The 224,252-nt window shown below is 40.2% G+C and overlaps 3 protein-coding genes across 12 annotated transcripts; 2 read left to right on the top strand and 1 right to left on the bottom strand.

Annotated features, from left to right (window-relative positions):
* The first annotated feature begins 18,411 nt into the window (after positions 1–18,411).
* LOC131187968 (protein AHNAK2-like) lies at positions 18,412–80,814 on the top strand. 2 transcript variants are annotated; one of them, XM_058162837.1, is made up of 8 exons: positions 18,412–18,767; positions 58,382–58,449; positions 59,800–59,895; positions 62,463–62,525; positions 64,612–64,753; positions 65,495–65,676; positions 67,974–72,726; positions 75,436–80,814. In XM_058162837.1, the coding sequence occupies exons 4-8, from the start codon at positions 62,511–62,513 to the stop codon at positions 79,059–79,061; spliced, it is 8,718 nt and encodes a 2,905-aa protein (XP_058018820.1). In that variant the 5' UTR covers positions 18,412–18,767; positions 58,382–58,449; positions 59,800–59,895; positions 62,463–62,510; the 3' UTR covers positions 79,062–80,814. The 2 variants fall into 2 exon arrangements, with proteins under 2 accessions (XP_058018820.1, XP_058018821.1); XM_058162838.1 differs by lacking the exon at positions 18,412–18,767 and adding an exon at positions 37,374–37,430.
* On the top strand, positions 74,127–75,425 carry LOC131187970 (protein AHNAK2-like). The gene is made up of 2 exons (XM_058162839.1): positions 74,127–74,143; positions 74,365–75,425. The coding sequence occupies exons 1-2, from the start codon at positions 74,138–74,140 to the stop codon at positions 74,719–74,721; spliced, it is 363 nt and encodes a 120-aa protein (XP_058018822.1). The 5' UTR covers positions 74,127–74,137; the 3' UTR covers positions 74,722–75,425.
* An 18,697-nt stretch (positions 80,815–99,511) lies between the features above and the next one.
* CEP170B (centrosomal protein 170B) lies at positions 99,512–184,146 on the bottom strand. 9 transcript variants are annotated; one of them, XM_058162843.1, is made up of 20 exons: positions 183,850–184,144; positions 177,717–177,853; positions 172,980–173,069; positions 165,532–165,612; positions 155,762–155,818; positions 153,307–153,445; positions 127,794–127,910; positions 124,489–124,965; positions 122,535–123,301; positions 120,329–120,514; positions 119,803–119,935; positions 116,645–118,414; positions 111,736–111,982; positions 109,306–109,465; positions 107,904–107,942; positions 106,134–106,277; positions 105,863–105,951; positions 105,068–105,161; positions 104,555–104,606; positions 99,512–100,625 (listed from the first exon to the last, which is right to left on the bottom strand). In XM_058162843.1, the coding sequence occupies exons 2-20, from the start codon at positions 177,834–177,836 to the stop codon at positions 100,390–100,392; spliced, it is 4,998 nt and encodes a 1,665-aa protein (XP_058018826.1). In that variant the 5' UTR covers positions 177,837–177,853; positions 183,850–184,144; the 3' UTR covers positions 99,512–100,389. The 9 variants fall into 9 exon arrangements, with proteins under 9 accessions (XP_058018826.1, XP_058018828.1, XP_058018823.1 ...); XM_058162845.1 differs by having other exon boundaries at positions 111,736–111,877; positions 183,839–184,144; XM_058162840.1 differs by having other exon boundaries at positions 183,839–184,144.
* Positions 184,147–224,252: the final 40,106 nt, after the last annotated feature.

The following is a 224,252-nucleotide window of genomic DNA, read 5'->3' on the forward strand; positions in this document are numbered from 1 at the left end:
TCACTATTTCTGGACAAGGATGGACAGATCCCTTAATACGTAAATTGCAGAATGCTTGTTGGATATTTTCATTTCTTCCATTTGACGTTAAAATTCATTCCATGTTGTGAAGACCATGTGATATTCCGTGACCATGTGATTTTTTTCTGTCATAACTATGAATCAAAATATTATTAATAAAAGAATTGGGAATTTTCTGTAATTCATTTTAGAGAAACAAATTTCAAGGAATGAAGGCAAAATGACATTTGCCCATTTGTGTTAGTATGAATACACATTGCTGATTGGGGGGGGGGATATGATGAGTTTTCTCAGAGCTGTCCCTCAATTCATAATGATGGTGCCACTCTTTAGAATTAGTTCCCAACACTAATCCTGATAGAGAGCTGCTAGTAGAGAGCATCATGTTAACTTTCTAAAAAAGAAAAAAGAAAATGGAAATATTCACCAAATACTTGTAGAGTAAAATAAGGGTTAACAGAGAGCCAATTTGGTGCAGTGGTTAAGGCACCCAGCTAAAAACTGGGAGACCGTGAGTTTGAGTCCCACCTTAGACAAAGCCAGCTGAATTATTGGGCCCGACTCTCTTTCTCTCTTCTCTTTCAGTCCTGGGAAGAAGGCAATGGCAAACCACTTCTGAAATCTTTCCAAGAAAACTGCAGGGACTTGTCTATGAAGTCACTAGGAGTTAAGACTTCCTTGAAGAAGGAAAAAAAGGGGGGAGGGAGGTGCCAAGTATTCTGCTGGAAGTAAATCCAGCAGAAGTAAATTCCTATCCATGACAGAGTAAATTCTAGCCAGAAGGAAATCCAGTCATTGTTTATCCTTCAGCCCTCTTTCCTCTCCACCCCCATAATAGGAATAAACAAGGGTTTTACTTATTTCCTAAAATATGCAAGGTGGTACAAAGATAAAAGCCCAATTAGAGCAGCATTTGACATTCTATACAAGCTTCTTTTACAGTGCTTTCAGGACTAGCTTTGGGACCTCATGTCATTTGTTGATTGACTGCTTTAAAACATTTACGGTATATAGCTTCTGATTGGCGGCTCCCAATCAGTCATAAGGCTTCCTTTATCATTCCAAAAAGTACTGAGAAAGAATCTTCTAGTCCAGTGTTTCTCAACTTTCAACACTTTAAGATATATGTATATCTATCACCACAAAATATACAACTTACAACTCAACCTAGACATCAAATTAATACAACACAACCCAATCAACAAACAACTACTAATCAACTAATCAGAGATGCAATGGAGAGAGGACAAAAAATAAATAATGCAATATTATTTGGACTTGAAAACACAAATGAACCAGATATCAATAAGATTCACAACATCATTGGAAATTATAATTCATCAACCATCTCCCCAAATGAAATAATTGCTGTCTCCAGAGATGGACCAGAATATAAAAACAGCGATGGGACAACAGCACCAAGATTTTGTAGAGTTATATGCACTAATGAGGACAGCAAACGCAAATTCATAAATACTATAAACTCAATTGCTAAATCCAACCCTACCTACAGTAAACTTAGATCACGTCCTGACCTATCCTTTCTACAAAGGATACGCTCTCATGAACTTCGCACAGAACTTAAAAGAAGACAAGACAATGGTGAATCCAACCTATACATCGACTACCATGCTGATTGCATAAAAAATAAAACCTGCAATCAAAAAATCACCTCCAAACCCCCCATCACCCATAACAATCAACCAGCCATCCCAGTATTCAACCAAGTACCCATCCCCCTACCTCCCATTCAACCAACCATCTTACCAACTATCCAACCAACAGCCATCCAACCAACAATCCAACCAGCCATCCAACCAACCATCCAACCAACCATCCAAACAGCCATCCAAGCAGCCATCCAAGCAGCCATCCAAACAGCCATCCAACCAGCCATCCAAACAGCCACCCAACAATCCACCCAACCAGCCATCCAAACAACCATCCATCCAAACACCCAAACTACCATCCAACCATCTATACAACCATCTATTGTCCACAACCCCCAACCTACTAACACCCAAACTAGGTATGCACGCCTTACCTCTTCAACACCAATCATATCAGATCTCAAATGCAAATTGATAAATGCAAGAAGCATAGTCAACAAATTACCTGAATTTATCCTCTTATTAAACAGTGGCACATTTGATATCATTTTGTTTGTGAAACATGGCTGAATTCATCCTTCCTGACTCCATTATCTCAAACAAAGAATATCAAGTCTATCGATCAGATCGGAAAACCAAGAGGTGGTGGAGTGGCTATCTTTTACAAAAAGACACTGAATCTAAAAAATATCCAAGTAGCACATAAACTCTCTCTTCCTGAAACTATAGTATGCGACCTATCCCTTGACACTACTCTTCGATTCTTACTATGCTACAGAGCCCCCGACTATGACATTACCCACGCAAATATGCTAACCTCAATGCTAACATGGACTACCTCTTGCCCATACCCTCTTATCTTCCTTGGTGACTTAAATCTACCTCTCATTAACTGGACAACCAATGAATGTTCAACTGACCCAATCCATACTACACTATACAACGCTGTTACAAACCTAGGTCTTGAACAACTTGTAACTAACAATACAAGACTCAACAACTGCCTTGACCTCATCTTCTGCAACAATCCAAACTCAATTTACGGAATACAAATTAAAGAACCTTTTTCAAACAGTGACCACTGCATGATTGATTTTCGTCTCAATATACGTCCATACTTGAGCTTCCGGGTGGCGCCACCCTCCTCGTTGGGTGCTAATTTATGGCACTCCGTATTGAATATGGTAGAAGCCGGATTTAACAACTGATCCCGGCTTCATTTCTCTCTCTGGTTGAAAGAGAGAGACAGAGCAAGGGGGAGGATTTGGGTAGATTCTCCTAGGGGCTTTGTTTTTGTAATACAAAGCCCTGAACGGTCGAATCCCCTTATTTACCCCTCCCCCACCTCCAGTATTCTCTGCGCCCTGAAAAGCAGGAAAGAGGAGGTGTCCACTTCTGCTAACAATTGATTTCTTTTGTGGATACGAAAAGCAGGCGGAAGAGTGTGAGGAACAATTATTGGTTTGCAAGTATTTTTGATTTTCTGACTTCTCCCCCTTCAGTTTCGTTTTAGAGAACTGAAAAGCAGAGCGATACATCAAAGGGAGCTTTGCTGTTGAATCGAAACTGAATGGAGATTTTATCTTATTGTGTTTGACTGTGGACTGTTGGATTATATTACGCTGTTTACGTTACAAGGGGATTCTCAGCAGGAATTTTGTTATGGAGGTTCTTTCAGAAGAATGGGTTCGGGACGTTATACAGGACTACACAGAAAGAATGTATTTAATTATTCAAAAATACAAATTGATAAAAAATGGGGACGTTTTGGATGAGAGTTTGGAGCAAATTAACCAGTGCAATTATTCGGAAAATGGAATGGAGGATATACAAATAAAAGTGGATAAATATGAAGATTTGATCGTGAAGAAACAAGGTGATCTAAAGAAGTTTTCTTTAAACAGTTTGGATGAGTTGCCTGAATTTGTGCTACAGGAGATTGTTCCTCAAATGGAAAAGACTCACAAGCTTAATGTTTCCCAAGAGTTCTCTTTTTGGACTGATGGAATATACGGCAGTAATTTTGGATTTCTGGACATAAGGAATTACTAGGAAATATTGTGATTGACTTTTTAAAAGGAGCAACGAAGGAAAGACAGAGATTAATGCACCAAAAAAAATGGCAAGAGACCAAAGTATTATTTTTGAAACAAGGTTTTTTTAAAATATTAATAGACAAAAATATTAGTGTCCCCGAAAGGCAATTTGTGATTATAAAAGACTAGATATTTGGATATACTGGACTTTGACGAGGAAGGACTAAAGTTGAATAGATATTGTAATTAATTAAATAATATTGTAATTTTCTCTATTGAAATTTTATATATTTTATAATCTGTTGTATTGAATTTTAAATAGAATATTCTTGAAAGATCTTATGTAAGAAGGACTTGGGGGGGGGAATTATATGGTTATATGGTTATAGAAGTTATAAGGGAGATATTCTCTGAACTGGATTGGATTTTTATGCTTTAGCTGGTTTTAAATATTTTAGGAATAATTTGTTTTACTGATTTATATATTTTATTACTGTTTATTGTTAATTTTTTGAAGGATTTGGTTATGTAAGGAGGAAGTCAGAGTTAGAGAGGGAGAATTGGTATAATAGTTTTGGGGAAAAATTTTTTTTTAGCATATGTTTGTTTTATTTTTAACTATACCTTGTGTTTCTTCCGGGAAGCTAGGGGGGAGGGGGGAGGGGGTTTGTGAAGGGAGAGGGGTTGGTGGGAAAGGGGGAAAAAAAATTTTTGTAAAACTTTTTGAATAAAAAAAAAAAAAAAATATACGTCCATACTTAAATCGCCATAACACCAGAACTCCCAACTACAACTTCAAGAAAGCCAATTACGACCTTATAAACAACGATCTTTCACTTCTGAACTGGCAAAATCTGTTTGCAACCTGCATAACCGCTGATGACCTCTATAGAATCTTCCTACTTGAAATCAATAGAGTCATTAAATTATATGTACCACGAATGACTACCATGTCCAAGAAAAACAAACTACCCATATCAATAAAAAGCTTCAATCAAAAAAATCCTCTGAAAAGAAACAAAAAAGGCTATGTTACAAACTTCAGAAACCGTTACAGAAACATATGCAACCAAATTAAAACTGAATGCACAAATTACCACACCAAGCAAGAAGAAAACCTTCTACGCACAAATTCCAATCGTGCCTTTTATAATTTTGTCAACAGTAAACTTAAAGATTCAAGATCCATCCCACCACTAAAAGATTCTAACAACAAAGAATGCAATGACGAAACAGTCAAAGCAAACCTCTTCAACATTTTCTTTGGCTCAGTTTTTGTTAACTCCGATAACACATATCCAACATTCCACAAACGAACCAGCAATGACTATGATGATTTAACTCATATAGATTTCACAGAAGACAACGTTGGTAAAGCTCTTCACAACTTAAAACCATCGCTTTCTATTGGACCTGATGGTCTATGTGCATATTTCTTAAAAAAACTTTCCATTAATATAGCTGAACCCCTAAGTATTATCTTTGATAAAGCTTTCACTACCAGTTCTCTTCCCAAACTTTGGTCACTAGCCACAGTCATCCCCATCTTCAAAAAAGGAGACCCCAGCTTAGTCGAAAACTACAGACCGATCTCCCTTTGCTGCGTCACCTGCAAAGTCATGGAATCTATCATCAATCAATCCATTACCTCACACTTAGAAACTAACAACCTACTCTCCAACAAACAATTTGGTTTCAGGAAAAGTTATCATGTAACTTACAACTTCTCCACTGCAAAAACATATGGACTTCAAATCTAGATCAAGGCAAATCAATAGATGCAATCTACATAGACTTCTGCAAAGCTTTTGACTCAGTAGTACACGATAAACTTCTCCTTAAACTAACATCCTATGGCATCTCAGGACCCCTCCACAAATGGATATCTGCTTTTCTGTCTAACAGACAACAAGTGGTCAAAATTGGCAATGCTTTATCAAATCCTGTTCCTGTCAAGAGTGGCGTTCCTCAAGGCAGCGTCCTTGGACCAACACTCTTTATTCTATACATTAATGATCTTTGTGACCATATCTCAAGTAATTGTGTTCTCTTTGCTGACGATGTCAAACTATTTAACACCACAGACAACACTTCTATCATTCAAAACGACCTTGACCATCTAACCGCTTGGTCTAAAATTGGCAGCTCCAAATTTCAACCAGCAAATGCTCAGTCTTACATATAGGAAAAAGAACTCTAAAACTAAGTACATACTAGATGGACATTACCTTACAGACGACCCCATCCCGTTAAAGACCTTGGAGTTTTCATGTCAAATGATCTAAGTGCCAAAGCCCACTGCAACTACATAGCAAAAAAGCTCTAAGAGTTGTAAACCTAATTTTATGTAGCTTCTTTTCCAAAACACCACACTACTAACCAGAGCATATAAAACATTTGCTAGACCAATTCTAGAATACAGCTCACCTGTTTGGAACCCTCACCACATCTCTGACATCAATACAATTGAACGTGTCCAGAAATATTTTACAAGAAGAGTTCTCCATTCCTCTGAAAACAACAAAATACCTTATCCCACCAGACTTGAAATCCTAGGCTTAGAAAACTTGGAACTCCGTCGCCTTCGACAAGACCTAAGTTTAACTCACAGAATCATCTATTGTAATGTCCTTCCTGTCAAAGACTACTTCAGCTTTAATTGCAATAATACAAGGGCAACCAATAGATTTAAACTTAATGTAAACCGCTTTAATCTAGATTGCAGAAAATATGACTTCTGCAACAGAATCATCAGTGCTTGGAATACTTTACCTGACTCTGTGGTCTCTTCCCATAATCCTAATAGCTTTAACCAAAAACTTTCTACTATTGACCTCACCCCATTCCTAAGAGGACCATAAGGGGCGTGCATAAGCGCACAAACGTGCCTACCGTTCCTGTCCTATTGTTTTTCTTTTCTTCTTCCTATATATGTTTATATGTGTATATACTATATAATCTTTTTGTATGATGTTGTGACAAAATAAATAAATAAAAAATAAAATATGTGGACTTCAAATCCCAGAATTCCATAGATAGCTATGATTGCAAAGGAATTCTGGATGTTGAAGTCCACATATCTTGAAACTGCTGAGGTTGAGAAACACTACTTTACTCATTGAAGTGTGGTGTTATTTCAGTACAGATTCACAATTCACATGCAGTGTCTAACGCTCCCTGTTCCCAAGCAAATGTTTGTCCCAAAAAATGAATTCCAAATTTAGCTCAATTAAAGATGCAGAGATACGTTTCATTTCATTAGTACTCTGCTTAATACATAGTATCATGAAATAAATCTTATTTTCCATTTCTCCTCCAAGGAAATTACAATAAATTTGAGCATCAGCCAAGTATGAAAGCTTAGACAAATCCTTAGTCGAAGCCACATAATTAGGAAAACTGAAGACTGCCATCTTACCAAATAAACTGATTTGTCTAGCTATCTTAGCACCATCTGCACAGAGTAGCAGTGATTTTCCATAGCCTCAGAATCTTCCTCTGTTGAATGGATTAGAACCAATTTTCAAAGAGTTCTCATTGCTACCTGACTTTTAGCTGTAGACTACAGAGATTGTCTATATGTAAGCGCCGAGCGGCAGCCTCCTCTCCAAATTACGAAACCTGATTTCACCACTACTACTAATGTGTCATACTGTGGCAAACATTTGAATAATTCTTGCGAATGTATGCATGTGTGTGCAAATATCAAGTGATTCAAACCCATCATTTGTTTTTCCAAGTGTCGATGACTTGCTGTCCTCATCCTGAATATCCTTGAATAAGCTTTGTAACTCTTACGTTTTTTGTAATTAAATAGATATTCATTTTATCTTGCACGCATGCAATGCTTCAACGTTGTTCTTCAGCAGAAATGTTTTGAAGAAAACTTTATTTGATCTTTAAAACACTGTTAGTTTGACTCTTCTTTGAAAGCTTTCTTCTGCTCAAATGTTCTATTTTTTTCTTTTTCTTCTATTCAAATGCTTATTTTTCTATTCAGATATTAATTTGAAGGCCTTCTGCTTCAAATAAATATTCTAGAATCTGAGTGGGTCAGATTTATCATTCATGATAAATATTCTAGAGCAGGGGTCTGCAAACTTGGCTCTTTTAAGACTTGTGGACTTCAACTTCAGCAAAGCTGGCTGAGGAACTCTGGGAGTTGAAGTCCACAAGTCCTAAAAGAGCCAAGTTTGCGGACCCCTGCTGTAGTTACAGCATAACATTAGAATATGGCTACTTATAGGAGAAGTATCAACAAAACTCACAAAACGTATCTTAAAGTCAAACTAGAGGTTAACATAAGTTTTGGAAAGTACAGCTCCAAGTAACCCTTCCCCATAGATTTTAATTTTAAATAAGGTTAATTGCCCTGTAGATTTTGAACAGGTTGTTGAAAGATTTTGTTCTATCACAATTGCCCTGTTGGAATAATTTCAGTTTAAATAGGGGAAGTGTCATTTTATGATTACGATAATAAGAACTATGAGTTTGCTTTTCCTGTCTGCCTGTTCCTACCAATAGAAGGGTAAGAGCATTACCTGCGCTGCTAAGTAGGGGACTTAATAAAGTATGTACATAGGATGGGCAGAGAGAATTTGCATTGTATACTGTAGATGTTTTCTATATTATGGAAGCACAAGGAAACTGCAATGTATACAATCTACAAAAATTAACTTTTAGTCATACCGAAAAGCTAAAAACTTTCTAGTACCTAAAACATACTACAGTACTTCGTTGTCCTATTCCTTCGCTTCTCTGCATCAACCTACTGAGTTATGTAAGATATCTAAAAATACTCATTTGTCTAGACACAAACAAGCTTTTTTTGTTGTGTAAGGAGAGATAATCATAAATCAAAATTTTAATTATCGCCCTGAATAAAAAGTAGATTCAGCTCCAGCTACTGGCTTTGAGTTCTATAATATTTTGACTATTATATACCAATGCATGCATTTTTTTTCCTTTTATAAAACATCCTTATGAGTAATGAAATTAATAAACCATGAGAGAGTTTGTCATGGGACAATGTCTCATTTTAAAGATGGGTGTGGCAGCATAAGTTTGTTTAGTTTTAGTTTTAGGGACAGGATGATGAAGCAAAGAATGTAATGACATGGCTAATCTCCAACTTCATTTTACGTAACAAAGATAGTATCAACCAAACAAGACAGCAACTGAGCCAGCTGCTAGAAAACAAATATGGAAACAATGATCACTGGGTTGCCCATTCAGCTGACACTCAAGACTTTCAATTTGAGGAAAGCTATATTCTGTATACCTATAGATACATATTCTAGATACTCTTAGACTTCAGTTTCTCCCAATCACTACCTCAGCAAAGGACTGTGGGAGTTGTAGTGCAAATGAACTTAAATACATGATTGCTTGTCCCTATTTGAGATTGTTGAAAAATGACATAAATCCTGTCTTTTCCAAGTAGCTAACCACCTTTTTCAGAAAAATCTGAAATGGCATGAAGACAGTGGTCTTTTTCCATTGTTCTTCTCCAGTGTCTGGTATTCAGTTAAATACTATCTCTGGACGTAGAGGTTCTATGAAATATATTGATAGGAAAGAGATATTGTTGGCAGGGTTTGGGCCAAAATCTTATTGCTTATTTCATCTGTAATTTAATATGCTTTCAAAATACAGTTATGGCTTTAACCGTCTGCTTTAGATGCACTGTTTTACACCAGAAGGCACTGTTTTTGCACATCATAGCATTGGCACTAGATCTTCCCATGCTATGTAGCATATATATAGGAGATGACCAGGCTGAGCCCAAGGGAGGAATCAAACACGTCATCAGTCATGAGTCCCTTCATGCCCAAGAAGATCTAAGTCCAGCCCACTGTGAAATCCTTATCTACTGTCAAATTGCTTTGACTGTTAGTAGTTCAGATTCTTGTAGAATGACCAGGGGTGTCAAACTCAAGGCCCACGGGCCAGATCCAGCCGGCGGGATGCTTAGATCTGGCCCACAGGGCTGGCCTGGAAATAGCAAAGGACTGGCCTGTGGTGCCTCTGCTAGTGAAAATGTGATGCAAGGGGCCACGTGCGTGGGGGGGGCGCATGTGGCCCCCCCACACTCCGTTTTGGCTGGCAGAGTGCTGCAGGAAGCCGTCCAGGCTGAAAATGGGGCATGCGGGGACTGTGCGCTGCCCCCATGACCCATTGTGGTTGGCAGAATGTGGCAAGAGGAATCCATCCCATCTGCCGTCTGTCCCGTCTGCCATCCGCCCTCTGGTTGCCCCACGGAGGAAACCTACAATGTTGATCTGGCCCTGAAGAAATCTAGTTTGACACCCCTGTTGTAGACAGCTTAAACTTGCAATAAATCTTTATACTCATTTGAACTGCCTGGATCTCCTGATTTCCCTGGAGCTTGACAATATCAGGCAGCAAGGGATCTCCAGTGTTTTTGATCTTGGATGAGTACTTCAGCATCTTTCCATGTGATGTTTAGAGTCATTAAGTCTTCCATGTACGTTCTTCATCATATATTTCGAGGTCATCCTCTTGGTCATTTAGCACATCATAAGCAATGATTACAAGCATATTACACTCCACTAGGCTTCCCTTCTCATAACAATAGTGCACTTAGCAAAATCCAGAAAGATAAATTGAATGCTGTAGCAGTTAATAATCTATGGTATCAAATAATATTTTCCTGTGATTTTGTACTGGTTAAGGCACCAGGCTAGAAACTTCAAGATCATGAGTTCTAGCCATGAAGACAATTTTGTGATTTTATGCCAGTCACTCTCTTCTAGCCCGAGGGAATAGGCAATGGCAAACTGTTTCCAAAAAATGTGGCATAGACTTTGGTTTAGTTCTTTGTTCACTTTAGCTCACAAGTGATAAATTGATCACTTTGGTCAATTTAGTCCATTTTTTCTGATCTGAGAACCACCAAAGACAAACCAGGGACCAGCAGGGTCCAAGATTGTTTTGGTTATTTTGTCCAAGAACTAGCAAGAACAACACTGAATGGGATTTAAAGTCATTTGTACTTCTGGGTAATTAATATTAATTATAATTAATATATTATCTTTTAGATAGCTATTTAACAGCTTTTCCCTTTTACTGTATTAAATTACAATTTGATGCACTCAAGGTTTTGGAAGCTTTATGGTACTCTGGAAACAAAAACTCAAATTATGCACTTCTGATCAAGCCCAAAGGCTGTGCCATTTCATGTATTTTGTACAGTGGATAATTCACTGCCACTGGTACATAAATGTTAAAAAGATTGTATCAGTAATTCCCTTAATTTCTTTCTCACACTGACTTTGTCTCCACTGCTGGAGAATATATGATACAGCTTTACATTGGAACGCACAACAGCCGATGGCAATTCTACAAACACCAAATCTAGCTTTCCAGAATGCGTGGGTGAATTTGTAGGTGGCCACTCCAAATGACAAACTCACAGACATGGAAGGCGGCAGGCAACCCATTAATTGATTTCAATAAGTAAATAAGATTTGTGCAATGAAAATGTTGTAGGGCTCTACCATTTCAGAGTGTGAGCTAATTATTGCCTGCCCTAGTTCTTTTTCGTATTTAAAAATTTTGTATGTAAAACTAATATTGAAGTTATCCTAACTGACATTAGGTATGTATTGAGGCTGGTTCTAATGAAGCCAAATACTGAACAATTCAGGACAGGTCCCAGATCCTAAATTGTATGTTAAAACTGCAGCTGTGCACAAATGTTCTTTCCACGTTCTCCACTTAAATTGGGGCAGAAAAACTGAATGAGTAATTCTACTAAATTACTAAAGGATTTTCCACAGTGGTGACAATGGCACGATTGCTGAAAGCGTCCCAATAGGGGAGATTTTCCCTAGTATCTTGCCTTAGGATTCACCAGGGAAGTGGCAGATGACTGAAAACATGACTTTATAATGAAAGAGAAAACATCTACAGACATCCTAGGCTACTGCATAATGAAGAGCAAGAACACCATTCTTCATTAAGAAATTCTCCAGAATGTTCTTATCCTTTGGGGAAAAAAATCTAAAGCAAATATTATTTCCTTAAACTCAATGATAAATGATCAAAGATCTTTTGAGCTTAGCAGGCATTGGCCGAACAACACAGATTTTATTATCTATGATTAATTCAATTTACATCCCATCTTTCCTCTCAGATTTCAAAGTGGTATACATCAATACAGGGAGCCCTCAACTTATGAACAATTTAGCAACTATTTTAAGTTGCAACAGACCGCCCCTCCCTCCTTCAAAGCTACTTCTAACCTGGTTACTCCAATGGCTGCACACATACCCATAATCACATGACCACACCTCAGATACTTGGCAACTGGCTTACTTTTGACCCACTGCAGGGCTCCACAGTCACATGACTGCAATTTATGATGTTTTTCCAGTTTTGCCAGCAAAAAAATGCTGATAGGGATACATTGATAATGGCCATAGTGTTTGCTGCCATGTTCACTTAACAGTCATGGTGCTTGCTTAATGACTGCTGCAAAAAAGTCATAAAATTGGGTTCAGTCATGTGGGTGCCTCGACTTAACAACCATCATGACTTGGGATGGAAATTCCAGGCTCCATTACAGTTGTAAGTCAGACAGCTTCTATCTTCTCATCGCAGTTTTCTCCACAACAATTGACTACAAGTGTCCCAAAGGTGCTTTTTCAAGAAGCGATTGGACTTTCTGGTTTTTATTTGAAGACGTTTCGCTTCTCATCCAAGAAGCTGCTGCTTCTTCCTTTGGGACAACCATGATCTGGATGACTGAGAATCTCCATAGAAATTGATGTATGAGGTAGTTGGAGATGGACATGAGGATTTCCCTGGGAATATCAACTTTTATTTCAAATGCTATTTCATATTAGCATTTTTTTTAAAAAAAGTCTGAAATAAGATTTCTATTTTTGTAAGCAGGATAATTACAGGCTTCCCCAGCCCTGGCTGAGGCCGACCCTAGACTAAGACTCTTTTGCCAATCTCCGACAGTACAGTGTATTTGCCTAAATATCTCTGTGTATAAATCATTTTACATAAAAAGGAACTTAAACTCATTTTCCTCTTGTCCTTGGACTGAACTCGTGGAAGAAGAATAAATGAAGTGGCAAGAAAAAAATGGACCTTGCCCAAGAGGCACTACAAAGGTCTTCTTGTCAAGAGGCCCTAAAATCCTGCAGCCAACATGGTTGTGTTAAAAATATTAGGAATATTAGAAGCTAGAGAGCCCAAGGTCGTTTGCATGCACAATTTATGCTTTACAATATCTTAGCATCAGAACAAATTACATGCTCACATATGAATGTCAATTTGGGTTTCAAAATTATAGATTCAGTATGGCAAATTAGTAATCTAAACAAGGAAGCGTTTTCCCTAATAACAAAGAAATGCATTTCAGGAAAGAATAAGCACCATTTACTATTGCCCTTTATAATCTATCACTCTATTGCAATGTTTCTCCAATTTGGCAATTTGCTAGCTGGGAGCTCTGAGAGTTCACATGCTTAAAATTGCCAAGGTTGAGAAAACTGTGGTAAGAATTGGCAAGTGATAGCTAATGCTACGCTTCCACTTTGCATGGGCTAGTATTTTCTGTTTCCCATTGCATTTAGGGTGGGATAAAGATTTCGGCCCTGTAGTTCTTTCAAAATGATGTTCCTGAACCTGATTTGCTTCTGGCATTTTATCAAAGATACTAATCTGCCATTAGCCCTCCCCTTTCCTAAAGGGGAAATCACTAGAGGAAAGTTCGAAATAAACTTGAACAAACCAGTTCCTGCAAATGCTCAGCAACATTTCTCACTTATTTGTAGCTTGGACACATCGCCAACCCACTCTGACCTGAAGTCACAATAATATTTAAAGCAAATGCAGTAGCCTGATTCTGGGTCCCAGTGTCACCATGGGACAGATAACAACTTCTTTAACTGTTGAATATAAAAGAATGCAACAGGTCAAGGATTAAGCCAATAAACTGTTTTTAATTCATTAAAACTGTCAATCACCAGTTACTAATCCTGATTGCTATGTATGCTGATTCCAAGCTCTGAATAATTTTTTGAACTGGCAATTGGCAGGAAGCAAAAGAGGAGGGACCCATTGCCCTCATGTCTGACTTGACTGGCTTGTTGATATTCATCATTAGTGGGGCTGACTTGAAAAAGGTGGCGTAGTGGTTAGAATGCAGTATTGCAGGCTAATTCTGCTGAATGCCAATTGCCCACAGTTCAGCAGTTCGATTCTCACTACCTCATGCCTTCCATCCTTCTGAGGTCAGTAAAATGAAGATCCAGACTTCTGGGGGCAATATGCTGACTAAACTGCTTAGAAAGAGCGGTAAAGCACTGTGAAGTGGTATATAAGTCTAAGCAGTGGTGAAATCTGAACTGGTTTACTACTGGTTTTCTGGCTGCGCATGCACACCGCGCACCAAACACACTGTGCAATCACATGTGCAGTGCATACCACACACCAAATGTGAGGTGTGTGCACACAGTACACGCCAAAAGGAGGCATGGGGTAAGAAGAACAGTGTGTGTGTGTGGGGGGGTGATCAGCTGTGGCGCACAATCTTCGGATCCTTTTTTTTAATCTTTTAAAAGCATTTTTTGAACCGATTCAGCCAAATAGGTTGTAAAATAATGCTTTTAAAAGGTTAAAAAAAGGCTCTGACAATCCCAGCTGAGGCGCACAATCATCAGAGCCTTTTTTTTACTTTTAAAAGCATTTTTTTACAACCTATTCAGGGGAATAGGTAGGAAAAAATGCTTTTAAAAGGTTAAAAAAAGGCTCTGAAGATCACAGCTGAGCCACAGGATCGTCAGAGCCTTTTTCTTTTACTTCTAAAAGCATTTTTTTACAACCTATTCGGGCGAATAAGTAGCAAAAAATGCTTTTAAAAAGTAAAAAAAAGGCTCTGACGATTGCGCACCACAACTGTGATCGTTGGAGCCTTTTTTTACTTTTTTAAAGCATTTTTACTACCCGTTCCAGAGAACTAGTAGTAAAAAAATGCCTAAAAAGTAAAAAAAAAAAGTTCCGACAATCAGCTGAGCGATGCGCGATTGTTGGAACATTTTTTTTTTACATTTTAAAGCATTTTTAACTACCGGTTCCAGAGGACCAAGGGTAAAAAAAAGCTAAGAAAGTTAAAAAAAAAATTCCAACAATCGCACGTCACTCACCTGATCGTTGGAACTTTTTTTTTTACATTTTTTACTACCTGTTTGGCGAATCAGTAGCCTTTTTTACTACTAATTTGGGCGAACTGGACCAGACCGAACCGGGAGCATTTCACCCCTGAGTTTTAACTGTTATTGCTATTCATAAAAACTGTCAGTACAGATGAAGCATCCCTCCTTGAAGCATGAAAGCAACAGTGTGATTTTTGGAAAGCTCATGCTTGCCCTAGTTATCTGTGTGTGCTTTCACACATACAAGCAATGTTTCTACTGATTATCATGGTGAATTCAGGCAGTGTGGCTTTAAGTGTACAATCTGCATTATACATGGATAATGAGAGGGAGGTGAGGCAATTGACATCACTTGCATCATTTGCACAAAAGAATTCATCACATTGTTGAAGTGATTTACAGAAGGCTATGGCACCAACTTGGTACCCCTTTTATGTTTATTGAGGGTTAGCAGGGTTAAAATAGCTATGCATATTTTAAAGATAAAGAACAGTCTGGTATACAAACTAGTTAGTAAATTTGCATGATCTTGTCTTTTAAAGCCACCTAGGCCAGCAATTATGGGTGCATCAGATGGAGTTGAATTCCATTGTTATCCATGTGTTGCATGAAGAATATTTTCTACCTACCTCGAAAATGGGTGGATTTATCAATAGTCAAGATGGGGTGAGGTCAATAGTAGATAGTTTTGGGGATTTGGGGGATTTTGGGATGGCTAAATGGAACCTCTAAATTCAAAGGCAATGCATCTCTGAATTTTGTAGCTGGCAAACAGAAAGATTATGGTTTCCAAACCTTAATTCTGAAGGATCTGATGGCCTCTAAATGTGCAAAGCCAGATGCAAGTATTTTTGGTATATTTTGCTAAAGGTTTCTCTTTGTTAGAGGCTTTTACCCTTGGAAGCTGAATTGGCCTATGTCATCATTTGAAGTGGTGGGAACTGTCTAGTACTAGAGGTTGATGATATAATTTGTTACAGAAAGCACCTGAGGTGCAATTTTTGGTGAACTCTTTACTGTTCCTAATAACCCATGTTAGTCCAAAGTTAAATAAAAGAAGCATATTACCTATAAGGAAGCAATTGCAGAAATAATCTCACACAAGAAAGCAAAAAGAAAGAAGCTATATAACTGACCTCTTCAATAACATTGACAATTTAACTGACCAAAAGGGAAAATGCACTAAGTAGGTGAAAAGACCTCCCCAAATTTAGCACCCGTCACATAGGATATATTGCAATTGTCATTATAGACCCAGACCTGCTGATTTCACTTCTGGTTGATATGATGGAAGCAGTTGTGCAACTCACAAAGAAGCACCAGTTGGAAAAGGCTGCTATGTAAAATTTCAGTCCTATGGCTGCTCCTGTGTAATGGCAATTCATTGGAATTGCCTTAAAAAACTGGAAGTTTTTGAGAAGAGATTGGACAACCATTTGTCTGAAATGGTATAGAGTTTCGTGCCTGAGCAAGGGGGTTAGACTAGAAGATCTCCAAGGTCCCTTCAACTCTGTTACTCAAGATAGCCAACATCCTTCTGAAGGGCTTCCAACATGTTTTTTTTCATATTTTACTGATTAACTTCAGGTTTTAATCAGATTAGTTCCCATTTCAAAGGAACTGTTGTGAAGAAGTTTTGTGCATTGCCTATGAAGCTATATTATTTTTCATTTGCTCCTAATCCTCTTTCTTGGCCTAATGGGTTTCTCCTCTATTCCTGAAGTCAAGACACTCTAATGCAGGATTGTCAAACTCGATTTCATTGAGGGCCACATCAGGGTTGTGGGATGGACATGGCCAGGGCAGGCATGGCCAACTTGACATCACTGGTCGGGGGTACCTGTGGTGGCCAAAGCACTCAGCCAGCAAAAACAGGTTCCTGAGCTCCGTTTTTGGATGCAACAGCCTCTTGCAACCCTCTTCCAGTGAAAATGGAGTTCGGGAAGACTGCCCACGGCCCTCCCATGCTCTGTTTTCACTGGCAGAGGCACTGCAGGTCAGTCCTTTGCTGTTTTCAGGGTGGGCTCACGGGCCAGATCTAAACACCACATGGGCCGGATCCAGCCCCCAGGCCTTGAGTTTGACACCCCTGCTTTAATGCCTTGACATGATTCCTCAGCTGTTTTCTTGACTGGCATAAAAGACTGTTTACTATGCAGTTACATTGGACATACCATTTAGTTGGTTTTCTAGTGAGAGAACAAGGAACATGATGGGATAGCAGTTCACAACTTTTTAGCCAACTGGAAGAAGTGCTGCTCAATTCAAGAAAGCACTATCCACGCCTGAGATTCTGCTGGTCCTGACCCTGTTGGGTTTTGAACTCTTGGCTTTTCTGTCACGGACTAGGGCCAGGATGGACAGTGATGAGTTGTGAGATAGTTTATTAGGTGTCTCATTGCATTGTAATATTGTTTGTTTATCCTGTTATATTATGCATTTATGTATTGTTCGCATCCAGTCACTGAACTGAGGTGAGCAGCCATATGAAATTCAACAATAAATGGGAAGACCAAGATATTTGCCAGGTCCTTGGATGTAATAAAAAAATGCCATTTACAATTATTATAGTTACAGTTGCTTAAAGTTCAGAGGTTGAAACTGGTCACAAAAAAAACAACTTTGGTTAAACTGACCGGCAGGAGAATTCTGGGAGTGAAGTTCACACACCTGAAAGTTGCTGAGGTTGAAAACACTGGGTTCAAACATGCAAGATGTTATTGACATGAGAGGAATTTAAGTTAAGGGCAACAAACTTGTCCAATGAGTGATATTCCTTGGGACTTACCCATGGCTGAGTTGAAATGGAGCTGTGAAACCAAAACATTTTTGCCTTGTCTGTTCAAGAAATTTGTTGTTGTTACTTGTGAAGTCGTGTCCAACCCATCGCAACCCCATGGACAACATTCCTCCAGGCCTTCCTGTCCTCTACCATCTCCCGGAGACCATTTAAAGTCATGCCAACTGCTTCAGTGACTCCATCCAGCCACCTCGTTCTCGTCCCCTTCTTCTTTTGCCCTCAATCTTTCCTAGCATTAGGCTCTTCTCCAGTGAGTCCTTCCTTCTCATTAGGTTCAAGAAATGCATGCAGCTAATTCACAGGACATCTGTCACTTAAGCAGCGGCTAAAAGACCCATCACTGCTGAGCAGCCACGCACAATGCATTTTTAAGATAGGTGGTATTGGGACATGTGTGCATTCTCCTAGTGAAATGGGACCGCAGCAGGTAAAGGCTGGCCAGAAAGTGGGGTGGGGGCGACCCAGTAACGAACTAGTAGACAGCGTGTATTCCTGCATTCCGGAATGGCTGCTGGGAAAGTGATTTTTTTAAAAAAAACGAAGAAACTGCTTTGTCTTTGGAAGGCTCCGATTTTTGTAAAAGTGTAAACAGAAAGCGACTCTGCGCTCCTTGTAATGAGTGTTTGTGTGGATCTGCTGTACACGAATGGGTGTGTGTGAGGGGGGGGTGGAGAGAGAGAAGTGTATTCATGACTCATTGGCCCCAGGCAAGCCTTGAAATGAATCCCGGGAAAAGAGACATTTGTTTTGCCCTCGCCTTCGCAGCCACGGGGATCCCTGCTTCTTTCTTTCTTTCTCTCCCTCCCGCTCTCTCCACCCCTGCATCGACATTGGTGCTTGCAAATGTAGGCTGAAAGACAGGAGTCCGTCTTGACAGCCATCGCCCCAGCCTCCTTCCCTCCATGGCTGAGGGTGACTCACCCTCGGCACAAGACCTGTAAGTGGCTCCAACTTGAAGGAAGCAGTCCAGCTACGGTCTTCCTGCAGCGGGGACTGGGTTTCCGCGGGCTGCGAGGACCGCCACCGAGCGGGCGAGGACTGCGCGGTTTGGACGAGAGAAGAAAATTTTCCCCTCGCTCCTCAGCACAACTAGGCGGTAGCAAACAAGGTTGGTTGGGTTCAACTCCTGGGCGGCAGTTTTTGCTAAGGTCTGCTTTGAAAAAAGGAGGGGCTGCTCCGGGATTAGCGCGGCTCGATGTCTTGCAACTTCAGAGCAACTTTTCAGAACTTTGTATCCAAAATTGAGGTCATTTGAGAGGGGGGAGGCTGTCTTTCTCTTTCTTTCTCTTTCTCTCTCTCTCACCCCCACCCCTTGCAAGCCAAGATGAGCATTTTTAATATGTATTGTGTGTGTACCCGCGTGCAAAACGCAGTGCTAAAGAACACGGCATGTCCGATTGTAAAGAGCTCCGGAGTTGCCAACTGAGAAAAAGAGGCACACCCACTCTTTAAGTTTTGTACTGCTTGGAGGAGGGAAAGAGCTAGAAAGATCATAGCGGGATAATATGGGCGCACACACCGTTAGTAGTTTAAGAAATGAGACTCTTTGGATTAAAAACGTTAAAAAGAGGCACGCTATTGAAACTGGCCTGGGGTGGAGGTTTTTTTAAAAAAAACAACACTTGAGTTTTAGAAGGAGTTGCAGTCCAAAACGGTGCAATAAATTAGCTCCTGTCAAATAGATTTCTCTTGAATTTAGGAATTAAGAACTTGCTGCTGTGTTTCTTGTAATGTGGACCCCTTATTGAGACTGACCCAGTTCTGGGAGGGGGTTGACCAGGATGGGTACCTACCATCCCTCAAAAATTTCTTTGCAGTAACTTTCTGAGACAGTTCAGTTTGCAGAAGAAAAAATGAAACAATACTTGGTCTGGAATTTGGCCTCTGTGATGTCCTGGGTGTAAATGAAGCTTATTCATCAAGTGTGGTCTTTTCTAGACCAGGGGTCTCCAACCTTGGCAACTAAGCCTGGAGGACTTCAACTCCCAGAATCCCCCAGCCAGCTTTGTTGAAGAGTTGAAGTCCTCCAGGCTTAAAGTTGCCAAGGTTGGAGCCCCCAGGTCTAGACCATCCCCTATTACTCAAGGCAAAAGTCAGTTCTCAGCATTTTGAACACTGTGGTGTGAATGACCCCTAAAACTAGTGTGCTATTATGTGGAAGCCCACGGTGCACAGAACACAATTTTTTTAAAAAAAATAAAGGATAGACTTGAGTTTCAATAGGAATATCCTGGAAGCTTGGTCCTAAATCCCACCTGTAACAGGGGTCCACACCCCTGCACCCATTTCTTCCATAGAAATGAATAGCTCTCATCCAGCTCTAGAAAAGTGCTACTGTACCTTTTGGGACAGCTTGCTGAAGGCAGAGAACTGCTGAAACAGAGTGGCTGTGACAGGTGTGGCTGCAACATAGTCATTTTGCCTTGGGAAATTGTTTCTCAACTTTGAAGACTTTAAGGTGTTGGTGGCTGGGGAATTCTGGGAATGGAAGTCCACACACCTTGACATTGCCAAGATTGAGAAACACTGCTTTATGCAAACCCACAGGAGGAAAAAAAGTCTTATCCTCAATCAGATCAATCCTCCCTCTAGCTCAGGTGTGTCCTATCTACAATTTTCCCTGAGATGGTTCCATGATGTGTGTTAGATGTGTATTCCCTAACCATCATGACTATGGTTGATTTATGCTCATTGGCAGTAGTTCTCCAGGCACTCAAGCTGTGATCTGCTTATATTTCTGGAATCCTGGATCTCCTGGACAAGCAAAGCTGGCTCTGTAGGCAGAGACCGCCTGTATACACACACCCCCAAAGAGAGTAGAGTATCTGCATTAACCAAGTGACTCACATAACCTCTGGCTCATCCACATGGCAATCAGAACACTGATTTATTTTCTGGAGTTATAAGCAATGACTCCCCAAATATTTCTAATGCAAGAATTGTCAGATTTATGTTCTTTATACCTGTCATCTTAATTAATCACGGCCACCTTTTATTTTGATCTTTCGTAGTTCCATCTCTGCAGACAGTCACTCCCAGTTTTAAAAACAACTGTGTGCAATACTGAAACATGTGATACCAATTTATGCAATAAATATTGGCTTACTGGAAATGATCCAGAGCTAGGCATTTGCAAAGCCTGCTTTATTCAGATGTTAGCTCAGAAATCCCATTCAACTGAATGGGATTGACGTTCTGGTCAATAGAATTATAACAGCAGAAATTCCACAATGCCTACTCAGAAATAGGTCTGCTGTGGAGCTTACTCACAGATAATTGTGTGACAGACTATAGCCTTATACAGTAGGCTCATTCATGTCACTGGACAAACTGAGATGTAATGCAACTGCATTAGTGTTTATTCAGAAGCAAGTCCTGTGACTTTAATGGGGTTTATAACTAAGTAATTGAACAAGATTGCAACCTTATGCAACAAATCTCGAGCTTTATTATGATTTCAGATGCAGATCTAGTAGAAGAAACATTAGTGGCATTTTTCAATAAAAAAGTTGCACTCTGAATATTCATTGGGCACCGATGGTTCTGGTATAACTACTGTTAGTTGAATCTCAGTCTCAGCATTTCAAACTATATATATTCTGGATCAGGGGTCTCCAACCGTGTCAACTTTAAGACTTGTGGACTTCTATTCCCAAAATTCCTCAGCCAGCTTTGCTGGCTGAGGGATTCTGGGAATTGAAGTCCACAAGTCTTAAAGTTGACAAGGTTGGAGACCCCGGTTTTAGGACATAATACAGTGATTTAAAAAACAAACAAACTCCTAGGTCCACAAGTCTTAAAGTTGCCAAGGTTGGAGAGCCCTGTTCTGGATCATACAATGAAGAATGTATGAACTTCTTGATTTACTCTAAATTCTGTCATCCCTAATTGTTGGCCATGGTGGCTAGAGCTACTGGACTAGGAGACCATGAACACATGGAAGACAAAAAATGTTCCATCTTCTTCCCTAGCTCCTTATTATGCTCTTATTATGGTAAAGGACCATAATTGGAACTGAATGAAAGCTGGTGGGCTCCCTCCATTCATAGGCACCACTGCAAGCAAAGGCCTCATTCAATCTCCTCCTTCCCATTTGAACAGCTCAGCAAGTTTTGAAATAATTATTTAGTTAGACTTAGCATATCTAAGCCTTTATTTGCCATGTCTACAGGAAAAATAAACCCCTATACTGGATCTTGATTCCTAGTGACTACATCTGGTAAAATTTATTTCTATTCACCTTTTCCATCCAAATAGTGTACTGTGTACACTTAAAAAATGATTTACAGGAAGCACTTACAGACATCATTGGTGGCCTAGGGTGGCTTTAAAAAAACAAAACTCAACGGCACTTTTTTGTGTGGCTATTGATAAAAATAGGATCGCCAACATGATCACCAATGTCCAATGACAGATATACCATAAGAAGAAGAATACCCCACTATCCTGTCAGAGCTAAAAAAGCTTCTTGGATAAGAAGCTAAATGTTTTCAAAGAAAAAACAAAGTCCAGTTGCCTCTTGAAAAAGCACCTTTGGGACAACCATGACCTGGATGACTGAGAATCCCTACAGACTATTGATGTCCATGTTAATATGCAATGAAATGGATTGCAGCAAGGGTTTTACACTTTGGGAGTTTCATTGCAAGCAATGCAAGTTTCTTCTGAGTGAATGGAGATAAAACAGATAGCCCCTTCAGCTGTTTGTATCCCTGCTGTGTTGCTAAATGAACCTGACCATGCATCAAAGCAGATGACAGGTTCACATGATTTTCTGACTTTATTGAAAGCCTAAAGATACACGCAAGAAAGGAAAGCAAGAAAGGAAACATGAGGCTATAATCTAAATTTTCACCTGGGTGCATACTGGTTGAATGCCTATTTATACATTCTCTTCCTTCTCTTCTATTTTCTGAAGGCTATAGAGCTGGACACTCTGAGGCAAAGCTGGCTGGGGAATTCTGGGAGTTGAAGTCCTCCAGGCTTAAAGTAGCCAAGATTGGAGACCCCTGCTCTGTGGCATTCATTAGCTAGGTTTTTTTTACAGAAATTTGACTTGACAACTGCATGTTCTCAGTTTGCATTTAGTATATTTTATAGTAATATTCAGACTGTTTGGTTATATAAATATTGTAGTTCTACTTCCTGTCTCATGTAACTATTTTGAGCAAGTCAGCCAGAAGTCCCAATATATTTTCTATCATAATGCATATTAATGTGGATGGATACATCTGGTGAAGACTTGAGTTGACAGAGAACATTATGTTACAACTATAATCTGTGATTGGGAACATCAAGTCCTTCTCTGCTTTGCCCTATTGCAGGCAAAATATCAACGGAAAACCAGCCAACCAGAATTTAGCATCTATAAAAAGTAATTATCCCAATTTAATTATATGGAGAAGTTTAGAGGTTGTGCAGAGACCCAGATTTAGAGTGCACATAGTGCCTGTCAGGAATACCTTAAAAAGAAAGGTGTTTTTTTTTCCTTGGATTCACCTGCTGCTGAAGAAATTTGCCCTTCTATGCTATACTGCTGTACAACCTTAATCTACAGTATCAAGTACATGATTGTTTTTATCAAAGTGAGTTTTCTTCATAGGCTACTAGAATGCTCACAGCTTCTAGCAGAATTCAAGATCCTAGTAAACCATAGCATGGGTTCTTTTCAGCTGATCAGCCAGCTGGCTGAATCCTGCTGGTCCAGCTCTGCGATTGCAGCCTCTCCATAAAACAACCTTTCATTCTCCCTCTTTGAACTTCTTTTTTTTTTTAAAGTTTTATTTTAACATTCATATCCAATAACATATTTAATGTACCATCATATACAATTAATCGGACCTGCCCGGTCACCACCCCCTTCCTTTAACTCTCTTCCCTTCTTTACCTTCTTCTACTTTCCACAACCATCTTCCCCTTCTCTTATCTACCTCCTCTCCTCCTTCCTCCCTACTCCTTTCTTCTCCCTCTTCTATCCCTCTTCCTTCCTTTCCTCTTCCTCCTCTTCTCTTTCCTACCTCCTTCTCTCTTCTACTTCCTTCCTTCCCATCATTCTGAAATGGTAGCCAGGCAGCTCCGATCTTACATTGATTATACATCTTCAATCATCTCTGTACATTAACCATCAATCCATTTTCTACCTCATCCCCCTCCCCTCCCTTCCCTCCTCCCCCACCCGCCGGGACTTCCCAGAACCGAATACAGGGTATAAAACTAACAGTCAAAAATTAAAATATAACACAAATCATAATCCATAGTCACTCCTTAAAACCTCGACTCCCCGATCTCAGAAATTTCCAATTGAGTTCGTATTTGTTCTTCATTAAAGTACATAGTTTTTAATATCCAACCTTCATCAATCAGTACCAAAACAACGTTCCATCTTCCAATATTCACCAAGGATTCTTCTGAAATGTCTTTCTTCCTTAAGCAGTCTCTCAAGAATAGTTCATATTTCCAACTTAATTTCTTAAATTTTACTGTCCAACCTCCAAAGATAAACAATAATCCATCTTTTCATATCTTTGGTATCATTTACATACATCAAATCAGATTACAAATATTATTATTAATCCTATATTATCTCCACAATATATCAATTGTAATAATTAAAATCTTCACTTTACCTTACTTATATCAAATAATATTATTAAAATTACACCTATAACTTATCCAAAATATATCAGTTATAACAATTAAATTCTAGTTAATCATATAACAACATTACATCCATCTCTCAAATATAATATTTAATCCAAATTAAATTTTACTATCTATCCTCCAAAATTAAACAATATTCTATCTTCCTATTCCTTTATACCTCAAATATATCAAATAGTACCCCTAAAATTACACATTTATATCCAAAATAAATCATTTACAAAAATTAACCATAATCATATATAATAAAATTAAAAATTCTCACTCCCCTCATCTTCTATCTTACATATTTTCCACCATCTATTCACCATTCAACTTAAAATCTATCGATAAAGGGTTCCCAATCTTTAATACATTAGTGTAGAAATCTCGTGCTTTAAAAACTGTATTAAGAAAATACTTTCTTCCTTTATAATTCACTGTTAGGCCAGCTGGAATCTAAAATATATCTGATGTTTCTTAAGCTCATCCACTAAAAAGGCAATTCTTTTCTCTTTCTTAACATTTTAGGAGGAATTTCCTTCATCATTATTATATCTTGTCCTCTTTGAACTTCTTAAGCCAATGAAACAGACAGCAGACAGCCAAATGAGCTAATCATGCAGCCCTTAGAATCCGATAAAGGGAAGAATAAGAACTAGCAAGGCCTGGCAGGTGCCATTCCATCAAGTTCTTTGATAAACTCATTTTTTTTAAAAAAAAGCTTAGGTAAATGTAACTAACTGGTTGCGGATAAATCCCATTTTAAAATTTGTTTTATTTTGATGATGTTGAAGCAATTAAAGGGCAGAAATCGTTGCCTGTGGAGATTTAATCTTATTGCTTACAGATCCACCAACTAAAAAGGCTTTGTGCCTAAAACAGGACTAGAATTCACAGTCTCCCGGTTTCTAGCCTTGTGCCTTATCCACTACCCCAAACTGCCTCTCTTGCCAGTAATCCCGCTGCTATTTTAAATGCTGTCCTTTTCAGCAATTCAGCACAGGGTCGACAAATAAAATATCCCATTATGAACTCCTTGATCTTATTAAAAATTGCTGCTGAAGGGATGCCTCACAAGCTTTTTTTAAAATTGTTTTTTTATTGTTCGTTTGTTTGAAATATATGTATGCCACCTATTCATATGACTCCAGGCAGCTTACAATGTTAAAGTTAAAACAACTTTAAGAATTTATCTAGAGTTACAACTACTGGTTCAGTTAAATCTTCCTCCCCAAATGCTTTAGGAAAAAAGACAGATTCTACAGTCCTTTTAGTTTCCTAAAGGATCCAAGGGGCTGAACTAGTCTCATAGTTTAAACTATTCTATTTTGATTACTACAAGGGGCTGCCCTTGAAGACTGAAATTTCAGCGGTAATGTAATGGCAGTCATGGGGCGGAGGGGGGGGGGCTAGGTTTGTTCATGTAACACTTTTGTGTACAAGCTGCTCTGACTTCCGGTTTCTTTCTGGGTACAATTTAAAGTGTTAGCCATCACCTTTAAAGCCATAGATGGAACCAGGTCATATATGATGGGCAAGTTCCTAATCCCTTCCCCTAAATATTGCCATCTAATGGGAGTTAGGAAGCATGCCTTTTCTATGGCAGCCCCTGTCCTATGGAACACTCTCCCCAAAGTCTGGCAAAGCTCTACCTAGTTCCTAGCCTTCCTTAAAGCCTTGGAGATCTGGCCTTCCCCCCAAGTCATTAGGTGACTGCACCTAAAAAAGTATGACTGGGCGCCAGGTTTTTGTTTTTAATGCGTTGGTTTTACAATGTTAATATGGCTCTTGCATTGTTTTAACTTTTGACTGGGAGCCGCCCAGAGTTTGGTTATAAGATTGGTGGCTCTATAAGTATTTTAAACAAATAAATAAATATCCGCAAATGAAGAGGCTGCTGCTGACAGTGCCTTTCTCCAGGTGGTTTCTCCTCCATTTCTCTTAATCAAGAGAAATGATTAACACTCATCAAAGTCCCTCCGTGCTGTGCCTGTCGGACAGGCCTCTGGAGAAGATTGTCCTGAGAGTAACAATCCACCTTCACACTTCTTGCGAGCTGCATTTGTTTTGGCATTTAATTTTGGGGTGATGTTGTTGAGTAACCGATGAAGCTGGCTTCTTTGATATCCGGGGCAGGGTGGGTTGCTAAATGTTTTTTGTATGGCACTTTCATAAAGAGAATTCATTTCTCTGGCTGGAGGGCTAATTTAATGTTCTCTCAGTAAAGTGTGGTAAAGATTATCTCAGTCGCTCCTTAAAAGTAGTTCATCAAAGATGGCAACATTCCAGTGTTCACTACAACAGCTTTTCCTGTGTAGTGAATTAGATTGGAAAGAAAGTTGACAGTTTCCTCTGGAACTGTTCTTTTAACTTTTCTGACAGTGGAAAACAGTTTAAAATATATTATTCAGTTCAGTTCTTATTCCAAACAATGAGATCAACATTTTATTTCTGTGCATCCAAATTTGGGATTTGAGGAATCACAATCAATAAAATCAATAAAAGATTAAAATATATTCAGACAGGTTGGTTAGGCTTAGCTTGGAAAGCAGGTTTGTATCATCAAGTAGTCCTTATTTAATGACTGGCCTCATACAGCAATGATATTGGTTACCCCAATTACAACGGCGATTTTAAAAAAGTAAGTTTGTGACCAATCCTCATTGGCAATTTTTGCAGGTCTGGAAAATAAAGGAGAGGTAAAGTATAATCCGAAGCACGGTCACTGCTTCACTTAGCTGCCATGGTGTTTAACAATTGAGTTGTTGGTCTGAATAGTGTCTGCTAAATGAGGACGTCAATTATTCCCTAGAATGAATAAGGACCATGAGCTATTGAATTGAGAGCTTATTGTTCCTTAATTTCTGAGGTTGTGGGTGACCTGGTACATCTTGTTTAAAAAAATGTTTCACAGAAACAGAGAGCACTAACGCGGTCTCAAGTCCAACCTGATATTCTGATTAATGGACTGGGACTTTCACTTTCCAAATTCCAAGCGTTATGGCCACGAACAAAAGGAGCGGTAGCTGCTGGGGTAACACTGCAAGGTAGCAAATACTACATTCAATCCTATACATCAACACCCCAATCTGCAAATATTAAACTCTGCTGGATTTGTAGATATGGTTGAGTTCCTGCATCTCTGTCCCATTTAATTTTGATGCGTTCATTCATATATTAACAATGCAGTCATTGTTCACATAAAGTCAACAAGTGAAAGCCTCACATCCATATGACTTTCTGAAATGTCATTTGGTCTCCTTGTTTGATTTGGCTGGAAGAAGCAACAGCTTCACCAAGATGCTTCACTATTTGGATATATTATTCCAGTAGTAAATTAGGGACCCAACAGATTAACGTCTGCAAGTGTTTTAGACCAGCGGACACCAACTGGTCCTCTGGCTCGGATACATGCAATGAACGTTTGTGTTGCTGCAGAGAGTCTCCCCTTTGGGGTCTTTTTGTGTGGGTTGGAGGGGGGCAGAAATTCTGACTTGGGGTCTGCTGGTGGGGGGCTTTGGGCAAAGGCTTGAGGGAAGTATTGCTGGTGACAAAGAGTGGAAGGCCTTGTTCCAGTGGGACTGCATCATGGCCTGGAACTGGCTGACCTCTCAGCCCGCTGAGCCTCCAGGTACCTTGCACTCCTGTAGGTCTTCTCTCTGCTTGGAAAACCTATGCTCCTAGTCCTCAGTGAGGTGCTTCTGCTGACCTCCTTCTTGATCAGATCCAATTTGAACTGAGCCAGTTGTTTTGCCAACTTTTTCTCGTGGTGGCTGCTTAGCTCCAGCGACTGCTTCCTGTTGGGGCCCTAAGAAGCCTGGGCGGGCAGGCGAGGAGTGGCTGGCAGGGGAGGGGTGGGTAGAGGCCGGTGAGGCGCCCCTCGACGTGAGTGACATCGATTTGGTCACGCCCACCCAATCACATGACCACCTAGCTACGCTCACCCAGCTGGTCATTAGGCAAATCATATTAGTGATCCGTGGGATTTAAAATTATGAATTTAGTGGTTGGGGACCCCTGTTTTAGACTGTGTTCAGAGAGCCTATGTTGTTTCTCTTACACATTGCATATCACTAAATTAGTTGCCACCAACTCTTGCTGGTCATATTATTCAATATTTTTCTAGTTGGAGAAGCTTTGAATTGAAATTTTAACCTTCTGGTCTTGCCTGAAAACCACACTGGACTTTTGAGTGAAATGCCTCACACTAATGGTTGACAGCAAAGATTATTAGATTAAATTTCATTTTATTTCATTTGACCATAATGACATTTTAAATATAGTTAATACAATCCCTCTTCAGGCATAGATTGAATCATTTCTTCCTTCTAATTAAAAATCAAAGAGATCCTGGCTTGGGGGAAATAAAGAAATTTAGGAGCTTCTGAAACATAATTAAGTAGTAGAATCCTGCTCCAATTTTGGGGTGGAATGACCTAAGAACATGTTGAGGGTTGCCTTGGGGAATAATGGTAGTCCTCGACTTATGACAGGTTGCTTGGCATCCATTTGGATTTATAACAAACTACCCCAGGGCTACTTATGCCCCAAATTTGAAGTTCTAATGCCCTCCCTCTGCAGCCATGTGATCACATGTTGGGTTCTTGGCACAGTTCACATTTACAGCCATTTGCAACATCTTTTTTTTAATTTGAATTTATATCCCGCCCTTCTCCGAAGACTCAGGGCGGCTTACATTGTGTTAAGCAATAGTCTCATCCATTTGTACAAAGTCAGCTTTTATTGCCCCCAACAATCTGGGTCCTCATTTTACCTACCTTATAAAGGATGGAAGGCTGAGTCAACCTTGGGCCTGGTGGGACTTGAACTTGCAGTAATTGCAAGCAGCTGTGTTAATAACAGACTACTTAGCCTGTTGAGCCACCAGGTCACATGTGGTCACATGACCGCAATTCACAATGTTTTTGTGCAGGAGATGGGCATAATCAAGCTTTGACTATGTTATCAGGCTGAAGGTCCTGGGGTCCAAGGACATTTTGCAATCATTCCCTTACTATCATTAATATCATCTTCTCTTGTTCTGGGTGCCTTTTTATAGTTATTTCTTAAATTGTGATTTTTATGTATTTTTTATTAGTTGTTATATGCCACCCAAAGTCACTTTCATGTGAAATGGGCAGCTGTACAAACTAGATAGATAGATAGATAGATAGATAGATAGATGGATGGATGGATGGATGGATGGATGGATGGATGGATGGATGGATGGATGGATGGATGGATGGATGGATGGATGGATAGAAAATAGGCAGACAGACAGACAGAACTGTTGACTCCATTTGAGGGATTGTTACTGTTCAGGGCTGGTACAACATTCTCAAGAAAGAATAGCAGTGGTGGCTCAGGATACTCTTTTGAAGACTCTGGCAGGTTATGTTGCCCTAGGACTGCCAAAACTGGGCTGCAATTGCAGGCAACTGCAAAAAGGCAGTAGAGAGTTCTCTTATACAGTAATGGAGTCTTCTGTATCTCTGCTGCCATCTAGTGGTTGCTTCTAATTAATGGTCACAGAGTCTGCCCACTGCAGTTGTCCAAACTTCTGCCAGCTGCTTCAGGCTATCTATCTACCATCCTCCTATGAGCAACTGCCTAGAAATTTCCATGGCTGTGGACTATTCATGCAGCAGACTATGGCCTGCTTTGCTTTTTTAAAAGATTGAAGGCCATACTGGAGCCTTTCTGTTGTGAGCTCAGAGGCAAATCTCACCCTGGCTTTGACTGGATGCCACTGGCAACAAGAGGCAGCTATTTCTGAACCATAGAAGTAGGGCCAGAGGTGTCCCTGTGGGCAAAAAAATCAAGCTGGCAGCCACAATAGTGCTTCCCTCTTTTTTATGTGGCCACCATCTTCATTTTTTTTACCACATGCTGCAGATTCTTCTGAATAAGTTGTACCAAAAGATAAACACTTAACTCTCTACTCCTCAAATTTCAAGCACCAGCTAAGTTTCCAACAAGCACTGGAAAGTACAGTGGACTGGATTGCTATAGAAATTGTAGTGGATCCATATTTAATCTATATAATAGACTGATCAGCCCTAGTGGCCCAGCAACCGTGGGCAATCCATGACCTGCATGCTGAGTGTATCCAGTTTAAAGAACCCCAACACCCCAAAATCACATTTCAGAAGTAAAATATTGTGGTTTTACATTTTGTTTTCAAAATTAACAGTGGGCATGAGAGAAAGAGTCTACTAGGAGACACCTCCAAATCTCCCTCTGCAGGTCTTTTCCAAAACCTCCCGAATGGTTGCAAACCCCAATCTCTGTTTTGCCATTTTCCCCCCTCCAGGGCTTTAGGGATGGGGTTTAGAACAGGAAATATCTGAGAGTCAAACTACTCTTATTTCCTTTCTTAAAATCTCCCACCTCTCAAATGGCTTGAAATCATTGTTTGTGGGTAATGTTGGACCATTTTTTCAGGATCTGGAGTTTTTGTGGAGAATGGAAGCATCTGTACTTCCCAGAGGATGATGCTCCAATTCTATCCTAAAGCCAATAACCCAACCCCTAAAACAAAATTGAAAAAAAGAGATTATTTTATCTAATCCAGCTACACCATGTCATCACTGAATAATTTTCTATAAAGGCAAAGATATGTGGTCCCTGACCCCTAAATGTTTCCCATCCCTGCAGTATGGGACTCATTCTAAAAACCAGCTGAGTGGTCACTAACCATGCAATTGTCTCAGAAACACATGTGCATAATGCAGCACCAGGGATAGAAAGCCCTCTAAATATATAATATTTTTAATTGCAATCCTGAAATGACTTCAGTTCTTACAGAAGTTGTAGCTTCATAGGGCTGGAAGAGATCTTGGTGTTCTTTGACTGTTAACCCCTTGCCCAATGCAGGAATCCTCATACCATCTCAGACAAATGGCCGTCCAAACTTTTCTCAAAAATCTTCACAGATGGAATACCTACAAATGTAGGTAGACTGTGCCATTGCTTAATAGCTCTCACTCTCACTCAGTTTTCCAAGAACTGGAAAAAGGTGATGCAATCCTTTAAAGCACAAAAGTTGCAACACACAGCTTCACCCTCAGGTACTGGTTGTTCAAACTTCTGCAGCAGTATCTGTCATCTGCAATTCAGATTGTGGCTTGCACATTCCCAAAGCACTAGTATGATGCCACAGACTAGCTTGAAACATCCTTAAATCTCTTTATAATCTTGTATATGGAATATCATACCCATAAATGGATGGAGAACATGGAATTGAGGATTGTCTCAATTGATTATGGGCATTTCTACAAGTTCAACAGTTTGATTCAGTGCCTTCTACCAGCAAAAAATCCAAAACACAGTTTTAAATTGCTGTAATTTCTATTTAATTGTCCATATTTCCTGTTCCCAACAGCCCTGTATTTCCCATTCCTAATATCAGCCAAATGCAGAAGGTCCTAAGACACAAAAAAATAAGTACAGCAAATGTTTATACGGACTTTTGGAAAATACAAGATCTTAAAATGTGCCTTTCCCTTAGGACAGGAAAAAGGTGATTCATTTTTCAGTTAGCAGAACTGTTTTCACTCTGGTAAGGGAGCCCATTCCAATCATTAAAATACAGCATTTATGAGAATAAATAAATAAATAAATCATATTTATTTCAGAGCAAATAATTTCGCCATCGCTATGCAAGGATGCTGTACAATAGTACTGGCCTAGTATGAAGCTTAACGCCATATCAACGGTTTTATCCTTCTACGTTGGTGTTGCTAACATAATTTGGCAGCTGCATTTCCAGGGGTGTGTTTGTCAGCTGAAGAAGACAAAGTGTTTATTTTCAGGTGGTTAAATTTAACACATCATTGGAAGTTGAGTGGTTTGGAATTACAGAAAATATAATTTGAAGCAAAGATTTGCTATAGTTTAGGAACTATTTTCAATAGAATTTATTCTAGATACTGTATAAATGGTAATATAAGAATTTGACATATACATATTGGTCAATGGGTCTTATTAGGGTGTATGAATTCAACCAAGGTCTCGAGATTTTAACAAGGTCTTTAAATTGGAGAGTTTAAGAAGTGATGCTAGGATTTTCAGCCTGAAACAGTCTGTACTGCTTTATATCACTATAATACTTTGTTCTATCATAAACATGTAAAGTTACCAGTGTTTCTCACTATCTTAATCTCAGAAACTAATATTTATGTCCCTCTAACCAAAGCCAAATATTGAAGAAACTAAATAGCTAAATAAACTCAGTTAAGAAGAGATGTGGGAACAAGGACTTGCAGCTATTAAAAGTCAAGAAAGCAATGCCAATATTTTTAAAAAGTGACCTGTTAACAAATCTGAGTAATAAACTCAAGCAGTTCTGGTGCTTGAGTTATTGTATTAAGGTGCAAGGTTTTAAATAGACACGTATAAACCTGGCCTGGATTTCCATCTAAAGTTTATTTGCATAGAGCTGAATATAAGATTTCTGGGGTTTTCTTTTTTCTTTATTCCCAGTTTGATTATTCCTTGAGATTGATGATCTTTTAGTGCATTTTTGGTTTCACTTAAAGTACTACATGTTTTCAACTTTCTTCATAATACATCTCTTTCAGTCTTTGTCCTTATAGTCTTTATGTAAAGATGTTTGTTGGAATGAATGAAATATTCTAACAGTATCATAGTCTGTTCTTGAAGAATTTCATTGCACTTTTCTGTGGTCATGTGATTACCATTTGCAACCTTCCCAGTTAGTTTCCAACATGCAAAGTCAATGGGGGAAGCCAGATTCACTTAATAACACCAGCCACAATTATCATAAAACAGGGGTCTCCATCCTTGGCAACTTTAAGACTTGTGGACTTCAATTCCCAGAATTCCTCAGCCAGCAAAGCTGGGAGTTGAAGTCCACAAGTCTTAAAGTTGTCAAGGTTGGAGACCCCTGTCATAAAATCAAGCCCCACTCACTTAACGAGTGCATCACTTAGCCACATAAATTGCAGTCCTAGTTGTGGTCATAAGTTGAGTACTACCTGTATTATGCAGGTAAGAAAGAAGCTACAATGGGTATTGCAGTTCTGCAGTTAAAGAAGTTATTTGGTGGTAGAGAAATTGTAGTCACTGGAGACAGATCATATTCCATCAAATATGAGAAAAGCCATTAGAAAAAGATATCAACTACAGACTCAGCAAATAAGCCTCTGAAAATCAATTTATTGCCAATCCATCTTCAATTCAGATACATCATGTTTTAAATATATAGTTAATGTATTTACTCTTTGTAAGTTGTCTTGGAAGCGCTTTGCTCTGGTAGGCAGTACAGAAATACTTTAAGTAGATCATTTGATTAATTTTTGGAAACCTATGGAGATTTTTTGTCCATGACTCTTGTTTTCTAAAAGAAAGAGCCCCTTTCAAGAATGGATTTGAATGCCAGTGAGTGTTTTCTTGAGCATTTACTGCCCATTCACAATTGCACATGCTCCTTTCAAGCCAGTTTTCTTTCCTTGCCTCCTTCCCTGGCTCCTCACCTTTATACATTTTGGAGCCAGATTAGACATAATGCAGGGGGTCTCCAACCTTGGCAACTTTAAGACTTGAGGACTTCAACTCCCAGAATTCCTCAGCCAGCTTTGCTTTGTGGAGGAATTCTGGGAGTTGACGTCCACAAGTCTTAAAGTTGCCAAGGTTGAAGACCCCTGACATAATGGACCACTGTTTTCTTAACAAGCCATCAGGTGCTTCAAGAAGCATCTTCTTTTATGAGTACAAGCAAGGCTTTTGTCCAGACTGAGTACAAATTGTGGTCATCCATGAAACACCTTTTTTCACAACATGACTCAGTCCATACAATCAAAGGCCATCACCATCTCCATGCCCATAACTCAGTATTTCTTACTTGGCAACATGGCTAGCTGGGGAATTTTAGGAATTGAACTCTACCTGTCTTAAAGTTGCCACGGCTGAGAAACACTATCATAACCAATGAATAAAGTAGGCTGAGGTCCAGGCATTCTAAAAAAGCAGAGGTAGTAAAATATTGTTTATTGTCAAGTGGAAAGCCCATAGCTGTAGACTAGACCAGACATTTGAAGGACCATCTTGGAAGATGAGAATAACAACATTTCCCTATCATGGTACAAAAATATACATGGCTATCTTGCATTATACATTGTAAGCCGCCCTGAGTCTTCGGAGAAGGGCGGGGTATAAATGTAAACAAAAAAAAAAAATCACCAGAAAGGATGCTTTATCTTTATTTCAATCATCTTCCTAGTTCTGCAGAAACAATTCAGGATGGGAGGGAAGAACATCCTGGGAGTTATAATGTGGGGCAAAGACTATTATTAGGAGCCAGGAAGTTGCTGTGCATATTAAGTGTAAGACCACTATGCAATTTACAGTGTCCATATTTAAACTGGCCACATGGGAACCAAACTCAAAATACCATTGACTGTTGAGAATGGAATGGTTAATGCTTCGTGTTCTGCTACCTTGGTGCCTTTTACCTTTGTAATAATCCTTCTCCTGAGGCTGTTTATATTTGCTTCTCTTCCTCTGTATTCAGCACATGCTCTTAATTGCAACCTTATAATAAATACCTATGCCTCTTTCTATGGGTAAAAAGTGCTGATGCATACAAGGTGCTAATATTAGATTCTAATATTAGTTTTATGTGGTGGAATGATTCACAATATAAACATAGATCTTAAATTGAGTGTATATCCAGCTTTAAAGTACCCTGGGCAGAATACACAGCATCATTTGATTAATTCATCAGCAAAAAAGAAGAAATGCGAAAAAGAAACTAGAAATAAATGAACTGGCATTCAAATAGTATATTCAGTTGCAAGTGTGGAAATAATTGCTATAATTTAAATTAAGATACTACAACTAAGAGTTGGCTTGTTATTTCTCTAGAAAGCATCTACTCTAGGCAAAAGGCTAGGCACAATTACTAGATAAAGGAGAATATCTTTAGGGTTGAAATGAGGGGATCTGTCACAAATATCACCGAGAACCACCCACAAATACGGAAGAAACATGTTCATGTTTTGAGATAATCAGAAAAGGCCCTTCTCTTTTTCCTTAGCTTAAATGAGTGCATTTATTAATGACACATTTATTTATTTATTTATTTATTTATTTATCAAATTTTTATACCACCCTTCTCCCGAAGAGAAAAGTCCCCTAGCTATAGAATAAGAGATGACTGGCACCTTAGTTGCATTCTACTATTTGGTAAAGTAGATCCAGAATATCCACTGGAACCTGTCTCTTGGGTCGCATATAAAATCAAGTGAAATCACTATAATTTTGTCAGATTTAACACAAAAATGCCAAGATTTCATGAGATCCAAACTTTATTATTGCATACACATTGTAAAAATTACTTTTTACAAATAGAATACAGAATTTTTAATAGTGATTGATATAGTATTAACTTTCTTGAGGCATTTAGAGATTGTACTGTTATATTTTAAATCTTTGCTATTTAGTGTATCCCATCCTTACAACCTTTTGAAGGTGACGCATTCAGGAATATCCAAATTAAAATCAATAAGCTATTTGGTATAAAACAATGCAGGATGAATAGGAAGCATCAGCAAATAGACAAGATACATTAAGATATTTCTCCATAACTTGTGCTTTCGTTTGAGCTAATTTCCATATTCTCCAAGAACCCAATTTACACTCATAACTCCCTCATGGTTGAGATGGTGCTTTGGTTTATAGATTAAAAATATGTATACATTTCTTCCTCTCCAAATTCATCTGGAGTGGTTAGCTTCAATTTGTACTGCTATGTAGTTGACAGGAAGTGAAAAGTGAAGACAAAAATAATGAGATTCCTCAAAAACATACATCAAGAAATGACATTTATTGACATTACATAATGTATTCTGATTGCAGCATTTAATATTTGTATAATTTAAAATGTGCTTAATGGAACAGAAGAACATACACACACTTTTCCTCCTCTTTGGTCTACCTACTTGTGCTTTGCTAAATTTACTTTTATGTATACGTATATATGTATATGGCACACATGAAGACAAGAAGCATGCTTAAAAATAGTTGATTGTTGGGGGCAGATAGCTTCATACTTTTATTTCCAGCAAAATAAAGTTGTTTTCCTTTATCAAAGGGTTTTGATTTTAAAACCAAAGAAGATTTTAACAGCTGAAGCTGCTTTTTCTTTCTTTAACACAGATCTTCTTAATCATATTTCCAGGTACTTTGTAAGATTAATTATAATTTGTACATTCATATTTCATTTGGGGGCACTATTTTTACTGGAAAGACCAGATAATTATATAAAGTAAAGTGATAAATCTAGGCACTAAATAATAAATGCCTTTATGGCTGGCAGACTTCCAGAGGCTCAAGAAAATTGTTTCTGATGCTAGCTTGGAGCTGCAAAGATAAAAAGCAACATATTCAGCTGGGGAATAGCGTTCTTCTTTGTCGGTCAAAAGTTGGACAGGACTGTTCTAAAGTAATGGCATTAGCTATGCTAGTCACAAGCCATGTTGCCCCTGGAAGAATTTGCTGCTTTGATTTAAATAGGGCTCTTGTCAGAAGTAGGAGAGGTCTAAGACATATGCTATAAAATTGAAATTGTACAATTGTACAACCTACCTATAAGGAAATAATAAAGCATCTATAGACTACATCTCCTTGTCCTTTTGACAACAGAATAACTTCTATGAGATAGTATTATTCACCCTGGCTAAAAAAGCTGCCAGCAATAAAATTCCAAGGAAGGCACCCATAAGAGCTGCATTTCTGGTATTTCTGGATTTTATTTTTTTAAAAAGCAGGTTGCACAAGATATTTTTAAAAATTTGGGCAGCAGAATTAATTCTCTTTCACCATTTGTTCTGCTTCAGATCAAGTGGATTCCAGCGATATCCTAGCTCAATGGTTCTCAATCGTTTTCTTCACCATGGACCCCCTTTTAAATATCTTTTGTGGCCGAGGATCATGGCCATGGACCACCAAGACTTAACTCAAGAGTTAAACCGTAACATTTCTTCAAACCTTCGTGGACCTCCTGTGAGGATATCACAGATGCCCAGTGGTCCGTGGACCACAAGTTGAGAACCACTGTCCCAGTTGAAACATATACATTCCTGTAGGAATAACCTGTTCATCCGATGTATGACTTTTTAAGTTCATTTCTTGCCTTTATAGCACATCAATCTATATTTTTAACAAGAAAAAAATCACTTTTAAAAATACGATAATGAAAAATGACTCCAAAGGCAGGACATCTCCAATGTCAAAAAGCTGACCAAACACAGACCTGATGAAACTGTCCCCAAGAGAATGACTGGGGACAGTTTGGTATGCTTGGTTCGGAAGTTAATTTGGGAATACACCATAGGGAAAAATCTGGGAAAACCAAAGTTAAGGTCAACAAAGAACTGTTAGTTTTTCCCTTTATGTGTAACAATGTCTCTGGCAGAAAGTTTGTAAGTGCAAATAGAGTTTTATTTCAAAATGAAACCACAATAACAAGCCCTTGTTACAAGGCTTTTTGTACAAAATCTATATCAACAGGTAAATGCTAGGGGGGGGAAGCTTAATTGCTCTTTACTGTAGAATCATATCTACAATTGATGTTCCACACAATTCCATCTTATACTTAACTGTTTCTCCAATGTATGAGAAAAGATAGATTCCATTAAGACATTTATAACTGAAAATTAAAGCTGTGTCTAAAAGAATCTTTATCTGTTCATCTAGATCAGTGTTTCTCAACTTGGCCACTTGAAGATATGTGAATTCCCAGAATTTCCCAGCCAGCATGAGAAACACTGATCTAGATATTAGCACCCTCAAGTAGCTTATTTCTATTCTACTGAAACTCTCATGTCTGTAACTTTAATTGGGTCAAACAGTGGGGTCTGTTCATAATTTTGAACCAAAAATTCAACAATTTGAAACTTCAGATGAGCTAGTTTACAGAATCTAATGAGAGTTCCATGGGATTGAAATTTGGCAAATGTGTGGTTGTTTCAGTGCTGCCATGCTACTGCCCAAAAGTTCAGTAGATCTGTGCCACCCTAGCCCTTCAGAGGCCAGGTAGACTGCAGGGGGACAGTCAGTAGCAGTCGAGCCAGAAGAAAATCAGAAGTTGCTTTTTTGGTCTGAGAAATACCTAGAATAGCAGTAACAAACGTTATCAACTGCTTTCTACAGATTCTATGTTATAAATTAATTTTCCGTTTTCCTTTTCTAAAACAAAGATTAGAAAGGAAAAGCCATATACTCTCTCTCTCTCTCTCTCTCTTCTTTTTATTCCCATCCTTAAATACTTCTCACTCTCTTCATTTAAGATTTCAATAGATTTGGTGCCTAAGTAGGCGTTTCCTTTTTCATCTCCTTGTATTGTTTCCTTAATTTCCATTTTTCAGACCTCAGAGACACAAAGTTGGTCATAAGCATGCCTTTCGACTGATGGATTTGTGGCTGGTTCTATAGCAACAAACAAAAGCATGAGTCAGAAACTGGCAGGGAGCTATAAACACATTTTTTTCTCTCTGACATTGCCCAGAGTTTGCTTAATTTCTAAGAGGTGCTATTGCTGCATAACAGTCAGTTAAGTGGGGTCTGTTCACACTTCTGAATTATGGATCTGTTTCAAAAAAATAGTGCTGACCCTGGTAATCCACAGAAGGTTAGACAATCATTCATTTATTAGTCCTCAAAAATGTTGCAAAACACTATGCTGCTTTTTCTAGTAGATGCAGCCCTTATTGGAACTAGGCAGTGCCTTGGATTCAATCTCTGAAACAGGTCTAAAGAACATGCGGTCTGCCAAGCAGTCTCCTGATGCTTTTTTTAAAAACCAATAAAATTACCACCACTGTTGCCACCAGCCCAAAAGATGCACTGCTGAACAGCTCCAATGTCTCACTGCTACTGTTGACTCCAGCACTGCTAGACGCCAAATTATTATTATTATTATTATTATTTATTGAATTTTTATACCGCCCTTCTCCCGAAGGACTCAAGGCGGTGTACAGCCGGAGATAAAATACAAAATATGTACAATTAAAACAAATTAAAACATATCAAAATTACAAAAACGGCTAATAATTAAAATTAAATTTAAAATATTTAAGAATATTAATAAAACCCCAATTTAAAATCAAACTATTATGCCAGTCCCGCTTGAATAAATAAGTATGTTTTTAGCTCACGATGGAAGGTCCGAAGATCAGGCACTTGACGTAGGCCAGGGGGGAGTTCATTCCAGAGCGTTGATGCTCCCACAGAGAAGGCCCTACTCCTGGGGGCCGCCAGCCGCCAGCCGACACTGTTTGGCGGACGGCACCCTGAATGTCTCTATGACGTACGGGTTGAGGCATAGAGCAGCAGGCGGTCTCGTAATCACTGTTTGGTGCACCTAGTGTTCCTTTTCGGCTCAGAATTTTTAATTTATCAACGTGGCGTTTTCCCCCTCTATAAATTGTGCAGGTCTGCTCTAGAAGGTGATTCAAAGCACATAGGAATGCAAACATAATACTAGTCTGAAACACCTCAAAGTAGCTCATACTAATCCCAGGGAAAAGGCATGGCTGTGTTCCCATACCTGTATTTTCCAGAATACTTTTGGACAATCAGATCTAAGGCCCTGCAAGGCCCTAAATACCCTCTTGAGGTGTAGTCCAACTTTGGGAATAAGCTGAATCTGCTGCACCTTTCTATCCTACAGTTACTAAAAACATGAGGTGAGAGTCTAGACCAGGGGTATTAAACTCATGGCCCATGGGCCAAATGCGTCATGCACTGGCCATGCCCACACCCAGTTTAGCAAAGGGGGAAAAGGTCATGATACGTCACATGATGACGCCGTGACAATGCAAGTTTGACACCCCTGGTTTAGACCCTGTGAATTATTGTGTTAATGCAATTCAGAATTTTGTACACAAACCTGGTTGCAGGTTTCTGGATTTGATATAACAGGAAATAGGACTAAGCATGTACTACATTTGCAAACAAAATGTAAGAAAGGCTTCAGGCTCATAGGAAGCATTTTAATCAATCTTTGAGTATGCATGTCAGGGAATACAAGTGCTCTGGATTCAATCTCTACAAGGTCTCTGCTTGTCTAAAATGAGAAAATTAAGTAGGTCACATTCTGGATTTAGCTGCTCCAGTTTTCTCTGCAGTAACACCTTATCACTGGAACTCTCTGTACAAGGAAGCTTATATAGTTATTTGTCATTTAGGAAATTTGTTTAGGTCCTTTCTTCAATTTCAATGGTTGCTTTTATCTCTGGCATTTGGAATAAACTTTGTCATACTGTGATATGAATTATTGTTTGTTATTGATTTTTGGTTCTTTGTCAAAAAGTAGAATCTTCGTTCTATGTATGCAGTTTAGGTATTTATTTGGATGTTTCATTATTTTGCCAACTAGAGAATTTTACTATGATGTAGATGGGATGTATTGAGATAGACTTTTCAATTAATAATTAAAAAAATCTATAGTAAGACCAACAACACTTGCATGATGAAAAAGCTCTCCTTACTAATTAAAATGTCATGATAGATCATGTTGAATTTTTTTAAAAAAAACCCATAGCTCCATCCCTATCTTTGAAGGTCAAAGGACTTAGCTCAGGGGTGTCAAACTCGTGGCCTCACCTCGTCATATGACGTATGACCATTTTTACCCCTTTGCTAAACCAGGTGGGAGTGGGTGTGACCAGCGTGTGATGCATCTGGCCCACAGGCCATGAGTTTGACACCCTGACTTAGCTGGTCTGCAACCCTATGTTGCAATAACAAAAACTAACACCTGCTTACAGCTCTGTCTCAGTGTTTCCATCCTTATGGTATCATTCATTGCTAGTCCTATGCCCGTCTTCTTCCTAAGTGCAACTCATTTACTTGGTGGATTAGTTGCAGATGAATGTCTAATGATGTCTGTACCTGGTAGGAAGCCCTGACTCTGTGCTGCCAGGTGATCACATTCTTTCCACCTCCACTCAACATAGACAAGCAACTTATCTGATCTGTAGGGCTAGATCATTGGCAGCAAGCAATGAACATTTCAAGTCCCACCAACTTTGGCATTTGGCCCCTCTCTGCAAATTAAATGCCTCTGGTGCCAACGGTTGATGTTCCTAAGCTCACTTGTTCCTAAATATACTTTGGAATCGTGTATTTTGATGCGGGAGAGGAATGCATCAGTTTTGATTTTGCTTGCTTACTTGGTAAATGTGAAGTAAGAAAACAAAAAAAATGAAGCAACAAAGGGATGGTTCCCTTAGTACTGGATTAATTGGGATTGATTGATCCACCCACCAGTTGACTGTCATATTGTCATATTTTCCTTGTATTTATTTACACATTTGTTGTCATTAGTCCCTAACTTTTTCAAGCCATTTTCTTTAGAAACTCAGCAGAGAAGCTTCAGGATTTATTTTTTTAAAAACATAAGGAATAGAACTATTTCAAATAGATAACACTTTAACCAAGTTCTACCCCTATCAGCTTCTTATTTAGCAAAGCAAAATATAGTGAGAAATGTTAGATGTACAGTAATTAAGTCCTTCACTATTTCTGAACCTGCACTACAACAAGCTGAATACATAAGCATGTTTCTTTCTAAAGAAAGAAACCAAAAACTGTTTCACCCCTTCCTGCTATAAGCCTCCCCTCCCAACAACTTAAACCGGTTTATAGTAGTTTTGGCCTAACCCAAACATGTGCTGCAAAAATCTGGAGAACTACTGAATTGCTGTTGTTGCTTTTGCAACTCAGATATGGTTGTACTACTAACCATAGCACAATGGAAATAGTCCACCTAGCAGTGATCAAAGCGCCTGGATTAATTTTTAAAAAAAAAACCATAGCTCCATCCCTATCTTTGAAGGTCAAAGGACTTAGCTCAGGGGTGTCAAACTCGTGGCCTCACCTCGTCATATGACGTATGACCATTTTTACCCCTTTGCTAAACCAGGTGGGAGTGGGCGTGACCAGCGTGTGATGCATCTGGCCCACAGGCCATGAGTTTGACACCCTGACTTAGCTGGTCTGCAACCCTATGTTGCAATAACAAAAACTAACACCTGCTTACAGCTCTGTCTCAGTGTTTCCATCCTTATGGTATCATTCATTGCTAGTCCTATGCCCGTCTTCTTCCTAAGTGCAACTCATTTACTTGGTGGATTAGTTGCAGATGAATGTCTAATGATGTCTGTACCTGGTAGGAAGCCCTGACTCTGTGCTGCCAGGTGATCACATTCTTTCCACCTCCACTCAACATAGACAAGCAACTTATCTGATCTGTAGGGCTAGATCATTGGCAGCAAGCAATGAACATTTCAAGTCCCACCAACTTTGGCATTTGGCCCCTCTCTGCAAATTAAATGCCTCTGGTGCCAACGGTTGATGTTCCTAAGCTCACTTGTTCCTAAATATACTTTGGAATCGTGTATTTTGATGTGGGAGAGGAATGCATCAGTTTTGATTTTACTTGCTTACTTGGTAAATGTGAAGTAAGAAAACAAAAAAAATGAAGCAACAAAGGGATGGTTCCCTTAGTACTGGATTAATTGGGATTGATTGATCCACCCACCAGTTGACTGTCATATTGTCATATTTTCCTTGTATTTATTTACACATTTGTTGTCATTAGTCCCTAACTTTTTCAAGCCATTTTCTTTAGAAACTCAGCAGAGAAGCTTCAGAATTTATTTTTTTAAAAACATAAGGAATAGAACTATTTCAAATAGATAACACTTTAACCAAGTTCTACCCCTATCAGCTTCTTATTTAGCAAAGCAAAATATAGTGAGAAATGTTAGATGTACAGTAATTAAGTCCTTCACTATTTCTGAACCTGCACTACAACAAGCTGAATACATAAGCATGTTTCTTTCTAAAGAAAGAAACCAAAAACTGTTTCACCCCTTCCTGCTATAAGCCTCCCCTCCCAACAACTTAAACCGGTTTATAGTAGTTTTGGCCTAACCCAAACATGTGCTGCAAAAATCTGGAGAACTACTGAATTGCTGTTGTTGCTTTTGCAACTCAGATATGGTTGTACTACTAACCATAGCACAATGGAAATAGTCCACCTAGCAGTGATCAAAGCGCCTGGATTAATTTTTTTAAAAAAAATCAAAGCAAGTACTTTTGTGAACACCTCATACCAATCTACATTCATTGGCAAGTGGCCTATTTTAATTCTGGCAAGTGAGAAATTGTCTGGGCAGAGCCAAGTCAGAGTTTTATTAGTTTTCATAGCTTTGTTTTCTAACTGGCATTATTACAAATTCTTGCCTAAGTTAGAGCAAGTTCTTTGCTTAAAGGAGCCCCTGGCAAAGTGCCATCTGTTGTTTTTTTCCCCCTCCCCTTTCTCCCATCTTCACAGATGTGCAATTACTTGGAAGCAACCCTGCTAGTATGTAAGTAGAACAGGCACTACAGGAAATGAATGCTGGTGGCCGGGGTATGGGCAAAACCATGTGCTTTATCCTGAGCTTCCTAATAGTACATGTTCAGGTGCAACTAGGAATATTGTCCCACAACTGTCCATAGCTACACTGAGCAGCTGCTGTGCATAAAATAAAAGGAGGGATCCTGTTGTCCACCTTAATCACCAAAATATCTTGAAGTATCCAAAGAAAGAAGCAGACAGCTAGGAAGCCAACCCAGTATTTTAAATTCCTTACAATCCCTTGTAGATGCCTTGTGGTCCCAGAGCACTGTAGGAAAAATTAACTAGTGACTGCAAGCTGAACCACCTGCCACAAAAAGTCCAATAGAAGTGCCAGAATACTGTCAATTATTAACTCTCTCCAGAACAAGCTTGCACAGCTTCTGAGTTACCTTGTATGTATGGCAGCCAACCAGATGTTCTTGAGTATCTGCCCCCACATATTTTTGTAGTTTTAAGCAGGAACTGGATTGGGCTCCACAACTCTGATTGCATCAACCATTATTGATAGACTGATATATATATTTTCCTCAGATCACAGACTGAGCAAACTTGCTGTAGAAGGTTTCCACATTTAATTAAACTTGTCTGAGGCACTTGGTCTTTAACAAGGCTATGCTTTCTCCACCTGCTTCTGACAATAGACACATGTGCACTGTCACCACTGCTCTGCCTTTAAGAGCAACTTTTAGGTGCAGACAATTCATAGTCTAAGACTTTTTTGACATAGAGCTTCAGTCTTTCATGGCAAAAGAAAAAAGGACCTATGACAAGGTCTGCTTTTCTTGCCAAACTGTTTGCAAGCCCTATCCTCTTTCCTCAGTGCCCCCTAATGGGAGAAGCTGTTGGGGGTGGTTTGGAACACTTCTGCCTGCTTAATGCTCTGTTTTGGTTGATTAATTAGTCATTAATGTTTAAGCTTCTCATTTCCCTCCTGGCTTTGCAATCCAAACTGAAGCTGCTATGTAGAATTTGGAAAGGAATTCATAAGCCAGTTGCCCAACCATTTTAGGTTTTAGGTTGCATTTATTTGTACCTACATCAGCCAACTTGATATGGATATCAAAGTTAATATGGGGATTAATATTTTAAGTAAAAGAAGTGCTAGAAAATATAATGTAGGGAATTCATTTCTGTTGGTGCTTGAATTTATTTTCAGAAATTGAGAATGTGAGATAGGCCAGGACAATGGTTTGGAGCAAATCAGTCACTCTATTTTTCTCATTGATGAACTGTGTCAAATGATCTTAGATCAGTGTTTTTCAAACTTGGCAACATGCTGGCCCGGGAATTCTGGGAGTAGAAATTCATGTATTGTAAAATCGCAAATTTTGAAAAGCACTGATCTTCGATGAATGATTAAGAAGAATAAGCTCATTCTGAATAGCATAACACTACTCTTCAACACTTCTGCAAAATTCAAGGAATTTAATTTTTAATTTTATTGCATGTTATGCCAAGTCCCTTCTTTTGCCAGTTCACTCAGAGCCATCTTACGAAATTGGTATTCTTTTGAATTGGTAATAAATATTAAAGTATGTAAGCCCCAATTCAAAATGTATCCACAATGTGTAAGTGTGATCCTAAATCAAAATGGAATTATAATTATATTGTATGTATTGGTTCATGTAATATACCAATTTGTATCTCAGGGTTGAACTGTGGGGTCCTTGGTGGTCTCTGAGCTTAGTTGTTTTCTTGCAGACATTTCATTACCTGACAGGGTAGCATTATCAGTGATATTATAGTAGTGCTGATGATGTTACCTAGTTGGATAATGAAACATCTGCAAGGAAACAAGAGTATCAAGGATCTCACATATCAAGGATCTCGCATAGTATAATTACATAGTCACACATAGAGACATATATTTTCTTTGTTATATAATAATTTTATTAAACATTATAATTAAAAAGGCACTTAATACAAAATAGAAAATAAAAGGATAAAAAGAAAAAAGAAAAAGTGCAAAAAAGAAAAAGAGAAACAGAAATAAAAATAAAAATAAAAATAAAAACAGGTTCACACAGGCTTCTGAAAACTAAGCAACTCCATTGACGCATTTTACCTCCCTTCTAAGATGGTTCCTTCAACAGTTATGAGTAGTTGAAAGAGATATCTGCACATGCACTATATTAGCTGATTAAGCAGATATAAAGAGGTGACATAGGGAAACTATATTATTACCTTGAAAAGGAGTTAAAATGGCTGATTGGAAAGAAAAGTACCCTTTATCATTATGGATGAAGCAGAACCACCAACCATATGTGATCCTGGGCAGCTGACAAATGGAGTTTAGAGTGGGTGGGTTTTTATACCTTTTGGATTTCTATGGGGGTCACGTAGGGGTTATGTAGGGGTCATAGCTGGCTCTATAGGGAAAAGAGGAAATGCAAATCCTAGGTGTTTGTCTGAGCTAATTTTGTCAACCTTTTGTTTGTTGCTTATCTGAGTTTCTGTCTTGACCCAGTCTTTCTGAATGGATTACCAAATCTGCATTTCTAAAAGCTGGCCTCCTCAGTTTCTGCATGGGGCAGGGAAACTGGGGCTGGTTTCTGTCTCCTTTAAGATTTTTTTATTTCTCCTTTAGAGGAAATATTTTCTCCTACCTTTTTAATATTTCCCAAAATATTTCATTCTTCTAGGAGGGGATGGGCTTTCCACAGATGCATATAGAGAAAGGTTCTGGCCAGTTCAGTAATTGAAACAAGATAACAGATGGTTGTTCTCACTTAAAACAGCTGGCATTCTTACTTTATAACCAGCTAGAAACAGTAATACCATATAAGTTATACCTAACTTTAATTTAGTTGAATGAATATGTATGTGGCTATCTTCAGTTTTACATTTTCCAGTGGTGATATAATGGGAAATATGCAGATAATTCTTTGTCCAACTGTTCACTAAGAATTAAATTTGGTTTTATTCTACTGGACATGATGGGATAATTAACCTGGATTGTACCAGATTTTACCATCTGGTAAGCATCTGGGGTTTTTGAAAAATTAATAAAAGCTAAACAATGCTTAATCACAAATTACCAAAACTAAATGCTATTTTGTTAGAGATATACTGATTATACTATTTGGGCTTCCAGAGTACATTTGTTCCAACATGATGCACCCTATTTACCGCTGACTTTAAGTTTTAAAAGGTTGTCAGCTTATATTAAGAAAATAGCAAGAAATTTCCAGACAGCAATTTCAATTAATTTTCATGCTCAAAAATATGCAACTGTTCCCATTTTATTACATTATGGTTATTTGCAAGGCTGAAAGCTGGATTGAGATTTATCAATGATTGGTGCAACCCTTTATATCGCAGACTAGAGCTCCCTTGCCTGGGGTCTGCCAGCCTGCTGGGCTCTGAGAAACATTCCTGGCCACAGTACTTGCCAGCCTTTTGGGCCTTCCAGCTGTACTGCCGGACACAACTGGTCATCTTTTTGCTTCTTGCCTATTTTTAGACCTTCACTTCACTTTGCTTTGCTTCCCTTCCTTTTTCTGCTCTCCTTTCTCCACATGCCATACCTTGAAGACCAAGCTCCTTTTTTAAAGTTAGCTTGATTCATTTTTTTATATAAAAAAAAAGTTTTATTGGTCAAAAAAGATTTATGCAAATACATATCAGGTATGGTAAATTTTCATTTTTCTTATACATGATAAGAATTTTACTCAAAATTTTAAACACATACAACAGCCATATGGCAAGCAGGTGATCTGAGTAGCTAAGTTTCAATCTTACATACACAATAAGGAAGGGTCAAGAATAATCAGAATATCATACGAAGAGAATAAGGAAAACCAACACAATACCAAATATCTTTGTCACTTCCTAGTTTTGGATCTCAGAACTCTGGGTTCAGCCTGACCCAACTCCAGGGCCGCAACAGCGGCAGCCGCCTCCGCCCCATGGTCTATAACCTCCCCTTCTTCAATTCCTGGGTCATCTAAATCCAGGAGGGCTTTGTGTTCCTCCACGTAGGCCGCAGCCTCCGCAATTGTACTAATTTTTTTCGTAATGCCCTCCCGGAAAATCATCAATCCCTCTGGCATCAGCCATCTGAAGCCCACTCCCTTCTGGTACAATTTGCTTGATAAAAAGTAATATTTCTTTCTCATTTCACGTACCTGTCTGGGAATCTGCCTCAGAATGGCTATCTCCCTGCCCCTATAAGTCAGTGCCCCACTCCTATGTTTTCTAAAATTTCATCTCTCGTCTCTCTTTTCACAAATTTGACATGAACCTCTCTAGGAACTGCATGCGTGCATATTGTGAATTAACTCTATAAACTCGATCCACATCCCAATTCATAAAATCAACACCTCTCCCAAGAAATTCTCCCAACAGTTTAGTCACAACATCTCTCAAGTCTTCTTGGTCCACTTCTTCCAAATTTTGAAACCTAAGGAAATAAGACATTTTATCCATCTGTAGTCCAAGCACAGCATTGCTTGTCGTCTCCCTCTTTTCTGCACTGCCGCATCTCACCCTCCAGACCTTCCACTTTCTGCTTATTTTCTGCTGAGACTTGTTGAGTATCCTTTAAATCCTTTTGGATAGTCACAATTTCTGCTCTTATTTCATCCAGTTTCTTGTCCATATTAGATAACTTTTCCAGAATTCTCTCCATTTCTCCAGCAGTTGGTCTCTGACCTTTTGCCATTTAAAAAAATTTTTTCAAAATCCTCAGGCAAGCACAGTATCCTTATAATTTCCTCCGGATCCACCAGGGGGCACTCACAGGAGCAACGAGTCCAGAGTACAGTTAGTCAACCAGGAAGCCAAAGGGAAGTGATGTCATCAAGATTCTCATAGTGAAGGCGGAAGCTGGACGCCACCATTGTTCCCCAGAGGGAGGGGGGGCCTCAAACCCTCCCTCCTAAATTTCTCCATCACCTCTTCTCTCCAGAGCTCCACAAAACCGGTAATCTTGTTATTTTAAGTTCTCCTCTCTCCAAAGTGATTCGTACTCCTTCCAGTCGCAGGGGAGAAAAAACCCCCCCGCACTCCGGAGTACTCCACTCACGTTTGCCGATATTCCCTTCCCTTCTTCATTCCTCAATTCTTCTCCGTTCCCTGTTCACCACCAGGCTGCTGCAATTATAAATCCAAAGCCCCGGTGTCACCGGGCACAGCGGCCCAGGCGACGACCAAAGTAATGGCCGCGGCCTGTGGCCTCCGAACCCCGCCGAGCCTAGGACGCGCCAGCATCGGTCCCCCCAGTCCTGTATATCGGCTGGGAGACCCCTGGCGAGCCGTCCGTGCGGCAGGTGTCCTTTTCGGAACACCTGGCCCCTAAGGGCCTCGGCGGCGGCCGGATTCGGACACTGGAGGCAGGAGAAGCCTTCCAGACGTCCGTTGCCACCGGACACCGGAAGTCGTCTCCAGCTTGATTCATTTTTTAGGGTGTGACCACTAAAGGACAAAAGGGAATATGGGCTACTAGGTATCTTTCTTTCCAAGGATGATGGGCATAGTTGCAATTTTTGAAAGGATTTTATGTGCACATTCACAAAACTGGTTGCCCAAGGAGATCTGGCCAGTCCCCAAGCACTGATTTACCAACATGGGATGGGATTGAGTTAGAACCTCAAATCATTAAAAATTCGTTTCACTAACTTTTTATTCAGAAAGACAATGAAACATGCAATTCTGGATAGGCACACATTCCTTTGCATTACCTGTGTGAATTGATTAACAGTGTTTATCAGAAAGTTTAATCTTCTTTTCAATAACTGTTTAAATTTTTTATCTGTTTTATTTTTCCTCTTTTTTTAACAATATAAACTAATAATACAAACTTTAACCTTACCAAAACAAAAAAGAAACTAAAAAAATTAAATAACTCTTAACAATTAAACTCTTAAAAAGACAGAACAGGCCAGTTAGGGTGAGATGGGAAAGATGGTCGCCTAACAAATCTTTAGAAAACATTTTTAGAAAATATTTTTCTAAACCCATTTTAAATTTAATTTCTTCAAGCAGTGGGTTCTAAAAAAGAGCTACTTCTAAAAAATTATAAGATTATAAAACAAAAGTGTATGTTTTCTTTCAGATGGGCTTGAATTTGGAAACCTTCTTTTTCATTGAACTAAGTACATATTTTCCTGAAATAAGGCCTCAATAGTTCTGTAAATACATTTTATTTAAGCAAAGCTTGGTTTTTGTTGCTATACATGTCAGATTTTTGAAAACAATGAATTGTTATTGTTGCTCTTAATAGAAATTCTACACAGTGGCTTGTTTAGAAACATTACTGTATCAGTAAAAGCATCAACTTCATACTGATTGTTTAGCTGTCAATCTTTTAGGATTAGACTTCAAACTGATTTCTTGAATCCTGCCAAGGTTTCCTTCAGTTTAGCTAGCAACATCTAGCAGGCAAATGTTTAGATAAAAAGCACTCTTTAGGATTAGGAAGAATAATTGGAAGCCGGTGTGAAACCAAAATTGCTAGATTGGGGTCAACTGTCTTTGGAGATGAGCTGAACAGGAAAATAATATGAAAGGCTAGATTAAGGAAAAGCTTTAAAGGAATGCTGATAAAATCAGGATAGCCCAAGAAAAGAATCATAAGTTCCTTTCATGGCAAGATACTAGATGTGCAGTCATTCCATCTCTGGCAAGACTGTACTGTAGGAAGGAGTTTTTGTCAACTTTATTAAATACTCAGTGGCAGGAAAAGTATGGCATGGGCAAAACAGAGTCCCATATCAATACCTATTTCAGAGATGTGTATCTACACAAAAAAAAATTCAGCAAACACCTAAATTACTCATGAACTAACAAAAATATGTCTAGTGCAAAGTTATCTTGGTGCCTAGTGTTTCTACAGTATTTGATTTAGGCAAGTTAACTCATCTCCCTTGCATGACAAAGCTTGTCAATATTCAGTTGTTTCATGTGTTCAAGATACAAGAGTAAAAAAAATTATGAACGGAGAGGAAACTAAAAGGAAAAAGATGGAAACTGAAATTTTATTAATACAATGGTACACGCTCCAAGGTGGTTCGCCCAATACTTCCCATTCAACAATTAGCAGCTCCGGCTATAACTCGAAGCCATACCAAAACCGAGACATCACTGCCAGATGAACTAACTAATTTGTTTAAAGAAGCTTTAAACTCCGATGACTGGTTCTTGACGCATTCACATGAATGCACACTCCGTGATGGACTGGCTTGGGTTGGAGCGAAACTATATGTTCCTCTATCACTCAGAGAAACCATCCTACAACGATGTCATGATGCTGAGTGATAGAGAACCTGTGTTCAGGTTCAGGTATGTACACTAGTATTAGACTAGTGTATGTACACTGTCATATAAGCAACAAATAATATTTTAAAAACAGATCCTAGGTTTTATAATATGTTTTTGGTTCTATCAATAAGTGGAAATGTTTAAAGTCATTCTGTGCTTAAGGCTGTATGGCATGATGTCATATCCTCCTTTGTGTAATATGGGTAATCCTTAATTTACAACAGTTCGTTTAGTGACTGTTTGAAGTTACAATGATACTGGAAAAAGTGATTTATTACCATTTTTCACACTTATGACAATTGCAGCATCCCTATGGTCACATGATCAGAAATCAGATTGGCAACTGGCTCATATTTATGACAGTTGCAGTTTCCCGGGGTCATGTGACCACCTTTTGTGACCTTCTGACAAGCAAAGTCAATGGGAAATCCAGATTCACTAGTAACGGTGTTACTAATTTAACAATTGCAGTGATTCACTTAACAAATGTGGCAAGACAAGTTGTAAACAGGGCAAAACTCACTTAACAACATATATTTTGTTGTAAAAGTCACTTAGCAACATATATTTTGGCCTCAATTGCGGTTGTAGGTCAAGGACTATCTGTATAAAGAATTGTAAGATCCCAAAAATGTACTTGAGTCACCAGAATGCCAAAGAGAAAGAGACTCAAGAAGAGACTTGGAAAATAACAGCTTTTATTCGTACAAAGAAAGAGCTGGGTGGACTTATTCCACGGCATATAGACAACAACCATGCAAGGAAAAAGCCACACCCAAGAAGAATGTGACCCCAACATCTTATACCCACATGTAGCCAATCAGAGACAAAAGTGTATTACCCAACATTCCCCCTCTTATCCATGGAGCATCCTTTGTCCATGCTCTGTCCATGCTTTTGTTATCTTACAAAGCATCTCTTCTAGCCTTGTGTTTTCGTCCTCCTGGACAGCTCCCTGCTCTGCCCCTATTATTTATGGAGCAGGTTATTCCTGGGTACCTATTTTGTTCTATCTTTCTTATTTACTCACCAAGGATGCGCCTAGCTTTGAAGCGAACAACAGACGCGAGAAAGCAAATAGCAAAGATTACAATTCTTACTAAGCGAGGGTTACAGAATTAATTCCTAATAAATCATTCCTAACAGTAGCAAAATAACACAAGCAATTCTTAACAGAATCAAATAGCAAAGGTTTGGTTGATTCCTGTAACTATATCCCTTTAGAATAAAGTGTCAGCCATGTTTGAAATATCCTCCTAACAGGAAAATATCCTAACTGAAGCAGCATCTTCTGATATCAAAACACTTTGATAACACTAAATCTCCCTGCTTCAGAGATACTATCCTGAAATATTTATATAAAAGACATGGGCAACAGTTTTGGACTGGCAAACATGTTTGGAATGCTGAGAATGTTTTCAAAATGACTGTCATGGTGATGGGGAGACTTGTTTATTGCATCCAAAATAATTTTGAATGTGGTCTAAAATACCTGCTTTCAGAAAAAAACAGAATGGTGAGATTAATTCCCATTCTCTCTCTTTGTTTTTATTGGAAGCTTTTACATCAATAAAAGGTAAATGTAAAAAAGAATATAAAGAAATAAAGAAAAATAGTGTGAAGAGCAAAGCAAAGAAAGAAGAAAAAAACCCAACTGAATAAAAATCAGAAAAGGAAACCATCTTCCTACCTTCTTTTTTATAATTATAAACAAATTTATAAACATTGTCCCTTCTCCCTCTTTAACACTGTAAAAAAAACTTCAAGTCCTTATTTAATTGTGTTTCAATCCTGAAATCTATAAATCATAATTTCACTTGTTTCTGTTTTCAACAAAAAGTCCATTAAAGGCTTCCTTCCTATACAAATGCGCTTTTGCTTTTAGCTCTGACCAAATAGAATAGAATAGAATAGAATCGAATAGAATAGAATAGAATAGAATAGAATAGAATTTTATTGGCCAAGTGTGATTGGACACACAAGGAATTTGTCTTGGTGCATATGCTCTCAGTGTACATAAAAGAAAAGATACGTTCATCAAGGTACAACATTTACAACACAATTGATGGTCAATATATCAATATAAATCATAAGGATTGCCAGCAACAAGTTATAGTCATACAGTCATAAGTGGAAAGAGATTGGTGATGGGAACTATGAAACGATTAATAGTAGTGCAGATTCAGTAAATAGTCTGACAGTGTTGAGGGAATTATTTGTTTAGCAGAGTGATGGCCTTCGGGAAAAAACTGTTCTTGTGTCTAGTTGTTCTGGTGTGCAGTGCTCTATAGCGTCGTTTTGAGGGTAGGAGTTGAAACAGTTTATGTCCAGGATGCGAGGGATCTGCAAATATTTTCACGGCCCTCTTCTTGATTCGTGCAGTATACAGGTCCTCAATGGAAGGCAAGTTGGTAGCAATTATTTTTTCTGCAGTTCTAATTATCCTCTGAAATACAGGTAGTCCTCGACTTACAACCACAATTGAACCCCAAGTTTATTTTGCTAAGTGTGATATTGGGTTTTGCCCCATTTTGTGACCTTTCTTGCTACAATTGTTAAGTGAATCACTGGAGTTGTTAATCAACATCTGATCAAAACTGCAGCTTTTTTCTACCTAATAAAAATGTGGAAAGTTGGTATTTTGCTTTGTGGCTGGTGACTTCTACTTTTTAAAATCAAATTAACAAGAAGAAAATGATTAAAATTAAATGTAAAGTGTATATGAGTTTCAGCTTGAATTGGGTAATTTAGATAACAATTTCTCAAGATTTAAGAACTTACATAGATTAGTAAAGGAATAATATGACATCTGAAAATTTATGATCCAAATGGACGGGGGGATGAAAAAGCTGTCATGAGTGTTTGTTGTCTGCTTTTTTCTCATGATTGCTAAGTGAATCTGGTTTCCCCATTGACTTTGTTTGTCAGAAGGCTGCAAAAGGGGATCACGTTACTCTGGGATACGCAACCGTCATAATTGTGAGGCAACAGTGAAGCATCCAAATGTAAATCACATGACTATGGGGATGCTGCAATGGTCATAAATGTGAAAAATGGTCATAAGTCACTTTGCTGAGTGCCTTTGTAACTTCGAACGGTCACTAAGCAAACTGTTGTAAGTCGAGGACTATCTGTAGTCTATATAATATCCCAAGAAAAATGTACGGTAGTGTTGGAAAGTAAATCTCTGAGGAGATTGCTTTTGGTAACAGGAATTTAGAGTTCATGAAAATGCACTTTGTCTACTATTTTACTACAGCATTAACTAATCATTTCATTTGTAATTGGATCTGAAAATTAAAAGCTCTGCTAAGAAAGTGCAAGAAATATTAAAGTAAATTGATGCTGATGACAGTAAGTGAAAAATGTGTTAGTCATTCATACTACAAAAACAGCACATTTGGTAGATAGATGACCCAAAATTGCTCAAACCAAATGGTGTAATTAGGGTTAATAAAGCAACTACACAAATCCATATATCAATACATGGTATAGGGTCTCCTGCTTGAGCAGGGGGTTGAACTAGAAGATCTCCCAAGGTCCCTTCCAACTCTGTTATTCTGTTATTCATTGCTACTCCATTCTACAATGTAATATAGCCAAATGAAAGGTAACATTAAAGATTGCACATGTATGGTTTTCTAAGATTTTTTTTAAAAACAAAATAGCATATTTGTATTCATAAGAATACATGTCCATCCTGATTCTGCAAGGTGCTATACTAAGTTTGGAATTTGGCTTCTTCATGCCAACTGACAGGGAGAAGTTGTCATGAAGTCAGTTATGTATCTTTATGAGGATTGCAATTTTTATCTGTGCCTCATTGCTTTTACTGGGTGTTCATCTGAGCCAAATGAAGTAATTGCTCATTTTAAGGAAAAGACGTGATTTCCCTTACTCTTATTTGGACTGCCTCCTCCTTAGGCTTAACCTTCGAAGATTGTACTCCATAAGGGAAGAGGATATATTGTTTCCTCGATCCTGGATGGTAAATATCTAGGTTCAGAAGTGAGGATTTTGAAATTATTTTCCCATCTGGTTGTAAGAGGTTTGTAATAGATCTAGCAGTCCAGAAAATTTCAGGCAGCCAATGAATAACAGCAAACATTGATCTAAAATTAAATAACCATACTGATTACCTAAAACTTGGGTGAACAACTCCATTCTCCTGATGACTACAATATTGTTGGAAGAAATGTCCATCTGGGTTCAGTTCCAAGTGGGGAGAAAGACACTGGAAACACGGAGACTGCTTGAAAAGATGGTATAATGGTGGATAGGACCACATGGGGTTTTTGGGTCCTGGGAAAAAAAAGAGCAAGTGGAGTGCAGAGAGGGATATATTTATCCACTATCTTGGGCCCTGCCTTAGAGTTTCCTGTTCCTGTACAAGAAATGTATCCCATTGGCTGTCAGACTCCCAGGGGGTGGGGTTCTTAGCTAACTTTGTAGGCTGTCTGTGTCCCAGGCCTGGTTGAATCTTACTGGGTAATAATGTAATGAAGGGGCTTTGGGCAATTCCTATTATGGCATAATGGTTTTGTTCTGGTTTGGATCTTGAGTGAAGGCTAATCCTATCATGTCCTGAGGGCCATGTCTTTTGTGTTGTATATAAACTGGCCCAGCCTTTGTCTTATAGATTGGTTGGCACCAAAATATCTGCTGAGGGGGGCAGGGAGTTGAGGCTCTGAGTTTGTCTTTAGAAACATGTTTCTCCTTTGAGGAAAATATAATATTCTACCTTTTTAATATTTCCTAGAATATTTCATTTTCCTAGAAGAGGGGTGGGTGCTAACTTTCTACAGATCTAAATTTAAATAACCATAGTGATTACCTAACACTGGGGTGAACAACTCCATTCTCTGATGACTACAATATAATGCAACAGTACTAGTTGATCATACTATAATCAGGCCAATTTCAATCTACACTTCATAATCTTAAAGAACTATAAAGAGAGAGGTCATTATGAATTGATTAAGTTAACATTCGCTTCAACAAGTCTTTAGAGTGAACTTTTAGGGGTTGGGGACCTCTGCTGTAGGTTGTAGAAAGATAAAAATCTGGGTCAGGACCAGTATAGTTGTAGATACAAGTGCCAGGCAAATACTTTTTTTTTAAATTTACATTTATATCCCGCCCTTCTCCGAAGACTCAGGGCGGCTTACAGTGTATAAGGCAATAGTCTCATTCTATTTGTATATTTACAAAGTCAACTTATTGCCCCCCCAACAATCTGGGTCCTCATTTTACCTACCTTATAAAGGATGGAAGGCTGAGTCAACCTTGGGCCGGGCTTGAACCTGCAGTAATTGCAGGCTGCTGTGTTCTAATAACAGGCTAAATACTAAAATGGATTTCTACAACCTCCTACATCAAACAAGATCTACAAATCTGTAAGATATGAAATATGATCCTGGCTGATGAAATTCCCCTCAAAATGAGTAATCAAGTATTTAAACATTTACTAACAGCTGGTTTTCAAAGGTACTAATAACAATCTTTTGAAAATCAGAAGTAAAACAAATCCAAGTTTGAGTATTTTACTACTTAAGTTAAGATTTGGACAAAAATCTCTAGGTTATTTTTTGTTCTGCAAAGATTTGTAGTGTTTTCATTCTTTCATAAATCTTTCACAACTGGCGTTTTGTTTCAGCTTCTTTTTCACAAATATGATGGAATTAGTCACTGCAACTGTTCCCAGTGGCCACTGGACTGCTTTCAAAACAAAGGAATAATTTTGCAAGAAAAGTGTAGGAGTAAAGACAGATCAGAACATTTTAGATCATAAGACTATAAAGCATAGTTTCAAAGAGAGAAACTGGAGCTTTTTTAAAAGCTGAAACAAAGCTGATTGGTTCATTTTTATGAGGCATACATAAGCAACTCATTTATTTATTTATTTATTAATCATATTTATATACCGCCCTATCTCCCAAGGGACTCAGGGCGGTTTACAGGCACTAAAAACAGATAAATAGAATATAAATACAATATAAAACATTTAAAAAACTTATTCTAAAGCCCGTCCAATTAAAAATAGAAATAAAACCCAATTTAAAACCCAAAATTTAAAATCTAGCTCAGTCCTGCACAATTAAATAAGTATGTTTTAAGCCCGCGGCGGAAGGTCCGAAGGTCCGAAAGCTGACGAAGTCCGGGGGGTAGATCGTTCCAGAGGGTGGGAGCCCCCACAGAGAAGGCCCTTCCCCTGGGCGTCGCCAGACGACATTGCCTCGCTGACGGCACCCTGAGGAGACCCTCTCTGTGAGAGCGCACGGGACGGTGGGAGGTATTCGGTCACAGTAGGCGGTCCCGTAAATAACCCGGCCCAATGCCATGGGCTGTGCATGTAGCCACAAGCATCCCTTTTGATACCACTACAGTATCCTCAGTAGATCAGGACAATAATAAGTAAAGCTTGTTTTAGAAAGGTGTGGCTTAAGGCATCCTTGAAAAAAACAGACATGTTTTCCTTTTCTCTGAGGTAAATCAGTGTTATTTCCTCCTTTGGCTTTGAAGAGGAGTTTTAAGAAGCAAAATGGTATCCTAAGGTTTAGGCATTCAATTTTATCTCATTTTTATGATTGCTCATCACTCAGAGATTTTTTTAAAAAATCTTCACAATTATTCAGGGGTTCAAATCTCTCGTGCCGCGTAACGGGGTAAGTTCCCGTTACTTGTCCCAGCATCTGCCAACCTAGAAGTTTGAAAGCACGTAAAAAATGCAAGTAGAAAAATAGGGACCACCTTTGGTGGAAGGTAACAGCATTCCGTGTGCCTTTGGCCTTTAGTCATGCTCGCCACATGACCATGGAGACGTCTTCGGACAGCGCTGGCTCTTCGGCTTTGTAACGGAGATGAGCACTGCCCCCTAGAGTCAGGAATGGCACATATGTTCGAGGGGAACCTTTACCTTTAGACTTAACTATGATTGTTTCTTATACAAAACAGGAAATAGCAAGATGATTTTTTAAAACAAACTTGGCCTCTTATTAATTTTTTGGAAATGATCCTTACATGCGTCCTACTGAAAATGCAAGTCATCATTTATTGGCCAAATTTTGAATAAGGAATTCAGTAATATGTATAGTCTAATCAAGTCAAACCAAGAGAGGTCTGTAAGATGAGTCTTCTCTATTTTGCTACTTCATAATGCTTATTTATGTCCCATGAGCTATTGATTGGAAGACATCTTTAAAATGAAAAATCATTAATGCACATCCATTAAATATCCATTGGAGGGCAGAACTAGATGTCCTAACAGCTACTACTAGATCAGCAATAATACTTAAAATTTAATTTTACATCAAGCTATACATTTTTTTCCTGCTATGATAGATGGAACAATTTTGATGCTTCCCCCCTCCCCCTTATAATTCCAGCATCAGGTAGACAGCTGAGACCTGAAGATACAGAGGCAGATGGTGAGGCCGATGCAGAAGATGATTCTGTAAGTAATCCAGATTGCTCTATTAGTTTTAATTGGGAATTGCAAAGCTTCATTTCCTTTACAATATAACCTCACAGCAAGAAATCAAACTTCATCTAATCAAATAACAAGCCAAATTAAACCATTCTTCTTTCTGAATTTAATCAAAATCTGCTCTTGAAAGCCTCTGCTCAACCTGGCCCAAACAAAGTTATTTGTTTGAAACAAATGTTTAATGCTGTGTTAACTATTAAATATATAGTTACGCATATTCAATTATACCGTTATTATATGGTATAACATGGTATAATCCAGTGGTGGGTTTCAGGTTTTTTTACTGCCGGTTCTGTTGGTGTGGCTTGGTGGGCATGGCATGACTTGGTGGGAGTGGCTTGGTGGGAGTGGCAGGGGAAGGATACTGTAAAATCTCCATTCCCTCCCCAATCCAGGGGAAGGTTACTGCAAAATCCCCATTTCCTACCAATCAGCCAGGACTTGGGAGGCAGAGAATAGATAGGGGCATGGCCAGTCAGAATTTTTACTACAGGTTCTCCGAACTACTCAAAATTTCCACTACCAGTTCTCCAGAACTGGTCAGAACCTGCTGAAACCTACCTCTGGTATAATCATAATGGGTTATGATTTACATTTGATTTTAACACAATAATATTAATTAAAACTATTCAGAAATCATTATCAAGTTTTTTATTAACTTGAATCTGAACAACTTTAGTCACAAGTTAAACTAAACTACAGCCTTCTAAAACAAAAAAATCCATGGCACATGTTAGTAGAGTATCTAAAGGAGATACAGGATACATTTAATGATCGCTTGTTCAGAAAGTGTCTGAATTTACAATGGTACTGGACAGGTAGTACTTATGTCCAGTTCTCATACTTAAGTTGGTTGCAGTATCCTTGCAGGCATGCAATCACAATGTCACAACATCCTAACATCATATGATCACTATTTGCAACCATTTGGCTAACTCCTTATAAGTTAAAGTTAATGGGAAAGCTGGCAGGAGGTCATAAATGAAAGCCATGTGGTGTTCTTGCTTAATGATCCATGGTGATTCACTTAATGACAATGGGAAGTACCAGAATTTCAGTCATTAAGTGACATTGTGGTTTATAGCCACATCACTTAGCAATAGAAATTCCAGTCCCAATTATCATTGTTCTGAGGACTACTTGTATTATATATATTTGGCTAATTTAATAAGAATTTGGCATTATTCAGTATCCTGCTGGATCAAATTAAAGAAAGGTATAATCCACCCTTTTTTTCTCACAATAATAATTTTTTAAGACCATGAAATTAATAAGAAAGCAAATTCAGGAACTAATGGTATTTCTCTGTGTCTATAGATCAGTGAAGTGACAACTGAAAGTGTAAGACCTAGGCCACAAGGATCTTCTCCCGTGTATGAATATTGCATAGAAGATGAATATTTTAACAAAAAGGTAAGACTAAAAATGAAAGCGCTCATAGCATACGTTTCAGTTACAGCGGCAAGCTGTAAGCCTTTGGAGCCATTGACAGAGTTATTATGCCTTCTTTAGCCTCTTAAAGTTAAAGTCAGAATTAATATTGATTGGCTAAAGGGGCACCCAGTTTTTCCTGCCCTGTATACTCTGCAAGAGTATCCTGGGGGAAATGCTGTGCCATCACTTATTATCACTTGCATATGATGCAATCAATGATTCAGAAATGAAAAGGAAAGCTGCAAGGTTGCTTAACATAATGAAAAAATAGCTTTTTTTCTTTTAAAGTAAATTTAGAGGGTTGTCTCTTTTTAAAGGAAAAGTAATTCTTCTCCAAAGTACACCAGTTTTTGTGGTCCAGCCACAGGGAAAGATAGAAGCTGCTAAAACTCCCAGCTTTGAAAGTGAAAAGGCAGATGTCTGTACTTATACATCAAATTCCCAGCATGAAGAGCAGGAATTAAGTAAGCATTATGTGTGCACTTGTACACAGTTGCTGATGGTAAAAGCACTCTTTGGGCAATTATTAGCATTATTTGCATATTGACCCCAATAATCTGGATCCTCATTTTACCAACTTCGGAAGGATGGAAGGCTGAGTCAGCTTTGAACCCCATCAAGATTGAACTCCAGGCTGTTGGCAGAGTTAGCCTGCAATACTTCATTCTAAACACTGCACCACCTTGGCTCCTATATGATGTGCATTTGCACACAGAGTTTCCAGCAGAGAGTGATAGGCAAGAGAGCATAGTATGTACATTTACATGTAGCGCTGTTGGCCCAGAGAGTGGTGAATGTTCATTGTATTAGAATAGAATAGAATTTTTATTGGCCAAGTGTGATTGGACACACAAGGAATTTATTTTGGTGCATATGCTCTCAGTGTACATAAAAGAAAAGAAAAAGAAAAAAATATCTTCATCAAAGGTACAACATTTACAACAGAAATGATGGTCATAGGTTGCAATTTAACCCTTAATGATAGCAACAAAAAGTTACAGTCATACAGTCATAAGTGGAAAGAGATTGGTGATGAAAACGATGAGAAGATTAATAGTAGTGTAGATTTAGTAAATAGTTTGACAATGTTGAGGGAGTTATTTGTTTAGCAGAGTGATGGCCTTCAGGGAAAAACTGTTCTTGTGTCTAGTTGTTCTGGTGTGCAATGCTCTAGCGTTGTTTTGAAAGTAGGAGTTGAAACGTTTTATGTCCAGGATGTGAGGGATCTGTAAATATTTTCACGGCCCTCTTCTTGATTCATGCAGTATACAGGTCCTCAATGGAAGGCAGGTTGGTAGCAATTATTTTTTCTGCAGTTCTAATTATCCTCTGAAGTCTGTGTCTTTCTTGTTGGGTTGCAGCACCGAACCAGACTGTTACAGAGGAGAAAAGACAGACTCAATAATTCCTCTGTAGAACTGGATCAGTAGCTCCTTGGGCAGTTTGAGCTTTCTGAGTTGGCACAGAAAGAACAGTCTTTGTTGTCCTTTTTTGATGATGTTTTTGATGTTAACTATTCATTTTAGATCTTGCGATATGATAGAACCTAGAAATTTGAAGGTTTCTACTGTTGATACTGTGTTGTCAAGTATTGTGAGAGGTGGAAGTATGGAAGGCTTTCTCCTAAAGTCTACCACCATTTCTACACTTTTGAGTGTGTTCAGAACCAGATTGTTACAGTATTCAGTATTCTGCTGAAGTCAACTGGGGAAGTCATGAAATATGATGATCTATGAGGTTGGAGGAGCACAGAGAATGGTATTCTCTATAATAAAAGTTGAGGCAAGGGTGTACTCTTATCATCAGTATAAGTCGGGAGTGATGCCACAAAAGGAGGCTATGACAGATTTGTTTAAGGCTAGCTTCATGTAAACTGCAGAAGGCAGTTAACTGGGGGGGGGGAGGCAGTTAATTATGTCAGGTCCTAGAAATATCTAAAGCCTGCTCATATGTTACCTGTTTTTATGTGGTAGAGGGTCTTCTGCCAAACCGCCTCAGCCTGCTCAGGTGGGGCATCCATATTGGCAAATGATGATCCTGGAAAAGCTATCCTTGTATCTGAGGAAGTGCAGGGCATCTGTATACATGGTCTCGAATGCTTCTGACCACAACCAAATTGGGTTCCCACCAAAAAAATTCACACAAAAATTTTTTTATAGCCGATTTCCCCTTTTGTGCCATTTTTTTTGTAAGTGCCAACTTTTCAAAATTAGGTTTGGATCACGACCTAATCAGGTTGCGACCAAAGTTATGGATTGAATTATGGTCGTGACCATAATTGTACTACTAAACTTCACAGTCCACTCCACCATTCTCCTTGGAGGCCAGTTCTGCCATTTGTCGCATGATATCATTCTCCCCACCTCCTCTTGCTAGGCTGATTTCTTTCCAGTGCTCTACTGCCATTTTGTCCAAACACTGTCAGTGGAAAAATGCCACCATCTAAGATATATGGATTCTGAGGCATCGTCCTTTGGTCCATACCCCCTTCACAGTTGATGTCATACAACTAAGCATTAAACTAAGCATTGCATATTTATTTCCAGCTTCAGCAAGATATAGAGAACAGACAAAGAAGAGACTCCACCTTCAAAATGAGTGATTCACAGGTGAGATTAAGTATCTGTTAAGCTTCAGGTGTGACTTTCAATATAGGAAAGCACTGTGCTTTCACTACACTACTATTATACAAGTAGTCCTCGACCATTTGTTTACTGACCATTCAAAGTTACAATACCACTGAAAAAAGTGACTTATGACAGTTTTTCATACTTATGACCATCGCAGCATCCCCAAGGCCATGCAATAAAAATCTGGGTGCTTGGCAACTGACTCATATTTATTATGGTTGCAGTGTGCCGGGATCATGTGATCACCTTTTTTGACTTTTTGACAAGCGAAGTCAATGGGGAAGCCAGATTCACTTAACAACCATGTTACTAACTTAAAAATTGCAGTGATTCACTTAACAACTGTGGCAAGAAAGGTCATAAAATGGTACAAAACCCACTTAACAATTGTCGCACCTAGCAACAGAAATTTGGAGCTCTATTGTCATAAATTGAGGACTACCTGTAGTTGACATATATCACTGAGAAACATTTCTGCTTCTGTTCTGTTTTAAAGGAGACAAACATAGAACATAATTTTTCTCCAAACCTATCTAGAGACTAATTGGTAGCATGAGCTCTTCAATTCAAGTTGGTAAATTGTTGGTGAACAATTAAACAAGTCCTTCTAAACCCTTTTAAATTTGGGCTCTCCAATCACTTTTTATATGTTAGCACTAAGTCCAGGCCAGGCCACTTGTAATTTTCTGGCACTGATCTCTTTGAAATAATGCAGGGCTGGGAATCAAATTCTGTGGGAAGATTAGTATGCATATTTTTCCACAATGTTTATTCAAGTTACTTTGATACCTGATTTATTTACAATTGATTACCTATGTAAATAAACAGGATTTGCAAGTGACTGAAGTCGAATTATAGCCATTGATGTCCTAAATAAATTCATTTTACTAAATGAAAATGAATGAATTAATGAATGAGTGAATGTGAGGGAAGGAAGGGAGGGAGGGAGGGAGGATTAAAGTACTATGATTATAAAATTAGGTTCTGTAGAAGACAAAACCCCATCTGGAAGAAGCCATTAATGTTTCTGTTTTTAAGTAGACAACTATATTACCCTATTATTTTTTAAAATTAAGTACTAGAAATTAAGGAACATGAGAAAGTTCTATAAGTACTAGTTGAAAAAGCAGAATTATGCAACTGCTAAAATGCTCAATGCAGTCTTGTTCTGCTTTAGCAGAAGTATTGCATCTAAATTACAGGAAGTAATATTGTCAGACCATATGCCGCCCCACCCACCCAAAAAAAAAAATGATATGGAGAAACTGGAATAGATTGAGAGAAAAGATACCAGACTGAGAAACAATGGAAAGCTTGGAAAGCAAGCTGGATGAGAAATGAATAAAGAAATCAAGAAGTTGGGTATAATTAGCTGGGGAGGAAAGAAAACTAAGAAATAATGCAGGTACCTAAAAGCTTATTACATGAAAGAGAAGGCAAATCAATACAGTCCTTTTCAATGAATATATTTTATAATTTTATGAGTTGCTGGTGACTGTAAATTGTATTGTCATAAGACCCAGAGGAATGAAGATGAGTGTTCTGAGGGTTTTTTTCTTTTTCTGAAGAACATGTGGCTTTTGAAAAATAATCATACATATGTATGGTATTAAGTGAAGACATTTTATCTGGTTAGATATTTTATCATTGCTGACTGTTTTAATTCTCATTTAAAATTGCTTGCCTTCCATTCCAAAAATACCAGAGAGATGTTTATATCCTCTAAAAATCTTTATCTGCCTGTCATGGTTCATTAAGAAATATTAATACTTTCTTGTCAAATCCTACATTCTGATCTTGTGATATAGGATTACTTATCCAGCAAGCTGATAATAAATCTCATCTCTAAAGAAACCTTGTTATCTGTTTTATAATTTTGCTTGTCTTTAGGTGCCAGGAAATGTTTGTGGCTCTTTAGTAAATTTAATATGTGCTGTTTCTGGCAATGTAGTACAGTTAAGGTTAGGATTATGTTAATGACAGTGTGAGTGACATGATATAAATGAATTGAAGAATGAACTAATTTAGAGATGAGATTTAATAGCATACCTTTTGGGATGACTAGGAATCTATGGAAGTGACATTACAAACCGAAGTGGAATCTGGCGCAAGTGGATTCAGTGTAGCTGGTGGGGGAGCCGAAGGAATATTTGTGAAGCAAGTGCTCAAGGAGTCCCCAGCATCAAACCTATTTAGTCTAAGAGAAGGTACAGTATTGCTTTTGTATTATATTTACATTTTCTCTTAAAACCATCAATTAAGAAAATGGTCATATCTTTAAAGCAGGGGTTTCCAACCTTGGCAACTTTAAGCTGGCTGGGGAATTCTGGGAGTTGAAGTCCTCCAGGCTTAAAGTTGCCAAGGTTGGAAATCCCTGCTTCAAAGCATATATTTAAAAAAGTAATAATCATACAGTACTTTTTAAAAAGTATGCATACCTGTTGAACAATGAACATGCTGCAAGGCAGGGACAAAGTAGTACAAGTAGTCCTCGACTTACGACCGGATCAAAGTTATAATGGACCCCCAAAAAGGTACATATGACTTGGATTTGAAGGTCTGATGGTTGCTCCCCTCCCCCGTCATGTGATTGCATCTTAAGCGCTCAGCAACTGGCCTGTATTTATGGCCGTTTGGAACATCTTGCAGTCACATGACTGCAGTTTACTGTGTTGTTGTTTTTCCCAACTGCAGTGTTCACTTTATGACTGCCATGTTCACTTAATGATCACAACAGAAAAGACTGTAAAATTGGGTATGGTCACTTGATGACCTGCTTAATGACCAGTGTAATTTACAACATAATTCTGGGCTCGGTTATGCTTTTAAGTTGAGGACAACTTGTATATACTTCTAAAAAGTGAATAAAAAGTGTTATACCTTGCAAATTTAGACAAGGAACTGAGGGATTTATCTGATAGTCTGAAAGCCTTGTTTCTGTTTTCTAGGTGATCAGCTGTTGAGTGCCACAATCTTTTTTGATAATATCAAATATGAAGATGCACTTAAAATACTACAGTATTCTGAACCATACAAAATACAGTTCAATCTTAAAAGAAAACTTGTTGGGAAAGATGAGCTGGAAGCAATATATTCTGCAACACAGTCCAAAAAGGAAAAATTAAGTCAGGTAATGTATTGTTCTTGAATTAATGCATTGGCAACCTTCAGCCTCAAAAGACTATGGTATTGTGCTCTAAAAAGAGGTATCGTGCTCTGGAAAGAGGTCCTAAAACAGCATCTGGTGTGACTAAAAAGGCCAATTTGAGAATGGCAATCCCTTCCACACTGAGGGCAGATACATTCTGGTCCCTGCCCAGCCCCCAGATTTCGCTGGTTCCGGGACTGCCTCTTTGCCTCAGCCTGCCGAACAAGTGTCTCTTCAAATTGGAGAAGGCCATGCTGCATCTTTAGCCTCCAAGCTGAACGATCAAAGGTCAAGGTTTCCCAATTGTTAATGTCCATTCCCAGGGCCTTTAGGTCCCTCTTGCAGATATCCTTCTAGTGCAGCTGTGTTCTTGCATTATACTATGGATTAAGCTGTACATAATGAAAATCTATCCATTAGTGAAGTAATTTTAGAACTTTTCAAAAAGTTTCCCCACCCTACCCACAGGGAAATAAAATTTTGAGGCAAAATTTTGAGGACAGGTGGCTTGCTTAGGTCCTGGTTCTTCTCTAGAATAAATACAAAGAAAATACAGGGTTTTCCAAAGTCAGGCTGCGTGGAGAATTTCTTATATAAATTATTTTAATTGAATTGATTGCAATTTTCTTCTAAGCACTATATTCTTAAAATTTAGATGATAAAAAATAACTAATCTAAAACCACTCCATTTGCTCTTGATCTGCTGTTTTTCTGCTCAGGAATTATTTGAAAGTAAGGCAACTCAATTCTCAATATAAATTTAACAAAGAAAGAATAACTTTACAAAATAATTTTTATAAAAACACATTACAGCAATCATTAGTACTACCTATGGAAAGTAATAGAGTCTGTGATCAGAAATTGAATTTGCACAATTCCAGCCGCATAATATGTCCAAAAATTATTGAAGAATTTTTACAAAGATAAAAGATAAACATGAAAAAGTATTGAAGAAGGGGTTGGAAAGGAATAAAGATGAAGAAAAAAATGTTGCAAGCAGTAGAAAGCGAAGGAAAAAAAAAGGGAGGGGAAATAACTTAAAGAAGTGACTTCCAATCTTTTTTTACAATAGTTATACTAATATCTGGTACCATTTCCCACTTTCAAAATAACAATATAGTTCCCTTCTCATATATAGCCCTTTTTAATCAGTAAATCTAGAATTTACCATTTCATTTTTATGCATTTTCAGCAAAAACTCTATAAAGAGTTTCCAGTCTTTTATAAAAGGCGTAATTAGCCCTTTCCTAATAAAAGAAATCAATTTAGCAAGTTCTGCAAGTTCTATAATATTCATGGTCCAGTCCTCTATTGTGAATATTTCTATATAACGTTGGTACAGTTGCAATATACAGTATATCACAGAAGTGAGTACACCCCCTCACATTTTGTAAATATTTAAGTATATCTTTTCATGTGACAACACTGAAGAAATGACACTTGGCTACAGTGTAAAGTAGTGAGTATACAGTTTGTATAACACTGTAAATGTGCTGTCCCCTCAAAACAACTGCCCACCTAGGAACATCAAGTAGAGAGCTCTTGTATCTATGGATGCTACAGAAGTATGCCCTTAATCATTAGTCAAGAGGCCTTCTCTCGAATAGTATTCTACCAGATATTTGGATGGGCCTTTCCAATGTGATCTTCAGAAACACAGTAGTTGGTATTTTACTAAGCCTCAGATGAAAGATCGTTCTGAATAAGCAAATTTTTAAATCATATTTTTAAAAAAATATTTTATTCCTGATGCCCATAATTGTTTCCAGAAATGGTATTTATTTTAATTCAATATATTTGGGGAGTTGATTATGGTATACTATAATCCTTGTAATTAATGGGATAAGGTGGCTCAGTGGCTAAGTCGCTGAGCTTGTTGTTCGAAAGGTCGGCAGTTCAGCGGTTCGAATCCCTAATGCTGCGTAACGGGGTGAGCTTGTCCCAGCTTCTACCAACCTAGCAGTTCAAAAGCACATGAAAAATGAAAGTAGTAAAATAGGGACCACCTTTGGTGGGAAAGTAACAGAATTCCGTGCGCCTTTGGTGTTTTGTCATGCCAGCCACATGACCATGGAGATGTCTTTGGACAGCGCTGGCTCTTTGGCTTTGAAACGGAGATGAGCACCGCCCCTTACAGTCAGGAACGACTAGCACATATGTGCAAGGGGAACCTTTACCTTTACCTAATCCTTGTAATAAAAAAATAAAATGATATAAATAATACTCTACATACATTTTTTCCTAAACAAACATATTCATTTTAAATTTTTTCTCCCCAGGGAATGGATACAATGGAAATATCTGAGAAGACAATTTCAGAGGAAGATAAAACAAACTTAATTGTAAAACAAAGAGTGGGAAGACCAAAAAGAACCAAAAAGGATAGACTTTCGTGGCCAAAATTCCAGTCCATTAAGGGAAAGAAGATTTTGGGACACAGAAGATCTCGAAGTACATCAGATGCCTATGAACATGGAATTCCAGATGTTTCTCCTACAAGCACAGATACAGAATCACAATTCCAGCCAGAAGAAATTCATGGAAAAATTAAAAAACAAAGCCAAAAGAAACTAAAGTTTCCAACTATTGGATTTAAGATGCACAAAAGTAAACAAGAACCATATGAAATAAATCCATTCAAAGAATATGAGAATGGTACTGCTGTGGAACTCTCAGATACAATGACAAGAGAGTATACTTTATTAGATGTAGACAGAAAACCAAAAGAAAAAGAGCCAAAAAGAGATGTATCAGATGCACCACAACATACAAGAAAATATCCTGATGTTGAACTAACTCTTACAAAATCCAAAGAGAAGAAATTAAAATCCAATATAGAATTTACAAAACCAGAACCTACAATTGCAGCAACACAGATGAAAACAGCAGTAATTCAAACAAAAGACATTGCAGACTCTCAGATCAAAGTTTCACAAAATATTCCAAAAATGAAGAAAAAAAAGCAAAAAGATTCAAAATTACAAATTGAAACCCAATATCAGAAAGAGGAAAAAGGAAAAGAAACAAATATTGCTAGCAAGTATGCCTTACCACAAACTGAAGCTCCCAAAGTTGAGATGGATATCAAAATACCTAAAATGGATTTCTCCATTCCCAAAGATGACCAGAAGGCTACCAAACCTGAGCTTAAAATGGGAGAAATTACTGCCAATATAAACATTTCAGAATTTGACATAAAGTCAAGAGCAGGCTATGGAATTTTGGAATTGAAAACGTCAGACCAAGAAACAAATATTACATCAGATGAAATTCCTGCAGATGGCTCAGCCATTACACTGGAAGATGACGAAACTAAGTTCAAAATGTTAAAATTACAAATGCCCAGCTTTAGGGTATCACTTCCCAAACGGAAAGGTATCCCACAGGGAGAACTTTCCATATCTTCCATGGAAACAGACTTCCCAAAAACTGGACTGAAAACGGAACTCAAAACTGAAGAGATTGAAACTGACATTAAGTTGACAGAAGTGGAGATAGAGGCCCCCAGTCTGGATGTGGAAATAGGAGAGAAGGTCAAAATCAAAATGCCTGCACTGAAGATGCCTAGCGTCAAGGTCGCCAAACTCAAAACACCAGAAGTAGGGATCTCCCTGCCAAAGGTTGAAGCTGATGTCACCTTTCCCAAAGCTGACATGTCTGATGGCGTAGCGGCTGTAAAATTGCCAGAGGCTGAAGGCACCATCGATGGGGGAGGATTGAAGATACACAAGCCAAAGTTCAAGATGCCCAGCATGGGATTTTCCAAACTAGACATCAAGGGCCCCAAAATCGATATGGATGTCAGTATGCCTAAGGTGGATGTTTCTCATCCTGAAGTTGAGCTCCATGTCAAGAAACCTGAGGTGAAGAAAGGAGATATTACCATATCAGCACCAGAAGTGAAGATTCCCACAGGCTTGGCCAGCCTGGAACTCAAAGCTCCTGAAGTAGACGTTGAGGCTTCTTCTGGAAAGGTTTCTGTGCAGGGCCCCGATGTTACGCTGGAAAGCGGGGATAGGAAGTTCCAAATGCCCAAGTTCCATATGCCCAAATTTGGAATTTCAATGCCCAAAGGGAAAGGTGTCCCAGAGGCAGAAATCAGCATACCTTCTGTGGAAGCAGAGCTGCCAAAGACAGAATTGAAAGCGGAAGTGACACTGCCCTCTGCTGAGCTTGAGACCGATCTTAAGCTTCCAAAAGTGGAGGTAGATGCCCCTAGTTTGGACGTGGAGATTGGAGATAAGGGTAAAATCAAAATGCCTGAAGTGAAGGTGCCTAGCGTCAAGGTCCCCAAGCTCAAAGGGCCAGAAGTAGGGATCTCCCTGCCAAAGGTTGAGACTGACATCACCCTTCCCAAAAGAAAAGCTGAAGTGTCTGATGCAGCAGCAGCTATAAAATTACCAGAGGCTGAAGGAACAATCGATGGAGGCGGACTGAAGATACACAAGCCAAAGTTCAAGATGCCCAGCATGGGATTCTCCAAACCAGACAACAAGGGCCCCAAAGTTGATGTGGATGTCAGTATGCCTAAAGTGGACGTTTCTCTTCCCAAAGCTGTGCTCCACATTGAGAAACCTGAGGTGAAGGGAGGAGATGTTACCATATCAGCACCAGACATAAAGATTCCCACGGGCTTAGCCAGCCTGGAACTCAAAACTCCTGAAGTAGACATAGAGGCTCGTTCTGTGCAGGGCCCTGACATTAAGCTGGAGAGCGGGGATAGGAAGTTCCAAATGCCCAAGTTCCATATGCCCAAATTTGGAATATCAGTGCCGAAAGGGAAAGGTGTCCCAGAGGCAGAAATCAGCGTTCCTTCTGTGGAAGCAGAGCTGCCAAAGACAGAACTCAAAGCGGAAGTGACATTGCCCTCTGTTGAGTTTGAGACCGATCTTAAGCTTCCAAAAGTGGAGGTAGATGTCCCTAGCTTGGATGTGCAAATTGGAGATGCGAGCAAAATCAAAATGCCTGAAGTGAAGTTGCCTAGCGTCAAGGTCCCCAAGCTCAAAGGGCCAGAAGTAGGGATCTCCCTGCCAAAGGTTGAGACTGACATCACCCTTCCCAAAGGAAAAGCTGAAGTGTCTGATGGCGCAGGGGCTGTAAAATTGCCAGAGGGTGAAGGCACCATCGATGGGGGAGGACTGAAGATACACATGCCAAAGTTCAAGATGCCCAGCATGGGATTCTCCAAACCAGACATCAAGGGCCCCAAAGTCGATGTGGATGTCAGTATACCTAAAGTGGACGTTTCTATTCCTGAAGTTGAGCTCCACATTGAGAAACCTGAGGTGAAGGGAGAAGATGTTACCATATCAGCACCAGAAGTGAAGATTCCCAGGGGCTCAGCCAGCCTGGAATTCAAAGCTCCTGAAATAGACTTTGAGGCTCCTTCTGGAAAGGTTTCTGTGCAGGGCCCCGATGTTAAATTGGAAAGCGGGGATAGGAAGTTCCAAATGCCCAAGTTCCATATGCCCAAATTTGGAATTTCAATGCCCAAAGGGAAAGGTGTCCCAGAGGCAGAAATCAGCATACCTTCTGTGGAAGCAGAGCTGCCAAAGACAGAATTGAAAGCGGAAGTGACACTGCCCTCTGCTGAGCTTGAGACCGATCTTAAACTTCCAAAAGTGGAGGTAGATGCCCCTAGTTTGGACGTGGAGATTGGAGATGCAGGCAAAATCAAAATGCCTGAAGTGAAGGTGCCTAGCGTCAAGGTCCCCAAGCTCAAAGGGCCAGAAGTAGGGATCTCCCTGCCAAAGGTTGAGACTGACATCACCCTTCCCAAAAGAAAAGCTGAAATGTCTGATGCAGCAGCAGCCATAAAATTACCAGAGGCTGAAGGAACCATCGATGGAGGCGGACTGAAGATACACAAGCCAAAGTTCAAGATGCCCAGCATGGGATTCTCCAAACCAGACATCAAGGGCCCAAAAATTGATGTGGATGTCAGTATGCCTAAAGTGGACGTTTCTCTTCCCAAAGCTGTGCTCCACATTGAGAAACCTGAGGTGAAGGGAAGAGATGTTACCATATCAGCACCAGAAGTAAAGATTCCCACGGGCTCAGCCAGCCTGGAACTCAAAGCTCCTGAAGTAGACGTTGAGGCTCCTTCTGGAAAGGTTTCTGTGCAGGGCCCCGATGTTAAGGTGGAAAGCGGGGATAGGAAGTTCCATATGCCCAAGTTCCATATGCCCAAATTTGGAATTTCAATGCCCAAAGGGAAAGGTGTCCCAGAGGCAGAAATCAGCATACCTTCTGTGGAAGCAGAGCTGCCAAAGACAGAACTGAAAGCTCCTGAAGTAGACATAGAGGCTCGTTCTGTGCAGGGCCCCGATGTTAAATTGGAAAGCGGGGATAGGAAGTTCCAAATGCCCAAGTTCCATATGCCCAAATTTGGAATTTCATTGCCCAAAGGGAAAGGTGTCCCAGAGGCAGAAATCAGCATACCTTCCATGGAAGGAGACCTCCCCAAAACAGGACTTAAAATGGAAATCACATTGCCCTCTTCAGAGCTTGAGACCGATCATAAGCTTCCAAAAGTGGAGGTAGATGTCCCTAGCTTGGATGTGCAAATTGGAGATGCGAGCAAAATCAAAATGCCTGAAGTGAAGTTGCCTAGCGTCAAGGTCCCCAAGCTCAAAGGGCCAGAAGTAGGGATCTCCCTGCCAAAGGTTGAGACTGACATCACCCTTCCCAAAGGAAAAGCTGAAGTGTCTGATGGCGCAGCGGCTGTAAAATTGCCAGAGGGTGAAGGCACCATCGATGGGGGAGGACTGAAGATACACATGCCAAAGTTCAAGATGCCCAGTATGGGATTCTCCAAATCTGATATCAAGGGCCCAAAAATAGATTCAGATGCCAGCATGCCTGATGTACACACCTCTCTTCCAAAAGTTGAGGTCAGCACTACAAAACCCCAGCTCAAGAAAGATGAATTCGAGGGCGACATCAGAATAGCTGCCCCTGAAGTAAAGATTCCATGGGTCCCAGTCACGGTGGAGCTGCAAGCTCCCGATGTAGAAGTACAAGCTTCTTCAGGTAAGATTGTTGTACAGAGGAGAACTTTTGATCTTGGTGGTGGGGTAGTAAGTTCAAAGGCTCAAATGCCCTTGCTGGGAATTTTCCTTACCAAGGGGAAAAGTGTTACACAGAGAGGAGTGTCCCTACCTTCCATAGAAGCAGACCACCCCAAAGCATATAATCTGAAATCCTAGTTGATGAACCTGAAGCTGAAAAACTGCCAGAAGTGGAAATTGAGGAGGCCAACCTGGGTATGGTGCTAAGAGAGGAGGGTGAAAGCAAAATGTCTGGAATCAAGATGGCTAGCATCAAAGTGCCCAAGCTGAAATCTCCAGAAGTAAAGATCTCCCTGTCATAAATTGAGTCAAGTATCTTCCTTCTCAAAGGAAAATGGATTCCTCACTCCCTACTCCAAAAAATCAAGGCCAATATTAGTAGTGGAGGCTGAAAGCATAATTGAGGGAAATGAGATGAAAATTCCCATGCCCAAATTCAAGATATCCAGCATGGAATTATCCAAACTAGAAAGGGGCCCAGGCAGTGGTGGGATTCAGCCAGTTCGCACCACTTTGGGAGAACCGGTTGTTAACATTCCAAGCAGTTTGCCGAACTGATTGTTGGAAGAAATCATGAAGGCAGAGAACCGGTTGTTAAATTATTTGAATCCCACCACTGGGCCCAGGTCAACCTGGACATCAACCAAATCTCAGTTGAAGATATTAGAATTCAGGGCTGGCATTAGTTTTTCAGCATCTGATGTAGAGATTCCAGGTGATCATGGAACTGAAAATGCCTGACTTAAAAGTATAGTCTCCTTTTGGCAAAGGTTTTTTTTTTTTGGGGGGGGGGGGACAAGGTTAAGATGGAAAGTGAGGGGGGGGGGTAAGTTCAAAATGCCAAAATTCAAAATGCCCAGCATGGGATTCTCCAAACCAGACATCAAGGGCCCCAAAGTGGATGTGGATGTCAGTATGCCTAAAGTGGACGTTTCTCTTCCTGAAGTTGAGCTCCACGTTGAGAAACCTGAGGTGAAGGGAAGAGATGTTACCATATCAGCACCAGAAGTAAAGATTCCCACGGGCTCAGCCAGCCTGGAACTCAAAGCTCCTGAAGTAGACGTTGAGGCTCCTTCTGGAAAGGTTTCTGTGCAGGGCCCCGATGTTAAATTGGAAAGCGGGGATAGGAAGTTCCAAATGCCCAAGTTCCATATGCCCAAATTCCAAATGCCCAAGTTCCATATGCCCAAGTTTGGAATTTCAATGCCCAAAGGGAAGGGTGTCCCAGAGGCAGAAATCAGCGTTCCTTCTGTGGAAGCAGAGCTGCCAAAGACAGAACTCAAAGCTCCTGAAATAGACTTTGAGGCTCCTTCTGGAAAGGTTTCTGTGCAGGGCCCCGATGTTAAGGTGGAAAGCGGGATAGGAAGTTCCAAATGCCCAAGTTCCATATGCCCAAGTTCCAAATGTCCAAGTTCCATATGCCCAAATTTGGAATTTCAATGCCCAAAGGGAAAGGTGTCCCAGAGGCAGAAATCAGCATACCTTCTGTGGAAGCAGAGCTGCCAAAGACAGAACTCAAAGCTCCTGAAATAGACTTTGAGGCTCCTTCTGGAAAGGTTTCTGTGCAGGGCCCCGATGTTAAGGTGGAAAGCGGGATAGGAAGTTCCATATGCCCAAATTTGGAATTTCAATGCCCAAAGGGAAAGGTGTCCCAGAGGCAGAAATCAGCGTTCCTCCTGTGGAAGCAGAGCTGCCAAAGACAGAACTCAAAGCAGAAGTGACACTGCCCTCTGCTGAGCTTGGGACCGAACTTAAGCTTCCAAAAGTGGAGGTAGATGCCCCTAGTTTGGACGTGGAGATTGGAGATGCGGGCAAAATCAAAATGCCTGAACTGAAGGTGCCTAGCGTCAAGGTCCCCAAGCTCAAAGGGCCAGAAGTAGGGATCTCCCTGCCAAAGGTTGAGACTGACATCACCCTTCCATCTGAAGATATTTTATATTACATAATCAGGTGCTAAGATTTAAGCAGCAATAATATAAAAAATGAAATTAATTGACATAAGAGAAAAAATAAACTTAAGATGCCAAAATTCAACTTTTCCTTAGTTGGACTTCAAGAAAGAAACTAGTGGTTTCACTGCTATTAATGCAAGCAGAGAAGATCCCTCATTTACAGTTTAAACGAAAGAATAGAATTTTTAATTAAAACTGACTATAGAGAAAATGACTATTAGAAGGCTTCATTCTAGTTTGCCAAAAATGAAAGATTATAAAGCTGAAATACCTATATGCTGTCACTGAATAATGACATGACAGTGTCTGTTTCTAAAGAAGAAAAAGATATTTCACAAGAAACATTAGATAAAGAAATCATTGACAATGATATAAAAAAGTATTAAAATGACCAAAGTTAAGGTTCCAAGCAGAGAAAATTTTAGATTAGCAATTAAAGCTTCTACAGTAGATATGGAAATCAGTTTACCTACAGTCTTAATTCCTTCACTCAATGTCAGTTCTTAAAATGAGAGTTATAACCAGATGATGTTGATGACAGAAATGATAAATCAGTAGCAGGAATCAAGGTTCCTAAAATGAAAGTATTGGGAATTAAAGTAGAAAGACTGAAATATTTGTAAGTGGAATAGAAATTAAAATTAAAACCTAAAGTTGTATATAAGAAAATTAAAAGGTAAAATTTCAAATGGCTAACTCTGGGATCTCATTTTCTAAAGGAAAAGTTCCAGATATTTCTGTTGGCCTATCCAAGGATGTTGATGTTCCCCAGCTGAAAACAACAACGGATATTATTGATATTGCAGTGGAAGCTACAACATTTGAAATGGAGTCTGATGTACTTGGTGAAAAAAAGGATGTTTTGGAACAGAAAATAAAAATGCCCCAAATTATTAGAGCTGATGTGAAGACTGCAGCAGTAGGCATACCATCTGTTGATATTTCTGTCACACAGTCAGAGGTAAGCACTCAGGATTTACATGGTGCAGCTAAGGAGCCAGAAGCTAAGGGACAGATAACTAAGAGAGGAAGTTTAGATGGAGAAGAAAAAGGTCATTTCAAAATGCCAAAATTCAAATTGCCCTCATTGAGCTGGTCCCCTAAAAAGGAAGCAAGCCTTAAAACAAATATAAAAGAACCTCTGGAAGAATCTCATCTTGGCATAGTATCAGATGATACAGGCACAGAACCAAAAGTAACTCTTTTGGAAGATGAAGGCGTTCATATTGATGGAAATGTAGACATAGCCACCAAAAAAGATCAAGTAAAAAGACCTCATTTAATTATGCCCAAAATCTCACTGTCTAAGACAAAGCTACCAAAAGCAGAGGTAGATATAGTAGTGGAAGGTGGTGGAGCTTTGGTGCAAATACCTGACATAGAAAACAGTTTTACGACAAGAAAAGTAGAAGAAACAGAAATAAGTGTAAAAATGCTGAAAGGTGAAATCAAAGAAATCAAAACATTCCAGACAGATACAGATATCAGCTTACCCAAAACTGATATTAAGGTGTCCATGGCAAAAGGTTCGTTGGAACAGGAATGTTTAGAAACAGAGTTCAAAGGTGACATTTGTATGGACAGTGCAAGTATGAAATTTGATGGTACAGAGGGGGAGTTTAGGATGCCAAAACTGAAAATGCCAAAGTTTGGCATTTCAGATCTGTTAGAAAGTGAGATTTCAGATCTGCCAGGCAGTGGAATCACTTTATCAAAACCTGAATCAGATGCCTCTCAGCTTCAAATGACTACAGAATCTGATGAACTTGGTGGAAAAGCTCAACCCTTACAAGTTAAAAGTGATGAAGGAATTTCTGACGAAATTCAGACTGAGGAATCTCAGAGTTGGTTTAAAATGCCCAAATTCAAAATGCCTTCATTTGGTCGAACTTCAAAGGCAAAAAAAAGTGATGCTGAAACTGAAGACATCACTGGAGAAGCTCATGTTACTGAATTACAAGTTGAAGTAAGATCTCCTGAAGTTGTAACCATCTCAGGGGAACTTGACAGTGAAAAAAACATCTCAGAACAAAAAGTCACGCTTCCTCAAGAGGATGTTAGAGTGCAGAAAGAACAGCAGTCTACCACTGACCAATTAGTGGGTGACGGCAGTTTTTTGCAGTCCTCAGAAAAAATTGGCAGGAAACCTAGTGACCTGGACCCCAAAATGCATGCTGGTATAGTTAAAGATAGTGAAGAAGGACAAAGTTCTCAAACTGAGTTCATTGGCACTATCCCAAAGATGGATATTGATAGAAACATCCCTAAAAGTGAGATGACCATTCAGCAACCCAAAGTCATACCAGACACTATGGCAGTGGCTGAGATACCATCTGCTGAAATTACTATGGGAAAGAAAACGGATGCTACTATTAAAGATCCAGAACCTTTGCAAAGCCTTGATACACAACCTGAAGAGATAGGGACTGAAAAGAAGTCACCCAAAAAGGATTCTCAGGGAAAAGAAAGTATATTCAAAATGCCAACATTCAGTGTACCTTTGTTTGGATGGTCTACCACAAAGAGCAGTGCCATTGTTCCCGGTATTGAATCTGACCTAGAAGAGCCTGCTGTTTCTCTTTCCAAAGTTAAAATGGATGTTTCAGTCACTGATGAAGACTTTGAAATAATTGATTTCCCAGTTGAGGGCTTTGAAAAAGATTTGCCTAAAGAAGGTGAAGTGAAAGCAGAAGAGAAAGAGAAAACAAGTAAAACAAAAGCATCTAAATTCAAGATACCAAAATTTGCCAACTTGCGCAGTAAATCTCAGGGTATAGACATTCAGGTTGATTCACCAAAAATGCAGACTGAGGTGTCATTAGTTAGACCCGAGGAAGAAACATCAGGAATCCAAGTTCAGGATAAAAAACCTGGAGATGCAGAAGAAAGTTTCCAAATGCCCAAATTCAAAATGCTCAAGTTCACACACAGAATTTCTGAAGGAGAAAAACTGACTTCAGAAGAGACAATGGATATAAAGGATACAGCTGCTGCTGATATTTCTCAATTGCAGTTCAAGACTATGTTTCCTGAAGAAAAAGGAGATGATATTCAGAAATCAAAAGTCAGAATTACAACACTATCTGAACCTGCCATTCAGAGACCACAAGTTGGAAGTAAATTCCAATCTACAGACTCTTCTTTTGTGGATACAACAGTGTATGTGCATAAACAAGTGCCAAAGGAATTCAGTGCTGAATTTCTTAAAGAGAAAATAGAGACTATGGACAGTAATGTTCAAAAGTCAGTCGCTAAAATTACAACACTGAAGGAGCCAGATATTCAAAGAGCACCACTTGAAATTAAACTTCAGCCTGATGATCCATTTAGTTCAAGTGCACCAGTGCAGGTTAAAGGATCAATCACTGAAAGTAAAGAAATAAAGATGGAAAGTAAATCTACCTTTGGCTATGGTGATGATACTGAAATACAGGAATCTTTTTCCACTCAAATAGTAAAAGAATCTGAGATTCCTCCATCAGAAGTTAAAACTGCTGCCCTTGGATTTTCGCTTCTCAAAGTGAAAATCCAAGAATCACATGTGAGTTTAGATGTACCAGTCAAGTTATCTTCTACAAAATGTATGGGTGAAATATTTGAGGATAAGGATCATCAACTTTCAGGTACAGGAGAAGCAACACAAAAGGCTGGTTTGAGTGAAGTGAAACCATCTGATAAAGATAAGGATATAACTTATGAATATATTGAAGGAACATCTGCTGCTGCAACACTGACAACGCTTAAATCCTTCACAGTTGACATACAGTCTTCTAGTGAATTTAAAGAGAGTCACTCTGAGCTAATAGAGATATCTAAATCTGCTATAGAAACTACCGAGGAAATGGCATTTACAAGTAGCACAGATGAGGTCACAGATGAAAAAGATAGTAAGAGATCTGGTAGATTTAAACTTTGGTTTCCAAGTATTGGGTTTTCTCCCACTACGGATGACACAACATCAGATTCAAAACCTGAAGCTCAACCAAAAGTTCAGCCTGATGATTCATCGAAGTTAGACAGTGATACTTCCAAAGAAACTGAAAAAACAGGATGGTTTAAATTTCCTAAATTAGGTTTTTCATCTCCAACAAAAAAGACCAAGGAAGTGGGCAAAGAAAAGGAAACAGATTCAAAAGAAGGAAAGGGTGAAGAAAGTCCAACAGACAAAAATGAAACTTTCTTTGATGCTCAGGAAACCTTATCACTCAAAGAGAAAGAAGAAAATGAAACCTCAGGTGATATAACATCAGAGCCCATTGTTTCATCTTCAGCAAGAACTGAACTGATCCTCTTAGAGAAAGGGAAAGCCGAACCCAAACACACTCCTGAAGACTCATCAAAATAAAATTGTTTCTCCCTCCATATAAATAAAAATATAATATCATCTAGAAAAGTATTTTTAAAAAATCAAAAATTAATATTGCCTTCATTTCAGCAAAATAAATAGAATGCTACCTTAAAATGATCTTTATACTTTATATTGCAATAGTGTTTATAAGTTCAAGGAATAGTCTTTCATGTCTTCACAGAAACAAGTATTACCTACAGTATGAAATACATGTATAAGAAAATCCAGACAGATGATGGACCCTACTGTTGATTAAAGATATACATAGTTCCAGTGAAACCAACCAAGATACTGTCTGCTAATTTCTGTAAAGATATTCTTTTGCTATTTTAGAGAAACCAAAGCAAAGCGAGAGATTAAATATACTGTTCTGAAAATTACAGTGAATTTGTGTGGGATTATTTGCAAAAAGTAATAAGAAATTAGTGCTGAGAGAAATAGAAATATATTTCTCCTTTTTAAGATTTTTTTAACTACATTTATGCTGCTATCTTATTAAAAACATCATTCTTAGACTACTGAGTCTAAGTAAACTAGATAAATGGAAGTAAGAATGTAAATCTTATAAAAGTTAGTCTTTTGAGACTTTTTTCACCCAATACAATTAATTGAGGCAGTCAAAAATATAACAGCTGGGTTTGCACATCCTAAATTTGATTAGTTTTAAATTTAATTTTTTTTCTAATTGGCATGTGATGTGAACCCAACCTATAAGCCAAGAAAATGAGTTAATTCAATAGCATGCTTAGTAAATAAAGCCCATCATTTTATCCACAGTTCAGGTGAATTTATTGGGAGCTACAGCAATTGTGTATCTATTATAAATCTAAGTTATTGCCTGTGGTGACTTAGTGCCATATTTTCCATTATATTGTGCTGACAAAGCTTCCAATTGATAGATATATCCTAAGCATTTACCAGAGCAGCCTATCTAATTCAAACTGCTTTTGAATTGTCTTTAAAATCAAGAATCTTAATGCTAATATATTTAGATCTTTGTTGGTGCTCCATCTCATGATCAACTGTGTGCCTAGAAGTCAATATCCACTCCCTTGTTGCCACAATTGAGGAGTTTTCCAATATGCTAAGCAAGAATTTAATGCTTTCCTGCTTCTCTAGATTCTTATCAGATACAATAAAAATAACATTCTTCATACGATATAATGATAATGCATTCAGTTTACAACATCATATTACTGCCAAGTAATAGTGTGAATTTCCCCTATTTTAATTTTAACACTTTTAATCACTAAAAGACAAGATTCATAAGGTCATTCTACCTTAATAAAAAGAATCTTTTGAATTAATCAAGATGGAGGTCCTAAATAAAGGGGTCTAATGTCAAGTACTTCAGTGTGATATGATTATAAATTGGAATTCAAATAACCTGAGAAGACAAGAATAGTGTGTGGTGTCATCTTTGAACTACAAAGTATAAATAGAAGAGGACAAGTGCACATGGTTTTAAAGGTTTCTTGGAGATGTACAGTTATTATTGGAATTCAGATTATATGATTTCTTTTTTATAAATATATAGCTAACAAATACATACAGTACCTATTTAAAAATTATACTAATTTATGACAAGAATGTAGAATATATTCTGGTTATGCTGCCAATATGGAAATAAAAGCAGTATTGTTTGTATTGTGATAATCACTTGATTACAAAGTAATACTATCTTAACTACATGAGGATGTGCTTATCTGACAATGCTGGAAGTCTTAAATAAACCTATGCTTGAGTCATAGGGTCAGGACTCCTAGTGTGTTTGTGAAGAGAAGCAATATACCCCAGAGAGATTTCAAATGGAAGCCATATTTTTAAAATTCCACAATATCATCTCCACTGATGGTATGAAAGCCCCCTGTGTTTTCAAAGGTCTTTGAGAAGACTCTGCATTGGTTAAGAGTTGCCTATTCAGATTTTCTTTCCAAGTCTTCCCCTACTGTAAACACTACTGTTTACTACCATAAATAATTGTAGTTGCAAACAGTTTTTAATTGGGGCCATTGCTAATTGAGGCCTGGCTTCAGAAGAGATGAAATTATTTGAATTATTATTATTTGAAATGAAAATAAAGTGAGAAATTGCTAGCAGGAGTAATTTAGATATGCATGGGTATGACAATAATAGAATATGTTGAAGAATGGAATGAAAATGAATATTGCAACATATATTAGTGTTAAAGAAAAAGTGATGAAAAAGATATCAAATACTGTTCAAGTGTCAAAAAGTGGTGAGGCTGCAAAGATATAACAAGAAATGTTAAAATATGGATGGGAGTAAAACTTCTTTACTGTATCTGTAGACTGCATCTATATCTGACAATTGGAAGGTGCTATAATCTGGCAGAATTCTGATTAAAAAGCTAACAAGCAAAATATGGAAAGTGTTCATATACAAAACAGTTTCACATTTCAACCATACACTGAGGAAAAAAGAAAGCTTGTTGCATTTGTATTTGTTTAGAGAAAACAAATGATTAAGTAAATAGGCTTGAATTATGGAATATTCAATGGGAATGAAGTATTTAAGATGGTAAAACTAGAAGAGATAATTACAAATGAATAAAAATAAAATAAAAGAGATAATTACAAATGAATCAATGTGGAGTGAAAACAAAACTGACCAGTTTATAGAACATTGAGATAGTTTAGTCTTCTAGAAGGAATAAATCAAATTACGGAACAACTAAGTGAAGAAAGAGTGAAGGGACCAAAATAAAGGGAAGTCCAAGAAAGTTGTAGTTGGGTGTATTTGATAATATCCTGAAGAAGGTGGGCAGTTTAAAGAAATGAAGGGAAAACATGATGCATTTTACAGGAAGTAGAGGTAGAAGGATACAGAGATATGCAATGAATGGAGTTAGTATAAGCTAGTTTTAGCTATGTTGCCTTTGTTTCTTATTTCCTACTCTTAATTTTGTTTGTTAGCTACTTTTACTTCTTTTTTGTCCTCTGCAAAGCATGTTCATACCAAAATGGAGTACTACGATGAGTTAATATGCTCTCGTCTGAAGCTATATTTCATTAATTAAAGAAACATTCCTATTGAATTTCTAATTCTAATCTTTTTTAGGCAATCGAGACTTTAAATTATTCTATAGTAATTCTGCCTTGGTGCTTTACTTAGCACAGCTTTTCATTTAAAGAGCACTCAGGTGACTGAAGCAAGACATTTCTCAAACATTGCCATTTTGTGGTATTTGGCAAATAACACAGGGCTTTAACCTATTTAAATAATAGGCTTTGATTTCTACGCTGCAATTTGCAATGATAGAGCCAAAGATTTCTAAAGAATTATTTAAGTTTAAAATTCTTATTTCATATACATATTTGAAATCTGGATGTGGTATAAAATTCAGCTTTGTTCCTTTGCAATTAGGTCACAGACCAGACTAAAAATACCACACTATAGAAAAGCACTTTATTTAGCGGTGGGTATCATGAACCAAGTATCCTAATCCATCTGCCAATTCATACATGTTCTTTTAAAACTTCCAGTCAACCCCTTATACACAATGTTAAATGCGGGTGCAAAAAACAACTTGAAAGGCATCATAAAACCTCTATGATGAAATTTACTTCCATGAAATAAAGCACTTTCCATCTGATGTTAATTTAAATTCAACACACAGCAAATTTATGAGTAAATTTTCATTAGAAATAATTTCATTTTACAGTTTAAATTCCATCTTTCCAAGCATATTCCTTCTGCTCAGTAAGATTTTCCATATTTATGCAGTATTTAGAATTTATTTAGAATTCCAGTCTCACTTAGTAATATAGGACTAATTACTCCTATATTATTAGATTTTTTTCTTTGAAGAACCTGTTGACTGTTTTGCAATAAGTCCCATGCCTGCACTGATGGTGAAGTATTCTTCAGGCTAGACTTTGAAGTGCTTAGAAACTATATAAAATAAAAGAGTACAATATTGTAGCATGCATTTACATAGCCCCCAAAAGAGCACAGTCCACAGCTTCTTTATTTAAAAAATTGTCTTATTTATCACAGTCCTTCCACAACTTTCTGTTGGGAACTCAAAGAATATAAAGGAATCTCTCTAGTGTGCCTTCCATCATTTTATTGCCTATGAGGGCTGTTATGCTGAAAGAGATTAACTGACCATAGTCACTCAGAAACTTCCATAGGTAGCTGGAATTTTAACCTAGATTTTGGCTTAATTACACCATATCGGCCTGCTGCAATTATCACTATATGATTTTGGTTAAGTGAAATGAGCATTCTTAAGCAGCTACCACTTCGAAGCACAGCTATAAAATTCAGCAGAGAAAATGAAGAAGAGATATGTGTAACGGTATGTGAAAGTCTGATTAAAGAAAGCTCTATACAAGTATAACAAAAACAAGAAGAACACAAAGAAATCCCAAGAAAAACAGTTATCAAACAAAATCAAAGATATCTACCTCGTCTATTTACTAGATACTGAACTGAAATGTGTTTCAGAAGAAATAACAAGGGAAACATGTTAAACTCATCAACATTCAGAAAATATTTGAAGCATACCAGACAGAATAAATGAAGGGCAATTCTCTCTCGCCCCAAAGTACAGAATATAAGCAGCATCTGAGGAAGAGTTCAAAAAGGTCAAGATGGCAATCACAACCATGTGATCAAAACCCTTTATAAAGGAATAATAGAATAATTGTATTCAAGTTTTAGGCAGGCATATTATAGCTGAATACTGGGAAAAAATGTCCTAAAAAAAAGAGCAATTTAATGGTTTAAGAATGACTAAACCTCTGGTCCCAGTGACCAACCCAAAATGGATCCTGCAATTTCAGAATAAAAGTTTTACTCTTTTACTTACTTCGTTTTTTTTATTTATTTTGTCAAACACAACAATATATATAAGTATAAGCATGAAATAACCATACAAATTGAATACAACCAAAGGGAACATTAGGACAGGAACAGTAGGCACACTGGTGCTCTTATGCACGCCCCTTACAAACCTCTTAGGAATGGGGTGAGGTCAACAGTAGACAGTCTTTGGTTAAAGCTTTGGGGATTTTGGGATGATCATGAGACCACAGAGTCAGGTAGTGCATTCCAGGCATTAACAACTCTTGTTACTGAAGTCATATTTTCTACAATCAAGATTGGAGCGGTTCACTTTAAGTTTAAATCTATTGTGTGCTCGTGTATTGTTGTGGTTGATGCTGAAGTAGTCTTCGACAGGAAGGACATTGTAGCAGATGATTTTATGAGTTATACTCATAAGTTATATTTATTTGGGGGGAGGGTTTAAAATGTTACACACAAACATTATAAACACACATATCCAAGTCTCCCTGTAGTCAAATTTGTTTTCTTGTGACTAAAAGGTGACAAAGGGCTCTACTTTAAAAAAGACTTAGAGGATGTGCTTGGCACTAGGTATTATAAAAACAGCTCTCTGGTATTCATTAAAGAATTATGATCTATTTCATATATCTTCATTTTACCCAGCAAAAGTCACCTTAATTTTAAGGAGCAGATTCCCTGGAGAAACTGAATCTTTCAGGGTTATATGGAAACCTGAAAAAGGTCAGGTTATTTGAATGAACAGCTCAGTGCAATATTTACCTGAAGGCCAAGCACTTTTTCCAAATCACATTTGAAGTATACACCACCTAATGCACCCATCCACATATTTTACTTGGCAGCAAAAAAAAAGTGCTTTGCCATTGCCATGATCATGATTTCCTTCTAAAATGTTTTCTCAACTTCCCAATCTATAGCCCTGGGATAGCTTGGTAGCCTCCTGTGCAAATTCTAACCATACCCAACTCTCTCTTTTTTTTTTAAAGAATAGCCAAGAAGGACTAGATATGGCCATTAGGGTGGCTTACAACACAATTTTTGAGAGAGATGATCACACTTCATTTCTTGGATAGCCACATGAATGAAGTGTTTTACTATGTGCCTCTCTTAAACTTGTTAAATATTTCACAGTAAAGCAGCAATGCTTTACACACATTTACAGGTAGGAACTATGTTCAGTACAGCTTGTTTAATAGTTAAAAGAAACATGCTTTATTAATATGTAATCTTCATTCAAGTGCTTTGCATACTTCTATTTAATCATGCTTTCTTAGTAATCTATACTGCAGATCTATAAGGCAAGTCGGTATTATTAATTGAATTGGAACTGGGCTTAATTATTCCTGAGGTGATAAATCTATCTTTGGAGTATATCGCTTCAGGTGAGGCTTGACTTGATCCAGATTTGATCCTCCCATTAAAAAATACTTCCACAAAAATATTTCCACACCGATACTGAGTTTGCTTTCTCCATAACATGCTAGTTTTCTATAAAAAAAATAGTCATTTTTTGCTCCCATTCCTAGTCAGTAGTGATACAATCCATACAAACTAATTGGTGGGAGAGATCCATTTTATTCATATTATCCGAGGACCTATGTTCAGATTTAGTGATACCTCTGACACCTTGAAGGATGCCTGAAATGGCTGCTAGAAAAATATTCCATAATAGAGACATATGTACATTTTTCTGCATCATATAAAAAATGGCTACAAGATCAAAGGTGCAACCATCTGGACAAAATGAAGAAAGTGAAGCCTAGAACACATTTAATTACTATTACATATTTCAAGATACTCTCAGAGGAATCCTAACATTACCAAAAAAAAGTATGTCCATTTTCCTTTAGATTCCTCCATCCCTGCATAGGGGAAGAAACCATGAATGGGGCATGAATGAAAAATATTAAACTTCCCCAAACCTATTCAAATTGCATCACCATTTATTTATTTTTCTCTCATTCTGGCAATAAAATTAAAATAAAATACTAATAAAAACAAGATGTGGGGCTAGAAATTATAGTCTCCCTGCATGCTTTGCATCCTAGCTACCTATAAAAATTGCCAGTATTTAAATTGCCTATAAAAATGGACAGACATCCCATTTCATGTGCTGTTGGACATCAACATTTTAAGTTTAAGGACTAGGAAAAGAATTGGCTGAATAGCTTTGCCAGTGTTCAAGGAGCAGGATAGGATCAATTAACCTCTGTATGTCATCCAGAGTCATTAATGTGAAATGGGTGGCTCTTTAAATCATTTAAAATAAACAGATTTTGGGACTAGAGCAGAATGTCTACAATCTCAAACGGCCTGTTCAGCCTAGACAGACTTCACACTGATCTGAACTAATTCAATTGTGTTATATGAATGAGCCTTATCCTTTTCACATCCTTGCTTATAATGAGTCATTGGTCCATTCAAGATCAAAATCAAGAGCAGATCGTGTTTGCATATGCCAGGGCACTGCTGAAATGATTTTATTGATACACTCACAAAATGTGTGTCACAGAGGTGACTTGCCTATTCTCAGTGACTGGCATGGCAAGTTTGGTCAATTATAAAACACTCATTTATCCAAAAGCAAATACCGTGTTTCCCCGAAAATAAGACTCTGTCTTATATTTTTTTGAACCCTGAAATAAGCACTAGGCCTTATTGCCATATGCTCAAAAGCCCGATTGGGCTTCTTATCAGGGGATGTCTTATTTTGGGGGAAACAGGGTAGCTGAAGTTCTTCTCAATCACTTCTTCTTACCATGCCTTTATATTTTTTATCAATTTTACACCCCCATTTTCAATTTAGGTAAACACTGCACAGTCTAAACAAAGACCTGCGCTGCAGTCATGTTTTTGTAACAATGACTATGAGACCCATTTTTAAAACAACATTAATGCTAGAGGCTAGCACTTTGCTTTCAAATACTAACTGCCCTTTTTTAAAAAACATAAAATAAAACTTAGGGCAGCTGAGGCAGTGGGTTGGATGGGTACAAAGATTTATAACACACAGCTTTCTCCTGCTGTATCTTTGCTTACCAACAGAGAGTCCTCCAAAATCCTAAATACAAGTTTCTTTCTCAACATGTCCAAAACAAGATACATTCATAAGTGTAGATATTGGGGCTGAATCTGGAAAGTCTTCTTTGTTCCATAATGAGGGCCTCCTGTTTCCTAATTCAGGCCTTCTCAAGAGAAAACTCACCTTCACCAAGAGTTCTCAATGACCCATTAACATACAGTAAAATGCGCACCATCTTGGAAATTAGCCCCAACTCAGGCCTCTACAGGGCCTATAGATCAAACCACATCTCTTGGCAACTATCGGAAGGCTGATTTAAACGTTTAAAACTATTTCCCCTTTACAACGAGGAAGTAATCATTATTAGATAATAATGAAAGCTAGTGATTAAGGCCATTCTGATACATACCAGGCCTGTTCAGCAGAAAAGTTACACGCACGCAGTCAAGCCATTTTATCCTGCTGTCTTTAGTTAAGACACATTTGGCATGCTTTTTAGTGGAGGAAAAATCCTGCTTGTGTGGGATGGCAGGCCACACAGATTTCATGCCAACTTTTTTGTGCTGAAGGGGAGGAGGGGCAACTCTTGCCATTCATTGATAAATTTTCCACCTGGCACAGGCATGGGAAACGAATTCTCTAAAGGAGCCACATGAGATTGTTGTGGAGGACCAAACCAATAAGCTGAACTTAATTCTGCTGCCAGTGTCACCCATGTGTTGAGGGAGGAGGGAGCATGAAGCTTTGCCTCCTTTGCCTCAGCCTGGCTCCTGCTCTTCTGCTGCAGGTGCAGAAAAGATTTCTCTTGCTGGCCGCCTAAAGAAGCTGCTTCTCCCACTCCCTGCAGCTTACTTATTTACATTTTATTTTCTAACTTCCAATTGACCTCATGCTGGCCGGATAAGGAGAGTCAAAGGGCCAGATATGGCTCAGGCCCATAAAATGCCTAGGTCTGACCTAGCAGAATAGGACTTTCTCTACTGATCTAATCTTGCAGATCATTTTCGCATAGATCCTAAACCACTGCTGGAGACAGAGAAGGAAAGGCAGGCAGTAATCTAGGAATTTTGAAATTCAATGGAAGTTCAAGGAGACTGCTAGAGATGAAGAGACTAAGGTGAGGAAAAAGGCAACAATGATCACCCAATGGAACCTGAAAACTAAATTCTGCAGCATGCAGTAGTCTTATTCAAGATTGTATCCACCAAAGGGTTTTTTCTCCGAGATTCTTTAATTGTCCTATTTTATTTCATTCAATATGCAATGTTGTGCCTCTATGTATCATATAAAGCTCTCATGGGAGTTTTGGGAGAAGCAGAGCAGTCTTGCAGTTCCTTCTAGCATGTTTCTATTCCACCCCCACCCCTTCCATAGGGATGTTGTTGTTTTGGCTCCTAAAAATGTTTACTCCAAGCTCACATCAGGTGAGTGAATGGTGGAAGACGAGAGCAGCAGCAATTCTCTAATCCTTCTCTTGCTTGCTATGGATTTATTTATTTCTTCCTTCCTTTGCTATCCAGCATTTTATAGTCAGAAAGATGTTTGGAACCTTAAAAAGAAAATCTGTTCCTATAGATTCAAACAGGTGTGTATTTCTTACCTTTCCCAACCTGAAGCCTCCAAAGAGATTAGCTCAGGCCTCTAACTTTGTATAAGCCTGGTATGAGAATGATTTATAATAGCAAATTTGTGATAAAATGATATAAAATAACCATTTATTTTGGTTGTTGTGTCCTCACACCTACGACCGGTTGCAGCCAGGATGACTCACGACCAATCAGAGTGTTTGAAGCGCCGGCAACCGAAAGAGCGGGAAACCGAGGGAGTTCCTATTGGCTGGCGTTTTGACAGCTAGCTAGCCAGGGTGCTGAAGTCTGTCAGCGGTTATTCAGTTCAGTTCTGTGTATTATAGCTCCGTTAGAGCCGTGTATTTTACCCTTCCTGTTGTTCGTGAATAAAGGAGAGGTCTGTTTGAACTGGCGGTCTGTAAGTCCTCTTAATATTTTATACTGGCGACGAAGGTTTGGGAACGCCAACCCGAGTTTTTTGCCGCTCGAAATTGGGTTATTGTGCCATTCACGTTAGGATCTGTCACCTCACAGCTTCCTCATGGCGAACAATTTGCCGATTTTTTCGCCATTCGTCCCGTCAGCTGAATTGTGGGACGTGTATGTTGAACGTTTCGGATGTTTTCTCCTTGCTAATAATTTATCTGACCTTCCCCCGGCCAGGAAGCTTGGATATTTTTTGAGTTCTTGCGGCAGCGACGTTTTCTCAACGGCACGTACCCTTGCTTTTCCACAACCGGTATCCGATCTCTCCTGGGACACTTTAATAGAGAAACTGCGGGCACATTACGCCCCAGCGCCGTGCCAAATTGCCCAGCGACATGCCTTTCGTCGCTGCATGCAAACGGAGGGACAGACTGTCACCAACTTTGTCGCTTCGCTGCGAGCTGCCGCTCTCCACTGCGGTTTTGAGGCCCTCGAGAACATGTTACTGGATCAATTTGTATACGGCCTCAAGGACTTAAAGCTCCAGCGCCGTTTACTGGCGAAGGATTTACCCCTCAAGTCTGCTGTAGAAGAGGCAGAAGCAGCTGAGATGGCAGAGAGGTCTTCCGCTGAGCTCCAGCGTGCCCAAATGAGACCGGCAAGCAGTGGACAGCCACTGTTTGTGAATTATGGGGACTCCGTTCCAGACGGGTTCCCAGAGGATGACGAGGATGTCCGTCGCCTTAACATGACACCTAGACGGCAGAGCGGCCCCATGACTTATTACCCGACCTCCCAATGCCTAGGTTGCGGCGGCGACCATGCCAGGGATGACTGTAGATTCAGGACGGCCGTTTGCCGTCGCTGCGGGAGGCGCGGTCACCTGGCCAGGGTCTGCAGGGCCACCATGCCAACCCAAGGACCTGCCCGCCAACCGGCCAAGCCGCGGGGAGGATTCCGGCCACAAACTCCACGCCGAGGGAATTCTTCCGCTGTGGCCCATTGTGAGGAGGAAGTCTTCGTTAACTACGCTTTTCCCGTAGGTCCAGCTAATAAATTGTACATCTCCGTTCGTCTAGAAGGAGCACCGTGCACCATGGAAGTGGATACAGGGTCATCCCGTTCGCTTATCTCCTGGACCACGTTGAAACGCATTTTGCCAAATGTCTCCAAGACCGGGTTGCAACCCTGCTCTGTCATCTTACGTGACTATCAAGGGGGGGCAATTCCAACGATGGGAGTTGGTACCTTCAGGGTATCATATCGTAACTTTGATGGCCGACTGCCCCTTATTGTTGTTAAGAGTGACCTACCCTGCCTTTTGGGGTTAGATTGGTTTGCTGCCCTAGATCTGAATGTTACCGGGATCCACTACACCAGCCGGGAGGGTCTTCCCAATTGGCTATAGAGTTCGCTGATGTTTTTGACGAACATCTGGGTAAATACAAAGGACCTCCTATTTCCCTAAGTTTAGACCCACAGGTTACACCCATTCGCCTCAAACCGAGGCGAGTTCCTTTGGCCTTGAGGCCCAAGGTGGATGAACAGCTGGATAAATTGATAGAGCAAGGGTATTGGTTCCAATAGACCACTCAAAATGGGAAACACCTATCGTAATTCCCTTAAGCCCGACGGATCCGTGAGGATCTGTGCGGACTATAAGGAACGATCAACAAAGCTCTTCAGCATAATCCTTATCCACTGCCGGTGGTCCAACACCTCTTACACTCCTGGGCGGGCCGTGTGTTTGCCAAATTAGATATGGCCCAAGCGTATCAACAGCTTCCGTGGATGATGAGACTGCATTAGCGCAGACTATCGCCACGCACCGGGTGCTTTCAAATGCACACGACTCCAATTGAGTTAGTGTCGCCCCAGGAATCTTCCAGAGTCTCATGGAACGCTTGCTCCAGGGGATTCCAGGGGTCGTCCCTTACTTTGATGACGATTGATTTCGCCATTGACATGCCCGAATTGGTCACCAAAGTAAGGGAAGTATTAGTCCGTTCAAGAGCCGGATTAAAACTAAAAAAGGGCAAGTGCAAAATAGGAGTACCCCAAGTAGAATTCCTGGGGTTTTTAGTGGATGCTCAGGGCATCCACCCCACGGCCACCAAAATAGCAGCAATCCAGAATGCCCCTACGCCATCTAATAAGGCAGAACTCCAATCATTCTTGGGGCTTCTAAATTTCTACGCGATATTTTTGCCCCATAAGGCCACCATCGCAGAGCCACTCCACCGCCTGTTAGACGCTGAGGCACCTTGGGTCTGGGACTGGAATGCAGCAGCATCTTTTGCTGCTGTCAAACAGCTCCTCACTTCATCCGCCGTGTTAGTACAATACGATGAGCGCCTACCTTTGTCGTTAACCTGTGATGCCTCGCCCTGCGGCGTTGGGGCTGTCCTTAGTCATATTCTTCCAAACGGAAGAGAAGCTCCTTTGGCATTTTACTCACGCACCCTTTCCTCAGCTGAACGCAACTACAGTCAGCTGGATAGAGAGGCGCTTGCAATAGTAGCGGGTATCAAGCGTTTCCATGGTTACCTGAATGGTCGTTTTTTTGCTGATCACAGACCATAAGCCTTTTGGGGTTGCTGGCGGTGACAGGCCATCTCCCAAATTTTGTCCCCCCGAATGTCACGCTGGATTGAGTTCCTGGCAGCCTATTCGTATCGGCTATTACATAGACCAGGAAGGGATATTAGCCATGCTGACGCACTGAGTCGTTGTCCCTTGCCCATCTCAATTTCTGACCCGGCCCCGTCCTGGCCCGTTCTCCTGATAGAAGAGTCCGGCTGCCCGCCCTCTGCACGAGATATCTGCAGGGAGTCGAGGAAGGACTCCGTGGTGGCGCAAGTCTTGGATTGGGTTCGCAGGGGTTGGCCGGATCGAGAGGTGCAACCAGAATACCTACCCTACAGTCGCAGGCGGAACGAGCTGTCTACCCAAGCCGGTTGTTTATTATGGGGTAGCCGGGTCGTAGTTCCAGTGTCCCTAAGGCCACAAATACTAACGTGCCTACATGCAGCTCACCCGGGGATAGGACGCATGAAGGCCCTGGGACGAAGCTACGTGTGGTGGCCAAAATTAGACCAGGAAATAGAGACATGGGTAGGTCGATGTCACACTTGTCAGTTGTCCCGGGCGGCGCCCCCTGGGGCTCCGGTCCAAGACTGGGAGACACCCAGAGGGCCATGGGCAAGGATCCACGTAGATCTCGCTGGCCCCTTCCAAGGACGGACGTTTATCATTATAGTGGATGCTTACTCTAAGTGGGTGGAGTTGTTCCTAATGACCTCCACCACGGCTGAGTCCGTTATTAGAATATTAGACAAACTGTTCACTACCCATGGGCTGCCAGATGTTATGGTAACGGATAATGGGCCCCAATTTTCTGCGGCAGCATTTCAAGTGTATTTAGCGAGTTTGGGCATCAGACATGCTCCCGTGGCGCCGTTCCACCCGGCCGGAAACGGCCTTGCAGAACGAGCCGTCACGGTCAGCAAAGGAAGCGTTGGGACGATTGGGCACTTCTGATTGGCAGCAGAAAGTCAATCAGTATTTGCTGGCCCAACACACTACCCATGCCAACTGACAAACCAGACTCCCGCAGAATTGCTGATGGGCCGCCGTCTTAGAACCATACTGGATAGGCTACACCCCTCTTATACGCCTGAACGGGTTCCAGGACTGGGGGGCCAGACTAGGCAGTTTACCCTGGGGGATCCAGTATATGCACAGTGTTTTGGGGGAACGGAGAAGTGGCTACCTGGGAACGTGGTTCACTTATCTGGGCCGTATTCTTATAGGGTCCAACTGGCAGACGGCCGCATCTGGAGACGCCACATTAATCAACTAAGGCGTCGCCTGGCCACCGATGGGGAAAACCAATCAACAGTGAGGCCTCAACAAGACGTTTTTCCCCGGCCGACAGAGTTTTTGAGACAGACACCTGCAGACCTCGCAACTGACCCTTTTGTTCCCAGGGGTATCCCAGCCAATAGTGATGACCCGACGCCCAATTTGGCACCACAAGCAGAATATGCATCTCAAAGCACTTCACCGGAGCTCCCAGCAATCCAGAAAGACACAATATCGGAAGTCCTACCTGACGATACTTCCGGGCCGGCTGCAAATGGGCGCTGTCCATTGGCGGAGACGTCCGTTCAAGACAAGGACAGTCAAGTGCCTTCCTCTCCTCCGCCGCAGGTTGTACTCAGACGTTCCAATCGTGGCCGTCGTCAGCCAGCTTACTTGGCTGACTATGACTGCGCGATCCGAGGTGAGGGTGTTGTGTCCTCACACCTACGACCGGTTGCAGCCAGGATGACTCACGACCAATCAGAGTGTTTGAAGCGCCGGCAACCGAAAGAGCGGGAAACCGAGGGAGTTCCTATTGGCTGGCGTTTTGACAGCTAGCTAGCCAGGGTGCTGAAGTCTGTCAGCGGTTATTCAGTTCAGTTCTGTGTATTATAGCTCCGTTAGAGCCGTGTATTTTACCCTTCCTGTTGTTCGTGAATAAAGGAGAGGTCTGTTTGAACTGGCGGTCTGTAAGTCCTCTTAATATTTTATAGGCAGGCCACACAGATTTCATGCCAACTTTTTTGTGCTGAAGGGGAGGAGGGGCAACTCTTGCCATTCATTGATAAATTTTCCACCTGGCACAGGCATGGGAAACGAATTCTCTAAAGGAGCCACATGAGATTGTTGTGGAGGACCAAACCAATAAGCTGAACTTAATTCTGCTGCCAGTGTCACCCATGTGTTGAGGGAGGAGGGAGCATGAAGCTTTGCCTCCTTTGCCTCAGCCTGGCTCCTGCTCTTCTGCTGCAGGTGCAGAAAAGATTTCTCTTGCTGGCCGCCTAAAGAAGCTGCTTCTCCCACTCCCTGCAGCTTACTTATTTACATTTTATTTTCTAACTTCCAATTGACCTCATGCTGGCCGGATAAGGAGAGTCAAAGGGCCAGATATGGCTCAGGCCCATAAAATGCCTAGGTCTGACCTAGCAGAATAGGACTTTCTCTACTGATCTAATCTTGCAGATCATTTTCGCATAGATCCTAAACCACTGCTGGAGACAGAGAAGGAAAGGCAGGCAGTAATCTAGGAATTTTGAAATTCAATGGAAGTTCAAGGAGACTGCTAGAGATGAAGAGACTAAGGTGAGGAAAAAGGCAACAATGATCACCCAATGGAACCTGAAAACTAAATTCTGCAGCATGCAGTAGTCTTATTCAAGATTGTATCCACCAAAGGGTTTTTTCTCCGAGATTCTTTAATTGTCCTATTTTATTTCATTCAATATGCAATGTTGTGCCTCTATGTATCATATAAAGCTCTCATGGGAGTTTTGGGAGAAGCAGAGCAGTCTTGCAGTTCCTTCTAGCATGTTTCTATTCCACCCCCACCCCTTCCATAGGGATGTTGTTGTTTTGGCTCCTAAAAATGTTTACTCCAAGCTCACATCAGGTGAGTGAATGGTGGAAGACGAGAGCAGCAGCAATTCTCTAATCCTTCTCTTGCTTGCTATGGATTTATTTATTTCTTCCTTCCTTTGCTATCCAGCATTTTATAGTCAGAAAGATGTTTGGAACCTTAAAAAGAAAATCTGTTCCTATAGATTCAAACAGGTGTGTATTTCTTACCTTTCCCAACCTGAAGCCTCCAAAGAGATTAGCTCAGGCCTCTAACTTTGTATAAGCCTGGTATGAGAATGATTTATAATAGCAAATTTGTGATAAAATGATATAAAATAACCATTTATTTTGGTTTGAAAGACATCCACATTATTCAGAAACAAAAGGGTACAGATAAACTGCCTGTCAAGCAAAATAAATTACTGGGTTTTTTAAAAAAAATCTAAGACAAAGGGTGGGGGGGAAGCATCCCATAGAAGGTCTGCAGGAATCAGATGGATCTTATAATTAGACACAGTATTTCAAAGAGGACATCAAAATGAAGTAAAAGATGAACCAAAAATGGAAGTCACTGAAACAGTTTTGAGTTACACAAAGCTGAATTTCAATAACTCTCATACAGCTCAGCTTGCTTCAGTGTGGCATGCAGATCTAATACAATGATAGCTGTGAAAAAATGTTTTTAACAGTGGAAAACAGTTTCAGCAGAGTAACAACCAGCAGTTGCTTAGGCACCACTGAGCAGGGGACACAACAGAAAGTGAACAGTTTTCTGGACTTTGACAATGGCAAGATCAGGAATTCATTTGTGGAGGGAGGGAGGGAGAGAGGGAGGGAGGAAGGAAGGAAGGAATCCATTTACAAAAGTGAAAAATCAGTAGCAACTTACACTCCCACTTCTTTCAAAAGTAGGTATCTGTAAACATTCAGGGCAAACATTTCCTTTGTTTCATGTAAGGATGACTTGGGGACATACACACATTAGATTTTTTTAAATGTATATATTTAAGACACTCATTGTATAGCTTAATCTGAAGTGTGCATTTAAGGTCTAAGATATCATGTAAAGAGATTTATCATTTCCAATTGGTTTCAAAGCCTTCCTGGGTACACAGGTTGTATTGGATTGCTTTCATGTGATGTAGAAAAACATTTACCCAATCCATTTCTTTCAGGTGAAATGAAAACAAGTTATTCCTTCTGCTAATGTACACAGTTGGTCATTCTTGAAAACTTGCCTCTGAATTTTTTCCTAATTTGAATTGAACCCAGCCATGGGGGTAGTCCTCACTTAACAACTGCCCTGTTTAGCAATTATTTAGCAGTAATGACAGCACTGAAAAACTAACTTTATAGACAGCCTTTGAATTTATGATAATGCGGTATCCCAGAGTTGATTTCCATTCACATGATTCACAGCTAACTTCCAACAAGCAGAGTCAATGAAGAAGCTGGCATGAAATTATAATTTGTAGTCATGTGATGTCTTGCTTAATTGTATGGCATAGCAACAGAGTTGCCAGTCTTGATTGTGGTAAAGCAAGGACTATCTGCATTGGCAAATGTGCAGAATCATACGCACACACACCTCTGCTTGAAATCTATACAAAAACTTTGAGATGGGCAAAAATTTCCATTAACTGCTTTCATTCAGTGTTTTTATATATGTATTTATTTAGCACATTTATATTACTGCACACTCTCAGACTGTATGGTAGTATTACAGGTTTCCTGCCTGGGCAGGGGTTGGACTAGAAGACCTCCAAGGTCCCTTCCAACTCTGTTGTTGCTGTTGTTGTTGTTGTTGTTATTACCACCAGTGAGAATGACAGCATTCTTTTCAAACAGATAAACATTATCTCAATGAATCATACTCATTCAATCTTTATCAGTCATTTTAACCTAAGAGGGATAAGCTGTTCCCCTCCCCCAAAATCTTTTAAGCTACTCTTAAGAAATCAAACATTTGTAACTAAACTTCAAATGAAAAGGTTTTAATTAAATAAATAAAAAACTGTGTATCAGCAAGTAGGTCCCATTTGACTTTCTGCTAATCAGAATGTCAAATAAATGGGACCTACTGTAGATTGCACCCACATACTGGGATTAAATGTTTAACAGGCTGTATGCATATTGCACTAGAGGGATCCAATATGAGGATATCAAAGCCACGTGGCTTCTTCTTTGACTTAAGTGCATCTAACGTAATATGCAATCTATTTGGAATATATTAATTGTATAACCTTAGTTTGTTTCAATTTTTAATTTTATATGTAAGGAAAGCTCAAATCTTTTTTGCTACTTGTGAGCAAACCAGACTTTTATGTCCATGCCTTTGGGATGTTCATACATAGATGTAGCACTGGACTAAGACAAATGCCTCACCTTAGGCTTGAAAATTTATAAAACATATGCTCAGATGTGAACGTCCTTCCACATGTGTTAAGCCTGCATTTTCTAGAATTCCCCAGATAAATGTTGCCTGGGAACTTTGAGAATTCTACATTCTATGAATTTGCAATTCATTCTGTTGGGAAAAATTGACTGAGAAGATGGCATAAATACAAAAGTGTTTTTCTAGGGGTTTTTTCTATGCTTACTCAAACTCAGTCTTTCTCTCTACAACAGTATATTTGGAAGGTAATCTAAGGTAGACTTGGAGCTGGCAAATATGGATTAGTGTGATATCAATAATTAAGGCGAAGAATGTTGATGTTTTTGCAAGGTTTGGGTTGTTAAAGACGGTGGAGAATGTGGTGAGCAGCAAGAATCGACATGTGACATCTCTATGACTCAGATACAAGTTTACAAGTGACCATCAGGTACAATTAAACAGAAGTTGTATAAATGAATCTGTAACTGGATCAGTTTTTAATGGGAAAAGTACTGGCAACTTTTATTTGGTGCCTCAACATCAATAGCAGCATTTACATTATTTAAACCCGTGCACAATCAAGTAAAATCCAACTATATAGCAAAGATTTCCTCTGAGCAACTAATTTGAATTTTTTCATTCATTTTCCAAACCAATTTTACTTCTACTAGAATTTAACATTTTAAATATGTTCTCTATAGTAGGGGTCCCCAACCCCCGGGCTGCAGCCCACTACCGGTCCGTGACCTATTCAGAAAAGGACCACGTGAGCAGCGGGCCGGTACACATGCGCACACCCTCAACTTGTGTGAACAGACGGGCAGTGCGTATACACCTGTGCACGCAGCTCAACTTACTCAAGCTGTATGTGTATGTGGGTGTGTGCACCAGCCCACCACTCATGCAAGTTGAGCTGCGGGCCTGCCACTCGCACAACCCGGTTCTCCTCCCACCACCCGCCAGGCCGCCAAGATTGGGGACCGCTGCTTTGTAGGATATATTCACACGATCCATCATTTTCACACCTGAATAAATTACTGTCAGTACAGTAGTTTTATACTGCATTCGTTTCTCAGCTGTATTCATTTCTTAACTGAATTCACTTCTCAACTGTATTTAATCTGGTGGCCTTCAAAAATTGTTTAGAAATGAAATGGATGTTATAAAAACATTTCCTTGTGTGTCAAGTGATATCAATAAGTATTTCAAATAGTTAACAGTGCTGTTCTATTTAAACCATTGCTGATTTGACAAATGGACAATTCATTTTAATTGGAAAAAAGGGCATTTAAAAATGTTTGCAAAGTTATTCTTGATATTGGTATTAAGTTTATAATGGGCAGACATAAGGCAATTATAATACTGCACTACTCACTTGACACATCATTAGCCAAACAAGTTTTAGCATCAAGGTTCAAGAAATGATGGCACCAATATTAGAAATTGTTTTGGAGTTGGTCAATGGAGGAGGCAAGTATTACTTCATGCTTTTTGTTCTTAGATGCTCAAATTCCCAGGATAGGAATATTGGATAACACTGAATATTGGAGCAAATTAGTTTACTTACATTCTCCTAGAAACTACAATAAACTAAAACTCTGTTGTATAATTTCCAAGATATACCCCAGGATCTACATTCACTTGAACAATTTTAAGGCAACAGCTACAATATCGCCATTATTTGTGGCAACTTTTTTAGTCCCCATCTTATAATTTGGAATGGAAAGGGATATGGGATTCCATATGACCAGCTCCGAAGGTCAGAGAAATCCGCTCTTTGATGGAACCAAAAGTTCAGCATAATTTCTACTGCAGTGTTTCTCAACTCTGGCAATTTGAAGATGTGTGAACTCCAACTCACAGAATTCCCTAGTCAGCATAACTTCAAGCTGCAAACTATCAATGCTTCAAACACATCTTCAAGCAGTCAAGGTTGAGAAACACTGGTCTAATAATACTTTTCTCATGTTGCATGGAACACCCATTAACATTGAACCAAGCATGAGAGGATCATCTCATGGGGGCTTGTTGAGCATACTTTGTTGAAGATCCACCCCCAAACCCTGAAACTACATGGATATGGAGAAAATCTGTTTTTTACTGCTCAAAACTGTTTTCCTAGAGGTACAAAAAAGGCCTGTACCTTTCTGCTCTTTAAATAGTGCATGAATGTCAGTGAAATTCAGACCAAGTATACACATGCTGAGTTGTGGTTAGCTTAGATCCATACTACACAACAAGCCAGGATGAGCAACTTTTTCTGCCTAGCAGCCAAACTATATTTTTCTGCTCTGCCTGAGTCCCAAAAGGGAGATGGTAGCCTGAGCCATGATTTGGAAATACATTGTGTTACTGTGCAATTTATAGGCAAAATTGGTACCTGTACCTTAAGCTTTGCAGAGCCCTCCCCCCTCCCCCCCCCATCTACACATACACAACCAGGGAATATTGGCTTAAAGTTTTAAAGAATGCATTTAAACTGACCCCTGTTAAAATTTTACTAAGCCATTAACTGCACAAAGCTGTCCATGGTCCAGAATGGCTCATCCACATAAGCAAAATGAGATCCACACAATTGGGTTAAGCACAAGTACCCACTCTTGGGCTTAAGCTTAAGCATCATGCTAAACCCAAATCAAACAAGCCACAGGTGGCTTAGCAAGTTGTGATCATGTTACTACTGTGGTTTATAGATGAGTCTTGTGTCAGTTCAGATATTCTGTCTTAATTAACAGGCCATGGTTAAAAGGACTATGTGTAAACCTTATCACCAAAGTGCTGGGGAGACATGGTGACTACTTGCCCAGTTGTGGAACATTTATTCTTATGCCCCTTTTTAGATAGCATATAAAAAAAATATTCAGAGCACATAAATCCTTTGTTACATGAAGACTAACATGATACAGTAAGAATTTGGCAACCCGGCTATACAAAATCCTGATTTGGTCATTGAATCCTCTCCTACAGAACTACTTATTTGGAATTTTTCAAATGAATCACATACAGAAAACAATGCAGCCATTTTCACAGCTCTCGTCTCCACTCTTTTAACCAGTGGAACAGTGAAAGCTGTATGACTGGAAGCAAAATTATTCAATATCCTCTTTGCTTCCTCCTCAAAGACATTTTCAGGCAACTGCTCCTGAATCTGTAAAAGTAAGCTATGCTGCCTCACTTTACCTGACAGTATGAAAAATAAATCCTGACCAAACCATTTGAATACTCCGTATTTAAAATTAATTATACAGCACCAGCTATCCACTGTCTCAAAAAGTATATTTTCAAAATGGATTCTATATACAACTCAACCAATTGCTATGAACAGGCTATATCTGAGAACATATCAGAGCTTCAACAATAGAGAATGAAGAATATGCAAGGTCTGCTTTGTTATGGCACAATAGAAGAATGGCACACCGAATTGCTTTCTGTTAAAAAAAATTCTCTTGTGGATGTGTCGTTCCACACCATTAGCCTTTCTTCCCCACAAAGGGCTTCACCCAAACTTCAACTGCCCACATAGCAGAGATTGTACCTTTCCCCCCATTTTGTGCAATGTGCTAACAATCTAAACAACTGTTCCACGTGGACTTGCCCACAACCACTCACACACAACTCATATGCAATACTAAACGCCACAGTAAATGACATACTACAGGATAAGCAATAGAAAATATTCTGTCAGATCACATATTTCTCCCCTTCTGGAACAAATGTTTTATCCTGCAGGCCAGTAGGCCCAAAGTTCGATTTCTGAGTGTAATTCATTTTCTTGACAGGTGACAAAGACTCCAACACAGATCCGGAAGTGTTGTTGGCAGTCCTGACTTTAGCTGCTTCAGGTTGTAGCACAGAACAGGGCTTGTTATTGGTGAGCAAATCCAAGTTCCCGCTTGGGTCAATGATGGCGTTTATAACTGCCAAAAAGGAAAAAAGAAGCATGATTACTAAAGTAATATTAGTAAGATTACTCTTACTAAATTCTAACCTACTTTTTTCCTTGATATTTGATAGCTGAGCAACAACTGAGAGCATGGACAGTGAATGGCTTCCAATTCAGAAGTATGATCTCCAGGCAGAAACAGTATTTAATGTTATGAAAGCTCATTCTGTGATAGCTGCTTTGCGAAGACTGAATTATATTGATTTGATTTATATTGCTGCCCCTCTCATATATGTGACTCCAGGTGGCTTACAATAAAATACATAAAATATGTAAAGTTTCCGAAAGATGCCCTAGTTAATTCATGAGCCTCGAGCCAAATTTCAAAAGAAATCTAGTCATTTATTAGGAGCAACATTCTGGCAATTACTCAAATGGAGTCAGTTCTTATCCCACGTACTTTCTGGGGCCCCATGACCCTGTCTCCCCTTGTTGTGTCCCCCTCCCCCTCCGACGACTGGGTCTGGGAAGCCTCTGCAGCTTTGCCAAATTCCTTTCAGATTTCTCAGGGCAGGCAGGAATCCAAGGTGTGACTTCAGCAAACCAGATGAGACTTTGCTTGACTCAAGGAATGCCAAAAAGCAGATCCTTTATATAGGCTATGGGGTGTGGCTCCATGACTCAGCACTTATCCAGGCCTGCCCCTCCCTTCCTTCTGCCTCTCAGATCTCCGGAAGCGAGGATCCTCCCACTTTAGATTGTCTTCTGCTGTTTGAGAAAGGGAGGGGTCAGAAGGAGTAGGCCCAGGTAATTCCAATCTGTGGCTGACTTCCTCTGATGGCTGCGTGTGAGTGAGGTTTGTTTGTTCATTCCTGACATCCCCTCCAGGCATGGGGCCAGGGCTGGGGGCTGGAGGCATGCCAGGCCGTTCCTCTTCATTATCAGACTCTGAATCTGATAGCAGGCCCGGGAGGAGGAGGGAGGGAGGGGCCCGGCTGACGAGAGGAGGGAGGACGAGGGACAACACCCCCCTCCTCCCTGGGCATGTCATAAATCACATTCTCCAATGGACCACGTTGGTGGGCTGTAAAAACCCCACCCCTCCTGCTGACTCCCGTAACCTAGAATACAATCTGGAGAAAGGCATGTGTGGAATGCGTTTTCAGTTGGGGCAGCAGAGCAGCTCTGTCAGTTCTTCCTCTTCTCCCCTCTCCCCCCTCCTGCTTATGGCAACTTGAAAGCTGATCTAGAAAGCTTTGCAACTTAACATAATACACATAATACACAATATAAAAATAAAATACACAGTAGTTGGGCATCATCCAACTAATTACTGCATACACATACCATAGGTAGGAGATAGGCTCTATCACATGCTTTTGGCCCTGGGCTTGGGGACAAAACCAAATTACAAAGGCCTTATGGATATTCTTTAACTGAGAGTACTTGGGGCATATTTTATTTTTACTTTTATTTATTTTTTATTTATTTTATTTACTTTTACTTTTACTTTTATTTATTATTTATTTGTCAAACACAACAATATAACATAACATAACAACAGAGTTGGAAGGGACCTTGGAGGCCTTCTAGTCCAACCCCCTGCCCAGGCAGGAAACCCTACACCATCTCAGTCAGATATATAAGTATAAGCATGAAATAACCATACAAATTGGATACAACCAAAGGGAACATTAGGACAGGAATGGTAGGCACGCTGGTGCTCTTATGCACGTCCCTTACAGACCTCTTAGGAATGGGTGAGGTCAACAGTAGATAGTCTTTGGTTAAAGCTTTGGGGATTTTGGGAAGAGACCACAGAGTCAGGTAGTGCATTCCAGACATTAACAACTCTGTTACTGAAGTCATATTTTCTACAATCAAGATTGGAGCGGTTCACTTTAAGTTTAAATCTATTGTGTGCTCGTGTATTGTTGTGGTTGAAGCTGAAGTAGTCTTCAACAGGAAGGACATTGTAGCAGATGATTTTATGAGTTATACTCAGGTCATGCCGAAGGCGGCAGAGTTCTAAATTTTCTAAACCCAGGATTTCAAGTCTGGTGGCATAAGGTATTTTGTTGGGATCAGAGGAGCTGAGAACTCTTCTTGTAAAATATTTCTGGACATGCTCAATTGTATTAATGTCCGAAATGAGGTGTGGGTTCCAGACAGGTGAGCTGTAATCGAGAATTGGTCTAGCAAATGTTTTGTATGCTCTGGTTAGTAGTGTAATCTTTCTGGAGAAGAAGCTACACAAGATTAAGTTTACAACTCTTAAAGCCTTTTTTGCTATGTAGTTGCAATGGGTTTTGGCACTTAGATCGTTTGATATGAAAACTCCAAGGTCTTTGACGGAGTGAGGGTCATCTACAAGGTAATGTCCATCAAGCTTGTATTTAGTGTTCTGATTCTTTTTTCCAATGTATAAGACAGAGCATTTGCTGGTTGAGATTTGGAGTTGCCAAATTTTTGACCAATCTGACACAAAGTCAAGGTCTTTTTGAAGGGTAGCCGCATTGTTGGTAGTGTTAAATAGTTTAACACCATCGGCGAAGAGAACACAATTACTTATAATATGGTCACAGAGGTCATTAATGTATAATATGAAGAGTGTTGGTCCTAGAATGCTGCCTTGGGGGACACCGCTATTGACAGGAGCAGGATTTGATAGGGCACTGCCTATTTTGACCACTTGTTGCCTGTTTGACAGGAACGCAGTTATCCAATTATGGAGAGGTCCGGAGATGCCATAGGATTTTAGTTTTAGAAGTCTGTCATGTACCACTGAGTCAAAAGCTTTACAGAAGGCAGGCAGAGACAGGCAGAGACAGTTGGGGAGAGACAGTCATAAGCCAAGAAAGTGTCGTGTCCCACTCCTCCGCTGACGGCCGGGTCAGGGAAATCCGAATCAGGCTTGCCTCTGCAGCTCTGCCCAAAGTCCTAGCAAAGTCCTCAGAGCAGGCAGGAGACCAGAAAGTGACTTCAGCAAGATAAGTTCGACTTTGCCTGACTCAGAGACTGCCAGAAAGCAGATCCTTTATATAGGCCATGGGGTGTGGCTCCATGACTCAGCACTCATTAAGGCCTGCCCCTCCCTTCCTTCTGTTGCCTCCGTCTATCCAGTCTTCTGATGCGAGGGTCACTCGAATCAGCAGCTGTTGGAAATAAACCTTCCTCAGGCTCACATGCTGTGGAGGAGGGGGAGGGGTCTAGCTGCTCCGTTTGCCTGGGCATGGGCCAGGGCTGGGGCCGGGGGGTGCTCCCTCCTCTGCAGCCTGCTTGGGCATGGAGCCAGGGCTGGGACCGGGAGGTGCCCCCTCCTCTTCAGCTTGTCTGGGCATGGAGCCAGGACTGGGAACGGGAGGCATACATTCCTCCGTGTTCGGGAGCAGATAAGAAGGCCCCAGCTGCTGTGAGAGCGGGCAAAACACAACAGAAAGGTTTTAAAGGTGAATTAAATTGAAGCACCCAGAATTGTAGCTGAAAGCATATCAGCAGCCAGTGCAACTCATGAAGCAGTGATGGCATATGCACCAAGCAACTGGTTGCATTCTATACCAGTAGAATGCAACACCCCTTGAACGCAGATATACATACATCCTCACTTGAATAGAAGGAATATAAATCCTTCCATTCCCCATTATCCTGTCAGAGCCGAAGAAGCTTCTTGGATGAGAAGCGAAACATCTTCAAAAGAAAAACAAGAAAGTCCAGTTGCCTCCTGAAAAAACACCTTTGGGACAGCCACGACCTTGATGACTGAGAATCTCTACAGATCCTCACTTGAAGTTGCTCAGCAGACATTTTGTTTTATCTGAAGACCAAAGTAAGTCTTATTTTACACTCCAACACATGACATGTGGGCAACATCTCCAGCTTTCTGTTTTTCAAACCTTAATCATATTCTATGTAAGGCTAATCATTTACATCAAAAAAAGATATATGAAGACAAATATTACAAACCTTCAAGTTGCTTTTGGACTCGGCGAAGCTCCTTCAAAATAGAGCTGATTTCCTAGATTTAAAAATTAAACATTGATGAACTTTAGCAAAATAAGCCTGTAGTGGACATTTTTAAAAATTCAATTAAATCAATTTATACCTAGTTTCATACTTGATCTATCTTGTTTTGAACAGCACATACCAAAATATTTTCTTTAAATTTACTTTTAAAGATTTACAGCTGGATTTCAATTTCAAAACTCTTTAATTTTCATTATATTATATTAAAATTCAAATGCTGAGTTCCACAGTGTGAATCTTGTCAGTAGAATATATGTTTATTTACATGCTTCCTCAAAAATAAAAAGAAGTAACATTAAAGTCCAAATCCTGAGCTAATTCCACATTTTGATTTTTGACTTTCAGATTCATTCCAAGACTTAAACGTCTGTATATATAAATCCAACAAGTTCATCAATGGATATTTTTAATAGCAAGATTGCAAAGCACATAATTTAAGAAAATATTTCCCACCTTGTTTGATGTCTTTAAAATTGGCACTTCATTTTCAGAATTAATTTTGGCTTCCATTTCTTCCCATGTCCTCTCAGTATTCTGGAACAGTATTCTGATACAAATACATAAATGATGTTACTTCCAAAGTATAAAACAAACCTTCAGAAATAGGTGCGTTTATTTATTGCTACCGATAAATGTTTCCTTAAAATGGCCACATGACTAATACATTCCCAGTTTTTTTCTGGTAAGTCTCCCATCCAAGTAGTAACCAAGTCTGACACTGCTTAGCTTTTCTAAAGTCACCCAGGTTTGGCTTGATATGGATACCCACTTAACAGAATTTTATATCCCACTTTATAAAAATAAAATGTTTTATAGTAGTGATTCAACCACAGTCTTTTTTATATGTATATCTCTGTATCCTATGCTTCAGTATACCTGAATGCTACAAATTATCTATACCAAATTATCAAATTATCTATGCTGAAATACTGGCCATTTAAAAGCATATTCAGTCAGTTAATTGATTTAAAAAGTAAGTTAATTATTAATATTTAAATCTTATTGGATAAATTCCAAGCATGATTATTTGAAATAAGTTCCAAGAGTTCAAGGAGCCATGTTCAAGACTATGATATAAAATTTAATATCCTAACCAAGATACAAATGATCATTTTAATTCTCTCCTAAATTGAGAGCCAGTATTAATCAGTGTCATTTTTCTAACTCTGGTATGAAATGCTAGTCTCCAGGATCCATAAGTGGTTACACAAGAGAGCTATATACGGTAGATTGGCACCATACACTCACTTCATTTTCTCTGCCAAATTTTCTGTATTTTCCCGAATGGTATGAGATAACTGGGACACAGGATTTAGCATCAAATTGTCAAAGATCACCTGGAATACAATTACCAAAACAAATTTCAAAGACAGCATTTTTAATGTGAGTATTTTTGATAACCTTCACCCAGTTATTCATGGAATTGGTGATCTCATTCGGAAGTAAGTTTCATACGTCCATATCTTAGATATGGAGGAATTTAATTTCCTATACTTCCATGAAATGGAAATACACTTGCCTCTTCCCTGTTTCTTATCCGTGTTCTTTTTGTGATATCCTCCTCCCGGCTGTCATTCATATTTTGGTCAAAATCACGGAATCCCAATGAACCAGGAGGCACCTTTTGGAAGTTTAGACTTGCTTCTGGTATATGCTGTACCAGCTTAAGAATAAAAAATAAATGCTGAATTGAATTATCTAGTGGACAATATAAGAAAAAAGTAACAAGCAACTATGGTGTGATCTTGTAATACCAGTCTTCTTCATCTAAGTGGGAGCAACACATTACATGCAGAGAAGCTACTGAAAATGACACATAGTGTTGAGTTTGTCTTCTTCATTTCTATAAAGCATTGCACAATTTATCCAGTGATTCAATATTAAGTAGTTTGTTTACTTACTGCAGCTTTATGTCACTGCCTGCAAATGGTGGCAAAATTCACAATAGAAATGATATCATATCTTTAGTGAATATTGTAGTATCCAATATAGGAGTGTCATTTTCACTAGCACTATTCAATCCTTCCAAAATATTACAATCTCATTTCAAAACACAAACTAGCATCAGATGAAATGTTACATTAAAAATTATGCAACTGTAGAAGACCATCCACATTCAATGGACTTAGTCATTCTATCAATTAAAACTTTCCTTTAAAGAGGGTTGGGGTTTTTATTTTTTTGCTGTTTAAGAAATATGAATGTGAAATACACTTAAGATTTCCATGTGCATAATCCTAGTTAGACATCATTTTTTTTACTCATGGAGCTTTTTAGAATGCATATTTGCAATTTTACTAAAGCCCCTACAATGGATCCATTCCTAGCGGCACTTCCTCCAACTTCAGTATCCTGGAAGACTGACTGGAACCCCATGAAAAGTAAACGAGGAATACAAACAGGGCAGGATTCACAATTACAAGAATAAACCTATATATGCATGCAGTTGCAATTGTATATGATAGGTCACTTAGACAGGGCTTCTCTGAATGCATAAACACATCTGAAGGGCAAAGGTAGCACACATGCCCTCCCTTCTGCGCATTCAACAAACACAGTAAGTGTGTGACATCTAAACTTGCCCATACCATGACATGGTTTTATGCAATGTATGCGGGTCATGTGGAGGTAATGAGTTTTAGGGAGAAGGGGGGAAGAAATGATCATTCCCAAATGAGTACAGGTAGTCCTCGCTTAGTGACCCTTCAAACTTACAATGAACACCCCAAAAATTGCTTACAAACTGGGTTCAAAGTTTCGGCATCCAGGCCACACACACCTCTCCAGTCATGAGATCATGTTTTAGGCATTTAGCAATTGGGCTGCACGTATAGCTATCTGCAATGCCCTAGTTACTTCTAGTTTCCAGAAAAAACCAATGTGTGAACAATGGGTTTGTTTAGCGATCACAGTGTTCACTTAACAACCATGGTGTTCGATTTATGACCATCTACTTAACGAGCACCACAAAAAAATGTCATGAAATCAGGTCGGTCACATGATGACCTGCTTCATAACTGCCATGATGCAGAACTGTAATTCCGCAATTCAATTGTGGTCACAAGTCAAGGACTATCTGTAATTCCTTAGGCGTTATATTTATTTGAATATAACTAGGTGAGGAAAAAATATAGGGATTCAGCTCTAAATCTTGGTGAAAGAAAATTTAAGATTCGAAAGAAGGATAAGAAAAAATAAGAAAGCTGAAAAGAATGAAAAAATGAAATAAAGAAAAAAAAGAACACTAAAAGGTTTTAAAGCAGAATATTAAGTGGGATGGAAAATGCACCTGATATGGAATTGCTGCCTGCAAAGCTGAATGAGCAATCTGTATTGAAAGAAAGGAAGAGGGGGAGGGAGGGATATAGAGCCGTCAGTGCTGACCATAAGATTAGAAGAATTAAATGCAAAGTAGAGGATAGCACAATCAAAAAGGCCAAAACAAATCAAAGAAATAACAATACCCATCACATCTAGTGCTACCAGAGAACCATAAGATGTCTATAACTCCCTGCTTCCATATAGTGGTCATCTTAATTTTAGCAGCCTAGATCTCATAGCCCTAAACACAAATAAATGCAGCTGGTACTAGCTTGCCCTCCTGTGGCACATCTTGGGAAGCACATGAGCCGAGCTGGTAAATTGGTAGCAAACTACTACTTTGCAATAGCACTGTGGCTAATGTAACAATTCGTATGGCATTACTACTAATAGTAATAATAATAATAATAATACAAAGTGCTGGGTTTCAAACATTCTTGTTTACCACACCCAGATGTGTGGACAGTGCAGTACTGGGACTGAATTATAGAGTTGGAAGGGACTTTGGGGGTCCTCTTCTTCAACTCACTGCCCAAGGCTGGAGGTGGGAGATCAGGGGGAGAGTTCTCCAGAATAGAAACCAGAATGTGGCAATCAATTCCATTTAAATGCCTAAATGTTAATCTGGTCCCAAGTGGGCTCATTTCTATAATTACAAGGGGTAGTTTTAGATCTTGATAGTGAATATACATGGCAATTTAAATATATACAATCGATCTTCTGGGTTTATTTTAATTTTGGGTTTGGATAAAGCCGATGAAATAATAGGCAATGGGTTAAACACATTAAAGGAAAACAAGCTGAGACATTCAGTATGCAAAAGGTCTCTCATCCTCTGAGGAAAATTTAGAGGCACAGGCCTACAAAATATTTGTAATCTCTTACTCCAATTATCAATGGAATTTTAACTTTTCCAGAGCTTGTTTTAATGCTGCCCCTTCACCCATGCTGGAAGGCACATTCCAAAAAATTCCAATATTACAATGTTCATATGGATCAGATATGACTGAAACCATGAGTCATGTTTTTCTTGGTTGTGCCTTTTATACAAGTTTAACACAATGGTTTATCCAATCATTGCTTTTAAAAAAGACCCTCTCTTCCAGGTTTTGGGGTTTTAGGGTGAATTTTTTTTGCCACAAACCTTATGACTGACAGAAATCCTAAAATCAGCTGTTTCATAGCTGAATTCCGCTATTTAGCAACACGGGTATGTCACAAGAAGTTTACCATTTCAGTACAGAATAACCATATATCGAGATAACCTTGCTTGCATATGAAAATAATTGAGTGCTTTATTATGAATCAGGCTGGACTTCTGGCCAATGAAGTTGCACCCACTCATTCCCAACCTTAAGCAGCTCCCATACCTCTTCTCTTGCCGAGATGGTTGAAGCAGGGGTATTAGGCACAGAACTGTGGGCAGTACTTGGGCCTGTTCCAGATGAACTCTGGGAATCGCCATCTCCAGCAACATCATGAATCTCTCGAGCAAGGATTGCTACATCTTTTACCAAGGTTTGGCTTAATCTAAAAGAATGGTATGAACACTTTAAGCAGGGCTGATAAATTTTAATGACATGGAAGCATATAAAATTTAATCTAGATGCTAATTATATTCAATTAGAAAAACACACTGGGTCTAGTTTTGCTATTTAAAAACTATAAAAAATGTTTCTTATGTAATTTTTTTTCTACTTGATATTGAAGAATTGTATTTGAGCAGTGTGGCCTAATAATGAAGATGTTCATCTCTCATTCATAAGATTGGGAGTTCAATCCTAGGTAGCCGCAGATGTTTCTCTCCTCGGGCGCAAATTAAAAATATCGCCATGTAAGTATCAGAAAGGCATATGGACAGTAAATGCTCAGCTGGTTCAGTGCCCCAACTCTACCTCGAATTAAGGGATTACAGGGTCATAAAAGGAGTGTTTTATTGAAGATCTGTACTTATGTCATGAAGAAAATTACTATAAAGGATAGACTACAAGTGCCTTCCAGATTTTCATTCTCATCAATCTCAACCAGAATGGCAATGGGAAAGGCCCAAAATCTATATTACACTGTGATCTAGTGAGTCAAATTAAGGTTGACTATGCAACCATGCCATAGGACATCAAAAATTACGAAGTATTTAGAAAACAGTTATATGTTGAACCTAAATTTGATCTATCTAACTTAGTATTGTCACTTTCAAGGTTTCAGATTTCAGACACCAGCCTGTCCTATAGTCCAGCAGGGACATGGGACCAACAGAACAAGGGACCCTGAGTTGACCATTGAGCCAGTGGAAGATCATTTTCCCAATCAACTGCTGAAGTAAAAGCAATGACTTTGAGGTTTTCCAGCTATTCCCAGTAGTTGTATTACCTGCCCTGCTGCCTCAATTGCTTGGAATAAACAAATCATTAAATATGTCAGGGCAGTAAAATGTATCTGAAAATAAAAATGCAGTTGTGACAAATGCTGTGGGACCTAATTCAAAATGTTCTGGTTTATATGTTTTTAAACCCTGTTCTACAAAGTTAGGTTTTCCAGAATTGGAACTTGTCTTTAATCGTATAATTATTGTCACATAACCATTTCAACTTATTATTTTAAACAGCTAATTAAATTTGCATTTTCCTAAACTGAAACATGTTGGAGGAGGTTAAAAACTTAACAGCTTTTAAGGCTGGAAAGAGTAATAACTGCAGATAAAAAGTGGCAGGACTGAAGATTGCCTATTATAGAGCCTATAATTACAGTTTTGCAAGTCCCACACCTGAAAGTACAAACAAAAGAACCTGCGCTGCTGATCTTCAACCAATCCAATCTGTGGAAGCCCTATTGCCAAAAACACAGGCTATCCATTCTTGGGTTGAAGATGCACAGGGGGCTGAAGCAGCAGCTGAATGGAAAAGTACAATTTCTTTCTCCTGTTAGTTTTTGATAAGCATGGTAACATGAAGCTGTTCTCAGTTATGATAAGCTTGTGTTGTGGATGGCAGGAAACATGAGGAACCATTAAAACAAGTGCTAAAAAGTGCTGTAAAATCACTGTAGAACATACTCACCATATTGGTTCATCTAATGCCAAACTCCAAGTTTCCCTGAAAATAAGCCCTAGTATGTTTTATGCATGTGCCTAATATAAGCCCTACCCCCACCAAAATAAGCCCTATTTAAGAGCTTCGCCAGCTGGCCAGTCACCCATTCCATCTGGTTGCTCACAGTGTCACAGCCACAAGGGGAGGCAGGATGGTGGAGCTGCCCCACATGCCCCACACCAGCTTACCTTAGGGCCCCCGCAGCCAGGCCATCCATGCCCCGACAATTGCCTTGAGGCGGCAGCACCAGCAGCCATATGCAGCAGAAGCCCACGTGGCCACCAGCCCACTTCTGCTTGCTCGCATCCGCAACAGAGCATGTTGGGCCTGTTGGTGCCATGGTCACAAGGCAAGGCAGGTGTTGGGGCATGTATGGCCTGGCTGAGGGGGCCCTTAGGTAAGCTGGTGCAGGGCATGTGGGGCAGCTCCAACACCACCCTGCCTTGCAGCAGCAGCACTGGTGCACCACGTGGCCTTCTGCCTCACCGCAACCGAGTAGTAAAAGTGGGCTTCCCGTACCTGGAAAAAAAATAAGACACCCCCCAAAATAAACCCTAGTGCTTATTTTGGGGCCCAAAAGAAAACAAGACCTGATCTTATTTTCAGGGAAACAGGGGTAGTTTCTCTTTGGATTCAATGTTATTTTTTCTCACCTGTGCCCACTTCAACTGTTTGATCCATTGCTCAAAGTATTGCCAAACTATGTCTCACCTGGCTATTTCTGCTATCTCTGCAGTCTGCACAATGAAACTGTAGGGATCCTGTTCACCATAATCTTCATCTTCCATCTCTCGGCTGTTGCTATGCTTCTGTTTATTCAACCCGGAGCCGCGGGTCCTGGGAGTCTGGGTGGCTGTTGAGGTATGGGAGCGTTTGTGTTTAGGGGAACTGTGATTTGAGCCATACTCCTCCTCGGAAGTGGAAGTATAATCTGAGCCCTGATGCCGCCGCCTTGAAGCTTATATAAAATGAATTGGTTTTCAGATGGTGGTAAGGAAGAAAAAATTGAAGAAAAGTAAAGACGAGACTTAAAAAAAAAGCCATAACACAAATGCAATCAGCCCAAGAAAAGAAGGGGTAAGAAAACTTCTGTGCATACCATGAGATGGAAGAGATTTATAATCGGTGAAAATCAAATAGCTTGCACTTCAGCTGGAATGGATGTAGATGACCCAATTATTACACACTTATCACACATCTGTCATATGCTTTATTTCCAATCATCTGGTGGCCACTTGCTAATGTTTTCATCATCGCTTGATAAAACATGCTCCCCAGTGAAGAGATATTATCCCATCTGGAAGCTGAGCTGATTACATGCTCAACTGGATCCCTTTCCCCAGCCCCTCAATCAGGTAGCACAAGGCCTGGCTTCACTGCAATGACACAAGCATTGAAAAAATAAAGCAATGCTCCAAACTGCACCAAATCTTCAAATTTCATTTGAAATCTCATTAGAGATTTCTAGTACAATTTCCATGTACTATGATACCTCAAAAGATTTTGTCTTGTCCAAAGTCTTGAAAAATATAAAAAAAATACAAAAACACCAGAAATTTAATGATCTCCTGAGATATCAGTTATCTTTTATAGTATATTTTTAATTTTGTGGTTCCATCAAATTTAATGTTGCCAATTCCTGTTCTTCAGAACTTTTAGGTGATTTCCTTTCTGCAGTTTTATCTAATGTGCAAAGATTATGGGTAGAGTTAGATGGACGTATAATATTAGGGATGAACTGTTTCACACTGAGCCATGCTCTTACATTTATTAGTTCCTCATATAGCCAACACTTGAATAGAGCTACAGGCAGACAACCAGGGAGAAGCAATTCAGCCTATAGGGTTAAGAACCAATTTAGATCAACCTCTCAAGCAGTAGGAATAATTCATCAGATCAAGCACAAATGTGTGATGAAATGTGTGGTAAAATGGTCATCCCCCATCTGTCTGTTGTCATAAAGTTAAATTAATCTTTGTCAATTAACGAAAAATATTTTGCGAGGTAGATATACATATAACCGTAAACTTTGACACGGTAGGATTTTTCTACACGTGGCATGGAATTTTCATCTCAATGTGCACGAAAGGCCCCAAGAGAGACAATTAGGCAAGTTAGTCTTCCATGTATTCATCTTAGGAATCATTAATTTCAGATGGCTCCATTTCCAAGTACAAGTAAGTAGCTCTAAAGCCAGCAGGAAAAGCAGAAATGGTTGGCTTGTTTATACAGTCAGGAATACTACAGGTTCCAACAAAGGAGAATATTTGTAGCTTAAGGTTGAAATAAGAGGTCCTTGGTGCTCTCTGAGATTGCTTGTTTTCTTGCAGACGTTTCATTACCCAATCTAGGTAACATCATCAGTGCTGGTAAGCAGCAAACCCCACTCCTTATACTAGACCCCTCATACTACCAGGTTTCTTAAATTGGTATTCAATTCAGCATTGCTCTTTTTCATTCAGTGGTTTCAAACTTTCCAAAGCTGCTTATAAGAGGTTTGAAGATGGAGATAACAATTTTAATAAAACAATGATTCAATCCTCTCAGCAGTATGCTTATAGCTAAACTATTGACTATAGAAACTGCAAAAAGAAAAAGGAAAAGAAAGCAAAAATTCAAAACATTAGATTGGACCTACAAAAAATCTAAGTCTGCATTCTACCCTTTATAGTGGCTGGGCAGCATGGCAGTAAAGAAAATTAAGAAGAAAGTCAGTGAGCCAAAGCCCTTATTTTAAATAAGATATTATATTTTTTTCCTTTTGCTATGGAATGACCCATTTGATTCTGAATTGCCTTGTTTATATTTATTAAATTTATATGCCACGCATCTCACTACTGAGTGATTCTGCAGCTTGCAACACCATATCATATGCTGACGCCCAGAAAACTACCGAACTGCTAACAAATCTAGCTTGTTTTAGACACTACAAATCTAGCTTGTTTTAGACACTATCTACATTAACTTACTACAGTTTTCTAACTGCTAGAAAGGGATCTTAAGTGTTCATCTTCTGAGATGCCAGAAATAAAATCAAGCTCTTTCAAAAGAGTTTTTATTCCTGAATTATAGGCTTTATCCTGATCTCCAGTCTCTACTACACTAAAAGCTCAAGCCAACAGACACAGGCTGGTACTACATGGCTATTTATCTCCGCAAAGTACAGCAACCTGCAGATGACTTCAACTTTCCAAGTCTTTTTGTTTAATTTTAATTTACTCCATCCAAGAATTAAGGCTTGTTAATAAACAATGGGGAATTAATTACTTCAGCATTACTGATTGCGTAAACAGGCAGTGAGTGAAAAAGAAAACTCTGCAAGAAGGGAAACGTGGTAGTCTCACACGTTATATACAAGAGATTAAATCTGTGGGGCTGTTTGTGGCCTTCACACTGTACATAATGATGAAGAGTTAAAGGCAAAGGCCTGCCGAAATCAATGTCCCTGGTTGCATTTACTGAAGGACCAATCCATTGATTTTTTTTTCTGTTGTAACAGCTCTCCTGAACCATGTACAGATAGTCCTTGACGTATGACCACAATTGAACCCCAAATTTCTGTTGCTAAGCAAGACAGTTGTTAAGTGAGTTTTGCCTCAATTTATGACTTTTCTTCCCACAGTTGTTAAGTAAATCACTGCAATTGTTAAGGTAGTAACACAGTTATTAAGTGAATCTGGCTACCCCATTGACTTTGCTTGTCAAAAGGTCGCAAAAGGTGATCACATGATACCAGGATACTGCAATTGTCATAAAACATGCTAGTTGCCAAGCATCCAAATCTTGGATCACATGACCATGGGGATGCTGCAATGGTTGTAAGTGTGAAAAATGCTCACTTTTTCAGTGCTGCTGCATCTTCAGTCACTAAACAAATGGTTATAAATCGAGGACTATCTGTAACTTTCAGAACTGTTGGACTGCACTCCAATCTGTTTTTGGAAAGTATTAATTCAGAACTGCTATGTGAGGTTCTAAAATAACACTCAGTTTAAAGTTATCTATGTTTATTTGTGTCTCACCCACCCCAAAATGAATTCACAAGAGACAAAACCATGTTATATAGGATATTAGTCAAGACTGAATGCTGAAACACCGGTAGAACTGCCCTTCTACAAACTAGAGTCAATGCAGATGAAGTAGAAAGTCCACAACTTACAAGACATTAGTTAGGATAGAAATATTAGTCATGTGGTGATTGGTGTGGAGTCCCAATCTTAACTTCTACACTGAAACTTGTTAGCCATTGCTGCAAAACTTTAGAAGACAAAAACCAATTCATTTGAAAGAAAGAGTAGGCAAAATTAAGATTGAGGTGAAAACTGAAATAAGCAACTTTGCCCCAAAATACATGATCCATAACTTTGGGTCCTTACTGTCCATCATGTGCACTATTATTTATGTAGTCCATTTATATGTGGTGCCATTCAAAGGCTTTAATTCAGGGCTCTCCAACCTTGGCAACTTTAAGACTTTTGGACTTCAATTTTCAGTGTTCCTCAGCCAGCAAAGCTGACTGAGAAATTCTGGAGTTGAAGTCCACAAGTCTTAAAGTTGCCAAGGTTAGAGACTCCTGCTTTAATTCATTTGAACAGCACTCGCCTTAAATATTAATAAGAGATAAACTAAAATTGCTGATAAAATAAATGGTTCTGCATATTCGCAACTCATTCCCTGGGGATACACCAAGTTATAGTAATTTCTTACACTCTCGGTTTCTCCCGTTGCTAAATAAAAAACACAGGAGTTGGTTAGTAAAATAATGCAGTTTGGCAGGAGTCTCTTTAGATTCAGGATAGGGAATTTGGTGCCTTCAAAACTTTTGGGTGCCAACTCCTATTGGTCCCAGATATTATTGCTACCGGCCAAAATTGTGGGAGGTGCAATCCAAAATATCTGGAGAGCATAGTGTTGCATACCTCACCCTACATTGATATGACTTGAACTATGTGTGCATATCTGATGAAAATGGGCTACACTGACAAATTGTCTTTTCTGTGAATATAATCCTCTACAGAGGAGATCATGTCAATTAAAACTGCCTTGCCATTTGAAGCTTTACAGTTGTTTTACAATTTATTAAATTTATATGTTGCCTGTCTCACTACTAAGTGACTTATATCACATTTATTTTGCTAGTATAATCTAGAATTCTAATTTAGAAGACACTGGAGGGAGATTTAGGATTCCCCATAAATTGATTGAAGTAAGAAATATGCAGTTTTGGCACTTTCAGGAGCCATAGAAAATACAAAACTATGATATTGAGGAAATACAACAATTTTTTTCCTAGCCACAAGTAGAAGCATTTTATCAGTGCCTTATCTAAGGAGCTATCCAGAAGAGAATGATGGAAATTATAAGAGGCTGGACATGCAGGATGGAGACACAGTGACTTTGAATGTGACAGTTGCATTATAATAGCCTTTGAGATTTGAGATAAACAAATAAGAAAGGAATTCTATTTTGATTATTCAAATGCAAAAGTACAAATATGAAGGAGGATTATATTATGACAAGGGGTCAGAGTCATCTCTGTTATCATTTGTATAACTTAGGCAATTTGTGTTGGAAAATCATAATTACAAAGGAAAAAAAGTGCAAAGATCCAATTACTCACTGGAGGTAGAGGCATATTTCACACTGCTGGAACGTGTCCTGCTGAAAGATTGCTTTGAAGCAGCTACCACTGATGCTGTTTTCTTAACAGCATTTTTAGCTTCTGACACAAGCGGTTTTCGAGTAGAATAGTATGACTCTGCACTGCGCCCAGAGAAGGTTGGCTTTGATGGGGCACTCTCAGAGTCACTTGGCACCGTGAAAGATCCTGCCCGTTTCCTTGGCATGGCAAGAATATCAAGCCTTGAGAGTTTCTTGGCTTCTATGGGTTGCTTGGAAGATGCTGTGGTTCCTTCAGGATGTGCTGCTGTTTTCTCCGCATCGGCACTCTCATTGTCTGAGGTATCTCCCAAGCGGGCTCGGCGAAGTTTGGAGGCTCTCGTGGGCCTTGGGGTTGATAGACTATTTGACCTGGTAAGAACTTGCTGAATCTTTTGCACCGTTGTGGTTACCTTGCTGTGATCTTCTTTGGTTGACTGTGAGAAAGGCTTCTTTTTAGAAAGAGGCCTTGAGAGGGGTTGTTCCTGGTCAGAGGAGGCTATTTCACTTGGAGGCAAATACGGGAGGCTGCTACTTCTCTCATCATCTGTGTAATCCTGAGATCCACTTGTTCCTATGCTGTGTTTCACTTGAAAACGCCTTGCATTTTCACCTTTGCTCCCGGTCTCAGGTGGAATTGCTTTCCGTTTTTCTGAAAGCCTGTCACGTGCACTAGCTTGAATATTTTGCTCTTGGCCAGATAGTGTGGATGATGGCCTCTCTTTCTGTAAAGGTGTCACCGATTTTTGCTTTGGTGGGTGACTTGGCAGATTTTTACCACTTACCAAGCTGACAGTGCTGGCTGTGTCCACATCAGAATCTCCAGATAAAGAGTCTTCTAAGGGCCCAGAAGGATTTTCTGGAGCATCGAGCTGGTGAGTTTGACAAAGAATTTTGGCTTCCAAGGCTGCCAGAGCAGTTTCAGTGTCTTTAAGAAGGAGATGAGTCTCAGGATTATAGTCCATACGATTTGCTCGTGTGACCTCAAGATCTTTAAGTAGAGGATGACTTGAGATATGCGGTAGCCTGTTTTGAGGAATGTTGCTGCTTGACTTCTCTTTGGTAAAACTCTCTTGTCTAACAAAAGATGAAATTTCTTTTGTGGCTACAGTTTGCTGTTCTGCTAGTCCCTGGTGTAATGACATAACCATTTTTCCATTTGAGTAAAGACAGGTATTGTTCATTCCTTTGGCAGCTGTCTTTCCATACTTAAAAGGAGGTTCTTCTTTGTCTATTTCAGGAGGAGGAGGTACACTTGAAGTAAGCTTTGAAGGAACCCCAATCTCTTCTGCTTCATCACCCATATAAAAAGATGTTGACAGTGGATCACTTAATGCTCTCAAGCCTGAAAGTCTTGGCATAGGACACTGAGAGCTTCTAGACTTTGCATTTTCAGCCTTTATTCGATTCTTTTCAGACATTTTGGTGCCATCTTGGCTTTTCCTACCTTTTTCCAAGTTGAAACCATCATCAGATTTGCTGGCATCACTAAGGCTATCTGGATCCAAATCTTCCTGAGTTAACAACCGACTGTCAGAATCCACATATATTTCTTCCCTAGAATCATTACTAAAGTTTCTTTGGGAAACTTCAGGAAAGGTCTCGTGACAAATTAAAATAGTTGGTGTTGGACTTTCCAATTTTTCACCTGGAGGGAGTTGAGGAAGAAGTCGTCTGGTCCGTGATGCCACTGAAATCTCAGATTCTCCCATTCTGAGACTGGAATCCTTTTCTGAGAAAGATAGGGAGACAGTCATTAAACTCAAAAATTAGGATGTCCTGTTGTACGCAGAGATAGACAACTTTGTGTCGTCTTTGTCTTTTTTGTGTTCTTAGCTTTGTCCCGTTGTCCCATTCATCACACTCTATAGAGAAAAGTACTACTGAAACATGCTTTTTCCCTCCATGGAGTCTCTTGCCAAGATTTTAGAACTGATTTTCTAGAATTCTAAAAAATTTCAGAAAGCTTCATAAATAAATTCAATCACATTCCATGGGAGAAGAAAAGGCATGAAAGAAGGGAATTGAAAACTTGTTTCCACGTTTAGTGTTTTGATGCATGGAGAAAAACTAAACTCTGCTTTAAAATGTGTACTTTGAAAGCATTTCATCTCTCCCTTTTCCAGAAATTTTTTGACATGAATAAAATATGGCAGCATGAACAGTCTATTTCATCACACTCAAATTGTAAGATATAATATTTTTAAGCTTAAGTTTTAAACTTCATCAAGTGGATTCTGTCGGATTTCAAGCCAACATCTAATACCATTGGTTATGGCATTTTTCTGAACAACTTGATGGAACTGAGACTTGAAATCATTGCATTGCAACATCTCCAATCTTTCCTATTAGTTTGTGTCCAGATAGTATGAAAATAATGGACCTCTGAAGTCCCACAGGTTTCTGTCCTGTTTTTATGTAGTCTCATTGGGAAGGGTCCTCTGGAGTGAAATGTTAATAGTGACATTCATCTCTACTATTTTATAAAATCTAACTCCAAATGACTGGTTGATACTCTTTAATATTGCCTAAATGAGATGGTGAGATGGCAGAGGTTAATAACCTAATATTGCATCAAGAAAGGATGGAGATTTTGTTGTCAGTAGGGATCCCATATTATATTGGAATGCAATGATACATGAATAAGTTATATTCTTCTGAAAAACCTGATTCACAATATGGGCTAGCTCCTTCACTATATGCTGTCAAAGGATTGTCAAATGACAAGGAAAACCTGGCATTTAATTTAGTGTGTCAGCTGTGTCCATTTCTAAATTATCTATATTCTATCTAAAATATTGCAATGTAGTATATGCTAATTCTTGTTAGTTTACTTTGATCATTACCTTCAATACTGAAAGATTTGCATTACTAGCCTATTTGAATTCCAAAGCAGAAGCTACTCACATTTGGACAGGGGGAAGTTCTTCCAGTATCATGAAGTTTGATATTGCTGCCTATATAAAGGAATTCTTACCAGCAAAAATAACCAGTTTAGGAATTATAAGTTTGGAATATAAACCTACATTTAAATCAATTGAAAGTGGGTACAGAAACAAGATGATTTTACACAATTAAAATCCTTTGAAATGCGAGAATGATATCAGTTGCTTTACCTACCTGTGCTAACCTGACAGAGGGAACCCTGCTCGGCTTCCCCAGCTCCAGGGGCAGAACCTGAGCCTGTGTAGCTATCTGCAAGGCTTGCCCATCTTGAGACCCATTTTTGGCTGCTTTGGGCTGAAGATGACATCTACAAAAGGTGAAAGATGTGACATGGTTAAAACAAGATCCTCCAAAGTTTAGTGTGGCATTCTAAAATTCCATCATATTAGATATTCATAAGTAACTGCTTACTGCTTGGCAGCGAAGGCTCCAGTGTTCCCCAGGGCCGAGAGGCAGTGGTGGTGACGGGCGATGGCAGCAAACACCACCACTGTACCAGCCCCCCTCCCCCTGCCACAATATTCGCGCTATAAGACGAACAGACTTTTGGGGGAGACTGTGTCTTACAGACTGAAAAATATGGTAAATCCAAAATTTTGATTACCATAAATTACATCACAAAGAAACATTCTTTTAAAATTGCATTAACATTAATTGAAGTCCTAGTCACTTAAACATTCAAGAAGGATATCCACTGTACCTGTATATCTCCATGATGACCACTTGCCACTTTGGACGCAATGACCTGCATCATTGTCACCTTTGGAGTTGAGCCATTTTCCCCAAGCAAATGATTGTGCCCTAATTCTTCTTTTTCACCTTTTATAACTGGCCTAAAGGTTGAAGAAATTCTGGAAAATTCAGGAGACTCCAAAACACCAAAAACCTGGTAACGAGAAAGACAAAGGAAGCTTAAACAATCCCCCTTTTAACTGATTTAATTGATTTAACTGATAACTCATACTGATTCATCTTCAATTCTGGGTTAACAGGTTCAGAGTCACTTTCTCACAGATTTTTTTCATCTTGGCATGAAAAAAATCAAGATTTGGGAGGCCAGAAGCAGCATATGAGATTCAATCAGGCAGCTATCAGGTGACAAGGATGTTACTCTTGCAATTATTAGTCCAAAATGGGATGAATCAGAGAAATGTGTCACCACGGAAAAACTGGGAAAGGCAAACTTTGCCTTCCTGATATTTTGAGCTTCCGGGTCCACCACTGTCACCTCTCCTTTCACATCTTTTTTTAACCACATGAATAGTTCACAGGGTTCCTTGAACAAGCCATAAGAATATACACACATTCATAGTAGAGAATGTGTGTAATCCAAAGTTAGCCTGTTGTATTGTTAGTTATATTTCATAGCCTCTGTGGCTCAGACTGATAAGACAGTCTGTTATTAACAGCAGCTGCCTGCAATTACTGCAGGTTCTAGTCCCACCAGGCCCAAGGTTGACTCAGCCTTCCATCCTTTATAAGGTAGGTAAAATGAGGACCCAGATTGTTGGGGGCAATAAGTTGACTTTGTATATAAACATACAAATAGGATGAAGACTATTGCTAACATAGTGTAAGCCGCCCTGAGTCTTCGGAGAAGGGCGGGATATAAATGCAAAAAAAAAATAGTTATAAATGTCATTTCCATACTAAATAACATTATCGTGTGGGGATGATAAGGGGAAACGAAGTCTCTTACTTGGCAATGGTTGGTATCTCAGGAAAGTTAGACACTTCCCTGATTGAGAGAGCAGCTGTTGCAATTACAACCTCCTGTCCTTATTTGGTACAGCTCAAGGCAGCATGCAAAATGATCCCACCTTCCATACAACTTTGGCGATTGGATAGGCTGAGAGTGTCACTGGCTGAAAGCCACTCAGCAGGCTACATAGTTTTAACTGACTATAACTACTATACCAAATTCTCTTCATAGTTGAATTCCCTGGAAAGCAGTTAATTGCATGGAAATGAAACAGGATCTAAGCCTACTTGTCTACTGATTGCAGCTTGGTTGAGTGCCCTGTTTCTAAGCACTCTCTCACATTTTTTAAACCTGGTTTGTTCTAAAATTTGCATTATTTCCTAACTGAACTGAGATTAGTGACATAGCATTGTACCTTTTGACTACCAGCAGAAAGCACCAGCAGGTAGCAGTCAAGATGCTTGAACAGTCATATTTGACTGGAAGGTTACAAGCTGCATAAGCCTAGCTAAGAAAAATAGAAATCCAGCTCTTTTGAATATTGCATGTAACACAACACAGCCCCAATACCCTTTCTCTTTCTACATGAAATGATTTTTTTTTAAATTTTGTGTAAAAGATACAACCCCTAATCAACCTTATTTATTTATTTACTTACTTGTTGAATTTATTTGCCACCCATTTCCCTGATAAGGCAAACCTATCACCTCCACTGCTATACATGAGAATTAAGACCTAGCTACTGAAACTTTTTGTTCCTGTGCAGACATGACATTTTCAGTCAGGATTATCAGGATTCAGCCACAGGGTTTCTATGATGCCAACTCCTTGGCTCTTATATACACAAATCCTTTGGCCCTTCTCCATAAATGCCTTACTTAAGGGTGGCTTTTGCAATAGTTTTAGTTGTACCAGGTTAATCTGGGTGTTCATCAAAGAAGGGTTTGGCCGCTATCAAACGAACATGATAAAAAGAAAACTAGTTTAGAATTTGTCATATTTAATGCAGTGCAAGAGCAAGTAAACTTAGGAGCAAATGCAAGAGGGGGCCAAGGAAAGGCTATTAATGCTATTAATTTAGTTGGTCAGCAGCACTTTAGTGGATGTATCAGGCCTTACTATTTTTACCCCAAAGTTTTGGTTAGCAAACGCCAAATGGCAAAAATGCACTAGTTCCTTTTGTTTCTAAGAAATATGAGCTTACCTGATCAATCATTTTTCGAGCTTCTTCTACTTCTTTATCCTGTGTTTCAGTTTCAATAGTGTAAGTGCCTGTTTCACTCAAACTATCTTCCTCTTCCTGTTTCTTAGCTTTGGCCAATTTAGGATCAGCAACTGGTGGAGGAATTGTTTCTGGTGCTGTTGGGACAATTACTGTCCGTGAGGTTAGTGGGGTTGGCGCAGGAGGGGGCTTTTCAATGTTGGGTTGAGTCACTTGAGAACTTTCCCTTAAACATTCAGCAGCAAAATCTTGAGCTAATTTTGACTTCCTTCCAACACTCCCATGACTTTTTACAGGTGTTCGTGATGTGGAGGACGAGGAAAGGCTGATCCGCTCATCTGCCTTCTCCCTCCTGAAGGAACCTGCTCTTGGAGTAGTGAATGCATTGCTTGGCCCTTTGGTCCCTGTTGCAGGCGGATGTTGGGAGGGCATAGAGCTTACTGGTTTCTCAGCAGGCACTGTAATTTTGCGTTTTTCAACTTTTGTCTTCAGGGTGGGATCGATCTCATTTTGGGTAGAATGGCCACTGTGTGTGAAGGACTGTGATCTTTTCTTCCGGGGCGTGTCGTCATCAAAGAATTCGATAACAAAGGCCTGCTGGTTGTGGAGCATTTCCTGGGGATCACGTCGAATTTGGCGCTGGAGTTTGGCTTGCTCTACCATATGCTCATTGCTAACTGTCTCTTTCTCTGGCTTAGGTGCTACTTGGTCCTCTGAGTCACTTTGGGTTCCATCTTCATGTCTGTTACCTAAAGAATTGGAACACAGATCAGATTGTTCTAGGATAAGGCATGCTTCCTTTCCATGTCAGTACATCAATAATATCTCCTTGCCCCTTCTTTCAGATAGCATTAGACAACCCAGGACTTATTGGGTCCTCATTTCAGAGAAATTTCTTTACCTAAATAGATAAAAAGAATTACCATGGGCAGACAAAAAAATCAGTGGGAGTGAGAGCAACTTTCAACTGTCCTTAGGCTTCTGCACTGACTCTCCTTGTGAAAAGCACGCAGGGATGTTAGAAATGATGATATGACCAGAGCTGACTGTGGTGGCATGGCAGTACTGAAGTGGCCACAACTTCATCAAAGTTCAGTCCAGTGGTGAAATTCAAATTTTCTTACTACCAGTTCTGTGAGCATGGCTTGGTGGGCGTAGTGTGGCTTGGTGGGCATGGCTTGGTAGGCATGGCAGGGGAAGGATAGTGCAAAATCCCCATTCCCTCCCCACTCCTGGGGGAAGGATATTGCAAAATCTCCATTCCCACCAACAAAAATTATTGCCCTATGATACACCACTTCACCCAATTGAAAGTTACAGACAGACAAAACAGGAGATTTTTAATAATGTATATATATTTGTCTATTAAGGTTTACCAATTGCATTTACACAGCACTAGGAATTTTAAACCATTGTTTTTTATTTAAAATATATACATTTTAGGTCTTAAGACTTTTTTTTAATGTAACTACTTCAAATTGTGACCTTCCTTACAACAAGCATATTACTTTAAAAAGATAAGTCATCTGATATGAAAGATATATTAAACCCGAGAAACATCTTGTTGACATTTTTTTCTAGAAATTCCCTGTAATGCAGGAATCCATATAATGTGTAAGTTTCCTATGCTTTCCTGTTCAGATTATTTGTTAGAAATCACCACAAATCCCATGATTGTTTCTTCAAATCGTGTTCCAAAGCCTGCTTGGAAACTTCATTTACAATGAAACAAGGTCTGCAGGACTTCTCATGCTAGCTCAACCCTTCTCAGAAAGGAAAAGAGGTTTGAACCTATTTTGTCTAGATTTCTACATGGTGCTCCTGCTCAATATCTTTAATTTCAAAATTTCTCTGGCTCTGAATCTTATTGTTTTATTTTTTTTTACATGTAACAAACAAAGCATAGAGCATCAATTCCTTTAATGAGAGGTTTTACCTTTCAGAGTCTTCACATGAACAGGGAGGTCACTTTTTGTACTATATACATCATCTCCGGGAGACTGCCTTCTGATGAGACTTGGATCATTATTGACCAGCCAGTCAGCCACTTTATTCTCCGCAGAGATAATTTCCACATGGCCAGAATCCTTGCTGAGGTTCCGTCTCTGCCTGAGGGAAAATTTAGTGACGTGGTCTTTTATCTTCATTTTACCTGGGGTGCAATCATCAAACTCAATGGTAAAAGAAGCATGGCTCTGCACAACAGGTATCACGGCCACATCGACATCTTTGGTGGGGATCTCATGGACTTGCACCTCTGGAGTTTTTACTGGCTGATGGAATTCTTTTGTTGGAATTTCGAAGTAGCTGGGTTCCCTACGGAATGCGTAGACAGACTCGCCTTGAGATTCTCTGTAGCCAGTGATGTTACCATTGATTTCTTCTTCGTGTTGGACTAAGTCTTTTGTTCTGTCTATGTAAGAAGGAAAACAGCTGTCAGTTAAGTTTAACACCCACATAATGTCAGCAATTTCACAATTTAATAACTTAATAACATAACAAGTAATGCAGGTCAAACAACAAACCAATCCAAAACAAATATCAAAACGAATCACATCATGTTGAATTCCAACAAGCAGACCTAGAAAACTATCAGGAGAAACTACTTTTTTAAAAAAATGTTCCTTTGGAGCTCTTTTGAAAGAGTGTAAAGAGAGAACTCTGCATACTCAGTTGATCCTGAGTTCCAGAAGCATAAAAAGGATGCAAGCCTTATTCTTGCTATTCTACTCTTTCTCACAGATTGGCAGACAAGAGGGGGCCTAAGTGGATTTATTTATTTATTTATTTATTTATTTATTTAATCAAATTTTTATACCGCCCTATCTCCGGAAGGACTCAGGGCGGTTTACAGCCCGATAAAAATACAAATATAATACAAAATAAAACACTAATTAAAAAACTTATTTAAATAGGCCAAAATTTAAAATTACAATTAAAATGATAAAACCCCATTAAAATTAAATTTAAAATTAAAATTCTAGTCCAGTCCTGCACAAATAAATAGATGTGTTTTAAGCTTGCGGCGGAAGGTTCGAAGGTCAGGAAGTTGACGAAGTCCTGGGGGAAGTTCATTCCAGAGGGTGGCCCCACAGAGAAGGCCCTTCCCCTGGGTATCGCCAGTCGGCACTGCCTGGCAGACGGCACCCTAAGGAGACCCTCCCTGTGAGAGCGCACGGGTCGGTGGGAGGCAATCGGTGGCAGCAGACGGTCCCGTAAGTAGCCCGGCCCTAAGCCATGGAGCGCTTTGAAGATAGTTACCAAAACCTTGAAGCACACCCGGAAGGCCACAGGCAGCCAGTGCAGTCTGCGCAGGAGTGGTGTCACATGGGAGCCACGAGGGGCTCCCTCTATCACCCGCGCAGCCGCATTCTGGACTAACTGGAGCCTCCGGGTGCTCCTCAAGGGAAGCCCCATGTAGAGAGCATTGCAGTAATCCAGGCGAGATGTCACGAGAGCATGAGTGACCGTGCATAAGGCATCCCGGTCCAGGAAGGGGCGCAACTGGCGAACCAGGCGGACCTGGTAAAAAGCTCTCCTGGAGACGGCCATCAAATGGTCTTCAAAGGACAGCCGTCCATCCAGGAGAACGCCCAGGTTGCGCACCCTTTCCATTGGGGCCAATGACTCGCCCCCAACAGTCAGCCGCAATTGCAGCTGGCTGTACCGGGGTGCCGGCATCCACAGCCACTCTGTCTTGGAGGGATTGAGCTTGAGCCTGTTTCTCCCCATCCAGACCCGTACGGCCTCCAGGCACCGGGACAGCACTTCGACAGCTTCGTTGGGGTGGCCCGGTGTGGAAAAGTACAGCTGAGTATCATCAGCGTAGAGTTGGTACCTCACACCGAAGCCACTGATGATCTCACCCAGCGGCTTCATATAGATGTTGAACAGGAGGGGCGAGAGAATCGACCCCTGCGGCACCCCACAAGTGAGGTGCTTCGGAGTCGACCTCTGCCCTCCCGTCAACACCGTCTGCAACCAATCAGAGAGATAGGAGGGGAACCACCGATAAACGGTGCCTCCCATTCCCAATCCCTCCAACCAGTGCAGCAGGATACCATGGTCGATGGTATCAAAAGCCGCTGAGAGGTCTAATAGGACCAAGGCAGAGGAATAATCCCTATCCCTGGCCCTCCAGAGATCAACCAACGCGACCAAAGCCGTCTCCGTGCTGTATCCGGGCCGAAAGCCGGACTGGAACGGGTCTAGATAGACAGTTTCATCCAGGTACTGGCGTAATTGACGTGCCACCACACTCTCTACAACCTTCGCCACAAAGCGAAGGATGAACAGATATATTGATATGGATTAAGGCAATCTATCTTGGTCCCTAAGCACTTAAAAGGTTAGAAGGTAAACACCAATGTTTATCGAAATTCTCAGTTACCAGGTCATAGTAGTCCCAAAGGTGCTTTTTCAAGAGCCAACTGGATTTTCTTTGTTTTTTCTTGAAGACATTTCGCTTCTCATCCAAGAAGCTTCTTCAGTTCACTGAGGAAGCTTCTTGGATGAGAAGCAAAATGTCTTCAAAGAAAAACAAAGAAACTCCAGTTGCCTCCTGAAAAGCACCTTTGGGATAAACAGCAATGCTTTGAATTGGGATGGGAAATACACTGGCAAGAATTGTAGCTGATGAGTTATGTATATCACATGATCTGACTGCTCAGTATCTGTTACTACCTGGACAACCATTTTCTACTACCTTTAGAAAGCAAAATGTACCATAATTCATCTAGCCAAGACAGCACCAGTTAGAACTGCTAAAATTCACCTTGTAGCAGTGGCTGCCTTTGTGCCTACTCTTTCATAAACTGTCTAGCCTTTGGAATACCCTTCCTTTCCATGCCTTACTTCTCCCACACCATCTCCCTTTTCTGCTTTAAAGACAATGGTTTGGGGTTGTTGTTGTTTTCAGCATGCAAAATGGCAGTGTTTTGCTGGTAGGAACTGCGTATAACATTTATTGAGGGTTAAGAGCAGCAGTGTGAGGGGACACATCACTCATATAAGCAGAGGTCACGGCACTCCATGGGCTCACATTCTCATGTTGCGTTGAAGGGTTGGGCTTCTATGCAATCCTTCCTTCCTAATAAATGCACCTGTAGATCCTAATGCAAGACAGAAGTATCTTAATAAATAAGGGCAAGATAGAGATACTAAGTATGGAAGGGCTGGATCCTAAAGCTTATTTATGAAAGGCATGACTTGGCTGCTAAATGGGAGCTAAGCTATACTGACCTGAATATTGTTCTTCTGGCCTTCTTTCACCTGTTGAATCCAGTTTATTGTTGGCATCATCCTCTCCCCACCATGACGGCCGGCCATAGAGTGGTGTGCGATAAGTAGTTGTCACCTCTGGGTACAAAAAATGTAGACAAGAAATAAACAGGGAGAAGTATGCATTTTAATTAAGAACAAAATATCAACCTTAAAAAAGTCAACTGTTCACTTGTTATCTACCTCAGGGGTCTCCAACCTTGGTCCCTTTAAGACTTGTGGACTTCAACTCCCAGAGTCCCTCAGCCAGCAAAGCTGACTGAGGGACTCTGGGAGTTGAAGTCCACAAGTCTTAAAGGGACCAAGGTTGGAGACCCCTGATCTACCTGAAAATAAATCTTTCTGCATTGATATATTTTTTTAAACAACTTCAAACTTTGGTTTCAAATCATAATTATTTGGACTACCTAGACAACATTAACCACAATTACATCCAGTGAGATATACAGGTAGTCCTCGATTTGCAACAGTTTAGTGACTGTTCAAAGTTACAATGGCACTGAAAAAAGTGACTTATGACCATTTTTCACACAACTGCAGCTTCCTCATAGTCATGTGATCAAAAATCAAATTATTGGCAATTGGTTCATATTTATGATAGTTGCAGTGTCCCAGGGTCATGTGATCAACTTTTGCAACCTTCTAACCAGCAAAGTCAATGGGAAAGCCAGATTCACTTAACAACCAGGTTATTAACTTAATAATTGCAATGATTCACTTAACACCTGGTTGTAAAATGGGGCAAATAGTTGTAAAATCGGGCAAATGTCATTTAACAAATGTCTCATTTAACAACATAAATTTTGGGCTCAATTGTAAGTCAAAGAATATTTGCACTTAAGAAAGAGAATTTACAGAAAGGCAGCAGTGGCACAATCTGAAGGTTCATTTATTTATTGTTCACATTTCTGTAGTGCCCATCTTCCTCAAAGAGGTGCAAGGTTGGCTTGTAATCATATTGGCAGAATTAAAAATGAATCAATATAACACCTGCATCAGACCTCAATGCAAGTTACAATAAAAGAGATAAGAAGATCCTTTATTTAATTTGTCTAGTGGTTAGAATGAAATATATGTTATCAAAACAGATGATTTAAATAAAAATTTACCATTGCAACAAATTCATCCCTTTTCCTAAGAATCTGCATGACATTCCTATGAATTGGCAAGTAGGCAGCTTTAATATTGGCAATAGTCTTACAGTCATCACAATTTGTGTTTCTCCTCTATATTATTGGCTACTGCTGAAAGGAAAATACATAAAGTCATATTGACAAGGCTCTGTTGGTTACAAACTTCTTTGGAATTAGAAGAAAAGCAGTCCAGGTCTACCACATGCTTAGCATAACCTCAAATTTGACCATAAATATTTATCCAATAGTCTGTCCAAGTCTGTCCATAGAGCTGGAATCATGTTTTTCTTTTAGTTATGAAAAAAAACATGATTCCAGATAAAGCTGGAATCATGTTTTTCCACAACTAAAAAAACATGATTCCATCCTGATAGATGGAAATAATTTTAAAAATGGAAAAACAAAACAAATTGGAGCATGTTGCCATTTCTGTATCTTATTATGCATTTATTTTTTATAGCAAACCCGAGTCCAAGGATTCTAAGAAGGATTCAACAGAGTATAACTGTAAATATAACAACAACAGATCAAACAAAAGATTCATACTATACTTTTTCTTTATTCTTTAAGTAAGTCCAAGTTTGGCTGGTTAATCCTAATTCAGGACATCATCTCTCTGTCATCAAAAACCATGATTTACAGCAAGGGCATTTGCCAGGAAAAGTATGGTTAAAAACATGAACTGCAAAGAACACTTTTACGTCTTGGGAAGAGTCAAACATGAAGAGAATTCTTCTTCTGGAGACATTTACCCCAAATGAGCTTTCATAGATAAATATGTAATTCTGTTAACATTTAAGAAAAGCCCAATTAAACAATACCTTTTTCTCTTTAAAATCATTTTAACTCTATTATCACTATTTCTTTGCAGTAGTATAAGGTTAAGATGATGTGGCTTTTGACAGCAGAGCACCAACCGAGAAATAGGCAGTTCCTACCCTCCAATTTCCATCACGCCCCCTCACATGATTTTGTCTTTGCAGCATTTCAGACCCCTCTTTCTAATGCAGAATTTAGATTAGTGACTTCATGGATGGACAACTAAAAGACAACAGGACAAACTGTCTGTCAGTTGACGATTATTTGCTCGGAAGGGTGCACATGTACAGAGAACAAGGATAAAGTAATTTGGGTGGCACAGGTCATTCCAGACACCTAGGGATGTAATAGAGAACATACAAGTCAGTTTGCCTTCTGTTAACTGGGTGCTTTAAACACAGTCACAATGGCAGTCTGTCTGTCAGAAATCTGCAATAGGTTTTCAGAATTCAAATGTATTTGCCAACTCTTATGTTCCAGTTATTTTTCTTTCATAACATAGACAGAGGTAAATTTGTAAGCATTCTTCACCAGGCACAAGTCTTGGCGTATTCAGGTCTTTTCCCGTGTAAGGTTGAGAGTATCTTGGCGATGTTTCAATGAGGTCCCACTCGTCATCTTCAGGTTGGTGCTAACGGCTTCATGCATGGCTTTGCTCACAGATCCATGAAGCCAAAAGCACAAGACCCGAATATGCCAAGACACACACACACACACACACACACACACACACACACACACACACACACATATATATATATATATAGAGAGAGAGAGAGAGAAGGGGGGAGGGAGGGGGAGAGGGAGGGAGAGAGGTCTTGGCACTTTCGGGTCTTTTCCCGTGTAAGGTTGAGAGCATCTTGGCGACGTTTCGACGAGGTCGCACTCATCATCTTCAGGCTGGTGTCTTCAGCTTTGTGCTTCTCGAGCAAAGAGTGGTCGGAGCTGCTGTCTCTCTATAAATACTGGTGGGGAGTGTTGCTGTGAGCGGGTTGGTTGGCTGTGTGGTTGCATCTTGATTGGTAGATGGAGTGGGTGTTTGCAGATTGGTCGGCTGTTTCGTAGCATCCTGTGTAGGTGTGGTCCTGTTCTTTTGTTCCTGAGCTTTAGTGTTGTGGCCTCTGAAGTTCTGGGATGTGATGTCTTGAGCAGATTATCACATCACGGAACTTCGGAGGCTACAACACCAAAGTTCAGGAAAAAAAGACCAGGACCACACACACACAGGATGCTACAAAACAGCCGACCAATCTGCAAACACCCACTCTTCTACCAATCAGGATGCAACCACATAGCCAACCAACCCGCTCACAGCAACACTCCCCACCTCCCCACCAGTATTTATAGAGAGATGGCAGCTCCAACCACTCTTTGCTTGAGAAGCACGAAGCCAGAAACCAGCCTGAAGATGATGAGTGAGACCACGTTGAAACGTCGCCAAGATGCTCTCAACCTTACACGGGAAAAGACCCGAAAGTGCCAAGACCTACATACCTATACCCGTGAAAACCTACGAATATATATATATATATGTAGGTCTTTGGTTATTCGGGTTTCCTCCCGCGTAAAATTGGAAATTTCTTGGTGACGTTTCGACGAAGTCTCATTCGTCATCTTCAGGCTTCAGCTTCGTGCTTCTGGGAGCAATGTGTGATTGCAGCTGTTTCTTCCTTTTTAACTGCTAGTGGGGGTTTGAACTGATTGGGTGGGAGCTCGGCTGTGCTCTGATTGGATGGGGGTTTTTTTGTGCTCTGATTGGCTGGGGGTGTGTCCTGTTTGGGTGGGGGCTTGGTTGTGCTCAGATTAGTCTGAGTTGCAGGGCGATTAGAGTTTTAATTTTAGAGGATTAATTTTACACGGGAAGAAACCCGAATAACCAAAGACCTACATACAAACACCTGCGAAAACCTCAGAAAACAAATACACACACACACACACACACATGCATATATATATATACACATTCCCTGAGTATTGAATCATTCAATTTTCACTGCAGCTTAAACGAATAGTAACTAAACTGCTCTGTCATTTTAACTGTAATAGAGATGGTTTTTTTGAATATAGCTCATTAATTATTCCCCTCCCTCCACCACCACAATTTTTATGTCAATCTATCCAGATGGCACTAATCCCTCAAGCACATTTCTTGCCTCATCAATTCAAGCAGACAGTTTAAGGAGTGCAGGGTAGGGAATAGATCTATTTAAAGATAAGATCAAGGTCAATCAGGCACTTGCCTACTGAACTACAAGTAATCCTCACTTAACATCCATTCATTTGGTGTTGGTTCAAATTTTCAGTGGCACTGAATGATTCTCAGCACAGTATGGAGTGGCAGGGGAAGCTGGAGGCAGTGGGTAGGTGGGTAGTCAAATGGGTAAAGATGGTGGGAGTTAGGTGAATGCTGAATTGGAGGCAATTCTACCTCCTTCCAACGATGGGTTGGGTCTGGATTGGAAATGAGTCCTTGTCTAATGACTGCATGGGATTTGCTCAACAACAGCAACTGGGATTGCTGGAACTGCCATCACTAAACCAAACTGTCATCTGATTTTCACTTAACAACCACATTCCTCAGCGATGAAGTTTTGTCCTAATTAGGATTGTAAAGCGAGGACTATGAGTATTTATGTCAGTGTGATAAAGTGAAAGCAGCCAATAGGCACGTGACCGCTTTACAGATTGACCCTTGAAGCTGTCGTCTATTAAAAACACCAGGTTGGTAGGGTCAGCATGGAATTAAACAAATTAAAATCAACAAAAATGGAAGCATAGGTTTTTAGAGAAATGTATTTAATCCACATTTTTCACTCAGTTTGAAGCACCAGCAATGTGCTAAAGAAGTTCTTAAATAGTATGCCATCCGAGGAGGAGAGGGGGGGGGAGAAATACACACAAATGTGCACACCTACACAATTAACTGCTGTGGAAACCAAAATGCTGAACTAAAGTGAACCTTGGCTATTTTTATGTTCTTACACTAAATAACCACAAAGTTCATTATTCATGATCAATCTTTATATAACCAAAGCATTACTGACAATCAGATGGAGGTAGCGGCAATGATAGAACCAAAATAATGTCAAATAATCTTGAAAATGAGGTCCCCAAATCTGATCAATGGTTCCATTTGTAAAATGTAACTTAAGCTGAGGAGGAAAAAAATGTGAAGGTGTGAACTTTTCCAGGAGGAAATAGTGTTAGCAAACCTAGGATAAAGGCAGAAAGTCCTCAACTGAAAACAGATGATCAAGGAGGCAGATTATTTCCTGATTCAATGGTAAATTTTGCTTACAGAGAATTTAAAGGAAGAGAAAAGAAAGGAATCTTGAGACTAAATCGCAATCTTAAAGAAAGCCTGCTTTGTCTCTCAGAGGTGGCGACAATACTTATACGAAACTATTTTGTTCACATCTATAGCCCGGAGGGAGGTAGATTCCCCTGGTACATTTCTAGCTGTCTAACTAGGATTGTCTCTGTTCTCAGGGCTGTGGTTCAGTACACATAAATGAACAAATATATGAAGTCCCCTTATGTCGAGTCACATCTCTACTTCATCAAACCGAGTACTATTTCTTTGAGTTACTAGCAGTTCTTTTAAGGCAGACATATTTCTTATCCCAGCTATCTGAGGTTATTACAAAGTAGAAATACCAAGAACTGAGTAACCAGTAGCAGGCCACCACTGTTTTACAAGGCGATGTAAATCATATCATAAAAAGTGAAACATGAAATAAATGTCCTTCTGTTAAGTTCGGGAATTAACGAGGCTGGAGACCAGGGTAGTGACAACAGCTCTTTAATATAGGGTGAACCCAGCAACAGGCTGGGGGAAAAACCTCTCCTTTTATACCGTTCTACTGGAGGCTTCGTCCAATCAGCAACGTGCTGGTTTCCCGCTCAAATATTTAAAGGAACAAACATGAATACATAACACTCCTCCCCTCCCAGAAAACACTTTGTCTCTATTTACATATTTATTTACATGTTATTTTTCGACGTAGTCACGCAAATAACCTGGGCGTCTCCTAGTTCTTTCTGACCTGCGCGGTTCAGTTCTGGGTGGTGTTTTGAGCTGGTCGGAGGGGCTGTTTTCTCCTCCCAGCTCTTTCTCTGAGCCAACGGGCTCCGGATTATTGGCCGACTCCTTTTCTTGGCCATCCGGCCTTGGATTATTTTTGAACTTGTCCCTGCTGTTTCCCTCGGGAACCTGATGGCGTCGCTGGAACTCTGGGACCTCAGCTAAGTCTTGCGCCTCCCCCGGGTCATTGTCAGCTGTGAATTCAAATTGGTATTGGTCATGATCTGTTTCATTTGGTTCGGTTTGATCAGTTATTCGTTTCCTTATCTGATCTATGTGGCGCCTCCACACTCGGTTGTCTGGTAGCTCTACCACGTACGATTTTGGGCGGTTATCTTTATTATTTGTCCTGCGAACCAACTAGGGCCGTCCCCATAGTTTCGGCCCACACCGTCGCCTATGCTCATTTCCCTTGTCTTTTCTAGTTCCCCTTGTAACCCTCTGGTGTGTAATGGGATTCAAACGGTCAAGTGGGCACGGAGTTTCCATCCCATTAGTAATTCGCTGGGCTTTTCCGGTGGCCGTGCTTGGGGTTCTGTGCTGAACGGCTAGGAAAAAGTCTATCTTTGTTTGCCAGTCACCTGGCTTGAGCCTGGACAATGCCTCCTTAGCGCTCCGGACGGAACGCTCTGCAAGGCCATTCGACGCAGGGTGGAAAGGCGCAGAGAGGGCATGTCGGATGCCCTCCTCTGCCAGGTATTCTTCAAACTGGGCTGCCGTGAATTGAGGCCCATTGTCGGACACCAGAGTGTCCGGCAACCCGTGAGTTGCAAATAGGTGGCGCAGGGCTACGATTACTGCTTCGGCCGTAGTGGATTTCATGAGTATGATCTCCAACCATTTAGAGAATGCATCAACCACCACTAGGAACGTTTGGCCGTGGAAGGGGCCAGCAAAATCAATGTGGATTCTTGACCAGGGCCCTTGGGGCTTTTCCCATTCCCTGACTGGGGCCGTTGGGGGTAGAGGTCTGGACTCTTGGCAAGCCTGGCATTTCCCTACCCTCTCAGCAATCTCTGCGTCCATGAGTGGCCACCACACATAGCTTCTAGCTAACCCCTTCATCCTTACGATCCCTGGGTGACCCTCGTGGAGGAGGTCCAATACCTTTCCCCTTAATTTATCAGGAATTATTACACGATCACCCCATAACAGGCACCCCCCTTGAGCCGAGAGCTCATCACGTTTTTTAACAAATTCTTTGAACCGTTCGCCCGGCGCAGCGGGCCACCCTCTCTGTACCCAACCGAGTACAGTCCTTAACACAATGTCCCGATATGATGCCCGAGCCACTTCCTTAGATGTGACTGGGCCAGAGTCCAAAGAGTCAATAAGTAGAATGGGCGTCCCCGGAGTGGGGTCGTCGGTTGCCCCTGGTAGTGGGCATCGGCTTAACGCGTCTGCATGCCCCACTTCTTTTCCTGGTCGATGCTGCAGCTTGTACGAATAAGCGGCTAGGAATATAGTCCATCGGGTCAGTCGTGGCGAAAGTGCCACAGGCGTTGGGCGGTCGCCAGCCAGTATCCCTAGTAGCGGTCTGTGGTCAGTCACGATTTCAAAATTCCGCCCAAAGACATATTCGTGGAATTTTTTAACCCTGACACAATGGCTAGTGCTTCTTTATCTAATTGGCTGTAGTTTCTCTCTGGGAGGACATCGTTCTAGAGTAAAAGCTATAGGGGCTTCTGTGCCGTTTGAAGTCTATGGCTGAGTACAGCCCCACCCCATAAGGGAGGCATCGCAAACCAGCACTAGGGGTAATGAGTTGTGATATTGGATGAGCAGGCTATCACTTGAGAGCAGGTTCTTTACTGCTTCAAAAGCCCTATTTTCTGACTTTCCCAAGACCAAACAGTATTTTTCCTAAGAGCCTATGCAGCGGTTCCAACGGTTGCTTTGTTCTTTAAAAGACCGTAAAAATTCACCAATCCCAGGAATGCCTGCAGCTCTGCTTTGTTTTTGGGCGCTGGAGCCTTCCTAATTGCCTTAACCTTGCTCTCAGTAGGGTGAATTTTCTTGTCTATCCGGTAGCCCAAGAAATCGACGGATTCGACCCCTATCTGGCATTTGTTTGCCTTGACTTTTAATCCGCTGTCCGGAAAATGCCCAAACCTTTCTTAACCGCTCCCCCAATTCCTCCATGTTTTCCCCTGAAATTAGGACATCATCGAAGTAGGGAACTACCCCTGGGAGCCCCTGCAGTAGTCGTTCCATTAGGTTTTGGAACAGCCCTGGTGCCACACTAACCCCAAATTGCAATCGGGTGCACTTGAAGGCCCCCCTGTGCGTTACAATCGTTTGGGCTTCGCGGGCGCTCACGGGCAGTTGTTGGTAGGCTTGGGCCAAGTCTAACTTTGCAAAGACTTGCCCTTGCCCCAAAGAGTGCAATAAGTGTTGCACCACGGAACCGGTAAGCGCTTTTCTGTAAGGCTTTGTTAAGCGCCGCCTTGTAGTCAGCGCAAATTCTAATTGACCCGTCCGGCTTTATTGGGGTGACGATTGGCGTCTCCCACTTTGCGTGATCGACTGGCACCAAAATCCCCTGATTTATGAGCTTGTCCAGCTCCTTATCGATTTTTGGTTTTAGGGCAAAAGGGACTCTCCTCGCCTTAAGCCTAATGGGGCTACCTGGGGTCTAAGTTGAAGGAAATAGGGGTCCCTTGTACTTGCCCAGGCAGTCCTTGAAGACATCTTCGAACTCGTTAAAGAGAATGTCTTCCAGGTTACAGTCACTTCTGTAGATGCCAGTCACTCCCATGCCCAGGGCACGAAACCAGTCTAGTCCCAACAGACTGGGCAGAGTTCCTTCGACGATCGTGATGGGCAGGGTCTTCTTGTGTGGACCGTACTCGACTCGGACGGAGGTGGTCCTCGAACAGGGATGCGATTCCCTGGTAGTCGTGGACTCGTAGCTTGTGCTTGCAGGTGGCGCCGCGACGGACGGCAGTGACTTCGCCAAAGTGTCCCAGGACATGATGGTGATCGCTGATCCCGTGTCTACTTCAAGCCGGCACCGTACTCTCTATTTTTGGCTTGGTGAAGATCTTCTTCTCCACTGGTCGAGGCGCGCCTATGACCACAGTTGTTTGGTTGGAATCCGCGCCTTTTTGTTTGAGCCAATCGCGGGTCGCCTTGCCGATTCCGCGCCTGATTGGCCGATTTGAATTTTCGGCGGGAAGGTTGGGCCGACAAACTTGAGCTAGGTGCCCTTTCTTCCCACACCGCCGCAGGTCGCGTCCTTAAACTTGCAGCGTTGGCGCTGGTGTTGACCACCGCAGCTTCCGCATTCATCTCTGTCCCCTTTGTCGCTTTCTCGGTTCGGCAGACCCTTCCTCATCTTCACCGCCGGATTCGGTCTGAACCTCCTCCTGGTGCACCGGGTTGCCTTGAGCCGCCTTTGGTGGGACAGGCTTCTGCAGTGTCTCCGCCGCTTGGGTGGACATTTCATGTGCTCTGGCTTCGCCCAGAGCGTGGCCAGCGTTAGGTTGCTCTTTGCTAGCAGCCGCCGCCGCAAACGGATGTCTTTGACCTCGGATGAGTTGCTCGAGGAGCACCTCGCCCAGGTCGCGGTATCCACAGTCCTTGGACGCTTAGGGCGGCCATGTAGTCACCGATGGTTTCGCCCTCCATCTGCCTTCGCCTCCGAATTCAAACCGCCGCACGATTTGGACGGCGCAGCGGCGTGGTTTTAGTAAAGTCTGTAGAGTTGGCCATGACACCGACTGCAACGGCGTTGGCTCTACCAGGGCTTCCGCGATATCGATGACCTCCGGACCACAGTGGCTTAAGAAATAAGCCCTTTTTCGGTTATCTGGAACTCCTTGCAGTTCGTTGGCTTCTAGAAAGCTTTCGAAACGGGTCATATACGTTCCCCATTTCTCCTTAGCCGGGTCAAACGGTGCGGGCGGAGTGTAACTGGCCATCTCCGCTTTTCTGCCCTGAGTTTGCTGGGTTCGGGTCTATCGTGCTTCAGCTCGGTTCTGGTTCTCCTTATTTATTTATTTTATTTATTTATTTATCATATTTATATACCGCCCTATCTCCCTACGGACTCAGGGCGGTTTACAGGCAGTTAAAACACATATAAATACAGATTAAAACGACAATTAAAAAACTTATTCTAAAGCCCAAATCATTAAAACAGTATAAATAATAAAAAAACCCTTAAAACCAATTACTTTAAAAACCTAATCCAGTCCCGCGCAGATGAATAAGTATGTTTTAAGCTCGCGACGAAAGGTTCGGAGATCCGGAAGTTGACGTAGTCCTGGAGGGAGTTCGTTCCAGAGGGTGGGAGCCCCCACAGAGAAGGCCCTTCCCCTGGGTGTCGCCAGACGGCACTGCCTAGCTGACGGCACCCTGAGGAGTCCCTCTCTGTGAGAGCGCACGGGTCGGTGAGAGGTATTTGGTAGCAGTAGGCGGTCCCGTAAATAACCCGGCCCTATGCCATGGAGCGCTTTAAAGATTGTCACCAACACCTTGAAGCGCACCCGGAAGGCCACAGGTAGCCAGTGCAGTCTGCGCAGGAGAGGTGTCACACGGGAGCCACGAGGGGCTCCCTCTATCACCCGCAGCCGCATTCTGGACTAACTGAAGCCTCCGGATGCCCCTCAAGGGGAGCCCCATGTAGAGAGCATTGCAGTAATCCAGGCGAGACGTCACGAGGGCGTGAGTGACCGTGCATAAGGCATCCCGGTCTAGAAAGGGGCGCAACTGGCGCACCAGGCGAACCTGGTGGAAAGCTCTCCCGGAGACGGCCGTCAAATGGTCTTCAAAAGACAGCCGTTCATCCAGGAGAACGCCCAGATTGCGCACCCTCTCCATCGGGGCCAATGACTCGCCCCCAACAGTCAGCCGAGGACTCAGCTGACTGTACCGGGATGCCGGCATCCACAGCCACTCTGTCTTGGAAGGATTGAGCTTGAGCCTGTTTCTCCCCATCCAGACCCGTACGGCTTCCAAACACCGGGACAGCACTTCGATAGCTTCATTGGGGTGGCCCGGTGTGGAAAAGTACAGCTGGGTGTCATCAGCGTACAGCTGGTACCTCACACCGAAGCCACTGATGATCTCACCCAGCGGCTTCATGTAGATGTTGAACAGAAGGGGCGAGAATCGCCCCCGCGGCACCCCACAAGTGAGGCGCCTCGGGGCCGACCTCTGCCCCCCTGTCAACACCGTCTGCGACCGGTCGGAGAGATAGGAGGAGAACCACCGATAAACGGTGCCTCCCACTCCCAATCCCTCTAACCGGCGCAGCAGGATACCATGGTCGATGGTATCGAAAGCCGCTGAGAGGTCTAATAGGACCAGGACAGAGGAACAACCCCTGTCCCTGGCCCTCCAGAGATCATCCACCAACGCGACCAAACCCGTCCCCGTGCTGTAACCGGGCCGGAAACCGGACTGGAACGGGTCCAGATAGACAGTTTCATCCAGGTGCAGGGGAAACTGATATGCCACCATACTCTCTACAACCTTCGCCGCGAAGCGAAGGTTGGAGACCGGACGATAATTACCTAAAACAGCCGGGTCCAGGGAGGGCTTCTTGAGGAGGGGCCTCACCACCGCCTCTTTCAAGGCGGCCGGAAAGACTCCCTCCAACAAGGAGGCACTGTAATCGCCTGAGCCAGCCTCGTGTCACCTCCTGAGTGGCCAGCACCAACCAGGAGGGGCACGGGTCCAGTAAAGTGCTTTTTAAGAGGCAACTGGACTGTCTTGTTTTTTTCCCCTTTGAAGACATTTTGCTTCTATCCAAGAAGCTTCTTCAGCTCTGAAGAAGAAAGAAAAAAGTACCTTTGGGACAACCATGACCAGGATGATTGAGAATCTCCATGGACATTCAACATGGCAGTTATCAAAGTAACGCTACCATATGTAGACTGCAAAAATCCAGATTACTATTAGATGGCAGCAAGAAATATCTAACTCTTTGAAGCACTGTTGAGCTTTCGGGCACAATGACCAAGGTTGTTTGGCTTTTGTCCCAAAAGTGCTTTTTTTAAGAGGCAACTGGACTGTCTTGTTTTTTTTCCCCCCCTTTGAAGACATTTTGCTTCTATCCAAGAAGCTTCTTCAGCTCTGAAGAAGAAAGAAAAAAAGTACCTTTGGGACAACCATGACCAGGATGATTGAGAATCTCCATGGACATTCAACATGGCAGTTATCAAAGTAACGCTACCATATGTAGACTGCAAAAATCCAGATTACTATTAGATGGCAGCAAGAAATATCTAACTCTTTGAAGCACTGTTGAGCTTTCGGGCACAATGACCAAGGTTGTTTGGCTTTTGTCCCAAAAGTGCTTTTTTTAAGAGGCAACTGGACTGTCTTGTTTTTTTTCCCCCCCTTTGAAGACATTTTGCTTCTATCCAAGAAGCTTCTTCAGCTCTGAAGAAGAAAGAAAAAAGTACCTTTGGGACAACCATGACCAGGATGATTGAGAATCTCCATGGACATTCAACATGGCAGTTATCAAAGTAACGCTACCATATGTAGACTGCAAAAATCCAGATTACTATTAGATGGCAGCAAGAAATATCTAACTCTTTGAAGCACTGTTGAGCTTTCGGGCACAATGACCAAGGTTGTTTGGCTTTTGTCCCAAAAGTGCTTTTTTTAAGAGGCAACTGGACTGTCTTGTTTTTTTTTTCCCCCTTTGAAGACATTTTGCTTCTATCCAAGAAGCTTCTTCAGCTCTGAAGAAGAAAGAAAAAAAGCACCTTTGGGACAACCATGACCAGGATGATTGAGAATCTCCATGGACATTCAACATGGCAGTTATCAAAGTAACGCTACCATATGTAGACTGCAAAAATCCAGATTACTATTAGATGGCAGCAAGAAATATCTAACTCTTTGAAGCACTGTTGAGCTTTCGGGCACAATGACCAAGGTTGTTTGGCTTTTGTCCCAAAAGTGCTTTTTTTAAGAGGCAACTGGACTGTCTTGTTTTTTTTCCCCCCCTTTGAAGACATTTTGCTTCTATCCAAGAAGCTTCTTCAGCTCTGAAGAAGAAAGAAAAAAAGCACCTTTGGGACAACCATAACCTGGATGAATGAAAATCTACATAGACATTTACTCTGCTTTTGTCCTGATGTTTCACCATTCAGCCCGACAGCTCATCACCGCTTCATTGAGGCCAGCCGTGAAAGCCTAAACTTGTATAACCAACTTTTTGCTGCCATAGTGGTGGGTGCGGCTGTTTGCAGCGCAGATCTACTTGCCCCAACATCAATACTTTTAGTATATTTCAGAGACAAGAGACTGATTAGAACTCCTCAGTTAAAACTCTCCGCTTCCTCAGTGCCACCAGGTAGGTCCTAGTATAGGACCTAACTAGTGTCCGATCAGCCTCTAAACGGCTAGACCTCCAGGAGCTCTCTAGGCGTCTTCGCCGGCGTTTCATCCCCCTCCGCTCCTCGCAGAACCAAGGAGGCCGTTGGGAACTGCGTCCTGTCAGAGGCCGCAGAGGGACGACACGGTCTAAAGCCCCGGCCGCAGCCCGTTGCCAGGCTGCGGCTGGTTCCTCTGCGGTGCCATGAGCCAGACCCTCAGGAAGTGGCCCAAGCTCCGTCCGGAACCTCTCCGGGTCCATCAGGCGCCTGGGACGGAACCAACGTTGTGGTTCCGTCTCCCTGCGATGGTGAGTGGCGGTCAGAAAGTCCAGGCGAAGGAGAGGTGATCTGACCATGACAAAGGTTCTATGACTACATCTCTCAAATCCAGATCCTTCAACCACTGACCAGAGATAAAAATAAGGTCCAGAGTGCCACCCCGATGTGAGTGGGGCCATCCACTACTTGAGTCAGGTCCAAGGCCGTCATGGAAGCCATGAACTCCCGAGCCACTGTCGATGACGAGCCGGCAGATGGCAAGTTAAAGTCCCCATGACTAAAGTCTGGGGTCTCCACTGCCACCCGGCAAGCACCTCCAGGAGCTCAGGCAGGGCAGCTGTCACGCAGCAAGGAGCCAGGTACGTGACCAGCAAGCCCATCTGACACCTATGACCCCATCTCACAAGAGGGATTCACACCCGCAATCTGAGGTACAGTGGTCTCCCTCGGCTCTAGACTCTCTTTAATAGCAACCGCAACCCCCACCTACCCTGGGCCTCGGCTGATGGAATGCACGGAAACCCGTGGGCACATTTCGACCAGGGCACGCCTTCAGTGCCCAACCAGGTCTCCGTGCGCCTATAAGATCCGCGCGCCCCTGAATAAGATCATATATTAGGGGCCTTATTGGCCACGGACCGTGCGTTGCATAACATCAGACGAAGGCCCAGGCTCTGAGGGTCTTGACCATCCGGGAACGGGAAAAGTCAGAGGGATCGGGCACGCGATCGCTTGCAAACATCGAACGCGTGACCCCTAGACCGACACGATCCCCCTTCCGCCATATCTGCCCCTCCCACTTACTGCAAATGGAACCACCCTCGCAAAAGGAACACTTTCCCCCATAACCTCCGAACCCACTAAATAATCGCCGCGAGCCCGCGCAGGGACTGGTTTCCCTCCCGACGGGTTACCCCCAACACCCGCCCTAACCCTCCCACCCCTTAAAAATGCCCTATCTAAAAAACCCCAAAGGCTCTTTCTCTTCGCATGCCACCGAGATCCCACCTTCGTCGCCAATGTTAAGTTCGGGAATTAACGAGGCTGGAGACCAGGGTAGTGACAACAGCTCTTTAATATAGGGTGAACCCAGCAACAGGCTGGGGGAAAAACCTCTCCTTTTATACCGTTCTACTGGAGGCTTCGTCCAATCAGCAACGTGCTGGTTTCCCGCTCAAATATTTAAAGGAACAAACATGAATACATAACACCTTCCATTTTTTCACGAAGCATATAGAATGCCCAAACTAGAGAAGACCAACCTATCAAGAATGCTGAGCATTTTAGACAGATAAACATTTTTTTAAAGAAAAGGCAAGTCCCAAAAAAATATGGGAAGAAAGCCACGGCAATCTGTACAGCTGCTGGCAAAAAAGAAGCCAACCTGTAGACATTTTTACCACAGAGTCAGGTAAAGTATTCCAAGCACTGATGATTCTGTTACAGAAGTAAGTCATAGCAGTGGATGAATGTTCTCTAAACCGGGGGTCTCCAACCTTGGCAACTTTAAGATTTTTGGACTTCAACTCCCAGGGCTAAGGAATTCTGGGAATTGAAGTCCACAAGTCTTAAAGTTGCCAAGGTTGGAGACTCCTGATAAACCAGTGTGTGGACTTAAATCCCCAGAATTCCCTGGTCAGCCATACTGGCTGGGGAATCCTGGGAGTTGAAGTCCTCATGTCTTAAAAGTGGCTGAGCTTGAGAAACACTGCTCTTAAATTGAAAGGGTTGCAGGATTGCAGCCTTTCCATTGCAATGCCCATCTTTGCAAACATTTCGGAAAGAAACAGCTGGATGGAATAAAGCCAAAGGAACTGTCAGCAGCAGCTGCAGTTGTCATCCCCTGCTTTCTTTATTGGAGAATAAGCCTTTACTCACTGTTGTGGGTGCCGTGTGTGCTAGAAAATACAGTAAAAATTAGGGATGGGGAGGATGTGCCGTTGGGAAGAACTTTATTTCTTGTTGAAAATGTGCAGTAACTGAAATTTGAGAAAGGTTGCTGGTTAAAAAAATATAATATAAAATGAAGATATAATGAAATAATGTTGGATAAAAAGAAGACAAAAGCATGAAAATAAATAAAAGTAAAATGCACTCTGTAAATTTTCACAATCTTCTTTGAGTCTGCTAAAGAGCTGTAACAGCAGAGCCTCTTCCTTTCCAGTTTGAAGGATGAGTAAAGCAGAAAGCTTTGATTTTGTTTTGCTAAATGTATTGCACCCCAAAGAAATGTGCTATAAAAAATCATCCAATGATGTTTCAGTGTTACTGGATGCTTTGGTTTTACAATCCTGTGGGATTTGTCTTGTATTTTAGGACCGTTAATGGAAATCATCAGAGCCCAATGAAGTTTCTAGAAACTGGGAGATACACTGTCAATTCAAAAGGTTTCCAAACAAAGGTTAGAAAGATATAATAATGATTCCAGTGAGAAAAAGGAGCCAAATGTAAGCCAGAGAAGAGACCTTGTTGTATAATTTCACTGAAGCATATAGAATGCCCAAACTAGAGAAGACCAACCTATCAAGAATGCTGAGCATTTTAGACAGATAAACATTTTTTTAAAGAAAAGGCAAGTCCCAAAAAAATATGGGAAGAAAGCCACGGCAATCTGTACAGCTGCTGGCAAAAAAGAAGCCAACCTGTAGACATTTTTACCCTACCTCTGTTAAATCAATGTTTCAGTCACTATTTTGCATGAAATGGTTGCCGATTCCAGATGTATTCAATAAACTTCAACTAAAATATCTTGGAGATATACAGTATAGCAATTATAAATTGCTTCATTTAAGAAGATTCTGCAAAGCATAGAGAATGTCCTATATTTACATCATCTGGAGATTCTGCCCTTGGTTTTGCTGCTGAAGTAGGAAATCATCAGTAAACGTGATAATGGCAGGGATCAAAAAGAAAGAAGAAAAAAAAAATCTAGCAAGCAACTGAAATTAAAAGGACAGTGGGAAGCATGTTAATTTAGGAAGGCTTAAAGACAGCGACACTTATCCATATCTACTAAAAAGTCAGTGACAAGGAACTGGAAGATTAGAAAGAGCATTCTGCCAACTTTCTCCAGAGAATGCAGCTGTGCTAAAAATACTGTCTAATCAAATGTAAGGAAGAAGAGCTGTAATATTTTTTTTAAAAAAAACCTCCCAGAGGTAGCTTTCAGTTGATATCTCATCCATATTTGTTTACTTCAATACAGTATATCAGTCTGATTTTACTGAATTAAAAATCCAAATGCACATTTTCAGTTTAATCCACCTAACGTAAGTGGAAAGTTTTTATGTACAGCCATAGCAGGCCAGCATCTAGGATAGGAAGAAACACACTTGGTACCTGGTCATTATAATTTGGAACAAAACTGTTTTTTAAAAAAATCTGCATTTGTATTGAACCTAGCAGAGTAATTAATGCTTGTCAGTGCAACCCCTAGTTCCTTTTTTCTGCATGCATAGTTTTGTATTAAGAGAAATCTTGAATGGTCATCTTTTTTTAACCCATTATTCATACAGTAGAACTAAATCCTTTAAAACCTTTAGTTAGAAAACAGCCAATTGTACACAAAAAGCATCCATGCAATCTTAAGCAACTGCCAAAGAAAAAAATGTAATATTAACTATACTGCAGAAATCAGACTTGCGTTATAGCTTCTTCCCACCTTCAGGCTGAGAATACGAGCTTTAACCACCTTCTACTGCAGTGGTTCTTAAACTGAGGGTAATTAAGGCATATTCTGGCGGTAATGGAGCAATTTGTAATTGCTTGTTTGTGAGTTGGGGATCCACTTTGGGACTGCCACTGTCAAGACACTTGTGAAAAACAACTGTCTGAAGGATTTTTTGGGGTGGGGGGTAGGAATTACATTATTTGAGTCTGGGTCAAACGAATTAAGGATCACTGTTCTAGTGAGCAATGCAGCATGTTATCTGCTGCAATTACTAGGTCCATCACAGACAGAGCATATACATATGGGAGAATTGTTTACTCAGAGCATAAAAATAGTAAGGAAGCAGATCTATGAACAATCATGGATATGTACACACACATACGTTTAAATACATAGAGGACAAGATATATGAGGTAGCCATTTCCCCCCCCTTCTATCATTATCCAGAAGGAGAGGGCATATTTCCATGAGTTTTTTCAGCACCTGTGGTTTGCATGGCGTGGGCAGTTTTTCTGGGTTTTCCTTTAAGTAGCTTTATTGTCTCCAGTCATCAATTATGTTTTTAGAGCTTAGAAATTCTTGGGCCACCAGCGAGAATCACCCTCTTAAACATTTCTTTCTTCGTGTTTTTGTCTTTAAGAGCATGAGAGTTCACTTTTTTGGAAATTAAGATAAAGACTATGCTTATATTTATTTATTTTAGAAATACTTATATACTGCCCCAATTGACAAGATTCTAGGTACTAGAGTAAGAACAAGCCAAGAATAGAATTTTCTCAAACACAATTTAAAAACAGCTTCTTTTTTACATTGCCTTCCCATCCCCCTCAATTTTAAAGACCTTAATTTAGTTCCAAAGCATTTAATCCAAATTAAATATTTACTTACATGATTTACCGTATATACTCGAGTATAAGCCGAGTTTTTCAGCACGTTTTTTGTGCTGGCGTCCTAAACTTATACTCGGGTCTCTCTGACTTATCTCAGTTTTGTTTTTTAAGCCCTCGCTTATACTCGAGTATATCTGACTATCTCGAGTTTTTTTTCCTTTTCACATTTTGCGGACGGTAGCGGAAGCCCTGCGGTGCAGTGAGAGGGCGGGCGGGGAGCCGCCAGCCTTCTCAGCTGAGGGAGGAGGTTTCCCCAACCGGTAGGTGCCTCATTTCCCACCCTCGGCTTATACTCGAGTCCCCAGTTTACCCCAGTTTTTGGGGTAAAATTGGGGACCTCGGCTTATACTCGGATCGGCTTATATTCGAGTATATACGGTACTTAAATGAATCATGCCATAATAACAGTTCCTGGCACAAATTTGCTAGTCAAAGTTTAATCAAAGTTTCAGAATAGTAAAGACTATGAATGAGTAGATCTACTTCCCATTTAGGGACACTCGTAATTGTATTTCCTTTTCACATTTTTTTTCTTTTGGGACTGACTGTATGAGATCATACTTCTACGTAGCATAACATTCAGTCTTGAGATCCAGTCATTATTGTTCATTTTCTGAATTTTGGGTCTCTGCATTGCTACTTGTGTATGTACACAAGTACAAATATACTTAGATGGGCCACTTTTCAGCCACTGATCTATTCTTGGAAAACAGTTAACTGATTACACCCAAGAAGAGGTCAAAATACCTTTCTGGAAGCCACATAGGCATGGAATAGTGAGCTTGAAAACACAAACACAACCAGATGAAATCACTTGCAAAAATTCCTAGGAACACAACTTACCATCTTCTGCCATACTGATTTATTTTGCCATGCTATTTATATTTTATTTCTGCAACAAACAAAAGCAATTTCTGAAGCCCAAAAGCAACACAAATTGGAATATATTGCCAGTTATGATTTTTGTTGTCTAAATTTCTTAAAGTATTGTTATGTTTTTATTGCTTTGTGCATTTTTAGCTGACAAAGCCAAATATTAAAATTTTATGAGATAGTTTATAATTGATAGTACCAATGATAGACTGATGGTTAAGACAATGAGAAAAATTAAAATAAAGTTATTTTTATTGTTTCCTCAAAGTTGCAACAGGTGGTTCAATTTGATTGTAATTTCCTATGGAAATACGCTCATCAGAAATTTTGCAATCTCTGCCCCTTGAATCATCTAAACCAGTGTTTCTCAACCTTGTGAACTCCCAGAATGGTGAACTGAACCTTGTGAACTCCCAGAATTCCCCACCATGATTGGCTGAGGAATTCTGATAGATGAGATCAGTAGTGAGATTCAAATAATTTAACAACCGGTTCTCTGCCCTAATGATTTCTTCCAACAAGCAGTTCACCAAATTGCTCAGAAAGTTAACAACCGGTTCTCCCGAGGTGTTGCGAACTGGCTGAATCCCACCACTGGTTGAGATCCACCCATCTTTAAGTTGCCAAGTTAGAGAAACACTAATCTAAACTGTTCATACATGACTTACAAGAGAAAGACAAGTTTGCCCAGCCTGCATATTTTTTGGAACACCTATTCATTTGCCTACTAAAAAAAATTATAATAAGCACGTACACAATCTTCAAGCAAGAGAAGAAAAACAGCAAGAAAAAAATTGAAAAGGCAGATATAGGGAACTTACTTTAAAGTTTAAACCCTAAAGGCATAAAATACTTTAAAAATATTAAGACAAGATGGGTGGCACACAAATTTAATAAATACATACATAAATACTTGTTGAAGTTAATTAAAACATGGGGCGAAACCCTCACATTTTAAATACCGTATATACTCGAGTATAAGCCGATCCGAATATAAGCCGAGGCACCTAATTTTACCACAAAAACTGGGAAAAACTATTGACTCGAGTATAAGCCGAGGGTGGGAAATGAGGCAGCTACTGGTCAATGTAAAAAATAAAGATAGAGCCAAGTAAAATAACATGAATATTTATTTGAACGAAAAACAATAAAAGTGCAAAAGGGGGAAGGAGGATTCCCAGCTTTAGAAAATTTAGAACTACCCCGCCTTTGGTATGACCTGAGCATAGCTCATAAAATTATCTGCTACAATGTACTTCCTATCAATGACTACTTCAGCTTCAACCACAACAATACACGAGAACACAATAGATTCAAACTTAAAGTGAACCTCTCAATCTAGATTGCAGAAAATGTGACTTCAGTAACAGAGTTGTTAATGCCTGGAATGTGCTACCTGACTCTGTGGTCTCTTCCCAAAATCCCCAAAGCCTTAACCAAAAACTATCTTGGATTGACTTCACCCCATTCCTCAGAGGTCTGTAAGGCGTGCATAAGAGCACCAGCGTGCCTACCGTCCCTGTCCTAATGTTCCCTTTAGTTGTATTCCTTTTATGTATTCAATTCATGCTTATATTTATATAATTATTTAATATGTATTTGACAAAATAAAATGAATGAATGAATGAATGAATAGAATAGAATAGAATAGAATTTTATTGGCTAAGTGTGATTGGACACACAAGGAATGAATGAATGAATGAATGAGTGAGTGAGTTACTTCAACAACATTGTCTCACAGAAATTGACAATACAACTGCAAGCATGAAAATGAGTCCTCCTTTAGCTTCCAAGGGACCAGGGTGCCTCTGAAGGTCAGTGCTCTAAGCACTAAGAACCCAGCACAAATCTAAGCCTGTATGCACACCAATAGTGAAAATACCCTGCACAGTGTCTCTTGGCAGAGAAGGTTAATTTTCATAGACGTTGGGGTGGCTCGTTTTTTTTTTTTTGGCAGGGCAATAAGGGTCTCTAATATCATTAAACCCAAGTGTGAGGAAAAAGACAGCAGCTAAAATGTTAAGGCCAGTTGTGTGACCTTCTCCAATACAGTTGGCCTGGCTGTTTGCCAAAACTTAAAACACCCTCCCATCCCCCCTCCCTGCTAAAGCTTCTTTCTTAAAACAATTGTGGTCTTTGCCTTTCATTGTGCCAATCGACTTTAGAAGTCTGTGTGTGTGTGTGTGTGTGTGTGTGTGTGTGTGTGAGAGAGAGAGAGAGAGAGAGAGAGAGGGAGGGAGGGAGGGAGTGCAAAAGGGGGAAGGAGGATTCCCAGCTCTAAACAAAGGGAAATCCCGGAATGCCAGCGCGAAAGGCGGTGCTCACGTTCCTCCTCCCTTGCTCAAAAGCCCCAACATGATATTGGAATTGGATGCCATTATATACCTGCTGAGGGGATAATTTGAATAACTTGAAAGATATAAAAGCTCTAAACATATTTGTTTAAAAATCTAAAATCTATACTTAAAATAAATGAATATAAAGTAATAAAGTTCTTTAAAGTTGTAATTCACTTTGCTGCTGAAAAGAAAAGAAGCTTAACACCTTAAATGGTATTTATTAACTGAAATATCATCAAATCAAATATATAATGAGGTATATTATAATGACCTTTGTTTTCAGAAAGAAGCATGATGGAAGTTTTTCAATAAAGGGAAATATAGAAAAACTTAGTGTCATGCTCATATATCATCTTTACAGATGTTGTTAACACTATACTATGGCAGCATATGATGGTACAATGTTTCAATCAATTTCAGGATGAAAAACTCATCAATGAGGAGGAGGGTATAATTTATTAACCTTGTATGATATCAGTTTCTCAAGGACTCTAGAAGGACCGAGGAAGAAATCTCTGCCCCTCCCACTTTCCCTTTCCAACCCAGCCTTCCAAGGGACCTTTGAGGAGAAATCTCTGCCCCTCCCACTTTCCCTTTCCAAGGCAGCCTTCCAAGAGGACCTCTCGAAAAGAGCGAAAGCTTTCTCCTGGCGTTTACCACCACCACACCCTCCACGCCATCCTAGGCTGGGTTAGAAACAAGGAGGAAGTTCAGGACCACATCGATGGCACGAGCTCAGATTGCCGGCTGGGGATGATGGGCGCTGCAGTGCGATCTCGGAGAGACTAGGGGAAGAAAGAATGACTGTTTCCCACACCCTAGGATTGGGAAAACATTGACCCCCTTAGTTGCGGGAGAAGGGTTGCGCTTCAAAGCGGTCGCCTCCATCCATCAATCCATCCTTCCTTCCTTACTTCCATCCATCCATCCATCCTTTTTTTTCCCAGCGGCGGTGCGTGTGTGTGACATGCAAGCAAGGCGTCTCACAGGCGTGTGTGTGTGTGTTTGTGGTGGGGTCTCGTCCCAGCCACCCACCCACTCGCTCCCTTTCCCTCTTGGGCGTGGGCTGTTCCCGTTCGCCCTGGCCTCCGTCCTCCGATCTCCTGCGCTGGGAGGCGGCGGCGAGCCAGCGAGCAACCGGGCACCGCGGACTTTGGCAAGGAGGAAGGTGGGAGGAAGCGGAGCTGCCGGCTGTGGGGGTTGAGGCGTGCAAGAGGAGTGGCGTGGAAAGGCCTTTTTGTGTGTGTGTGTGTGTGTGCGCGCCTGTGTGCCCTAGGGAGGAAGCGGAGCTGCCGGCTGTGTGGGGGTTGAGGCGTGCAAGAGGAGCGCGCCTCCTCCTCTTCCTCCACGCTCGCTCCTCTTGCACGCCTCAACCCCACCATCCCCACCCTCTCCAGCGTGAAGGTCACCTCCTCCTCTTCCAGGCGGCGGCGGCGGCGGCTCGGCTCACGGCGGGCGCCACAGCCGGCAGCTCCGCTTCCTCCCACGGTCCCAGTCCAGCGAGCGGTGGCGACATGCGGCGCGCTCGCTTTCACCGTTCGGCTGGATTGACCAACAACTGGTCGCGCGGTGCGGAGCCGCCAGCCTTCTCGGCCGACGCTTTCACCGTTGAAACCCTCCCTCCCTCAGCCGAGAAGGCTGGCGGCTCCCCGCCCGCCGCGGACCAGCGGTAATCAGCGAGCGGTGCGTGTGTGCGCGCCTGTGTGCCCTAGGGAGGAAGCGGAGCTGCCGGCTGTGGGGGTTGAGGCGTGCAAGAGGAGCGCGCCTCCTCCTCTTCCAGGCGGCGGCGAGCCAGCGAGCAACCGGGCACCGCGGACTTTGGCAAGGAGGAAGGTGGGAGGAAGCGGAGCTGCCGGCTGTGGGGGTTGAGGCGTGCAAGAGGAGCGCGCCTCCTCCTCTTGCACGCCTCAACCCCCACAGCCGGCAGCTCCGCTTCCTCCCTAGGGCACACAGGCGCACACACACAAAAGGCCTTTCCACGCTCGCTCCTCTTGCACGCCTCAACCCCCACAGCCGGCAGCTCCGCTTCCTCCCACCTTCCTCCTTGCCAAAGTCCGCGTGTGAGCGTTCGCTGGCTCGCTCGCTCCCAGCGCAGGAGATCGGAGGACGGAGGCCAGGCGAACGGGAACACTGCACCACCAGGGCTTCCCCGCGCCAATGCACAGCCCGCCAAGTTTGCGCCGTCCGCCCACCAGACACGGGAATGGGGGCCGGCCTGGGGGCGACAAATCCCGCGAGACCTCGGCGGGCCCGCTCCCCGTCCCTCCCATGGGAGTCCCCTCGGTACCCCTCCTGTGCGGGGTTCCCGAGCGTGACTCGGTATAAGCCGAGGGGACGTTTTTCAGCACAAAAAACGTGCTGAAAAACTCGGCTTATACTCGAGTATATACGGTAAATCTCCTCCAAAATCCTTCCAATTTAGATAGCTTTCAGGTTTAATAATAGTTACCTTTTAAGTTTATCAACTTTAAGTTTATAACGTTCTAATGTTCAGTTGGGGCAATTTGAATGTGACTTTCAATTCAAATAGAGATGGGAGTATCAGCCAGAGTATGCTGTGGTGAAAATACACAATACAAACAACTGCAATATTAGGGGATCCTTTATATTATCTAGGCAGTGTGATGGCTCGGGGGTTAAGATGCTGAGCATGTTGGCTGGAAAAACCAACAGCTCAGGTTTGAGCCCTGAGCATTGGTCGACTGGGTGAGCTCCCATCTTTGCCTACTTTCTGTCCATCTAGCAGTTTGAAAGCATGCAAATGTGAATAGATTAATAGATACCACTTTGATAGGGAGGGAAACAGCATTCTGTGACGTCATGCTGGTCACATGACCATGGAAGCATCTTGGACAGCGCTGGCTCAATGGCCCTTGAAACAGAGATCCCTCTACCGTCGGTTATGACTAGTGGAGTAAAATCTGCAAGGATTTCTTTCCTTTTCCTTATATTATCTAGTCCCTTCCTCAAGGAATGTAGTAACAGTTTTGTTTCTAAAGGCAGTCTACAAATATTTTAAAAATGATAAATACAGCATCTCAATTCTCTTTTGACTAAATTAACTGATCTCATTGCAAAGTGGATTTCATTTCAATATGCACATGAATGTAGCATATTGTATACACTGGGTGCACACATAATAAGCTTCTTTTTCTAATAATTCATTAAAATCTATCACTTTACCCTTTGGATCCCAGTTTCCTTCTGGAAAATAAAGAACAAGCTTCGATAACCCTCTTCAAGCACTAATTTCAACTTCAATAGAAAGAAACAGAGATAGTAGCGGTACTCACTTATACTATAATGCTACTTATGCAGCATCAAGAAGATTAGCTCTGTTGTTACAACTATCTATTTTTCAATGAGTAGAGCATTTTATCACTGGCCACTGACAGTCACATATGGTAATTTTTTCTGTATTTTAATCCTTGTTAGCTGCCCAGTCACTTATGTAAGATGGAAGTCTATATAAATAAATTACTGTATTTTTCGAAGTATAAGACGCACCTTAGTTTTTGAGAGGAAAATAAGAAAAAAGCTGATTGGCAGGTGGATCAATCTCCCAGAATACCCCCAATCAGCTGTTTCCAGAGATGAATTTTAGCAACAGGTTCCTTTGTTGTGAGCTCTGTGCCTTGCTTTTTTTGGTTATTTTCCTGCCTCTGAAACATAGTTTCAGGGGGAAAAAATCTGCCTCTGATAGCCTCCAAAACAGCTTCTGAAAAAAAAGACTCTGAAGCTCTATTTGGGGGCTTCTTTTCTGAAGCTTCGTTTCTGATGCTTTTTTCAGCCTCTGAAACCTCCATTTGAGAAGCTGGGCAGGGCTACATTTGGAGTATAAGACGCACCCAGATTTTCACCTTCTTTTTGGAGGAAAAAAAGGGCATCTTATACTCCAAAAACTACGGTAAATCACCATCATTTTAGCCATTGTCTATTCACTGCAGGATGAAGTCCTCTTTCCAACCTAAGTAAATATAAATCAGAATTCTAGGAAAGAAAGTCCTTCCCCACATCTTAATTAATTAACTGGTTTTTCTAAACAGGTACCTGTAATTGCTTTCTTCTCTCCTTTTTCCAGCTTGGTTTGGGACAATTCAATATTTCCATCATGTTCCATTGGCTGTTCTGCTCTTTTCATTGCTGTGCCTTTAAAGCTCATCTGAAGTTGGGTGGTATATTTCTCATGCTGAAAAGGAAAGGCATGAAACTTGGTGAGCATACTCCAAAATGAGCAGGAACTCACAAAGAAAGGTTATTCTGTAAGGTAGCGGTAAAAAGGAATTTATACCAGGAAAATAACTGAGAACTGTTGTATCACCTATTTTTCCAGAGTTTGGTTCTAATCCTAATCTCTGTATCACACAATTTGTGTTTTAGAAAAGTAACAAGTTTTGAATTAGGAGGCTTCAGCAATTATCTTTTTGGCCACTGAACAGCAATTTCTGAAATGATACAAAAGCAGAAGGAACAAGAAACACAAGCGGCTCCTGTTCTTCTAGGCATGTCTAATTTTAAGCAAAATACTTCCACCCTCTCCCCACCACACCTGATTCAGGAAGATAAAGAGCTCATTTTTTTAGAACTACCTTGCTCACTGCTTTCAGCAGAAAAATCAGGTGTATGGATTAAAATTGACAATTCCTTTAAGTATTACGCAATGAAAAAAAATAATGTTTATTTATTTGTATTCCACACTTATTATTTACAAATAACTCAAGGCAGCAAACATATCTTCCTCCTCCTATTTTCCCCACAACAACAACAATACTTTGAGGTGGGTTGGGCTGAGGGAAAATGACTGGCCCAAAATCATCCAGCTGGCTTTCATGGCTAGTGTTGGGCTTGGAGTCATGGTCTGCTCCTTTCTAGCCTGGTGCCTTAAGCACTAGACCAAACTGGCCCTAATAAGAACAAGCTATAAATATACAAGGATGAAGCTAAATTATAAAGTATTTTTGCTGCCAAACATGGAACAGGAGACCAAACCTTTAGGCAACTACTTCCTTGCACGTAACATTAAATCTTAGTGTAGAGTTACATGCAAATCTACCCCAGGCAAATCTTGGCATACAGGAAAAGCTGGACTCTGTTGCAGTGGAGATATAAACAAACAAGATGCAAAGTACACAAGGTACAGTATCTTGGCAGCTGAATTCATTTAATTTATTATATTTTCAGAGACAAAATCAATAGGTAAACTTCAGGAATCTTTGCTTGTTTGCGTGAAAGTATAGACAAATTTAGGGAAAGGTAAAGAGCATTGTGTTGATATAATCCCCTATAAATAAGTAAGTCAACTATGTCCATTTTAAATAGCTGTTATTTGCCAGAATACTGCCCCATTAGCTTCTCACTGAAATCTGGATAAGGTTATCAATCAGCACTGCTATAAAGCCCATGATTCATGTTTTCTGACCAGCAATGGCATGAGTGCAATGAAAGATGGCATCTTTCCTGCAAAGCATATTTTCTCAGAGTTGGGTAATCAAAACACAGCTTATAACCCTACTTTGTGCAAGCTAAGATTTTTCAATGTTTTTAGTTGATTTGTTTTAATAAATCAAATCTCTAGAACTCATGGCTACCAGTAAAAACCTGAAAATGTGAAGGAATCCTGTCCTAAGGGCTAGGTGGAAGCATAAAATTATAATTCTGGTCTTGGCAAAGCACAGAATTGCCTTGGGGGAAATTAGTTGTGATCTAAGATTATTTCAGCATATTGTGTTGGTGATTTCTCATGGGAAAGCTTTGTGCAAATATATGGTAGAGGTAGTACAAATCTGCATCTCAGGTTTAGCACATTAAGCAAGAAAACATCTAAACTGACTGTGCTTGGTTCCATGTTGGGTTTTCTGAGGACCAGCACATGAAAATTATTATATGAATTTGGATATCAGTGATTTTCAAATCATTCATTTTTGTAATTTACCTGAATATAATGTATTTGGGGAAATATTTCTTGAGCTATAAACTGCATTGCAAGATTTGGAAAAGTACAGTTTTTAGCAGCTAATGCATCTAATAAATTATATACATTTAGAAAGTCAGAACTGGGCATTTAAACAACCAAAAATAATAAGTACAAAGCAATTTACCAAATTGACTACTTGGCTACCTAGACCTGTATTACAGGTTTTCTAAAAGTGACAAGCCACTTTCTATTATGTTCTCTAGTTTGATCCTTATTTAAAAGAAAGTTCTTTAGGACTGAGCTTAACATTTTTATGTATAAAATCTATACTGAGCTTTCACTTTATGAATGACTTAGGACTACAGCCCTTCTGAGAATTCTGGTCCTTCCTTCCTCTCTTGCTTTCCCTCTCTCTCTCTCTCTCTCTCTCTCTCTCTCTCTTTTTATAACCTATGTAAAAGACGGCAAAAATAAAACAGTGTAGTAGCACTGTTGCTGGTCAGTTAAATTCCCAGCAGAATTCACCACTAAAACCGTAGCTTAAGTATTTTATTTTTCTTTACTATGCCACTTAAAAGAGAACATACTTACTTTTAGCACTTCTTCTGGAACCTTGTGCTGGATGTGTTCTAGGACATACATGTTTGCATGTAGAAAAAGTATTAAGGAAAAACGCATATGTTAACAGTTACTATCAAGCAATCTATCATTCATACAAACAAATAAATCCCATATCTTTTGGGATTATTTTAAACAGAGGTATGCAACATTTCACCACATCAAGGCTTTCAAACATTTCAGGGCTACAATGTTGGGGAAAGGCTAAGGGTATAAAGGTAAACTCAAAAGAGGTGGAAAAACCATGACTGATAAATAAGTTATTAAAGGGTTAACATATGGTTATGATTTTATATATATATATGTATGTATGTATGTATGTATGTATGTATGTATATGTAGGTCTTTGGTTATTCGGGTTTTCTCCCACGTAAAATTGGAAGTGTCTTGGTGACATTTTGACGAAGTCTCATTCGTCATCTTCAGGCTGGTGTTTACAGCTTCGTACTTCTAGGAGCAATGTGTGATCGCAGCTGTTTCTTCCTTTTAACTTAAGTAAGTTAAAAGGAAGTAACTTAAGAAGAAATAGCTGCGATCACACATTGCTCCTAGAAGCACGAAGCTGTAAACACCAGCCTGAAGATGACGAATGAGACTTCGTCAAAACATCGCCAAGATACTTCCAATTTTACGCGGGAGAAAACCCGAATAACCAAAGACCTACATAAACAGCAAATCCTCAGAATATATATATATATATATATATATATATGTATGTATGTATGTATGTATGTATGTAGGTCTTTGATTATTCGGGTTTTCTCCCGCGTAAATTGGAAGTGTCGTGGCGACGTTTCGATGAAGTCTCATTCATCTTCAGGTTTCAGTTTTGTGCTTCTGGGAGCAATGCAGAAGCACGAAGCTGAAGCCTGAAGATGACGAATGAGACTTCGTCTAAACGTCGCCAAGACACTTCCAATTTTACGCGGGAGAAAACCCGAATAACCAAAGACCTACATATATATAATAATATAAACATATGATTGCTTATTTGTACCCTATGACTATCATTAAGTGTTGTACCTTATGATTCTTGATGAAGGTATCTTTTCTTTTATGTACACTGAGAGCATATGCAGCAAGACAAATTCCTTGTATGTCCAATCACACTTGGCCAATAAAAAATTCTATCCTATTCTAATAATAATAATAATAATATTTTAATTTGTATTCTCCCGAAGGACTCAGGGCGGTGCACAGCCAGAATAAAATACAAAGAGAACAGTACATATAACATTAAGAACAACCCCTTAAAAAACTTATTCAATTGGCCAAAAATTTAAAATACAATAACACCCTATAAAAAAGTTACAAAAATTTAAAACCCATAAAAACAAATTAAAAATTTTCAAATCAAGCCAGTCCAGCTAGACGGAATAAATAGGTTTTAAGTTCGCGGCGAAAGGTCCGAAGGTCGGATAGTTGACGAAGTCCAGGGGGAAGTTCGTTCCACAGGGTAGGAGCCCCCACAGAGAAGGCCCTCCCCCTGGGGGCCGCCAGTCGACATTGCTTGGCTGACGGCACCCTAAGGAGTCCCTCTCTGTGAGAACGCACCGGTCGCTGGGAGATAGAAGATGGCAGTAGACGGTCCCGTAAATATCCTGGTCCTAAGCCATGGAGCGCTTTGAAGGTGGTCACCAATACCTTGAAGCGCACCCGGAAGACAACAGGCAGCCAGTGCAGTCTGCGCAGGATGGGTGTTACATGGGAGCTCCGAACTGCTCCCTCTATCACCCGCGCAGCTGCATTCTGGACTAACTGGAGTCTCCGGGTGCTCTTCAAGGGGAGCCCCATGTAGAGAGCATTGCAATAGTCCAAGCGAGAGGTCACGAGAGCATGAGTGACCGTGCATAGGGCATCCCGGTCCAGGAAGGGGCGCAACTGGCGAATCAGGTGAACCTGATAAAAAGCTCTCCTGGAGACGGTCGTCAAATGGTCTTCGAAAGACAACCGCCCATCCAGGAGAACGCCCAAGTTGCGCACCCTTTCCATCGGGGCCAATGACTCGCCCCCAACAGTCAGCCGTGGCTGCAGCTGACTGTACCGGGGTGCCAGCATCCACAGCCACTCCGTCTTGGAGGGATTAAGCTTGAGCCTGTTCCTCCCCATCCAGACCCGTACGGCTTCCAGACACCGGGACAGTACTTCAATAGCTTCATTGGGGTGGCCTGGGGTGGAAAAGTACAGCTGTGTATCATCAGCATACAGTTGGTATCTCACCCCAAAACCACTGATGATCTCACCCAGCGGCTTCATATAGATGTTGAACAGGAGAGGCGAGAGAATCGATCCCTGCGGCACCCCACACATGAGGCGCCTCGGGGTCGATCTCTGCCCCCCTGTCAACACCGTCTGCGTCCGGTCAGAGAGGTAGGAGGAGAACCACCGATAAACGGTGCCTCCCACTCCCAAACCCTCCAACCGGCGCAGCAGGATACCATGGTCGATGGTATCGAAAGCCGCTGAGAGATCTAATAGGACCAGGGCAGAGGAGTAACCCTTATCCCTGGCCCTCCAGAGATCATCCACCAACGCGACCAAAGCCGTCTCCGTACTGTATCCGGGCCGGAAGCCGGACTGGAACGGGTCTAGATAGACGGTTTCATCCAGGTACTGGGGTAATTGACGTGCCACCGCACTCTCTACAACCTTCGCCGTAAAACGAAGGTTGGAGACTGGACGATAATTTCCTAAAACAGCTGGGTCCAGGGAAGGCTTCTTGAGGAGAGGTCTCACCACTGCCTCTTTCAAGGCAGCGGGAAAGACCCCCTCCCACAAAGAAGCATTTGTAATCCCCTGGAGCCAGCCTCGTGTCACCTCCTGCGTGGCCAGCACCAACCAGGAGGGGCACGGGTCCAGTAAACATGTGGTGGCATTCAACCTTCCCTGTCCATGTCCTCGGGAGTCACAGGGTCAAAACTATCCCAAACGGTCTCAACAAGACGAGTCTCGAAACTCTCGCCTGGATCTACCCAATTTTGATCCAATCTATCCTGAAGCTGAACGATTTTATCGTATAGATAACCGTTAAACTCCTTGGCACACCCTTGTAATGGGTCCTCCCGCCCCTCCTGTTGAAGGAGAGAGCGGGTAACCCGAAACAGGGCGGCCGGGCGGTTATCTGCCGACGCAATGAGGGAGGAAACGTAAGAACGCTTCGCTTCCCTCAATGCCACTAGGTAGGTCCTACTATAGGACCTAACTAGTGTCCGGTCAGCCTCAGAACGGCTGGATCTCCAGGCACTCTCTAGGCATCTTCTCCGGCGTTTCATCTCCCTCAGCTCCTCGGAGAACCAAGGAGCTGGTTGAGACCTGCGCCGGGTCAGAGGCCGCAAAGGCACGACATGGTCCAAAGCTCCAGCCGCGGCCTGTTCCCAGGCCGCGACTAGTTCTTCAGTCGTGCCGCGGGCCAGGTTCTCGGGAAACGGCCCAAGCTCCATCAGGAACCTCTCTGGGTCCATCAGGTGCCTGGGACGGAACCAACGCATTGGTTCCGTCTCCCTGCGGTGGTGAGTAGCGGTCCGAAAGTCCAGACGAAGAAGAGAATGATCTGACCATGACAAAGGCTCAATAACTAAATCATTTAAAATCAGATCATTCGCCCACTGGCCAGAGACAAAAATCAGATCTAGAGTGCCTCCCCCGATGTGGGTAGGGCCGTCCACTAATTGAGTCAGGTCCATGGCCGTCATGGAAGCCATGAACTCCCGAGCCGTCGAGGATGCCACGCCAGTTGATGGCAAGTTGAAATCCCCCATGACCAACAGTCTAGGGGTTTCAATTGCCAACCCGGCCAGCGACTCCAACAGCTCGGGCAGGACTGTTGTCACGCAGCAAGGAGCCAGGTACGTGATCAACAAGCCCACCTGAGTCCTACGACCCCACTTCACATAGAGGGATTCACAACCAGCTATCTAAGGTACAGTGGTCTCCCTGGGTTCCAGGCTTTCATTCATAATAACCGCCACCCCGCCACCCCTACCTTGGGCCCTTGGCTGATGGAATGCTCGGAAACCTGGTGGGCACATCTCCACTAGGGGAACCCCCCCTTCCGTGCCCAACCAGGTCTCCATAATGCCCAAAACATCCGTGGTCCCCTCCTGAATTAGATCTGAGATCAGGGGGGCTTTGTTAACCACGGACCTTGCATTGTATAACATCAGCTGGAGGCCCAAGTCCCGAGTACTCTGGCCACCCGGGGAACGGGAAGAAGCAGGGGGGCCGGAGCACGCGATCGCTCTTAAATAGCGAGGGCGTACTCCCAAAACCTGATGTGGCCCCCCCTTCCGCCATATCTGCCTCTCCCGCTTACCGTGTCAATAGCACAACCCTGATAAGCTGGAACGAAACCCTCCCCCACCTCCCTCGGACCTAACTTAACTCTGCGAATGCACACTGGACTTGGCTCCCTCCCCGACGGGTTTCCCTCCCCACCCATTCTTCCCCTTTCCCTCCCACCCCAAACCCGTCAGTTTCCACGCTCCCCGTAAAATTCCCATTAAAACTCCCCTTAAAAAATCGGTTAAAACAGTTAATTAAAAATCCCCTAAGTCTCCTATTCTTGGCATGCCACCTCTCGGGGTTCCAAAACCCGTCCTCAAGATGGGCCCTCGATAACATAGAGGGCCAAACCCGCGAGAGAGGGGAATCTCGCAGGGCAAGAAGGTCAGCCGCTGCAAATGTCCGCATGATGAAAAAACACGGCAAGCAAACCCATCCTGAACGGTCAGGATATCTCCGGGTGGGAAAGTCGATGGACATCCGTCTCAGTTTCAGTCTCAGTCGGTAGATGAAATAGTCACCACCTTATTCTATTCTATTCTATTCTATTTTTCTATGGTGCATGCAGTAATACTGATTCATTGATCAGCATTTGAGAAGGCAAAACATATACATCTTGATTTTTTTTCCCTATCAAAGATTTATAACTGGGCATCATAAAAGAGAATTTAGCTATCTGGCATTATTGCAAATCTTGTAAGAAGCCTCTACTTAAAGGTCATTTTTGTTATGTAGTAAAGTGTTTCTTATAAGCACTTTCCTTTGTTTAGAATGAAAATATTAATTCTAATAATAATAGAGGAACAATCATGACTTTTCTAAAAATTGACTGAATCTAAAATCTTCCCTGTAAGGAAGCCCAAGCTATCAGATGCTCCAACAGGAAAGAATGAATGAATCAACACCAAATGAGATTGATGATACAGATACAATATCACTCCTTCCCTTGTTTCCCCTACTTTTTCTTACAGCTATTCATCATACTACATTACATACTAACTGACCAAAGGAACTCAGGAATCCCTCAATGACTGCATCAGTTTGGACATATATTTGCAATATGGTTCATTAATGGACTCCATAAGAAGAGAATTGTTCATTATGAAGAGGTCATTTTTAATAATAGCGATTAGCAAAAAGAGACAACTTACACATCCCAGAAAGGTTGCAAACATACTAGTGTATGTCCCACTGACTACCAGAAATAAATAGTAAAAGAGGACAGCAGGAAGTAACATGCCTATCTAATTCCAACAATGACTGATAAGTAAGGTGGTACATCAACAGGAAAACTCCAGCTGCAATATGCGGTCCCTGACCACCACCACCACCATCACATGGCAATTCCCAAACTTTTATTAATTGGGCCATAAATATTTTTTTGTCTAAATTAAAACTGAACCCCCCCCTTCACCATTCCACTCAAAGAATACCCATTTCTCTAGGCTGCTGTAAAGCAACAGTTTCTTGGAAAAAGAGATGCCAATTAAAATTAAATTAAAACTGCCTTGAGTCACATCAGATATTGAGATGGGCAATGTATAAATTTGATTAATAAATACAATGGCTTTTAGAAATGTGATCTTTGCCTTGGCTTAGTTTACAAATAGAATTATTCCTGCTAAACAATGGAGATGTTTCTGAGATTTGTTGTGCCTATCACGGGCATTTGTCATTCCTTTCACAGTTTAAATCAGGTGTAGCTTTATTCTTTCCTTCATTGCTCACGATTTCCCAGCAGAAAAAAAATATTAATGCACCTAGGTGCCTGCCTGTTCTAACAAGCAGGGAGAGTATTGGATGCTGCCCAAAATAGTGGCTTAATTCTTCAAGAGTGTCGTGTTGTTTGTGCTGCACAGCTGGGGAGCCAATGCTGCTACCAACTTCTGGGTCTGCACTGCACAGAGCTCATCTCCCTATTCAATCAATCTCTGCTCAATGACAGCTCCTGGCAAGAGCTCAGTCTTCTGCTCTGCAGCGTTCAAGAACCAAAGTGCTTCTTTCTAGGATGGTGAATCTTCCCTATAAAAATCAGTCTTTGATTAATGAGGTTCTATCCCCACAGAGGCACTGCAGCATGTGAAGGAAAGGAGGCAGATGCTTGCAGTGGCTCTACCAAAGGCAAATTCCAGTTTGTCCAAAGAAAGAAAAGAATGGACAAATATTTTAATATACATTGCAACAGCTCTTAGTTAAAAAGAAAATCTAAGTAGCAAAAAGCTCAGAATTCAACAATTCTTGGGCATTTTCTGGAAGATCTCACAGAAACATTATAGACTGTGATTGTCTATGGAAATTCTCAGTCATCCAGGTCATGGTTGTCCTAAAAGTGTTTTTTTCAAGAGGCAACTGGACTTTTTGGTTTTTCTTTAAAGACGTTTCACTTCTCATCCAAAAAGCTTCTTCAGCTCTGACTTCCCCACCATCCAAGTCAGAGCTGAAGAAGCTTCTTAGATGAGAAACGAAATGCTTTCAAAGAAAAACCAGAAAGTCCAGTTGCCTCTGGAAAAAAGCATCTTTGGGAAATAGACTGTGATGTTTCTCTCTGCCATATATGTGTGTGCATGTGTGTATATGCATAATGGTTTTCTTTTGAGATCTGAATGCAACGAAATTTAATTTTAATGTAGGCTGATTTGTGTACATTTAAAGTGACTTCTATTCTATTCTATTCTATTCTATTCTATTCTATTCTATTCTGATCATCTATTCAAAAGTTTGTAGGAATGCATTTGAAGACCTAGAAATCTCATTCAAGCAACTGACAAAACCAGGTTCAGTTAACTGACTTAACTGAAACTGTTATTCAAATAAAGCTGCTCCTTATGAAGTCTTGAAGCCTGACTATTCAACTTACCTCTATCAATGGAACTTGAAGTAACTACCATAGTTATGTTCAAGCAAAGGAATGCCACTACTGCATCTCCAGTATGCTTCTATCTGACATGATCATCCTGTTCCAGCACACTTTGATCAGAATGCACATGGAGTGGTGGGAAAGGAAGCGATCGCTGCTTAGCCAGCAGCATCACGCAAATCAAACTGTTAATCAAGGGACAACAGATGCCACAACTTGCTCATCCTCCAACTAAAATAGCAACCTGCCACAAGCAACACCTCATTTGGATCCATTTCCAATCCCAAAACCTGGTATGAATTGCAGACTAGCCAAGCTTTTTATTCTTAACCAGAAACACTCCACATGTGGTACATCCCCACAGGAAAAAAAAAGTAATTGTAATGAAAAATGACAACAGTAAGATTTGCACAGGCTCATGTCACAGTTCCAGAACACAGTTGGCCTGCATTTTCTCAAAAGGGTGGGGAACAGGAGGAAATTAAGGATGCCAGAAAAAGCAAGACAAGATTGTTAATGTTACTTTAAAGAAAACAGTAACAAAACAAAGACAAGTTATATTCTGGCACGGCAGGAGAAATCTGCTTCTTGGCTATGGTGGACAGATGTGTGCATGGGAACTCTGCTGACTCAGGGAATGTAAAAATGGAGTAATCTATAAAGAGCCAAGAGAGAAGGGAACTTGGTAGGGGGATGGTTTTTTTCTTTTTTGTTTCTTTATGCTGATAGTTCAGTAGAAAAGGGAGGAATAAATTGAGCTGAATTGTGGAAGCATATCACTTTGTTTTTAGTGATTCTATTTCAGCAAAACTCTCCAGTTTTCTCTCCTCCCTTCTTTCTCTAGCATGCATGCACACAGACACACGTAATTTCAGACAGTCCTATGTCTGCTGCCAAGAACTACCAAAATGTCAACCGTGCCTTAATCTAGTCTTGGGTGGGAAAGGGTTCCTTGCCAAGAAAAGACTATATGACAGTGGTGCCTGGGCTTGCATCCTAAAACACAATGCTAAACTCAACAAAGCAAGAGGATAAAAAAATTGAAAAATAGTGTAGATCACAGGCATAATTCTGGAAGGTGTTGGTAAGTGGGGAAGAGGAATTTAAGCCCTGACCTGAGTTTTGCATCCAGGTGGCTCATTGAGAGAAGACTGATGGGAAAGCTGTGATGAGAATGAAACTGCAAGTGTCAAGCTACTTAACCTGGGATCAAGCTGTTCTGTGACCAAAATAAGCCATATTCTGCACATCCCAAATCTCTTCTCAATACCAACATAAAAAGAGATGGATTAGTCTCCTACATTCTGAAGTATTTTAAACCTGGAAGCAAAGAAATATAAAGAAGGATAGAGGACGAATTTTATTTCAGAAAGTGGCGTGGGAAAGAGAAAGTAATAAATTTGCATAACATAACCAAGAGTAATCACATAAAAATGTCTTCAAATATACTTCAAATGCCAGCAGTGGAGTAAATTGGCCCACTTATTGTTGTCCAGACCAACTTGCATCTTAAGAGTAGCAGCAATTAGCAATAGATTCCTCTGCACTTATAAACTGTGATCTCCCAGTATCTCTCAGGTGGGAAAATCTATGTATTATATTTTGAAGACATATTTCAGAAATAAAACGAAAATTAGAAGGGTAAAGTTTTCAACCTCATAAAGCTTGCAATTACAAACACACTGCATTTTTTTGTCCACATCAGACTATTTGTTCATCAGAACCAGCATTGACTATATTGATTTAATATCAAGATACAGTTTGCAAATCTTTCCAAAATGAGTTAAGTGTGGGCATATCTTCATTTCATCACTAACAGCAAGTAAGATGTTATAGATTGCAATTCTTATCTAGAAGATATAAATATACATACAAAACCAGAATGTTGTTACTGTGAAGAGAAAATCCATCAAAATCTTTCAACAGGAAAATTCTTACACTGAAGCTAATAAGAAGCAGCTGTTTCATCAAACTCAAAACTGAACCCATTTTCAGTTTTGCCAAGCCCTCCCCCAGCAAGAGACCAAAGATAAATTCCACAAACTTCTTTGTTGAAGGCTCAGTGAAACAAATATTATTAATAAAATGCTTTTTTTGTTAAGCGTTCCATTTACATAATACAGGTGGATCTCGTTAAAAACCACTTGCTTAGCAACCATTCAAATAAGTAGTACTTACAACTGGTCCTTGACATTTCAGCCACTGAAACACCCCTGCAGCCACATAATCATGATTTGCAAACTTCTCTACTGGCTTCCCACTAGCAAAGTCAATAGGGAAGTTATCAGGAAGTCTGAAGCCACAGTCACGTAAGGTCCTTGCTTAATAACCCTTGCAATCCTTGTTTAACTATGGCAACCTGGTACATGACATCACACTTTACAATTGCATCACTTGGTGACATAAATGCTGATCCAATTACCATAGTTGTGAGGACTACCTATATGCTAACAGCAAACAAACCATAGGTACCTGCACGAAGTATGAATGCTGCCATTGAATGAGACCTTTTATGAAAAAAATAAGGCAGTGTTTTTCTTAAAATAATAAATCCTGAACCTTGATGATATGTGCACTTGTGCTTCTATGACACATCCAAAAGGATATCATAGCCGAAACGAATCACATCATTCAGTTTTAGCGTGATGTACTTCTGGTCAGGGATTCGTATGTCGTTCACAAAGGTCTATGGAAAAGAAACACAAAAAATATCATTCAAATGACATGTGAGGAGGAGGAGGAGGAAGTCAGTGTGGACAAGTTTAGAGAGGAAACTGTCTTTAGCTTTACAAAATCTCTGTCTATCCTCTGCCAATCAACTGGTATCTCTTTCCTTCCCACATACAATTCCCCATCTTTTAGTTCTTGGTCAATTGGCCCCTTTCTCCTGTTACTGAAAACAGCTTCAGCAAAAGACTCTGATCAACTGCATTTCAAAAAAAAAAACCCAAAACAGGCAATCGCTTTCTGTCAGCCACATAAACCATTTGACAGAGCAACTGAGGCAATACCACAAGGTTATTTTTCCAAACCATAAAAGCTCCCTTATTGCATTTTCTGACCTAAACAGCAAGCCTTCTAAAACTTCAAAGGAACCAACTTCACAAACTTAACCTATACTTTTAAAAGCATTTAAAAACATACAATGTCAGTAATTTTTATAAAAGATACAAATTTATAACAGGCTGGTTAGGATTATCCACATAATGAAGACAGGAGATAGGGCTCCAGAAAGGAACAGCCGCTTGTCTTTTTTTTTTTTTTTTTTTTACATTTATATCCCGCCCTTCTCCAAAGACTCAGGGCGGTTTACAGTGTATAAGGCAATAGTCTCATTCTATTTGTATATTTTACAAAGTCAACTTATTGCCCCCCCAACAATCTGGGTCCTCATTTTACCTACCTTATAAAGGATGGAAGGCTGAGTCAACCTTGGGCCGGGCTTGAACCTGCAGTAATTGCAGGCTATTGTGTTCTAATAACAGGCTCCTTACAGCCTGAGCTATTCCGGCTCAGATTCATGTCTTAATCCATGGCTGAAAAGGAATTTGGACCAAGCATCTCTTCCTTAACCACTAGATAACAGAAATACTGAAAGTGCTTAAATTTATTCCAAAACAATTGCAAGAAGTAGATACTGCATGTCATGGTACATCTCAAAGCCAGAGAGACTTAAGTATGATAAATATAGAAAACTGTCTTCATGCAGAATTGCATTATATAAAGATTTCTCCATCAAGTCAGATAACATGACACTCCAGGCTGCATGTGTTTTTTGTGATTGACTCCCTCTCTGTTCACAAGGGCTGAAAACTGATGACATGGTTTCTTTCCACTTTCAGAGAGGAAACATATTAAAAACAAGTAGTGAATACTACTTTAAAAAGATTTAATGCTGTTCAGAAAATAAAAAGCTGCCCAGAGTTGCTTTGGTTCGTGAGATGGGTGGCATAAAAAGTTATAAATAAATAAGTCCCACCTAACAGGATTTAAAAAACAAAAAACCTGACAAAGCCTTAACTTGATTGCAACACAGCTATGACCACTCTGTATCACTTCCCATCTACTGTATCCCTCATCATATCCCCATCTTAACTTTAAACGTTTTACTGTCAAAGACAAGCATATAGTCCTGAACTCTAAAATACTGCTCATCTCAGTTTTAACAGTTGAAACAGATCTATAGCTTAAAGTAATTATTCCAGGGGTGAAATCCAGCAGGTTCTGACAGGTTCTGGAGAACCGGCAAATACCACCTCTGGCTGGCCCCAGAGTGGGGTGGGAATGGAGATTTTGCAATATCCTTCCCCAGGAGTGTGGAGGGAATGGAGATTTTGCAGTATCCTTCCGCTGCCATGCCCACCAAGCCACACCATGCCCACCAAACCACGCCCACAGAACCGGTAGTAAAAAAAATTTGGATTTCACCACTGAATTATTCCTTCTCTTCATAATACTTTACTAAGAAATATACTTTATTTTTGGCACCAGGATGCTGCACCCAAACATTTATCAATGATGTAAGATTCACTGAGAGGCATCCTCAGCGTTGCAAAATGTGCCAGACAATCTGAGAGGACTGCAAGAGAGGGGGGAGCATTTGGAAAAACCACCCCGGTGAAGAATTTGCAATCAGTTATATTGTATGTACACTGACCGCCAGTGTACATCAGTGGCTTTATTCTCCTTGATAGCTAGAACAAGAAATACTCTGCAATTTGATAAGCCAACTATAACAGATAACTGCTGCTCTTCAGTTAATGGGATTGCTTTGCAAAATGTCTTCAGATGCCAGATTCTAAGTGAGATCCAAACTTTTAAGTAAAAACTACCCTAGGGTCCAGGAAGACGAATGCAGAGAACATGATCTTTCTTTGGCTGATATTAGTTTAATGTGATTGGAAACAGAGGTGAGTCATGGCAAGAAAAATAGCTTTATTTGGACCAGAATACACCAAACTAGAAAATGTTGAACACGGTCAATATTTTACAGATGGCCCTTGGGAAGCAACCAGACCCAGGAAATTAGCTGAAGGGAGGCTTTCAGAGGTGGTGCAGACTTAACTTCATTTGAACCTGTTTTAAAAGTGTGGGTGGGGAAGAGAAATGTCAAGCAAAAGGCTCTCTCCAAATAACTCTTAATTATCTCACCATGACTGCGGTCAAGAAGCATCGACTATCAACAAACACCTAGTGCAGATACAGTATTCTCCCTCTCCTTTCAACTAAAAGATACAGCCACCAAACAGGCTCATACAATCTATTTCCCCTGCCTTCCTCTGTCCCCCGGAATTTATTTTTTTGTCATTCCAAGCTGGGAGTTAGTTATGTCCCCAATAGCATCTGTACTATTTTCTATACTATATTCCACTAACTCGGATTATGTCCAATTTGCAGTTCAAATAATGGGCTAGAACCCAGTCTCAAGGAAATATTTTTCCTGCTCCTACCTTTAACTTGAGAGATATAAGAGGGTGGGTCGATGCTCTTCTTCTTCATAGATTTTTTTTTCTGTACTTCCTTTGCAGAAACAGACTTCAAAAAGAAACTGGAACATTAAGACCACAATGAAACTGCCTCTTTCTCACTAAACTTGGGTGGTTTTCAGAGCAAATAGATGCTCATTGCCTATCCCTAAGTCCATCTTTTTTTCAGAGCTGCACATTCTGTACCAAAAATAGTAGCACTCCTGGAACAGTCCTGGCAGTCACTTTCTCCCCACACTGCAGACATATTGAAGTTTATCCTGTTCCTCATGACTGTTCAATGCAATGGCACAGTAGCTTCTTAAAACAAAGGAAAGGATAAGGAACACAATTTGTTTGGGACTTTCAAGGTTATAGTGAACCATATGTACCACTGACCATAGTGCCTGAAGCTGCTGGCACTTGTAACTCAGGGGCCAAAAGTTCTCTCCCTTTTTCCTCTCTTTATGATGGAAGACTGAAGAGATGGCAGCTATTAAGCCTCTAAGGAGCACCGCCACTGCCATTTGCAGATTCACCATCTGCTTTCAACCATTCCCCTCTGTAAATATCTAAAGTATCCCTCCCCAACCCAATCCTGTCATAAACTAAAATCTTCCTGGTCAGGAGATTATAGCCAATACTAATATGCAAAATAATCAGATTTAGCTCTAAATATGCAGTACAGTAAGATAATGCAATGCTTCAGTTCAAAAGCAAAAACATATTTTTAAACTATGTCAGACATGTAGAACTTGTGGCAATTTTTAAAACCAAATATATATTTTCCTGTTGCAGCTGCAGACGGCCGGTATGCAATCTCAGCAAACAATGCAAATATTTAGGAATTTCTGTCAATTATGTGAGCTTCCATGGTTAACACAAGTTTTTCCCTTCAAAACCCATTGTTTAGTCCTCTAAGATGAGATATCTCTGGACAATAGATAGGAGGTGGATATTCTTTTCATGAATTCCTTATGGTCCCACTTCATATTGACTTCTACTTTGGATGATGAATTCTTACTCTCTTAATGATCTCCTTGAAATAACAAATACCTGCAACTACAAGCCAAGAGGATTAAAATAGATTTCTTTGGCACCATTAAGAAAACTATAAAGGTCAGGATAAGATTACTTTACTTTCTGAAGTGTAATTGTCAAGCAGGCACAAACATTACACAGCAGTGCTATCTACTTCAGGTTATGCCAGATGCACAAAAAAATGTGATCTTCTGTAGCAGTATTCATCAATCTGACAAGTTTGCAAATATGTTGGCTTTCAACAGTCATAATTTGCAATCTAAAAGAACTTTAGAACTAAAGTCAGCATATACAGAAGATAGGAAAGACTGATTGCAATACCTAAAAGCCACTGAGATAGCCAAGAATATCAACAAAGGCATGATCTCTAAATGAAAGGGGTAAAAGGATCTTGCTTTCCCAAATTAGATACTGGGAATATACTCAAGGCCTTTGCTCTTGTATGCCTAATAAGCCTGCAACAGTCTTGTCATGCACAAATATATTGAATCACAACTCTGGTCTAATTAGCATTTTACAATGATTCTTCCAGCTTGCAAATGTCAGAAATTAACCTATCATTTTTTTCTATGCAAACAGCATGGTTTTGACTACAAAGTTGTGCTCTTCCCACAAAAGATGTCATTCATTCCCCAAATTGCTTGGATCTGCTTGGGTCAACTAGAAGTACTACAATGGACTCTATGAGGATTTACCTCAAAGACTGTCCAGAAGCAAGAACTACCCTGCTAATCAGGACATGGAAACATGACCAGATTATACCTATGGTGAATGATCTGCACAGATCATTAATTGCTTAATAAGCTTGGTTCAAAATATTAAAGCTCTAATTGGATATCTATCTTAGAAACCCTATTTAACATCAGAAGCTGTTCTAAGAATATCTCATTTTCAGAAGCAGACAGAGGAAATGGTCTTTCCCTGCATGCATTGCTTCCAAACTATTGTGATTCTAGATTTATAACTGGTCTCAATTCATTCAGCTTCTTCTTCATTTGGGGGGGAGGGTGAGAGAGGAGTTATTTTTTTAATACAAATATATAAGTTGTTAAAATTCTCCTCATACAGTTGACACTTATTTATCTTGAAACGTAACCTTTTCCCTTTTTATGTACAATGCACCAAACTAAGCGATTCATGCAGTCCATCAATTTGTTTCAATGGAAACAAGATTCCCCACAAGTAGCCTGAAGTTTTCAAATGCAGGCCCCAAGATTATCGAAGGTATCAAGGAGATGCCTGCTGGACAAAGCCAAGATCATTTAATCCAGGAAGCCATCACATAGTTGCTTCAGAAGCAAATGGGATCTGATCCAGGAGGCAGATCACCTTCAGCTGATTAGTGCATTTCCTCAGCAGTGCTTCATGCAAGAGAATCATCAATGCCATGAGGTGGTGTCACCCTCAATGTCACCTCATTCTTGCTTTCAATGTTGAAAGACAGTGAATGTTAGTGAGAGTTTCAGAGATAGAAAACCTACAGGCCAGCGGTGAGATGTACTTACCTTCGCTACCGGTTTGGGAATGTGAGCATGCGTGCCACTTCTGCGCATGCGTAGAGGGTAAAAAATGGGACGTAATGACGACCCGGCAGGTGGGGGGAATCTCCCACTGCCGGCGCTACCAGTTCACGCGAGCTGGATAGATCCGGCCGGATTTCACCACTGCTACAGGTCCTGACTTCCTTTCCATTGGCCTCAGATTATATTTTCCCAAAATTTGGGGGGAGGAAAAAAGGTGTAGTGGATGACCTTAAAAAGAGTTAATGTAATCTGAGAAAACAAGAAAACCTTTAAAACTTCTCCAAAGTGGAGGGGAGAAAAGGGCAACCTTTTCACAACCTGAAAAGCTTGGTGGAACCATGCTTTCAGCTCTGAGGCTCTTGCTCACTCTAAAGTTTTTCACATTGGACTTTGAGGCACTTAATAGAGGCCTCCCCCATTATGGTGTTATTTTCATCTGTTCTGCATGTTATTCTTGACTGCTAGCTGCCTCATGAAAAAAGGGCATAATTCCAAGAAATAATCCTCTTGTACCTGTCAACTAATGAACATGCAATAAAGGAGGCAGATAAATGATTATTGAAATATCTGAATAATGATTTTATGTTACTTGTTTTGTACAAAAATAAAGCTGTAAAAGTTAGCCTTTTAAAAAATCAAATTGCTCTTATTGCCACTCTGAAGTTTATCCTAAACAGCAAACAACTTGAACAAGGACAAAGGTAATATTTAAATACATATGAGTCATTTGTTTCATACCCTACTCTAAATTCAATACTTGTATTTCAAGTACACAAATCCACAAAATCTCTCTTCCCCAGTCAATACTCCAGACTGAACAGCCACATTCTTTAATAAGGAGTAACAAACTCATGTGAGCAATTCTGTGTCAGCTTCCTATTAATAGCAGTATCTCCTATTGCTTATGTTATTAGAACAATGTGTGATTTTTCCTAAAACAGCACATTTATCCTGGTAGATACTCTCATTTGGTCAAAACTCAGATTTTCTAGTTTTGCAATTTTTAGGTAAAATCACTCTTATTCATCACTGGAAATCATCCAATATATCAGTGATATTATTTACCTGCTATAACAAGCATTCCCAACCTGTTATCTTCCCGCTATACTGTAATAAAATTCTCCAAATTCTTTAATAGCCTGGTTTGTACATAATGCTGAACTATAATCAATGGATTTAAGAATCATGCTAAGTCACAAACAAGCTAGGTGTAAAAATGTGAGTTTGACTCAAAAAAGGAGGAGGTCAATGCCAAGCTATTACAGGAAAATACCTCTGAGTCTTGAGAAATTAGAAAGTGCTAAAAAGAAATACAAACAATTTTGATTTGATTGTGTAAGCTGGTACATTAAAGGAGAAAGGGGCTTTCAGATTCTGTAAAAATACTCCAACTGCATTAAAGTGCACTTTAATACTTCTAATAATTCCTGTTTCCTGATCATGCCTACCTTGAAGGGTTAACACTGGGCGATGGCTTAACATTCTTAGGAACAAGCTGTAACATTTAACATTGGTTTAAAAAACAAGTAATTGCAGCTCTGCCAGTAGGCAAGGGATAAGGATGGGCAAAAAGAAACTTAGATTAGTATCTTGTCTTAAATTACAATAAGCTTTCCAAATGAGTACAAATCTGTATTAATCTACTGAAAGTACAGAAGATTGAGTTATTTGGATAGCATTGAATAACAATGTTTATTAAATACTGATTGTTTTCACATAGTATACTAAGTAAAAATCAAGCAAGTCATACTATAGCTTAGAACAGTCTATGAACAGCTAATCTGAACTTGTGGCAAAACTAACTAAGCATCAACTCAATAAAGGAGCGGCTACATAAATCCTGAGCTTTCACAATATTTAATAAAATATTTAAAATATTTTCTTTTAGACCCTATCCTATTAACTCCAACCCCAGATGCTTCATTTCATTTCTGCAAACTGGAATTGAAAAGCCCACCCACAAAAATGAAACCTGGATATGACACTCACATATACACCTTTTGGCACTCAGGCTTATCACTCACCCCATTTAAGCTTCCAAGATCCTTCACCCAGTGCTCATCTTTTTCCTTGTCGTAATTGATGACTGCATGCTGCTTATCCACACTGCGAGACTGGGAAGACCAACAACATTAAATTAGGAAGTTATAAGACAGAGATTGTTTTAATAGTTCCAATGATGTATCAAAGGAGATATTAACACAAAAGGAAATGTACCTGTTTAACAGGCATAGTACCTAACAGATTAGGACAATATCTGTCCTAATAGTACCCCCTCCATAAAAGTAAAATATCTTACAATACTGCCCATCCTGGCATTTATTTAATCAGATCTTAACCTTGCTGACCATGTTTCCTTGGCTTGCCTACTATCTACTACCATGTGAAATGATGTTAATTGTCTGGATCGTTTCACAAATCTGGTATGGAAAGGGCCATACAAAGGCCATCAGCCACCTTCCCTCTTGTCCATAGAGAGCATTCAGCTATGTCAGTCTCCCTGCCACCACCTACTAAGCAATATAATTCAGCCCAAACATACTTCAGTTGAATCTGCATATGGTTAAATTAAAATGGATATTGTATGTTGTGGGACTCAACATGACCCAGGGTACTTTTAAAGCCACACAGTAATGTGTTTCTACTTTCTTTGTGATTGGTGCATGATGTAAATAGTGTTATGATTTTATGGGCTATGAGAACTTCACTAGTGATGCTCTCTATAAGGCAGACCAATACAACATTAAAAAGCAGATTCCATCTTTTTGGGAAAAATTCACGCTTCAGAATACATGTTTGTGTATATTCCTCTTTCTAAATTGTGAATGCATTAATTTATTGCTTCTAAATTGCAGAAAGCAAGCATTTATACCAGCTATTTCTTTACAACCAGTTCAAAGTTCTAGAAATATCTGAAACATTCCCTACTCCAAGTAGAAAGAGTACTGCACTGCGCAGCAAGAAAAAGAAAAAGGAAACTAAAGGGATGAAAGGAATTTTGTTAATGACATCTAAACAGACTAGTTCAATCTTGTTTTCCAAAGAAAATGTGCAGGGAATCTTAAAAGTTTTATTCTTTTATTCATTGTGCGGATTTATGTAATCTTCAAGAACTCCCAGTGGCTTACAACAAGCTAAAACATCCACAGAAAATTACAAAGGAACACTGAAACTTTCCCAATAAAAATGTATCAGCATAATAACATACTGAAGCAAAAAGAGAAAACACCCCAATTATTTTCCGAACTTGCTTCAGAAAAACAGAATAGAATAGAATTTTATTCTATTATTATTATTATTATTATTATTATTATTATTATTATTATTATTATTATTATTATATTATATTCTTTTCCAAAAACTCTACTAACTAGAGCATATAAAACATTTGCCAGACCTATTCTTGAATACAGCTCATCCATCTGGAACCCATACCACATCTCTGACATAAATACAATCGAACGCGTCCAGAAATATTTTACTAGAAGAGTTCTTCACTCCTCCGAAAACAACAAAATACTTTATGCCACCAGGCTTGAAATCCTGGGATTAGAAAACTTACAACTCCGCCAACTTCGACATGACCTGTGTTTAACACACAAAATCATCTATTGCAATATCCTTCCTATAAAAGACTACTTCAGCTTCAATTGCAATATTCCAAGAGCAAACAATAGATTCAAGTCAATCGCTTCAAACTTGATTGCAGAAAATATGACTTCTGTAACAGAGTTGTTAATGCTTGGAACTCATTACCTGTCTCCATAGTCTCTCAAATCCCAAAATCTTTAACCAAAAACTGTCTACTATTGACCTCACCCCATTCCTAAGAGGACTATAAGGGGCGTACATAAGAGCACAAAAGTGCCTACCGTTCCTGTCCTATTGTTCCCTTCATTATATCAAATTAACATAACTGTTGCATATTTGTTTACTTATATATATATTTTTTTTTCTTCATGATACGTTGTTTTATTTATGACAATGTTTGTGTATACTGTTGTGACAAAATGAAATTAAAAATAAAATAGGAATAGGAATAGGAATAGGAATAGGAATAGAATAGAATAGAATAGAATAGAATAGAATAGAATAGAATAGAATAGAATAGAATAGAACAGAACAGAACAGAACAGTTTAATTAACATGTTTAATCAATTTTTGGAGAGCTAAAGAGAGAAAGATTGTTTCCTAAATGAGGCTATTTTAAAGTTCACTGAAAAATATTTGAGCCCAAGCCCCACAGAAACCAAAATGCAGGATTGCAAACAGCACCACTGAGGACATGAGTTGGTCAGATTGATTCTGAATGGAGAAAGCAGTCCTTCAGGTACCTAGCACCCTCCTATGGTTAAAATCAGAACACTGCACCTTAATATGTAGAGATCCAACCCTCAGATACTAAATGCCACAGTCCTGCCTATCCTGTTATTCAGCAAAGTGAAGTTCAACAGGATTTATCCTTTACCTCCAAAAGAAAAATGTTACGGGCCAATCCAGTTGCTTTTAGGAATAGAAGCTGAAAAACTGGTTTCAAATTTGTCAATGGAGCATTTTTGTACCATTAGTTTTGCTCCCTGCATTAGGAAAGGGGAGGGGAAATATTCATAGTATAAACCCAGCAAGAGAAATCGGCATCTTAGAAGCTGCTGAGATGCAAATTACTCAAGGAGAATAGCCAATGTCATTTCTCTCCAGGTGTTTTCAGGTTCTCTATTCAGCTACATTCCGTCTTTCCTAACCTCTGTTCCTAAGTTTTAATCAGAATATCAGATGGGGAAAATTTTACTAGGAGGACAGCAGTAAGGCTTTCGATTACTATCACTTTTTTTGTTGCTTCAACACTAAAAGAAGGTGAGAAGTAATGCTTTATCGGCTGGTTTAGCAGAAAAACAAAAGGCCACAGAGGTTATTTTAATGTCTAAAAGGAGAGTGCTCCATAGTGAAGTACATATAGTTTTAAAATATCAGTAACTTCGAAATAAGAGGTATTACTCAGTAGCTCTGTATTACATCTGCATATTGAATTCCATCACTTTCTAATTAGATTTATTCAGGAGAATGGTGTTCTTTTTAAAAGAAATTGATTACCTCATCACTATTAGTGTGGGACATGGAACATTTTTCTGAATACAGGCAAAGTTTACTCTTTTCTTAAAACGCTCAACATTAAGCTGATATAATTGTTCACTCTACCTCCTAAAGTATATGAGAATGTCCCATCACATATTTCTGCTACTTTAATTAACATAGACCTAATGCAGAAGAATTCAGATCAAAGTTCCATGTCATTCAGGGGAACAAATATTTAAAATAGCAGCCCAATTATCCATTTGTGGAGTTGTTCTATTTCCTCCATAAACCTTTTCCTGCAGTGTTGGCTGTTTAGTGCAAGTTGGAATGTCTGAAGCACAGATCAAGTATGTGTCAACTCCACAAGTCCAGGAGCATTTCCAAATCTAAACACAGAATTCAGAGCAGACGTAGAAGTGAATTCCTGGCCAAATATCCCACACACACACCCAGCAGCAACTGAGTTTTGTCCACAACTAGTTCAAACATAAGGCCTTAACAAAGTTCCCATTTTTTAGTATATAATAATTTTATCCTTCTTAATCATAAACAGCTTGTTGAATATTTTCAAATTGTAAAATAGGTCAGAAAGCTTATAGAAAGATTAGGAGTAAATCACATTTAAAAGAAAACAGTTGTTGGTTGTTCTATAAGTAAATATATACTGGTAATTAAGTATTCTGTTCAGCAAAACAATCTTTGTTTAAACCAGTCTTTCCCAATCTTAGCAACTTGAGATGTATGGACTTCCAATTTCCAGAATTCCCCAGTCCAAACAAGTTAACAGGATTGGAAAACACTGGTTTAAACCAACTCAACTATTGCCCCATATTCTCAAAAGCTGTTAAGAAGAAATGGATGCCAAGCCTTAACATATGGCCCAAGAACAAACCCCAGCAAGCCTCTAATTCACATATTCCCCAACTCATTTGGCACATCCTTAAAGACTACTTAAGAAGCATTATGTTTGTTATTGCAAGTAAAGAAACTACAATTATTAGACAAAATGCGAGTAAACTTTTTAAGATGAATTAAAATAAACTAATTTCAAACTACATATTGTAATTTATATTTCACTTTTCCTCTCTTAGAAATAGTTGTTTCAATTGTTTTGGTTTACCATGACAATAAACCATGACTTGTTTTAAGCACTGTTTGTTGAAAGGCTAAAATGCTGGATTCACTATTACACTATCCAATAAACCATGTTTTACAAGCCATATTAGTTGAGTTCATATATTGGTATAAGTCATAAAACTAATCACATTATGGCTTAGTGTGAGGTACAGACTCAGGCACTATATTTAAAGCAATATAATATGTTATCTGAACCAAAATCTGGTTCATCTAAGGTAAATATTTTCAAGGGTTTTTTCAACTTTACCAAAAAAGCTTTATGTGACAAACTATGGTTCAGACAATAGCTGCAGCTAGGGGAATTCTGGGAGTAGAAGCCCACAGCTGTAATAGCGAGGACGGGGCGTCCATTGTATCTTTGAACAATTGCTAAGCAGTCTGTCATAAATTGAAGCCTGCCTGTATAACAAAGGTGGCCTATGGCTGGACCTCAATCATCCCTTCCTGCTTCAAAACTGAATATGAATAATGGTAAGTATTATGGTTAGCTGGAATCCTGCTCTCATGATGAGAATTAGTACTCTGCCACTTTATGTAGAGAATGCACTTACCTGGAGCATGAGTTCACAGTCTTCCCTGCCAACAAATATCATCTCCCGTGGAAGCCGATGGCGAATACCTGTCCCACTCACCAGGAACCATGATGTTGTGCTCATTTTGCTGTTAGGCATTTTAACTTTTCACCATCCTATCAGAGCAAAAGAGAAAATCTGGTTAGGTTTGTAATAATAATTTTTCTAGAAGTTCAATTACTTCTGATTAAAAATCCATCATGTTTATATTACAGAAGATAGGCGCTATATATGTCTATGGCCCATTATAATAACAATCAATGGTTGATATGAATGAAAGCTCACCAGAAGCCAAGCCTGGAAAAAAATTACCAATAGAGAAATTAATTTCTCAAACACATTAGAGAGAGACAAGACAGTTTGTCTGTCTGATTATTCTGATGTCTTAATAGAATATAACTTTCAGTCCAATACAAAACAGTCAAGTATGTCAGCAGAGCAATGAATGAGGCTTTAAGAGAGAAGGGAAAGTACAAGATTCGGAGACAGAGTATAAAGAAGATATATACTATACATTTAATTTTGAGGAGTCCTTGGTGCTGATGTTACCTACTTTGGGTAATGAAACATCTGCAAAAAAACAATCATGCTCAGAGAGCACCAAAGATTACTCATTTCAACCCTGAGCTACAAATATTCTCCTTTAATGGTACCTTTATATTTTGTTAGCAAATTAAATTGTCTGGCATTTATACAAACTGAAGGTTACACAACATGCTAAAGTACAAAACAACAAAACATATCTAGTATGATGTGCAAATGTAACTGACATGGTTTAGCACAGTGTATAAATTCAGCCTTGTAGTTAAGAGTGGTCCTTCAAAAACAATTGTGACTACTTAATCCCCATTTAAACTGATAATCCCGATTTATTCCTCTTTTAAAAGGCTATGGTTATAACTCAGGATTTGCTTTTAACTCATTACTCTTGGAGGAGGGAAAACATCTATAGAGTTCATGTTTATTTATTTGGTCAATCCCAATTAATTAAGATTTAAAGTACTCATTCATTAAATTTATATTTACTTCAGGAGTTCAAGGCAGCGTACATAGCACACCTGCCTCCAAATGTTCTCTCAACAACTGTCCTATAAGATAGGTTGGCCTAAGAGACAGTGATTAGCCAATAGTCATTCAAAAAGTTTCTACAATTGAGATTAGACCTGCAATTAAATCTCACCAGATATAATTCGTCATTTAAACCACTCTCAAATATATACCACTCTCAAAATTCTACAATATCCAGGCTTGTTATAACTGACTCCATCTACTGACCTGTAGTACAGTAGTGGAGAAACTCACAACCTGCCAATCAAATGTAGTCCCTGAACACTGTTGGTCATAATTCAATACTTTATTGAATTTATGCTGCTAAATTTCAGAATGACACTCCCAAGAAAAATAATTCTAATTTTTTCCTCTATTTCCAAAGTAATAAAGAAGCATTAAATTATTAGTCTTCCTTTAAAAATGTGTAATAATTAGTTTGTTTGACAGGACTAAGGAGACCCAGGTTCAAATATAAACTCAGCCAGGAAAGTTCACAAAGTGACTTAATCTTTTACTCTCTATCACACCAACCTGTGTCTCAAGATTGGATAGGTAAAAATCATGAGAATTACCGGTAGTATTACATGCATCAAAATTGAGTTCCTAGAAGAAAGGCAAAGTATAAATCTAAGGAATAATATCACCCAGAATCTCCAAAGCCCAAACTTTGTGATCATTTGTGTGATATCATGACATAGGTCCCTGCAACCTTCAGTTATTGCCATGTTCAAAAACTTCAAAAATTAAGCCTTGGCTTAATTTACAAATATGCTCTGACCATATACTTGGAGAAGGGCTACATAATCTTCTCCGGGGCAAGTCATTCAAGGAAAAAAAGAAAAAGTTTTTTTGATTTTTAAAAATTATAAATTTTAATTTCAATAATAAATTTCAGGGAAGCATACACAAAATATAAACCAGTACAATTTACAGAAATAAAGGACAATAACCACAAAACATAGAAAACACAAGCATATTCAACCAGAAATAGATTTCTGCATGTTGGTCTTCTTTGAAAGGAAAAGGTGACAACACTTTTGCATTCTCTTTCTATAAATAATAGGCATTAAATTAACATATCTAGGAAGCAGCAGTGGCAGAAAATTAGCATATCAAATAGAAATACTGGCAGCAATAACAGATCTTCTGTATGAACAATTTTACTTATACGTTCATTCCCAATACAGCTTAAATAATTTAAAAACAACTCCTGTCCTCTTTCTATCATGCAATATTTAATTATCTTAATAATAATACTTGTGTGAATACTCAGAATTAGGTGTATCTGTTTTAAAAAGCATTTTATGCATTTCCAAATATTCTCATTATTTATTGAATGTATATCCTGCCTTTCATACAGGTGCTCAAAGAATATATAATGTTCCGTCTTATTTCTCCCCATAACAATCTTATGAGACCTAAAGCCACTGTGATAGAGGATGGATTGCTAGAAAATATACTGTATAATTACATAGGGATTTCCTTTTCTTAATTGCTTAAAATTATGCACCACCTTTCCTAAAAATTAAAAACAGCAATAAAATAAAATTAATATTTTTAAATTAGCAAAACAACACAAAAATAGCCAAAGAAAACAACTTCCACGGAAGTAATATTAAATATATTTGTTTCATTGGCATGAAACAATCTGGTAAGCAGATAGCCCAAATTTGGTAATGTGTTTAATAATCATATTTGAATAACACAGCATTTCCAAAATTAAACTGAAACTGAAAATAATGCCAACATCTAAATGAAGCACAATTTTTTAAAAAAATCTAAGTTTAGGAACATAAGAGGAGCCAGATTTAAACCAGATCCACTTGGTCTAGAATCTTATTTCCAGGGATTGCAAATATCTGTCAAGCTTCCTCAAGTCATGAGGACAATAAAACCCCTCCATACATTTCTTAGCAACTGATAATAGAGGTAATCTATAACTATTAAACCAGTATGCATTTATGCTTTTTTCTCCATTATTTATCCAATCCTCTTTTAAAGCCATTCACATTGATAATGTTCTTTAAATGTTGGGACAGTTCCCAAAGATTCCTCTAATCTGCTGGACAAATGACCTTGCATTACAGGAAAGGAATATGAATGACTCTGAATGAGCTTTTAAAACCATGAATATTTTGCAAGACATTTATCCTCTTTATCCTACCACATCTCAACTAACTTTTTTCTAAAAGAAAATGATACGTTGTAACTTTTCCATTCAGTTCCAGGACCATTTTAGCTATCCCTTTGACTTGTTTTTACTCACCTTTGCCAACAATTATTTCTAAAACATAACTGTGATCATTCCATAGATCTGGGATCTCCAATCTTAGCAACTTTAAGCCTGGTGGACTTCAACTCCCAGAATTCCCCAGCCAGGAATTCTGGGAGTTGAAGTCCACCAGGCTTAAAGCAGCCAAGATTGGAGACGCCTGCCATAGATTGATTTAAAAAGCATTGGTGGCTGAAACACTAAAATAATTTATGGTGTTTCCATAGAAATAATTTATTCTCTGTGGCACAAACTTAATGCAGCAAATTATTAAAAGCATTGGCAAACTCATTAACCTATAACTCCAGTACCTGTTTCATTGGTGACCTATGAAAAGACATAGTTGAAGAAGTGGAGCACAAAATGCAAGAACTACATACACTTTTAGAATGTAAGCATAGTATGAAGAAAGAGATTGTAATCCTAGAAACATTTAAGCAGGTCTAAGTCTTACTGAAACTGAAGAGCTTTACTCCCAATTAAATATATTTAGAATTGTATCCTATGAGATTCAGCTCTAAAACAAGTCAAATTCAAACTGGTTGCAAATACAGGAGAAAGACTAGAATTATAACTCTCATCCCATAATACAAGCATTCTATGTTGCCAATTTCACAGCAGCTTCTCATAGGAAAATGTGCAAAACTGTGATCTCATGACATAGGTGTGCTCTACCACACAAAATAGATGAATAGCAAGTCATGTGCCTGCCATTGTTGTATAAAGTAATATTAACAAGGTACCATTCCAGCATTCCATATAGAAACTGAACTTAATACCCTCCAATTGTGTGAATCAGAACGGTCATCTTCCCAAGCTTATATATTCAATGGGCTTATTGGTACTTATACAACATAGGCTGGAGTTATTAGAGACTGTCATTCAACACAGTTGAAAAGCATCAAGATGGAAAAGTCTGTTCATTCTACCTTAGTCCTGCCACTATCTAACATATAAAGATAAAAACCTGACCTATCCCTGAAAGGATTATGAAAATAATACCGGATGCGTTACTGTAAATACAAGATGCTTCCTAAAAATCCAACTTGAAATAAAAGGAGGTCTGTATTTTATTCTTTTTACTCTTTTTAACACAGCATCTCTTTCTCAATCTGCTTGCTCTTCTAACTGCAAAGACATGTTTGCATCTGTTACTAGAAGGAAGGGAATAAACATGCTAAGCAGGCTCTTATTGGCCTCACAATGCAGACACAAGTCAGGGCAGTAATCAAAGCTTGCAATGATTATTTTATCTCCTCCCTGCCCCCCCTTCAGCGGCTGTATCTTTAATCATCTCGCTAAACCTCAGAGGTGGCAAATTCAGCAGCCATGAGTGCTTATTATGGACATTTTCTGAAAAGGAGGGGAAGATTTAAAGGAAAACACAGACAGGCAGGCCTCAATAATCCATCTGATGGAGGGAGAAAGGGGGAGAAGAGTTTAATAAGGAGAATAAGGCAAAATGCAAGACAGCACAGCTGTGGAATGGAGTAAATGAAACAAATTATTAGAAAAGGTTAATAACAGAAGGACAGGAAGGAGCTGAGATCAAAAGAAGAACATGCTCAAGGGTGATTGCCTGATTGGCAGCCACCAAAATGCCAATTCAGCTAGCTAGGCCAGGATTCATCCCAAATCTTTCACCACTGCCAGCAGCTATTCGCACCTTAGAGAAAAGGGGTGGAGGAAAAAGCCACACCAAGAGTCAAGCCAAGGTGTGACCACAAAACTGCCAGCCAGCTTAAGATGCCTTTCTTTCAGAAAAGCTTTGGCAGATCAGTGGGAGGGGGAAGGGAAAAAGGGAACAGAGGAGAAAGATGAAGCACCTTTAACCTTCACAGTTCCAAAACCTAGGTTGGAGCACCATGATCTCTTTGTTTAGAAAGAAGACTGAGGCAGTAGCAAGCACTGGCTCAAAGCAGGGGCAGAGGGGGTTATTAGTTCAATGAAAATTATACTGTGTGGCGACAGAGCAGGTGACAGAAGAACTAGAGGGGAAGAAAGCAAAGAGGGAATCCAAAATTCCACTAATCCCATATTATAAACCCGCAGGAGATTTTTTTCTCCCTTACACCTGCTTTCATGGAAAACAATGCCCTACCTGTAGTCATTGAAATACTAATCCCCCCTCCCCCTCCCTGCAACTTGCACACCTCTTCCTTGTCCTTTCCACACAGACCCGCCCAGTGACACCCACAGCTCCGCATCCCAGCTGGAGAAGTGGATGTATTACCTCCGTTTACCTGGCCAGGACTCAAACGGCTGCACCCCGCAGTCTCCTCTCTGCCACACCTGCCTTCCCTGCTTTCAGATCCTCTCCCCTGCTCCCAGCCAGAGCCTCTTACGGCAACACGAGACTCTTTGTTGTATTCACATCTGCTTCCTTGCTCCCCCCTTCCACCCAATCCCCAAATCCGGCGGTAGGGATAGTTCCCCCCGCCACGCCGTCTGCCTCTCCCACATCACCAGCTCCACCCGCCCCCCGCGGTCCAATTCTGCAGCAAGGCTATGGCGCCCCCCCTTCCCCTTTCTATCCGCAATCCCGGGCCCGGCTGCTCATCCCCGCAGGGAGGCCTCCGCCTGGGTTGCGCTCCGCAAAGCGACCAGGTGCTGCTTCAGCGGGTGGAGGCCTCGGGCAAAACCCCCGAAGGCAGGATCAGCTGTTTCCTGCCTGAGGAGAGGGAGCCGGCCTGGACTTCCTTCGGCCGGGAGCCTGGAGGGCTGCTTCTTCCCGTAAACTCAAGCCTCCCCCCACCCCCCGGTTACCTGTCCGCCTTACCCTGCCCGCACCAAGGGCTCCGACTTCCTGCCTTCAGTGCTGCGCCAGGTGAGAGCGGCCCAGCCCACCCTTGCCCTGCGTGGCGGCGGCAGCCTCGAGTCTCCCCTTCAGCCTCCTCGACTAGGCGCTGCCATTATGCCGTTGCCCGCATTTGCTTTTCGGGTTCTCTCTTCCCTTCCTCCTCGGCGCCCGGATCGTTCTCGCTGCCCAGGCACGAACAAGCAGGCAGCGCCGCCTCCCGCCTTGACTTGCACAGCAGGTTCCAGACGCCAAGGGGCGGCTCTCGCCTTCTCTCTCTCTCTCTCCTCCCCCTTCCCCTCCCTCGCCTTTCTGCGCCTTATGCTCAGCCTTAATCCTCCCTTCCGGGCAGCTCCGGCAACAAACCGCCAGGTTAGGTCAGTCAGGTGACGACGGAGCGAAACCTTGTCCCGCCAGACTGGGGCGCGCCGGTGCGAGAGGCGAATGCGGGACCGGTTGGCTTCCCGCTTTTGCTGGAGCTGCTCCGGAGCTTGCTTGCGACTGAGAGAACGACGGGTTGGAACAGCCCCGGGGGCGGGATATTCCGCGAGGAGCGGCTGCAGCAGCAGCAGGAGCAACACGCGGCGTCCTACTGGGAAAGAAAGGCTGGGTGGGGGCGTTAGGAGGCGGCAAATAATTGGATAATAATTGGAGGGGGAGCGCAGTTGGAGGAGGTGGGAAGCAACACACCTCAGATGAATCCTGGCAAGACTAAAAAGGCTTTAGATTTTGGGCCCTTTTCCAGAATTATGCGGTCTTTGGTGCTGGATGGAGTTGCAGTGCCCCAGACAGACCTGATGGGCAACCTGGGAGTCCTTTTGGGACTGACAACTCCTTCTGAAGAGTAGATGGTGCCCATAAGGGCTTTTGCATGCTTTCATATTGTGCACCAGTTGTGTTCCTGTACTGGAAAGCTCAGCTCATGGTCACTAGTGCCCTGGTCACCTCCCAATTGGTTTACTATAATGTGCTCTACTAAGACCAGTGGTGAAATTCAAATTTTTTTACTACCAGTTCTTTAGGCGTGGCTTGGTGGGCGTGGCAGGGGAAGGATACTGCAAAATCTCCATTTCCACCCCAATCCAGGGGAAGGTACTGCAAAATCCCCATTCCCTCCCCACTCGGGCCAGCCAGAGGTGGTTTTTGCAGGTTCTCCAAACTACTCAAAATTTCCACTACCAGTTCTCCAGAACCTGTCAGAGCCTGCTGGATTTCACCCATGCATAGGATCTTTGAAGAGTATCGAGAAGCTCAGGCTGATGAAAAATGCAGTAGTATGAGCAGTTACGTGTGCTTCTAGAACAGCACGTTACACTTTTGCACTGTGTACACCATTGGTTGCCAGCCTAATTCTGGATCCAATTCAGGGTGTTGGCTTTAACCTTTGAAGCCTTTCACGGCAAGGGCCAAGTTCTCTGAGGGACCACTTCTCCCCAGTTACATCTTCCCATCCCAATCAGACCCACCAGCATGCTGTAGGTCCCATCTTTTAGGGAGTTATACTTGCCAGGCCCAAAAAGATGGGGGGGCCTGCAAAGGCACCCACATTATGGAAGTAAGGTCGAGTTCATCCTTACTTACTTTCCAGAACTGCTTTATCATGCTTTGTCATCAGGCATGAGGGTCTGAGGGTACTATTGAGATCTTGAAACTGCTCCTTTGCTAATCTAATCCAGAGTTTCCCAAACATTTGGGCTTTGTGGACTGGTTGGGGGAGGGGGAGAGGGAGAGGGAGAGGGGATGGTTCTGCACAACTGCGCATGTACGCGCAGCTCCATTTGCTCCATATTTACATGTTCTTATATATCTTTGTACACCGCCCAGAATCACTTCTTGTGAGATGGATGGCTATAAAAAACTTGATAAATGGAAAGGAAGGAAGGAAGGAAGGAAGGAAGGAAGGAAGGAAGGAAGGAAGGAAGGAAGGTCAATAAGCTGCTCAAGGACACCCATTTACTTCCAGAAAATTTTTAATTTAAGAAATATATGAAATGATACATTTGATTAAGGCAGTGTTTCTCAACCTTGAGAACTTTAAGATATGTGGACGTCAATTCCCATAATTCCCCAGCATGGCTTGAAGTTAGTCCATACATTTTAAGGATCACAAGTTTGAAAAACACTGGATTAAAGTATTGTTATCCTGCTGGTTTAAATCATCTTAATTCAAAACAATTTTAAATTAATCCAGTTTGACCCCAGATCTTGAATGCTATTTTATTTTTAGTATTTGCTTTATGACAGCTGATACTTAAATAAAATAGTTGCTTTGGTGGTAGGTTATTCAAAGTGAGTAAATCGGCTGGAAGAAGTCAAACAACATAAATAAAAACTAATCAATATGAAGGTACATGAAGGTGAAGGTGGTCAATATAAATTCTTCTTGAAGATGAAGATTTCTGTAAGAAATTACCCTTCCCATAAAGTATCACACTGAACATTTAAAAATATTCTTTGAACTTTTAGTTTACGTTTCAAGATGTGGTTTTTCTTGGAAAAATTGAATGAGAAAAATATTCCTGTAAAATCATGTTTTGAATTAGGACATTTTTTTCCATTATTTATAGTCTGAATAAATATTTTAATTCTATTTTCAATGTGAAAAAATTAAATCTGGTGTATTTTATGTTAGGCCATTACATTAAAGGAACTTCAAACTTTGATGGAGAGACAATACTGGTATTGGAATGTTGTAAACAGGATTGGGGAACAGAGAATAGTAGTACACATTTAGCTTATCAGTGTTAGCAGTGTACATTTAGCTTATCGGTATTTTTGAACAAGTCACTTGAAAAACAAACATCAAAAAACTTCAATACTACAAAGCTTGCCTAAAATAGAACATTTCTGGTCCACATCCCTGGTACATTTATTTTCAGAGTGCAGCTATAAGCAGTGAATGCATTTAAACTACAACTTTATGATGCTTTCAGGGAAGCCAGTGGTGTTAAGACATAATCAGGAAAATCTCATCAAAGTGGATTTGTTAAATTTGGACAGGAAAGCTAATAATAAGTCAGAGGTCCTCAAGTGGCACAGAAGACTCAACTGACAAAGATGAGACCCTATCTGAAGAAGACAGCAGGAAGCAGGACCTTGGATAGCTCCAAATTGTGCCAGCGGGAGCTCTTTTGTTACACAGGACCACAATATGAGGGTATTGTCTCAGCAGCACTCTAAAGCCATTCCTTTGCCTTCATTTGTGATAGTCCAGTGATGGCTAACCTTTTTGCCATTGCGTGCCAGGTGGAGGGGGGTCGTGTATGCCCATACCCATAATTCTGTGTACCCTGCCCCCATGCATGCAAGCGCAATACCACAAACCACCATCACCCCGCTCCTGGCACGTGATGGCCCAGTAGGCCCGTTTTTCTCTCTCACCTGGCTCCAGAGCCTTTCTAGGAGTCGGGGAGGGCGAAAACAGCTTTCCCCACCCCTCCGGAGGCCAAAAACAGCCCATTTGCCAACTTCCGGTGGGACTGGAAGGCCCGTTTTTTGCTGTCCCCAGCCTCCAGGGCCTCTCTAGGAGTCTGAGGAGGCTGAAATGGAAATTGGCAAACGAGCCGTTTCTGGCATCCAGAGGACCTCGGGGTGGGGAGGATCTGGAGTCAAGTGAGAGAAAAACAGGCCTTCCCTACCACCCCCTAAAGCCCTTCAGAGGCAGGAAACAGTCTGTTCCCTACTTCTGGTGGGCCCAGAAGGCCCAAAAATCAGCTGCCATAGGTTCGCCATCACGGTGATAGTCCATTCAATTCCATCTCACTTTATTTTTACTTTTTTACTTTTGTGATCGTGGGAAATAAGGCATCAACCTCCTTACAAGACACAATAATGACAAGGGTGCATCCTTGGGCAGATGATTCCCAGAATGCACTTCTTTTGGGACAGTAATTTTCTTTCATCATCTTCTATAATCTGAAAGTTTTTTTAAAAAAAATGGAGATCCTGATGTTTACTAGCATCGTATTTCCCAGTTTGACTGCAGCTATCGGTGTCTTGGTTGTTTTATATATATATATTTAGTGGATGATGCAATATTTTCTATGTACTCCTAAAGATTCAGTTGATACAAAATGTTGTAAGTAGACTCCTAACCAGTATACCCTTTCAAAGTCTATAATATCAACATTTCCAATGTGGGTGCTTTCCAAATGTGTGCACTTCAACCCGCAGAAAAACTAATAGGGCCAATGCTGAGATTTCTGAGGTTCAGAAAAGTACACCTATTTTACTCTGACTGAAAATCCCAAATATGAGAATAGGAGTTGAAAATATTGAAACTTTTTAATAACTTGTTATAAGCTATATCTAACTCAGATTTTTAGTTAATTCACTGTTTTCTTAAGAATTACTCTTGGGGGAAATGGGGTATTTTCACATCACCTTGCATTTAAAAAAGTCATTAGTGAAGCTTTGCTATCATCAGCATTCTCTACTGCCCTGATGCGACCAGATAGGAAATTCTGATAATTTTCAGCTAATTAAAGGGCCATGTTATTCCTAGTGATTGTCTATACACAAGAATTAGCCAAGCAAGCTAAACTTCCTTTTTTTGCCTAATAGCCATATGTCAGAGTCTCAGGGAATTTATTAATAGAGATCAGTAAGATAGTGAATTAATTGGTATGTTTGCACAACACACTTAACCAGATCAGTTAAAGACTTAGTATTCTATTAACCTAAAGCAATACATTCACATGATTTAAATGTTCTAATTTTTCTACTGGCATTGTATTTGGTTAGTTTTAGATTTACTGTGTTGTTTGAATCCAGATTTCCACCACCATCCAGTAACCAGATTAGGCATGTTATGTGTCCCCAGATAATTTATTGAAGAGTATTTATTTATTGAATTTTGCCTGCCCAGCTCAATCATAATAACTCCAGGTAGCATACAATAAATAAAAAACAAAATAAAGAATTCCAAACAAATTATTTCCCTCTGCTTCTGTTGCAAACCCCTGATTTGCTGGTGTTAACTTTTCTGGCCTTGCTCTTTGGAAAAACTATTTGTAGCTCATGTGTCTGTCTACCCAAATTGATCAGGGGTTGGGCCATCAGTAACTGTTTCTACTTAAAACAGTCACAACATGGCTGAGCGCTTTTTCTCATCTACTGTCAGTCTTAAAGAACCAGCTTCTGCCAGATTTAAGTCAGCAGCCTGACTTAAAAAACAATAAACCCTTCTTTTTATGGCTCTTTGTCAAGTTATTTTTGTGGAATATTGCTATTATTCAAAGAATAGCTTTTCACAATTATTTTAAATAGTAACTATCTTTTGAACTACTAAGGCTATATATTTTAATTATGATCCTAAAATGGATTGTGAAATGTTATTGTATTTATTTCTTGGTGCTTTTATTTTCAGTTATATTACACCTAGTTATAGATGCATGAAAAGTCAGACTATTACTACCATATCTGGTAGTGTTAGCCATAAAATATTTGAAAGCTAGTCTTAGATGCATTTGGAGTAAGACACAATCTGATGTATTTCAGGGATGCTGATGTAGGATTGTATTTTTTTTCCTGGTCAAGTGGAAGGGTGATATATAAACATATCCCTCATAAAGTTTAACCCAACAAAAATATGACAAAGTAGCTATCAAGCCATTTCACTTGCTGAACATTAGGACCTTTTTTTCAAAGTTCTTTTTAAATTAATTGGTCAAGAACATTATTGTAAAGGAGATTATTTGTTAACAGTCCAGCAAGGCTGATTAATAGAAAGTCCAGCAAGGCTGATTAAAAGCTGGTGATTGGATACCCAATGAGGGTTAGCTATCAATGCATGGTGAAATTCATGTTTTTTCTGCTGGAGTTGGAGGAAGTTGGAAACTATTTCTGTAGTTTGGGAAAAGGGAAAAAAGACTATGCGCTACCTTACCTTATTTATTTATTTATTTATTTAAATTTCTAGACCGCCCTTCTCTCGAAGGACTCAAGGCAGTTTACAGCCATATAAAAAACAATATACAAACATTAAAATAATTTAAAATGAAATATTTAAATTTAGGCTACTCCATTAAAACCCGTTTAAAATTTCCAATTAAAACTATCAGGCCAGTCCTGCACGATGAAACAACCATGTTTTCAGCTCGCGTCGGAAAGTCCAGAGATTGGGGAGTTGGCGAATACCAGGTAGTAATTCATTCCAGAGGGTTGGGCCCCCCACAGAGAAGGCCCTCCCCCTGGGGGTCGCCAGCTGACATTGTCTAGCCGACGGTACCTCAAGGAGGCCCACTCTGTGGGAGCACACTGGTCGCTGGGAGGCCGTCGGTCGCAGTAGGTGGTCCCGTAAATAACCAGGTCCCGTTCCATGAAGCGCTTTAAAGGTGGTAACCAATCCCTTGAATTGCACCCGGAAGATCACCGGAAGCCAGTGCAGCCTACGCAGGAGTGGTGCTATATGGGAGCCTCGACTTGCTCCCTCTATCACCCGCACGGCTGCATTCTGGACCAGCTGAAGCCTCTGGGTGCTCTTCAAGGGGAGCCCCATGTAGAGAGCGTTACAGTAGTCCAGACGGGAGGTGACAAGGGCATGAGTGACCGTGCATAGGGCATCCCGGTCTAAGAAGGGACGCAACTGGCAAATCAGGTGAACCTGATAAAAAGCTCCTCCGAAGACACCATCGCTGCAAAAAATATAATATGGCTTCTCTGCATAGGAACTAGTTATTGTTTACTTTAATATGCCATCTCTTTACATGTGTATAAATCAAATACAGTCAAACACTAGGCTTTCAGTCACTATTCCTCAAAAGTAGCCAATTTTGTGTCGTACTACCTGAAATCTGTAGCCATTTGAAAGGAGGAAGGCAATAATTAATATTACGAACCATGATCTTGGAACTGGCCTTGGAGGCTAGTAATTATGATTGCTAATATGATGGGAAAGGGAAAGGGAATACTAATTGGGACTTAATCATATTTAATCTAACATAATTGCAGTTAAATTAGATAAAATCAAATTTAGGTCCAGTTCTGCCCATTTTCATCCTGGGTATCCCTCTAGCATGCTACAGAAGGCAAAAATGCAATCCTAAACCTGGAAAAAAATCAGTTCAACACAGTTTCATTTAAAGTGCTGCACATATATAAGCAATATTTCTTAACCACAATGTATCCATTTACAAATAATGACATCTTTTCCCAAAGGAATCCCATAAAAATTCAGTTGGAAAGACTGGTTTGCTAAAGCTTCAGACTCTATGATACAACGGATGATGAAGACATCATCTTGGTATAAGAGAGAGAGACTGCAAATTGGGGCAAGGCTACTGAATAATAATTATTATTTATTATCTACCAGACACAGCTATCAGTCATAGATAAAAATTTTCTCTAAAATAGAAGTGGGTGTTTCTCATTTTAATTTTGCTTTGATAGGACAGATCTTTTGGTGCTTTGTTTTTGTTTGGGGTTTTAGGTAATTAAATGACTGGCAACATTAAGTGCAATGAAGAAACAGAAGGGAATTTAATTTTTAAAAAGCAGTGTACACTGTGTTGCATTGTTTGGGCTTCACATTTTTGCTTAGATGATCTATACATTAAATATATTAAATATTTATAATTTTTTTTAATGGCAAAAGAAAAATAGTTTGATTTTTTGATGACAGTAATTTGACCTTAGATATGCTCCCTGTGGAAAAATCTTTAACTTTTCAGTTTGTGTGTCCATCTGTTAAAATCAATTTCTGGGCCTGCCTAGCAGGCTAAGCATAAGTGCTTATATACTTAGGAAATACGTACAATACTAAAAAAGCTCAGGCCTATATTATACACCATTTTAAAAACTTAAGCAGCTCCTGCTTGTTCTCCAATTGAATTAAAATGGATGTTGGGGAGAGGCAGCTTAGCCTATACTCCTTTACTGAGCATTTCCACAATTGTACCTTTAAACCCTGTTACAAACTAGGAGAATATATAAAATATTGACCTCATTGATAGACTCCTCCCATGGGAGCCCTTCCACCAAGTAAAAGGATTTTGCCTTTGCAGAAGCTTCACTGTAAATGTAGTAAATGAATATGAAAATTTATAAAGTAAATGAATGTGAAAATTCAAGCAAATTTTCCACATGTGAAAAGCAGTTTATGAGGAAATGGAAAATACAGGAAAGGGAAAGGAACAATTACTGGTATAGAGAGACATACAATTTCAAACCAAATTGATATAGCCAGCCTGGGTAATTCATTATTTATTCCCCACCTGAGTCCATGCTTATCTTTCCTCCCCCAGCACTATCCTTGGTTTTATGGAATTTAGAATATAACCAAAAACAGCCTCTTTGAGCAAAGCAATACTCGGCCTTTCTAATCAAAGTCTCCATTTTGGCATCCTAAATCTAGCCAGCAAATTGAAAATCTGTTGGCTAAACAGGACTTTTGTGGGCAGTAACCCTTGTACACACCAAGGAAGGTGATAAAATCACGTTTATGTCAAGTGGATAATATTGCCTTCCTGCCCTTAAATCTTCCACACTCAAAAGAAAATAGGAAATTTTCGTGTTTACAGGTGGGTCAATGTATAGAAGACCAATCTGTTTTCTCTGCAGTTCTTCCTCTTTTCCAGATATCGCTGCCTCTCAAAATCTAGCTACATTTTTCTATAGAAGTGTGTGTGGCTTGCTCAAATCAAGTTAACAATCATGCATGTGGGTAAACGCTCTTAGAAATGGAAAGTAGCTTTCTGGATTTCAGGAATTAGATATTTAGATGATACTCTGCTTTTGTGATTTTGGGGGGAAGGATTTTTATATATGTGTGGGAAGAAATATCTGTCTGGTTCAGTTCCAAGCTGGGAAAAAAGCACTGGAAACATGGAGGCTGTTAAGAAAGATGGTTTATTGATGAAGCAGAACCACATGTGATCCTGGGGAGCTGACCACATGGAGTTGAGAGTGAGGGGGGGGGGTTATACTTTCTCTTGGGCTTTGCACTTGAGCTTCCTGTTCCTGTGCAAGAACATATATTCTATTGGCTGTTGTCAGACTCCCATGTGGCCGTGTAGGGATTATATCGGGGTCATAGCTGGCTCTATAGGCAAAGTAAAATCTTAGGTGTTTGTCTGAGCTAAGTTTGGTTGAAGTTTCTGAGGGTGATGCAATGAAGGGGTTTGTGTTTTGAAAGGGTGGCTTAATGGCATTCCTCCTGTTTTGGCTCTTGGGTGAGGGTATTTGCTTATGAATAGAGCTATCTAGATACTTGTCTTCTTTCAATAAGCTCTTTATCTCTTAAGTGCTGACATCTGCTGAGTGCTATTAAGAAAGGTGAGGGCTGCTTTCTGTCTCCAAGAGCATGTTTCTCCATTCTTCCTTTAGGGAAATATAATATTCTGCCTTTTTAATATTTCCTAAAATATTTCATTCTTCTAGGAGAGGGGTGGGTGCTAACTTTCTACATACATTTTATGCAGAAGGTTAAAAAAATCCATTCCTGACAAGTCAAAAAAATCTTCTGTGCCTACGATCAACAAAAGTTGAAAATTGCTCCTGTTGTGGTATTTTCCTGGGCTACATGGATAAATATTTGGAGTGGTATAAAATAGATAAAATAAGGACAAATAAGTTTATTATTATAAAATAAACGGCCTATAGGACTTTCAGAATATGAAGTAATTTTAAATCATGAATGTACACTCTTGGCAAAGCTGAGGTTATATTTATATTACTATAGAAATACACAAGAGGGTGCTCTTGACTCATTATTAGGCAAGAGTATACCCATGTCTAAGCTGTTTCAATTTACATGACTTTATGAAATCAGATGCATTTACATTAATGCAAGTGCATCGCATAAGACAAATGAAAGAGTCCAGTTACCATATTCTTACAAGTTAAATACTGTTAATTTGATATTTGTGAATATCTGAGATAGTATGATGACTTCATAGGAGTAAAATTCATATCGCATTTCCTGCAGGAAAGGTGTAAAAAAAAATGCCCACCTGCCTTGTAGGAAGAAAATAGGGCTATATTTTGGTAGGAAATATAGCCTTAGCCTTAGGCTTCATGTCACACTTCAGAAAATAATTGCAGTGAGGAGAAAATGTACAGGTAATCCTCATCTAGTGACCACCACTGGGGCCAACAACTCAGTTGTTAAAAGGGAAGAGGCTGCTAAGTGAAACCGTGATTGTACTTAATGGTTTTAGTTCAGCCTTCCTTCATTTTATAGACCTGCAAATGTGATCATTGCAAGGATTGGTCACAAAGTTCCTTTTTCATCTCTAGGTGACATACACTTATATAATATAGGTAGTCCTCGGTGAGCAACTGCCTCATTTAGTGACCATTTGCAAATAGTCCTCAGTAAGGATCGTCTATACCAGTGATGGCTAACCTTTTCCTAACTGAGTGTCCTCAGCACACATGCACCTGAACCCCCAAAATGCACCCCCGCCCACATGCGCCTTACCCACCCATGCATGCACATGCGGGGGCCCACATGCACCATGCCCCCCACATGCGCATGTGCCCCCATGCATGCGCTCGTGCCCCCATGCATGCATGGAAGAGACTGGCCGGCGGGAGGCACGCGCATATGCATGGCAGAACTGAACTGGGACGACGGCTCAGTGTTCACAGAGAGGGCACTGTGTGCCATAGGTTCGCCATCATGGATCTACTGTATAGTTGTACGTCACCTAGAGCTACCTTGGTGATTAAAAGAGGTTACAAAGGTTTAGATAAATTAAACAGCAAGTTCTTTATTCTAGGTTGGGTGACTCCTGATATTGCATCTCTTAAGTTCAGCATCATTCAACCTTCTTCTCATCTTAACAAACCTTGCAGTTATAGTAAATATCAATGGGCTTTTGAAATTTTCCAGTTTGTGAATTAATTTTCCATACGTCTTCAAGGGAATGAGGAATTCTCCAACCATTTCTACACTCTTAAAATGGGCAGAAGCTCATGATGGCGTGTTGTAACCTGCCTTAACTTGATGCAGATTAGACCAATCACCATGCAAAGAGAGAGAGAGAGAGACCTGTTGTCTCCATGGATGCCTGAGCATCTTAATCCTGCTATGACTTGTCTTGTAATTAGAGTCTTTTGTATATATTGTTGCACAACTTAGGATCCTGATCCTGCACTGCAAATGGCCCAAAAAGAGGTTTAAAAAAGACAAGAAACCTGCAATGCCATAAGTTTCCATATCCTGCCAAACCACATTTTTTAAAACTAAAGTTTGAAATGTTCTACTATCTAGACATGCATAAGGAAAAATCTATAAGCACAATAGAACCTGCTCCACCACAAACAAAACAGAACTAGCTCCAAGGAGCAGCTATCTTATTGGCATCGCAAATCATATAACAAGCTGGTTTTCAGACTCGAGATAAGGGTGGGAGTTACAATGCAGAACAGGATTTCTGATACATTTTATTATCATAAAGGAGTTCCTATTGTAAACTATCATCTATAATCTCTTCAGAAAGTTATTGGAAGTTGCATAGTTAACTGCTTGGAGCATCCTGCCCTAATTTTACAATATATATCACACTGATACAAATAGAGGATCAATTCAAAGTGCTGATACTAACATTTTAAATGCATAAATGGCCAAGAGTCCAGAGTCTTGATAAATACATATAGCTCCTCCTGTATGAACCAAGATCAGTGAAAACATCTTCCATTTTGAAATTGGCACATAGAAGTCATGTCATTTTTCTTAGCCATTGTATCAAGGAACTGCCATTCTAATATGTTTTAAACCAAATGTGCTCAATTTGTAGTCTCAAGGTCATCCTTTGAAAGACTTGGAAGCAGCCCAATAGAGACCTCCAAAACTGTTGCCCAATTGTAATTCTAAGATGATACTAATGTGAAAACTAAATACTGTATTTTTCAGAGTATAAAACACACTTCCCCACCCCCAAAAGAGGCTGAAAATTAGGGTGGGGGCCAGCAGGTGGGCGGGGATACACCAAATGTAGCCCCGCCCACCTGCTGGCCCCCACTCTTTGGCCTCTGCCTCCCAGCAATTTGCCTTCTTGCAGCAAATAGCAAACAGCCTGTTTCAGCTTCAGCTTCAGCACAGCCTGATTAGCACAAGCAGCTGATTGTCGGTTGGATCAGCCACCTGACCATCAGCTGTTTCAGGCTGCAGGGATTGCCATAGCCTATTGCCGCCTCCACACACCCCATTTTCTGCCCGTTCCCGATGGCAATAGGCTATGGCAATCCCTGCAGCCTGAAACAGCTGATCCTCGGGAGGCCGATCCAACCGACAATCAGCTGCTTGTGCTAATCAGGCTGTGCTGAAATTTAAACTGAAATGGGCTGTTTGCTGCAATGAGGTAAATTGCTGGAAGGCAGAGGCAGAGGCAGATTTTCCCCCCTTGTTTTCCTCCCCAAAAGCTAGGTGTGTCTTATACTTTGGAGCATCTTATACTCCGAAAAATATGGTATATGCTATAAGAATAATGCCAATTATATTGTATCCTAGCCCCAAACAGAATGGGTTTTTTTGTATGGCTCAAGCATACCTTACTTGTACAGAGGAATTTGGTAGGGATAACATTTTAGATGTGAGGCAGGAAAATCTATGGTTACTTTAATTTTGAGCTAGAGTGAAAAGGGAACATGACATATGAAAGAGGAGTTTGAAAAAAAGCTGTAAGTAAGTAGGTAAGAATACTAAATCTATAATGTAGATTTCCCAGTGGGGGAAAATAACAGGAAAAGAACAAACAAATAAACAAACAAACAAAAAACAGACCAAGAGAAATATAAGGGACCAAGGACAATGAAAGTTTGTCTGTGCCTCCAAGTCAGTATTGACTCTTGGTGACTACATGAACATGTCCCTGCAGTTTTCTTGACAAGATTTTGGAAGTGATTTGCCATTACCTAGGGCTGAGGGAAAGTGACTGGCCCAAGATCACCCACTTGTCCCTACAACAGGGCTAGAACCCACAGACTCCCAGTTTCTAGTCTGGTGTCTTACCACAACACAATACTGACTCTCTAAAGACAATAGAAGTGACAGGCGTGAAATCAGATAAAGATTTAAAATATGCAATCAAATTTTCTCCTTCAGATATATACTAATGCAACTGCAAGTTTAATATTTTTTCAAAATCCATATTCTTTTGAACTTCATTCTTTGTTGCATAGAAATTGATCACTACAATAAAAATAGATTACTTGTACCCTTCTTATTGCTAAGAAAGTACTCTTCAAATGAGGGAAGATAAAGGTATGCTCCAATTATTTAGTGGATTGAAGACCTGGTGTAACTTGTGACTTACAAATAGGCTGCTTGTAGATGTGGATTTTGGGTATCCATGAAACTTTATTGAAATTGTAGTATAAAATGTCATAATATGTGTATAAGGGAAGCCTTTGTTATTTTTGTTGCAATTTTATCTGTTTTATTAAATAAATAAAGGCAAAAATATAGCTGTAGTAGCAAATAATACTGATGTAGTGACAAATGAGATAACCCATCTCACCTTTTGGCTGCTGCTCCTCCATGTTATAGTTGTGGTGTTATGTTACTCATTTTTAAGAATTCTGTACCCGGAAAGTCATAGTGTTGTAGCATGTTCTTGTAGGAATAGTCAAATGTGTAATAGAAAAAACTTTTAAAAGCCTAAAAAGGAAAAAAGTCATTTCCAGACAGAATGCTGAGGACAGTTCTGGAGAATCACTCAGAAGTAGGCCTCAATAGGTTTCTTTCCTTGCTTGACTTTCGTTAGCTTCCCATTATTCCCAGCAGACTAAGCTTCCCCGGTCTGGTGCCCTGTAATTTATCTGGAGGGCATCAAATTGGAGAAGGAGAATGGATATGCATATTCATATGTATATTTCTGTGACTTTAATAAAATACAGCTTGTGTTTGTGTGTGTTTAAGTGACCTATTTTGTCCTGACACTTTAAATTAACAATTAAAAACACAATTTGTGTATATGGATATAAGCTCTTGCTGAAGCCGCTGCTCCTGTTGCCAATTATAGAAAAGAACTAGCTAGAATTTGGACCAGGGTTTCTGAAAGTGATTTTTCACTGCAGAGATTCATGAGCTGGTAAACTGCTGGTTGAAATATTGTAATAGGGTCCACATGGAGCTGCTTTTGTAAGTGATACAGAAATTTCAACTGGTGTAAAAATTGGGCAATTGATTTCTAACTGTTTATTGGATCGAAACACATTGCACCAATCTTGCATGAATTATTTTGGCTGCCAGCCCAGCTCAAGGTGCTGTTGCTCATTTTTAGACACTATAAATCAATAAATACTTCAAGTAATTCCTTGGCCGTACCTTCCTTCTGAAAACGGATTCTTCAGATGAATCCCCTTTCAAGTTGCATTAGCTACAGGTCTAAAATTATGCATATCAAAGAAAGAACCTTTTCTTTGGTGTTCCACTAAAGCTAAAGTAGATCTAACACTAAAATTTTTAGGGTGACAAGTCAAGATCTGCCTCAACATTTTAAATTCACTTTCTTCATTCTGCTCGTCCCTATAATTGTATTTTTTTGCTATTTTCAGCCTCATTGTTAATGATACTTGACATGTTGACTTGTATGTTTATTTACGTACTTTCCACTCTGGAATCCACCATAATGAAAGTTGAAAAAGCACTTTTAGAATGAATAAATAATAAATATAAACGGATGATATTTGATTAAAATGGGTGAGGCACACGCTCATAAATAAAATATTTTAAAGCTGTTTTTGCACAATGCATTAAACCATGGTTTACTAAATAAATTTGACTCCAGTATAAATCATGCTAAATGATACGCCATAGGTTGCAAATGGCAGAGGTTGAGTTCACATCAAACCCTAACAATCCACTTGTTACCTTAGTATGTTGTGTTTTTATGTAATAAATAAAAGATGGAGGATCAGCTGACTCTAGATCCTTCTGACTTTAAGCCATGCTTCTAGGCAGAAATGAACTATCAACATTTGAGGAAGAGTTAGCGGAATAAGTGATGTGCATATAGAGGATTTAGTATCCCTGACTCTTTTTGGTTTTGTGAATGCAATATTTGATGTTCTGACATAGTATTGCTGACTTTCACATGTGTGGTGGCCTTCGATTTCCTTTGAATGAAAGAGCACCAGAGACCTTTGCATTTTTAAAATTTCTTTGAAAGAGTACAAGCAAATTGGTTTTTACAGCAGACAGCAAAGTTGCTGATAAAGCAATAGGTTTCCAGATTAGCAATATGAATCCTCTGTTGTCTTCTTATCAAGAAGTCCCTACAGCATAATAGACATTGCTTAAAACCAGAATGACAGGATTAGAATTACTGTATCTAGCCTTAAAATTCCAGGCTATCACAAATGGCAGCAACAAGACACCGAAAACTGTAGCTCTTTTTCTGTGTTGCAGTGCTCATCTGGAATTGTGCAGTCCAGATATGATAGCACTAGGCTATACTTTAGAAAGCCATAACTAAGTGCCTTGGTCTAATAATGTTTATGATGGAGTAGAAAAATTTAAACATTTAAAATTTACATTTTAAAAAATTTATATTTTAAGCCCCTTAATCTGGAGTCTGGTAGTCTTCCTCCTTTTTCTTACTTTCCTTGAAACTTGGCTCTTGACCATTGGAAGTCCCTGCATTGATCAAAAGTCTGATCAACTCAGGTTCTGAAACCTGGGCCTGATATCCAGTATTGCTTCTAAGGTATTGCTAATCCATCCGATCTGGCTGGTACTTTGTCATCTCGATCAGGGGTCTCCAACCTTGGTCTCTTTAAGACTTGTGGACTTCAAGTCCCAGAGTTTCTCAGCCAGCTTTGCTGGCTGAGGGACTCTGGGAGTTGAAGTCCATAAGTCTTAAAGGGACCAAGGTTGGAGACCCCTGATCTAGATCATATTAAATTGCTGAAATTCAAAATGAAGACCATATCTTTGCCACAGTGATCCATTGCAGTGGTGGGTTTCAAATTTTTTTACTACTGGTTCTATGGGTATGGCTTGGTGGGCGTGGCATTGCTTGGTGGGCATGGCAGGGGAAGGTTACTGCAAAATCCCCATTTCCTCCCGATCAGTTGGAGCTTGGGAGGCAGAGAATAGATGGGGGTGGAGCCAGTCAGAATTTTTACTACCAGTTCTCTGAACTACTCAAAATTTCTGCTACCGGTTCTCCAGAACTGGTCAGAACCTGCTGAAACCCATCTCTGATCCGTTCTACTACTAATCCCAAATAAACACACCGATTACTGCTTTAAAAGGTGTCCAAACTGCAGAACTGCCTTCTTTTCCACCACACCTACACTACAGTGTGAAGGAAGTAATTTCTCTCCTTATCTAGATAGTAGATTGATCATGAAAAACATTTCTTATACACAAGCCTTCACTGAGGAGATAATGGTCCTTGGAATATTCTCAACCTTCAAATAGCAACATTTCTGAGGCAGCCAAGAGACACAAAATGGGCATACATGTGGGTGCAATTGGATTGGTGGAAAGTCTGTGTTTTGTTTTTATTACGATATATCAATTTCAAGGCTTATCCTAGAGTTTTCATTTGTTTGTTACCTCAGAACAGCGGAAATTAGTTCTTTCATTCTTTAGCAGCCATGATCAGAAATATTCTCCAAGGGTCATAAAGATTTTGGCGTGGAGGACTTCAAGTTGCCCACCTCTATTTGGAACCTTATCAAGCATAGTTGGGACATGCAACAAAATACTGCTTTGTCAAACTGTCCTATTACATGCAACACCATTCTGTTTGATCTCCTATACTATATAGCTAACATCCAGTTAGATTAGTTTTAAGGAAACACCTTACACCCCTCTAGACTTTTATTTTCTTAATTTTATCTATATTTTTGCAAAATCCAGGGTTTTCCCAGCTTTGTTCGTTGCATGAATGTAGCTGTTTTTGTCGCATAATTTACACTACTCACTTTAGAATGCAGGAGGGAGAGGCAATTCTGAGCATTGATAAAATATGCACCACTTCAGAGTTTTTCCGTATGTTTTGGGGAACATACATCATTCTTAGAACTATCTTAGTTGGTCAAGTAAAGGGAGAGAACTTCCGGTTTGGCTCCGCTGTGTTAATGGCGGCAATTTCAGTCCGCCCGTTCTTTGTGATTCTGTGAGAGCTGTTTAGACAGTGCTAATCTTCTGTCAACAGCTCGTAAATCTCTGCCTCGGGCAAAGAGGGGGAGATGAGCATTTGAACTGAAGTTTGAGCCCCCAAGAAAAGCCCCAGAATGATTTCTGGTGGTTTGATGGGAAACGCTCCTTCGATAGTTCAAAAAAAGCTCCAGAGTCCAGAACGCCTCTGCAAAAGCAGAGCAAAACGCAGCGTCCATCTCCGTGACTGAAGAGGATTAATGATAAATTTTTAACACGGAAGAATCGAAAGCAGGAAGGCTGGCATTTGCTTGTAAGATGATTTTAACTCCCTGACAGAGAAGTTATTTGAAGAGTGGAGATGAAGAAAGATGGCGTTTTGTTTTTGAAAGTGAAAGCTAAGGAAATGCTGATTACAATTGCTGGTGTGGAACCTCTAAGAAGAAAATAACAAGATTTTTTTCTAAATGGAATTCTTTTTAAAAAAAATCTATTTCTTTTATTATCTTTTTTTACAGTGTTTAAGAAGAAAAATTTATTGGGTTTTTTTTCTTTTATTCCTCCCCTTTTTTTTTTCTTCTTCTTCTTCTTGATATTACTTAGTTTAAAAATGGCTTTTAAGCAAAGAGATTTAACCACTTCTAAATTATTGGAAATATCTTCACTTCAGGTACGGAAATTGAAAGAAGATATTAAAGACAGTCTAAGGAATTTTTTACAGGAGCTTATGGAGGCTCATCTTTCAGAAATAGATCAAAATTTAATGAAATGGAGAGAGAAATACTGGATTTTAAAGATTTGGTGGAAGAGCAGAGTAAGGAGATGAAAAATAAAAGGAATCAATTACTCCATTATTGTTATCTAGTACACAGACAGAAGAAAGACTGAATGAATTTAACCAAATTAATTTAGATTTGCAAAGGAAAATAGATGAAGTTCAAATTAATTTGAATTTAGAAAATAAAATAGATGATATTCAGGTTAAGGCTGATAAGGCAGAGGAAGAAAGGGTTATATTACAATATAAATTAATGGAATATGCTATAAGGGTAAGGGTTTAAGAGAATTTAAAGAGGAAAATTTGAAAGAGATTTTTATTCAGGCCTTTGCCCAGATAGAGGAATGGAACCAGAAGATTTTGAAGTTAATATTGAAAAATTTATCGTGTTAATTCCTGGTGGGCAAGGCAGAAGTGTTTACCGAGAGATGTGGTTATTTATTTTACAAATAAGAGGATTAGGTATGGAATTTTGCAAGCATTTTATAAAAATAAATTTCAAATATTAGGACAAGATATAATAATGATGAAGGAAATTCCTCCTAAAATGTTAAGAAGAAAAGAATTTGCCTTTCTGGTGGATGAGCTTAAGAAACATCAGATATATTTTAGATGGGAGGTTCCAGCAGGTTTAACACTGAATTATAAAGGAAAAAGTATTTTCTCAATACAATTTGTAAAGCACGAGATTTTTATACTAATGTATTAAAGATTGGGAATTCTTTGTTAACAGATGTTAAGTTGAATGGTGAATAGATGGTTGAAAATGTGTAAGATAGAAGAAGGGGAGGGAGAATGTTTAACTTTATTAAATATGATTATGGTTAATTTTTGTAAATGACTTATTGTGGATATAAATGTGTAATTTTAGGGGTACTATATGATATATTAAAGGTATAAAGGAATAGGAAGATGGAATATTGTTTAATTTTGGAGGATAGATAGTAAAATTTAGGAACTTGGATTAAATATTATATTTAAGAGATGGATGTAATGTTAATTAGAATGTAATTGTTATAATAGATATATTGTGGATGATATAGGTGTAATTTTAACAATGTTATTTGACATAAGTAAGGTAAAGTGAAGATTTTAATTATTACAATTGACACTTTGGATATTTGTAATATTATTTGTTGTATATATAAATGTTAAAGATGTGAAAAGATGGACTATTGCTTACCCCTGAAGGTTGGACAGAAAAATTAAAGAAACTAAGTCGGAAATATGAACTATTTTTGAGAGATTGCTAAGGAAGAAAGACATTTTAGAAGAAACCTTGGTGAATATTGGAAGATGGAACGTTGTTTTGATATTGATTGATGAAGGTTGGATATTAAAACTACGTACTTTCTTCAAGAATAAACACTAACTCAATTGGAAACTTTGGAGAATTCTAGGAGTGGAATGGTCTGATATATAATGGAGTGGAAGAAAAGTATCTTCTTTGTCTTTGGAAGGGGAGTGGAGGTTTTAAGGAATGACTATGGATTATGATTTGTGCTAGATTTTAATTTTGTTGTTTGTTTTTTCCCCTGTCCTCGGTCGTGGGAAGTGCTGGGGGGTGGGGGGAGGAAGGGGAAGGGAGGGGGAGGGGGTAGAAAATGGATTGATAGTTAATGTACAAAGATGATTGAAGATGTATAATTAATGTAAGATCGGACCTGCCTGGTTACTACTTTAGAATGAAGGGAAAGAAGGAGTAGAAGAGAGAAGGAGGAAAGAGAAGAGGAGGAGGAGGAAAGGAAGGAAGGAAGAGGGGAAGAGGGAGAAGAAAGGAATAGGGAGGAAAGAGGAGAGGATGTAGATAAGAGAGGGGGAGGATGGTTATGGAAAGTAGAAGAAGGTAAAGAAGGAGAGTAAAAGGAAAAGGAAGGGGGTGGTGACCAGGCAGATCCGATTAATTGTATATGAGGGTACATTAAATATGTTATTGGATATGTTATTGGATAAGAATGTCAAAATAAAACTTTTTAAAACAAAAACAAAAAAAAAGTAAAGGGAGAGAACTCATTCTTGTTCTAGCCACAATCATTCAGACCATTCTAGCAAATGAAGGTTTCTGTAAAGATAACTTAGAAACATATCTAGTGTTTGTATTTTTGTTGATGGGCAGAGCAAGTCAGTGTGGATGCTGCCTAATTATATCACAGTAAATCAGAACCTCATGTGTGAAAGCTCATGTGTGTCTCTAAGATTATGAAGTCCCATGGCATCCTAGGGAAGACAAGGTTAGTGCCTCATCTGATATAATCAGACAGATTTGTTTTAAAACAAAGCAAACTGTTTAAGCTTAGCCTTCACTGTCAGCTTTTCCAGACCTTGGACAAATTATTTCTTTATTGTCTCAGTGAATCCCTGAGTCAGTTCCTGTCAATATTTACTAGTTTCCTTTCAGTGCATTACAGAATCTCCTCATTCACATCAATGGCTGGCAGTCAAAGATTCTGCCCAGTTCATTATGCTCCGTGATTTGAGTCATGAGCGTGATCTGACATTCAGTAGCCAGAGTGCATCAACAACTCTACTTAAAATAAAATTGTAGCCGTTTCTAGCACTGTTCAGATAAAAGCGTATCATGCTTTTCCCTATGCTGATTTCAAAGCCGACCAATCCTCCCTGAAATCTGTATAGTAACATAAGAATTATTGTATTTATTTATTGTTGTTTTTACCTGGCTGTAAACCACCCTGAGTCCTTCGGGAGAAGGGCGGTATAGAAATTAAATTATTATTATTATTATTATTATTATTATTATTATTATTAGTATTAGTATTAGTATTAGTATTATTATTATTATTATTATTATTATTATTATTATTATCATCATCATCATCATCATCATCATCATCATCATCATCATCATCATCATTAAAAACTCTGCTGGACCAAAGACCTACCTAGTGTAGCATCCTCTCTCCTAGTCAAACAGATGCTCCTGAGAAACCCATCCAGTGAACGTTATGGACTAAAAATCTGCTTTGAAAAAGACAGTTCCATTTAGTCATTGATCAGTCATATAGGATGCTATGGCTTTTAATTTTTTAAACCCTTTCTTTAAAGCCATATGCTTCTAATTCTACATTTATGATTTTTTAAAGTTGATTATGCATTGTGGGACAAAGAAATTCCTTGTGCACAGTCCAAATTCACTGCCAACTAAGTAGAAGAAACATATTCCTATCCCCACTGTGTGTGCCTCTCACCTATAGTCACTGTCTTCTTTCCACCTTGAAACACCCTCAAAACTTTAGGATCAAACCAGAACCTTGTCTCATTCAATAAAGTCAAGCGTGTTGATTTGCCTTTCAAGCAGAAGTGGGTTTCAGCAGGTTCTGACCAGTTCTGGAGAACCAGTAGCAGAAATTTTGAGTAGTTCAGAGAACCAGTAGTAAAAATTCTGACTGGCCCTGCCCCCATCTATTCTCTGCTTCCCAAGTCCCAGCTGACCAGGAGGAAGTGGGGATTTTGCAGTAACCTTCCCTTGGATTGGGGAGGGAATGGAGATTTTACAGTATCCTTCCACGTCCACCAAGCCATGTCTACCACTGCTTTCAAGTAATAATAATAATAACAGAGTTGGAAGGGACCTTGGAGGTCTTCTAGTCCAACCCCCTGCCCAGGCAGGAAACCCTACACCATTTCAGATAAATGGTTATCCAACATTTTCTTAAAAATTTCCAGTGTTGGAGCATTTACAACTTCTGCAAGCAAGTTGTTCCACTGATTAATTATTCTAACTGTCAGGAAATTTCTCCTTAGTTCTAAGTTGCTTCTCTCCTTGATTAGTTTCCACCCATTGCTTCTTGTTCTACCCTCAGGTGCTTTGGAGAATAGTTTGACTCCCTCTTCTTTGTGGCAACCCCTGAGATATTGGAACACTGCTATCATGTCTCCCCTAGTCCTTCTTTTCATTAAACTAGACATACCCAGTTCCTGCAACCGTTCTTCATATGTTTTATCCTCCAGTCCCCTAATCATCTTTGTTGCTCTTCTCTGCACTCTTTCTAGAGTCTCAACATCTTTTTTACATCGTGGCGACCAAAACTGGATGCAATATTCCAAGTGTGGCCTTACCAAGGCATTATAAAGTGGTACTAACACTTCACGTGATCTTGATTCTATCCCTCTGTTTATCCAGCCCAGAACTGTGATGGCTTTTTGGGCAGCTGCTGCACACTGCTGGCTCATATCTAAATGGTTGTCCACTAGGACTCCAAGATCCCTCTCACAGGTACTACTATTGAGCAAGGTACCACATATCCGGTACCTGTGCATTTTGGGTTTTTTGGCCTAAATGTAGAACCTTACTTTTTTCCCTGTTAAATTTCATTTTGTTAGATAGCGCCCAATGTTCAAGTCTGTCAAGATCTTTCTGTATCTTGAGCCTATCTTCTGGAGTGTTGGCTATTCCTGCCAGCTTGGTATCATCTGCAAATTTAATGAGTTCCGCATCTATCCCCTCGTCCAAGTCATTGATGAAGATGTTGAAGAGTACTGGGCCTAAAACAGAGCCTTGGGGTACTCCACTGCATACTTCCCTCCATGTGGATGTAGTTCCGTTGAGAACTACACATTGAGTGCAGTTGATCAGCCAGTTACAGATCCATCTGGTGGTGGTGCTGTCTAACCCACATTTTTCTACTTTATCTAGTAGTAGGCTATGGTCTACTTTATCAAATGCTTTACTGAAGTCCAAGTAAATTATATCGACAGCATTCCTCTGATCCACTAATTTTGTCACTTTGTCAAAGAATGCAATGAGATTAGTCTGACATGATCTGTTTTTGACAAGTATACATGTAGGTGACTGTATTTTAAAACACAAAGATGGAAATGGCAGCACTTGTTCTTGTAAAGACTGTAGCTCAGCATTGCTGCATAGACTATATATGTAGACAATTCTAGACCAAATTTTCACCACCTTTAAATCCAAAGGTGCCTTTTTCAAGAGGCAACCAGACTGCCTTTGTTTTTCCTTGAAGACGTTTCACTTCTCCTCCAAGAAGCTTTCTCGTCGAAGTAGCTTCTTCAGTTCTGAGGCTTCTTGGGTGAGAAGCGAAATGTCTTCAAGGAAAAACAAAGGCAGTCTGGTTGCCTCTTGAAAAAAGCATCTTTGGGACAACCATGACCTGTAGGACTGAGAATCTCCATAGAAATCTTTAAATCAGGTCAGGAAAGACTCTATTGTAAATCTTTGTAAGACTCCATGTTGACAGTACTAAACTGAAGTGACCAATTATCAGCAACTTACTTTTAGATTTTATTCCAATGCAATAAGCCAGCTTTTCTTTCTGCGTCTGACTTTATACCTCAACTAAAATTGTGTCCCTTCAGAGGGCTATGAAGGTAGGAAAGAATAGAGAGAAAGAATGCTCAATATTCAGAGGGATGCCAATATCCTATCTCCACTTGTGAGCTAACCTTGCTTCAAAGAATGTGAATCAATTATTCATTAAGTGAAAATGCAGACTTTTATTATACCAGATGTTTCTCAGGATGTTTGATGCTGCCCATTAACTCACCCTTTGGATTTAATTGCTTTAACTGATAGTTATAACTCAAGGTTAAATGACTTCATACCTTTTCTTATGTCAACATGAGTGAAGGATCCACCTGATATAAGGGTGAAGATCAAAGTGCTGTGCTGAAGGTGTGTGGCTGAATATTGGTCAATGTCTTTCTTTTAAAAAGGAACAATTGGAGGACAATTAAGATCAGGACGATGGCATGGCTGAATTCACACAATGCAATATATCCTAATGCCAGATTAAGAGAATATAAGTGCTCTGTTCTCATAAGAGTCAAGACTATTTTTTAAGTTCAATAGTATAGCATCTGCCATTTAACTGCAGAAAGTTCCACATTTAATTTAATTGCAGGCATATTCAGAAAGGTCTGAAAAAAATCTATCACTAATTGTAGAAAAAAGATGCACAACAGTTTTTTGGAATCAGTGCAACAATTGGCCTTTAAATAATATGCTGAGGGGGGAACACATTCCCAAAAGTTGTCTACGAATTTATTTAATTTATTAATGCAGTTAATATTATATTCTGTACAACTTAATCATTTTCTTAGGGAATCCTGGGAAATCCTGGGGTCCATGGCTTTGAGGAGGACTAGTGTACTTAACAGAGAAAAGTGAAACCAATGGTCTGATTGAATTACCGTATATACTCGAGTATAAGCCGAGTTTTTCAGCACGTTTTTTGTGCTGAAAAACGTCCCCTCGGCTTATACTCGAGTATATACGGCTTATACTCGAGTTTTATATTTTTTTCACATTATACCGGCGGTGCGACCTTGGCGGGCTTTTGCTTTAGCGGGAAGCCCTGCCGGGGCAGTGAGAGGGCGGGGCGGGGGAGCCGCCAGCCTTCTCGGCCGAGGAGGAGGGTTTCACGACCGGTAGGTGCCTCATTTCCCACCCTCGGCTTATACTCGAGTCCCCAGTTTACCCCAGTTTTTTGGGGTAAAATTGGGGACCTCGGCTTATACTCGGATCGGCTTATATTCGAGTATATACGGTATTTCAGCCACATCATCATCCATTCCATTTGCAGATCATTCCTGGCAAAAAAAAAAAAAAAACTTTGATTTTATCATGGCACTATTGTAGAAAGCCTTACAAAGCGTATTATCTGATTTTCATTTCCAGATGAACATATATTCAACAATGTTTTATTTTTATAATATGTAATTTGTTTTCAAGAACTCACTAGCTAAAAAATAAAAGGACTTGCATCTCAAAGCTGCATGCAACTAGTGCCACAAAAGTTGCTGCTCAATTGCATTTTCTTAAAAGATAGAAGAAAATTATTATTTATATGGGTATATTCACATGAATAAAGGAAAGGCTTTCTTTGCATAGAGCCTATAGGTATTGTAGCTTACTTTTCTGCTACCCAATACTCATGCACCCTTTAGTAGTTAACTCATAACTTTCAGCAAAATTACAGTCAAAATTGTTTCTGTTGTCTCAACACCATGTAGGCTTAGCCCACTTTGACTGATTTTCTAATGAGGTTTGAAACCACAAAAATAAATAGAAGTCTTAGTAAGAATAGCTCTAAGTGCTAGATGTCAAATAGCATGCAATGGCAGTTAAGGTAAAACAAATAGCAATGTTACTCCCAGATGTCACTTTGTTTAAAGATAAATAAGTCTTCAAGAAACCCCTTTGGTCTCCGCCTGCAGAAAAGAAAAAGAATTCAGTTTATGTATAAGGAAGTAAAATTTATGCTTTCTGAAGGCAAGTGCAGCCCTTGGATTTTATGCAACTTGCCCTTGTGTTGCCTCATGGATCAGTTTTTGATCAAGTATTTATACCAATGATGGTCTTCCAGTTATTCCAGAACTTCATGAATACTGCATATACACTGTTATGACAAACCAAATTGAGAAATGGTTCTATGGTGAGGCGAGAGAAGAATTTTAATTATAATCTAAATCCAGGATTTTTGTCCAAATCATGGCTTTTCGTGTCAAGTGAAAAGAGGAGTATGTGTATTAAATGTTAATTTGCTTCACTTTCTGGATCACCCAGGTATAGCAGAAAGGGGTATATGAGCATATCTCCTACAGGAACTGGGGGGAGGGGAGGCAATTGTGGAAAGATTTAGTCCAGGGTGTCAAACTCATGTTGTCATGTCATCATGTGATATATCGAGATTTTTTTCCCCTTCACTAAACCAGGGGTGGGCATAGCTAGCACGTGATGCATCCGGCCCACGGGCTGCGAGTTTCACACCCTTGATTTAGCCTCTCCTACCCCTCATGAAATGGCTATGATTCTAATTAGGATAACCTGCATCTTTTCTTCTTTAACAAAAATGCCTGGCAGTCAGTACTACAAAGATTGCTGATAATATTCTGTCAGGTCACCTGGCACAACATCTATGATTAAGTCTCTTAACAATGATTAAGAGACTCTAGAAAGAGTGCAGAGAAGAGCAACAAAAATGATTAGGGGACTGGAGGCTAAAACATATGAAGAACGGTTGCAGGAACTCGGTATGCCTAGTTTAATGAAAAGAAGGATTAGGGGAGACATGATAGCAGTGTTCCAATATCTCAGGGGTTGCCACAAAGAAAAGGGAGTCAAACTATTCTCCAAAGCACCCGAGGGTAGAACAAGAAGCAATGGGTAGAAACTAATCAAGGAAAGAAGCAACTTAGAACTAAGGAGAAATTTCCTGACAGTTAGAACAATCAATAAATGGAACAACTTGCCTGCAGAAGTTGTGAATGCTCCAACACTGGAAATTTTTAAGAAAATGTTGGATAGCCATTTGTCTGAAATGGTGTAGGGTTTCCTGCCTCGGCTAGTCGGTTGGACTAGAAGACCTCCAAGTTCCCTTCCAACTCTGTTATTATGTTATGTTATGATTAGCACTACAGATACCTGAGTGTGTTGCATCAAAGCTCCTCCAACTCATGAATTCTAACAGACAAAATCCATGGTGAGGAATGATGTAAATTGAAATCCTGCAAATGTTTTTCTTCCTTCTGAAGCCAGATGGTAGTAGCAGCTGCCTGGCCTGGCTTGGCCTGAGCTGGGAAATGAATCAGGGTTGGGCCTGTTTAGTACTTGGACAGGAGGCCACCAGTTAATTTCAGGGCAGTTGGCTGGTCTGGAAGGACAAACCAAATCAAAACATTCTGGAAGGATGCAATGGTAAACATCTTCCATATTCTTGCCAAAATCTTTGCAAGTCTGTCGCTGGGAGCGGAGCTCAACACTAGGCCATATTTTCCTTTTTAAAAGAGCTGCCGCACTCATTCACTCATTGCTGCTGCTTCTTGGATCATTTCCATAATAGAAAATTATAGCAGAATCCAATCCTTATAGTAGCAAGAGAAAGAATTGTTGGCACAATGATGTATTGTCTCATGTTCTTTGCTCTGAGTTTTGTGGCTGTTTGTTAATAGAGAAAACAGAATAAAGGTGTGTACATGAAGGGCTGGGGTGTAAAACTGGGGTTGCCAGAGTGTTCCACTGATGCCATAAAAAAATAATAAAGTTGCTTGCTTGCTCCCTCTTTATAGCATCAAGATTCTTTATGGAGCAACAAAGAGCAGGCAATTAATTGCAAGAGAGAGGAAGTCTGCATGATTCTTGATTCGCCTTTATTACCAAATAAATCAGGCATGCCAAATGTATCATACATCTAAACAAGTCCACACCGCTGTTGGCTTGTAGACTCATCCAGCAGAATCCTGGATGACAAAGAAGGTATGCAATTTTTATGTTTGTCATGATTGTGCTTCATATTGTAATGTATTTTTGTGTATGTGACAGAATGACTGACTTTATTAGATTCCTATCTTGACTTTCCTCCAGGAGCTTAAGATGACTTAATGGTGATTTCCTTCATTTGATCCCCATAACAGCAACCTTGTGAAGTAGGGTGACTGGTTTCTGTGGCCAAAGGTGAATTTGAATTGAATGAGAAATTGTTATAATTCAGTCGTAGATTACTTTCTTTTACTCCCTGATGCACTTTGTCCTTTCCCAGTTCACCTTTGGAGTATCGTTGGAAAAATATTATTATTCACCATTATAAATCCAGAGTCTATTGGAGTTGAATGGCTATAACAAATGTGAATAAATAAATTAATCATAGGTGCTGAACAAGCATGTGATTTTTCTGTTTTATTTTATTTCTTTTTAAATAGCTCACAAAAGGAGTGAGGCTAACTATGATCTTCACTCTTCTCCTTGATTCAAATTGAATCATACACACAGCTGGTAACTTTGGTAACTTCTTGATTAATGCATTGACTGAAGCATTTAATTATTTATTCCAAGGGCTGGAATTAAGGACACTTACACAGTCACTATTTTCACTCCTTTCCTATTTGGCAGCAGAGTCATTCTACCATATTCTTGTCTCAAGGACCACCAGTATTCCTTCCAGCTGGCCAAAGAGGGCTGAAAGAGCAGCAGCCAGTAGGCACTCCATCCGCTATCTACATTCCTCTTTACCAGGTTTGCTTTTCACAATAAGAAAAACTGGGGGGAATGGCCACTGTAGGGAAGAGTGACAAACTCATCCTTTTAAGTACCTGGGAAATAATGGGTAGAATTCCTGCTAATAGAAAACACCTGCCCTGAAGTTCTGCTGGAAACATGTTCAGTAGGCTTCTCATCTGAACAGATGCTGAGGTGTCAATTAATTAGTTCATGGGTTCCCTATCGTGCCCATTGTGGGGTCATAGGTATGGTTGGGGCAATGCCAACCTGTACAGCTTATGGAAGGGGCCAAACAGGGTAGAGTCACCATGGTGCATAGCACATATTTTGCCACTGTAGTTCTGATAGAACAGGTTTGCTAACCTTTTGAAATGCAAAACTGCAATTGTAAGACTAGATGACCAGGAAGACAATAACAGAACAATCTAAATGAATAAATGCACTACAGGATATGTTTGTCATCCTTGCACTGCTTGTAATCTACTTCTATTTCTTGCTTCATAGAGATTGAAGAGAAATGCAGTTTCTGTGGCCCAATTCACAATGTAATGATTGTACGTAAATATTTCATGTTATTGCTACCAAATAAAACCAAATGGATAGATCTGGGCAGGGTAAATGTATATGTTCCTATGCATCTCATATAATTAAGAGTCAATAAAAGTTGAATTGACAAATCATGTTCAGCCATTATTTTAGATATGGTTTGGTAAGTGAGTAAGCTACAGTAGCTGTGATAGGCTTACCCATAATTAACCGGACCGGGATTCATTAATTCAGCCAATGTTTGTTTCTGAGTCCATATGGCACTAAGTCATGATAATTATACGTGCTGTGTTCACACAACACTTGAGGTTAAATATGCCTAGTTTGCAGTTCAGTATGCCAAGTAAACACAATGCAAAGCTGAGTTCACAAATTATTTCAGTTTATGAAATGGAATGTAAATGTAGCAAATCCATAATAAAGCTGAACAAGGCATGTTGTAGCTTAATGTAATATGTGGGCTTATCTCTTGTATAGGAAGTTTGCACCTAGAAAGTTGATCTTAATGGATGCCTCCTACCTATAGAATTCTCTGCCCAGGAAACAACAAAGCAGCCCTCTCAGCAAAAGTTACAAAAAAATGTAACTTTTTTTTTACTACACCCTTAAGCCAGGCTTAATGTTCATTAAACTTATTTATACAATCTCCCACTAACATTGCATATATTTCGTCTTAACTATTATTCAGACGTTTAAATAGTTTTGTTAGTAACAGATCTTCCTGGTAGGAAGTATGCATTTAGAATACCACAACTACGTGTTGTTCTCAGAAAATTTCCAGCATTATTCAAAATTGTCAGTTTTCCAGCAGATGTTACAAAAGTAAAACTTGTCCTTTGATTTGCTACACATCTGTGGTTTACATATTCCAGTTCTTCCTGACATTGCAGCTCAGTTAAAAGTTGGTGAGCCATGTAATGTTCTGATGTCACTGTGTTTAATAACTGATCCCTGATTAAATAGGATTACCTATGTAGATAATTTAGAAACCTGGGCAAAACTGTCAACTTTTTCTATAAACTATAACATTGGAAAATATCCAGATTTCTATTTTTAACTAAATTAATCAAAATAAACGTGGCCAAAACCTTTGGTCATCCTACAGATGTGTAAACAAATGAGTTAGTGGTCCTATTTAGCTTCTACCCTATTTAATGCCAAGCACCCAGCTAACCTATAAAACCCTTTTTGGAATATCAGATTTCTGGGTACAAATCTAAGCATTTGACTCTTTGTTTTTGAGCTCATTCTTTCCATCACAGGGTCCAAAGGAATGCAATCTGTCCAGATGCCAGCACTTCTTAGGAAACAGGAATACAGCAGCTTAAAGAGCTTATTCATTAAAGAGAGTTAGGAAGAAGTAGGAAAACACAGGGGATCCTTAAGGCTGTCTTGGTAGTCAGCAGGATCATGTGGGTAGTGAAAGTAGAAAAATACCTTATACAATATCAAGCTGTTTTGTCTTTAATTCAGTTTGTTCCTATCACAAGATACCTAGTCCATTTTAAATGAAAATGTTAGGAAGAGAATTTGAGATATTTCATGTACCAAAAAACGAACAAAAAACAAGATATAAGTCAACCAATTACACAGACAGACTGAATTACCCACTCCTTTACTAACTATCCTATTCTTCTGAAACCTTTGATAGCTTGGTAGTTCTAGATGAGTTAGGATTGCAGTGCTGGCTGGGAATTTTAGGAGCTGCTGTCTTAACTCATCTGGAGGGTGTTAAGTTGAAGAAGAATGACCTGCACTAATTCTCACTGCCCCAATTTAAGATAGTTGAACCTGTACTTAGCCTCCCCACAATAGATGTATGTAGAATAGAATAGAATAGAATAGAATAGAATAGAATAGAATAGAATAGAACAGAACAGAATTTTTTATTGGCCAAGTGTGATTGGACACACAAGGAATTTGTCTTGGTGCATATGCTCTCAGTGTACATAAAAGAAAAGATACCTTCATCTAGGTACAACATTTACAACACAAATGATGGTCAATATATCAATATAAATCATAAGGATTACCAGCAACAAAGTTATAGTCATACAGTCATAAGTGGAAAGAGATTGGTGATGGGAACGATGAGAAGATTAATAGTAGTGCAGATTCAGTAAATAGTTTGACAGTGTTGAGGGAGTTATTTGTTTAAGAGTGATGGCCTTCGGGAAAAAAACTGTTCTTGTGTCTAGTTGTTCTGGTGTGCAGTGCTCTATAGTGTTGTTTTGAGAGTAGGAGTTGTAACAGTTTATGTCCAGGATGTGAGGGATCTGTAAATATTTTCACGGCCCTCTTCTTGATTCGTGCAGTATACAGGTCCTCAATGGAAGGCAGGTTGGTAGCAATTATTTTTTCTGCAGTTCTAATTATCTTCTGAAGTCTGTATCTTTCTTGTTGGGTTGTAGAATCGAACCAGACAGTTATAGAGGTGCAAATGACAGACTCAATAATTCCTCTGTAGAACTGAATCAGCAGCTCCTTGGGCAGTTTGAGCTTACTGAGTTGGCGCAGAAAGAACATTCTTTGTTGTCCTTTTTTGATGATGTTTTTGATGTTAGCTGTCCATTTTAGATCTTGCGATATGATAGAACCTAGAAATTTAAAGGTTTCTACCGTTGATGCTATGTTGTCTAGTATTGTGAGAGGTGGAAGTATGGAAGGGTTTCTCCTAAAGTCTACTACCATTTCTACGGTTTTGAGTGTGTTCAGTTCCAGATTGTTTTGGTCGCACCACAAAGCTAGTCATTCGACCTCTCGTCTATATGCGAATTCGTCATTGTCTCGAATGAGACCAATCACTGTTGTGTCATCTGCGAACTTCAGTAGCTTAACAGATGGATCGTTGGAGATGCAGTCATTGGTATACAGAGAGAAGTGGGGAGACCACACAGCCTTGGGGGGGCCCTGTGCTAATTGTACAGGTATTTGATGTGATCTTGCTTAGCTTCACCTGCTGCTTCCTGTTTGTTAGGAAGCTTGTGATCCACTTACAAGTCTGTTCAGGTACCTGTAGCTGGTTTAGCTTAATTAGAAGAGTGTCTGGAATGATGGTATTGAATGCTGAACTAAAGTCTACAAAGAGGACCCTTGCATAGGTCTTTGGAGACTCAAGATGTTGTAGGATGTAGTGCAGAGCGATATTAACAGCATCATCAGTTGACCTATTTGCTCGGTATGCAAATTGCAGGGGTCTAACAGCGGATCCATGATGGTTTTCAAGTAGGAAAGCACTAGCCTTTCAAAGGTTTTCATGACTACAGATGTTAAAGCAACTGGTCTGTAGTCATTCAGTTCCTTGATGGTGGGCTTCTTCGGCACTGGGATGATGGTAGAGCGTTTGAAGCAAGAAGGAACATAGCACATCTCTAGTGATTTATTGAAAATATGGGTGAAGATGGGGGCCAATTGGTCAGCACAGACTTTTAAGCAAGAAGGAGTTATCTTGTCTGGGCCTGGAGCTTTTCCTGGCTTTTGTCTGTGAAATAGGTCCTGCACTTCCTTTCTGTGATCACTAGGGGTTGTGAACCCAATGGGATGGGGTCAGTTGTAGGAGGCTTGGCTGTTGTTGGTGTGTCTGAGATGGGGGTTGTGGAGATAGGTGGCTGTAGTTTCCTTTCAAACCTGCAGTAAAACTCATTCAGGTATTATGCTTTAATATATGAACTAGGCCAAAATTCAATAGATAATGCAATCTTATAGAAGTTAGGATCCATTACATTACTGTAAGAATTTAGGACTGTAACTTAAATTTCAGCAAGAGATGCACAATAAACAATATACTGTAGTCTCATTAACAAGGTTAATCCCAAAGAAAGCTCATCTGAAAAAAACATTCCCTAAAAATTCAGTTTAAATATTTTATAAGTGATTGAAGTGCATTTCAGAAATTTACTTTTCATTTCTATTTAAAAAGGAAGCTCCCTCCGTTATTTCATCTCAATCTTTTTCCTCTCTCTTCTCCCCCAGTGGGAGAATTCTGAACTCTGCTTTCTAATCTAAGATATTAAAGCTTGTGAATTGTTGCTCAGCTTTCCCACTAAAGCAGTTGACTTTATATCATCTTAGCTTACTGAGCGTTTTCCAAATAGGTCAGAAGCATTCAGCTTTTTCATCCCTCCCTTTTAAATGATGCTCCAGCTACATAATTATTGAACTCCTGAAACATCTCGCCTTTGGGCTATGATTTAAGAAGTACCAAACCAGAAATTTATCTCCGGTGAATACATTGCTGTAGAGTAATAAGGAACATAGGAACAGAATATTTTTAAAATACAGTACCTACTTTCTGTAAAGGAGCTAAGAACAATGTTAGTTAATCCCCTTCCCCTTCTTCCCAACACTGATCCTCAAACAAACTTGAAAGATAAATAGAAAAGAAATAACATGGCCCAAATTACACTGTAATTTGTAATCAGTTACTTGAATCAGGTCCAAGGCCGTCATGGAAGCCTGGAACTCCTGAACCACCGTCGACGACAAGCTGGCCGATGGCAGATTGAAGTCCCCCATGACCAAAAGTCTGGGGATCTCAATCGCCACCCCGGCAAGCACCTCAAGCAGCTCAGGCAGGGCTGTAGTCACGTAGCAAGGAGCCAGGTACGCGATCAACAGACCCATCTGATTCTTATGGCCCCACTTCACAAGAAGGGATTCACAACCGGCTATCTGAGGCACAGTGGACTCTCGGCTCCAGACTTTCTCTCATCACAACCGCCACCCCTCCACCCCTACCCTGGGCCCTCGGTTGATGGAATGCTCGGAAACCCGGAGGGCACAGTTCAACCAGGGGCACACCCCCTTCTGTGCCCAACCAGGTCTCCGTAATGCCCATAAAGTCCGCGGACTCCCCCTGAATGAGATCACAAATCAGGGGGGCCTTATTGACCACGGACCGGGCATTGCACAACATCAACCGGAGGCCCGGGCCCTGAGGATCCTGACCTTCCGGGTAACGGGTAAGAACTGAGGGACCAGAGCACGTTATCGCTTTTAAACAGCGAGCCCATGCTCCCAGAAAATGATACGGCCCCTTGCTTCCGCCATATCTGCCCCTTCCACTTACCGTACAGATGGAACCAACCTCTACGCCTGGAACGAACCCCTCACCCCCCTCCCTCGGACCAGATAAAACGCCGTGAACAAATCCCAGGACTGGACCTACCCTCCCAGGTCGGTTTTTCCCCCCCTTCGTCACTTCCCTCCCCCCTTTAAAAAGCCCTTATTAAAAAACCTATTTACAAAACCCCAAAGATTCTTCTTCCTCGCATGCCACCTCTCTGGGTCCCAAGACCCCTCGTTAAGGCAGGCCCTCGATAACCCAGAGGGCCATTCCTGCAAGGCGGGGGAACCTCGCAGTCGGAGAAGTTCAGCAGACGAATATTTCATGCAAGAGATTATAAATAACACTAGGAGAAAAGGGGTTCCCTAGCCGCTCGATGATATCGCGGCCTACGGACAAAGTCAGGACAGTCACAAAACCAAGGCCAGAATGGCCGGTAGGGGCAATAGTCAAGATGGAAGTTCAGCTGATGGATTCCGCCCGTTAATGCCGCCCATAATAAATGCAGCAAGAGTTTTTGCCCACTAAGTAACTGATGGCCCTACACACACGGGGGGGTCCACACTGGACTTGATTTATATTTCTGGACAGTGGTTTAATGATCTGGTATTAGGGGATTTAGTGACGATACCGGTGTCATGGACAGATCATTTTCTCCTCCGCCTAGACTTTCAGACCGCTGCTCACCACCGCAGGGAGACGGAACCAATGCGTTGTTTCCATCCCAGGTGCCTGATGGACCCCGAGAGGTTCCTGACGGAGCTTGGGCTGTTTCCTGAGGATCTTGCCCACGGCACGACCGAAGAACTAGTTGCGGCCTGGGAACAGGCCGCGGCTGGAGCTTTGGACCGTGTCGTGCCTTTGCGGCCTCTGACCCGGCGTAGATCTCAATTGGCTCCTTGGTTCTCTGAGGAGCTGAGAAAGATGAAACGCTGGAGAAGACGCCTAGAGAGTACCTGGAGGTCCAGCCGTTCCGAGGCTGATCGGACACTAGTTAGGTCTTTTTCGAAAGCCTACCTAGTGGCACTGAGGGTGGCGAAACGTTCCTACGTTTCCACCCTCATTGCATCGGCAGATAACCGCCCGGCCGCCCTGTTTCGGGTGACCCGCTCCCTCCTACACCAGGGGGGATGGGATGACCCCTTGAAGGGACGTGCCGAGGAGTTTAGTGGTTATCTATACGATAAAATCGCTCAGCTTCGGGATAGTTTGGACCAAGATTGTGATAATCCGGGTGAGATGACTGAGACACGTCTTGTTGATGTTGTTTGGGATGAGTTTGATTCTGTGGCTCCCGAGGACATGGACAGGTTGCTGGGGAGGTTACATGCCACTACATATTTACTGGACCCGTGTCCCTCCTGGCTGGTGCTGGCCACTCAGGAGGTGACACGAGGCAGGCTCCGGGAAATTATAAATGCTTCTTTGTTGGAAGGGGTCTTTCCCGCCGCCTTGAAAGAGGTGGTGGTGAGACCCCTCCTCAAGAAGCCTTCCTTGGATCCAGCTATTTTGGGCAATTACCGTCCAGTCTCCAACCTTCGCTTTGTGGCGAAGGTTGTAGAGAGTGTGGTGGCATGGCAGCTTCCCCAGTACCTGGATGAAGCTGTCTATCTAGACCCGTTCCAGTCTGGCTTCCGGTCCGGGTATAGCACGGAGACAGCTTTGGTCGCGTTGGTGGATGACCTCTGGAGGGCCAGGGATATGGGTTGTTCCTCTGCCCTGGTCCTGTTAGATCTTTCATCGGCTTTTGATACCATCGACCATGGTATCCTGCTGTGCTGGTTGGGGAGTTTGGGAGTGGGAGGCACCGTTTATCGGTGGTTCTCCTCCTAGCTCTCTGACCGGTCGCAGACGGTGTTGACAGGAGGGCAGAGATCGACCGCGAGGCGCCTTGTGGGGTGCCTCAGGGGTCGATTCTCTCGCCTCTCCTGTTCAACATTTATATGAAGCCGTTGTGCGAGGTCATCAGTGGCTTTGGGGTGAGTTATCAGCTGTATGCTGATGACACTCAGCTGTACTTTTCCACCCCGGGCCACCCCAATGAAGCTGTCGAAGTGTTGTCCCGTTGCCTGGAGGCCGTACGGGTGTGGATGGGGAGAAACAGACTCAGACTCAATCCATCCAAGACGGAGTGGCTGTGGATGCTGGCACCCCAGTACAGTCAGCTGCAACCGCAGCTGTCTGTTGGGGGCGAGTCACTGGCCCCAACAGAGAGGGTACGCAACTTGGGCGTTCTCCTGGATGGACGGCTGTCGTTTGAAGATCACCTGGCGGCCGTCTCCAGGAGAGCCTTTTACCAGGTTCGCCTGGTTTGCCAGTTGCGCCCCTTTCTGGACCGGGATGTCTTATGCACGGTCACTCATGCTCTCGTCACTTCTCGTCTGGATTATTGCAATGCTCTCTACATGGGGCTACCCCTGAAGTGCACTCGGAGATTCCAGTTAGTCCAGAATGCAGCTGCGCGGGTGATTGAGGGAGCTTCACGTTGCTCCCGGGTAACACCGCTCCTGCGCAGTCTGCACTGGCTACCTGTGGTCTTTTGGGTGCGCTTCAAGGTTCTGGTTACCACCTTTAAAGCGCTCCATGGCTTAGGGCCCGGGTACTTACAGGACCGCCTGCTGTTACCTTATGCCTCCCACCGACCCGTACGCTCTCACAGAGAGGGTCTTCTCAGGGTGCCGTCCGCCAAGCAATGTCGGCTGGCGGCCCCCAGGGGAAGGGCCTTCTCTGTTGGAGCACCTACCCTCTGGAACGAACTTCCCCCCCGGTCTGCGCCAACTATCTGACCTTCGGACCTTTCGCCGTGAATTAAAAACTTATTTATTTATCCAAGCGGGACTGGCTTGATTTTTTAAATTGTCAAATTTTTAGTAATTTTATATGGGGTATTTTAGTCTGGGTCAATTTGACGGTTTTAATTTGGCCATTATTGAATATGTATTTTAATTAATATTTTAATTTTGTATATTTAATTGTTTTAACCTTGGCTGTACATCGCCCTGAGTCCTTCAGGAGAAGGGCGGTATAAAAATTTAAATAAATAAATAAATAAATACACAGTAAACTTTTATTTTTTGTCTAGCTGGAGAACTGAATACAGTTCCTGTCTTCCTGTTCTTCCTAAGTCCCATTGTTCTTTCATATTCTTCAGTTTTCTTTTGTCATTTTCTGTAACTTGGTCAAAATGCCTGGAACTCAAACTAAAACAAGGATTAAAAAGCAATATGACAATTGTGATAAGAAAATAAGTACAATAGGGAAATTGTGGCTATTAGGAAAAGAAAAATGTGTCAGATTTAAAAGAGATGGAGGTCATTGAAAAACCTTATTGTGAATATGAATGAAAGCAGAAATCTACAGTTTAATGATACTTGCACATAAGCCACCAATGATTGGTGGTTAAAGAAAAATGAGCCATTTGCTTTGGGAAAATTGTGAAAGGTGGGGGACAAAAACAGAAGAGATTTGGTGACGTAAGAATGAATGAGAATGAAGATTAATTGGTGAATATTTGCTCAGAAGAGGGTCTCTTTTCAAAGTTACAGTGATTAATAAATCTATTCATATGTGCCTGCAACAAAAGAACAAATATAAATCTGAAAAAACAATTGATTGTTTATGATGAAAACACGGTAGAATTAGTGACATATATTAAGATGATGACAGGTCTCAATACCGGATAGATCATTTTCTGGTAGTATCAAGAATGATGGTGATTAACAGAGACAGAAAAAAATGCAGAGCAATTTTGAAGGAAACAAAAATAGTTTTGGAACTGAATGACAAAGGTTAAATAAGGCACCTTCTGAAAAGTGAAGCTGATTAAAAACAAAAGTATTAAATGAGTTGGAATGGAAATGGAAAAAAAGATATATATCGATAGTGTTATGTTCATGAATACAATAAAGTGAACGCTGTAAGTGCCCAAGGGGAAGTAATGATGGACCTCATAAATGCTGTGAGAATCATTAAAAAAAAGTAAAGCTTCAGTTAGGTGATGTTAGGTGAAGAAATGTTAAGATATAACTGTGATTTGCTTGCAAGGATTCCCCAGTCTTGTTCTCCTAAGCAAAGCACTGAATGCAAAAAAACAAAGGGAGATTAAATTTGTAAATGTGCCTAGATAGCTGTTTAGCATAATTTTGATTGAAAGGGGAGTGTGAACAAATTTTGAAAAGTGCAGTATACCTTTATGCCAAATAAGGAATGTGCAGACCAGATTTTTCCTGTTTAGCAATAATGTATGAATTGAGAAATAAAGTTCACTGCACTGTGCTGATTTCCAGAATCTGTGGGATAAAATGAACAGCCTTGAATTATTGAATTGATCAAATAAAGAACTTGGTTATTGAATTTGCAAGAGATGTATGATGAAAGTAAAGCATGTCAGAGAATAAATGGAATGCTTAGCAACCAACACTGAGCAGGAAATAAGACAAGGATAAGTGGCATTCTTTTGGTTGTTTTGGGGATAAACATAAAATGACTGCACTAGTACTAGAAGTGTATTGGTTGACAATGTAAATGTGGGGTGTGCCTCTATATGCAGATAACTTGTTGCTAAGCAGTTGAATAATTTTCAAGAAATTTTAAAAAGATTATATGTTTCAATAAAGTGTGAACCTGAAAATGAATGCACCAAAACCAAAGATAATTATGTTGGAGAGGAAAAATTAAGTAGCAATAGCACTTAGACTTATATACTGCTTCACAGAGGTTTACAGACCTCTCTAAGCAGTTTACAGAGTCAGCATATTACCCCCAACAGTCTGGGTCCTCATTTTATTGAACTCAGAAGGATGAAAGGCAGAGTCAACCTTGAGCCGGTGAGAATCGAACTGTTGGCATAATTAGCCTGCAATACTGCATTCTAACCACTGTGCCACCATGGCTCAATAAATAGCATTATTGCAAGTTAATGTAGAAGACAGAAAACTATAGAAAGTTGATAAACGTGTGAATATTGGTAAAATGTTTCCTAAAGATAATAGATGCAGAAATGTTACAACATACAAATTGTGGTAGAAAATGGGTAGCACATGATCTGTTAGGAGGAAGGTAGGTCAAAATAGGTACAAATGGTTGTCTATAGGAGCCCTTTTGCCCCCTCCCTCATGTGAAATGAAGTGATATTAGGAAAAACATAAAAGTTATGTTTCTATGAGAAGTGCATGTGGTAGAAGAAGTCAGGTCATGAAGGTAAGAAATAGGTGGATGTGCTGCTTTGGGCAGATAGAGCAGGGGTCCCCGACCCCCAGGCCTTAGACTGGTACCATTCCATGGCCTGTTGGGAACCAGGTCGCATAGCTGGAAGTGAGTGGTGGGATGAGTGAACAAAATTGAAACCATCCACCCCCTCAATCTATGGAAAAATTGTCTTGCACGAAATCGGTTCCTGGTGCCAAAAAGATCAGGGGCCATTGAGATAGAGGATCATACTGAAAAAAATAATACGAAGAAGGATTGGGTTGAGATAAAAACTAAGACTAAGAAAGTGATGGATGGAATAAATGAAATCCTGAAAAAGACAGAGGTGAAAATTTAAAGAATCTAAGGCAACATTGAAAGCAGTTACAAACATAGCTTAGAGACAGGAAGGCAAGAGAGAAATTGAATGAAGTTAAAGTCAGGTAGATTTATTCTTTTCCCTCTTTCAGTTCTTTAGTTACTATGTCTTATTCCTTTCCTGTACTTATGTAATATTCTTATTCTAAAACGGCAGGAATGAAATGTGAACATGTGTATGTATAACCAACAGGTCTTTAGTAACAGGTTCATGCTATGTCACATCCAAACAAACCACATTATGGCTCTCTTTTTTTTATGTTGTGTGACCTTGGCTATTCAATTGACATGAATCATTATCTGACTACATACTCAGGGAACATATGCCAGACTGTGGGCTGCCTAGCCCCGTTTCTCCTTCCTTGGTATCTCAGGAATTTTGATGGGATCAGTTGTGCAAGAGGGGACACTTTGTAAATCACAGAAAAGCTTACATTTCCAATTGAGTTGGAGGACCTGGGTGGGAAGAGGGTAGGCTGAGTCTTCTCCCACTCTCACTATATTCCTGACTCAGCATCTTTGCTGGGATGGGATCACTGGGAGAAGTGGAGCTATTGCTGCAGGAGGAGATGAGTGCTGTAGCCACATGTGCATTCTGTGTGTTTTTCGGGGGAGGATTTAACCCCTAACCATATGTTAGCTCTAAGTCTGGGTTAACTTGATATGCAAAGACACAGTTAAATTGAACTAAGCAACCCACAGTTACAGATTATAGCCAAGGCAAAATACCTTTGTTATAATCTGGGTTTTTATCCGAGGGCAGAGAATGCTAAAACAAACCAGAACAAAATTTAGTATAACACAGAACTGAACATATTATGTTAAATAAAAATAAAATAAACCATGGCATACATCTTGCTCTGAATCGAATATACGACACTTTGGCTTCATGCAACATGTGAAACTTATCATATGTTCAAATAATGTAAAGGAACCCGAACATCATGCAAACAAGCTCCTTGGCTCCTGTGACCTTGCTGCATTTTGGCAGCACAGTGAGACTCAGCTGAATCATCGTCTGACAGCCTTAACAACCATTTGCAAAGAACAGAAAATCAATAGGAGAAAGACTTGGAGGAAAGGAACTCACTCTAGTTTGTGTCATGATCTGAAGTTGCTTGATGAACTGGAGGAAGATACTGGAGGAGGCACCCAGCAGAGGGCAACAGCAGGAGGCTTAGCGTGAATGCAAGCAGGTGGCTTAAATGCCAGCTTTCCACCAATGACCCCTTAGCCTTTGGAAATGCTGTCAGTTCTGGCCAGCATAAATTGTTTTTGGCTAGGAATCTGCTGCTACATCAGATTTTCCTCCCACTATAACTTGTGCCAGCCTTTTCTTACAGAGATACTGCAGAAGCTGTCACTTTGAAGCACATAAATGGCCAAGAATATTAATGGACTTCTTTGTTA

The sequence above is a fragment of the Ahaetulla prasina genome, chromosome 1, assembly GCF_028640845.1.
Source record: "Ahaetulla prasina isolate Xishuangbanna chromosome 1, ASM2864084v1, whole genome shotgun sequence".
Taxonomy (NCBI): domain Eukaryota; kingdom Metazoa; phylum Chordata; class Lepidosauria; order Squamata; family Colubridae; genus Ahaetulla; species Ahaetulla prasina.

What these genes read in the sequence shown, in the direction of transcription:
- LOC131187968 (XM_058162837.1), top strand. An exon ending in CCTATTTAGTCTAAGAGAAG is followed by an intron (nt 64,754 to 65,494) that starts GTACAGTATTGC and finishes TCTGTTTTCTAG; the next exon opens with GTGATCAGCTGTTGAGTGCC. An exon ending in AGAAGTACAAGCTTCTTCAG is followed by an intron (nt 72,727 to 75,435) that starts GTAAGATTGTTG and finishes CATTTTCTAAAG; the next exon opens with GAAAAGTTCCAGATATTTCT.
- CEP170B (XM_058162843.1), bottom strand. Translation starts at nt 177,836, where the DNA reads ATGCCTAACAGCAAAATGAGCACAACATCATGGTTCCTGGTGAGTGGG. An exon ending in ATCTTGGAAGCTTAAATGGG is followed by an intron (nt 165,613 to 172,979) that starts GTGAGTGATAAG and finishes TCTTTTCCATAG; the next exon opens with ACCTTTGTGAACGACATACG. An exon ending in GGATAAGAAACAGGGAAGAG is followed by an intron (nt 105,952 to 106,133) that starts GCAAGTGTATTT and finishes ATTGTATTCCAG; the next exon opens with GTGATCTTTGACAATTTGAT.